Raw genomic sequence first — 288,358 nt, forward strand, 5'->3', positions numbered from 1 at the left:
TGCATAATCAGTTATATAAGGTATACGGAGAAGAAACTCTATCAAATGGCAGCACATTCTAGTGCAATGTCTAGTATCTATGGCAGCATGTTTTCTATGTCATAATGGTTAAACACACATACAGTATGCAAATCTTTGTACTGAACAGTATGTGAACCTTTAACGCAGTCCATGAACTTGGCTCTGGAGAGGAAAAAAAGTGGGCCAGGGGATGCTGGTGTCCTAAGTGCATCATCCTTTCCCCTATTTGCCCTGTGGAAAATCCACCTCAAAGTTAACACAGTATGCGGGGGGAGCTCTTCTGTACTGTGGAGATCAAAGGGAAGCGGTGGGTGAGGATTGAGCCACCTAGCCAGGCAGCCTTGGAACTGGTGTGGAGGCAGAGATGCTCTATGAAGATGCTCTGGTGTGCAGTGGATTGCTTGAGATTTGCGATTGTGGTTACAGAACTTGCTCACACTGCAGACTCCATTATGGAATTCCTCATGGAGTTTTGCTTCACCTCGGTCTCGTCTCATGTATTTTTATGTGAGGAGGGGCAGTCTGGCCCTGTGTTCAGTGTGGGTCAGAATTAGGCCATTATAGTGAAGAGATACTTTAGTTTTGCAGTACAACAGTGCTCCTATTGTAAAATTGTAACAGGGAGCCATCTACTGGTGAACCAGACATTGACATATAGGCTGTTTTTGTAATGTTCTGGCTTCGGGGATGCTTAGATACTCTTGGAGCAGTTGATAAAGTATATGTGGGAAACAGGTGGATTACTTAGAACAAGAAAAATGTACAGTAATCACAATAGTGTATGCAGTAACATTACCATTTCATTTAAAAAAATAATCTACGAGGAGTTAAAAGTTGAGGAATTATCTTAATACTGAAACTTGATTTCACTGTAAATTTGGAAATGAAATATTTGTGTCACAGACTTTGATTTGATCAGAATGTGTGGACGCCACTCAGTGCAGTGAAAAAGACTGACTTGTATCCATCAAACTAATTGAATGTCTCCAACTTGGCTTCTCTGAAAACAATGGCTTGGTTTGACAATAGGCCATCATTTTGTTATGATCATGTGCCATATCACACAGACCAAGACAGTAACTGTTGTAATCCATTTTACAGCTTGTGAATGAGTCTTAACCCTGTGGAAATAAGGATTAAAGGAGTTTATGGTAACAAGCAGTGAGAAAGTTTATCATGCTGTGATCATGGGCTCTCTTATACCATACACATGACTGGTCCTGTCTGGCTCATGGTGTTTGGTGTTTGACTCTGATTTGACTGACACCTGATCTTATCATGATGGACACTTAGGCCAAAATGTTCACACTTATTTACATAAGACTTCTAAATAGGGATTTAGGAGCCTAACTTTAAGGGTCAAGACTCATTCACGAGCTATAAAATGATTACAGCAGTTATTGTCTTGGTCTGTGTGATATGGCACATGATGATAACAAAATGACGGCCTATTGTCAAACCTAAGTTTGAAAATTTTGCATTTACGAGGTTAGTATTATTCTGTCTCCAATGGAGCTAATCTCTATGAAACTCAGGCATGGTGAACAGACCTCTTACATTGTTGCCAGTGCTTAGAATGGAATGAGTTTAATAAAGAGATTATTAATTCTTGAGACAAACTGCTTTTCAATTATCACAACTGTCAATAAATAAATTCTTACCCCAAAATATTCAAAGCTGTGATCATGGCTATTAGTCACTTGACTCCTATTAAAGTTAATAGATGCCATGTGATTTAAACTTTGTCCAGTAGGTAACATACATTTCCTAACCTGGGAAGAAAGTCTTTAATCAAGACAGAACATAGAGAGCTTTCCTAGGAGGTGCTTAATTAGCTAAAGAAATGCTGGGGAAGGAGATAGCTGTGCTGGTTTTGGCCACCATTAAATAATGGGATTTTTTTCATAAACCACTGTTTATCAACTCTAATCTGAGACATTTCTGAAACCTGCAAGGCATGAGAAAGTTTCATAAATGTAAGCAGGGTCTGAATGAACTCTCCCTGACAGCTAGCTGGGGAAGGGGAGAGACTTCAGGAGCAAACTGTATTTATATGAACACACCTACTCTGCGTAGGTATCTAACAGACAGGAGCTGTGTAGCTCCAAGTGATCAGCTTTGGCTGGTGTTGGGTTACAAGTTACTTTATTCCTGAATGCAGGGGTAGTGAAATGCTGTTCTCAATGTTGTTGTCTTTATTGCACAAGTAAAGGGGAGAAGAACTGTGCTTCACCTGTCCCAAATGAGGAGGTTACCCTCAGCTGAAACAACCTTGTTAAGCCACGGGCTCAAATGCCAGACCCCTGTGAAAGTAAGGTGGGTGGGAGACAGGTGTCCTTGCTAGGAGGTGTGGACGCCGGTCCCTGGTCTGGTTTAACCTGTTCCTCCCCACTGCTCAAAGATAGAGCTAAATAGGCTCCATGGGGATCTTTTCTTATTTTAAGTGCTCAATAAGAGCTGAAATCACTTGTGGTGGGAAATGTTTCTGCCCAGCCTCAGAGCTGAAAATCACCAAGAGCTGACAATCACTAAGAGACAAACCTTCAGAGGTCACCACAGAGAGGCAGGTGGCAGCAGAAGGTGACTGATGGGCAGCTGGCGGAGTGAGCAAGATGGCTTCTTCCCCTCTTCCCCCCCCACCCCGATGTGATGGGAGGAGAATTCACGCAGATGCACCTCTGAACTCTGGGTCTTTGCTGACCAGGGACAACAACTGTGAGTGGGGTGATAAGAGGGGGCACACTACAGGAACTTCGGTGTTGGATTCAAGAATGTGAAGTAAAAGACAGTGCCCAGCATATTCTGGGGTGGGTGTTTTGCTCATGCTTTTATGTTTATGAATCCTGCTTGTACTGTTTTCCCAGATTTATACTCGGTTACTTTTGTTAAAGAAAACCTCTTTCTATCTCAGACTCTGTGTTTGCAAAAGGGGAAGTCTTGCCTCTTAGAGGTGCCCAGAGGGTAGCGTTTAATTTTCCCAGGTTAGTGGGGTGGGGGGGCTCAAGCCAGTTCTGTGTTATATTGTTGAAAAGGAAGTCCTAGATATTGAACCCGACCCTTCTTGCTGCCCACTCCAACTGGCAAAAGGGTTACATAGACACATTTTTAACAACGCATGAATCATTCTCTAAACAAGTTAAGCAGTTTGAGGCTGTTTCACATGCCAATATTTTAATATTTCAGGATTGCCGCTTTCTCTAAAGTTAGTCTGGTTCGTCTGTGTACCTGGCATGGACAGATGGGGCCACTTTGTAATGGCATATTTCATCTCTTTCAGAACGATCTTAAAGGATTGTGTTACCTACTTGCTCATGTTATCCGAGGACTCTCACACAAGGGATCCCAGTTGTTACCCAACGCTTTGTGCCCCATTCCATGCTCAATGAATATATGTAGTCCTGGGCTACAGTACTATGTGTATGCAGATGACACTCAGCTCCATGGAATCTGGGGGCTGCAGTCTATTCACTTTCCATGTGCTTGTCAAAGTGCCAGGATAAGGCCCTGGGTGGAGACAAGCTTGTTTAGATTCAGTCTGGAGGCTAAGCATATGGGAAGGGGAAGCATCCTGAGTGACTGGTGGGGATTGCATCAGGCTTCCTTTATTGAGGCCTTTGTCACAGTGTTCTACAACCTTTTAGTCTTGGTTCCAATACTAAGCTTGGATTCTCCGGTGACTGGCCAGGGGTTGCAACCTTTTTTCTCTAATGCAGTCTTCACTACAGTTATCTGTGCTTTTGTTACTCCTGGACTGGAGTACTACAAAGAGCTCTACACAGGGCTCTTTACCCCTTGAAGATCACTCAAAAGTTGTATGTAGTGCAGAATGTGGCTGCCCACTCTATATGCAGCATAGGCTGACTTAGCACTTTACACCAGTGTCCCATGTTCAGCATTGGCTCTTATTTTGCCTCCAAGTGCATTTCAAAGTATTGGTTGTTGACTAATAGAGAGTCCTGAATTGCCCTCCCAGCTGCCTCCAAGCTTTTTCCTCACTATGTTCCACTCAGCAGTTTTGATTGCATGAGGTGCTTATACTTTTTTGTCCCTAACATTAAACTTCTGGTTACTGGTGGAAGGGCATTCTCAGTTGGGATCCCTGGCTACTCACTCCTGTGGGTAGTCTGGCCTTTATTATTACACAACAGACCTTTGCAAGATAAGTTATTTAGTCTATCTTGCAAATATACCATTCATAGTGGTATTCAGATTTCCAGCTCATGAAGAGTTCCCAAGGAACAAATGAACAAAGGATGCAGTAAGGCAAATCCTTGAGGTTGACTTTGGAGAAAAGAGTTGGATGGAAAAAGAGGTGCATGCCAGTTATTTTTGTTCAACAACAAGCATTTGTGGGGATAAAAACAGTATTTTTTGTTTTAAACACCTGACTTACTATTGTTATGCATGTAACATCTGACATGCTACTGTTATGAAGTGCAATATCATGAAAGGCAATGTGACTGACAACAGCCACAGACAGGTCTTACTCTCCCAAGGACAGCGTGAAAATCACTTTAATATTCAAGCTACATGTAAAGCACTCCTGTCCCACTTCTGTTATAGCTGACCGAAATTGGGGCAGTTCAACTTGCTGTGCAATGCACTGCACTTATGATGACTAGTTACAGCAGACAATAATGGGTTTATCACAGTGAGCATATTGAATACACTGTGTTTTTTTCCTCCAGTACAGTGGACTGAAACAGTCTTTATTATGAAAACTTTGTGCTTTCATGAGCATTAATATTCCTAAGGATGTGTGGGTGGAAGACCAGGTGGGCAGAACTGAAGAATGTAGAAATGAGATTGAGGATCTACAGAACTGTAATTTCTTACGAAATGTATCTCCACCTGGTGTCTCTTTTCTTTAGTTCATTTCTATAAAAGAGAAACATTTTGCATTTCCTGCTTTCTTCAAGTTTTTTCCCTTTTTATTTTTATAAGTAAATGTAGCTCTTATGAAAGATGTTGGGAGAGAAGACACATTAGGAAAATCTTCTTTTTATCCACAGAAAAGGTACAATACAGCCGGCAGCAGTGCAAGCTTGTTCACACGAGTACCTCAATCCTAACTAGGAGTTCTTACCACAGCCAGGCTCCCTGGGCTCTCAGCTGAGCCAACCGATAAGGGTGCCAAATCTAGAAGTTTTCTGATATGATTGTGTCCTTCAGAAAATGGACAGTTTCCCATTAGTGTAGTCCACATGGGTCACTGAACAACCAGCAGATGCTGATGACACCTGTCACTAAACACACGTGGGGTTCAAATTGATTACCTCATGTAAGGCTGTGTATCCCAATACCAGGACCTGAACCATCGAGGTCCACATTTTCAATGGAACACTCAGTAATACCTATGTTCTTATTGTCAAGTGCCTCAACTTTTAGAGTTCCAGTTCTCTATTACCACTACTATCCTTTCCTTTAAAAATATAGAAGAAAAATACACTTCCATGGCTGAATTTGAAGTAATCGCAATGGATTCCCTTTCACTCCAAACTCCATGTTTCACTAACTTTTGTTGGAGAGTTTTCTTCCCAGTGGGTAAGAGGGCATGAAAGAGACGATTCCAAGTGTGATCGCAACCTAAAGCGAATTGTACCACTAATGAGAAGCTACACATTCCATGTCAAGACACTGATAATCCAGAAGGCTATGTGAACTATGAATTAGGCCTGGTCTACCCTAGACAATTACATTTGGTTTATTACATCGGTCAGAGGTGTGAAAAATCAACACCCCTGAGCGGCTATGTTAAGCCAACCTAAGTCCCCATGTAGACAGTGCTAGGTCGACAAGAGAATTCTTCTTTCAGGGAGGTGGATTACTTACGCGAATGGGAGAATCCCTCCTGTAGGTATAGGTAGTGTCTACAATGAAGCGCTACAGTGGTGCAGCTGTAGCATTTTAAGTGTAGACATGCCCTAAGCAGTACATCATTAGGCCTAATTTCTACCCTGTATTAAATGAGTAAAGTAATCTTACTGAAGTGATCAAGTTCATTCTGATCAAAACATTCCTTTGTGTTGCTGGAGATATTGGCCAACTAGCAAATTTAAAAATCTGCAGTGTAATGGAAAGCTAAGCTGTATTATATTGTTCAGTCACTGGGTGGCGATGTATATAAAATACTTTATTTAAGATAATAGCCATGCCTGGCAGAGCATTAAAGCATCTTATGTTGAACTCATCTGGTGTATAAACAGGCTCTGTAGCCAGTTCATGTCTGGTACCGAAGTACATGACAGGCAACTAACCACAGATGGCTGTTAGGAGTTAGTGGGCATCTCACTAACTTGATAGGTTTCAGAGTAACAGCCGTGTTAGTCTGTATTCGCAAAAAGAAAAGGAGTACTTGTGGCACCTTAGAGATTGGTTAGTCTCTAAGGTGCCACAAGTACTCCTTTTCTTTTTTCACTAACTTGATAGGAATTTTTCTCTGATTAAATTATTAGTAAGAGCTTTATTCAACAGAACCTGAGTAATTTATGTTGCTTTTGATTAGGGAAATCCCTTTTCTTTATCACCTAAAACTATATACTGGAGGCATTAGATCTATATTTATTTATGTAATGTGGAAAACGTGATACATGTGCTATTGATTTTATTGATTGGAAACATGTAAAATGCGCGCGCACACACACACAAAACCAATTTAGAATGGAGGTCAACTGCACATAGGTTTCTGCAGCTAGACAAACAGCAAAGATACAAGAAGAAAAAGCTATTTAAATAGTGTAGCTAAACCAAGCCAGAGAAACTTTCTTCTTTAGCATTTATAAGTCCAAATCTACTGCCCAAAGATGATAGAATCATAGAAGACACTTCAGGAGGTCATCTAGTCCAAGCCCCTGCTCAAAGCAGGACCGACACCAACTAAATCATCCCAGACAGGGCTTTGTCAAACCTTAAAAACCTCTAAGGATGGAGATTCCACCACCTCCCTAGGTAACCCATTCCAGTGCTTCACCACCCTCCGAGTGAAATAGTGTTTCCTAATATCCAAACTAGACTCTCCCACTACAACTTGAGACCATTGCTCCTTGTTCCGTCATCTGCCACCACTGAGAACAGCCAAGCTCCATCCTCTTTGGGAACCCACCTTCAGGTAGTTGAAGGCTGCTATCAAATCCCCCCTCACTCTTCTCTTCTGCAGACTAAAAAAGCCAAGTTCCTTCACCCTCTACTCATGTGCCCCGACCCCCTGACCAGTGCCGAATAGAGGGGAATAATCACTTCCCCCGATCTGCTGGCAACGCTCCTACTTAATGCAGCCCAGTGTGACGTTAGCCTTCTTGGCAACAGGGCACACTGCTGACTCATATCCAGCTTCTCGTTCGCTGTAATCCCCAGGTCCTTTTCTGCAGAACTGCTGCTTAGCCAGTCAGTCCCCAGCCTGTAGCGGTGCATGGAATTCTTCCATCCTAAGTGCAGAACGCTGTACTTGTCCTTGTTGAACCTAATCAGATTTCTTTTGGCCCAATCCTCCAATTTGTATAGGTCACTCTGGACCCTATCCCTACCCTCCAGCGTATCTACCTTTCCCCTCAGTTTAGTATCATCTGCAAACTTGCTGAGGGTGCAATCCATCCCTTCATCCAGATCATTAATAAAGGTGCTGAACAAAACTGGCCCCAGGACCGACTCCTGGGGCGCTCCTCTTGATACCGGCTGCCAACTAGACATTGAGCCATTGATCACTACCCACTGAGCCCGACAATCTAGCCAGCTTTCTGTCCACTTTATAGTCCATTCATCCAATCCATACTTTTTTAACTTGCTGACAAGAATACTGTGGGAGACTGTATCAAAAGCTTTGCTAAAGTCAAGATATATCACGTCCACTGCTTTCCCCATATCCACAGAGCCAGTTATCTCACCACAGAAGGCAATCAGGTTAGTCAGGCATGACTTGCCGTTGGTGAATCCATGTTGACTGTTCCTTATCACCTTCCTGTCCTCCAAGTGCTTCAAAATGGATTCCTTGAGAACCTGCTCCATCATTTTTCCAGGGACTGAGGTGAGGCTGACCAATCTGTAGTTTGCTGGGTTCTCCTTCTTCCCATTTTTCAAGATGGGCACTATATTTGCCTCTTTCCAATTCCGGGACCTCCCCCGATTGCCAGGAGTTTTCAAAGATAATGGCCAGTGGTTCTGCAATCACATCAGCCAATTCCCTCAGCACCCTCGGATGCATTAGATCTGGACCCATGGACTTGTGCATGTCCAGCTTTTCTAAATAGTCCTTAACCTGTTCTTTCACCACTGAGGGCTGCTTACCTCCTCCCCATACTGTATTGCCCAGGACAAGACTGTGGGAGCTGATCTTGTCTGTGAAGACCGAGGCAAAAAAAGCATTGAGTACTTCAGCTTTTTCCACATCTTCTGTCACTAGGTTGTCTCCCCCATTCATTAAGGGTCCCACACTTTCCCTGACCTTTTTCTTGCTGCTAACATACCTGTAGAAAACCTTCTTGTTACCCTTCACATCTCTTGCTAGCTGCAACTCCAGCTGTGTTTGGCCTTCCTGATTACACCCTTGCATGCTTGATGAATATTTTTATACTTCTCCCTAGTCATCTGACCAAGTTTCCAATTCTTGTAAGCTTCCTTTTTGTGTTTAAGCTCACCAAAGATTTCAGTGTTAAGCCAAGTTGGTCACCTGCCATATTTGCTATTCTTTCTGCACATCGGGATGGTTTGTTCCTGCGCCCGCAATAAGGCTTCTTTAAAATACAGCCAGCTTTCCTCGACTCCTTTCCCCCTCATATTAGTGTCCCAGGGGATCCTGCCCATCAGTTCCCTAAGGGAGTCAAAGTCCGCTTTTCTGAAGTCAAGGGTCCGTATTTTGCTACTCTCTTTTCTTCCTTTTGTGAGGATCCTGAAGTCAACCATCTCATGGTCACTGGTGCCCGGGTTGCCGCCCACTTCTACTTCCCCTACCAATTCTTCCTTATTTGTATGCAGCAGGTCAAGAGGACCTGTTACCTTTGGGGGATAGGACAATACTTCCAAGATACACATACTAGGCAATTGGTACCTGGCCATAAAGAAAGTGGGAGTGGGGGAAGGGTTGCGGCATAGAGAATGGTCCATAAATGTACAGGGGAAAATGCTGCATTATGAATTAACTTTTTTAAACAGATGTGCAAAGCCGCAGGAGGGCAACACTAAATTCTCAGCAGATGGTGAGGGCAGTATTAGGAACGTGTCAGCAGGCAAAAATCTTTTCAAAGAGGCTAATATGCCACAAATTTTCTTTACGAACAAAGATTCTTTGTTTGATCATTTATGGAAGGTTTCTTTTTATTTTAGGCAGCATATGTCAATGACTAATGATGTGTTTGAATGACTATTATTGCATCCGATGAAGTGAGCTGTAGCTCACGAAAGCTTATGCTCAAATAAATTGGTTAGTCTCTAAGGTGCCACAAGTACTCCTTTTCTTTTTGCAAATACAGACTAACACGGCTGTTACTCTGAAACCTATTATTGTGTGCTGTACCTTTAGGGCTATTTACTATGATACTCTTTTGCTGTGTTCAAGCAAATGAATGAAAAGAATTAGGAACAAGCAATGGATGTAACTTATCTTGACACTCAATCTAGTCTTCTTACAAAGTAGCAATCTGCACAACCAGGAACATTTCCAGATCTCAAAAAGATCACTCAGATAGGCGCAATCAATGGCAAACATGAAAAGGAAATAATATTTAAAACAGAAGGTGAAGATTTCCAGGGACTTTGCCATATATGTTTTTTTCATTATTGCTGTACTGTATCTTGAAGTCTTAATTCTGGATTAAGAGTGAAAAGAATTCTCCTTCACATCTTAAAAGAGCCTAACTTGCTCCTCTGTAATTTATTGCTGCAAAGAAACTCTGCCTTGTGGAGTTAGCAACTGATTGCCTTCTTTGGAAGGGACGGATTTGCTCACATGTAGTAGTGATAGGGGTTTAGCCCATGGATCTCCCCAAATCTTTTGGAGGTCTTGCACCTCCACACTGCTATGCTGTGCAGCATGGCTCCTGCAGGGTCTTCATTAGTGTATACTGCATGGTGTCTCTTATGCAAAGTCCTATATACTTTAATAGGGATGAAACTAACAGGGTTCTGTGAAATGTACTTTAAAAACCAATCAAATTTAAAAGAGGACAAAATAGCAGGGGCATAACTTCCTATTTAATCTAAGAGTTTTGGAACCATTCTATATCATCACTTCATATTAAGTTGTATAGAACTTTTCCACAAAGGGCTGGTGAGGGGTTGATGGTGTAGAAGGCAGCCATTGTCCATTCACAGAGTCTGATCATTCCAGAGCACCAGGAAGTGTTTCTGTGTGGTTGGGAGAAGGGGAACATACTGGGGTGCTTCCATCTGGATTCTCTGCCTTTTGCTCCAAGAGCAGAAGTAGACAGAAGATTTGGGGCCTTGGTCTGTTGCATGTTCTGTGAGGCACTGTATTCCTCAGTGAATGCTCAGTGCACTCTGTAAAAATGTGTCCTAGATCTCAGTGGTTGTGAAATTCAGTCTGAGTTTAAGTACGGCACACCAGTAAAAGAAATAAGGAGCATTTTTACAAGAGTAATGGTCAGAGAGGGAGTATAATTGAGTTGCTAATTCTATAATAGGCTATGCTCCTGCATTGATTTCTAAATTCATTTTATTCATTAATTAGTTAATGCCTGTAAAGTGCTTTGAAGATAGAAAGTGCTATATAAATACTAAGTACTATTATTACAATCATTATCCACTAGGCTTAATTAGTTCTCTTACTGTAATTGGATTACTGTAATTGGATTATGGAGATGTAAATATGGATGGGTGGGTGTGTGGGAGAAAGGAGGGAGGGGGGACTGCAGGCAGAAGGAGTGAGGGGCCCCCACTTGCTCTGGCCCAAGGCCCCACAAAACTGTAATCTGCCTCTGGACATCAGGGATAAAGCCAGCAGACACCGAATTCTGCAAGGGCCTGATCCAAAGGCTCTTGCAGATAACAGAAAGACTCCTATTTACTCCAGTGATCTTTGCATCAAGCCCTAGATTATCTAGCCAGCGCACCATTACATAATCTGAATACCTGATAAAATATTTCTTGTTAACCATGCATTGCCCTGTTAACTAGAGTTGCCCTGTCTCCAACTTTAGACTCTTATGTAATGACCTCTTATCCTTAATTCTCCAAACTCCCCAGGAATGACCCCTAATTGGCTCTGGATTAGATCCATCTTTATTTCTCATTCTGCTGCAGTTGCAAGAATTCCCTACATGGAAGTCTTGCTTCGTGTGCATTATTTATCTCTTGCTACAAACAGCAAATAGTGGTTACCTCTAGAGCTCATTTGTCTTTGGCCTCAGCTATTTGCTTGTGTGAAACAACTGTTTGTACTGTAGCATTTTGTTTTATCTCCAGCAATTCTAGTTATAGGCCATTGTCTTACATCAGTCATGACAAAATGCTCAGCAAGTTGATTCTCTCTTTTTTTTCTGCTGCTCCTCACACAGATTGAAAGTTACATATTATGTAACTCCTAATAGTTGGAAATTTGCTGAAGTTGGCAACAGTGTGACTGTTCTGAAGCACGTATTTATTTATTGTGCTTTCGTTTCCCATTAAATGACATTTCCAGGAATGACTTTCTCCTATCCCCTCCAGTGTTTGCCTTCACTCTAGGGTGATGGGGCCACACAAGTACAGAGACAGACTAGTGTGTGAACCCCTTGCAGACACTCCCGTCAGATAGTGAAGTATTGTTAACACCATTTTGATGCAGAAACTGTTGGTTGGTTCTATGGCCTAGATCAAACTAAATGATCATAATGGTCCGTTCTGGCTTTAAAACCTCTAAATTTTTATACATGGGGAACCAAGACACAAAGATGTGACTTTCCCAGCATCACACAGGAAGTCTGTGGCAAAGCCAGGACTCCTGAGTCATGGTATGTTAAGACCACTTTTCTTCCCTCTCCCATTGCAAAGTTTTCTCTCACTGTTTGGTTTCCATCCTCCCTCCCCACATTTTGGAGAGTGCATTATTCTTTCCATCTCTTGCTGCTTTGAAATGTGCACTCCCACTGTCTCTTTCTCTGTATCCCAACTCACTTTTTTAGATAAATTTCAACTTTGCATCACAATCAATAACCTGTTGTTTCTCCAGCTTTTTTCTTCTGTTAGCAGCATGTATCAGAAGCTCTCTACAGGCAGCTCTTCCAGTGCTGCCCTAGCACCTTGACCAAAACCGGATCAGTGTCTACTAGCATTGATTATGCTTAATTTCTATCCACGCAACTCTACCAGATGGCCCCTTATTGAGTCTGAATATTCCACTTGAGCTCCAGTACCCTTAGCTATGCTTGTGACGCCCAGAAATTAGGTACATCCAGCCCTGGGAGCACAGAGGTCCTGTGTGCAGCTAGTATACCCCCTTGGAAAATTATACACATCTATCTTCATTTAAGTGCTCCAGAAACCCTGAAAATTCCAGCCTCTCCTTATCAAGCTGGTTAAACAGTGATAGCTTAAGGTAAGTAGGCTTTTAACGAGAGTGCTGTATTTATTTACTTTTTGCAATAAACTCAAAGAATGAACACACCAATAATATGCATGTGACTGCAATACTGTACCATACGAATGTTACAACAATGTGTAATACAAGGCTAGTGCTTCTTGGAATACTTCATATACCTAAGATATCACACACAGCTTAATTAGATATTTAAAGAATTTGTCCTGCTGAGAGGAATCAGCAGCATGACAAAAGAGTTTGTATTATGAAGATGAAAGTCAGAGTCAAATGATCCATGCGGCTCAATACTAATCATTTAACAGTCTCGAGTTGCCTTTCCAGTTGCTTGTAAACTTTTTTTTTCCCCCCAAGCATGGCATTCCCTCCATTTATATATGTTTGTTAGTATTTCAGTGGTGCCTGGAGAATTAAGATTTTCAGAGTATTATTGAATATGATAAGGAATATGACAAGGAATCCCTGTTGAGGTTACAGGGACAAACCATCCCGATGAGTCGAAAGAATAGTAAATATGGCAGGCGACCAGCTTGGCTTAATGGTGAAATCCTAGCGGATCTTAAACATAAAAAAGAAGCTCACAAGAAGTGGAAGGTTGGACATATGACCAGGGAAGAGTATAAAAATATTGCTCGGGCATGTAGGAATGAAATCAGGAGGGCCAAATCGCACCTGGAGCTGCAGCTAGCAAGAGATGTCAAGAGTAACAAGAAGGGTTTCTTCAGGTATGTTGGCAACAAGAAGAAAGCCAAGGAAAGTGTGGGCCCCTTACTGAATGAGGGAGGCAACCTAGTGACAGAGGATGTGGAAAAAGCTAATGTGCTCAATGCTTTTTTTGCCTCTGTCTTCACTAACAAGGACAGCTCCCAGACTGCTGCGCTGGGCATCGCAACATGGGGAGTAGATGGCCAGCCCTCCATGGAGAAAGAGGTGGTTAGGGACTATTTAGAAAAGCTGGACGTGCACAAGTCCATGGGGCCGGACGAGTTGCATCTGAGAGTGCTAAAGGAATTGGCGGATGTGATTGCAGAGCCATTGGCCATTATCTTTGAAAACTCGTGGCGAACGGGGGAAGTCCTGGATGACTGGAAAAAGGCTAATGTAGTGCCAATCTTTAAAAAAGGGAAGGAGGAGGATCCTGGGAACTACAGGCCAGTCAGCCTCACCTCAGTCCCCGGAAAAATCATGGAGCAGGTCCTCAAGGAATCAATCCTGAAGCACTTACATCAGGAACAGTCAGCATGGATTCACCAAGGGAAGGTCATGCCTGACTAATCTAATCGCCTTCTATGATGAGATTACTGATTCTGTGGATGAAGGGAAAGCAGTGGATGTATTGTTTCTTGACTTTAGCAAAGCTTTTGACACGGTCTCCCACAGTATTCTTTTCAGCAAGTTAAAGAAGTATGGGCTGGATGAATGTACTATAAGGTGGGTAGAAAGTTGGCTAGATTGTCAGGCTCAACGGGTAGTGATCAATGGCTCCATGTCTAGTTGGCAGCCGGTGTCAAGTGGAGTGCCCCAGGGGTCGGTCCTGGGGCCGGTTTTGTTCAATATCTTCATAAATGATCTGGAGGATGGTGTGGATTGCACTCTCAGCAAATTTGCGGATGATACTAAACTGGGAGGAGTGGTAGATAGGATACAGAGGGACCTAGACAAATTGGAGGATTGGGCCAAAAGAAACCTGATGAGGTTCAATAAGGATAAGTGCAGGGTCCTGCACTTAGGACGGAAGAACCCAATGCACAGCTACAGACTAGGGACCGAATGGCTAGGCAGCAGTTCTGCGGAAAAGGACCTAGGGGTTACAGTGGACGAGAAGCTGGATATGAGTCAGCAGTGTGCCCTTGTTGCCAAGAAGGCCAATGGCATTTTGGGATGTATAAGTAGGGGCATAGCGAGCAGATCGAGGGACGTGATCGTTCCCCTCTATTCGACATTGGTGAGGCCTCATCTGGAGTACTGTGTCCAGTTTTGGGCCCCACACTACAAGAAGGATGTGGATAAATTGGAGAGAGTCCAGCGAAGGGCAACAAAAATGATTAGGGGTCTGGAACACATGACTTATGAGGAGAGGCTGAGGGAACTGGGATTGTTTAGTCTGCAGAAGAGAAGAATGAGGGGGGATTTGATAGCTGCTTTCAACTACCTGAGAGGTGGTTCCAAAGAGGATGGTTCTAGGCTATTCTCAGTGGTAGAAGATGACACGACAAGGAGTAATGGTCTCAAGTTGCAGTGGGGGAGGTTTAGGTTGGCTATTAGGAAAAACTTTTTCACTAGGAGGGTGGTGAAACACTGGAATGCATTACCTAGGGAGGTGGTAGAATCTCCTTCCTTAGAAGTTTTTAAGGTCAGGCTTGACAAAGCCCTGGCTGGGATGATTTAATTGGGGATTGGTCGTGCTTTGAGCAGGGGGTTGGACTAGATGACCTCCTGAGGTCCCTTCCAACCCTGATATTCTATGATTCTATGATTCTATGACATGACAACAGGTATCAAATAGGCCACCACTTGCCAAACTGTCAGTACAATTGGCAGTTGCTATGTCATTTGACCATATTCCCAGAATCAGAATGGAATGGAGAGAGAAAAAAGAACTCTGATAGAGTGATGATACTACCTAGGCAGACAGATGGATAGAATGATAGGATTCATGGACCATCCTCTTTCAGTTTCATCATCAATAATGTTGATCATTTCTAAAATTTGTTGCATAATTTGGCACCAATTCTCTTACACATGCCAGGCCAGTACAGGAAGTCACTGGGAGAGTTAACACTCTACAGTTGGAGAAGTTAGAGGCAATTCACACTCACGTGCTCACAGATTTGTTTGTTTCCCCTTCTTGGTCTCTGACGCCTGTAAACCACATACCCCAACAACAGGCACTGCATCTGGAAAGGTAGCTAACCCATATTAGAACACTACACTTTCTGGCAGATGTAATTTTTTCTCCTCTCTAATCCCTGAAGACCCTGTATTTTGACTGCTTAAGTCTATCTTTGTCAGTTAAGACAGCGTGGTGATATCTCTTTAAGCATTTAACGTTTCCCCATCAATTCCCAGACTGATCTTTATTTTCAGCAGGACTAACCATCTTGATTGTGAGGGCTAAAATGTTTCCCTTATTTTCTCTATTTATTTCTCTAATGTCTACCACAGTCCCCATGGTTTCACTATTACCATCTGCACAGGCATTGTCTGGACATTGTCTAATTTCTGCCATCACTGGCCCTCTATAATCTTTTTAGATTTCATTACTAAGTTTATTGCTGCTTGACAGAATCCCCACTAACATGGAACTTAAAATTTTTGTCTTGTTACTTCCATTTTGTCCTTTCTTCCCTGTAAATCTTCTCTTTTCACTGAGTCTCAAGCTACTTTACTATCTGCTACTTTCTGCCTTTCTTATGTGGGTTTTCCTTAACTAGCTTAATATATCGCTTTACTATGAAAAATTACGATATAAAAATGGCACTGTCTTACTCAACGGATCTTCTCCCCAGGTATATTCAGAGTATGTTGACAAAATGAGTGTTTATTGCTGTTTACTTCTGTTAACCTGGCAGGACACACGTCTAAGACTAAACAAGCTTCAGACTCTACTCCCACTTGTGTAACATCATCAGAATCGCTAAACTAAACTTCAACCAGTTGTATCTGTGGCAGTTCAATGAAGACAATAAGTGTGAACAAGTCTATTTATTAGTGGGCAGTTTCAGTCTACATTAGTTGCAATTGCTGAATAGCTTAAAGAGGAAGGCAGCTGTAAAGCTCTTTGCAGTAAACCTACATGACATCTGCAACATTAGCTACAAATTAACCATTTTAACCAACATACTATTACCTTTTCTTCTTTTTCCCCCTAAAGTATCTTTGTAAGGCTGGTCAAACATTTTCTCTCAACATTTGTTTTTTTGACGGAAGACTGGGTTTTTGGTGAAATGAAAATGTTCATGGAAGGTGTTTGCTTCCCTCACAGAGTGCTCCTTTGTTTACCAGAAAAGTAAAAACCAAAATTGTTTAGCCAAACACCAAACAATTTTTGCATTTTTTGGTTAATTCAACAAAAAGTCAGTGACCGTTTCAATGGATAGAAGACCTTTTTTTTCATTTGTCAAATTTTCTGTGGAAAAAGTACCCCATTTTCCAACCAGCTCTAATCTCTTATTTGCATATACTATTTTCAAAGCTGTACTTAAAATTGATGAGGGGGGAGAACACCCTTAAAGATGTACAGAAGTATTGGGACCATTTCAGACCAATATCCTTGAAAAGTTTCTGTACCTTTGCAGGAGAAAGCTGATTATTTTGTGCCTTGGAGAGCCCCATCCCTTCTTCTGATTGGCTGATTGAACAGGGGGGGCAAATTCAGAGATTCCAAGAGCAGCTGCTGCATTTGAAGGATCCCTGGAGAATGGTTATTACATGGGTTTGTCCCCTCCGAACCATAGCTTCCCATTTTCAGGACGACACTTAAGATAGCCTGGATCTTATATGTATATTACTTCTGTGGCTTTAACTCTCAAATCAGTGATAAATCTGAACTTGAAATGAACTCTATTCCTGCTGTGTGTGTTTCTAATTCCCCCACCCCCACAATGGCTGATCTGTGGTACCTGCTACTCAGGAATCCTTCCAGGATGCACAGCCTTAAACCGTCAATGGCTTTGCTAAGAGTCTGTTTCTATGTGCATTTTAAGCTGTGCCTTTCAGGTGAACTTCTGAGCCATCTTTGTATCATAGTTTTGATAGGACTATAAACAAAGATGTTAGCAAATGCCACGTTTGTGGGTATTCATTGGAATGGCAGAGCCTACTTACAAAACACTATATCTGTGAAGAACGGGGAAAATGCTTTGTTTTAGCTATATCACACACAAAACATATAGGGCCAAATTCTCTACTGGTGCGAATGGACACAGCTCCACTGAACTCAATGGAGCTATGCTGCTTTAACTAGCCAAGGCTCTCTCCCGCTGACTTTTGCTATGAAGTAATTTTATTTAAAATTCAACTTTACAAACCTATGCAAAAATAAGCTATGCGTAACAATATTATCTACAAGAGATAATGACCTCATCATGAAATACACTAGTTCAAAAAACAATACTTTGGGTCTGCAAAGAATAAAAATACTATGTCTTGTGTGTCAGGGCATTGATGACGACAGGATATGGAACCTATCACTTCTAGTCTGAATCCAAGTAGTCAGTCAGAGTGGCTGAAAATTGTTACTATGCAATGGTGGTTTGGTTGCCCATGTGGAGTAAGGATTATTAGTCCAGTTCTTAGTGGATACATGTGCATATTGAAAAAGCTACAACCCTTGTCCGCAGTGTTCCCTCTAATTTTTTACGTCCATGTGCAGAATGAATTTTGTTATGTGCACCAGTATGGAGGTGATGTGATACATCACCTTCATATTGATGCACATAACAAAATTCATGTCGTTGGGGTGGGGCTGAGGAGTTTGGTGGGTGGGAGTGAGCTCAAGGCTGGGGCAGAGGATTGGGGTGCGGGGCAGGGATGAGGGCTCTGGCTGGGAATGCAAACTCTGGGTGGGGCTGAGGATGAGGGGATTGGGGTGTGGGAGGGGGCTCAGGGCTGGGGCAGAGGGTTGGGTGCAGGAGGTGAGGACTCTGCCTAGGGGTGAAGGCTCTGGGGTGGGGCCAGGGATGAACGGTTTGGAGTGCAGGAGGGGGCTCAGGGCTGGGGCAGAGGGTTGGGTGCAGGAGGTGAGGACTCTGCCTAGGGGTGAAGGCTCTGGGGTGGGGCCAGGGATGAGCGGTTTGGAGTGCATGAGGGGGCTCAGGGCTGGGGCAGAGGGTTGGATGCAGGGGGTGAGGACTCCAGCTAGGGATGCGAGCTCTGGGGTGGGGCCAGGGATGAGGGGTTTGGTGTGCAGGCTGCCCCAGGGCTGCAGTGGGGAGAGAGGACTCCCCCCAGCCCTCACTTGCCGCAACAGTTTGGGCCGGGTGACAAGCGCCTCTCCCCAGCCGCGGCAGCTCCGGCGGGCCTGGGTCAGGCCGAGGGAGGGGCTCCTCTCCCCGGCAGCTCCGGCGGGCCTGGGTCAGGCCGGGGGAAGGGCTCCTCTCCCCGGCAGCTCCGGCGGGCCTGAGCCTGGCACGGGTTGGGGAAAGGGCACCTCTCCCTGCCTGCCTGCGCGGCCCAAGCCTGGCACGGGCTGGGGAAGGGGCACCTCTGCCTGCCTGCCTGCGCGGCCCTTGTAAGCCTTGTGCGTGGCCGTGAGGCTGCGCAGCTTACAGAGAATGTAGCTTGTCTGTATGAACTTCATGGAAATCTCAGCAGAGAAGTGAAGGAGCGAATGTGAATGGAAACTGAACTATACCCTCACTTCTAGATAGTGGGCCTGTTGGACTGCTTCTTGTGTAGTCATTTACACCAGTGCAATATGCATTTGTTAGCCTTTTGCCGTCACTTTGTGCTGGTCTGACTGAAAACACGTGGTGCAGAGCAGGAAGAATTGGGCCAACTGTTTCTCTAGGGCAGATGTGTAGCCTGTTGGCAAAGTGGTGAAGAAAACTAGCACTGCACCTCTTTGGGGAATAAATTGAAGTTTTCAATCCATCCTGTTTACATGAACCCTGAATTAACTGAAATACGTTCTGCCTAAGTCGAGATCACCATCCAAGCAATGTGCCAATAAATTATATTTTAGAGACTGAATTCTACTAAAACGCTTCAAAAGATTCATAAAAATTATCAGTACAAATTAATACAGTTAAAACAATCTTTCCAAATTCATCAGCTTGTTACAAGAACTTGTATGGAAATTGTTAACTCACAATGTTGAGGTCAGAGATCAAATGAGAAGAAGCTGGGGTGAGGAACAGAAAGGTAGAACAATGGAATGTCAGCAAGTTTGGAGTTTCCACCATATTTTCTCTTCAAGAGGGTAATGTTTGAACCTACGACTGGGAGGACTCTTAGGTGCGATGCAGAAACCTGGCTCTATCTCCTGATAGATATATCTGGATCCCAGAATAGTAATGATGGGTACAGAGCACTCTCTGTGTTGCCTGACTTTCCACGCACCTCCCTCAGGAGCTATACATCCATTGGTTATCCCCCAGTACCTATGCCCAAGGCACCTCTCCAAAGGCAGCCATGGAGAGAGTGGTAAAGCTGCATTCACTTCCAGGCTGATTAGGAGAGGAGCATGCATACAGATCAGCTGTTCTCCATCTTCAGCTCTTCCCACCCTGTGGAACCCCTATTGCTTGGTATATTAGTAGTGGGGTTTGGAGGAGGGAAGAAAGCATTTTGTGGAGCATAGCCCCTTCATCCTTCCCACCTGCTTTGCTTCTCTCCATCAGCATAAATGGAGGGAAGCATCTGGCTCCTCATTAACTTACTAATCAAATATGAAGACAAAATGAAGTTAAAGGCTCCCAAAATGATAAATAGAAGTATAATTAAAACAAACCCACAGATGTTAGAGAGATGAGGCTCTCTTGGACCCTGGCCAGGATAAACTGTCAGCTGCATGAAAAAACTTGCCAAGCTCTTCAGGGTAACATCAACCCCATAAAATGTTATCATTAGCAATTTTAGTTTAACATTTTTGGATGCCTTCAAGTTATTGTTCCAGGTAGGTTTTCTCCTGAGCTGGAAAGATGTCATTTCCTAGAACCATGCTGTAATTTGATGTAAGGACTAATTACTCAATCCATTTTTTAAACCTTGAAAGGAGTTTGAAATATATTGATTTACATGTGCCACATTGGAATGAATAAATAGGTTTGAAAACTTAGGCCAACGTTTTTGAAAGTGGCTTCTGAGGCTATTTGTGCCACAGTTGCCTTTCCTCTTCAGTGACAGCTACTGTATGTATAGATGTGACCACAGGAATTCCAGATGTGTTGTGGAGGAGAAGAACACACTTCAAAGCTGATTAGTGCTTGTGTTTTTAATGAAAATGTCCCGGAATTTTTTTTTAAAGTCTCAATTTGTGGCTCTCAGAAGTGAGGCCAGTCCTGAGGCTTTTGTGAGACAAAAAAAGCTGCTACAGCACCTTCCAATCTTTTTCTTCTTTTGAAGTTTGGCTGACCTGTGTTCAGCACAGGACCTGACGAGAAAGTGTTAAATCTGTTCCACTCCTTCTGGTGGTTGAGTGGCTGCTATAAGCTACACTAGCTGCAACGGTTCCCTGGGGGTAGGTCCCCCCTCCGCCCCGCTCTCCTGCTGGTAATAGCTCACCTTAAGTGATCACTCTCATTACAGTGTGTATGGTAACACCCATTGTTTCATGTTCTCTATGTATATAAATCTCCCCACTGTATTTTCCACTGAATGCATCCGATGAAGTGAGCTGTAGCTCACGAAAGCTTATGCTAAAATAAATTTGTTAGTCTCTAAGGTGCCACAAGTACTCCCTTTCTTTTCACTGTGACAGTGATTGCAGGACTCTGCCTTATGCCAGAGCCAGTCTTGCTTGTGACAGTTTGAGACTGTAACCTCATGATCCACCATGATTTGCAAAGAGAAGAGAGAGGGTCTCAAGTACTTTCAGTGTGCCTTCAAGAGCAGTGGGCAGAACTCCCCTTTTATAGTCCCCTAAGCAGTATTGAATCACAGAATTAGAGGAGGTAAAGGCCTCTTACAATTCCTTTCCCTGCCTATGCAGGATTGTTCTGGAGAGACTGGATGACCTAGTACAGTGAATCCAGTAGATTATCCACCAAACTGGTTCAGTTCATCCACTTCTGCCAATGGTAAAATTGAGATACATCAGATCACCTTACTTAGTGAGGAACACTGATGGACTATAAGGCTACACTTTCAAGTCATCCACAAAGAAGATTAGTCCTACTACAGGATGTTTGCCCCTCACACTCTACAATCACTCTCACAATGTTGGGCACTTGGAATCTGAAATCCCAGCCAGCAACATATTGCAGGTGTACATAACCTTCCGCAAAATGGTGTTGTAGCCAATTACACCAGATCTGAATTTGGCCCCAAAAGGTAAATTCTCTCTGTCTGTAAATGAAGGGTCAGGACAAAGTGTATGAAATGGAGCTTTTTGTTGCTCACAATCTCAAACAAACAATTTCATTTGCTCCATTAGAGAAAACAGGAGTGCTAACAGGTAGAATGGTTTTGTGTAGTTATTTTTCAATTTAAAATAGTTTATATAAATGTGTTTGAACATTGGTTTCAAATCTCACTGTCATAAAAATAAAGGGAAGGGTAACCACCTTTCTGTATACAGTGCTATAAAATCCCTCCTGGCCAGAGGCAAAACTCTTTCACCTGTAAAGGGTTAAGAAGCTAAAATAACCTTGCTGGCACCTGACCAAAATGACCAATGAAGAGACAAGATGCTTTCAAAGCTGGAGGGGGAGAAACAAAGGTTCTCTCTGTCTGTGTGATGCTTTTGCCGGGAACAGAAAAGGAATGGAGTCTTAGAACTTAGTAAGTAATCTAGCTAGATATGCATTAGATTCTGTTTTGTTTAAATGGCTGATAAAATAAACTGTGCTGAATGGAATGTATATTCCTGTTTTTATGTCTTTTTGTAACTTAAGGTTTTGCCTAGAGGGATTCTCTATGTTTTGAATCTGATTACCCTGTAAGGTATTTACCATCCTGATTTTACAGAGGTGATTCTTTTACCTTTTCTTTAATTAAAATTCTTCTTTTAAGAACCTGATTGATTTTTCATTGTTCTTAAGATCCAAGGATTTGGGTCTGTGTTCACCTGTACAAATTGGTGAAGATTTTTATCAAGCCTTCCCCAGGAAAGGGGGTGTAGGGCTTGGAGGGATATTTTGGGGGAAGACGTCTCCAAGTGGGCTCTTTCCCTGTTTTTTGTTTAACATGCTTGGTGGTGGCAGCCTAGGGTTCAAGGACAAGGCAAAAGTTTGTACCTTGGGGAAGTTTTTAACCTAAGCTGGTAAGAATAAGCTTAGGGGGTCTTTCATGCAGGTCCCCACATCTGTACCCTAGAGTTCAGAGTGTGGAAGGAACCTTGACACTCACCCTCTCATCAAATTGTTCATTAGACTTCAAGGTTGCAAAATCTGAGTATCTTGGTATAGTTTGTAATGTACTGTAGAGAAGAAGTTCTGCTTGGCCAGGGGGCTGAGCTGGGTAACAAGAATAGATGCAGCAGCAACAAACAATAGTAATTAATCTTTAGCACTTACACAGTCTTGTTCATGGAAATCAGCTGTACAATATTTAATTGAGAGAGTAATTAACCACTGGAACAGTTTATCGAAGGTCCTGCTGGAATCAACATCTCCGATGATTTTAAAATAAAGATTGGGTGTTTTTCTACAAGATGTGCTCTAGGACAATGGCTCTCAACCTTTCCAGACTGCAGTACCCCTTTCAGGAGTCTGGTTTGTCTTATGCACCTCAAGTTTCACCTCACTTAAAAACTACTTGTTTACAAAATCAGACATTAAAATACAAAGGTGTCACAGCACATGATTACTGAAAACAGTGCTTACTTTCTCATTTTTACCATATAATTATAAAATAAATCAACTGGAACATAAATATTGTACTTGTATTTATTGTACTGGAGCGCCAGAGCAGGGCTGAGCCGCGTGTTGCGGTCCCAGACCAGTGCCCCGGCTGGAGCGCCAGAGCAGGACTGAGTTGCGTGGTACGGCTCCTGACCCCACTCCCCAGCGGGAGCTTGCAGGCCAGCTTAAAACAGCTTGTGGGCCGGATGTGGCCCGTGGGCCATAGTTTGCCCACTCCCTGTTCTAGAGCAGATGATCACAATGGTCCCTTCTGGGTTGGAACTATCGATCATTCCTTGAACACCAATGACTCCTTCCCACCTCTTTGGGGGGAAGATATCTTCTGCCCAGGGTTGGGATGAGGAGATAAGGCAGGAAGGTTAAGTGGAATTAGTCAGTCATAGACTCTACCACTTTCTCCTCTATCTCTCCCGACTATAGCTAGTGCCCAGGCTCGTAGTAGCTCCCAAATAAGGAATGCTGCCCCTCCCTCCGTCCCCCTACCTTGCCATTGTACAGGCAGGGCATTCAAGAGGGCTGAGAGAAAAGAGAAGTAGGCCGAGGAGCCCGCTGTGTGAAGCTAGTTGTACAGGCAGCGAAGTCAGTGGCATGCAGCAGGTGGCGCCTGGGAGCCACGCTGGACTGCGGCCACTGCGGCTGGCGGCTCCCTCCCAGTGGGCTCGCATATGGCACGCGCCTCTGTGAAAAGCCGCGCGCCGCTCCGGGTCAGCTCACTTGTTCCGGGAGAGCCTCAGCGGCAGGAGCGGCGCGTGAGTCTTCGGCTGCCGCTGCAGGCGCTGCAAAGCTCCGCCGCCTCCCCCTCCCAGCCCCGAGTCCGATGCAGCCTCAGTGCCGCCCAGCGGGTACGCGCCGAGGAGGCATGCCACGGAGCGGGGCGGCGGCAGCGGCACTGCCCTCTACCTGCACCCCTCACTCTTACTGCTGCGCAGACAGAGGGGGCGAGAAGCCAGGCACCAGAAGCTGCGTCTGCTTTTAAGGGGCGCTCCCCCCGCTCCCGTGGGATCCTGCTCCCCAGCCGCCTGCCCTCCCCGTCCCATCCACTATGGTGCTTCAGCTTGGGACTTTGCACTCCTGTTCTTGCGCATGGCTCCATCGCGTGCCGGAGGAGGACTCGGTACCGTCAGAGCCCTAATTAGGGAGGATGGCTTCGGGGGATGAGCACAGCCTCGGGAGCGGCGAGGAGGAGGAGAGCCAACTGCACCTGACTTGGTGAGGAGGGTGCGATCCCCAGGCTGGCTGTGGGGGTCCCCCCAGACTTCAGCCCACCTCCCTCGCTCTGTCAGGATCTGCGGTCCGGGTCCGGACCCCGCCTTGTATCAGCACAGCAGCAGCACATCGTGGCCAACTTGCTGGGAGAGAGCCGTCCCTGCTGCTGTCCTGGCTGAGGAGCTCCCATTCCCTGAACCCAGCGGCAGCAGAGCCAAGGGGTGGCTTGCTGGGGAGCGGGCTGAGCCCCGGCTGGCTTTGGGGGAATCCCCCAGCGCAGCCCAGCTCCCGGCTCTGTACGGACCGGTCCCTGCAGTCAGCCTCCAGCCCCGGGAGCTGCACCGGGCTGACTTGCTGGGGAGCAGGCAGAGCCCGGGCTGGCTTTGGGGTCCCCCCATCTGCTGCCGGGGCGGCCGCGGTCAGGGAGCTTGGACTTGGGCTGCCACCATGTCTAAGACGGCGGATAGCGGCGGAGCGGCTCCAGCCGAGGACCTGTCCAAGGTGTCCGACGAGGAGCTGCTGAAGTGGAGCAAGGAGGAGCTGATCCGCAGCCTGCGCAGGGCCGAGGCGGAGAAGATGAGCGCGATGCTGGACCACAGCAACCTCATCCGGGAGGTGAACCGCCGTCTGCAGCTCCACCTCGGCGAGATCCGCGGCCTCAAGGTGAGGGGCGGGGGCAGCCCCGGCCGGCACGGGAGAGGGGGCCGCTGCCGCCTGGCACTGGGCGGGGCGCTCCTCCTGCGCCCCCTGCACCGAGCCCACCTCAGGGGCGCTGCTGGAGGGGTTTGGCTGCGGGGCTGAGCCCGCTGCCCGCGCGGTCTGTTGGGTTGTTCTGTGCTTGGGGCAAGAGTCTCCTGGTGGTATTTTGCGGGAAGGTTTGGAGAAGAGAAGCACGGATTCCCCATGAGGTTAGGGGGATGGGGAATGATGAATGTGTCTTTCTCCCCCACATCCCTGGACTGGCAGAGGGCCCTCGGTGGGTTCAGGGATCTGCACTTTCAGTCAGAGGGGGGATTTCCTGTCTGCATATGCATCATCCAGGGACAATTCCCCTACCTCCTCAAATGTTTTTACTCAGTCATTATTTAGGTAAATTCTCACTGGGACTTGACAGCAGTTTGTCTTAGTGAGGACAGAGTAAAACCTGAATAAGGATGGCTGGATTCAGCCCACAATGAATAGGAATTGAAATCTTTTAAAAAAATAACTCTACTTTTATGTCTTCCCTAAAATGTGCAGAAACAGAAGTGGCAAACTGTGTGCAGGGTGTAGAACAAGTATATGGTGCAATGTACATCAAAAACTTTTTTGTGGTGATGGGTACCTTTGATTCTTTGAATTCTTGCCCTCAAAACGTGTAGATTTCAGTAGATTTAAATGTTCTCATTTCCAGTGCATGAAAGGATAAAATATACGATCATGTTGGATAGATTCAAAGATTGTTGTTTTTAAGATTGTCTGACTGTCGTGTTAAACTCTGCTGCTGTCTTAAGATTGTTTCTTAATTTATCAATAAAGCTTCTCACCAGGCTTCTGGGAAGCTTTGATCATTTTCAGTGTGCAGCACGTAGTATTTATGCTTTCCAGTCCTGGGACAGATTGTTGAAAACCTCTCTGATTTTGGGTTCACCGATACTATGCTTTAATTTCTTTAGTGAGAGCATGTCCTCTGATTAAACACTAATATTTTCCTAATTCCCTCCTTTAATTTTTTTTAAAAAGCCAATTGCAGTTGAAACTCTTCTCAAGCAAGATGTTTTAATAAAATCTATGAGTTGGGCATATCTTCAGAGGGTTTCCACTTTTTGACATGCTGTTTCTGTTTTAAGACCTGATCCAACCATTCTCAATGGAATATTTCCATTGACTTCAGGCCTCTAATTATTTATTCCTAATTGTTTTAATGTTTTCTGGGTGAGAGGCATAATCACTCATGGATGCTCACCCTGCCTTTGAGAACTGGGGCTGTGTGATAGCTACAGCTATGATGTAGCATGCCAAAGCTGTTATATGGAACAAAAATTTACTCCAGTTGGGATTTATATAGTTTATATAGCTCACCAACACTTTCCATCCTGTTGCTCTGAGGGATGAAGTTCTCAGGGAGTTCAATAACTGAGTTGAAACTGCAGGATTATGAGGGGGTAATGAGAAGAGACACATAGGGAAAGGAAGGGACTTATGAAATATTATCTGGGGAAGTTCTTGTCTGACAAAGTAGAGCAGTTGCATACAGTTAGCCCATATTATGTACTATTATGTACAGAAAATCAGTGAGAGATAGAAGACTTCATTCCCCTCCTCATATGTCCTGTTCTGCAAAGCATGGCTAGACCTGTTTCCGCTTTGGCGGTAAATGACATCTGTCTGCACTTCAGGAGGTGCCAGGGTCCCATCTGATGATACAATTATCTTAGTAAAAGTAAAGTTAAGGTTCTAAATTACAACAGCAATGCAAGGAAATCAAGAGTTTAGGCTTTCACTCTCTCTGCTGCTCTCTCCCTTGGTATTGCAGGGGTGTGGCTAGAGAGTATCGGTTTATATACTAGGTAAATTTAATTAAGAAACCACATTGGACTGTGATAGCGAATGAGTGATAAGTTACTATTTTAACTCTGAACTTCCTAAGTGATACTTTTATTTCCTCTTTTTTTCTTCTTCATATTTTTGAACTGGGACTTGAAAATGAATTTTCTTCTAATAATTCATAGGCCTGCTTTGTAATGTTTTAAGTATTAATTGTAGATGTTATTCATTTCAGAAGCCTCATTTTCTCTTTTAAAAACTTGAGCTTAGTTCCAGAAGGCTACATGATTGTGATTTTCTAAGGTGTTTAATGGAGTTAGGTGCCTACACTCGACTGAATTTCAGTGGGATTTGGGCACCTAGCTCCTACATGTTCCTTTGAAAATCTGAGCCTGTATAAACACTGCTGAATAAACATCCATCTTTGCTTCTAAGAAACAAAAAGAAAAAGGATTTTCCCTAATGCTAAAACATCATATGTGTAATTCATCTCTGTATTTCAAATAAGACATAAGAGAGGAAGAAAAGGGAAGTATAGGAAATGTATTTAAAGTGTGAGCATTTACAAAATAAATATGTGTCACAAATACACAGAATGTTACAAAAGCATTAAAAGGTGGAAAAGAATACCCGCAGTTGCAAATGATGAATATGATCACAGGCCAGATTGTTAAAACTAGGAACAACCATAACAAATGCTAAAAAAGTTTTCTTTTGCATCATGTCCTGCTATAGCAATATCTTGAATGTTTTTACTTTAGAGCATGAATGTTCAGTAGTTAGAGAAGGGCATGAGGTATGTACTTCTTAGTCTTCTTTGAATTGAGACTCTAGTAAAAGTTATTTATACGAAATGATTTAATTTCAGAATGGCTGAACCAGTCTGGACTAAATCAAACCTGACCAGATTCTTTTGTCCAAAATTGGAACCAAACCAAATGAAACCCCAAACTCTTTTGGGCTCTGAAAAGTATTATATATATAACCTTCAATCATCCATCTATCTATCTATTAGATTATAGATATAATAACATCAAAGTATGATCATATATATAATTATTAGTGCCTCTACACTTCCTGGTTTTATTCAGCAATAACAGACAAGAGGACATTTCACGACAGTGGAAATCTTTTGAGAGAAGCTATGAAAAATATATTTTTTTCTATCCAGTTTGAGATTAAAAGGTTATGGATGAGTTTTGGTTAAAAAACTGAACTCTTCACACCATATCTGAAATTAACCTATGAACCTTTGAGATTCATTCAGTGTGATGTTTAGTTTTGTGCTGCTTAATGTCTTTGTTTTACAGAAATATTATGCAGTCATAGTAGACCAACTGTACGTGCAAAATTGATTGATGTATGCTGATTAGAGCAGGATGGGGAAGTTAGATGACATGTCTACAACAGCTCTGTTAATTGGCTTATGTACTGTTAACATTAGAATGAATGTTAATTTTTAGACACTTCTCTCTAATTATTTTCTTTCTTTTAAAGGATATCAATCAGAAGTTGCAAGAAGATAACCAAGAACTGAGAGACCTTTGCTGTTTTCTGGACGATGATAGGCAGAAAGGCAAGAAGGTATCACGAGAGTGGCAGAGATTGGGCAGGTACAGTGCTGGGGTTATGCACAAAGAGGTTGCCTTATATTTACAGAAACTGAAAGAATTGGAAGTGAGACAAGAAGAAGTGGTTAAAGAAAACATGGAACTGAAAGAACTATGTGTTTTGCTTGATGAAGAGAAAAGTGGTGGAGCAGGCAGCAGGAGTTCCATTGACAGCCAAATCAGCCTCTGCCAGCTAAATGCAACAAGTACTTACATACGAGATGTTGGTGATGGTAGCAGCACCTCTAGCACTGGAAGTACGGACAGTCCAGACCATCATAAAAACCATCCAAATACTAGTCCTGAACATCTCCAAAAAAGTAGGGGCGAAGGAAGCCCCGAACATCAAAAACATAGGAGTCTGAGCCCAGAGCATCTCCAAAAACCTAAGAGTTCTGGAAGTCCCGATCACCAGAAGCATCTAAAAGGACCAAGTCCAGAACATCATAAAAATGTTGGCAAAGGTAGTCCTGAACAGCAAAAGCACACCAGTAGTAGTCCAGAAACTCTTCCAAAGCACATTTTAAGTAGTAGCCCTGAACATTTTCAAAAACATAGGCCTAGTAGTAGCCCAGAGCATCAAAAGCACAGCAGCGGCAGCCCTGAGCATCTTCAAAAACACACATTGAGTGGAAGCACAGAACATCTCCAGAAAGTGAGGGGGACAAGCCCTGAGCATCTCAAACAACATTATGGAGGGAGTCCGGAGCATCTCAAACATCTCAGTGGGGGCAGCAGAGAAGGTACCCTAAGGAGACAAGTAGCAGATGATATGTCACCTCATCACAGGAGTGTATACAATGGAATGAATGGTGGGTCAATATATTTACTGGAAGCACATTTACAAAGATTACTGAAGTAGATATAAAATTATACCAGCCACTTTTGAAAAGAACAGTTACATGTAATGGTAAAGCCAATAAGAGCTAGATATTATTTTTATTATTATTTAATTATTAAGTGAGGCAGACATAATGTAGCCATTCAGACATCCATTGGCAGTTAGACTTAATAGATAAGTAAGGGATAATGAAATCACGTCACTTAAGTGTGTAAATGTCATGTCTGTGACAGATTAACAATTCTAGGCCCTGATCCTACAATGATAGTTATATAGACAGACCCTTATACCTATGTGGAATTACACTGAAGTCAGTTATTAGATAATAACAACTTCTGGTTAGGTCTGATGCTGACTGGATATGAACCACCTACTTAAAGTTGAAAGCTTCTCCATCTCAGTGCCAGTTTCCTGAGCCACCCTGTCTTCTAGTTAAAAGATGAATCAGATAGCTTCCTGAAGGCCGTTACTTGGCCTTAGGCCCCTACAGTGTCCCAAACCCTATAGTTGGTATATATTTATTAATGAATTGAAAATAAAATGAACAGGATTAGGGAGAATTTAAGTATTTTTTTTTTCTGCTCTTTAGTGTTCCGATTCAGGAAGTTAGCAATGGGAGTACTCATGTGCTTGAAGACAAGCACATGCTTAAGTATTTTCCTGAATTGGGGCCTTGGTATTTTGGCAGGAGAGAAACATTATGGAAGCATCCTATAGAAATTAATAGACAATACCTTTTAAAATCAACCTATAGAACTCAATAAAATAGTCTACTTCTGTTGAAGAATATTTATAGAATGGATGAAAAACCCACCTATAAATTCTGTAGATTTTGACAGTAATTTCCGTAGAATCTGCTTGATTTAGTTCCTTTTACATTCTATATAAGGTTTCCATAAGGGAGCACCTGAGTCTTAGTTATGCAGTTATAAAACCTGTTCCTCACCTCTTCTTACTCTGATTTGGAGTAGGGCATCCTACAACTCTGCCAACAATGGAAATTTTACCTGAGTAAGAGGCTGAGGATAGGGTTTATAGGCTCCAGCTCTGCAAGACCAGATTCCTGCACCTGCACGGAGCCCATTGACTAAAATGGAACTCTGCACTGGCATAAAGGTCTTCCTGTGTGGATCTGCTTTTAGGATCAAGGCCATAATGAATTACATGCCTGGGTTGCAATCCTCATCAGCTTGTGACATTGCTCCCTCAAGTCAATCCATTTATAAATAATGCATGACTTGCAAGAGGGTTTCGTTTATGAGATGATCTACTCCTCAGGCCTGTTGACTGGCTTATTCCTAGTGAAGTGTGAATTCACAACACCACCAAACCCTGAGGGATAGTTAAAATATGGAGATTTCTAATTAATTTTTAAAACAATTAATTAAAGTGAATATTTGAAAAATGAGAATGTAGATTTAAAGATATAGACATTTTAAAAATGTTTTATGCTTTATTAAAGTATATTTCCTTTTTCGTTCCGTTTATTTCATTTAAAATGAATCAAAAACATTGAACCTCTTAATATCTTAATGTAGTGATACATTTTCAAAGGGCCTCCTTATTTGCAACCACGTTATTCATGAATCTATCCACTTTGATATCTTAAATCGTCTCTTAGCACACACATATATATATTTGTATGCTTGCAGACATAGATGCAGGTTGTGTGTGCAAATGGGCCCGCTAACTAATATTCTACATACAAATAATGAGATCCCTTGAAAATTTGGGCATGTTATTTCCAATGAAACTAGAGAAGTTGCAGGTTTATACCTGAAGTGATTGGCATTTCTTGAGTAAAGTATTCCAGCTTTCCACAATTTGGGCTGAAGTCATAATGATGTGAAGGGAGGAGCCAGTAATTTGGGAGTCTCTTTGTTAGCTATTGAGCTGGATCAGACTTTACGGCCACTCAAAATGCTCCTTTAATCCTGCCCATTATGTAATCATGTTAGTGGAGGCCTTTGGGTGCTCAAGGGCCTTCACTGTACTTTTCCTTTGTTTTTGTATAATATGACTTAAGCGTGAGTTCTGGGCCCAGTGAAATCAATGGCAAACCTCCTAATGATTTCAGTAGTGTAGGATTAAACCCTCTAAGTTAAAATTTAGGTAACTTTTCTGCTTTCGAACTATACTGTAACTGTTTTGTCAATTACTCTAAACAATTTGCAAGATAGACATTGGTAATAAAGAACTGCATTTTCATAAGTGGCCTGTAAATCTGTTTTTCCACTATTCTACGCATACTGGTACATGTGCAAAAAGCCTGCACATTTTTCTCCCCATGTTCTCCCCTCCTCCACCAGAAAAAATGTGGGGGAGGGATAGCTCAGTGGTTTGCACATTGGCCTGCAAAATCCGGGGTTGTGAGTTCAATCCTTGAGGGGGCCATTTAGGGATCTAGGACAAAAATTGGGGATTGGTCCTGCTTTGAGCAGGAGGTTGGACTAGATGACCTCCTGAGGTCCCTTCCGACCCTGATATTCTATGATTTGAGTGCAGAGTAGAGAATTGTGAATTAGATTACCCAGAGTTTGAGTGCAAACTCAGGTTTTACATGTGCAAAGATGATGCAATTTACAAGCATGAATGTAGAGGGCCCTTGTGAAAACATGGCCCAAAACATAGTGTAATAGAATAAAAATAATGCTATAACCATTGCATTTAAAAAAAATCAAACTTGTTATAGGTACTTGGGATCCTGTGTGGGTTAGATAAAAATCTAGATATATTTCCACCTCAGTATATATTCAACTACTACAAGACAGCATGTGTTTGATCAAATATCAATGTATAGTGTTCATTTTATGATGTACTGCAGGGGTAGGCAACCTATGGCACGTGTGCCAAAGGCAGCACGTGAGCTGATTTTCAGTGGCACTCACGCTTCCTGGGTCCTGGCCACCGGTCCGGGAGGCTCTGCATTTTGATTTAATTTTAAATGAAGCTTCTTAAACATTTTAAAAACCTTATTTACTTTACATACAACAGTAGTTTAGTTATATATTATAGACTTATAGAAAGAGACCTTCTAAAAAATGTTAAAATGTATTACTGGCACGCGAAACCTTGAATTAGAGTGAATAAATGAAGACTCGGCACACCACTTCTGACAGGTTGCCGACCCCTGATGTACTGGCAATTTCATTGCGATATTATTTGTGGCTGTCATTTGTTTGACCAACAGGAATGAAATGTTCATGTTAGCGTATGATGAATAGAAAGATTTAAAATTGTTTCAATTTATAGTATGTGTTAAATATGTAATCAGAATATTATCTTATTCATCAGAGGCCTGATCCAAACCTCTTTGAAGTCAATGGAAAGATACCCATTGACTGCAGCGGGCTTTGGACTGGGCTGAAGGGGTGTAGCTCTGCCTGATGCCAAACTATCCTGTGAGGTGCCATGGTCTCTCAGTTCTTACTGACTTCAGCGGGAGGTGAGGGTAGTTGGTGCTTTGCAAGATTGAGCCCTATGTAGGGCTAGAAGTTGTGTGTGTGTGTATGAGAGAGAGAGAGAAAAATTTGGTATGTATATTACTCTAATAAGATAGTGCATTAGCATTTTGTGGAATTTTTCTGCAGTGGGGACATGAACATCATTATTTCTTTAAAAACACAAAAGAGAAAAATCCTAACATACACACAAATGTTTGTTCCTTATTACAGTTGTGTTGCTTGCTTTGGATGTTGTTAATCTTTCACATTTGTACTACAAGTTTTGTCTAAGACTTCTAACTTGGCAGTTTCAAATAACATGGGCCTGAAGCAGCATAGCAGACTATGGTCATGTCACTCTTATGTGACAGTTAGAGCCTGAACACAAAATGAGTTGTTTTTTTGTGGATACAAATCCATTTCCAATTTATAAATTGTGAAAAAATAGAAAATGCTTAGAATTTGAGGTGCTCCTTTTTTTTGCTGAACATTATTTTGAAAAAAAAATCCTATTATGCAGACTTGAAATGGACTAATTGCTCTTGGTATTTGGAAAGCACTTTTGTAAACAATCAAGACATTTCTAGTAAAATGGAAGCTCCTATAAAGGTACTTTTCTTGCTGTCCAAAATTCTTCTGTCATTAATACTTGCATCACCTCAGTATAGTTAGTAGCACAGTTATGATGGCAGAATTTTGCCCTACTATATGTGTTATAATAAATACAAAAGGTATAAAAATAGCTTAAGCATTTGATTGAAACTGACAACCACTGTGGAGTTCAGGCTGTTTTAGTAGGCTATTATAGGGGTATCTTAATTGTATGATATTAAGTAAATATGCTGCAGCGTGTGGAATGGTATGTGTTGTAATACTTAAGTCCTAGTTTTCTCTCAGATGCATGCTTAGGGCTCCCACTGAAGTTAATGGGAGCTGCTTGCACCTGAGAGCAGTATTTGTAGGCACAATTGGGTAAGTAAAGGATGTTAGGTGTCAGCTTTAAGTTTAAATTTCTGTTTCCCCCCTCTTTATGCCAAAAGTATGATTGCATTTTGATATGTTTTTGTGTATTAATTTTCAAATTCTAATGATAATATTGTAAAAGTTTTAAAAAGTAGAAAATAGGAAAATGTTCTATACAGTCCACTGAAATGGGTTCCCTCATCTGCTCAAAAGTTTTGTGTGCTTACATGTTCTGCTGAATCGAGGTCAGAGAGTAGAAGTTGGTCCAGTGTTTGTAACTGAAAACATATATTTCATCTTAAGGATGTTAACTGAATACAACTTATGTTGTAACAGTTAATAATATTTTACAGTGATCACTCTTAAAGTGTTCTGCTTAATGAGCACAGAACTATTTGGGGATAAGAAGACTGCAGAAATTATAGGACAAAATGCAATGGTAAAATAATTTTTATAGTGAACATTTATGGAATCTAGAAATAAGGTATGACAATCTTTAACTCTGACATAAGTACAGGTATTGTATATGTACCTCTATATAAATTAATATGCTTTGAGGGCTAGTGGTTTGAGTTGTTTTTTATTCTAAATTTACTGTAAATCTCCAATTTTCTGAATCTGTTTTAGTCTGGACTTTGATTTTTGTGTCAAAGGAAAATATCGGAGGCTTTTAGAGCTGCCTCTTGCTTCTTGTTGAGGTTATTAATGAGCCAAAGTAAAAGTGCTGACTAGCACTAACTGGTACATACTGCTGGAGGTATGGGAACTCATGTACAGAACAAGTGTAGCAGTATTTCTCTCAAGCAAAAATACTTGTAGGTTAAATGGACACACATCTTAAACTATGAACAATTACAGTTATAAATGTGTTGCTTTTTAAGGAAAGACAGTGCATAGCAGAACATACTCTTTGTATGTGAATGAGCACAGAAGAAATTGCTCTATGTCTTCAGGGAGAAAAGGTTGAATGGCAATACTGCACTGATTTAATTGTTGTCTGCTGGGTAGTATGCAATGGCCAAAGAACAAAGCAATGACATATGTTCTTGTGCAGGTTTATTTAAGGTAAAGTAACCCCCTTTAAAAAGTCAAAGTTTTATCAAAGAGTCAGCACACAGTGGTATTTAAGATGCAACAATTATTTTCCTATACAGAGAACAGATAATCATTTTGGTCTCTCAAATACGATGGTGTGGTAATTTGTTGGTAAATGTAGCCTTTTTAATGGAAACCACTGTACTCCTGTCAATAGGGGTCTAATCTAGGTGGGTAACCCTTACTCTTGCGAATAGTTTTGTTGACATCAGTGGGACTATTTGGATGGTTCACATGAGTAAGAGTTTCAGGATCAATCCAGTTTGACAGAACGTCTACTTGTAGATCTCCTATTGATTGCAGTGGAAGTGTGCTCATTGAACTGATACAAGATTGAGACATACTTGTCCCAAAGCCCACTGATGTCTGTGGGAGTCTTTCCACTGGACTCTAGTATATGGGTATCTAAATGACTAGAATATGCTGAATTTGTTATAACAACAAAAACATTTTTGTGAGCAAGTGTGGTTAATGCTGGAGGTACAGTTTGTAATATGAAGTTTGGAGCTTTTGGTTAGCTTCATGTTACTGGAAAATTTGTGTCTGAACACTTTGGAGAGAATTGTAAGTACTGCCTTACATATTGTTAACCACACTGGGAATATTTTATTTATACTTTAAATATTTTAGTATCTGGTGAATCATCTTTCCAAAAATGACTCCATATCTTAATAGGTGCACTAATGTCGGTTTATAAAGCAGCCTAATCTAGTTTAAACAGTTGTCTGTATGTACTGGCATATCACCACTCTGATTACTAAAAGTTTAACTAAAGATTGAACTGGGAATCATACAATAGCTGATACAACAATGCACATAAAAGTGGGAATCGCTACAAATAATTGCATTTAACAGTCCTCCATCCTTATACCAGTATACGTAAGAGCAGACAACAATGAAACATGTTCACTGTATGAATGCGCTATGTTCAGGCTGTATGCCTGTATTTCTGAAATGCCAGTAACCTTTTCTGAAAGGGTTCAGCTAAAAGTTCAGCACTATGCAAGAAACACAAAATAAAGTGTGTAAACTTTTAAGACTGGCTTTACTGTAAGCTAATGAGAAATACCTATTTTAAGCCAACATTGGCCAAATTCCAAAGTTTATTGTTTAAGTTGGATAGTCATGCAAGGACAAATTTTGGTGAGATTTTCATAAGCACTCATTGGCGACCTAACTCTGCTCCTATTGAAATCAATATCAGTTTCATCATTGACTTCAGTGGAAGCAGAGTTAGGCCTATAGAATGCTGTTCTAAGGAGATGTGGCCATGCGACCAAGGTATTTTGGTGCAGCCAGCAATAATTCCTGTGTTGGGCCTTTGGAATAGCCCATGTCTGAATGGGTGCAGTACACTTTCTCCATGCATACTGTGGCTATTATTTGTTAGGCTAGTATGGAAGAGGGCCCAGACCTCTCCCCTGGCCCTATTTGTTTTCTTCAGGAGTACAGCAGTGGCGACACTACACTTTCCTTGTGTTCAGGGAATGTAAGGGATTGGATTTTGGCTGGTTCCTATGGGACATAAAGGATGGGAGAAAGCTTATTCCACCTGTCTCTGTGCACCTTTGCACACCCACACAGGGCCAGTGAAGTCTGGATTGACCTACATCAAGCCTGTTTGCCATCAGTTTTCACATCTCCATTTTGTATGTATGATAGTTGTGCTCATGACTGGTGGCAGAAATCTCACCAATTCAGTTTTTTTGTCATTTAAATAAACAGTAACCCTTTTAATTTGAGCATCAGATCTGGGGAATTGTTCTGTAAGTGCTGTAATGATTCCTGTCTTATCAGTCTTGGGAATAAGAGAACAGTGTTCTCTGCAGTGCTACAGTATATCTTAACCATACCTTTTAAGATCATGTAAAAATTTAATCTTGAGATTTATATTAAGGTTTATTAATGTTATACACCCCCCTCTCTCTCTGCTTCTGTCTTTCTTTCTGTCTGTCAAGGTTCCTTCCCCACTCTGAACTCTAGGGTAGAGATGTGGGGACCTGCATGAAAACCTTCTAAGCTTACTTTTACCAGCTTAGGTTAAAACTTCCCCAAGGTACAAATGAATTTTACCCTTTGCCCTTGGATTTCCACTGCCACCACCAAACTTTATCTGGGTTCCTGAAAAAACGGAGTTTGGACACGTCTTTCCCCCCAAAATCCTCCCAACCCTTGCACCCCACTTCCTGGGGGAGGTTTGGTAAAAATCCTCACCAATTTGCATAGGTGACCACAGACCCAAACCCTTGGATCTTAGAACAATGAAAAAGCATTCAGTTTTCTTACAAGAAGACTTTTAATAGAAGTAAAAAGAAATCACCTCTGTAAAATCAGGATGGTAGATACCTTACAGGGTAATTAGATTCAAACATAGAGAATCCCTCTAGGCAAAACCTTAAGTTACAAAAAAGACACACAGACAGGAATATTCATTCTATTCAGCACAGCTATTTTCTCAGCCATTTAAAGAAATCATAATCTAACACATATCTAGCTAGATTACTTACTAAGTTCTAAGACTCCATTCCTGTTCTGTTTCCGGCAAAAGCATCACACAGACAGACACAGACCCTTTGTTTTTCTCCCTCCTCCCAGCTTTTGAAAGTATCTTGTCTCCTCATTGGTCATTTTGGTCAGGTGCCAGCGAAGTTACCTTTAGCTTCTTAACCCTTTACGGGTGAGAGGATTTTTCCTCTGGCCAGGAGGGATTTTAAAGGGGTTTACCCTTCCCTTTATATTTTATGACACTGACTCTTCCCTATACGTTTAAAAAGTGACTAGTATGCTTGGATGCATTAATAAAGAAGGAATATGGTAAAACATAATATAAATAAATGGATATGAAGCAATGGCATGTGCTCACATGGAATATTGTGCTTAATTTTGGTTCCCATACCTTGAGGAGGGTACAGCAGAGATAGGAAGCTTCGGGGCAGGACAACAAAGATGGTTGGGCGGGGGAGAGGGGGAGTAGAACTTACATAGGAGGAGAGACTGCAAAAAGCTAGGATTAATTCGCTTTGTAAGGAAAAGAGTTGAGGGGACTTACCAATATTGAGGTAGATAAAATTACAAAGAGTATAGGAAAAGATTTTCAAAAGGCACAAATTGGAGTTAGGTGTCCAATCTTCATGGGCTTCTAATTGGTGGTAGGGGTTTAACTGCCCTTTATGTCTTTGTAAATCTTCCCCAGAGTGAAAACAAACACTCCTCCTGTTGTGAACTGCCCCACACTCTGAGATGCCAGGTCACTCAGTGAAGTGAATGGCAGGAGAACATAAACCACATAAAATGAACCTTCCATTAAAGCAAATGCTACTTCATGCAGAGTGTAATCAGCCTCACCACAGGAGTTCACAGAGTGTAATACCTTATCTGGGTTTAAAAGGAGCCGGGTGACCAACCATTATACATGTTGTTATGCATGTTAAAATAGGGGTAGTTACACTTTGTGATTCAGGACATCATGATGCTGATTGTCTCAGGCATTGGGAAAGAAATCTGCTCTTCCTCTATGTACAGCACTGTACAACTGGCCAGGGGTCTGATCCACTCCCATTGAACTCAATGGAAGTTCTTGGGAATTGGTTTGGCACCCAGGTGTCAGATGGATTTGTTGAAATTTCTCTGAAAACACAGACATGAGACCAATACCAGAGGCAAGATAACCCAGCTTGTTAGCCCAGTTGTCTGACTGGTGTGACAAATCCTATATCTTAGAAATCTTATTATCTAAACCCTGTTTGGTCCCATGCATACTGCATGGTTCAAGAGATCCATGGTCTACGCTGTATGTGATGGGAAAATGCCACCTAAGCAATATTTACAAACAGTCTTAGGACTCCACCAGTTTAACAGGAGAGTTTAGCAGTAGGGGAACTAAAAAAAACAGGTGCTTGTGTATCTGGAGAGTGGAGTTTAGCAAATGTTAAACCTAGTATATCTCATGAGTAAAAGGCCAGTAACATCTGCTAGAGCCCAAGGTGTCCATGAGAATTCCTAGGTCCTGAGGACATTAATATTTGAAACTCCTTTAACCTTATACATATGTTTTTCCTCCACTCTTCCTCTTCTTTTCCTTCTCCTTCTCTCCCATCCTTTTCTGCTTTCATATGTGTCCCTGTCAGACCTCCTTCCTCACTCCTTCTCACCCGTTGCTGTGCTGAATAAGAGTTAAAAAATATTTTGGCTCCTGGTATCCATCTGCTTTTTCTTGATGGGCTACTTCAACAGTAGTCCTGTCCTGTAGCAATACAGCCACTCTGGTCTCTGCTCTGCATGTGCTTTGTTCTTCACTGTGAACTATTACTGTATCCAGTGGCTGCTGTAAAGGTCCAATGGCACCAAAGTGGAATCACTGATTGTTAGAATGAGTGGGAATCACATCAAGGAAACAGGAGATAACTACTGCAGGCAAGTTATCTGGCACTTTTAAAAAGTATGCTTTATTTGAATTAACTTTCATGACTAGTGGACCCTCTGAGTCATTGTCACTTTCCCCAGGTGGGTATGGCTAGAGCTAGGCATGTTGCAATTATACAGAGGTATCTGCACAGTTCTATCAATTCCAGACCAGCAAGTGCCCTGATGTTCCCAGTATTTGACTTTTGCAGAACAGAATCTAACAGCTGTGCCAGATTGTCTGGGTCATTTGAGATGTGTGACTATCCAACTCATTTCAAGTATATATTAGAACTTAAATGAGGTTTGAAGACAGACTTCCAGAGGTGAAAAGCTAGCATATTAAATCACTGTGCCATGTTTAGTAGCACCTTTATACTTAGGCAATCCAATTCTCATTCAAATCCACTGACTTTACTGGGATGCACTTGGGATGCATTTGAGCTATAGTTTCTTAATGGATTTTTATGTTATATTTTGATTTTAGATTAGTGACTAGGAGGTTGTTTCAGCACCCATTTAAGTCAATGGAAAGGATAATTGATTTCAATGGGAACTATCAGGAGCGTGGAGGATCTCAGAATGTTTGTCTACTTGAAGTATGTGTTGTAGCAACAAGGGAAGGTACTAACAGACTTCGACAGGACTTTTTTTTAAAGTGGAAACCTCTTTACTAAGCAGCTGCTGCACCCTTGGTAGCTCTCACTCCGCCTTCTCAACCCCCCCCCCCCTTTCTGTTTCCTGTCCTTTCAGCCAGTGCTCCCAGTTCTAATAATTACAAGCAGCATCTAAACACCACATTCCCTCCTCTCTTAAGAAACTCTCCCAATTAAAATAAACATTGTTGTTCTAACCACAGGAACAAATATGAAACAAGACACTATACTGTTGGCAGAAATATTACACTGAAAACACTGTAGATACTACATAACATAGTCTCTAGTCCAGACAGGTGGTTTTCTGGGTCTGACAGGCCGTCTCTCAAGCCCCGGTTCCAGTGCAATGGCTTGTTGTGTTGATACTACGGTGAAGTCATCCAGTGCAGACTGGGTGTTGGCATAATCTCCTCTTGGTGCATAGCCAGGTGCAAGATAAGAAGCATTTCATACCCACCTATCAGAAAGTCGATAGGTGTAAGGTCCCTCCTTCTCTATGATTTTAAGAGGAGCTGTGAATTTATGGTCCCCTTTGCGTAAAATTCCAGGTTTTTGGAATTCTAATGAAGGAACCACACTCAAACTTTGGTTCCTTAGCATCCCGCCACTTGTCTGTGAAAGCCTTAGACTTTGCTTGGTTCCGTTCAACTGTTTTTCTCACATCATCCTCAGTTGGGCATCAGGTCGTGCCTTTAACAATCCAGCAATGTTCAGTTTAGTATTCATCTGTTTCCCATGCAGTAACTCTGCTGGTGCTCTTTGCGTTGTGGCATGTCGTGTAGCCTGGTATGCTTGCAAGAAATCAGTAGTGAAAGTTATCCACAATCGCCCTTCCAGTTTAGCCGTTTGCAAACTGTCTTTCAAACTTCTCTTAAACCGTTCGATTTCCTCATTGGCTTGATGGTAGTATAGGGATGACCTTCTGTGTAAAATGTTCCTCTCTGCTAGAAAAGTTTCAACTCCAGGGAAGTAAATTGGCTGCCATTATCTGAAACCAGTTCTTTGGGGTTACCTTCCCTGCTAAAAACTGAAGAGAGAAACTTAATTACTGTAGCAGAAGAGATTTGTGATGTAAACGCTACCTCAGGCCATTTACTGAAATAGTCTATTTAAGTGATGGCATAATGGCAGTCACTTGGAGCAGTATCAAAGGGTCCTACAATGTCAGTTGCCACTTTTTCCCGTGCAGATTCAGGAAGAGGAACAGGCTATAATGGAGGGGTACATGTCACTGCTGTTTTATCATGCATTTGGCAAGTGACACAGGATTTTATGAGTGTTTCAGTTTGAGAGTCCATCCCTGGCCACCAATTCAGATCCCATAGTCGTTGTTTAGTTCTGACAATTCCTTGATGAGTATTGTGTACTAGGTGTATGAGTTTTGACTGTAATTCTTCTGGCACAAGTAGCTGGTATGTACCTCGTAGCACACAGCCATCAAGCAAAGAAAGTTCATCCCAAACTCTAAAATAAGGCAGCAAAACCGGGTCAAGGTTTTTAGGGTTATTGGGCCATCTCTTTGTCAGAAATTCCTGTAGTTTTTGTTGAATTGGCCACTCTGAATGAGCAGCTTGAAGTTGGTCTTTTGTAACTGCAGTGAGAGTGCTTGTAATAAGCGCAACTACTACATCCTTATCCTCTGATGGACCATCTGGTGAAGGCAAAGGCAGGCGAGAAAGGCAATCAGCTACCACATTTTGGTTTCCAGGCTTATATTCCAGTTGATAATTGAAAGAGAGTAGTCTTGCAGACCATCTAGCAATACGATATCGTGCTCTTCCCAGTCCTTTTGTGGTGAGCAACGTCGTCAAAGGGCTGTGGTCTGTGCGCAACTTGAACGTGTGGCCCCATAGGTAAGTTCTCCATTTTTCAGTAGCGCAGACACAAGAAGTGCTTCTTTTTCGACTGTAGAATATTTCCTCTCAGCATTACTTAGTGTCCTTGAAGCAAATGCAACAGTCCTCTCTGTGTTGTCCTCATGAAGTTGTGTGAGGACAGCCCCGAGTCCATAATCAGAAGCATCAGTAGTTACAATTGTGGGCAATGCAGGAGTGAATAGTGCAAGTACTGGACGATGTACAATCAAGTCTTTCACCGTTTTGAAACTAGCTTGTGCATCCGTTGTCCACACTAAGGTTGAACTTCTCCGTAGTAATTCTCATAATGGTTCAATGACAGAAGCATAATTGGGAATGAATTTTTCATACCAGGAGGTAAGACCCAAGAAGGAACGTAAGGTTTGCAAATCTGTTGGAGGAGGAGCATTTGAAATTGCCAGGATATGATCTGGATCAGGTTTTAGTCCAGCCTCTGAAATTGTATGCCCCAGAAAGGAGAGTTCAGTTTGTCTAAATTTGCATTTGGACCTATTGAGCTTGAGGCCTGTTTTGCTGATGCAGTTTAGTACAGACTGCAGGTTATTGTCATGCTACACAGAAGTATTTCCAAACATGATAATATCATCCAGATAGCACAGAACTCCTTGTTGATTCTTCAGAATCAATTACATCATTTTTTGGAAGGCACTTGGGGCAGATGCGAGACCGTATGGAACACGTTTAAAACAAAATAGTCCCTCGTGTGTAATAAATGCTGTGAGGTCTCTGCTATCTTCATGCAACATAACCTGGTAGTATGCAGTCTGCAAATCAAGAGTAGAAAACATCTTTGCTCCACGGAGTTCTGCAAATACTTCTTCTGTGTGAGGAAGAGGATGGCTGTCAATCACAATAACTTTACTTGGCTCCCTTAAGTCCACACAAAGATGAATGCCTCCACTCTTCTTCTGCGTCACTACTATAGGTGAAACCCATTCTGAGGAGTCAATCTCTTCAATATTGTCCTTTTGAACAAGTTTTCTAAGTTCCTCTGACACAGCTTCTCTGACTGAAAATGGTAAGCGCCGTTACTTCTGTTGTACAGGCATCACATTATTCTGAATTTTAACTTTATGCAAAAACCCATAAGCACAGCTGAGTTTCTCCTCAACCTGGTGTTGGGTCCCAGCTGAAACTGGTGTGTGTACTGCAAGAGTGCTTTGCTGAGGAAGATCAATTCATCCATTAACTACCTTGAGATTTAAAGCAGCCAATAAATCTCTGCTAAGGGTAGGAGTGCCTTTGTGGACAATGTAGAACTCTGCAGTTACACAGCAATCACCAAAAGTAACTATTGCTGGCAGGCAGCCATGTACTGGAATATGGTTTTTCAAATAGCACACCAAGTGAAGTTTGGGTTCATTAAGAGGCACATCTTTAAAGTAATGCAGATAGATGGAATCAGGTAGTATAGATACTGCTGAGCCAGTGTCCAGCATTAGCTGAATAGAATGTGATTTGCCTGAGGGTATGGTGTAAACATTTACAGTGCACTTTATCTGGTCTGGAATATGTGCAGTAGTGATTTTGTCCACGCTCAGCACCGTAACATCTGGTATTGTAACTTCATGCACCTGTTGATTGAACTGGCTACTGCGGCATACTTTAGCAAAATGCCCAATCTTTTTGCAATCATTGCACTGAGCTACTTTTGCCGGACATCCTGTGTAGCTTGCAAGGTATTGTGGGGATCCACAGTGAACGCATGCTTTTACTGTATTTTGAATTTGCTGATTTGGTGGTTTTCCATTAGTTTTTCTCTTGTAATCGTTTGTCTACAGCGATAGTGAACTTTTCTGCAAAGGAGTCACAGCTTGGACTGTGCTTCCTGTATCCATGCTCATTATTTTGGCTTCAGCTGTAGCCGACTCAATCTGAGTAGCAACGGTTATTGCTTTTTCTAGTGTAAGTTATGGTTCTAGAAGTAAGCGTTCTCTTACACGAAGCACGGTTGTTTTCTCAATGAGCTGGTCTCTAATCGTCTCATCTGCCATATTCCCAAAGTCACAAGTTGCATCCGATGAAGTGAGCTGTAGCTCACGAATGCTTATGCTCAAATAAATTTGTTAGTCTCTAAGGTGCCACAAGTCCTCCTTTTCTTTTTGCGGATACAGACTAGCATGGCTGTTACTCTGAAAAAAGTTACAATCAGACTTCTCAGGGAAACAATATACTGCATTATAGTTTCCCCTGGTTTCTGCTCACACTGGCAAAATCTGTAGCTATTAGCTACTACATTCACTTTTGGCACAAAAAAGTTCTTTAATGCAGTGAGCGCAGTCTCATATTTATCATCTGCAAGGGGAGAAGGGTAAAATGTACGCTGCCCTTCTGCTCCAAGGCAGTGGATTAGCAGAGCACGCTTTCTTACTTCAGAAATCTCTGTAGAACTGATTGCAAGCAGATAAGTCTCGAACATATGGATCAAGGTAGTAAAAGCAATTGGAGGCTCACCTGGGCTTTGCAGAAGGGGTGCAGGTGGGTTCAGAGGCAGAAGATCCATCCTCGTCGCCAAAATGTTGTATCAACCAGGCAAGGTACTAACAAACTTCAACAGAACTTTATTTTTAAAGTGGAAACCTCTTTACCAAGCAGTTGCTGCACCCTCAGTAGCTCTCACTTCGCCTCCTCAACTTCCCCCCATTCCTTCCTGTTTCCTGTCCTTTCAGACTCTGAACAGCCAGTGCTCCCAGTTCTAATAATTACAAGCAACATCTAAACACCACACTATGCAGTAATATTTTGTGGCTGGGAGGAAAGGTCTGCCACAGCTCTTGAACTCTTAACTCAGTCCTTTACTCAGAGGAAGCTCCTTTTGATTTCAGAATTGGGTCTTATGCATCACGTTAAACTGAATTCTGGGTTTCTGTATTGCAATATTGTTGCAGTGTAAAACATGCTTTTTAGATATATTTTGGTGATTAAATTGTCTGACTGTCTGAGGTCTGGCTGTTTTAATGCAGATCAACAATATTATCATAATTCTTCATAAGTGGTGCTTGCTTAACCTCTTCACTCTCTTCAGATTTATAATGCACATTAATCAAAAAGCCTCTTTTCTTTCCTTCTGCATATGCTGACAGAATATTTCTTACTGCCCTGTTGAAATAATAGAGCCTTAAAAGAATGACTGCCAGATATAATAGGACCTGGAGTAGAATGGGTTAACAATGAGTAATGAGGAGCCCAAGTGGTCAGGTAAAGTGGAAGTGAAAATACCGGCAGCCTGCGTTTACCATTCAAATGTAGAAATCTTGCTGTACAGATGCTTTCTGGTGTTATATCTGTTTTGTGAGGTGTAATAAAACTGTGCATGCCTAGTTTTCATTGCTAGAGTGATTTTGTTTATTGGTTTTAGAGCTAGCAAGCATTGCCTTTATTACTGAGCCAGAGAACTGCTAGGCTGAATTTAGTTCTTTCATGTCACATACGAAGATTTTTTTCCCTACCAAGAGAGCATTCAGCATTATGTTCAATTAGTGGTCTTGAAATAAACATTGTCCAGGTGGTGCTACTTGAATAGTTACAGTGTGGTCTCCATGAAGAGAATCAACTTGGAACTCAAGCTGCTCAATTTCTGAATGCTGCTGCTTTTTCCAGAGAGTAGTACATCTTCAAAATGCCATGTTCTAACTGTCACAGGATCAAAACTGACCCACACTATGACGGGTCTGTGTTCAAGCTTGCAACTTGTATTTTAAGACTGTAGGAAGATATATTTTTTAACCGTCAATATTTTTGTCTTTCTGAAGGTACTTTGGAGTTTGGAGTCTCAAATGGAAAAGGGTAAAATGCTGTACAATGGCATTTCGGGAAAATATTTTTGATAGGATGAGACTCCTTAATCTCTTAAACTACAGTTAACACAATTCATTTCCACAAGATACCATTAAGACTAAGCCCTGGTCTACACTACGAGGTTAGGTCGAATTTAGCTGTGTTAAGTCGATTTTATAAGTAATGTGGCTATACAACCAACCCCGTTCTGTTGACCTAAAGGGCTCTTAAAATCGACTGCTGTACTCCTCCCCGGCAAGGGGAGTAGCGCTAAAATCGACCTTCCTGGGTCAAATTTGGGGTAATGCAGATGCAGCATTGTGCAATTTGACGGCATTGGCCTCTGGGAGCTATCCCAGAGTGCTCCAATGTGACCACTCTGGACAACACTTTCAATTTCGATGCACTAGCCAGGTACACAGGAAAAGCCCTGGGAACTTTTGAATTTCATTTCCTGTTTGGTCAGCATGGTGAGCTCAGCAGCACAGGTGACCATGCAGTCCCAGAATCGCAAACGAGCTCTAGCATGGACTGAATGGGAGACACTGGATCTGATCGCTTAGTACGATTAAAAAGAGGATTTGCCATTTCTTGGGATTTTGACAACATACAGAGCTACAATAGTAAAGATGAAAACAAACAAACCAAGACTTTAAGGGTTTTGGAAGAAACCAAACCCTCCTGCTGGAAGCCAACCTCTGCTAATGGAGGTTTGGAAGAAAATTCACTGTGGGCAAGTTATTCCATGACTGCCTACTGCAGGGTGTCTTGCATCTTCCTTTAACATAGCCAGTATTTGTCACTGTTTGAGACAGGCTGTAGGACTAGATGGAGCCACAATGGCAATTCCTGTGTTTTTAGGTTACAGTTTTTGAAAAATGGCTCTTTCTTTTACCATACTGCATGCATGTTTGTGATTTGTCTACACATTGGTTTTCTGGCTGTGGCCACTAGAACACTGATGCTAGAGCCCTCTATTACAAAGGTAAAAGCATTTGTAAGTTATCCAGCAGTGATGAGTTGGTTACTTATAGATACTCCTGGGGGAATTCCACGCCAAAAAAATTAAAAATTCTGCACCAAAAATTAAGAATTCTGTGCACAATATTTTAAAATTCTACAACTTTTATTTGTCAAAATAACACTATATAATCATGCCAGTTTCAATTATTTTGGTAATTTATTTAAAAATACCGGTCAGCAAGTATGTCTGTAACAATATAGACACACACAAAAAATGCCCCAGGAATAGATTTAAAGAAACCCCTGCGACAACCCAGTTCCTTTTTCTCTGCCTCCTCTCCCACAGAGCCCAGCCATGGGGTATCCCCCAGCCCAGACACCTGCACCCCTGATCCCCAGGGGTAGAAACAGCCTGATGCTGGGTCCATGGCTTGTACGAAGTTTCCTCCATGCCGTCTCCTTCCTTCAGGTCGTGCTTAGTACTGCAGCTGCCCAGAACCCACCAGCTCCCTCTCCCCCTACCTGGCAGTGTCTTCTGTTTGTGAGCTGGGCTTTGCTGGGTTCAGTGGCTTCTAGTGGCGGCCAGCAGTTCTGTACTATTTTTTGGGGCGGGGAGGAAGGGAATTTCTGTATGCACAACATTAATTTCTGCTCAAATTCTGCCTTGCACAGTGGTGCAGAATTTGCCTAAGAATACTTGTAGATCAGTCCAGATTCTTTTAGATTTTCCAGGCATTTTTTGATCAAGGAACCTTAAAATGGCAAAAATCATAAAAACTCATCCCCAAAACAAAACACAACCCTCTTCTCATCATTTGTGCTACTGCATGGCCTTTCTGTGATGGAAGTTCAGTTGTGATCATGTCAAGGTTCCTCCCCCACTCTGAACTCTAGGGTACAGATGTGGGGACCTGCATGAAAACCTCCTAACCTAAGCTGGTAAAAGTAAGCTTAAAACTTCCCCAAGGTACAAATTAATTTTATCTTTTGTCCTTGGAATAACCACTGCCACCACCAAACTCTAACTGGGTTTACTGGGAAACGTAGTTTGGACACGTCTTTCCCCCACAAATCCTCCCAACCCTTGCACCCCACTTCCTGGGGAAGGTTTGGTAAAAATCCTCACCAATTTGCATAGGTGACCACAGACCCAAACCCTTGGATCTTAGAACAATGAAAAAGCATTCAGTTTTCTTACAAAAAGACTTTTAACAGAAATAGAAGTAAATAGGAGTAAAGGAATCAGCCCTGTAAAATCAGGATGGTAGGTACCTTACAGGGTAATTAGATTCAAAACATAGAGAATCCCTCTAGGCAAAACCTTAAGTTACAAAAAAGACAGGAATATTCATTCTATTCAGCACAGCTATTTTCTCAGCCATTTAAAGAAACCATAATCTAACACATACCTAGCTAGATTACTTACTAAAAGTTCTAAGACTCCATTCCTGTTCTATCCCCGGCAAAGCACCATACCGACAGACACACAGACCCTTTGTTTCTCTCCCTCCTCCCAGCTTTTGAAAGTATCTTGTCTCCTCATTGGTCATTTTGGTCAGGTGCCAGCGAGGTTACCTTTAGCTTCTTAACCCTTTACAGGTGAGAGGATTTTTCCTCTGGCCAGGAGGGATTTTAAAGGGGTTTACCCTTCCCTTTATTTTTATGACAGATCACATTTGCAGACAGTCTCAAAACTGGAGCAGTAGCAAGTACACTGGGGGACAGAACGAAACTGCAAAGAAACCTGGAACTTAGAGCAATGAGGGTTGAAAGGCAATGAGGTACATTTCAGTAGTAATAAAGGTAGAGTGTTTTCCCAGGAAATTAACAGAGGGAAGATGGGGGAATAGACTTAGTCAAGTAGCTGTATCAATCCCATTAAAATTAGTTTGTTTAAATCTTGTATCTATATTGATATTACTTTTTGAGGTAACTGAGCACAATAGTAGCCTCCAAGAAGATGTGAGATCAGGATTGGAGGTGTGCTCACTAGATGATTTTGATCTCAAGATGTAGTCTACTATATGAAAAAGTTTGTAAACCTTTGGATAGCAATTTGTCTTTTATTTTGTCTCAGTATAGACTTGAAGGAGAGCTCTGCGAAGCTCGAAAGCTTGTATCTTCCACCAGCAGAAGTTGGTCCAGTAAAAGATATTACCTCATGTACCTTGTCACTTTAATAAAATATAAACAGATATGGGCAGATTGGCTGTGAATTGAAACATTTCTGTGGTTCAAACTGCATCAGGTTTGCGACAGAGCTTCTAGTGCATTTTCACTTGCCTATTTTGCTATACACTTGCCTATTTTGCTATACAATCTTTTGGAAAAATCTGTTGGACTGTTGGAAAAGACTGTTGGAAAAGAGGATGGGATGGATCACTGTTTCATTTTTTACCTCTGTGATTCAGTGAGTACATTTCTTAGAAAGCCTGGCATATATTTCTCTTACATCTGATTTGTATGAAATTTGCACTAGGTTATCCTGAAGGGTATTACAAATAATGCTGGCTGCTGGAGGAGAACAGACTCCAACATTTATAGAGCAGTTCTGTAAAAAATCTAGTATGATTTTAAGTGGTTGTTTAAATTAGTCAAACACAGCAGCATTTAAAACTCTGTTAGGGATAACAAGAGATTTATTACAGTTAATTAAAGGCTAATCAAAGCGAACCCTCAGATAAACAGTACAACAAAGCAAACATGAACTAATATAGTAAGTAAACAAGACCCAGTAGACATTTAAAAGACTTTGTGATCTTGGGAAGCACTCAATAAGTTTTCCAGAACTCCTATGACATAGTTTAGATTAAGAGATTAAATGACATAGAACCAACAATGCCCAACTCGTTCCATTTAATCAGCAGAATCAGATTTGCCTTCCATGTGCTTCCAAATGTTTGGCTTCATGGCCCAATGGCTAAGGCTGCATAGCTGTGTTTCTTTTAGTGCATCTGTTTTTATGGGCTTATGAATTGTAAGGCTCTTCCTTGATCATTGCCTGCAAGTTCTAGAAATGTGAATTTACAACTAAGACCTAACATCTGTAGTGCTTTTTGAAACATTCCTGGAGTGATTTGCTACCAAGTTACTCACATTTAAATAAACCTTACTTACAGCTGGGGTACTACATTGCTTGGTAACTCACAGCCTGTGTTGGTGTAGGAGTCTCTTTTAGTAGAGACTTTTACAGTGGATGAATCTAAGGATTTAAAAAATGCATCCCATGATTTTTCTTGTCTGAGGTCAGTACTGAAAAGATTGATAGGTTTCAGAACATATTGCCCAGCTATGGATTATGTAGTATTTCACTGGAGTTAGTTAAAGAAAGCCAGTAAAACTAAACCTGTTGAAACAAATGTGGTGGGGCTAAAATTGGAACATTCTAAGCTAGTTCCTGCAATGCTCTTTTCAAAGACATAATTTAACTGTTATTTTAGTACATTGTTTTCATTTTGTTGTGGGACTTTGAACCATTTGGGGAGGGACAGCTCAGTGGTTTGAGCATTGGCCTGCTAAACCCAGGGTTTTGAGTTCAATCCTTAAGGGGGCCATATAGGGATCTGGGGCAAAAAAAATGGGGATTGGTCCTGCTTTGAGCAGGGGGGTGGACTAGATGACCTCCTGAGGTCCCTTCCAACCCTGATATTCTATGATTTTAGGGTTTGCTATATTATTAAATCCATAAAAATAATGAAACATAAAACAAAGCATTCCAACGTTTTTTTTCCTAACCAGATCTCGAACCACCAAGATCAAAGGCTCTGCAGTCTTAACTAAACAGCAGAAGACACCAGAATCAGTGTCTCCTCCAGGTACAGGTGCTTAGTATTCTTTGATTTATTCCTTTTTGGAACTTGATAAGAAATGAGGCCTGATACACTCTGCAATCAATATGCTGAATGCTACATTTCATCTAGTTGCTACTACAGAGCAGGTGTATAGTTTGGAGAGCTAGGTAGACAAAGAGCATCTTGGATATATTCAACCAAACTCTGTTAGCTTTTGGGTATCTGGACTCATATCTCTTTTCACTTCCATATCAAGGTACTAAAATGGAAAATGAAGAGAACTCATCTTTTAGAACCTACTGAAAAATTGTACTCAAGCTAGTAAAGATGAATCATTGGATTAATTGAGAGAATGAAAATGACTGATCAGACTATTTTGGAATCAGAATTATATCACCTCAAGACACCCAATCATCCCGGTTTTGTTGAAAATTAGTTGGATAGTGCCAACTCAATGTGTTGATCACAGTCCTGCTGTTGTATCCAGGGTTACAGATCCAAGGGACAGAGAAAAGATACTTGTGGAAGTCTAACAGCAAAAAAGAGTTTCTGCATAAAGGGAGCTGCGTTATCCTCTTTCTTGACATTTCTGAAAACATTCAATTTAAACAGAGGGTTTTTTTTTAATACACACGTAAACATTTATCAACAGCCACTTGGAAATGCATACTGTAGATTGTGAAACTAGGAGTCTGTTTCCAGGACAACACATTTTTATTCTGGTACTCTGTCATCTGAAGGTTTTTTATTTTAAAGCCAGCAAACTCAGTTGCTGGAAGGATTCTGATATCCATTTGGACAAGAGGATAGTTTGAGTGACTGCATAATATCCAATATGAAATCACTATTTTTTGCTTCGAGAACAAAATATTGGTTTGAATGTACTAATGTGCAAGAGCTCTCTGTTTTATTAATGTGGCAAATCTCAGCTTTGTATGTTTCTTATTTAGTATGGTTACATTTGGAAGAGATGTATTTGTCACAAGGTTGCTGTTAGATATCAGTCTTATCACTTCCTTGCTATAAGATTTCAGATATCTGCATAATGGAAAAATAGGATGAAATAGGTGAAATTTGCCCCCAAATTTAATATTTTGAATAACATGCTTTTACAAACCCTCAAATCATTTAACATTTCAGTGAATTTACATGAAATTCCAGTAGAAATACATTTAATCTGCCCTGTTCCCCAGAAATTCTCTGCCTTGTTTGCAACCCCAAAATGCATAGTACTAATGAATGAGAACTTGAAATTGACTGGAAGGAGACTACATTCCAGAGTGAAACTGAGTGTATTTTAATTGTCCTGAATGAGAGAAATACAAAGAGTTAAAACAAACAGCACTAATAGTGAGAAATGTTGTGTCTCAGAGAATGAGGAGCTCCCTAAATCAAAGCACTGAGACTCATCCAGTATTTCTTCTTTCCCTCTCATGGTGCTCTAACCAGTCTCCCCATTACTGTCATCATAATTGGGAGGGGCGTTCCTGATGTGAAGCTGCTAGATAGACAGACAGCAGACAGATAACAGTCTCTTCATTTGTCTCTTTTGATCTCGCAGTGCTTTTTGCACTGTGACAGGCTGGTAGAGGAATGGAGAGACAGCATAAGTGAGGAAAGAGGCAGGTGGCACACAGGCCAGCCTCTTAGGGAGGGCAGCAGCAGGCCAAAATCAGGAGATGGTTTGAATAAGTCAGGAACACAGGACTTTGTGGCCAACTCTGGGAACTTTACAGGTGTAGACAGTTTTACCTGTGGTTATCAAAGCTGCTTTTGTTAGTTGCCTTCAGGAAAGGGTTTCCCAGGTTGGCCAGAGCAGAACAGGAACGTTTGGCCACGACTCTTCTTAAGGTTCTTCCTCAGTTCATGATGAAGCTTCCCTTGCAGCAGGATGTCTGGATATGTCCTGAGTATCTGTTGTGCAATTCCTCCAATGTCATTATCATGAGCGGTTTCAGAGTAACAGCCGTGTTAGTCTGTATTCGCAAAAAGAAAAGGAGTACTTGTGGCACCTTAGAGACTAACCAATTTATTTGAGCATAAGCTTTCGTGAGCTACAGCTCACTTCATCATGAGCCTGATTCCCGTGCATGACAATGAAGCCAGGCAGTCAGAAGGCTGATTCTTATTTAGACTGCGCTGGCAGTGTAAAGGAGCTTCAGTGTAAATGAGAATAAGGCCCAGCGAGTCTGCTTTAAAGGAAGGGGTTATGTAGGTTTGGTGAATAAAAGATGGTATTTCTCCCATCAATCTCCCTGTCACAGTGGCAGCTATTGGGCTCAATTCACCCTCACTGGTATAGGGAAAAGTTACGTGCTCCTGCCTGTGCCAGCATGGACAGCTGTGCCCCAGAGGGATTCACTTTGGAGGAAGGTTTCCTCTGGAGGAAGGAAGCTTTAAATTAAATTGGGGGCGGGGTGCAGAGGAGCCCACTGGCAAAGGCTCCAGCGTGGTGGATCAGTGTGCTGGATCAGTGCCCCAACCATGATCTGTGCAGCCCATTTTGGGAACATGCTAGCCAACTGCAGAACTCACTGTGGACTTTCAACCACCCTGGATTATTCTGGCTAACCCAGAGCTGAGTCTAGCTATTGGATTAACAGGAATTCTACAGAGCTTCTGGGAGACTGCAGCTGCCTAGGTTAATTTCAGCTGGATTGAGCATTTAGTACTGTAAGTAGTGATGTCATCTAATCCTGCACTGTGAGCCGAAATTCTGTTAAAATATTGGTGTGATGGTCTGTCTGTTTCCTGTAAGAGAGATTGCTGAGGGCAATATCGGTTTATATTACAGGTTTTGCCATAGTTTCTGTTTCCATCTGTTCAATAGTAGATGCAAGGAAGTCAATTGTCCTTGATAGTTATTTCGATAATGCTTGGCATTTTACTGTGTGCTGTTATTTTGCACAGGCTTGTTAGGGGCTGCTCTTTCAAGGTGCTGTGTACTTCCTAGGAGCTCCTTGAGTGCCTCAGCTCTCTGAAAGATCAGGGCACTGCACACCAGTCAGGAAGCATGTCTTACCTGGAAGGATGGGGCCATTATAGCAGTTCAGCTCCTGTATCTTCTGTTTGTTCAGTTATCCTTGTTTTTGTAAAGCCATCTTTTTTTTTAAAATATTGTGCAGAAAACTGAAAAAAAAATCTAGAAGATTAAGCAGCTACTGAAATAAACACACAATGTTGTATCATCCCCAGGGTAATGTCTACAGTGTGTTTAAGCAGAACAGCTGGCAAAAGAAGGAACTGGAAATCCCTAATATACTGGTCATCAGACTAATCTCATTAATGAATTTTCTGGCAATCAGCAATTGTAGTAAGTCTGCCCCCTCCAGCCCCAGTACACATCCCCTGACCTGAAATTTGCTGCTCTGATTCTAATTGTATAAACTGACTGCTGCATTCCTCAGAGACCCGTTGAACTGCTGACAGGCTCAAGTGAACATTGTGGTCTTCTGGATGGAAACAGTTGCAGTGGCCTGGGTGATTGGGGCACTGTATCTTTGATTGTTTTTTACACCTGTGGCTTGGATGCTGTGAAGAGCCATCAGAAAATCCTCTCCTCTTTTACACCTTTCAGTTGCAGGCCGCAGTCCGCAAAGACTTGACATAGACATAACCTGAAGGTGCATATGTGTTTCAGGACCCCCTCTGTGCCTGAATGAAAGAAGATTACAGTGTCACCTAGGGAGCCTTGGCTTCTAAACTCCAGCTGGAGAAACTCACACTTTCAACTCTGGAGGTCCCTTGTTAAGTCCCCAAGAAGGTGGCCATCATGCCGGGATTGCACAACTTTGGTTTGTGAGTGTTGATTTCAGTAGGACTGCTTGCATGCATATCGTTATGTATAGGCGTAAGTCTTTGCAAGGTTGAAGCTTGATGTTTTGATAGAGCTGCTGGTGAACTGATAAATCGAATTTAGCCAGCTTCTCAGATATAGCCCTTTTCATCAGTTGATTTCAAAGCGCTTTACAAAGGAGTTCAGTATTATTATCCGTGTTATACAGATGGGGAATCTGAGAGAGGAAGTGACTTGCCCAAGGCACCCAGCAGCAAAGCTAGGCATGGAACCCAGATATCCTGAGTCCCAGGCCAGTGCGCTGTCCACTAGGCAACACTATCTCCTATTAGGTCTTTTAAAGATAATATCTTAGGGGAAATAAAGCTTTACTATCATGCATAGAAAACCTAATTTTTAATCATTATCATGATATCAACATTATCAGTGTGTTTCCTTTTAAAATTAGCTTCTTAGGGAGATCTCTTTTTTTGCTAGGCCAAAGGGAAACTAAGCTACTTTTTAATTTTTGATGCAGAAAACCCATTAATAGATGACAATGTGCTTGTAATGAGATTGTCTTAAAGATCCTTGCTCACAAGTAAAAAATGCAATTTAAGGTCCTCTCTCCCTCCAAAATCTTAATAAACAAAGGATTGACGCTTTAAGTAAAAATTGATTACATGCTATGATCACGTTTGCAAAGGCAGCTTTAATTTCTAATCTTGTTTCTTGTGACCTGTTTTTCATGTTGCAGTGTAGTGCAACAACCTTAGTCTTTGTACTACTATTATAGACAACTTCTGGCTAAGAAAGTTGTTTATATTAATCAGTGGTGCAGTCAGCTGTTAGCCAGAGATTGCTAACCTGAGGAGAAACAAAAGAGCACAAATCTTTGTGATCAGAATTCAAAATTCTTTGTTCAATCATGATTGGTGGACTTAAAAAAACCCTGACTTAGTATAAGACTGTGTGACAGGATGGTCAGCCTGACCACTGATTTCAGTCAGTACCTTGATATCATTGCAGACATGCTGGTGGGTGGGAGGAAGTGGTGCATAGCAGATTTAATCCTCTCTGATGGGTGTCCAAGACTATGTCTCCCTTGCCCTGTAGTTTGGACTATGGGGATGTGAATTGCAGAGCGCACCAAAGTGCAGTACTGTAACTCTCCCATGTGTCCGCCTTGGATGCGAAGGAAAAGGTACCTACTTTGTGTTAATGTAGTACTGTTCAAAGAGGAATACATTAACACAGGGGCGGGCAAACCTTTTGGCCTGAGGGCCACATCGGGTTTCTGAAATTGTATGTAGGGCCGGTTAGGGGAGGCTGTGCCTCCCCAAACAGTCAGGGATGGCCTGGCCCCTGCCCCCTATCTGACCCCCCCCCTGCTTCTCGCCCCCTGACTGCCCCCCCGGGACTCCTGCCCCATCCAACCCCCCTGTTCCCTGTCCCCTGACTGCCCCTGACCCTCTCCCTGACTGCCCCTGACCCTCTCCCTGACTGCCCCCCACTGCCCCATCCAACCCCTCCTCTCATTCCTGACTGTCCCCCTGGAACCCCTGCCCCCATTCAATTCCCCTATTCCCTGCCCTCTGACCGCTCTGCCCCCTATCCACACCCCCACCCCGAACTCCCCTGCCCTCTATCCAATCCCCCCTGCTTCCTGCCCCCTTACCACGCTGCCTGGAGCACCAGGCCAGGCAGCTGTGCCACCTGGGTGGAGCCAGCCACGCCACTGGGTCAGGCCGCGGCTCTGCAGCTGCGCTGCCCGGCAAGAGCTCGCAGCCCTGCTGCCTAGAGCATTGCGCCAGCGGCGCAGTGAGCTGAGGCTGCGCGGGAGGGGGAACAGCAGGGGAGGGGCCGGGGGCTAGCCTTCTGGGCCAGGAGCTCAGGGGCCGGGCAGGATGGTCCCGCAGGCCGGATATGGCCTGCGGGCTGTAGTTTGCCCACCTCTGCATTAACATGAAGTTGGGTACCTTTTTGTTCGCGCCTTCAGCATCTACACGGGGAAGTTACAGCACGGCACTTGGGTGCATGCTATAATTCATACCCCCCCATAGTCTAAACTGTGGGGCAGTGTGACTTGGCAGATGTGGAGGATGGAACCCTGGTGAACTAGCCTCTTCCAAGCTGGCGGGGGTTAGTGTGCTTTGCATATTAGGCACATTATTTCAGGCAGGTAGGTTGCTGCTTCTGATGTTCTTGCGTGTACTAGCTTGGTGGACCGGTTAGTTGAAACTTGTATGAAGCAGTGACCATACATTTGAAAGAAGCTCTGGGGGAGAGAACCTACAGTCCATTTTGTATAGAATGACTATGTGAATTGTAGTGCAAATGTTAATTTCAACAAGCACTTACAATGGGCACCATTTGCAGTTAAGATTGAGATTTTCATAGCCGCCTTAGGAATTTGGACACCCAGTTATGACATGGGTATCCAATCCCTTAGGTGGCTTTGCAAATCTTAGCCTAAACATTTTTCACTCTGTAGTGATTGGTACTATAGCACCTCCTGTTATATGTACAGAAAGATACCACAATTACTGCAGGTTCTGGTGGTGTTTAATGTTGAGTTTTTAATGGGATTTTTTATTATAAAGCCTGTTTGAGTGCAATTCAATCTCTCTAAATCATCCATAGATTAAATCTCAGATGAGGTTCCATTACTATTTTAATCCTACATAAAAACTAGTGCAAACATCAGGTTATGTGTCCTGAGCATGATTTGCCAACATTTTTGATGGTCTTTTAATTATCTATTTCTTAATTAGATTGGTCTGATTCTTGGCTCCTTAAAATATGCACATATTTCAAGGATCACAGGGCAGTAGTTTTTCAGAAAGACTTCATTACGTTTTGTTTTACAGTCAGTATTTCTTGCAAGCTGAAGTGTAGGAACATATGGTGTCACTTATGATGTAACACTCTTTATAAAGGTCTTTGCTGTAAAACATTCTGCAGAGACATATAATTTTCTCCTGTGAAAATATTCCTAATGTATTTAGCCAATTTTATAATAATAGTTTGGGTTTAAAGCATGTGTGCCACTAAAAACCTTTTACTGGGTATAGGTCAAATAATTAAATTGTTGCCCCAATTTAAGATAAGATGAGCAATAAGTGGTTAGAAATTTCAAGTGCCTAATCAAAAAATAAGTAGTTTAATACAGACAGTGAAAATAGCACAAGAAATCAATTATTTTTAGCAAAACACACACAAGAAATTCTCTAAGAGTTAAACTGTCAAGGCTCATATCTCATCATTTTACTTTTAAGATAAATGCATTTGATATGGAAATCACTGAGAGACAACAACCATGGGACCCCCTGATGTCATTTATTAGAGAAGAACCACATTATAAGAGATTCCTTCTTGGTTTGTGTTCAGTCTAGTTTTAAATATCCCAAGTGATAGTGCTTCTGCGCTGCATGAGCATGTTCAGCTTGAGTTGTCGGTGAGCCATCCAGGTTGAAACCCCGGAGAAAGAAATTTAAATATACAGGACTGGACAGGGAGAGACTGGTCAGGCATGGAGAAACAGATTTGAAATCCATCAGAATAAAGATGATAGTTAAATTTGTGTGAATGGATGAGGTTGGCCAAGGCCAGCCAACAGAATGGACAAGGACAAAGCCCTGTAGGTCCTTTGCAGAGGGAGTGAGAGAGAAATCACCAAAGGAAACACTGAAATGGCAAAGGGAAGGGGGTGGAGGCAATGAAAGCCCAGGGGGGACAGAATGTCCTGGAGAAGGGGGTGATCAGCCATGCCAAAAGCTGTGGGAAGGTTGAGGCTGGAGTACAGGTGGGAACTTTGTCTGAGGGGTAGGGCAGAAAGAGGGAACAGCAGGAATCTCACAGTGGTGGAGAGGGGAAATTGAGTGATATCAGGAAAGTTTCCTGTTGATAGAGAAAGGGGATCGATTTGGAGATACGGTAGTTCAGAGTGGAGGTGTAAAGAGACTTCGTGATTGCCATGCTTCTTATGAAGATTTCTAGGATGGACACTGCCTGGTGTTTTAAAAATTTAAAGCTGTACATCGTAAAGGAAATGGCATTAAGTGCTTTCCTCTGATTGAGCAGCTCCAGTACTTGATGAGATATTATTTTGCTTCTTAATAATGTGATAGGATGGTTTGTATAGAAAGTCTAGCACAGCTAAAAAGTAGGTGGGATTATATCAGTTTCTCTCGAAAATGCTGACAGACAATGCTCCTGTAGCTTCTGAGGTTTGAATTGTTAGTGAATACAGACTTGAGCCTAGTTCATTCCCTATATGCAGGATGGAGTTTGTTTGGAACTAGCCACCAGCTATATTGTTCATTTCAGGCGTGGATTTTTTGGGTTTTTTTGAAGGGAGGATTTCAATTATTGATGTTTTGGTCATGTACAATAAGAAATTACAGTTATACTGTTGTGATGCATATTGTTACATATTTAACTATGGAATTAAGTGTTAAGCAATATATTGTATGTTGACCATATATTGTTATATAATTAACTTTTCCCTTTTTTTCTAAAGTTATTAAAATACAACCTTAACATGGTGTGTGTTTGTGCTTGTATAATAACAAAACAAACTTCATATTAATGTAGGCATAGATCTTAATGCAGTATGTGTAAATCTGGAGACTATGGCATTTTCCCAACACACTTCATTTTGTTATTGTACAAGCAGAGCTGAATGCTCTTTCTCTCTCTCATTGTAACCTGTCTATCTACAGTGCAGATACAGTACTTGTTTTTAACAGGGCTACTGCAGGCACTCCCTGTTCAGAGGTATCTTGCATTTGCCTAGGGCCGTTGAAAACCATTATTCCTTTTGGAACCATTTAGAAATGTTACATTGTGTTACTTACTGGCTTTTGCCCCATCTCACAATGATAATGAAAAATAATGAGTGTAATAGAACTAAAGAACTGTACTTTATTAAAAACATTGCAATAATTGAAAGCATTAAAATAGTAAAACTATCTTTGAAAAAGTAAAACTAGTCAAAGGGATCTAGAAAAAACAAAATTGGACAAATTGGAGGATTGGGCCAAAAGAAATCTGATGAGGTTCAATAAGGATAAGTGCGGGGTCCTACACTTAGGATGGAAGAATCCAATGCACCGCTACAGACTAGGGACCGAATGGCTAGGCAGCAGTTCTGCGGAAAAGGACCTAGGGGTGACAGTGGACGAGAAGCTGGATATGAGTCAGCAGTGTGCCCTTGTTGCCAAGAAGGCCAATGGCATTTTGGGATGTATAAGTAGGGGCATAGCGAGCAGATCGAGGGACGTGATCGTTCCCCTCTATTCGACACTGGTGAGGCCTCATCTGGAGTACTGTGTCCAGTTTTGGGCCCCACACTACAAGAAGGATGTGGATAAATTGGAGAGAGTCCAGCGAAGGGCAACAAAAATGATTAGGGGTCTAGAGCACATGACTTATGAGGAGAGGCTGAGGGAGCTGGGATTGTTTAGTCTGCAGAAGAGAAGAATGAGGGGGGATTTGATAGCTGCTTTCAACTACCTGAAAGGGGGTTCCAAAGAGGATGGCTCTAGACTGTTCTCAATGGTAGCAGATGACAGAACGAGGAGTAATGGTCTCAAGTTGCAATGGGGGAGGTTTAGATTGGATATTAGGAAAAATTTTTTCACTAAGAGGGTGGTGAAACACTGGAATGCGTTACCTAGGGAGGTGGTAGAATCTCCTTCCTTAGAAGTTTTTAAGGTCAGGCTTGACAAAGCCCTGGCTGGGATGATTTAACTGGGAATTGGTCCTGCTTTGAGCAGGGGGTTGGACTAGATGACCTTCTGGGGTCCCTTCCAACCCTGATATTCTATGATTCTATGATTCTATGAAAAGACAAAAATGGGTAGAAGGACAGAGAGGCATAAATATAGGGCCCACAATTCTTATAGTAACAAATAAATCTTCATAGCAAAAAGTTTTAAGGTGTTTTATAAAAGTCAGGGAGAGCTTGATGGAAATGGATTTTAGGGAGAAGCAATTCTCATGTTTTAGACCCATCTTAAGAAGCAGAGGTGGGGAACGTAAATGATGGATAGTGCCTGACCGCAGAGATCCACCAAGCTGAGGCTGAAGGATGAGATATCTCCTATAACTGACTTCGACACCATTAAAAATCAAGGGTGCTATCTTAAAATCAATCCACTGCAGCAGGCAGCTGATGAGAAGCACACAGGGTGGTGGCTCTTCCATGGAAACAGTAGCTCCAGCCAGAGGGCATATGTGCTGGCCTCCTTGCATTCTGAACAAGCTGCCAGCACTGGAGAAGCCCTGCTAAGTGAGGATTACCAGTATTTGAGGAATGTGGTCCCGAGGACATGTGTTGCGATTGTGAGGTCCTCACAGGATAAAGAGGGATGTAGCAGTTCAACTGTAAAAGCTCCGTTGCCGAATCACATCCAACCCAGGGTGGCTTGCCACAGAAAGGGGTAATCTAATGTGACACGATGCTTGAACTGACTTACCGCCTCGATAAATAGGAATATAAAGGAGAGCGGAGCCTCCTCAACACTGCACTCCTGGCCCTGCCTTGTTCCACAGTCTTTCATAAAGCCACCTAGAAATAGGTGTCTAGTATTTAAAGAGGAGTTAGAAGCCGTGTTGACCGCTAGCAGTTGGGAATTCCAAACTATGGGCTGTTTTCTGCTCTAGGAGTGCAGGAAGTGGCATGGAGAGACCCAGCTAGGTTCTTTCTTAGGGGCTTCTAGCCAGCACACACTGCTTTACCACCTTTATGGACATTCCCTGTTGGCCAGTGTAGCGGGAGGTTACAACAAGAGCCCCCTCTCCATGCCCCTTACCTCTCCCTGACCCCTGGTACCTGTGGGAGTGCTAGGAAAGAGGAGGTCCTACTCTCCCATTAGAACTCTGACCACCTCCTGTGCAGGGGTATGGAGAGGGGGCTCTTGTTGCCCCCTTTACTCCTATGTAGGAGCTGGTCAATGTCTGTTGTTATATTAGTAGCCCTAGCAGAGGAGTAGCCTAAAGCTGAAAAAGCTTACAGGAATTGAAGACTCAGAGGCTGATCGAGTGAATTAAGGAGTGACTTGCTCCAGAAAATTCCATCCAGGTGATCAGTTACTCTTTTGTTCCATTGGAACTATCAATTCCAGCATCATTAGGAAAGGACACAGTGGGGCGCTAGCATTTTGGAGCACAGTTATACCTAGGATTACCACCTGACTGTTATTTGACCGGCTTGGCTGCTTTTCTATGGATTTGCCAGTTGCCAGAAAAATAATTCAATCTGCTGGGTTATTTATGTGAGTCTAAAGATTTGCATTATTATCACAATGCACTGGGATATCTAATATTAAAAGTTTCTGTGTCCAGGTAAAGATGCTGCAGTGTTCCCATGTCTGCAGTAAGAAAATGATGTTATCAATCTTATCGATATGTGTGTTCTCTCTGGATTCTATACATGGCTGTTGAAGGAGGAGGGAGGTTGCGGTGTTGCCTTTTTTTGCATTTCAAAGGTGGTAACCCAAGTTATACCCCACCAAGTGACTCATTCCTTTAGACCCCCAAGTGACATAGATCAGTTTTTTTACATGTAAAAAATTGGATTTTCTAACTGCTAGCCCTGTGAACTCAGCATGGAGTATCCCAGTGTCAGACTTGGTTCTTTCTGGCTTGCACATCACAAGTAATAAAAATTTGCCAACTGGAACCTGATTAACAATTCTGATGATAATGTGCAAGTCAGAAAAGAATTAGCTTATTCTCCCCTAGCAGTATGGGCTCTGCAGTATGAATAGCAAAGAGTAGTTAAAAACTGTTGTGTTTCTAGGAACTTAGTATGGCCTTCATCACTGCAGAATCTGAGCACCTTGCAAACAGTGATGAATATATCCTGACAATACACCTGTGAGAAGTAGAGAAGCAGTGTTATCCCCAAGATTTGGTATGTCTGCACGGGAGAGAGAGAAAGAGAGAGAGAGAGAGAGTATGTGTGTGTGTGTGTTATAAGGGGTAATTTCCCAATGCCCAGGTAGCACTATCTGTTTCAGAGACATCATTCTTCCATTGTGAAGCTCAGGCATGTGCCTTCTCCCTATTCCTTTCTCAAAGGAGGCATAATTGGGCCCTGAGTATCAGTAGAATTGTCTTCTAGCTCAGAAAAAAACTAAGAAGAAATAAACTACACATTTCCTATTTAAAAATAGATCTGATCTGTTAAAGAAAAGCTAAATGAACAGAACAGTGAGTGTTAAATTCGCTCTTAAATAGTGAATCACTTAGGGCCAAATCCTACTTGTTTTACTAGTCAAAGTATGCCCATTACAGCAGCTGATACTCTACTCATATGAATAAAGTGTGCAGATTGTACTTTTCAGCATGCTGGTTCTTTGATTAAAATATATTAATTTTACTTTAAAATCTTCACTATAAATGTAAGATGCTATGTAGTTTCAGAAACTTTTAGCAGCTGCCTATTGAACTATTATACATAATTAACAGCTCATTCATCATAGATGATTCAGATTACTTGCCTGTCTTTAGTATCAGTTTGACCTTTAAAGTATTCTTCTGCAGTTGGATTGTAATTTAAAAACAACACATAAAAGTCTATTAATCAGTCTCTTTCGGACATTTCCATGTTCCCTATATATTATTCAAATAGCTTTGGTTTGTTTGTGAGAATATCAATAGTATTTTTTAACAGTGACTTATTTTGCAGTGGATGTGACAAGAAATTTTGTTTTTGATCTCTAACAGCCTTAAAAGGTCAGCAAATATATTAACTAGTTGTTTATTCTGAAATGTACAAAATATCTCATTTGAAGAAAACTGTAGACTAGCAGTACATTAATCAATGTGCTGTGAAAGGAAATATTAAATTGAAAATGTTATCAAGAATGAAGATCTTGGCCTTAGTGGCAAAAGTTTGTGTTAGTCACTCATTTTTCTCCCCAAAGGTAGATAATCGGGAATACTTCAGCATATTGTTAAACTATTACCCAGCATGAGCAAAAATTAGTAAAAGGACAAAGTCTGTAAAACAGATTAATATTTTTGCCCACCTTAACTTTAATAGGCAATCTCAAGAAATGATGCATATATAAAATTACTCCCCTTGCACAATGATGGGAAAGTGATGATATTGATTAATATGGCTCTCTAGAAACTCTGGAAGGCATCAAGATATGGGGATCTGATTAGCATCACTTGCATTACCGTATTAGGAAATGCTCCAGGGCCTAACACAATAGAAGACTGATGAGAGGGCCTAATGCTCCTCTGCAGCTTTATAGCAGTTACATTATCCAGCAACCTGCTGCAGTTTTTGAGTGTACATACTGATTGAACTGGGCAGACTTAGGCAGACAAGCAAACCAGAAAATGTCTCCCATAATGCACAAAGGCTTAAATGGAAGCACAGATTTGTAATGACAGGGTTGCCAACCCTCCAGGATTGGCCTGGAGTCGCCAGGAATTAAAGATTTATTTTTAATTAAAGATTGTGTCATGTGATGAATTTTCCAGGAATATATCCAACCAAAATTGGCAACCCTATGTAATGCACATTTTTTAATGTGCACTGACCTTTTAGGAATATGCACAATTAATATAAAACTTAACACAGAAAGCTCCTGTTGCTGCTTCCTAGGACCAACAGTTTTCCTCTCTTACCTGAACTGTTTTCTCATTATGTGCAAAATTATAAAAATTAATATTAATATTGTAGTTTTTCTTCCTCTGAGAACAGGAGAACTCATTTATCTAGGATCAGCTAATCTAGTTAGTGAAAGAATTTAGGGCCTGGTCCTGCATTTGTTTATGTAAGTAACTTTATGCATTTGAGGATTCCCATTGAGTCCACAGTCTCTTAGACCAGGGGTCGGCAGCCTTCAGCACGCGTCCCATCAGGGTAATCCACTGGTGGGCTGCCAGACATTTTGTTTACATTGACCGTCTGCAGGCACGGCCCCCCCACAGCTCCCAGTGGCCGCGGTTTGCTGTTTCTGGCCAATAGGAGCTGCAGGAAGCCGCGGGCTGCAGGGACATGCTGGCTGCCACTTCCTGTAGCTCCCATTGGCCAGGAACAGCAAACCGTGGCCACTGGGAGCTGTGGGGGGCCGTGCCTGCGGATGGTCAATGTAAGCCAAATGTCTCGCAGCCTGCCAGCGGATTACTCTGATGGGTCGCATGCCGAAGGTTGCGGACCCCTGTCTTAGACTGTTCTAGAAACAATGTTAACTCCATGACACAACAGAAATACTAATGGGCTGGGCCTTAAACTGCTTATTTTCGGGGAACCTGGTAATGACTCCTGTATTTAGGTTGCCTAATATTTTCCAGTGTAAAGGAAGCTTGGAACCTTTTCTTTGAGAAGGTCTTGCATTCCTACTGATTTCAGCAGGCCTGTTATACTCAGCAGGGAACATCTCCTTGTTCTACAGAATTGCCTTTTCTTTGTCTTATGAAACTCTACTCAGGTTTGCCTGAGTGTTAAAAATCACCATTTCCTTCTCTCTGTTGAGTTGCCAGCCTGCCCAAATCTTTGAACATACCGAAGTCAGACTCATGATGCCGCCAATGCAGCAGTAGCAGCAGCTCCTACTACATGGAGAAGACCAGGGAGCTCTCAGAACAGCAACACATGGGAGAGGAACTCCCCAAACTGTGGGTGTGGGGATGGCAGTAGAGGGGTGGAGGACAGAGTCAGGCTAGACGGGACTTATTCCTGAGTCCTGGCTATTCTCTGGGACCAGCACCAGGATCTAGCAACCAATTGTCACCTCTGGGAAAATAATGTTCTCTTGCTGCCTGCTCATCTGGTCAGTCCTGTAGCTCAAGTGCTGCAGTACTAACGGCTCATGCCTCTAGCCTGATGATGATGTGCAATAGAGGGTTGTTCGAGGTGCACATAATAGAATTTGTTTTACCTTTTTTTTTAAAAAAAAAAAGGAAATCACACAAATACTTACATACACAAACCTACAATAAATAACATTATTTAGATTGAAAACTCAAACACGCAAAAGCTAGGAAAAACTAGAAGTAAGGTACCTTAATTTGGACCCCTGATGCATCTGATACAGTCTTTAATTACATGAGCACATGCTACTTTTTCCACAGGACTCCTGCCTTATTCAGTGCACAGGATAGATGTGCAAGGGAGCAGAATTAAGGTTGAATAGGAATCCATGAATCTGGCTTTTCTTAACTTTCGAAGATAGGTTTAATATAGGTTTTTTCAGTGTGTGATATATTTAATAGTTGAAGGTTTTAGTATTATTAAATAAACAAATTGTAGTGTCTGTGACAGGTTCCAGATAGATAGCCTGAACCGCCCCTTAGAAAAGTTAGTATCTATATTATAGCCACTGCCACCAATGGTAAAAATGGTACTGAGTTACTGGTGTAGTTGAGAGTCAGGTTTTTTAACACTGTGCTATTCTCTGAGTGCCCCTGGCTGTGGGAGCTGCTGGTACTTCTGAGGAAGACCTTATAGAAATCATATGGACCGTCCCGATGTGTAGAAAGAATAGCAAATATGGCAGGAGACCAGCTTGGCTTAACCGTGAAATATTCGGTGAGCTTAAACACAAAAAGGAAGCTTACAAGAATTGGAAACTTGGTCAGATGACTTGGGAGAAGTATAAAAAATATTGATCGAGCATGCAGGGGTATAATCAGGAAGGCCAAACACAGCTGGAGTTGCAGCTAGCAAGGGATGTGAAGGGTAACAAGAAGGGTTTCTACAGGTATGTTAGCAACAAGAAAAAGGTCAGGGAAACTGTGGGACCCCTAATGGGGGAGGAAACCTAGTGACAGATGATGTGCAAAAAGCTGAAGTACTTAATGCTTTTTTTGCCTCGGTCTTCACAGACAAGGTCAGCTCCCACACTGCTGTCCTGGGCAACACAGTATGGGGAAGAGGTGAGCAGCCCTCAGTGGTGAAAGAACAGGTTAAGGACTATTTAGAAAAGCTGGACATGCACAAGTCCATGGGTCCAGATTTGATGTGATTACGGAGCGATTGGACATTATTTTTGAAAACTCGTGGCGATCGGGGGAGGTCCCGGACGATTGGAAATAGGCAAATATAGTGCCCATCTTTTAAAAAGGGAAGAAGCAGAACCCGGGGAACTACAGACTTGTCAGCCTCACCTCAGTCCCTGGAAAAATCAGGGAGCAGGTCCTCAAGGAAACCATTTTGAAGCACTTGGAGGAGATGAAGGTGATAAGGAACAGTCAACATGGATTCACCAAGGGCAAGTCATGCCTGACCAACCTGATTGCCTTCTATGATGAGATAACTGTCTCTGTGCCTATGGGGAAAGAGGTGGACATGATATATCTTGACTTTAGCAAAGCTTTTGATACAGTCTCCAACAGTATTCTGCAAGTTAAAAGAGTATGGATTGGATGAATGGACTATAAGGTGGATAGAAAGCAGGCTAGATTATCGTGCTCAATGGGTAGTGATCAACGGCTCGATGTCTAGTTGGCAGCCGGAATCAAGTGGAATGCCCCAGGGTTCGGTCCTGGGGCTGGTTTTGTTCAACACCTTTATTAATGATCTGGACGATGGGATAGATTGCACCCTCAGCAAGTTTGCAGATGACACTAAGCTGGGGGGAGAGGTAGATATGCTGGAGGGTAGGAATAGGTCCAGAGTGACCTAGACAAATTGGAGGATTGGGCCAAAAGAAATCTGATTAGGTTCAACAAGGACAAGTGCAGAGTCCTGCACTTAGGATGGAAGAATCTCATACACTGCTACAGACTGGGGACCGACTAGCTAAGCAACAGTTTTACAGAAAAGGACCTGGGGATTACAGTGAACGAGAAGCTGGATGTGAGTCAGCAGTGTGCCCTTGTTGCCAAGAAGGCTAACGGCATATTGGGCTGCAGTAGTAAGAGCATTGGCAGCAGATTGAGGGAAGTGATTATTCTCCTCTATTCAGCACTGGTGAGGCCACATCTGGAGTATTCTGTCCAGTTTTGGGCTCCCCATTCCAGAAAGGATGTGGACAAATTGGAGAGAGTCCAGTGGAGGGCAACATAAATTATCAGGGGGTTGGGACACATGCCTTACGAGGAGAGGCTGCGGGAACTGGGCTTGCTCTCTGCAGAAGAGGAGAGTGAGGGGGGATTTGATAGCATCCTTCAACTACCTGAAGGGGGTTCCCAAAGAGGATGGAGCTCAGCTGTTCTCAGTGGTGGCAGATGACAGAACAAGGAGCAATGGAGTCAAGTTGTAGTGGGTGAGGTCTAGGTTGGATATTAGGAAACACTATTTCACTCGGAGGGTCGTGAAACACTGGAATGCGTTACCTAGGGAGGTGGTGGAATCTCCTTCCTTCAAAGTTTTTAAGGGCAGGCTTGAGAAAGCCCTGGCTGGGATGATTTAATTGGTGTTGGTCCTGCTTTGAGCAGGGGTTTGGACTAGATGACCTCCTGAGGTCTCTTCCAACCCTAATCTTCTATGATTCTTCTATGATTCTATCTCTGATGGGTGGGAAGGGGATGTTGTCACTTAAGCTACATTAGAGTCATGAGACTTAGATAGCCAGATAACTTTTCACCTAATGAAAACCTCCTTTCCTAACTGAAAAATGACAATATAAGAACATAAGAATGATCACGTTGGGTCAGACCAATGGTCCATCTAGTCCAGTGTCTTGTCTTCTGACAGTGGCCGGTGCCAGATGCTTCTGAGAGAATGAACTGAACAGGGCAATTATTGAGTGATACATCCCCTGTTGTCCAGTCCCAGCTTCTGTCAGTTAGAGGTGTAGGGACAAGCAGAGCATGAGGTTGTGTCCATGACCATCTTGGCTAACAGCCATAGACCTGTCTTCCATTAATCTATCTAATTCTTTTTTGAGCCTACTTATACTTTTGGCCTTCCCAGTATCCCCTGGCAATGAGTTCCACAGGCTGATAGTGTGTGACGTGGAGAAGTACTTTTTTATGTTTGTTTTAAACCTGCTGCCTATTAATTTCATTTGGTAACCCATGGTTCTTCTGTCATGTGATGGGATAAACACTTCCTTATTCTCTTTCTACAGAGAGTTAATGATTTTATAGAGCTTTGTCATATCACCTTTTAGCTGTCTCTTTTCTAAAGTGAACAGTCCCAGTCTTTTTAATCTCTCCTCATATGGAAGCTGTTCCATTTCACTGATCATTTTTGTTGCCCTTCTCTGTACTTTTTCCAATTCTAATATATTTTTTTATTTTGAGATGGGGTGACCAGAACTGCACACAGTATTCAAGGTGTGGGCGTATCATGGATTTAAATAATGTCATTTTGATATTTGCTGTTTTATTATCTATCCTTTTCCTAATGGTTCATAGAATTGTAGGACTGGAAGGGACCTTGAGAGGTCATCTATTCCAGTCCCCTGCACACATAGCAAGACTAAGTATTATCTAGACCATCCCTGACAGGTGTTTATCTATCCTGCTCTTAAAAATCTCCAATGATGGTGTCAGAGTTTCTTCCCCACTCTGAACTCTGGGCTACAGATGTGGGGACCAGCATGAAAGACCCCCTAAGCTTATTCTTACCAGCTTAGGTTAAAACTTCTCCAAGGCACAGATTCCTTTCTTGCCTTGGGATCGCTGGCACCACCAAGTGATTTAACAAACAATCAGGGACAGGACCACTTGGAGTCCTATTCCCCCAAAATATTCCCCGAAGCCTACACCCCCTGTCCTGGGGAAGGCTTGAGCATATATCCTCATCAATTGGTTACAAAGGGACTACAGACCCAAACCCCATGGTCTCAGAACAATGGAAAAATCAGTCAGGTTCTTAAAAAGAAGGATTTTATTTAAAGAGAAAAAGGTAAAAGAATCACCTCTGTAAACTTAGGCTGGTTACAGAGTAGCAGAAAATTCAAAGAGCACAGAGGAACCCCCCTCTAGCCTTAGTTTCAAAGTTACAGCAAGACAGGGATAAACCTCCCTCTAGCAAAGGGAAAAGTCACAAGTTGAGAAAACAAAGATAAACTAATACGCCTTGCCTGGCTGTTACTTACAAGTTTGAAATATGAGAGACTTGTTCAGAAAGATTTGGAGAACATGGATTGATGTCTGGTCCCTCTTAGTCCCAAAGCCACAGAAACAAAGAACCCAAAACAAAACCTCTCCCCCACACCAGATTTGAAAATATCTTTTGTCCCCATTGGTTCCTTTGGTCAGGTGCCAACCAGGTTACTTGAGCTTCTTAACCCCTTACAGGTAAGGAGGAATTTAGGCTACCCCTATGGTTATGACAGATGGATTCCACAACCTCCCTAGGCAATTTATTCCAGTGCTTAACCACCCTGACAGTTAGGAAGTTTTTCCTAATCTACAACCTAAACCTCCCTTGCTGCAATTTAAGCCCATTGCTTCTTGTCCTACTCTCAGGGGTTAAGGAGAACAATTTTACTCCATCCTCCTTGTAACAATCTTTTATGTACTTGAAAACTGTTATCATGTCCCCTCTCAGTCTTCTATTTTCCAGACTAAACAAATCCAATTTTGTCAATCTTCCCTCATCGGTCATATTTTCTAGACCTTTAATAATTTTTGTTGGTCTTCTCTGGACTTTCTCCAATTTGTCCACATCTTTCCTGAAATGTGGCACCCAGAACTGGTCACAATACTCCAGTTGAGGCCTAATCAGTGTGGAGTGGTGTGGAAGAATTACTTCTCGTGTCTTGTTTACAACACTCCTGCTAATACATCCCAGATTGATGGTTGCTTTTTTGGAAACATTGTACTGTTCACTCATATTTAGCTTGTGATCCACTAGGACCCTGAGATCCCTTTCTGCAGTATTCCCTCCTAGGCAGTCATTTCCCATTCTGATTGTTCCTTCCTAAGGGGAGTACTTTGCATTTGTCCTTATTGAATTTCATCCTGTTGACTTCAGACCATTTCTCCAGTTTGTCCAGATCATTTTGAATTTTAATCCTATCTTCCAAAGCACTTGCAACCCCTCTCAGCTTGGTATCGTCCGCAAACTTTATAAGTATACTCTATGCCATTATCTAAATCACTTATGAAGATATCAAACAGACCCAGACCCAGAACTGATCCCTGCATTCCTAACGTTTTGTTAGTTTTATTAACTGCTGCTACACATTGAGTGCATGTTTTCAGAGAACTATCCATGATGATTCCAAGATCTCTTTCTTGAGTAGTAATAGCTCATTTAGGTCCCATCATTTTGTATGTATAGTTGGGATTATGTTTTCCAGTGTGCATTAATTTGCATTTATCCAATATTGAATGTCCTCTGCCATTTTGTTGCCCAGTCACCCAGTTTTGTGAGATCCCTTTTTAACTCTTCCCAGTCAGCTTTCGACTTAACTATCTTGGGTAATTTTCTTATCATCTGGAAACTTTTCCACATCACTGTTTACTTCTTTTTTCCTGATCATTTGTGAATATGTTGAACAGCACTGGTCCCAGGAGAGATCCTTGGGGAACCCCGCTATTTACCCTTCTTCATTCTGAAAACTGATAATTTATTCCGACTCTTTATTTCCTATCTTTTAACCAGTTACTGATTCACCAGAGGACCTTCCCTCTTATCCCATTATTTCTTATTTTGCTTCAGAGCTTTTGGTGAGGGACCTTGTCAAAAGCGTTCTGAGAGTCCAAGTACACTATATCCACTGAATCACCTTTGTCCACATTTGTTGACCCCCTCAGATAATTCAAATAAATTGGTGAGGCATGATTTCCTTTTACAAAAGCCGTATTTACTCTTCCTCAACGTATTGTGTTTATCTATGTGTGTATCTACGCAAAAGAATAAATGGATAGAAATCTGACATCAGGAATCATAACATTCAAAAACCGGTATGAGAACACTTTAACCTCTCTGGCCACTCAGTAAAAGATTTAAGGGTGGCAATTTTGCAACAGAAAAGCTTCAAAAACAGACTCCAAAGAGAAACTGCTGAGCTTGAATTAATATGCAAACTAGATACCATTAACTTGGGGTTGAATAGAGACTGGGAGTGGCTGGGTCATTACACATATTGAATCTATTTCCCTATGTTAAGTATCCTCACACCTTCTTGTCAACTGTCTAAATGGGCCATCTTGATTATCACTACAAAAGTTTTTTTCTCCTGCTGATAATAGCTCATCTTAATTAATTAGCCTCTTACAGTTTGTATGGCAACTTCCACCTTCTCTGTATGTGTATATATATATATCTTCTTACTATATGTTCCATTCTATGCATCCAGTGAAGTGGGCTGTAGCCCACAAAAGCTTATGCTCTATTAAATTTGTTAGTCTCTAAGGTGCCACAAGTACTCCTGTTCTTTTTGCGGATACAGACTAACAAGGCTGCTACTCTGAAACTTTTGATAATTCTGTTCTTTACTATAGTTTCAACCAATTTATCTGGTACTGAAGTTATGTTTACTGGCCTGGAATTGCCTCTTGAGCCTTTTTTAAAAATCAGTGTTACATTAACTATCCCCTAGTCATGTGGTACAGAGTCTGATTTAAGAAATAGGTTACATACTCCAGTTAGTAGGTCTGCAATTTCTAGGGCCTTTCATTTTTGGTTTTTATTTTATTTAATTTTTCCTGGGAATTTATCCGTGTTTATTACTACAACAACAAAAACAGGTGAAAATTGGTGGGAAAAAACCCATTAATAATTTTTCTGAGTATATATCGGGGTTTATTTTGGTGGACAGAAGGATGGAGAAAAAAGTATTCAGTAGATTAATGCTTTGTTGAATGGAATTCAACGTGGTTTGCTGCACAACTAAAACAGAGCTCAAAATACAATGCCACCTCTGAGTTTAAAAAAGCAATATTTCTCTAATCCCCAAATAAAACTTTTCATTTGAATAAACAGTTTACTGTTGTAGACTTAGAACTATTAGCCTGTAAATACTTGCATTTCATAATTGGGTCACATCATTTGCAGTCCATGCACTCAACTTCATCCTTTTCTCCTGTGTTTGTTTTTTTAAATTTTCAAATACTTCCTTGTGTTCTGAAATGTATTCTGATACAGATTTTAATTTTCTTCCCATTTTAATGTGTCAGATCTTGAAACCATTATCTGCTAGCAGCTTGAAATGTCTACGTGGTGGGTGTGAGATTCATCAGTATGTTCAGATGCACACACACTTTAGAGCTTGTGTGCGTGCCTATTTGTTTACTGTGCGTATCTTGTAGACTAATACATAGCCTTACTTTAACAGACAGCTTTGCATATACACACGGACTAATGTATTATCGAAATACATATATCTCCTGCAATGTATTGTATTTTCCTAATAAAACACATTATTTTTTATATATTTGAATGATACAAAAGTAGGGTGAAAATTGGAAAAAAAAAATAATACTTTCTGTAAAACCTGGGATTTTTTCAGTAAAAATCGGTTTAAACTGAAAACGAAGGGGTTTAGCAACTTCATATTTGAATTCCTTCAGAACTGTTGAGTGAACACCATCTTGTCCTGGTGACTTATTAATGATTAATTTATCAATTTGTTCCAAAACCTCCTCTGTTGACACCTCAATCTGGGACAGTTCCTCAGATTTGTCACCTAAAAAGAATGGCTCAGTGATGGGCATCTCCCTCACATCCTCGGCAGTGAAGACCAGTGCAAACAATTCATTTAGCTTCTCTGCAAAGGCCTTGTCTTTCTTGAATGCTTATTTAGCACCTCCATTGTCCAGTGACCCTACTAATTGTTTGGCAGGCTTTCTGCCTCTGAGGGACTTAAAAATGTTTGCTGTTATTTTTTGTGTCATTTGCTAGTTGCTCTTCAAATTCTATTTTTGGACTGCCTACTTATACTTTTACACTTGACTTGCCAGGGTTTATGCTTTTTTCTATTTTCCTCACTAGGATGTGACTTCCAATTTTTAAATTTAAATTAATTTAAATTTAAATTTAATTTATATTCCAATTTTTAAAGGATGCCTTTTTGTCTCTAACTGCCTCTTTTTTGTGTTGTTTAGCTACGGTGGCATTTTTTTGATCCTCTTACTGTTTTTCGGGTGGGGGGGCATACATTTAATTTGAGCCTCTATTATGGTGTTTTAAAAAAGTTTCCATGTAGCTTGCAGGCTTTTCACTCTTGTGATTGTTCCTTTATTTTCCATTTAACTTGCTTCCTCATTTTTGTGTAGTTCCCCTTTTTGAAGTGTGCTGGGTTTCTTTGGTATTTCCCCCCTCCACAAGGATGTTAAATTTAATTACTTTATGGTCACTACTACTGAGCTGTTCAGTTCTATTCACCACTTGGATCAGATCCTGTGTGCCAGTTAGGACTAAATCAAAAATTGTCTCTCCCCTTGTGGGTTCTAGGACTGGCTGCTCCAAGAAGTAGTAATTAATGGTATCTAGAAATATTATCGCAGCATACCATCCTGAGGTGACATGTTCCAAGTCAGTATGGGGATATTTGAAATTCCCCTTTATTATTGAGCTTTCAGTTTTTGTAGCCTCTCTAATCTCCCTGAGCTTTTCACTATCACGTCAACATCCTTGTCAGGTGGTCAGTAGTATATCCCTACTGCTATACTCTTATTATTCAAGCATGGAATTTCTATCCATAGAGATTCTATAGTACAGGTTGATTCATTTAAGATTTTTACTATATTTGACTCTATGCTTTCTTTCACATATAGTGCCACTCCCACACCAGCCTGACTTACTCTGTCATTCCTATATATTTTGTACCCTGGTATTACTGTGTCCGTGGTTGTTATTGTTCCACCAAGTTCCTGTGGTGCCTGTTATATCGATACCTCATTTAATACCAGTCACCCAAGTTCACCCATCTTAGTATTTAGACGTTTAGCATTTGTATACAAGCACTTATAAAATTTGTCAATATTTAATTTTCTGCTTTCATGTGATGGAGTTGCATGGGACTCCTTTTTGTTTGACTGTTTCTGTTCAGTTTCTACCTGTACTTTATCAACATCTGTCCTTTCCTCTTTCCTAGAATATAGAGAATCCCTTTTAATAAATCCTTTCCTAAGGGATATCTCTGTCCAAACTGTGTGATTCTCAGCACCAGTCGGCTTTCCCAGAGCCCTTAGTTTAAAAACTTCTCTATGACCTTTTTAATTTTACATGCCAGCAATCTGGTTCTGTTTTGGCTTAGGATGAGCCTATCCTTCCTCTATAGGCTCCTCCTTTCTCAAAAGGTTCCCCAGGTCCTAATGAACCTAAATCCCTCCTCCAAACACCATCATCTTATCCACCCATTCAGACCCTGCAATTCTATCTGTCTAACTGGCCATGTGAGTGGAACTGGAAGCATTTCAGATAATGCTGCCATGGAGGTCCTGGACTTGAATCTCTTACCTAGCAGCCTGAATTTGGCCTCCAGGACATCTCTCCTATCCTTTCCTGTGTCACTTACATGTACTACAATCACTGGCTCCCCCCAGCACTGCACATAAGTCTGACTAGATATCTCGAGAGGTCTGCATCCTTTGCACCTGGCAGGCAGTTCACCATGTCAAAGAATCCTAAAGGGATTAGGGATCAAAGGATGGCAAGCCAGAGCCTCGTTACGAAGCTCTCAGCCTTGCCTAGCACACCACTAGGCTCAGCACACAGCCACCCAAACTGCACACACTATACATTTCAATCAAGCAGACACATGGCAAGCAAGCACACAACAAACTAACTGATGACAAACTCACCCCAAGGGTCACATAGTCGCTTCTTCTTCGGCTGGAAAACTCCCTTGCAAAACTCCCCATTGCTGCTCCTGTTTGCTAACTATAAAAACTTCAGACTTGTGTCTTTACACACTAACCCTGATTAAGAGGTGATGCACTGAACAATGTTTTTTACCAAGTTGGAATGCAAAGTCTTTGGTATTAGAGGGTTAATTTTGTAACATCTCCCTCTGTTTTACCTCTGTGAAAGGGCTGGATATGTTTACAAAACTCGGCTAACTCTATTGCATCTAAACTTTCACTTAAAAAAAAAGGAAGAAAAGTCTCTTTCCTTTCTAACCCTTTTCATCATTGGTTAGTATTTGGGGCTTGTGAAGCCCATGCCCAGGGATCCTCTGACTTTTATTGCTATTTAAAAAAAGATTTATATTACAGGACTCCAAAAGGCATCAAGCAAGAAAGGCTCTGTACCAAACACATAGGCCTTGCCTACATTGCGGCAGCATGTCGGGCATGTGTAGCAACATGCTGTAGTAAAAAGCAGGCAGTGTCCACACTGTAGTGTGTAGCTACACGTAGTATTGAAAGGGGGAGGCAGCGGGGAAAAGCTACAGCAGTTCCCCACTGCTGGAGCCTTTCACTGTGGCGAGGAAAGATTCTGGCTGTGGGGAGGCAATGGGACACTACACTGCTAAAAATAACAGTGTAGACAGGGCAGGCCCTGCTTGGGTGTGTAGAGAGCTGTGTAGGCTACATACCCGCAAGGTTCAGGCATGTCAGGACTCACTAAGCATTGCCTCCCCCAGCTATACTGTTATTTATACCCGTGATCGCTGGGTATGCTGTGTCCGTATTCTACATGCCGCCCTAAATGTAGACATATCTTACGTGACTTAGGACCACAAGGCCCACTGACATTCAAAAGATGGCTTTCCCCTCACTATGGATCTGAGAAAATGGAACAGATTCATAGAGAAGTTTGCATTCCATGTGCTGCTGCTGGTCCCCATTCCAACACTTTCTCTTCAGGTCTTGACACATGGGGATGAAAGTATTTTAAACCTTTTTTAGAACAGCTAGAGGCCTTCCATATGCGGTCTCTGTGGGCCATTATAGGGATCCGCTGGCAAGACAAAATTACCAACCATGAGGTTCTCCAAAAATCAAATGCCATAAGCATCAAGGCCACGCTGATAAAAGACCAGCTGTGCTGGGTTGGACACATCATTAGGATGCCTGAACATCGACTCCCCAGAAAAATTTTCTATGGAGACTTGGCACAAGGACGTCGGAATCAAGGCCACCCCATAAAGCGCTACAAGGACAGCATCAAGAACATCATACACTTTGATACAATAAAACCAGACGATCTTGAGAAGGCTGTGTCAAATAGATCAGCATGGTGACACACAGCACTCAGAGCTTTCCAAGCCTTTGAAGAGGACAGAAATAATTGATTGTTAGCTGTAAGAGAAAAGCATCATACCACTGTTATAGCTACCAAGATACTCACCAATGACTTTGTCTTCCCAATCTGCTCACAAGCATACGCGTCACGCTTTGGACTTCAAAGTCACTCCAGAATCCACAAAATGAGAGAACATGAAAATGGGGAGGCAGCGGGGAAAGGCTCCAGCACCTCCCAACTGCTGGGGCCTTTCACTGTGGCGAGGAAAGGTTGTGGCAGTGGGGATGCAATGGGACACTACACTGCTAAAAATGTCTGTGTAGATGGGGAGGCACTGCTTGGGAGTGTAGAGAGTTGTGCAGGGCATATATTCTAAGGTTATGGCATGTCTTTACTCACATAAGCAATGCCACACTGTCTATACTGCTGTTTATACCCAGGCTAGGTGGGTGTGCAGTGCATATACTTTACACGCCACCGTAAGTGTAAACACTGCCTTAGTGAGAGGCAGACCCTGCCCTGAAAAGCCTATGTTCTAAGTAGACAAGGCAGACGAAGGATTGGCGATGAAGCAGGAATCTTTTTTTGTCGGAACAATAACTTTAGGAAAGAGCCAGAGATCCCAGTTAAGTTTGTCAGCCATCCCTATACAGTTTGGAAAACCCACTGTACCTACCTTATTCACTCTCCTCGTTTTGGCTGGAGACCCCATTGCAAAGGTATATTGACCATAGACTCCAGAGTACCTTATATAAGCCTACTTATGCAGCAGAGCTGGGAATTTACTTGGGCCCTGTACACAGGGAGGGTGTGTGTGTGTGTGTGTGTGTGTGTGTTGCCCTTACATGGCAGCCTCACCACATGGTTAGTTGTTAGGGTTTTTTAATTTTTCCCTAGGATTATGTAAGAAAAGAAATACAGTGTAGCTAGAATGATTTAGAGCATGGCAAAACAGGTTGAGTGCAACAGTACAAAAGAACAGAATAGAGGCATTTAGTGGAGGATCCAGATGGCTCATGCTGCCTTGTTCTTTCCGCATTGTAGAGCTGCTTAAAAGCTTAGCAATGTGCTGCTAAGCATAATCAGAATGATCCATCAAGCCAGAGACAATACACATTACTCAAAAGTCAAAAATGGCTTAGTAGTTACATTTTACTTATGGCCCTCTTTTCTAATATATTAAACTTACAGTGCAAGTTGCCTAACATCTTAGGCCCCAGTCCTGCAAGCATTTGTGTATGTGCCAAACTTTAAGCACATGAGTGGCTCCATTGACTTTAGTGGGACTTTGCTCAAGTGCTTAAAATTAAGTATGTGTGTAAGTGTTTGCAGGACTGGGGCCTTGGTCTTGTTTTAAAAGGCAGAACTGTGCAAAATATTCATAACAAAATTGGAATCACAAGCGACTCACCTGCACTGGGGGCTTTGTCTCTGGCTTGAAACTCAGGCCATGTTCACAGAAAGATTTCGATCAAATTTGGCTTTTGGAATCTGTATCTCATGAAATGTAAAACAAATTCATGTGGATCAAAACCATAGAAAATATTTGTGAGAATCCCTGAGAAGAGAAATGGTCCAGCCTTGTATAGCTCTAGTAAAAAGCACAGACCCAATAGTCAAAGTAGCAAATTTAATTGTAAGAAAGATTATAGGACGAGTACTATCTTGAAAGCAAAGCTTAGTTTATATGGTGTTTTCAGTTTTAGTTGTAGTTTATTGACTTTTCTAGCATAAATCATTAGCATAGTAGATTAATGCAACATTCTATAGTGTTTACTCTAATAACATAACAAGATTTCATTTCTTACACAGACAGGGCTATGTTAGCGCACTTTTTTTTTTTTATCATTGTGTAACCAACCTTGGCACATAAACTCTGGCCAGCTTCAGACTGATGTAACTCCACTGATTTCAACAGCATCATGCTTGTTTGCGGCAGGGCTGAATTTGGTCCTGAGCGTAGTGGAGATGAATATATTACTGCAAATCTGCCAGTGACTAAAATAATCAGGACTGGCTCTAGACACCAGCAAAGAATACTTCTGGGAGTATTCACGAAAGATACTCCTGTGTTTTAGGCTTTCAGTAATGTTTTGCAAATTTTAGCAAATATTTCCAGTCCAGGCAAATTAGAACCTGATGATGCAATGGACCCATCCTATCCAGTGGCATTAAGTACGTTCAGGGTATTGCTCATTTTTTGTTTGAAGTCCAATAGAAAATGCACAAACACTCTGATGTCACGGTGATTGGTACGACACAAATGCCTAGTCAGATTAGGTAAAATAAAATTTATAAATGGATTTAAACTATTGAAATAGTATCTTGTATTGAGTGACAATCTTATCGTTCTATTTTTTTAATATATAAAAGGTGGATTATACCCTTTAACTGGTGGGTTAAATAGTCCCATGTGTTAGGGGGCTTATTCCTTCACCCACTTACTTCCCTGGTCCTTCTCGCATGAACAGAGAACAACAGTACCCAAAGTCCAAAGGTGCAAACAATTCAATGTTTATGGGGGTGAACTTTCAGCAAGCGTGATTCCAGTTTCCTTCCTTAGTGTCCCCCTTCCCAGCTCTGACACCACAGAGCCTTACCTGTGTCCCTGTTCCTATTTCCCTCCATTAGCAAAACATGATTCCAATTTCCCCACCCCCATTCCCTGTTCCCATTTCCCCCCCCACACTTCCTGATTGACTGCAGACTATATAATAAAACTTGAGTTCTGCTTAGCTATACCTTAACCAATCATTTTCCAGAAATTTAACTAACCAATCCTAACATATTGTAACATGATTATGTACCCAATTATATCCCACCACCTTAATTATTTTATACCCAGCAAAATTAATTATACAGCAGACCAAAACAATCACAAAGCCAGACAGAGGCCATGCAAATAAACAATAGCAAAGTGGGAATTATAATGACAAAACAATACAGAAGTGAGGATTTCACATCCCAGCTATTGATAAGTGAGTTCTTGCCAGACAGGATGCTATCAAACTAAGTTTCCTTTTACATCTTCTAGGCACTTCCCTTTCTCTGGAGGCGATAGGCATTATCAGGACAGGATTGTATTCCTAAAAGTCCAATAGTACCTTATTTCAATGTGACTAGTTCGGAATGTGAGGATGTGACCGTTCGCTTCCCAGCTTATGGCTGCCTCTGCTGCTTAGCCAAAGATCTTAGCCTAAGCACAGTGCCTCAGACTGTCATAGTAAGAGAAGGACCTTACACCGGCAGACAGTGATTTTGATTCTTTCTTTTATACCTCTATAACTAGCCAAGTGATAAGAATACACCTAAATTCTTAGAGTACAGGCCTTTGCAGACAGGCCTGAATATCTATATCCTAACACCATGCCTATTATTTTTTAACTCTTAAAATCTGAAAACCAGATTCTGATATCTTGATTGACATTGAATAGAACTTATTACTATTCTTATTCCATGGGCTTCAGTGGGGCTACTGTTGAGGTGAGGTGCTACTCAGTGTGAATAGGTTTTCTGAATTTGACCTTTAGAGTTATCAGGCTGGATCAATGATTTTCTACTCTTTTTTTATTACAGATAGGCAGCAAACCTAATGCTAACTCTAATGAAAATTGACCACAGCATTTAACAGCATCTCAGTGTGACTCCCTCATCCTGCTGATCCTTGGGTGCACTTCCACATCCAGTTATATTAGTACTCTTAAAAGTAGTTATAAGCTGCTGCGCTTGTTACAGGTTGAAAAATAAAGAGTGTTATTGGTGCACTAGGAGAGAAATGAGCAGCACTAACTCTGAGAAAAAGTTTCAGGTCCTTCAGACATCTCCTAACCTCTTATCTTTCCTTTGAGCTGTCCAATCACATGGGTGTACTTTCAGCTATTAAAATAATTATATGCTGAAATAGAGGTAGGGGGTAAATATTGTAAGCTGTAATTTTTCAAAAATTTCAGCCCCTACAAATGTTCTTCTCTTTAGAGAGGCAAAGAGGTGAGGCTTTCTGAAGATAATGCACTGAGCAACACTGTTATCAAGTGTCCGTTCCTTAACACTAGTTCACAGGAAAAACTTCAGGCAGAGCAAAGGCACTAAGGCCTAGCTGTGTCCGCTGCAGAGGGCTGGGATCAGTGGGAGCTGAGGGCATTCCACAATTCACAGAACTGGGATCATAGTGCTCATTTCTGGGTTAGGTTGTGACTTGGACTATACAAAGGAGTAAGGTGAAATAAGAACCCCCTTACAGTCTTGCACAGGCTACCCAAGCGTTGGGTTCAAACATTAGGAATAAGTGGAGCTAGTTGCCTGTTTACTACTTCCTGGGTGGGGAGGAGTACAGAATGGTGAACCTTCGACTGCACCTCTTCTTCTTGAGGCCAGAGTGATCGAGCCAGCATCGGGTGATATATATGCCAGGAGTAGATTACTACGCCCTCCCACCTGCCTGGAAGCGGAACTAAGAGGAGTGTCTGAATCATGAAAGCAGATGACAGAACAAGGAGTAATGGTCTCAAGTTGCAGTGGGGGAGGTTTAGGTTGGATATTAGAAAAATCTTTTTCACTAGGAGGGTGGTGAATGCGTTACCTAGTGAGGTGGTGGAATCTCCTTCCTTTTGAGGTTTTCAGGCTTGACAAAGCCCTGGCTGGGATGATTTAGTTGGGGATTGGTCCTGCTTTGAGCAGGGGGTTGGACTAGATGAGCTCCTGAGGTCAATTCCAACCGTGATATTCTATGATACCTAGCAAGATTACTTGGCAGATGGAGCCACTTCATACCACCCCTTGCTGAAGGCTGTGCCTAAACCCACAAGTCACCCTTAAAGACATCATAGAATCTTATGCAGACTGAATAACCCCAGTTCCCACAGCCTCTCCTCGTAAGTCATGTGCCCCAGCCCCATAATCATTTCCGTTGCCCTCCGCTGGACTCTCTCCCTCCAATATATCCACATCCCTTCTGTAGTGGGGGGGACCAAAACTGGACGCAATACTCCAGGTGTGCCCTCACCAGTGCCGAATAGAGGGGAATAATCACTTCCCTCGATCTGCTGGCAATGCTCCTACTAATACAGCCCAATATGCTGTTGGCCTTCTTGTCAACGAGGGCACACTGCTGATTCATATCCAGTTTCTCGTCCACTGTAATCCCCAGGTCCTTTTCTGCAGAACTGCTGCTTAGTCAGTCGGTTCCCAGCCTGTAGTGGTGCAAGAGATTCTTCCTTCCTAAGTGCAGGACTCTGCACTTGTCCTTGTTCAACCTCATCAGATTTCTTTTGCCCAATCCTCCAATTTGTCTAGGTCATCTCTCCGATGAGTTTTTCAAATAATTCTGTGTTTGAGTTAGCAGGGTGTAATTAAAAAGAAAATCTGAAAAGTTTCTTAACAGTTGAAAACTAACTGTCCCCCATGTTTGGATAACACAAGAATGACTGAACAGATTTTCATGGACTTTTCCAAAAAAGTTCTGAGAAAATGAATGAAAAGGGCTGTTTGGATTGGAAGGGCCACCTCACTATTAACTGTCACATTGTTCGTGTGGCACTATGACATAAAGGGTCAGAACAACCAGTAGGAAAAATCCTGACTACACAAAACTGTGACAAAGCAGTATAGATTTGTTTAGATTTGCTGTTTGTGCACGTCCTGTGGAAACATCCGTCCACATTTGATTAGGAGGAAAAAATCCAGCGTTGACAATACATTTTGAAAATAATGAAAGCTTCTTATTATGTACTGTGTCTTAGTGATACAGTCGCTTAACAGATTAGGTGTTTAGCTAAGGTCTGAAAAGCAATTCCCTACAGTTCAGAAAACAGATTGAGGATTTTTCCAGTCATTTATTATAAGAATGTTTCTTTAAAAATTATCAGAAACTAAATAATCTTACAGACAGAAAGTTGGAAAGCTTTCTTAAAAAAATTGTAATGCATAGAAAAAGTCATGAGGCTAAAGGCTAACACGCAGCCTGATTACCTCTAATCGCTCATCTTCTCTAAATGGTAATTCTGATAAATTTAACACCAACCAAAGACACCGTGGGCATGGAAACCTTTCCTGGAAGTTGCCTGGGAAGAGAAATGGATTTTTGAGTTAAATGAACAAAATTAAAAACAAATTTATTTTCAGTTCTTAAAAATTAAAGTTTAGAGGGCAGAACCTCTGCCTGGAGAAAAGACTGTGATAGTAGAAACTAGTTTAGTGAATGAGGATTGGAGATACATAAAAAACCCCTTTGATGAGGCACAAAAAATAGCTTGTCAAAGGGATAATTAAGGTTTTTTTGTAACTCAGATTGCAATGTAAAATAAAATATGCTTCCACAGAGGGGCCGTATTGATAATAATCCCCTCTGCATTATAGGTAGTTTGTGCTCCAAGTATTGTAGATTTGGAATTCCCCATACAGAAGATTGGGTTTTTTTTAAAACAAATTATTTGTGCTTCAAAGGGATAGTTACCAGTATAAGAAAGTACACAACTGAGTAAGCAGTTAGATACATAGACTATACTGTTGGTTAAACAAATAAACATTGTGACCAGATACACAGGGTATATTTGAAATTACATAAATTAGTGATGCAAAGAAGAAATAACACAAGGATGTAAGCAGGACATTGTTATAGTGATCGGCAGAAGACCATGTGTGTGCAATAAGTCAGTTTGTAAACAAGTACTGGACAGACACTGGTGGACCAATCTGTGTATAAAACTTGAAGTGGCTGAGTAAGCACTTAAGGCATTTGGTGTCATATGTCATAGTCTGACGAAGGTTTCTAACCATCAGAGGAGTGAAGTTCTGGAATAGCCTTCCAAGGGAAGCAGTGGGGGCAAAAGACCTATTCTGACCTATCGAACTAAATTCGATAAGTTTATGGAGGAGATGGTATGATGGGATAACATGATTTTGGCAATTCATTGATCTTTAACTATTCATGGTAAATAGGCCCAATGGCCTGTGATGGGATGTTAGATGGGGTGGGACCTGAGTTACTACAGAGAATTCTTTCCTGGGTATCTGGCTGGTGAATCTTGCCCACATGCTCAGGGTTCAGCTGATTGCCATATTTGGGGTCGGGAAGGAATTTTCCTCCAGGGCAGATTGGAAGAGGCCTTGGGGTTTTTCACCTTCCTCTGTAGCATGGGGCACGGGTCACTTGCTGGAGGATTCTCTGCACCTTGAAGTCTTTAAACCATGTTTTGAGGACTTCAATAGCTCAGACATAGGTGAGAGGTTTATTGCAGGAGCAGGTGGGTGAGATTATGTGGCCTGCATTGTGCAGGAGGTCAGACTAGATGATCATAATGGTCCCTTCTGACCTTAATATCTATGAGTCTATGAGTCATATTTCATGGGGCTGGAATAATTTCCTGTTAGTTTGCAAGGGTGGTCTCTGCTTTTCCTTTAATATTTTTCTTAAGCACCTGCTCAAAGTACCAACATAATTGAATTGCTTGAGACGTGGTCTTCTGCCAAGAGTAGAACTGTATTGTGCACCCTGGATCGAATTCAGCTCCCAGCCCCAGTGCCATTGGTGTAACTCCACTGAAATCTCATTTACTCCAGCTGTGAATACTGTAACTGAGGGCAGATTTTTGGAAATACTATGCTCCTAAGTCATGAGGTTGCACAGACAGGTGTTCTCTTTGTATTGGTGTCCATGTATTTCAAACAAATGGTGCTGGATGAGGAAATGTCATGTTGGGGATACCTGTTCTTGGGTGCCTTGGAGAGAAGGGCTCTGACCTCAGTGAAGGCTAAGTCACGACAGGAGGAATGGATCATCTATCAGATCATTGAAGTCAATGGAAAAAACTGCCACTGACTTCACTGGTTGTTGGACTAGGTTCTCAGACAAGAGCGAAAGGGGCTATGAGCCCTTTCCTAAACATTCCCATGAAGGAGTTCGTGAATATTGGTATGGGGAGAGCCAACTGTGCTGAGGAATTCTCAGCTTTATAGGGGAAACTGAAAGCAAACAAGAGTCTGCCATAGAAATAAAAATGTAATTATACCAGTGCTTGAAATAAGCAAAGAAGTCCCCATTTTAAAAATAGTTTTTCTAAATATTTCTTGTAGCGAATGCCCACAGACTCCCCTATGTTGACCTTGGGCCTCACCTTGGCAATATCTCAGGTGCCTTATGCTATAAACCACGGTTGCTCAGAGTGATGCATGTGAAATACAGACATTTAGCTGAATTGATCGGGCAGCAAAAGAAAACAGCGTAGGCCAGATCCTCAATTGGTATAAATGGGCATAATTCCATTGAAGTCAGTGGAGTTACTCTGGTTTACACCAGTTGAAGATCTGAGAGGACTTCTCAGTTATTTGAGTCTGGTATTAGTCTTTTGCATGCACCACATTTGTCAATCATATTTGGAAAGTGATATGTCCAGAACATAGTCCTGAAGGTACTGAAAAGGATAGAGGGTGGGGCCATGTATTTTCACAAAACATTCAAAAGATCATCACTGTCTCTTAAGCAGAAATAAAATTACTACTCAACATGCAACTGACTCCTTGGGAATGAGAGTGATGTATGTTTGGAATACTACACTGGTAGTTCTAGAATGTTTTACTTCGGTTATTCATTACCTCTTCTTTGGTTTTGTTTTCTGTGAGACATGGAATGGCAAAAGTAGAGAGGAAATTTACCCTGGTACTAAGAGCTTGTTGGTAGAAATCTTTTGTGATTTGTTTGCATAGGGGTCTGGGCTTTGTTCTTGACAATGAGCTTTTGAAAAGGGACGTCATATTCTTTGTTTCTCACATTAGTTGTTACTACCAGTGTGGGAAAAGATTAGGGTAAGTAGAGAAGGAAGAGAGGGAAGAAAACAGTGACAATTCTAAACACATGCCTGTTATGCCCTTTAGAACTGTAAAATCATAGGTATGATCAAGGGGGGATATTTCCTGGCTCCTAATGAGGTGTTATTTGTATTCCTCTTGTGACAAATACAGAATGACCCTTAGGATAGGGGAGGGATAGCTCAGTGGTTTGAGCATTGGCCTGCTAAACTCAGGGTTGTGAGCTCAATCCTTGAGGGGACTATTTAGAGATCTGGGGCAATTGGGGATTGGTCCTGCTTTGAGCAGAGGGTTGGACTAGATGACCACCTGTGGTCCCTTCCAACCCTGATATTCTATGATTATGGGGAGAAGGGATACAAGAACTTGGGAAATGTTCAAAACTCCTCTTGAGAAAATGAAAATAAAACTGAATGGCAAATTTAAGTTATGGGGGACTGTTTCTGCTCCCTTTGAGGCCACTGGGAGTGTTGCATTAGCTTCCACTGGAACAGGATCAGGTCATGCTGTCTGAGATTCTGTGATCTCTACTATTTGTATTCAGTTCACTGCTGCTCTTAAAAATTCTGCTTAACTGGATGGAGGTTTAATTAACTTCTCTGTGTTGAGTATAAGTATCACAGAAGTCATATGGATCAAATTGAATTTCTTTCCTGAAACAGGATTTCAGGGCTCTGCATTTTGCTTGCTGGCATATATACCTTGAAAGAAGAGCTTTCCATCTGTAATAATAGTAATAATATGAGGTATGGAATGCTGCATCACTCTATACTGTATTGTGGAGAAAACTATTTTTGTGGCTCCGTTCTACATATTTTATATTGATGGTTTGTGAAACAAAGATGTAGACAAAGAAGTGTCAGAATTACACAAATGTGGATACCTGGAGCCAGACTCTAGCCCAAGACACACACACACAAGTTCCATGCACATGAATAACCGAGGGCACAAATTAGCCCTCATTCTTTACTTTAAGTAAATTAATGAATGGTTTGTCAGTTAATAGAAATAAGCTGGTTGAGAGTGTGCTAAAATGGCACCACTCTCATCTGACAGTTTAGTGGATCAGGAAATATGTTTTAGCTCTTTACAATTTGGAGGTGGTAAAATCTTGTGCATCTTTCTGCTGTTGCCACTGCCGCCCCTTCTTCTTCTTCTTCTTCTCCACTTTCCTGTTTAGTATTCTAGATCTCATTTATTTCACTAATCAAAACACATTCCTTTTTTCTCAATAGCACACTATACAAAATGCTGACATGATGAAAAGGGACATTTCCAAATGATGCTTAAATCAGTATTTGCATTTAGCTTAGACAGTCGTCTGGGAGAGAATCTAAATGTGTAGAAAGAATAGTAAATATGGCAGGCCACCATCTTGGCTTAACAGTGAAATCCTTGCTGATCTTAAACACAAAAAAGAAGCTTACAAGAAGTGGAAGTTTGGACAAATGACCAGGGAGGAGTATAAAAATATTGCTCAGGCATGCAGGAGTGAAATCAGGAAGGGCAAATCACACTTGGATTTTCTGCTAGCAAGAGATGTTAAGAGTAACAAGAAGGGTTTCTTCAGGTATGTTAGCAACAAGAAGAAGGTCAAGTAAAGTGACCTTACTGAATGAGGGAAGCAACCTAGTGACAGAGGATGTGGAAAAATCTAATTTACTCAATGCTTTTTTTGCCTCTGTCTTCACGAACAAGGTCAGCTCCCAGAGTACTGTACTGGGCAGCACAACATGGGGAGGAGGTGACCAGCTCTCTGTGGAGAAAGAAGTGATTCAGGACTATTTAGAAAAACTGGACGAGCACAAGTCCATGGGGCCGGATGCGCTGCATCTGAGGGTGCTAAAGAAGTTGGCGGATGTGATTGCAGAGCCATTGGCCATTATCTTTGAAAACTCATGGTGATCGGGGGAGGTCCCGGACGACTGGAAAAAGGCTAATGTAGTGCCCATCTTTAAAAATGGGAAGAAGAAGGATCCGGGGAACTACAGACCGGTCAGCCTCACCTCAGTCCCTGGAAAAATCATGGATCAGGTTCTCAAGGAATCAATTCTGAAGCACTTAGAGGAGAGGAAAGTGATCAGGAACAGTCAGCATGGATTCACCAAGGGCAAGTCATGCCTGACTGGCCTAATTGCCTTCTGTGACGAGATAACTGGCTCTGTGGATGAGGGGAAAGCAGTGGATGTGTTATTCCTGGACTTTAGCAAAGCTTTTGATATGGTCTCCCACAATATTCTTGCCAGCAAGTTAAAGAAGTATGGGCTGGATGAATGGACTATAAGGTAGATAGAAAGCTGGCTAGATCATCAGGCTCAACGGGTAATGATCAATGACTCCATGTCTAGTTGGCAGCCGGTATCAAGCAGAGTGTTCCAAGGGTTGGTCCTGGGGCCGATTTTGTTCAATATCTTCATTAACGATCTGGAGGATGGCGTGGATTGCATACTCAGCATGTTTGCAGATGACACTAAACTGGGAGGAGTGGTAGATACGCTGGAGGGTAGGGATAGGATACAGAGGGCCCTAGACAAATTAGAGGATTGGGCCAAAAGAAATTTGATGAGGTTCAACAAGGACAAGTGCAGAGTCCTGCACTTAGGATGGAAGAATCCCATGCACTACTACAGAATAGGGACCAAGTGGCTAGGCAGCAGTTCTGCAGAAAAGGACCTAGGGGTTACAGTGGACAAGAAGCTGGATATGAGTCAACAGTTTGCCCTTGTTGCCAAGAAGGCTAACGGCATTTTGGACTGTATAAGTAAGAGCATTGCCAGCAGATCAAGGGACATGATCATTCCCCTCTATTTGGCATTGGTGAGGCCTCATCTGGAGTACTGTATCCAGTTTTGGGCCCCACACTACAAGAAGGATGTGGAAAAATTGGAAAGAGTCCAGAGGAGGGCAACAAAACTGATTAGGGGACTGGAGCGCATGACTTATGAGGAGAGGCTGAGGGAACTGGGATTATTTAGTCTGCGGAAGAGAAGAATGAGGGCGGATTTGATAGCTGCTTTCAACTACCTGAAAGGGGGTTCCAAATAGGGTGGATCTAGACTGTTCTCAGTGGTACCAGATGACAGAAGAAGGAGTAATGGTCTCAAGTTGCAGTGCGGGAGGTTTAGGTTGGCTATTAGGAAAATCTTTTTCACTAGGATGGTGGTGAAGCACCGGAATGGGTTACTTAGGGAGGTGGTGGAATCTCCTTCCTTTGAGGTTTTTAAGGTCAGGCTTGACAAAGCCCTGTCTGGGATGATTTAGTTGGGGATTGGTCCTGCTTTGAGCAGGGGGTTGGACTAGATGACCTCCTGAGGTCCCTTCCAACCCTGATACTCTATGATTCTAAATGTGGCAGAATTGCAAAGAGCTCACCTATTTAAGGGCTTCTTATGAATGGATTTTTAGATTGACCTTGAAGACCCTTCCCAAATGGGAAAATCTCTCTCCCTTCATTACTAGATTATACCCTAAAATTGTTTAGAAAGTGTGAATGTGTACTAATTGCTTTCAGTATCGTTGTTGCTGCCTGCACTGTGTTACAGATCTTTTAACATACAAGGCAGAGCTACTGCTCTAGGCTAATTTGAAGGCTGAAATAAAAGATAAGTTCTGTAAAGTTTAATTGGCTAAACTGTAGAAGGTGATACTACCAATTCAATTAGTATATAAGTAAAAGGATGAGCAGAGGAGAAGATTAAATTATGTTTATTGAGGTCGAAAGTTTCAGTAGTTGAAATTGTTAAATTATTTTCTAAAAATGCAGTAGATACAAGAAACTGAGCAAGGTTTGATTTATTTTAAACTCATATATATGTGTGTGTGTGTGTGTGTGAATATAATGTGAAAACCTATTGCAGGGTCTTGGAACTAGCCAGAGACCACAGTCAGTTTAATAAAAGATAAAGATATTTGTACCATGATAAAGTGCTGCTTCATGCATGAAATAGATGTCCTAGTTCCATGTCGGTGATTTGGTGCTGTATTGCCCTAAAAATGTGAAACCAACATGCAGAATCAGTTTTTAGTGGATTATTCACTTATCGCTTGTTTAGTTTGCACACCCTGGGATGTTGTTTGATTGAAAAATGACTAAAATACACTAAGAATGAAGTAAGAAAGATTTAATAAAATGTACTTTTCACAGCTATAGAATTTCAATATTTTTCTCGAGATATTTTAGGAGCCATTTATGACAACGTGCTAAAATTAACAGTGTTTGTGGCTTATTTTATTCTGATTCAGTTTCAAGGTGGTGGTTCTGTTCTTTAAAGCCCTCAATGGGCCTAACTTGAACTATCTCTGGGCAATCCACCTCTTTCTGTGGGATCCCTCATAGTGGCTTCAGTTACTGGGACACTCATAGCAATCCTTAGTTTGAACTCTAGGGAGTTGGGGGCAGAGCATTTACAGTGGAGTTGCATTTTACATGGGGGTTAGGTTCTAAAATCAGCGCGTAAGGTGAAAATCGCATATAGTCAAAATTACCCTTGAAAATCCCTTAAGTCGCCTATAAAGTACAGTATACTGTACATAGTTTTGTGTATACAACCCTGTACAGTAATATGTATAATGTATACAGTAATGTACAGCATATACTAAAGAGTACATAATGGAAAATATAATTTTACAGTACTGTATTTTTAATTACAGGGGTTAATTACAGGGGGGTAATTACAGGGGGTTGTCAGGCTTGATGTCGATCCAGGAGACAGAGGTGATGGAGAGGTTGGGTGACGGAGAGCGGGTGGCTCTGGTTCAGCTCGAGAAGTTGATTGCTTAGGCTCATCTGCTGCTGGTTGTTTTTCCTTGAAAAACATGGTGATCGGCAACTGTCGCTGTTGTCTCTTGAACTGCTCAAACATTTCTTGATACGGTCTCAAATCATCTGTAATACTACTTGTGATTTTGAGGCTTTGTTCCATAGAGGGATCATATTCAGAAATTAAATCATTCAAGTGTTTCACTGCTTGGAACACTTCAGCAAATTTATGAAGATTCCAACTTGCTGGCTCTTCCTGTTCGTCATCATCATCTTCGTCTTCTGTAGATGATTTTATCAGTTCCTCTAACTCTTCATTAGTCAGTGTTTCTCTATGGCTCTCAATTAATTCTTCAATTTCTTCCTCAAGGATGTCGACAAAGCCATCACTACCCACTTGCCTGGCTACCTGAACAATGCTTTTTACTTCTTTGTCAATGGTCGGGAAACCCTTAAAAACATTCACACATTCTTTCCATAGGTTTCGCCAACATGCATTGACTGTTTCAGGCTTGATTGCATCCATTGCCTGTTTAATATAAGTGATACAATTGGCAATGTTGAATGACTTCCAACACTCCATCACATTAAAGATTGGGGTCAGCATCCATAGTGCTACATATCCATGAGAATGTAAGCCTCGTGTACGTGGCCTTGAAACAGCGAATCACGCCTTGGTCGAGAGGATGGAGGTGGTATTGCGGGGGAGAAAGACAACTTCAACATCATTATGTGCAAACCGGAGTGCCGCAGGGTGGCCAGGAGCACTGTCTACAATCAGCAACACTTTAAAGTCAAGTCCTTTCTCTTCGAGGTACCGCTTGACTTCCAGAATGAAACACTTGTGGAACCAATCCAGAAATAATGCTGCTGTCACCCGAGCCTTTTTATTTGATTGCCAGAACACAGGCAGGAGATTTTTGTTCTTGCCTTTTAGGGCATGGGGATTTGCAGCCCTGTAGAGCAAGCCCAGCTTTATTAAATGCCCAGTCGCATTGCCACAAAACAACACTGTCACACGGTCTTTAGCTGCTTTGAAGCCAGGGGCTTGTCTTTCTGATTTCGAAGTGTAAATGCAGTTGGGCATTTTTTTCCAGAACAGCCCAGAAGAGCTCTTCAGCATTAAAAACTTGTTCTGGAAGATTGCCCTTTTCTTCTATGATTTTCTTTAATTGTTCAGGGTAGGCTTTTGCTGCCTCTTCATTGGCAGCTTCACCAGTAGTCTGCATGTTTTTCAGGTTGAAGCGGTTCCTAAAACTGTTAAGCCAACCTTGGCTGGCTTTGAATTCCTTCTCATCAGAAGGCTGTCCCTTTTCGGCATGAGGTTTGAACAGCTCATAGAGGCTAAGAGCCTTTTCTCGCAACGTGTTGCCGTCGATAGGCACACATTTACGGTTCATGTCTTCCAGCCATAAGTTTAATGCCTTTTCAGTCTTCACTGAAGTCTTATCACGCACCTGGCTCGTCATCTTAGCAGTTATTGGAGCACTTGATGCCACGGCTTGATGAATTTCTCTCTCTCAAATCTTGACGACACGGATGCTAGATTCGTTGTGGCCATATTTACATGCCACGTTGGAGACCGACATACCGTCTCTCAGTAAGTCCAACACATCCAGCTTTTCCTCTAGCGTTGGAACAGATCGCTATTTCTTCGGTTGAGCACCAGATGAAGTAGTTGGCTTGCGTTTGGGGCCATGTTGTCCAAAAAATACGTACAGTATCTTTAAACACTAGAATCCCACTCAGTGCGGCGAGATGCTCACACTATGAGAGGCATGCAGGAACTGAGACCGACTGAGTGAACAGCAGATTCATGTCTCCCATCTCACGCTCACTCCATAGCATATACTCATTGAGCGGAATGGTGGGCGGAATCGCCCGTACTATTTACAGGTATCTTGTTATTTTTCTTTTTTTTTGCCGAGCGCATATAGTTGAATTTGCGTAAGTTAAATGCGCGTATGATGTGACTCACCTGTGCTGTGATGGACCCAGAGTAGTTAAACACGCACCTGCTAGAGATCAGGATGAGCACAAGTCATGCCTTGTTCTGAGCATATTGTAAGACCCATCTTTATACACCAGCTCTCACACAGTCCCAGAGTGGTAGAGGGACTCAGCAACATCTTCCTAGACAACAGAAACCAGTGGCTGAAAGTATGCAAAGATGGAGAATTTAGGTCCTATGTGTCAATGCCCTATGTTTAGGGCCCTACCAAATTCACATCCATGAAAAATGGATGGTCCATCATGGACTGTGAAATCTGGTCTCCTCCGTTGCAATCTGGTCTTTTGTATCTTTACCCTATACTATACCAATTTCACGGGGGAAACCAGAATTTCTTAAATTGGGGGTCCTGACCCAAAAGGGAGTTGCAGGGGGTCACAAGGTTATGTTAGAGGGGATTGTGGTATTGCCACCCTTACTTCTGTGCTGCCTTCAAAACTGGGCAGCTGGAGAGTGGCGGCTGTTGGCTGGGCCCCCAGCTCTGCAGGCAGCAGCACAGAAAGAACGGAGGCAATACCATACCATGCCATCCTTACTTCTGTGCTGCTGCCGATGGTGGCTCTGCCTTTGGAGCTGGGCTCCTGGCCAGCAGCCACCGCTCTACAGCTGCCCAGCTCTGAAGGCAAACCTGCCACCTCCAGCAGCGCAGAAGTAAGGGTAGCAGTACCACAACTCCCCTTACAATAACCTTGCAACCCCCCACAACTCCTTTTTAGGTCAGGACCCCTACACTTACAACACTGTGAAATTTCACATTTAAATAGCTGAAATCATGAAATTTACGATTTAAAAAATCCTATGACCATGAAATTGACCAAAATAGACCGGGAATTTGGTAGGGCCTACCTATGTTATATTTAGCTTATATAATTTCTTTTTTATGTTCTACCTATAGTGACTACTGGCATGTCAACACATTTAATATTTTAAAAACGACAACAAATCAACATCACAATCAAGGCATTCCTAAGCATCTGAAAATTATTTAAATGTGCACTTCAGTAGAAAGCAAGATCTTGTCAGAACTCAGTGTGCCCATGTGTAAGTGTGCAGTGAAATGAACATTTGTGAGCAGATGAATATGCTTATGTTTAGTGTAGCTGTACTATCTCAAGCTATACTCTACTCATTTTATAAGCTAAGCAGGGAAAGGCAGGGTCATTACTTGGATGGGCATCCTCTAAGGAAAACCCGAGGGCTGCAGGAAGTGATGTTGGTAATGCAGTACACAGCATTTTTCCTCTGAGTCAGTAATAAACATGGTGAGAGTTGAGGATGAGAGATTAAATTGAAATCCTTCTTACTTGTTTAAAGTGCCAGGCAGTTTTTATGAGAATGGGAGAGTTTTCCAATGTTTTGTTCCATACGTTAACATGGGTATTACATTTTGCTTATCCACATTTCCCCTGTAAATTTTAACTGGGTACATTATCATGCACTTCTTGTCATGAACTGTTGGGTAGTGCAGCAGTGTGTTATTAACGGTTACTTTCATGCCAAAGGCTGGCCAAATTGTTCAGCTATATCTAACTAGCCAAATTTTGTTCTTGGTTACAACTCCATTGAAGTCGTGTTTGTAAATGATAGCAGAATTTGCCAGGTAAAGCTTGATACTAGTCGTCTTTATGTTGGCAGAATGTGAATTATCAAAAAAGGTTCTGCTGAGACACTGAGCCTCCTGCAGTTGTGTTGCTACAAATCTTTACAATATCTTAATCATCTGAGATAGTGTTTATGTTAAAAATAAAGATACTTTTGTTCCATCCCCAACTCCCTGCCACAATCCATTATCAATTTTAACTTCTAAAGATTTTATATAACCATAAGTAAAGTGTCACCTGAGGCTTCAAATTGTCCTTGACCGTGTCCGAAGGAGAACTCCACCTTCCTGAACTAATTGCTTTTCCTTCTCTTTGACTGGGTCCCTCACTAAAGTAAATGCCCAGCACAGGTTTGTTCTTTCTCTGTCTTGAAAGCACAGTTTCCCACACAGATGTAAAGCTTCTGAATAATCTTTTTAAAAAAATTATTTTCAAAATTTGTGAGTTAGGTCTCTGTCCTTCATGGCTGGTAAAGTAAATAAACATACTGTAATTATGCAAATCCCCGTGGTCTAATTATAAGACTCAATGTACCTCCATCTGACTCTGATCTGATGGTATATCACAACTGATCACTGTAAATTATTGACATCATTCCTGTTTAACAGCCAGTAAACCAACAAGCCAAAAAAACCACACCCCAGTTCTGCTCGGTTAAAACCCCTCATGATTTTTTTACTGTCATCTTGGATTTATCAGAGTGATTAGTGTTCGGGCTTTCATGGCTACATTTGGCGTGCCTATCTGATGAACAGCTGTACTTATGAAAGAGAGAGTTTTCTTAACGAGCCCTTGGCGTTCTGGTCTTTATCCTTGAAAAAAGTTGTAAAAAGTGAATGAATACTGATAGTGCAGTAAATTCCTGTGTGTGTTAAAGGACTTAGCTGTGCAGTCACAAAACAATGATTTCAAATTATTGACTTCTGAAGTGCAAAGTAATGAAATGTAAGTTATGGAAAAAAATTCTATATGAGAGAAACTAATCCCAGGTTACATCCAGCTTTCTTTGTTTTTGCCAATGGGCTACTTTAGGAGAGCTCATAAATTAAGCTGAGTTCAGCCATGCTAGTACTTGAACAGTACAATGTTTTCGTCCTTGTGGAGGAAACTCATCTGGAATCAAGACATCATTCTGTTTGGGAATAAAGATGGCCTTAAGGCTAAGGCACTGGTCTGAGATTTAGGAGTTCTGGGTTCACTTCCTAACTCTATCATAGACTCCCAGTATGACCAGATCACTCAGAGTTGGATTTTCAAAAGCATCCAACATTGATCTAATGCTGCTTCCCTTGAAATCAATGGTAAAACTCCAAGGAGAGCAGAGTTAGGCTAACACTGAATGCTTTTGTAAGTGTTCCCTTGAAGTCACTGTATATCAGTGCCCCATTTGTAAAACAAAAGTAATAATACTTTCTTTCTCCTATCCTAAGATTGTCTTGTCTATTTAGACTCTCCAAGGTAGGGACTATCTCTTAATAGGCGTTCTGACAGTGATTAAATGAGCCTCTGCTCTCAGCTGAGGATCTAGGTACTATCTTAATACTGATTACCACAACAATTTTGCATCGTACTCAACATGATGTGTTAAAATGTCATCCAGCCGCATGAACCTTAGTAATATTCCTTCATCTCTAAAAGTAATTTTATGACTTGTTACCATCCTGCAAACAGCACTTTGGGAAGCGGGATCATCTCAGCAAAATCAAGATGGCTGGCAACCAGCCCAATCTCTATGGAACATCTCTGTGCTTCATGAAGCAATACTGGTGGTTTTTAGGTCTATCAGAGTCAGGGCTGAACCAGTTCCCCAGTAAGATGGTAAGAGGTTCTGTACAGCTGGAGGTACCATTTGTTACTCTAGATGTACTTCAGTGGTTGTAGATGTGCCCCTTGTATATAACTGGTTTGAAAGTTTCAATGTAGTTTATATGGGTCCGACAGGCCAAGCAACTATAATAGGAACAGTAACTTTTTGGACAAGTACATAATGTGTTATCAGGAAAATATGTAAATATATTATTACTTTTTGTAATGTAAATAATTCTTAAAATTGAAACTTCTGAATTGGTGGGAGACATTTATGAGAAAGGGTAGAATGAGAGGAGACTATAGCATCATAGAAATGCAGGAGTTGAAGGGACATCAATAGGTCCTCTAGTCCAGTCCCTTGTTCTGAGGCAGGTCTAAGTATTATCTAGACCAGTGGTCCCCAACCTTTCTGTTGCAATAGCATATTCATGTTCCCAGAAGAGTGTGGTGGGCGCCGGACGACCAGCTGCCAAAATGCCACCGAGAAATGGCGTCATCAAGACGTGCCGCCGCCAAAATGCTGCCAAGAAGCAGCGGCATTTCGGTGGTGACACTTCTTGGCGTTGCCACTTCTGGGCGGCATTTTGGCGGCTGGTTGTTCGGCGGCCGCGCTCCTCAGTGGCGGGTTGTCCAGCGGAAGCGCTCCCTTGTCAGGAGGCAGGCGCACATAAATGCCCCGGCGGGCGCCATGGCACCTGCGGGCACCGTGTTGGGGACCACTGATCTAGACCATCCCTGACAGGTGTGTATCTAACTTGTTCTTAACCCCGCCCCCCAATGACTGAGATTCCACAACTTCTTTAGGTAATTTGTTTCAGTGCTTAACTACTTTTACAGTTAGGATGTTTTTCTAATGTCTAACCTCAATCTCTCTTGCTTCAATTTAAGTCCATTACTTCTTGTCCTGACCTCAGTGGATAAGGAGAACAATTTATCACTCTCCTTTTTATAACAACCTTTTACATACTTGAAGTTTGTTATCATGTGCCCCCTCAGTCTTCTCTTCTCCAGAGTAAACATACTCATTTTTTTCAATCTTTCCTTGTAGATCATATTTTCTAGACCTTTAATCATTTTTGTTGCTCTCCTCTGGACTTTCTCCATTGTGTCCACTTTCCTGAAATGTGGTGCCCAAAACTGGACACAGTATTCCCACTGAGGTCTGATCAGTGCTGAGTAGAGTGGAAGATTACTCCTTGTGTCTTGCTTACACACCTGCTTTACATTCCAGAATGGTGTTTGCTTTGTTGCAACAATATTACATAGTTGACTCCTATTTAATTTGTGATCCACTATAACCCCAGATCCTTTTCTGCAGTACTCCTTCCTAGGCAGTCGTTTCCCATTTTGCATTTGTGCAATTGATTTTTCCTTCCTAAATTAAATACTTTTCATTTGTCCTTACTGAATTTCATCCTGTTTATTTCATAGTTATTCCAGTTTGTTAAGATCATTTTGAATTCTAATTCTGTCCTCCTAAATTCTTGCAAATCGTCCCAGCTTGGTATTGTCCACAGACTTTATAAGTGTACTCTCTCTATGCCATTTTCCAAATCATTTATGACTATATTGAACAGAACTGGACCCAGGACAGATGTCTGTATAGGACCCCACTTGATATGCCCTTCCAGCTTGACTGTGAACCATTGATAAGTACTCTCTGTGTATAGTTTTCCAAGCAGTTGTGCACCACTGTATAGTAGTCTTGTCTAGGCTGTATTTCCATAATTTGCTTATGAGAAGGTCATGTGAGACAGTATCAAAAGATTTAGGCTATGTCTACACTACTAATTTTTGTTGACAAAAGTGATGGCGACACCCAAAAGTTGACATAATAAAAATCGGAATCTCATGTTCACACTTGCTCCCTCTGTCGGCAGATCGCACCCACAATGGGGGCACCATCATCAACAGTGTGAGCGTTGAACTGTGCGTACCTATTCCACAGTCCAGCTCGACACCTTCTGTTGCTATGGAAGGCAGAGCGAATTGCATCGCGGCACATCTTGGGACCTAGCTAAATGTGATGCATTGCTTTATGTCCCAGCAGTACATGGGCTTCCAGCTTTCTTTTGCGGCATTTTTGCAACAGCCTTTCTTTGCTATGCACCTCGGCATCTTTGTGATAAGAGAGGGATCCCACACTGCTCTCCTATGCTTTGTTAACTGTCATGAAGATGTCACGCATGGCAGTGCAGTTAATCATCAAGTTCCTAACTGAAGAAGACTCGCAGGCACCTGACATTCTGTGTGACATGGATAGGAGCAACTTCAAATTGCTTTTGGCATTCACAGAGCAGCTGCATAGGGTAGACAGTTGCCTTTCGGCTCGCGAAACAAGCACTGAATGGTGGGATCATGTCGTCATGCAGGAGTGGGGTGGAGAGCAGTGGCTATAGAACTTTTGGATGCGGAAAGCCACCTTCCTGGAACTGTGTGTGGAGCTCGCCCCAGACCTGAGGTGCAAGGACACCAGAATGAGAGCTCCGCCCTATTGGTAGAGAAGCATGTGACAATCGCTGTGTGGAAGCTGGCAACTCCAGACTGCTATCAGTCGGTCGCAAATCAATTTGGAGTGGGGCTGCGTTAATGCAAGTATGCAGGGCAATTATTCACAGCCTGCTACGAAGGACCGTGACTCTGGGAAATGTGCATGAAATAGTGGACGGCTTTGCAGAAATGGGGTTCCCTAAATATGGAAGGGTGATAGATGGCACACATATTCCAATTTTGGCACCAGACCACCTTGCAACAGAGTACATCAATAGGAAGGGGTACTTCTCCATGGTGTTACAGGCACTTGTGGATCACTGAGGGCGTTTCACTGACATCAGCGTGGGGTGGTCTGGGAAGGTGCATGACGCACACATCTTCAGGAACACCAGCCTGTACAGAAAACTACAAGCGGGGACGTTCTTTCCAAACCAGAAGATTATCATGGGGGATGTTGAAATGCCCATCGTGATCCTGGGAGACCCAGCATATCCCTTACAGCCATGACTCATGAAACCTTACACTGTAAACTTGAACAGCGGTAAGGAGAGGTTCAATAACAGTCTGAGTAGGTGCCAGATGATAGTTGAATGTGCCTTTGGCAGATTAAAGGTGTGCTGGTGATACCTTTATGGCAGGCTAGACCTTAATGAGGATAATATTCCCATGGTCATAGCTGTGTGTTGTATGTTGCATAATCTCTGTGAAGCTAAGGGTGAAAGGTTTGCTCGGGGTAGAGTGCTGAGGCAGACCGCTTGGCTGCTGATTTTGAGCAGCCAGATACCAGGGCTGTCAGAGGAGCCCAGAGGAGGGCAGCTGGAATCAGGGAGGCTTTGAGGCAGCACTTTGAGAATGAGCACCAGTAATGTACATCTCTGTCAAAGGTGCTACTTTTCCCAGTACACAATGGTGTCATTTTGGGCCTTATCTTCCTGTAAGACAGTGATAACAATGCCTGCGCATGTATTGGTAGTGCCTGCAATCTCAATTTGTAGAAAAAAATAAAGGTGATTCACCATTAAAGAACTTTGATTTTATTGAACAAGAAATAGCATACAAACACACAGATGCCTGCTAGGAAAGGAGGAACCAGGAAAGGGCAGCTATCATTGTGAAAGTTGTCTGAGGGGGTGGAGTGAAGGGGAAACCGAGAAATCCCAGAAAGTGGAAAGGAATGTGTGGGCGGAGTTTGGGGGGGCATGGAAAAGTGTTCTGAATGTGCTGCACGGGAGGGCGTGCATGGATCTGCTCAGTCTGCAGCACCATTAAGGCCTGCAACATCTGCGTTTGCTCCTCCATTACTTTAATCATGCTCTCAGTTGTGTCCTTAACTAACACTTGATTCTCTTTTCTGTCCTGCTGTTCAGCTTCCCAGCACTCCTTATGTTCCCTTTTTTCTTTTCTTTTTTGCATTGGAGCACTGCAGGACCTCCTGGAACATGTCTTCTTTGCTGTGTCTTGGGTGCTTTTTTATCTGGCAGAAATGCACAGCAGGGGTATATGAGGTGTTCCTGAAGGCTACATCTGGTGAAGCACAGGGGACAATGCACAGAAGTGGGATTGTTAAATTCACACACAGCATTGTAACATTTCAGTTAAGTACACCTTTTGCAACATTGCAATCACTTTCTCATTGACCCAAGCTGGGCACATATCTCTGTGAACAGCCAAACCATGATGAGCGTTGGGGGGGTTGGGGTGGGGGGCAATGCTCCACATGGGGAAAAGAACCTGCACTCTCTCCAAGGATCATGGTGCAGCATTCTATGGGGAAAAAAATCTAAAATTCTCCCACACTTTTCCACAGGCAGGGGTCATTCTAGCAGACATCTCACTGCTAAGGGTAAGCAGGGAAACAAGGGTACATCTACTCCATGCTTGTGGCTTCCACCCTGCTCACTATGCTGCTCGCCCATGTGCTGCATTGGTCCCTGTACCAGTGATTGCTGAATGGCATGGGAAAGTTTCATACAATGGGGGAAGGAACAAAGATGCTCTGCAGTGGAACTTTCAGTAGAGGATTACCGAGTACCTCCAGGAAACTTTCCTGGAGATTTCTCTGAAGGATTCCCATGAGATCTCGCTGTGCATCAACACTCTATTACACCGTACTGATTAGCTACACAGGAAAATGTCCACCTCAGAGAAACACAGTCAGCCTCCCACATTTCTATACACTGAATGCACCTCTGCACTACACAAGCCACAGCCACTTACCAGGCGTCTCATCTCCTGCTTCTTGCTCCCCAGAGAGCGACTGCTGAGACTGGCTAGACACCTCAGGAGTGGAGAACAATTCCTGACTGCCTGCCTCACTGAGCGATTCCGCCAGGAGCTGCACATCCTCATCTAACTCCACCTCTTCATCCTTTGGATTAGGTCCTCTTTCTGCCGCCTCTGTTCCCTCCAAAGTATCCATGGGGGTCTTGGAGGTGGAGTTGCCATTGACGATAGCGTCCATCTCCTTATAGAACCGGCAGTGTGAAGTTGAAGCACTGGGGCGACGGTTTGCCTCCCTCACCTTCTGGTATGTCTGCCTCAGCTCCTTTATCTCCGCTCTGCACTGCAGCATGTCCTGATCATAGCCCTTTTAGCACAAGCCTAGAGAAATGTGCCCATAGGTATCCCAATTCCTATGGCTCAAGCGCAGCTGGGACTGCATAGCCTCCTCTCCCCGTATACCGATCAGATCCAACAGCTCCGCAGTGGTCCAAGCGGGAGAGCGTTTGGTTTAATAACCCAGCATGGTCACCTGGGAAGATGCGATGAGGCCTCTCCACCCTGAGCAAGCAGGAAATGGAATTTCAAAAATTCCCGGGGCTTTTAAGGGGGAGGGGCAGATGGTTGTTTACCTAGCTGCAGGGCAGTGGAGTTCAAACTGCTGACCAGAGCGGTCAGGATGGGCATTGTGGGACACCTCTTGGAGGCCCATGAAAGTGATGAAATCAAGCATGGTGTCTACACTGGCACTTTGTCAAGAAAAATGTAGAGGAAAAAGACGTAAGTCTCTTGTTGGGATGGATGTATTTAGTCATCAAACCGGGCATTTTTCCTGACAAAAGTCGCATCGCAGTGTGTACGAACTCACTGTTTGGTTGACAAAAAGCAGTTTTTGGTGACAAAACTTGGTAGTGTAAACAAGGCCTTACAAAAATTGAGATATATCACATCTACTGCTTCCCCCCATCCACAAAGGTTGTTAACCCTGTCAAAGAAGGATATTAGGTTGGTGTGACATGATTTGTTCTTGACAAATACATGTTGACTGTTATTTATCATCTTATTATCTTCTAGGTGCTGTGACAAAGTTCCTCCTCTGCCTTGGTGGGTCCTGCACTTTTTGGCAGATTTGCTTGTCTCAGAGGTTCACGTTTGACTCAGTTTGACTGCTACTGCTAGAGGCTCAAACCTGCCATTCTCTCAGCTAACCTCATCACTGGCCAGCATGGGGGGAACAGAGAACGATCTCTGCAGTCTCTGTTGTCCCACCTAGTGGGTTGGGGACAGGCCAGATCCCTTTCCAATTTAGACCTTCCCTTCTGGTGTTGCTCACAGACCAGGTCAACTCCTCCTGTGTCTGATCAGGAGTTGGGGAGATGGGGGGAACCCGTGCCCGCCCTCTACACCGGGTTCCAGCCCAGGGCCCTATGGTTAGCAGCTGTCTACAATGTCTCCTGTATCAGCTGCGTGACAGCTACAACTCCCTGGACGACTACTCCATGGCCTCCCCCCAGCACCACCTTCTTTATCCTCACCACAGGATCTTCCTCCTGAAGCCTGATCACGCTTGTACTCCTCAGTCCTCCAGCAGCACGCCTTCTCACTCCCTGCTCCTTGCACGCCCTCCACTAACTGATGGGAGGTTCTTTTTAAACCAGGTGTCCTGATTAGTCTGCCTGCCATAATTGATTCTAGTATGTTGTTAATTGGTTCCAGGTGTCTTAATTAGCTTGCCTGTTAATCGGTTCTAGCAGGTTCCTGATTGCGCTAGTGCAACCCCTACTCTGGTCACTCAGGGAACAGAAAACTGCTTATCCAGTGACCAGTATATCTGCCTTCTACTACTCCGCAGTACCCAACTGGCCTGGGTCTCTCACAGTGCTTACAAATTGTTTGATGATTTGCTCTGCTATCTTTCTGGGTACTAAAGTTAAGCTGACTTGTCTATATTTCCCTGGATTGTTCTTATTCCCCCGTTTACACAGAGGTACTATATTTGCCCTTTTTCAGTCCTCTGAGATCTCTTCTGTCTTCCATGAGTTCTCAAAGATAATCACTAATGGCTCAGAGATCTCTTCAGGCAGTTCCTTAAGTATTCTAGGGTGTGTTTTGTAAGGCCCTGCTGACTTGAAGACATCTAACCTGTCTAAATAATTCTTAACTGGTTCTTTCCCTATTTTTGCCTCAGATCCTACTTAATTTACATTGATGTTCACTGTGTTAGTATTCCGATCACTGCTAACCTTTCTGAAACACTAAAGCCATTTAACACTTTGGCCATTGCTATGTTTTTTATTATTGTTTTTCCCACCTCACTGTCTGTTCCCTGTCCTTGGTCTTCGTCTTGCTTATAATGTATTTGTAGAATGTTTTCTTGTTACCCTTTATGGCCCTACCTAGTTTAATCTCGTTTTGTGCCTTGACCTTTCTGATTTTGTCCCTACATGTGTGTGTTTTTTAAAATCCGTCCTTCATAATTTGACCTACTTTCCTCTTTTTGACCTAGTTTCCACATGATAGATCCAGTTGGGAAGCCAGAAGGGCAAAAGATTTAGAAGTGGTGCCCTGAGTTTCTGAAGATGCAGGCAAGAGGCTGAGAGGGGGTATTTACTTTAACCACGTCCTGCATGATATAAAATGCTGTATCTCCAAAATATGTATACATAATTCCATCTTGAGGATCTGGTGACACAAACCACTTCAGCATCACTTTCCTAGTATATCGTCTTAGCTGAATCCCTCAAAGGTATTAGTACTGGTGGATAAAATTCTCCTCTCACATGTATATACAGGGCTCCCATTTATGCCAGTGGGACTTGTGTGCATGTATTCATGAACAGAGTTTGGTCTATTACGTATAGCTGAGGGTACATTATTTGATTACATTTATATTTTGCACAGTATGCTTTGTCACCTGTCTTTCATTGCTGAAAAGATAAAGAAGTGGCAACTATCTAGGAGGAAGATATAGTACTCTGGACATACTCTTTTGCTAATGATAGAAATGATGCATCCTGCTAACTCACTTAGGGAGGAAAGCTATCTTAAAATTGCTCAAACAGTTCACTGGGGAGCTGGAATGTATTGTCCAGTATACTTGTACTTTAACTGTACTTTGGAAAGTTTACTACAGCTGTATCTTTACTTGTTATTGGATCATTTCAGAAAGGAACCAGAGACATACGGAAAGTGACATTACTCAGTTGACTGTTTCTAGACATCTCAATTTCTGGAAGCCATGGTATGTCACCTCGATAAATGTTTCCACTTTCCCATCATTACAGAGAAATAACAGAGAATGGGTGAAGAGTTTCAGAGTATGGCAGGATATTTTTATTGTATTTTCTTGGCATGAGAAGACCTGGAATGTGGGTGTTTTTGTTTTGGATTTGTTTTTATTTTTGCTATGGTTAAGCAGCCCTATAGCACAGTGCCAGGATCACCTGAAGCAGTAGCAGAACTGAGTGCAAATACAGCAGTTTTTTTAAGCCACTGAAGTTTTGCTTGCATTGTCTGCTGTTGAGGGATTTCTTTTGTGGTGTTGTATTGGGAAAGTGCTCTTGGTATTTCTTTAGGTCATTTTAATTTTAATAATGTCTGTAGTTTGTGCATTCAGAATGAATTTAAATCGTGAGTCTTTGAATGTGCATCAAACGATTTGGCTAGATGTAAGGAGTGGCAGGAATCTGTGGGATTGAAATTTCTCTGACATAAATATTTGCATGTTCAACTCCATTTAATGCTGTTCCTGTCAGGGTAGGGGAAAGGGTATTGGAGTGATTGTTCAACCCCTTTTTTCAGAAAGAGAGAATATATGGCTGATTAATCCCCAAATAACAAAAACAGATGCTGGTAAATTTGGTCTAGCAAGTGAAATAAGTTATCAAAACCACAGCAAAGTTCCCATTTGATTTCAGTGAGAGAGGATTTCACCTAAATATCCTATATCCTGGTTCTGGACTTCTGCACCTGTGTAAACTGGCTTCCTTAGAGTTGGAACGGTTACTTATACTTGAACTAAGACTACTAGGAACTGGAAAGACAGCCCTGCCCCCACATTGTTTTCTTTCAAATACATGGCATCTAAAGTGACAGGTTTCAGAGTAGCAGCCGTGTTAGTCTGTATTCACAAAAAGAAAAGGAGTACTTGTGGCACCTTAGAGACTAACCAATTTATTTGAGCATAAGCTTTCGTGAGCTACAGCTCACTTCATCGGATGCATTCAGTGGAATGCATCTAAAGTTTTTTCATGGTCCCAGCAGGGTTTATTGTAGTCACATTGTTAAGATTATTACACTGCAACACTTTTTAGGCACAGAACAAAGAGACGTACCTTTGAAAAGCTTGTGGGACACAACATGAAGGAAAAGGAAAGTTAGATACAATATAGGATTGCAAACTGCATCTTACATTCTTTAGCTTTGTACAACTCTGATATTTCATAGAAAAGGTAAAACTCCAGTGAACTGACTGGCATTAAACAGACTGGAAGGTGCACTAGGCCAAATCCTGTTCACTGACACTAATGTACATCCAGAATAACTCACCTAGTTAGAATGGAGTCACTTTGGATTTACACTGATGTCACAGAGCAGATTTTAGTCTATGTAGAGAATTCAGAGAAGGTATCAGGTAATTTTATTCAATATTTTTAACCCAGAATCTTGGAAAATACAGGGTTCTTATAAACAGAATACCCAGAAACATTTGAAGTTACCACTTACATTCAATGAGGGTGATGTTAGCGTGGACATAAATGCAAGAAATTAATAGCAGATGCAAAGAAGGTGAATTGAAATAGAAATTCATAGCAATGGAGATCTTATGGTTTGAGTTACACAAAGCAAGCTGGAGCTGCACTCTGTTTTTGAGCACTAGAAAAAGAATATTCTTTCCAGAAGGAGTGGAAAGAATTCCACGGCAAATGTTAAGTATCGTTCTGTGGAAATTACTCAGAAAAATACATCATATGAAAGATCTTCAATCATAGTAGATCAATAATTGTTGGAAGGTTCAAGTAGTGGATGCCAAAGTTGGATACTAAGCTACAGTAATATTGGAGGATATTACTGTATTAATATTAATGCCGCAGCAGGAATGCATATGGACATTAAAGGTAAGAGGAGTCAAATTGAGGACATAGCTTCCTATTTTTCAGCATTTAGCTTTGGGGTATAAAGCTAAGGTAGTTCAATACAAAAACTTTCTTGATGGGTAATATAGTTTTAAGTAATCTGCTCATTTGGGATCATTTTAGCCTGACTTGAAAATCTAGCTTGATGGTTTTCTGATAGATAGGCTGTATCCCGGCCTTTTCTGAGGATTTATGAAAAAATGCCAGTGTCACTTTCGTTTTTATAAGCTGCAGGCAAACTTGCAAGAAGAATGAGCTATGTGTCCATTTTTACAGGGATTTTTTATCAGCTGCTGTTTTATTGGATTGGTGAGTTAACACCATTCATATTCAGTTTTGTGCCTTAAAGGTTTAAAAGTAATGGTTAATAAAAGAGGGCGGGCACTTTAGCACTTCTCAAAAATGATAAAGGAAAACTTCACACAAGACAGGAAACACCTATGTTGGTTAAAACTAGGACTGTTGATTAATCACAGTTAACTCACGCGATTAAGTCAAAAATATTAGTCGCGATTAATCACAGTTTTAATTGCATGGTTAAACAATAGAATACCAATTGAAATGTATTAAATATTTTTTTCACCTCATACCAGTAGTACAGTGCAGTGTCTTTATCATGAAAGTGCAACTTACAAATGTAGATTTTTTTTGTTATGTAACTGCACTCAAAAACAAAACAATGTAAAACTTCAGTGCCTACAAGCCCACTCAGTCCAATTTCTTTGTTCAGCCAATCGCCAAGACAAACAAGTTTGCTTACCTTTATGAGAGATAATGCTGCCCGCTTATTTACAATGTCACTAGAAAGTAAGAACAGGTGTGGCACTTTTGTAGCCGGCATTGCAAGGTATTTACTTGCCAGATATGCTAAACATTTGTATGCCCCTTAATGCTTTGGCCACCATTCCAGAGGACAGGCTTCCATGCTGATGACGCTTGTTAAAAAAATAGTACGTTAATTAAATTTGTAACTGAACTCCTTGGAGGAGAATTGTATATCTCCTGCTCTGTTTTACCCATATTCTACCATATAATTCATGTTATAGCAGTCTCGGATGATGCCCTAGAACATGTTGTTCGTTTTAAGAGAACTTTCACTGCAGATTTGACAAAATGTAAAGAAGGTACCCATGTGAGATTTCTAAAGATAGTGTCAAGGTTCCTTCCCCATTCTGAACTCTAGGGTACAGATGAGGGGACCTGCATGAAAAACCTCCTGAGCTTATTTTTACCAGCTTAGGTTAAAACTTCCCCAAGGTACAAACTATTTTACCTTTTGTCCCTGGACTTCATTGCTGCCACCACCAAGCTTCTAACAAATATAACAGGGAAAGAGCCCACTTGGAAATGTCTTTCTCCCCAAAATGCCCCCAAGCCCTACACCCCCTTTCCTGGGGAAGGCTTGATAAAAATCCTCACCAATTTGCATAGGTGAACACAGACCCAAACCCTTGGATCTTAAGAACAATGAAAAAGCAATCAGGTTCTTAAAAGAAGAATTTTAATTAAAGAAAAAGTAAAAGAATCACCTCTGCAAAATCAGGATGGTAAATACCTTTCAGGGTAATCAGATTCAAAACATAGAGAATCCCTCTAGGCAAAACCTTAAATTACAAAAAGACACAAAAACAGGAATATACATTCCATTCAGCACAGTTTATTTTATCAGCCATTTAAACAAAACAGAATCTAATGGATATTAACTAGATTGCTTATTAACCCTTTGCAGGAGTTCTGACCTGCATTCCTGCTCTGGTCCTGGCAAAAGACAACACAGACAGAGAGAACCCTTTGTTTTCTCCCCCTCCAGCTTTGAAAGTATCTTGTATCCTCATTGGTCATTTTGGTCAGGTGCCAGCGAGGTTGTCTTAGCTTCTTAACCCTTTACAGGTGAAAGGGTTTTTCCTCTGGCCAGGAGGGATTTAAAGGTGTTTACCCTTCCCTTTATATTTATCACAGATAGGTATAACACTTGACCCAAGGGTTAAGAATCTAAAGTGTCTTCTGAAATCTGAGAGGGACAAGGTGTGGAGCATGCCTTCAGAAGTCTTAAAAGAGCAGCACTGTGATGCAGAAACTACAGAACCTGAACCACCAAAAAAGAAAATCAACCTTCTCCTGGTGTCATCTGACTCAGATGATGAAAATAAACATGTGTCGGTGAGCACTGCTTTGGATTGTTATTGAGCAGAACCTGTCATCAGCATGGATGCATGTCCTCTGGAATGGTGTTTGAAACATGAAGGAACTATAAATCTTTAGCACACCTGCTCATAAATATCTTGCAATGCTGGCTACAACAGTGCTATGCGAATGCCTGTTCTCATTTTCAGGTGACACTGTAAACAAGAAGTGGGGAGCATTATCTGCTGCAAAGGTAAACAAACTTGTTTGTCTGGATGATTGGCTCAACAAGAAGTAGGACTGAGTGGACTTTGTTTTATTTTTTAATACAGTTTTTTTTGTAAATAATTCTACATTTGTAAGTTCAATTTTCATGATAAAGAGATTGCACTACAGTACTTGTATGAGATGAATTGAAAAATACAATTTCTTTTGTTTTTACAGTGTAAATATTTGTAAGAAAAATAAATATAAAATGAGCACTATATACTTTGTATTCAGTGTTGTAGTTGAAATCAAATATATATGAAAATGTAGAAAACATCCAAAAATGTTTAAATAAATGGTATTTTATTATTGTTTAACAGCGATTAATTTTTTTAATTATGCGATTAATCACATTTTTTTTAATCGCTTGACAGCCCTAGTTAAAACAGATCAGCCAGTATTTTACAGTTAATGGGTTAGATTCAGTCCAGGTCTAGGTTGGATTCTGCTAGCATACCCAAGGCATGGGGCCCCCAGCAGTGAAATGTTTGCCATGGGAAAGTTTTGATAAGACTAATGGGTCACAACTTCCCTTCTGCCAGGGGGCTTGCAAACAGCCAACAAATGTGAGCAGAGCTGGCTGGCAAAGATGGTGCAGTCAGGATAATAGGAGGAATATCTGATTCAGCATATCCTAGCTCCATATGCTATGGACTTCCTCTCCCCCAGTGGATATTGCAACCATGCACTCATTGGCAGAAAACCAAGAGGAAGGTAAAGGCATCATGGTATATGCTTCCTCAGTGAATCTTCTCTCGGGGCACAGAGCCAGACTTGAGACCAGGAGGTGTGATTTGGAAGTGTATCTATACAAATGTGACTTTAGCCCAATATTCCTAGGTATTCTGTCTCATTTGGGAGGCTATGTATTTGTATATATTTGCGTAGAAAGTGCTGCTTATTTGTATTCAGCATATTTTGGTGTTGTACTCAACATAGTGTATTATCTCTGGTCTAAGATACATTACCTTTTGTTTGTAAACATCACCTGGCACAGTGCTGAGCACAGTATATCACTTCTCTATCTGCCTCCAGATAATAATTGTCACATGTCTGAAAATTCATAAACCAGAAGGATAAACGGGATATGAATACAGGCAAAGTGTAGTGACAAGATTTAAACCAACAGGATATGGGATAGGAACAAATTTGTAAACTACAATTTCAATATTTTTTGGCCAAATAAGAAAAAGTGTCTTTTAAAATAAATGACAAAAGCATGCAAAGAAAGTGGCATTCTGTAGCGGCAAAACAAGGGTAAAAATATATATATAACTCAAAGCTGAATATTGGGGGTGTAGAGGTAACAATAAAACCTATATGAAGAATTAAAGAAAGAAATAAAGACCAATAAATAAGAGGAAATGTAAAACATGTGTCTTAGGGACCTTTGTGAAAAACAAGCAAATATCCTTAGGAATAAGGCTGTAAAATATGTACATTTTTGATAGTGTTTGCTTAATTGGCAGAAGTATGCTTGAAAAAAAATCATCAGCACTAATTTATTCAAAACCAGCTTACCTGAGTATGGTAAATTTGTCAAATTTCACTTGAATTTGATATGGAGTCAGGGTATTTTATTAACCAACAGGAATTAAATGGTTTAAATATTGCAGTATAATGACCTATGGGTTTCATATCTTGCCAGTGCTAGTAATCATTTTTCTTTTTTTTTCATGACTTGTAAAATGCATTCAGTGGAGATATGCATACTCTTCTCTGTTGTCATAGAAGCTTCACATCCACCAGGTGATTCAAAGAAATATATGTCAATATCGTCCCCTTTCTATGAGGATATCTGGTGGTGGGAAAAGAGTGGCACCTTTGAATTGTCAATAATTAAGCTAATTACTTATGGTAGCTAGATGATAGGAGAAATGAAGAATGCTGCATGTCATGTACTAGACATGCTTGTAAGAAAGTGACTGATATTAGTTTCCATTTTCTCATTAAGTTAGAATTGTGACAATAGGTGTAGTCATTCATTATGGACTGCTGAGTACAGCAGTCTCATAGGGTACCTAGGAATAATCCTCTAATCCACTAGAGCAGGGCTGGCCAACCTGTGGCTCCAGAGCCACATGTGGCTCTTCAGAAGTTAATATGTGGCACCTTGTATAGGCACCGACTTCTGGGGCTGAAGCTACAGGCGCCAACTTTCCAATGTGCTGGGAGGTGCTCACTGCTCAACCCCTTGCTCTGCCACAGGCCCTGCCCCCACTCCACCCCTTCCCTCCCTCTCCCCTGAGCCTCCTGCACGCCACGAAACAGCTGATCGGGAGGTGCGGGGAGGGAGCGGGAGGCGCTGACTGGTGGGGCTGCCGGTGGGCAGAAGGCGCTGGGAGCTGGGGGAGGAGGAGCTGATGGGGGCCTGCTGACATATTACTGTGGCTCTTTGGCAATGTACATTGGTAAATTCTGGCTCCTTCTCAGGCTCAGGTTGGCAACCCCTGCACTAGAGGTCTGATCCTGAGCCTATTGAATTCAGTGGGAGCTTTGCCACTGACTGCGTTGGGCTCAGGATCAGATCCTAAAATGGCACAGAATCTTCTGGGTTATCTGAGAAGCATGTTTGGACTGTGATATTTCCCTTTCTTATCAAGGGGAGCTTCATTAGAACCAGGGACCCTCTATGGAAAGGGAAGACAACAATGCACAGCTCATTGTGGAGTCATACAAGACACTCCTTCCTCTTAGGACTGTGTGAGAGTCACAAACTCAGATTTACCCCCTTGTTAGCATGTTTGTTGTGACACTGCTGGGCAGGTCTGGGGGTTATTATTTTATTATTTTTATTCTATTTATTATTTTTATTCTAATCCTTCCATGCATATCTGACCGATTTGTTAACGTAATGTTAACAAATCCTTCCATGCATATCTGACCGATTTGTTAACGTAATGTTGTTTTCTTTTACTTTTACTTTTATACCACATACATTTAAATAGTTTGCCGTGTCCCCTTGAAAGGCAAGTGATGTCGCTGGTCTCACAGCTTTGTAATCAATAATGTTTGTGTTACTGAGCCAAACTTTCACCCTTTTCTTCCCTTCTCCTTGCCCTGCCGCCTGACTAAGGGAGACAACTATAATCTCTAATTGCACAGGCTTGCTGAATGACAATTCCCATCCTCCTACTTATAACTTTCGCTTCCCACTATTTGCCTGACAGATTTGAGTTTGGGCCCTCAAGCAATGGTTCAAATTACACATAATATTCTGCTCCCTAACTTTTTTCTCTCCACTTCATATTGTTGGGAATTGGATCAACAGATTCAAGTTACTTTCTGAGGGCCAGACTGTGTCTGTATGTGCTGGGTCAGAGGGGGCAAGGAGCCCCTTCCATTTCCCAACCTGATATGCTCTCTGCTCTGAAGGTTTGGGGAAGAATGGGGAAGGAGCTGGAGCTATATCCCCTGGAGACTTCCCCATACAAGGGATTTCCCAACAGGGTTGGTAATCCAGATTCCATAGTCTTTGCACCACCAGAGAGGCACATGGGAAGACTTGGGACAGTGACTCAGGCCCCATATGTCCTACCCTTTCACCCACCATGCTGCAGCTGACCACAATCTCTTCAAAGCAAAAATAAGTGATTTAGAATATCTTCCAATGTACCTTGATATAACAGGCATTAGAAACTTGGTGGAATGGCAAAATTCAACAAAAAAACTGTACTACCTGTTTACAAACTATATGAGAAAGATAAAGTACACCAAAGAGGTGGGGACTAGTGTTGTATATAAAGGATTTCATAGAATCTAATGAGATAACTATTGTGAGTGGAGAGAACCACACTGTTGAAACTATATGGTGTGACAAAGCTCCGACCTTGTCTCAGGGCTTCCTGACGGATTACGCTAGCCTCAAAGGCTCACTGTGACCCTCCATATAGCCCTTCTCTCTCTAGAGGCAAAGGTCACAGCCTATGGAGCCATTTTCATCACAAGCCAGCAAGGGAGGTGAGGAGAACCAACCCTCCTCCCACAGTCTCTGTTGTCTCCCAGTCTCAGTGATTAGTCAGGGAGGGAAGGGGGGAGCCTGGGCCCGCCCTCTACTCCAGGCTCTAGCCCAGGGACCCTGATAGTAGCAGCTCTTGGTAGCTGACTTTTTGGAAACAGGACAAGTACAATTCCTTGGGCCACTTCCCCACAGCAGCCCCCACTTCCTCAATCTATGTCACCCTTACCTCAGGGCCTCCTTTCTTGTGCCTGATAAGGTTTGTACTGCTCTGTTTCTCCAGCAGCATGGCTCCCTTCTACAGCTCCTGACACCCCCCCCCCCACCTGACTAAGTGGGAGGCTTTTAACTGGTTCAGCCAGCCCCTGATTGGCTTCAGGTGTCCCAATCAACCTAGCTGTCTCCACTGCTTTCTGGAAGGATCTTAATTGGCCCCAGATGTCTTGATTAACCTGGAGCAACTGCCATTCGGTTACCATGGTAACAGGGATTTGTTTAGCCTGGGGCTAACATACCTGTTTCTCACTACTTTTCTATAGACATCTGGCCTTGCCCCGTCACAATGGAAACAAGTCCTAAGTGATAAGAAAGTGAATATATTAGTAGGGTTATACTATTGGCCTCCAGTTCAAGAAATAGAAATTGAGTGCACAATGTTGAAAGAAACCAATGAGGCAGCAAAATCTAATAAAATGGCAATAATGGGGGACTTCAACTACCTACCTGTAAAATAGTCAAACGGCAGAATAGGACAAAATTTAGTGAAACAATTTCTCAACACTTTAAGTGTTCACTTATTGGAACAGCAATTTCTAGAGCACATAAGAGGAGAAGCTATTCTTGACAATCATAAGTAACACAGGAGCTAATTTAAGAAGTGATAGTAGCTGAGCCACTGAGTAATAGTGACCACAATGTAATTAGGTTGACCATCCAAGGGAACCAAGAGGTAGGGAACCAAAAAAGTGACACAATTGCACTAAACTTCAGAAAAGGAGATTTCATTTTAATGAGGCTAGTCTAATAGGCCCTAAAGTTAAAAGTAAGGGAAGTAATATCCGTAGAAGTGGCATGGATAGTACTTGAGGAAACAATAATAGAGTCTCACAAAGCATGTGTAATGCTGAACAAAAAGGGAACAATGAAGGCAAGGAGTAAATCAATATGGCTAAATGGCAAAAGTTGAGAGGCAATTCAAGCCAAGCAGAAATCCTTCAAAATTTGGAAATCTGACCCTAGTGAAGCAAGAGCATAAATTATAGTGGGCAATATGTAAGAAGGAAATTAGAAGTTCCACTTGTGGGCCCACTGGAATCTTCAGAGGCTACGGAATAATTAAGGAAGGCAAGGACAGCACCGAGAAACTAAACAATTTCTTTGCATCAGTCTTCACCACAGAGGATGTTGGGGAGATATCTGCTGAAGACCTGCACTTTTCTGATAATAAAGATGAGTTACTCTTGGAAACTGAAGTGTCAGAAGAAGTAGTACAGAAGAGAATTGATAATTTCAAAAGGAATAAGTCACCTGGCGCAGGTGGTATATCTAGGAGAAATATGAAGAGGCTTAATTACTAATACAGATACCCAATCACTCATCTAAATGTTCCAGAGAACTGGAGAGTAGCAAATATTGTTCCTAGACTTAAAAAAGTTTCTAGGGTTGATTTGGGAATTATAAACCAGTATGCTTTACATCTGCACTTGGCCCATTGGTTTGTACCTGGCCCATTGGTTGAAACACTAATTAAAAATAAAACAACAAAACTCCTGGAAGATCATGAGATAATGCAAGTTTTATGCAGAGTAAAACTATGTCTCACTAATCTCTTATAGTTCTCTAAATGTGTTAATAAAGTAGTGGATAAAAGAGCACTGCTCGACATAATTTATTTGGACTTCCAAAAGGTCCTGCAGAGGAGGCTATTCAATAAACTAATGGTGTGAGAGGCAGAGTATTGGCTTGGATCAAAAACTGGCTAGGAGACAGAGAGCAAAGAGTAGGATTAAATGGTCAATTTTATCATGGCAAAAGGTTAACAGCAGGTGCCTCAAGATTCTGTACTAGGTCTCGTGTTATTTAATACATTTATTAATAATCTAGAAGGGGGAGAGGCACTTCAGAGAGACCTACCCAAGCTAGATGAATGGGCAACATTATGGCAAATGAAATTCAGGGTTGATAAATACAAAATAATGAATATTGGGAGAAAAAATGTTAAACTACTTATATACCTTATAGGGTTATAAATTTACTACATCAACTTTGGTATTACCTGGATATTATTGTAGATAACTCAGTGAAGAACGCTGCTCAATGTGGTAAAAAAAAGCTAGCAAGATGTTAGAATGGGAGAATATTGTAACGCCTTTATATAAATAAGCCAGTCTCTAAGTATTAAGGATCAGGAGCAGATCTATGGAGGGAGGCAGATTATCCAACATCTGTCTACTGCAGGGTTTTTACACTTTCCATTGAAGCATCTGCTTCTGGCAACTGTTGGAGATGGGATTCTGGACTAGAAGGATCTTGGGTCTGACCAGGTCTGGCAGTTCCTATGTGCCTGAAGCAGTTTGATTGTCAGTCATAAGTGCTAAATATTACTCTTTTAGTGTCTATGGACAGCAGCAGCAACATTAGCATCACTGTATAGATGTCCCCAAACTTAAGGGGTGCTGGAATTGTTTTTTTTTTGTAGGGTCCATCTACATAAAAACATAAGACCAGACTACTGAAAGTGTGCACTTATTTTTGTATGCAGCTGTCAAGGTTACTTCCCCACTGTGAACTCTAGGGTACAGATGTGGGGACCTGCATGAAAACCTCCTAAGCATACTTTTACCAGCTTAGGTTAAAACTTCCCCAAGGTACAAACTATTTTACCTTTTGCCCTTGGACTTCCACTGCCACCACCAAACGTCTGACCGGGTTTATTTTTGAGAAAGCGTTGTTTGGAAATATCTTTCCCCCCAAAATCCTCCCAACCCTTGCACCCCACTTCCTGGGGAAGGTTTGATAAAACTCCTCACCAATTTGCATAGGTGACCACAGACCCAAACCCTTGGATCTTAAGAACAATGAAAAAAGCATTCAGTTCTTACAAGAAGAATTTTAATAGAAGAAACAGTAAAAAAGAATCACCTCTGTAAAATCAGGATGGTAAATACCTTACAGGGTAATTAGATTCAAAACATACAGAATCCCTCTAGGCAAAACCTTAAGTTACAAAAAGACACAAAGACAGGAATATCCATTCTATTCAGCACAGCTTATTTTCTCAGCCATTTAAAGAAATCATAATCTAACACATATCTAGCTAGATTACTTAGTAAATTCTAAGACTCCATTCCTGTTCTGTCCCCGGCAAAAGCATCACACAGACCAATGCTTTGTTTCTCTCTCCCTCCAGCTTTTGAAAGTATCTTGTCTCCTCATTGGTCATTTTGGTCAGGTGCCAGTGAGGTTATCCTAGCTTCTTAACCCTTTACAGGTGAAAGGGTTTTTCCTCTGGCCAGGAGGGGTATTAAAGGTGTTTACCCGTCCCTTTATATTTATGACAGCATCTGTTAACAATCTGGCTGTGATGGGATTTACAGACCCCAAGCTAAACCAGAGCAAGCCCTGGAGCAGTACTGGGTGGGGTAGCCCCCACCCCAGAGCAGCTGCAGGGCATGCTGCAGGTGGAGGGACAGTTTAAAAGGGCACTGGCAGCCGAGGTGAGGAGAGGGGGAAAGGAGCTACAGGATGTGCCAGGAAGTGAGGCAAATTCCCGAGCTGTGGGAAGAGCAACTGCAGTACTTGTGAGGCCAGCAGTGATCAGGACCCTCCACCCTTTGGAGCTGGGAACCAAGGAGAGGCCAGAGGAGTGGAACGTTATCCGCTGGCAGGCTAAACTGCTACAGCCTGTGACCACGCCCCAAATAGAGGTGCTCCTGCCCAGTAGGAAGAGATCCAGCAAGGAGTATAGCTTGGGGTTTCTGGATGAAAAATGCAATTCACTTCAATTTAGGCTTAAACAGTTTCTTTTAGCTCTTATGATGTATGTTTTAAAGACAATGCTATTATCACTCATGAATTACAATATACATGCAAAAACAGATAAGACAAAAAAGTAAGTGGTCAATTTACCTTTCTTGGGGACAGTGTGACTCTTTTCAAATCTCTGGTCTCTGCTACGTTCACCTCGTGTCTTCTCCACTCTCTTATTGTCAAACATCTATCTTTTATCCCTTGTTCTGTAACTTTGTACACACTCAGTTTACCACGTTACCTCATCTGTGTGCTTATCTACCTAATTTCTCCTGCATAAATCACAGTAACTAACCTAAACTAATACTACTTCTTCGAGTGCTGTCCCTGTGAGTGCTGCACTCCAGGTGACGGTGCATCCCGGCGCCGTTGATTGGAGATCTTCGGTAGCGGTGCCTGGTCGGGATGCACATGCTCCGCTGCTGTCTCGCGGCCTCTTTAGTGTCTGCTTGAGAGTGCACGTTCTGTACCCCGCTCAGTTCCTTCTCAACCGTCCTCGGCTGAAGACGGGACTCGGGGCAGTGCTGAACCTCTTCCCTGGTCACTGAAGGAAATAAGTACAAAGACATAGAAATAGTTAGTTAGAAACATCCCAGTTATTTCCCTTCCTTTAGAATAGTTACCTAGTTTAAAACAAAACAAAACAAAAAAACATCTTTTTTTCCCCTCAAGTTCATCTCCCATTGAGACACTCTCCCCTGGCATTCCTAGTGCAATAATGCCAGGGTCTTCAGGATTTAAGAAACGTGACCCCTGTCAGGAGCCTATACCACGGTCTGACGGACAGTCATGCTGTGTGAAGTGCCTCGGTGAGACACACATCCCTGCCAAGTGTGTCCATTGTACCAGCCTGAACACCAGGGCTCATCGTGACAGGGACCTGTGGCTGAAAATGCTCCTGATGGAGAAATCCCTAAAGCCACCTATGGAGATGGGCAATAGCAAACCCTTTCCCTCATGCTCCTTGGCCAGGTTGGAACTGATTGGGAGCGCGGCTTCACCCTCTCAAGTGAAGAGGCAGGAAGCCCAACTGTCTCCGTGCAAAGAGACTTTCAAAAGGGTAAAGGGTCTCCTGCAAGATCCTTACCCTCAGTGCTGACAGCTCTGAAGGCAGGCGCCTCGGACCATCCCAACACCTCAGCCACGGCTCCCGTGGAGCGCAGAGGCAGGGAACCGACTTCCCGTAGCGGGAAGGTCTCCTTGTCACCGGTCCCCTGGGCACCGAAAATAGACCCAGTGCTAACAGTGCAGTCTGCCCCGGTGCCAACAAGAACGTCGGCACCGAGCCTGCCGACCACTCCAGCAGCAGGAGCGGACCTCTTGCAGGGCACCTACAAATGGCCTGTGGCACCGGCGAAACCAAAGCAGAAGTCAATACATGCTTCTGATCACATATCACGCTCAGCAGGATCACAGCCCAGGGAGCAACAGCAATTCTTAAATCAGGATGACATCTCAGTGGCCCCTGAGCCTGACTCTCTGCTTTTTGACACACAGCGCTCACTCTTTGACCAGCTGCTCTCCCCACCTGACCTGGCTACCTTCACTGACAGCGAGCCCGATTATGCAGCAGCAGGCAGAGTTCTCCCCACCTGCCTCTCCTCCTCCACTGGAACCATTTATACCTCAGGTCATGGCTCAAAAGCACCAGCCTCATTTTCCATACTTCGCTTGCCCATGGGCTGGACCTCACTTCTCTTATCCCATGCCTTGGCCTCAGTGGTACCCTTGGCCGGCTCCTGCTGCCACTCGTCCTCATGATTCTTCCACCAGACCACAAGCATGTTCTGCGCCTCTATCTCCAGCTCCATCTACATCTAGAGCACCTGAACCCGCCCCCCTGAAGAGGTGGGCTATGAACCATATCCTGATTCACCGACTCCTAACTCTCCATCAGCTCCAGATGGAGCCTTCATCTCTCCGCCTCCACAGAATGTGGACAACTTTAAGCAATTCCAGGAACTTTTCAGGAGGGTGGCACTCAGCCAGGACATCCCTTTAGAGGAGGTCCAGGAGACACAACGCAGACTCCTCAAAATCCTCCAATCCTCTGTGCTCTCAAAGATCATGCTCCCCATAAATGAAGCACTCCTAGAACCAGCTGACACCCTCTGGCAGACCCCAGCCTCTATCCCGCCAACTTGCAAAAGGCTGAACGTGAATATTATGTTCCTGCTAAGGACGTAGACTTCTTATTTTCTCATCCACAACCAAATTCTCTTGTAGTGGATGTCGCGACACACAGGACGAAACAACCGCAATACCAGCCCATCCTGCAGGACAAGGACCTCAAACGCCTTGATCTCTTGGGCCACAAGGTTTATACCTCCTCCACTTTGCAATTCAGAATTGCAAACTATTCTGCCCTACTTGCAAGCTACAACTTTGACAATTACAATAAGCTCTTTGATTTTACCTCTCATATCCCAGAAGACAGGAGAGCAGACTTTAAGTCAGTCCTTGTCGAGGGCTAATTGGTGTCCAGGATGGCCCTATAAGCATCTCTGGACATGGTGGACACAGCAGCCAGCACTACCGCAACTGCGGTAGTTATGTGCAGATCTTCCTGGCTGTCTGCATCCAGTATCCCCAAAGACCTGCAGACCAAAGTGGAGGACCTCCTCTTTGATAAAGATAAACTTTTTTCCCAAAAAAAACAACCAAGTCCTTCACACTATGAAAGACTCTAGAGCAACCCTGCACACACTGGGCATATATCCGTCCCTCCCCAGGAGACAATGGTATCAACCTTATCAGAGGCCACACATACAACAATATCACCAGCCCCAGCCCAGACCATATGATATAGCCAAGAATCACGCTAGACCTCCTAGGCGCAGACAAAACCAGGCACAACCAGCTACCTCCCACCCATCGGGAAAAAAACAGCAATTTTGAAGTGTTGGTCGAGGGTTTGCGCGACCACTCCTTCACTCCACCACCTATTTGCCCATTTCGCTACTGCCTCCAGCTTCTCCAACATGCCTGGCAGTAGGTCACACAGGACGCTTGGGTCCTGGAAATAGTTCAGTCTGGTTACTCCATCCCTTTTTATACCCTACCCTTCCCCGTCCCTCTTCAGGGACCCCTCTCACGAGGACCTACTTCACGTAGAAGTGGCTCATCTTCTACAGCTAGGTGCAGTGGTACCTGTGCTGACACAACATCGAGGAAAAGGGTTCTTCTCCCACTACTTTCTGACCCAAAAGAAGGGCAGGGAATGGAGACCTATACTAGACCTACGCCGACTGAATAAATTCGTACATGTATAGAAATTCAAGATGGGCACATTGGAACAAAGGTACTGGTTCACAGCCCTCGACCTATAGGATGCCTATTTTCACATATCTATTCATCCAGCACACAGACGCTTCCTGTGATTCACACTCGGGCACGACCATTTTCTATACAGGGTACTCCTTTCGGACTCCAGAGCACCGAGAGTATTCTCCAAGACCCTAGCTGTAGTTGTGGTCCACCTCCGCAGACACGGGATTATACTTTCCCCCTACCTAGATGACTGCCTCATCAAAGACGGCTCATATGACGAGACATTACGAGCTACCCGTTTCGCTATCTGCTTCTTCCACAGCTTAGGTCTGCAAATAAACTTTCAAAAATCCACCCTGACACCCACACAGTGGATCAAGTTCATCGGAGCTCACCTGGACTCAATTCAAACCAGAGCCTCGCTCCCACACAACAGATTCCTCGCTATTACACATCTAATACGTACGCTCTCCGTTCGTCCCAGGATACAGGCAAGAATTTGCCTACAGCTTCTTGGCCACATGGCAGCCACCACCTTCGTGGTCAAGTATGCCAGGCTGCACATGAGATGTCTTCAGGGTTGGCTCAACTCCAACTACAAACCCAGCAGACACAGCTTCTGCATGATGCTAACTCCTCCAGTAAACCTATTAGCCTCCCTACAATGGTGAACAAAACCAGAGAACCTCTGCATGGGCGTTCCCTTCCAGCAACGCCCCCCGGCACTCATGCTCGCCACAGACACTTCCCTGATTGGTTAGGGAGTGCACCTGGGGGGAACACACGGCACAGGGCCGCTGGTCCCTGTCAGAGACACGTCTGCACATAAATCTCCTAGAGCTCAGCAGTCAGACACACCTGCCTTCACTTTCTCCCCTTCATAAAGAACAAATCCATCCGGGTCCCAGCGGACAATATAGCATGTTTGTTTTACATGAACAGACAGGAGGGAGCACAATCACACTCCCTATGCATGGAGGCCATCCGGTTATGGAATTGGTGCATACAACACCACATAGAAATTACTGCTTCATACCTACCCAGATGTCACAACACTACCACCGACACACTCAGCACGGGAATTACATCCCACGATACTATGACAGCTCTTCTCCCACTGGGGCACCCCTTCGATAGACCTCTTTGCTACAACCCAGAATCATACTTATTGCCCCAGCTTGGCCCAGACAGACATGGTATCCTTACCTGCTACGCATGTCCATCTGTCGTCCATGGACTCTCCCCAACAGACCAGATCTGCTTTCTCAGGACAACAGGCGGCTTCTTCATCTGCAGCTCCAGAAACTCCATCTGACGGCATGGTTCCTTCATGGTTCCAAACGCACGAACTAGCCTGTTCTAAGCAGGTCCGGTATGTCCTCCTGCACAGTAGAAGAGACTCCACTCGTAAGACTTACCTGCAAAAGTGGAAACGCTTCTCTGTGTGGTGCTCCCATAAACGCTTGACACCCCACGCTGTGACCCTCCCTAACATCCTAGACTACCTTTTGAAAGTAAAGCAGGATGGGCTCTAGCTCAGCTCCATTAGAGTACACCTCACGGTCCTCACCACCTTCCATGATTTGCTGGATGGATATTCACTCTGCCCACCCCACAATAAAACGCTTTCTCATGGGCCTGCAAAATCTCTACCCTGAGATTCATCCACTGGGAGCTGCCTGGAATCTCAACCTAGTTCTTCGCGGTCTTATGAAACATCCCTTTGAGCCCTTAGCTACCTCATCCCTTCTCCACATGTCTATGAAGGTAGCTTTCTTGGTTGCCATAACATCAGCAAGAAGAGCAGGGGAAATAAGAGCTCTGATGGCCTACCCTCTGTACACAACCTTCTCTAAAGACAAAGTTACCTTGCGACCCCACCCTAAATTTCTCCCTAAGGTGTTGTCAACCTTCCACCTTAACCAACCAATATACTTACCTGCATTCTATCCCAAACCTCATAAGACTCCGCACGAAGTGGCACTACATACCCTCGACATCAGACAGGCAACCGCCTTTTATCTAGACATCTGCAAGGTGGCCACATGGACATCTGACCACACATTTGCCAAACATTATGCTATCACACAGGATACCACGGCAGACACCATAGTAGGCCACACAATACTGTCTACAGTTGTCACTGCCACAACCCCAAAGTCCCACCAGCCATAGAGGGTACTGATTCACATTCACCTGGAGTGGAGCACCCACAGGGACAGCACTCAAAGAAGAAGAGAAGGTTACTCACCTTGCAGGAACTGAGGTTCTTCAAGATGCGTGTTCCTGTGGGTGCTCCACTCCCCCCCCCCCCACTTTGGAGTACTATTCTGACATCTGTACAGTAGAAAAGGAACTGAGGGGGGTGCAGGACACGCATGCTTAGGCAGACTCTAACGAGGCTGCGAGACAGCAGTTGAGCGCGTGCATCCCGACCAGGCACTGCTACCGAAGATCTCTGATCAACGGCGCTGGGATGCACCGTCACCTGGAGTGGAACACCCACAGGGACACACATCTCGAAGAACCTCAGTTACTGCAAGGTGAGTAACCTTCTCATTTTTCCCTATCCTGCTAAAACTCACTTTTATCCGTCTGATTTCCAACCCATCTCTTCTCTGCTGTCAACCCCACTGGCTCCATCCAGTTGTTCTTGTCTTACAGCAGTTGTTTATTCTTATTGGTCCATTTATGTATCCTTGGGTTTTTACTTGTTAGCTTGTCTTGTTGAGAGGGAGGGAAATATACCTGGAGCTAACAACTTCCTCTTGACACTCTGCTTCACCGTGCTATTTTATAGTTCAGATACACAAACCAGTTGCCTATAGTACGCAGCCCTGAAGCTGTTTCTGCTAAGTTCTGAAATGCTGCAGCAGCAGAGAGGCATAAAAAAGCAAACATTCCATTATATTTTCTTATAGTACTATAAATAATATTAATTTTTCTAACATTCAGTATATAAGAACAGCCATACTGGGTCAGATTATTGGTCCATCTATCCCAGTATCCAGTCTTCTGACAGTGGCCGGTGCCAGATGCTTCAAAGGGAATGAACAGAACACAGCAATTATTGAGTGATCCATCCCCTGTCATCCAGTCCCAGCTTCTGGTAGATGGTAGTTTAGTGACACCCAACCGGATGTGTCCCTGACCATCTTGGCTAATAGCCACTGATCCTCCATGAAAATATCTAATTATTTTTTGAACCCAGTTATACTTTTGGCCTTCACAATATCCCATGACAAGAAGTTCCACAGGTTGACTGAGTGTTGTGTGAAGAAGAATTTCTTTTTGTGTTTTATAAACTTAATTGCTATTAATTTCATCAGGTGACCCCTAAGTCTTGTGTTATGTGAAGGGGTAAATAACCCTTCTTTATTCACTTTCCCTCCCCCTTTTCATGACTTTATAGACCTGTATCATACACTCCTTAGTTGTCTCTTTTCCAAGCTGATCAGTCCCAGTCTTTTTAATTTCTCCCCATATGGAAGCTGTTCCATGTCCCTAACAATTTTTATTGCCCTTCTTTTTACCTTTTCCATTTCTAATATATTTTTTATAAGATGGGGTGATGAATACTGCACACAGCATTCAAGGTGTGGACATACCATGGATGTATGTAGTGGCATTATGGTATTTTCTGATTTATTATCTATCCCTTTCCTAATGGTTAGTAACATTCTGTTAGCTGTATGTTTGAGTAACACAATTCATTACACAGTTCTCTAACAGGGTGGACCAACAAGTGGTCTGGGCACTGAAATATTCTTTTAGGGCCTGGTTCTGGACCCAGTGGAGTGGGAGGGCCCGGGTCTCCTACCTTGCTCCCATCCTCCCTCTGTCATGACAGAACCCTGAAGGAAAAGGAAGGGATGCACAAAGGGGGGCTGAGGCCCTCCAGAACAGAGAGATTGAAAAGAACTGTGGAGCAACAGCCTGACCACTAGGCCAGCTGTGTTTCAGACCGACCTGCTACACTGGCCTGTTAGTTAATTGTTATGAGAAAGATTTTTAATAAAAATAAGCACATAACGAAAACAGTGAAATGGCCCAGTAGTAGTATCTGAAGCTCAGAAGGAAGGCAGCATTCATTACACTTGGTTATTATGTGTTAGGATCAAACGGGGTAAATGTGCTGAGATCAAAGGGGAAGGAAGAAGTACACTATGGCAACAGATGCTTTTAAAAAATTATACACTCAAATGATGAGGCAGAGAGTAATCTGCACTGCTCCATCTGGCAGCTGTGAGGAGAAAAATAACAGCACTTGAGAATGTTGTTAATTAGGGCTGAAGTGGGCAGCTTCAAGTACTTCAAACTTCTAAAATAAAGACCAATTGGGAACCTAGTGAGTACTTAGCCTGGAGTGGCTTCCCAGATTGAGCAGCCAAACAAATGGTGGTTGACATTTCATGTCAGCCATAAGTTGGTTATAAAACAGATGTAAATGGTAAAGTAGGATAGTGTGCACCGATTTGGCATTCAGTGTGCATGAAAAACAATGTGATGTAAGTCTCAGGTGCCAGAAGGGTGTAGGAGAATAAGCTACTGCCAGGAGGTAAAGAATCCCCCCATCCCAGCTAAACAGGGAAAGTTCCAGTATTACCACTTATCCTGTTTTACTAAGTGATTTACACCTGTTCTGTACCTATTCCACCAGATTGCCATGCTGAATTTGGCATTGAGATTTCCTTTTAAACCCATTAGAGTTCTGCCCAGACAGTGAATAGCAGGCAAAAATGTTTATTGTTATTAAAGTAAATATATTAATTTGGCTATTTTTAAAAATACCATTATGGGCCAAAATCTGTTCTCGGTATGACCTGTGCAAGCGTATTGAGACAAATTCACCCTTAGGGTATCTCCACTGACTTCAGTGGCCTTACCCCAGAGATGGGGTTGGCCTATTGTCTTGAAATGTGACTGAGGGCAGAGTTTGGCCCTCTGCATGCACATTGAAAAGATTACAGCTGTTACAAAAGCCAGGATTCCTCTGGGATTTGGACTGGCACTAGATGGAGTGAGGGCATAACTTTAGTTGTGGCTATTTTATGTTGGTTGCAAATCAAATTATATGATGACTTCCAGGTATGTCCTCTTGATGTATGTGCTATGGAACCCTGGCCTGAGCTATTTTTCTGCTATAGTCACAACTTACTGAAGGTCACAGCCTGAGAGCAATATCCAAACATGCTGAGGAATGGTGAAAACTAAATTACTCAGATGTCAAATTGTGTCATTTTCTGCTGCACTGGCTGTTGCTCCTCTGCCATCCTCTGTGTGTCTCTCTGACCTTTTGCCTTTGCTGTTGCTTCTTGCTCATAGGTGCCTTGTTGGAGTTCCCTATGGATAATGGGATGTATTATTATTAGCTAAATTGTAGCAGTGCTCAGAATGTGCCAGGCACTTGCCAAACACAATGGAAGACATAGTCTCTGCCCTGAACAATGCACAGTTTAAAAGACAGAGACAGAAGAAGGGCAGTGGACATACAGCAGACAAGCAAAGTGGTCAGGGAGATGATAAGTGCATGTCTTATTAGTTACACATTTGTTTGGTATGGATTCTAATTTTGTATATATTTCAAAAGTTAAATACACTAAATTCCCGTTCTTCCTCCATAATCAGCTCTTGCCCTTTCCTCTTTCCCTGCCCTGCAGCTGTTCCCAGGTTTAGTCCCTGCAGTTCACAACAGAGTAAAGAAGGGAATAAGTAGATGACTTCTTCAGCTAGTTTCTTGCAGGTGCTGTGGAAATAGATCTTCAGGAGGGATTTAAATTCTTGGCTGGAAAAATGAAAGCTCGGTGTTCGTTGTTATTTGTCATCTTGCTAGCAATGTAATGAACTCTAGGTAAAAGTCTGGGATATTACTATCCTCAGGTTGATAATGCCTGTACAGAAAGCATTGCTCGCACCTTTAAATTACAAATATGCAGCATTATAAACAAATCATGTGGAAGGCAAGTTCTTATAACTTTTATCTCTTTCATTTATGATGTGCAATATCCTATCCATTATTAAACAACCTGAAACGTGGCTAATAAAAATTAAACCTGAATCTATTGGCGTTCTCCAAGCCCTGCTACAGCCCTGGGTTCTCTGAATTCTCATTATGCCTAAAATTACTATCTGGGAATGATGTTAGTATCAGTCAGACATTGTTACCAGAAGCATTCCCCCACCTAACCCCTCATTGTGGTACCTCAGAACAGAAAACAGATACATGGATATACCTGTTGTGGGCAAATACTTTCCATTGATGGTTCTGTGTATAAACAGAGAACATCAAACAATAAATTAACCCCAACCTTATCTCTCACTAGAAAAAAACTCTTAGGACCTTCAAGAACCTTCTCCATGGTTTAATTAATACAGGGGATGGCATTCTAGCCTCACAGGCATATTCTTATTTAACGCCCAAGGCATAACTCTAGTAAATGTCCATTTACTGAGATGAAAATGTGTGCTGGCATGTGCCACTGCTCATCTCCGCTGGAGGTAAGGTGACCAAACGTCCCAATATTAGGGGTTTTGTCTAATGGGCATGTTATTCCTTGACTTTAGCAAAGCTTTTAATATGGTATCCCACTGTATTCTTTCCAGCAAGTTAAAGAAGTATGGGCTGGATGAATGGACGATAAGATGGATAGAAAGCTGGCTAGATCATCGGGCTCAACGGGTAGTGATCAATGGCTCCATGTCTAGTTGGCAGCCAGTATCAAGTGGAGTGCCCCAAGGGTCGGTCCTGAGGCCGGTTTTCTTCAATATCTGGTGTTCATTGCACCCTGAGCAAGTTTGCAGATGACACTAAACTGGGAGGAGAGGTAGATATGCTGGAGGGTAGGGATAGGATACAGAGGGATCTAGACAAATTGGAGGATTGGGCCAAAAGAAATTTGATGAGGTTCAACAAGGACAAGTGCAGAGTCCTGCACTTAGGATGGAAGAATCCCATGCACTGCTACAGACTAGGGACCAAGTGGCTAGGCAGCAGTTCTGCAGAAAAGGACCCTAGAGGTTACAGTGGACCAGAAGCTGGATATGAGTCAACAGTGTGCCCTTGTTTCCAAGAAGGCTAACGGTATTTTGGGCTGTATAAGTATAAGCATTGCCGGCAGATCAAGGGACATGATTATTGCCCTTTATTCGGCATTGGTGAGGCCTCATCTGGTGTACTGTGTCCAGTTTTGGTCTCCACACTACAAGAAGGATGTGGAAAAATTGGAAAAAGTCCAGCAGAGGGCAACAAAAATTATTAGGGGGCTGGAGCATATCACTTATGAGGAGAGGCTGAGGGAACTGAGATTATTTAGTCTGTAGAAGGGAAGAATGAGGGGGGATTTGATAGCTGCTTTCAACTCCCTGAAGGGGGGTTCCAAAGAGGATGGATCTAGACTGTTGTCAGTGATAGCAGATGACAGAAGAAGGAGTAATGGTCTCAAGTTGCAGTGGGGGAGGTTTAGGTTGGATATTAGGAAAAACTTTTTCACTAGGAGGGTGGTGAAGCACTGGAATGGGTTACCTAGGGAGGTGGTGGAATCTCCTTCCTTAGAGGTTTTTTAAGGCCTGGCTTGACAAAGCCCTGGCTGGGATGATTTAGTTGGTGTTGGTCCTGCTTGAGCAGGGGGTTGGACTAGATGTCCTCCTGAGGTTCCTTCCAACCCTGCTATTCTATTATTTTATGAGTCTATGAACTATGCCCTCCTACTCCTCGCCCCCCCCCCCCAAAAAAAAATGTTCTGATTTTTCACACTTACTATCTGGTCATCCTATCTGGAAGCAGAAGATTTTATAAGACTCCTGTGATGATCTGGGGTATCTATGTACAACTTATGAATTCTGTTTAATATTGGGGACTCTTTATATGGATCTGTGTCAGACTGCATGCTCCATTTTGATTGGGGGGTTTGTTTGCATTCTCTGTTGTGCTCTTATCGCCATATTGGACTGGAGTTCCAAGGGGTAGTGGCACAGGACTAACAGTAGTTAAACTTTGATGATCCTCTATTCAAATAGAAGCACCTTAGACAAACAGCTGACTTCTATCTTGGAAAATTGGTTTCTTAGGGGAGAGGTTGCCTGACAATGAAGTTGCTTGGCAGGGGTCAGTTCTCACCTGTTGAGACTGATCAGGACGTCATATGAGGGAGGAGACTGGAAGGTTATAAAAGGGCAGTAGCTGCCCTACTCTGGGTTTTTGGTTATTTTCACCTGTTCAAGCTGATGAAAGTTGTTGCAGGGGCCTGATCTGGGGTGGAGGGAATCCTGTCTGTCTGTCTGTCCCTCATAAGGGAAAAGGTGAGCTAGAGTGAGGGGCATTGTGTTCAGGGTGATCATTGTTATGTACATGATTGTGCCTTATCTCTTAGGAGTAATTCAGTCAGAAACCTTTTGCTAAGCCTCTGTCTATTTACTTTCATTGTCATGTGCCTCTGAAGAGGTAAACTATAAACTGCAAAGCCCATGTGTTTGGTGGGATTCTGAGGAATATACAAGAGCTTTTGGGGAGGCTTGGGATAGATGGGACTAGTTTCAGTGTCTTGGTAGTTATACTGTAGGGTCCCCACTGCCAAGAGGGGTGCCTGTGTAACCCACACACCTCTTGGGTGTGGTGTTCTGTCCCATCTAGTGGCACCAAGATCACTTAGAGAGAGATTAATGAGTCTGCTCTACAGCCTTAGCTAACAGCCGGTTAGTTTTTAGCTCATGCTGTAGAGGCTCATGCACTAAGGTCCAGAGATCCCCGGTTTGATCCTGCCTGCCGATGACCAGGGTCTGTTGGCGTTGCACCTGCACCTGGAGTGAATGCCTCGAGGCCCAGCTCAGAAAGAGTGTATAAACTCTGGCCAGTTCTAGCAAGCTAAGGGCACGTGGGATTCAGTGTTTGGATCCTCTCAGAGAAGTCTGAGTGTCCAGCATGGGGAGCTCAACCAGATCTGTGACAACTCCAAGTGGTATTTGTCAGTGTCTCTATCCATAGTTAAGGTTGTGGTTATCTTTCTGTTGTAAACCCAAATTTAACTCTCAACCCCCTCACCAGGTGGAGCAGAAATAAATCACCTGAATATTTTTTATGTGTGGTTCTTTGCCAGAGGACAGTTTTGTGAGGGGAGAAGTAGATTTAGGGGGTAATTGGATAAGACAGTTTCAGTTCAGAGGCATTTCAATTTTGTAAAATTATTCTATTTCTAGAAGGGGCCTAGAAACATCATATTGGTATGTGCATGGGGTGGGGATTTTTGTCTTTTTGCCTTTTTGTCTTTTTTTGGTCCTCAGTGGGGATTGTGGCCTTTGACTATTTCTGGCAATGTAGGGTGCTAATTTTTTAAATAATTTAATGTGCTTTGGGGAGCTCTGAGCTCTAATGCATATGCTGTAATCTCCTGAAGTCTGATCTGGATTTCCTGTAGCATTTATATACTGTGTTGGAAGTAATGTGAGTCCAGGAGGAGCACTGGGGAGCATTCTGTCTCAAGGAAGGCAAAATACCTCCCAGAGCTCCTGGACAACCCCATTGAGACAGTCACCTTTGCTTCCCACTGTTACTTACAAAAGGGCTAGAAAGAATCAGGCTCTTTAAGAGTCATGTGTGTTTTCCCTCTGAATAAATTATTCCTTATAGTGTTGATACAGGCTGTGAAGTCAGGCTTAATGAACCTTAGATCATCCTAGAATGCATTCCACCATTACTATTTCATAGCTGAAACTGCTGTGGTATGTATGGGAGAAAGAACACATACATACACTACAGGGTTGTAATTATCAGCATTAATATAATTTACAAATAAAATATTTTTATTACAAATTTACCCTGCTTAATGGAGGCAGTAAATGTTTTTCAGCTAATGTAGCAGATTTTCCCTTCACCCAAATAAAGTCTTAAGGAAAATAGCACTGTGACAGAATAGTATGTAGAGAATAGCTCAATCTTGTTGCCAAAATGAAATGAATAGCTAAACCAACTAAATGGAATGCTATACTTGGGATACATTGCTTGTCTCTATGAAAATGCATATAAATATTAATACAAAGTGACTGATATAAAAGGATGTGAATGTGATATGTCACAAAATGGTCAATGCAGAAAGATGCAGTTTTCTTAAATACGAATGGGGGGAAACGTTTTATAAGGAATATCACGTGAAGAGAAAATCACTTCTACTTAAAGAACTATCAGGTAAAAGATGCTGCTATGATGAGGCATGTCTAGTTGTATCCAGCTGCGTAAGGCATTGGATGATGTGAAATTGTGAATCCATCTTAAAATTAATAATCACCAAAGGATACTTTTAAAACCTGAGTATCCCACGTGAGTGTTCTAACCACTGGGCTATCTGCTATTCTGGGTTGGAGTGGGCTGTCTCTCTGGTTTTGACCAGAAATTCAATCCTAGACCAGAGAAATGATTTTGACGAATTGACACTTTCCAAAGAAAAAATTGTTTGATAAGTTCCCAACTAGCTCTAAACATAACATGTTGCCTTTGGGAAAGGGAACAGCATCCTACTGTGACTGGCAGACTATGAGGAGGGTCTGGTTCTTTGACTGCAGTACTTGCTTGGGGGTGATGGATTCTTTCATCTAAGCTTTTTGTTCTGGTGGTGGGGTGAGTTCATTAATTTACTTGAGGTAGGCAAACAATTTTTATGCCATTAAGTGGCCATTGATAGAGAGCATTTTGCATTTTTTCTGTTCCAGTGATATGGATCATATGTGTTAAATTTCAGTTTCATATCCAGTTTACAGGGTTTCACTGTTCATCTGCTTTTACAAGGATCAAAAATTCTGATCTGGTCAGATTTCCCCAGACAAATTACATTGGCTTGGAGACAATAGGATATTATGGTTCATAAGTCTGTTTGATGCAATGTGATTTTTTGAAATCTTTTTCTGGGGTGAAAGAGATTCTTAAATCAAAGTGATATGTATTGCCATAGCATTGTTTGATATGATAGCTTTTGCTCAGTAGGGCCACTACTTTGGTTAACGTTGGGAAGAAGCTACAAACAACACTTTTTTTCTGTGGTAGTGATCAAGCTTAGCAACTATCAAAACTGCAAGAAACTCTCTCTCACTCTTAGCCCTCTCACTCTTGGGCTAAATTCACTGACGGAATCAGAAACCATAACACAATTGAAATCAATGGGGTTGTGCCCACTTAAGTAAGTCCTGAATGTGAACATTGTTGTCAGCTTTCAAGAGAGGAGAATCCAGAGTTGCAGTGCAGTGAGTTAAACTGTCCCCACACAGTCCTCCTTTTGGAGATTCATGAGGCCACAACATGTATTCTGTGGAACTCCCACTTGGGAGCATGGAAAATGCGAAAAGCTATATTTTCATGTTGCAACAAAAATAATTAATTCCTTCTGTCATCTCACTCAGCTCTACACAATGTCTCTGACAGGACTATTTCACTGCAAGAAATCAGAGTCTAAAAATATCAAAAACAGATAGCTGTTGTTAAATAGATATTAGGTCACTTTTTTTTTTTTTACTTCTAAAAATGTAAATTTAGAAACTCATTAAATTTTGGTCCTCCTGGATTAGACATTTTAAAACAACTGCAGGAATTTCTCTGAGGGATTTTTCAAATTTATTGACGTGATTAAGGAGAAAATGAAGGGCATGATCCAAAGCCCATTGAAGTTAATGGAAAGACACTCGTTGATTTCCAAGGGCTTTGGATCAGATCTTAAGATTCTTTTTTCCAAAAAAGTTTCTTAACTTACATATTGGGGAGGTAATAACCTATTATTACTTTCTAAAGGAAAACATGGCACTGATTCAACCTGAATGAAGTATATTGTTTGTATACAGTGGTTTGTAAGGCTCTAAATGCTTCTTTATGTGTAGTAGGAGATGGCATAGACATTGCAGATGTAAGCACTCATCCTCAAAAAAGCAGTTCCTGTTAGCAGGTAACTTTCATTTAAGGCTCAGTTCAGCTTGATTTAAAAGAGAAAATCCCACACAAAGCTACAGAGGCAGAAAACATGCTCCTTGTCTGGTCAGATGATTAATCAAAAAATTGGTTGCTGTGACAAAATTGGTTCAGAAAAGAAAAAAGCCAACGTCTTCAAAAGTTGCCTCTGATTTTGGGTTCCTCAGTGCTTGGCTGTTCAAGATGGCTTAGCATGGGCACTGAAAGACTGAAGCGCCCAGAATTAGCAGCTGTTTTTGAAAATTTTGGCGGCAAACTTCCACCGATCTCATTTTTAGATATGTTTTTTGCAGCTGGGCTCACAAATGTAAGTGATAAAAATCTTGGGAAGGAGCCTGTTCTCTTGAGATTTTCACCTTAATTTTACAGACTCTACGTTTGCTTAGTTTGGAGATGTTTCAGATAAACGTCTGTTCTTAAGGATTCTTATTCAAACCCAAACCTTAACTTTCAACCATTTAAGTTAACTCATTGCTAATTATGACTTCCTTTTATACTAGAAGGTCAAAAGAGGGAACTTTATATTGATGCTTATGTCAGTATATTGATGTTTACGTCAGTCCTTAGGTACTTGAGTTCTGTGCAGAGGTGCACAAAATAAATATACAACCAGGGTGGTATTCAGCTATATTATTCAAATTCTTCATCAGAGGCTCCATGCTTTTACATATGGTGAGCATGACTCATCAGATTTGCCTGCACTGCTCAGATAGCCCTTCCTTAACTTTTTCTTTCATGGTCTTTCAGCCAAAGCCAGTTGGATATTTAAATACTTTTAGAGCCACTGATAGTGAATAATAATGATCTGAACAAGGATACATTTTTGAGTACATTAGTGCACTAAAATTCATGCACAAGTGTTTTATGTGAAGCTCAGATTTTTGTGCTTTGCAGTAGGTGGAGAATGAAATAACTCTTAACCTTGTGAACTGAAATTTTTATATAATGTAGAAATTTACAGTTCCATCATCAACTGTGGCACTTTTTTTTTTAACCAAGCTCAGTGTTCTACCACTGACCAATTTCACATATAGAGATTCTTGCACTTTCTGGGTGGTGTTAGTGCCTAGATGTTCCATGAAGTCTTATTTTGTAGAGAATATGAGCTTGCCACACAGTAATGAGTCAGTTAGCTCATTTTAAGGCTGATTACTCATTGTCAGAATATTCATTCCCATTGATATTCCAAGTGAATCTGTACAGGGATTATTGATATAAGGTAAGTTAGTCAGTCCCCTTATTGTAAAATAAGTTAAACTTCATAGAATCATAGAATATCAGGGTTGAAAGGGACCTCAGGAGGTCATCTAGTCTAACCCCCTGCTCAAAGCAGGACAAACCCCCAACTAAATCATCCCAGACAAGGCTTTGTCAAGCCTGACCTTAAAAATATCTAAGGAAGGAGATTCCACCACCTCCCTAGGTAACACATTCCAGTGTTTCACCACCCTCCTAGTGAAAAAGTTTTTCTTAATATCCGACCTAAACCTCCCCCACTGCAACTTGAGACCATTACTCCTTCTTCTGTCATCTGCTACCACTGAGAACAGTCTAGATCCATCCTCTTTGGAACCCCCTTTCAGGTACTTGAAAGCAGCTATCAAATCCCCCCTCATTCTTCTCTTCCGCAGACTGAATAATGCCAGTTCCCTCAGCCTCTCCTCATAAGTCATGTGTTCCAGTCCCCTAATCATTTTTGTTGCCCTCTGCTGGACTCTTTCCAATTTTTCCACATCCTTCTTGTAGTGTAGGGCCCAAAACTGGACACAGTACTCCAGATGAGGCCTCACCAATGTCGAATAGAGGGGAACGATCACGTCCCTCCATCTGCTGGCAATGCCCCTACTTATACATCCCAAAATGCCATTGGCCTTCTTGGCAACAAGGGCACACTGTTGACTCATATCCAGCTTCTTGTCCACTATAACCCTTAGGTCCTTTTCTACAGAATTGCTGCTGAGCCATTTGGTCCCTAGTCTATAGCGGTGCATGGGATTCTTGCGTCCTAAGTGCAGGACTCTGCACTTCTCTTTGTTAAACCTCATCAGATTTCTTTTGGCCCAGTCCTCTAATTTGTCTAGGGCCCTCTGTATCCTATCCCTACCCTCCCCGTATCTACCTCTCCTCCCAGTTTAGTGTCATCTGCAAACTTGCTGAGGGTGCAATCCACACCATCCTCCAGATCATTTATGAAGATATTGAACAAAACCAGCCCGAGGACCGACCCTTGAGGCACTCCACTTGGTACCGGCTGCCAACTAGACATGGAGCCATTGATCACTACCCGTTGAGCCCGACAATCTAGCCAACTTTCTATCCACCTTATAGTCCATTCATCCAGCCCATTCTTCTTTAACTTTCTGGCAAGAATACTGTGGGAGACCATGTCAAAAGCTTTGCTAAAGTCAAGGAACAACACGTCCACCGCTTTCCCCTCATCCACAGAGCCAGTTATCTCGTCAAACTTGGGCTTGTGTGCCTGCCTCAGTAATACATACAGAATGTACTAAGTTAGATACTTCTGGTTTTTAATAGAATTGTATTTGCATTTAATTTAATATGAAAGTAACATTTCCAGAAGCAAACTGCAGCATTAAATTATTCCAAATCATCATCACAGGTTTTCCATTTTAACAGCTGGATATTTACATGCCTCATTAATGTTATATGTTAATAACATTGCTTATAGCTACTAATGTTAATTTATTAAGGGGTTGTTGGTGCACTTGACTTTGACCTATATTCACATTCATATTCTCATACTCATGAGTAAATTGAATTTTTTCCTAATCTCCAGTTATGCACATCCTAAAACCACTCTGCTGTTCAATAAAGTGCTAAACAATCTGCAGTTTGTGTTAGACTACAGGGGAAGGACTGATGCAAGTAAGGATTATCTAGTGCATTGGCAGAATAGTATGTGGGAACTTGCACCATGCATGTGTCAAGACTACTTATTAGTCCATATATTTTGTGAATCTTTAATGAGTGATGTTTACCCTATAAGCATTTTTTTATTTATAATATACCCACATCAGAACAGAGCTTAGGCACTGTATATATGGTCCTGTCAGACAATAATTGGGCTTTATAATTTTATAACACAATTATTATGTGAAAGGACCATATTCTTCACACATTCCTCCCTGAGTGTTTGGCTTCTCTTGTTATTGTTTTGCTCAGTTTGTCTCCGGGGAGCACTGGGGTCATGATTGTGCTGCAGGAAGGAAAAATATTTAGCACTTACCCCTTGCACATCCATGCACCAGCCAGGCACAGTCTAGCTCCTGATAGCCTCCAGTTCCACTAACCAATGAAGGCCACTGGAAGTGCCTATATACCTTCAGAATGTCAAGCTATATTGAGTGCTGTGCAGAAACACAAACTTTATTTTCATTTTAAAAAGTAGCTACTATGTGTATGCAGCAATTGTTTTCCTCTAGCAAAAATGACATAAGCATTGTTAGCATTCAGTTCTCATGGGCAGTAGTTGCAGAGATGTCATGGTCCTTCAGATGACTATTTCCCATTTAAATCAAACTCCAAATATGTATATTGAAAAACAAAGAAGCCATTATAGCTGCTGTCTCCGTACATGGGATAAAAAGTTCATAAAATTTACATTTCCAGGATAGTCTTCGAAGGTTTGGAAGAGCTCTCTTATGTTCTATCAGATCAATAATATGAGGTACATTTTAGAATTCCATCCACACACTGGATAGTGTACACTTTTGAAAGAGGACATACAGGAATGATTTTCTTTTCCTCTCTCCCCATTATTACACTATCTGGAAGGGAAATGAAAACGAGACTAAGATGGATTAAAATGAAAAATTCAGTTCATCCCATTATGCATAAGCACAGGGTTATTTGAACATATGGTAACTGATATGCCTCAAAACGGATTGCTTCTGAAATCAGGGGAGTCGCAGACAGAAATTAATTTATGTCTCCTTGTTCTTCAGACCATAGCCCCAGTTCTACAAGGTACATTATGATCAGTCGCACTGAAGTCAGTGGGATTCTTCTGGAGTACAAGTGCTATTTGAAAGATCAGGGCCTATAGCTGGCTTCAGTTAGATGCATTGGGCCAGTTTAATCAGTTCCATGACACGTTCTGTAATGATATAAAAATGCATTTACAGTAGTTGCTGTTGAAAAGTCAGTATTTACCTAGAGTAACTGCAGGTATTTCAATATATCTAGAATGGAAAATAACTGTGGTATCTCACTTGTGTAAATGTTTACTTTTTAATGGCAGCTCCTGTAAGAAGTAATTTGGTAATCATTAATTAATAGGTTTTTAGAACTGTTGTCTGCCTGAAAGCAAGCCTGTGAGTGCAGTGTGAATCGTGTTGATAAATTGCATAGTCAATTACTGACCACAGTTTGGTTTGGTATGAAATATACTCAAGAGGCCAAATAACCAATTTTAGTCAGGTTTATTGCTCTAAGCCAATAATAATATAGATCCAGGACAAAGATTCTACACAATACCAATCTCCAGGAAGCCTCTTTTGCAGCAATGTTACATTCACCTTATACAGGAAGTGTGTTCCCCAAGTTATAAATTTCAGCTGTTATTATTTATATGATGATTTTACTAGTTACACATTGTGAGACTCTGTACCTCAGGGGAACACCCAGCACCGCCATGTTCACGCTTATAAAATGATTGTGTGGTATCCAATGCAAAGTCGTGTGTCTTCAAAAGGATCATGATGCACTGAGTAATGTTGTTATAGTGATGTCATAGTAATTGTTGTTATACTAATGTTATAGGTTGTAATTTCATGTATATAGTTATGAGGCTGAAATTGTGTCCTCATGGCTTAAAACAGGCCCAGGCAAAACTCTCCAAGAGCAGAGAGGCAGTTCACACCTCATCAGGGCATGTATGGGACAAGTCCAGCCCAGCCTCTCAGGAACAAAGGACACTGGCCTAGGCAGCAACAAAGGATCTGTTTGACTCTCGAGTGAGTCACCCCCATTCCTTTGGTCAGTTTGGGACTACGATGAGGTAATGATCACCTGACCCTGAAGGGGGGGGCAAAGCCAAGAGGGAAGAAATAACATGATAAAAGGGAGAGACGTTTGCCATGCTCTTCCTCTCTCTTCCACCTCCATCTACAGATATCATCACCAAGTGACTGAAGCGCTGATCAAAGGGGAGAGCCTGGCTGAAGAGCAACCAGCCAGCCTGTGGTGAGAAGCATCTAAGTTTGTAAGGGCACTGAAAGTGTTAAGATCAGCTTAGAATGCATTTTGCTTTTATTTCATTTGACCAAATCTGATTTGTTGTGCTTTGACTTATAATCACCTAAAATCTATCTTTGTAGTTAATAAATTTGTTTGTTTATTATTCCTGGAGCAGTGCGTTTGGTTTGAAGCATGTCAGAGACTCTCCTTGGAATAAGAAGCCTGGTACATATCAATTTCTTTGTTAAATTGACGAACTCATATAAGCTTAGTGTCCAGTGCATTACTGGACACTGCAAGATGGAGGTTCCTAGGGTTGTGTCTGGGACCAGAGATTTTGGCTAGTGTCATTCAGTTGCACAATCCAAGGAGCAGCATACATGCCAGAGGCTGTATGTGAACAGCCCAGGAATGGGGGTTCTCACAGCAGAGCAGGGTAAGGCTGGCTCCCAGAGTCAAGGATTTGAGTGACCTAGCATATCACCGGTCCAGATAACACCAGAAGGGAACATCACACACATCTCTTGACACGTCACTAAAATCCAACCTATTTGTCCCAGTTCCCTAACTTCGTGTTCTGTTCTTTCCTTATCTTTGTTTTGGATACTAGCATTTCAGGTACTGGTTCATGGAGGTACTGCCATAGCTTGTACTAAGACATAGAACAAATGTATCTTGATTTGGACAAGTTTCCTGTTTGCTTATGCCAAAGCTTACTTAAAGGTTTTATGGGATATTTCACATAAGAGAACAGGATTGTAGTAAAGGTACAGGCCAATTTAGAACTGCTATACTATTTGTGCTTAATGCTATTTGTGCTGAATGCATACTAACATATATAGGGTGTGGCTAATAGATATTATCAATATAATATATACATATGCTAGCCAGCATATATTGGTCAACCATTCCATACAGTAATAAGATGCACTGGTTTACTTGGTTTTAGTGGTGTTACACCAGCAGTGAATTTGTCCCTTACGGGATGCAGTAATTTGACCTTGATGTAGTTTTTTGTATTTCAGTATCATATCTTTTTGAATAAGATGCACTGATATTTCAATTGACCTGGACTCATGGAATATGCCTCCCCTATGTGCTTAGATACTTAGGGCCAGATTCTGATGCCCTTACTCATGTTGAATAGAAACTTACTTTGAGAGGAATATCACTGAAATCAGTGGGACTACTTGAGCAGAAAGGTGCCAATCCTGCACAGATAGTTGGTTCTCCGTACCCATACAAAGCACAACTGAAATCCGCTTTGGTTTACTTACAGAATCAGGTCAGAAGGTACTACTTAGCATGAGTAAAAGTGGCAAAATCTGGGCTTATTAATTAATTATAAATAAAATTGCTATCAAAGTGTGACTGTAAAAACATTTACCCAGAGTTAGCACACCACATGACCATGATATATCCTATTCTCAGGAAAATACCTGGCGTATATCAGATGCTGTGATGTGGAAACTCTGGATAAATAGTAGCTTTTTAATAGTCACTTCTGTAAATGCATTATTATCAATTGTGTTGGATCATATTGTGGACATGTGTTTAAATTGCTTTCTATAAGTGCTTTGTATCTGCTATAATCTCATCTGTTAAGTATTTTAAAATAATTGATACATGACTAAAGTATTTTCTAATGAAACTTATTTATTTAAAATTTCTATTAATCATTTCTTAATTATTAAATTATTGATGTTACTTTAATTTTACATGTTACTGAATATACTCTGCCACAATATGCAGCTACTTTCTCCCTAATAATATTGAGCTGAAGTGTACTGTATTGAGGGCAAGATTAATACTGAAACATTATACATAATGTCCAGTTCTAACAAGAAAAATAGGCATGAATCTCTATTAATTCGCAGTCCTGTTGCCTGTTTTGAGTTTCCTGTCTTTAATGGCTTCAAAGTGAAAAACCTGCAAAATTTGTCCTAAATGAATTAAAATTCTTAAGCAATTTACATTTCGTGCTATAATTTTGTTTTGGTAAGAACTATATCCACATAAAGGGCAAGGTTTTCAAAATTGCTCCGTGTTAGTCTAACTCTATTCCTATTGAAATCAGTAGGAACTTTAGCAGTAGTGGGTCAAAAGTTCAACAGAGAAACTTTCATCACAGCAGCTGCAGGTGATATATTGGGGGAAAGAAACACAGAGTATTGCAGTATATGTGATGTGGCAGAGCTATATCTATATCTATCTATATATAACTGTATAAAACATTTATCCTGTGTTAGTAGTGTTTACATTTAATCATTTTTATTGTATATTATGGGAGCCCTAATCAGTGCATTCTTGGAAAACAGATACTAAAAAATCTTGCAAGCGCTGCATTTCCTGGAGTAAGACAATATTTGCCTGTAGTATTTATTGACAAAATGTGTTTGAGTGGAGGACACATTACAATAAACACATTTCTGCTTGTTTTACATGATGGTATTTAAGATTTCTTAGGCAATCACATTAAAATAAATGAAGAACACAATAGTTAATGGTTCAGCAAGGCCCAGAACTCATTACAGCCCCCAGATTGAGTAGCTGGGGAGAGGCTCAGTGGGTAGTGTGAGCAAACCTTACTCTCCTTAGTGTAGAACCACTCTGGTATATCCACGGAAGCTACTTCAGCCCAATCCAAGTCCTTAATCAAGAAACAGTCCTGTTGGTCTGTTCAATAGACATCATCACGTTGTTTCAATCACTGGTTTCACTATAGCTGTAATTTGTAGAGCTCTTATGGTTTTCTAAAACAGAAACAAGCAAGAAAACAAAGAACACAGACCTTTCTATACTCATAGGAGAGATGCTGTTTCTCACACCTGCCCGCACTAAATAATTCAAATTAACTAATCAAAACCAATTTGGCACCTCTCTGCTGTCACTGCATATTAATAAACCTGTCCGTGCAGATTCCCATCATGGTTTATTTATGACTGGACCATTGTTTGAACTATTTTATTGTGTAGGGCTGGAGCAGTCAAGTGTTCCTTAGACCAGTGTTTTCTCAATGACTGGTCTATGAACCGGCGCCAGTCCCTAAGATCTCCATGACACAGTTTAGGAAGGCAACAAGTCAGTTCCAGGTATAAAAAGGTTAAGAAATGTTTAGGTCATTCATGTTTAAGTCATGGTGTCTAAAATATGTGGCCTAAATGGCTCCCTTCCATGTAGGATTTAGTGAGGTGAACTCTGTGTCTATGCATTACTTCTTCCTTTGAGGTGGGAGGAAGCAGTGAGATACATCATAGATTTATGCTTGGGTCTCTGAAGGTGTTGGCGGGAGAGAAGTCTGTCATGCAGGAGCTCTTCCTCTCTCCAGCCCCAAAGCCCCACTTCAGTCCAAGGACACCTAGCCACATGGTGTTAGTGTGGAGTGGCTTCTGGACATTCCCCAAATGGCAAAATGTGATGTTACCACCTTCTTTCCTTGCTTTTGGGGCTATTAGTTTCTCCTTTATTCCCTTTGCACTGTGCAGCACAAGGGAGCACCTTGACCTTTTGTTATCCACATGTGGAAGGGGCAGTATTATTTCCCATAACAGAAGTGTTTTTAAACTGAGAAACAAATTTTGAGAAGAGGAGCACTTACATAAGGGGACAATGAACTTTGTAAGTGTCCCTGTGTAAGGGGACTGTTGCCCCCTTACTAACATTCAGTGGGGGTGTTTTGGTTGGCTAGCTCCCAGTACTAAAAAGGGGGAAGGGTCGATGCGGAATCAGGACCCTGAGACTTACAGCCCCCAGGAACAACGGGGAGAGACCAATGCTCCAGGTCAGCTTGAATGACAGGGCGAGCAGGCTAATCAGGGAGTCAGGAGACCAGGGAGGTCCCGCCCTCCGTGTGAGCTGGATTTGCCTGGGTCAGACAGAGTGGGGCCGAGCTAAGGAGAAAGCAGGGGCTCAAGCTAAGCTGGGGTGCAGAGCTGTGCCAGATCCAGAGGGACCAGAAAAGCAGCCCAGAGAGAGCAGACCCTGTCCTGGGAGCAGAGCTGCAGCCCCAAAGCCAGAGGCACAGCCCAGAGAGAGCAAACTTGCCCTGGGAGGAGAGCTGCAGCAACCAGAGCCAGAGAGGCCAGAAAAGCAGCCCAGGAAGTAGGTCAGTGCTGGGAGCAGAGTCACAGAAGCAGCCTGCAGAGCAGACCTGTCCTGGGAGCAGAGCTGCAGCAACCAGAGCGGCCAAAGAAGCAGCCCAGGGAGCTGGAGGCAGAGCAGCAGCAGTAGTGCAGAGACAGAGTGGTGCAGCTGGGGCTGGAGCAGTCCGGAGCTGGGTGTGGTGAGCAGCTGGGGAGACTGAGGGGGGCCCTGGGCAGCGAGCCCAGCACAGGGAGACGCCTCAGCCAAGAGGCTCTGCAGGCCAGGTTTGGATCATAACCCCAACAGGGCGGGGGTGACACTGGGAAGAAGGGTCCTACCACTTAGAGCCTGAGAGCATGTGGCCACCACCAGAGCAAGTGTCCAACCCACAGCATCCCTGCAGCAAAGCCAGGGCCTGAGAAGAAGGCCTGGGACTTACAAGGAACAGACTGTGAACTGCTCTGACATTCCGGAGACACTGTTTGTGATGTTCCCCGCCACAGAGCGGGTTGATGTGTTTCCTTTAACCTTTCCCATTTTTCCTTATTCTTTTTAAAAATAATTGTTGATTAAATAACTTGCATTTGCTTTAACTTGTATGTAATGGTCAGTGGGTCAGAATAGTGCCCAGTGCAGAGAGAGTACCCCGGAGTGGGGACACCCTAGGTGACCACAGCAGGGTTGGGGGGTTGAGCCCCCCAGGAATCCTGGGCCCAGCCTTGTTGGGGTTACGAGGACTCTGCCAGACAGGAGAGTGGAAGGGGAGTCCTCAAGGGCAGGGAGGCCACTGGGTAAAGGAAGTGGGAGTGAGGACTCAGATCCTTTAGCTAGCCCACTTCACCGGGGTAGTACAGAAGCCAGGAAATTTTCCCACAATAGCGGGACTATTCCCCTGCTTACACCTGTAAAGGTAAGTTAAAAGTGGAGCTTGAACCATGTGTGTGCCCTTTGAAAGTGTGCTTTGGTCCAGATTCTCCCTTCCACTTCCTGTCTTATCCTATCAGTGTTTCTGCTCTTCAAGCCTTGCTCACATCCACACCATAAGAAAACCAGCATGCTCTGCTTCAGAGTAGTGTCACAAAAGAGACTTATGTGGGAAAGTAGTTTTGTGATTTCCATCAGCTCTCCACTGGCTTTTTCACTGGAAACAGTGTGAAATTTTCTAGCATCTCTGCTATTCAGTGGCACAGTTTTCAAGCTGAAACTTCAAAGTTGGGCAGAGCAGCATTTGCAAAAAATGAATCTTTGGTTGACAGCTCACTGCAAATGGAAAGGCAGAGAAACAGCCAAAACAGTGAAAACTTGATGTGAATGACAGGTAAAGATAAAATAAATGGCAAAAAATAGGTAAGGCCAAATGTTATGTCAGTTTTAATCGCCAAAGCTCAATAGAGTTACTCTAGATGAATAGTATTGCAAGTGAGAGCAAAATTTGGCCCTTAAATGAAAGGGACATATAAATTAGATCCCTAATATAAAATTAATCTTGGCACAGGTTACACTATTATTACTAAAATTGTTAGTCTTTCTACAGTCTCCTATTCTAAAGCTGCATAAAAAGTTTCACACTTAGGATACGTATATGTTTGAGCTCAGTGGTGTGAATCCCAGGGGGCTCTGGGCATGCCACTCTGGCTACACTGCTGTTTTCAGCGTGCTAAATCAAGGAGAACTAGTGCAGAAATGTCTACGCAAGCAGGGAATCTCACCTCCCAGCTCAGATGTATCCGTATGGTGAAACTGTCTATCTAAAATTAAAGGATTGTAGATATTGACTAGTAGAACTGAAGAGACTGATGAGTAAAGAGTACTTTATTATAAAATAATTTGTCCAGACAAACGCTAAGAAATCACTGTTTTGTTAAGATGTATATTGTGTAATAGATATTGGCATGATCACATTTGACAATACAGATCTAGGCCCCAGTTCTTCAACTTCTTGCAAATCAGTGGACTTCTGCTCTTGCACAGAATGGCATTGACTTCTCTAGGACTCAGCGTGGGCTCAGCAATCTGCCTGCATGCCGGAAATTGAATTAGAATTCTGAGCTGGAATTCCTTCCACATACAGTACGGGTTAAAAATCAATTTTTGAAAATCTCAGGCATATTAAGTTTAATTACACACACATTTTCAGAAGAATTAAATGATCTGTGATTGATTGCTGTCTTCAGCTGTACAATCATTGCAGTAATGCATTTGAGTTGAATATAGCAAACCCCAAATTTCTGCTGAAATTCTAAATTCTGCCCTGACTCTCCTTCCCTTCTCCCCCCACCCCCCACTTCCCAGTCAGCAGGCACAGGTCCTCTCTGGCCTCCTCTTTATGTCCTTGTCCTAATGGGCTCCTACTTAATCCCTTCCTTGCCTTCCTTCTGAGGAGTAGAGCCCATCACAAGTTCTTTATATTATTTATCTTTCTATTTCTACACTAAGAGCTAGGTTGTTAAGAACAGTCTGCTCTAAGGAGCTGTATGTAGCTGTGATGCCCCCAGAGTGGAGTCAGAGTCAAAATACCAGCACCAGATTACTTCCCTCTCCATACCAGCCTTGCTGTGCTGGTTGGTGACTGCATCCTGAAACCCAGAGCTGTACCCACTTCCTGTCCTGCCTGCCTACTTGCCACCCACCCGTGCAGGAGTGCGGAGTAAGATACAGAATAATTAGAAGATTTGGGCCCAGTTTGCTGCTAATTAGATTACACGTTTGCCCATGACACTGATCTTTAAAATAATATGACCCATTTTTGTACTTAGAAAAATATGGAGGTAGTTACTAATGCTGATGCATATTGGACAGAGAGATAAAAGAGGAGAACACAGACCTATAAACAAGGGGAAACAAAACTTTATATCTGCTTTGAATTTTTTAGGGCAAAATGCCATAGTTCAATAAATTCCCTCTATACTAATTGTTATGGGAGGGAACCATAAATGAAAGTAGGCTAACAATAGAATACATGTTTAATTATATTATATACATGTTTAATGATAAATTCTGAACAAAACTTGGTTCATATTGGTAAAAGTAGCAACAGAGGGCCTGAGTCTGCCCTCAGATATATGCATGCACCTACTTTTAAGTTTAAAGCAGAGGTTCTCAAACTGTGGTCCGTGGACCACCAGTGGTCTGCGAGCTCCATTCAGGTGGTCCGCGGATAGTTCCCTCTAAGGTGCACGACTGGGCAGCCGCACACAAGAGAATGAAGGGCCACCTACCTAATTAGTGGAGCCGCGCAGGTGTGGCTCCACTAATTAGGTGCCTGGACCCTGGAGAAGATGCACATGTAAGGTGAGGTGGTGGCATTGGGGGGAATAGGGCTAGTTGGGAGGGGGCACTGGGGTGAGAAGAGTGGGTGGGAGGAATTTGGGATGTGCAGGGCTGCGATGGATGGAGAAACAGGTGACTTTCCCTGGCTCCAGGGCTGTGGCTGCCGGGGAGAGACAGCCCTCCTTCCCAGCCTCAGCTCTGTGGCTGCTGTGGCTGGGGAGAGACCCCCCTCCTTCCCAACCCCAGCTCAGGGGCTGCCACGGCAGGGTAGAGAGGGAGAGACCCCCCTCCTTTCCAGCCCCAGCCCGGGGGCTGCCGCGGCGGGGTAGAGAGGGCACATCTATCGCATTAGAAAGGTTAAACTACTGATATGAAAATATGAGTTGTATGCTTTTTATTTATAGAACAAAAAAGTTTATTATTATGCTTTTTTTTATATAGTGCTTTTCTCCAAAGCGCTTTACAATAGTTAGCTAATGGTACAAACAGCATTTGGAAAGATCCTTAATTGGTCCACCGAGACTCTCAGCAATTTTCAAGTGGTCTGCGGGAAAAAAAAAGTTTGAGAATCACTGGTCTAAAGGGCATAATTTGGCCCATAGTCTGTTAACAAGTTGATTTATTGTAAACCTACATTTGCAGTGTACAGTGAATACCCTAATGAAAAGAATACACACATGCACACACCATAAAAATGGGCCTCTTGCAGAATTGGATCCCTGTTGTAGGGGGAAAAAATACAATTAACTTGTTAAACAATATCTCTAATATATTGAATCTATAGGTATTTTCCTACATATATAGCAAAGTACATATTTCTTCTAGAGGTTTTCCTTAATATATCTAACATGGTAAAGGCAAACTTTGCTAAGCATGAAAATTTTTGGTACACTTTAATGCTGTTTTCACTACAGTGTATGATGGGATTCAAGGGATAAAACTTCTTACTGGGATCGTTGCTGTGTTTCAGTGTCTTATGTGCATTATGACTTTCCCTATCAAATAGAATATTCTGTAGTTCTCAGATCATTACAAAACATTATCTTGGTTAAAATCCTCTAAAATGCCTCATGAGAGACTTCATCCAGAATGAGGATTTCCTGAAAATTGTGGAAGATTTGGTATTTGATGTTTTTGTTTCAAAATGTAGAAGGCTCAGTAAGGGTCATTCCTTACTACATTTCAGTAAATGATATGCCAGCATTACTTAAATATGTGGTCTTTGTTTGATTCGGTGTTGTATGCTTAACATGCAATATTTGGTAGGTGATGTATCTTATTAGATTAGTGGTAAATTTAATTCAGTATATGATGCAGTTGATTCAACAGTCAATTTTTCTGATTTAATAACAAAATGCCATCGGTTTGATAAGTGACATACTCGACAACATTAAGCAACAACTTTGGGATTTAGACATTTTGGACTGTATACATTAAGATTTTAAAGGAGGAAAGACTTCTAGAGGATTTGTGATATGAGATATTCGGTGACATATGTGATACTCTTCCAGTATCTGTTTCCCAGTGTGATAAACAAGTTTTACAAGGAAATGTACACAAAGTATTTTAAAACTTAATGTATATTCATGCACTCTTGAGTTGCTATATATTTCTGGATTCTGAATTGGAAAATTTGCATTCTTTTTCATATAAAGGCAGTTTTCTGAATCAGCAGATTTGGTAGAATGCTTTTACAGCTGGAAGATAAAAGACTAAGTAAATGTATAACTTATTATAGCACTGTAGGCTGATTTTTACAAGAATAATTGTGGTTCCCTGTCTTTAGTGATGAAGGACTTTTCTTTCTATACCCTTTGAATGTTTTAAACATTGTAATGTAATTGCTACTGGATAAGAGAGCACAATACGATACACAGAGGCCAACATTTTTCAGTGTTCAGTTAATTTTGAATATCTGTTTTTGGGTGCCTGACTTGAGACATCTAGAATCATAGAATCTCAGGATTGGAAGGGACCTCAGGAGGTCATCTAGTCCAACCCCCTGCTCAAAGCAGGACAGTCTGAAGCTGATTTTCGTAGATACTGAATGCCTGCAACTCCTCAGAAATTCAGGCCTTGATGTCAGTGGAATTCATCTTATGGGCCAGGAAATCCACTGCAAGACAGGTGGAATTTGAAGACTTCAGGGCTGCGATTGTGTCATTTGGCAGAGCGCATTGAAATAGATGGTTAATCGCATGATGAAATTACCACCATGTTTAGCTCTAACATAGCCACCTTGCTGGAGTGTCTGCAGAGAAGTCGAGGATTAAATAAATGCAGAGAGCTACCTTCTCACTACTAGAGAAGCCCCCACCAGGTCAGGCTTTAAGGCACATATGGTACAATAGCATTGAGAAGTAAGCACAGATGCTTATCTGTTTTGTGGCTAAAGAGAGGACTTTTTTTCCAGTTGTGTAGTCAGTGAGGCCAGTGGCTCTCAACCAGGGGTCCAGGCCCACCCGGAGGCTGTGAGCAGGTTTCAGGTGGTCCTCCAAAATAAACCAGAGAGCAGTGCCAGTGCTAGATTCACTGGGGCCCAGGGCAGAAAGCTGAATCCTGAGCCCCGCTGTGCAGGGCTGAAGCTGAAGCCCGAGCAACTTAGCTTCACAGGCCCCCTGTGGCGTGGGGCCTTGGGCAGTTGCTCTGTTTGCTACCCCCTAACGCCAGCCCTGGCTTTTAATCTACTGAAAAACACTTATGGTGGCACGGGTGGGCTGTGGGATTTTTATAGCATGTGGGGGTGTGGGGTGGGGGGGACTCAGAAGGAAAAAGGTTGAAAACCCCTTAGTTATGCTGTACTTTTACTTATATGCACACACATGCAAAGAAGTGAAAAGAAAAGGATTGCAAAGATGCCAAGAGAGATTGTATCTGGATGTGACACTTTTTGTAAGCACAACATGCAGCTTGTCAGACCACAGCAGGTATGGAAATATGTTTCAGTTTGCAACATATGTTGACAGCTTAATAACAATAAGTTTCATAGACTCTGGTTAGGGACACTGTTGACTAGGTTTCTAAAATACTTCATATACTAATGCCAGTATTTTAAATAAAACATTGTAAAATATCACACAGGCAGTAAATATCGTGCTGTAATAAATGACAATAAGTGACAAAATAAGTGACATCATAAGTTCTATAAGTCAGCTATGATACATCTTTCAAACTAAAATATTTTCAATTGTGATTTTAATGTCTCATTTCATACTCTGAAAGGAAGTTACTAGCTAAAGGAATGAACTGGCTATGTGGCATTGTTAACAGCCGGTATTAGACTAGGTATTACATGAGCCACTATAAGAACTTTAGAAAATTAGGAGACCTCATTGCATAGTCAATTACAGTGAAACAATAATGTTTGTTACCCACAGTTAACAGTTTTATTAGCCAATGCTTTGATGCTAAATTTGAGGGATCACAATACTTCAGAAGAAACTCTTGTCTGTAGTAATGACTTTTTTGAGGAGGGTGGCCGTATTAAAAAAAATCAATTTTTTCAGTTTTGGTTTATAGTCAATTCTTTACCAATTTTAACATAAGAAGCATTTTGCTCAGTGATTAAAAATGAGATAGACTAGACAAGATGACTTACCCAAAATAAAAAATTATTATTTATTACTTATTTCCTCTCTGCTTTTACTTTTTTCAAACATGTACATTCCTCTGGCTTCCATAGTAGCAGATTTGTTTCATTTGATAGTTTAATTTGAGGTCAAGTTTTCTTTTTTTCCCATTCTCTAAGCTTCAAAGACAAATATGAGCTTATTTCTCAGTTGCTTCCTAACAAAAGCATGTAGGGACAAAAGATCACACCCATTGAAAGCTGCTCCTGCTATATCTCCCCTACTTTATATTCTGACAAGAGCTGAGCAAGGACTGATATATACACTCGAGACACAAATAAAAACCTGTCTTTATTAATGTGTAAAATAATTCAGTGATTATTGTCATAAAATCAACAGAAATGATCAAGTGATTACAGTGCATATATTGCTTATGGAATATCAGTACGTCAAGCTAATAGACATCAGTTGAAGATAAGTGTTCATATGTCAGGGACTGGATGGCCCAGGAAATTGGTAAGGGGAGACAGGTCTTTTCGCCCTTAGACTGCTAGTTTAAATCCAGAAAGTGTCAGCTGGGACTGGACGCCATTGCTCTTCAGCCAGTGTCTTCTCAGTGGCGGTTGTGAAACGAAAGGCTGGTCTCAGGCTTGTTATATCAATAGAGAAGAGTCCATGTAGCAAAAACCATCATCAAGCTTTGGCACCCTTGCTGGAAGTTTCAGCAGACAGGCCAAGAGTTGAATAAGCTTGGAGACTGAGGCACAGTAATAGCGTGTCATGGTGCCAAAATTGTACTTATTCTCTGGTCAATAGAGGATGTTACTTCCGGGGCTGACAGTACGTCACCTTTCACAAGCATTTAGCCTTGGTGTTGCGATATCACAGTGGTAGGTGCCTTATAAAAAAACCTCAGATCTATCTATCTGTTCAGGGTTGTGTACTGGTCACCACAGTTTGAGTGCCTCACAAGTTAAGTAGACTGGCATAGTGAAATCTCTAGTGGGCTTCATAGGGCCTTTAGCCCCTGCCCCTTCTCTGATTTTAAAAAGCACTGCTTGGGGTAGGGATTTTTTGGGAGCTGGGTGCAGTTGTTGAAAAGACAATACTTAAATTCACTCACAGTTATAAGGAATTATCTAAAAAGAGTGATTATTGTCAAGGAAAGTGTAGGGGACAATTTCCTGGTGCAAGTGCTGGAGGAACCAACTAGGGCAGAGCTCTTCTTGACCTGCTGCTCACAAACCAGGAAGAATTAGTAGGGGAACCTGGGAGGCAGTGACCATGAGATGATCAAGTTCAGGATCCTGACACAGGGAAGAAAGGAGAGCAGCAGAATACTGACCCTGGACTTCAGAAAAGCAGACTCTGACTCCCTCAAGGAACTGATAGGCAGGATCCCCTGGGAGAATAACATGAGGGGGAAAGGAGTCCAGGAGAGCTGGCTGTATTTTAAAGAATCCTTCTTGAGGTTACAGGGACAAACCATCCCGATGTGTAGAAAGAATAGTAAATATGGCAGGCGACCAGCTTGGCTTAACAGTGAAATCCTTGCTGATCTTAAACACAAAAAAGAAGCTTACAAGAAGTGGAAGATTGGACAAATGACCAGGGAAGAGTATAAAAATATGGCTCGGGCATGCAGGAGTGAAATCAGGAAGGCCAAATCACACCTGGAGTTGCAGCTAGCAAGAGATGTTAAGAGTAACAAGAAGGGTTTCTTCAGGTATGTTAGCAACAAGAAGAAAGTCAAGGAAAGTGTGGGCCCCTTACTGAATGAGGGAGGTAACCTAGTGACAGAGGATGTGGAAAAAGCTAATGGACTCAATGCTTTTTTTGCCTCTGTCTTCAGGAACAAGGTCAGCTCCCAGACTACTGCACTGGGCAGCACAGCATGGGGAGGAAGTGACCAGCCCTCTGTGGAGAAAGAAGTGGTTTGGGACTATTTAGAAAAGCTGGACGAGCACAAGTCCCTGGGGCCGGATGCGCTGCATCCGAGAGTGCTAAAGGAGTTGGCGGATGTGATTGCAGAGCCATTGGCCATTATCTTTGAAAACTCATGGCGATCTGGGGAAGTCCCGGATGACTGGAAAAAGGCTAATGTAGTGCCCATCTTTAAAAAAGGGAAGAAGGACGATCCTGGGAACTACAGGCCAGTCAGCCTCAGCTCAGTCCCTGGAAAAATCATGGAGCAGGTCTTCAAGGAATCAATTCTGAAGCACTTAGAGGAGAGGAAAGTGATCAGGAACAGTCAGCATGGATTCACCAAGGGCAAGTCATGCCTGACTATTCTAATTGCCTTCTATGACGAGATAACTGGCTCTGCGGATGAGGGGAAAGTGGTGGATGTGTTGTTCCTTGACTTTAGCAAAGCTTTTGACAAGGTCTCCCACAGTATTCTTGCCAGCAAGTTAAAGAAGTATGGGCTGGATGAATGGACTATAAGGTGGATAGAAAGTTGGCTAGATTGTCGGGCTCAACGGGTAGTGATCAATGGCTCCATGTCTAGTTGGCAGCCGGTATCAAGTGGAGTGCCCCAAGGGTCGGTCCTTTGGCCGGTTTTGTTCAATATCTTCATAAATGATCTGGAGGATGGTGTGGATTGCACCCTGAGCAAGTTTGCAGATGACACTAAACTGGGAGGAGAGGTAGATACGCTGGAGGGTAGGGATAGGATACAGAGGGCCCTAGACAAATTAGAGGATTGGGCCAAAAGAAATCTGATGAGGTTCAAGAAGGACAAGTGCAGAGTCCTGCACTTAGGACGGAAGAATCCCATGCACCGCTACAGACTAGGGACCAAATGGCTCGGCAGCAGTTCTGCAGAAAAGGACTTAGGGGTGACAGTGGACAAGAAGCTGGATATGAGTCAACAGTGTGCCCTTGTTGCCAAGAAGGCCAATGGCATTTTGGGATGTATATGTAGGGGCATTTCCAGCAGATCGAGGGACATGATAGTTCCCCTCTATTCGACACTGGTGAGGCCTCATCTGGAGTACTGTGTCCAGTTTTGGGCCCCACACTACAAGAAGGACGTGGAAAAATTGGAAAACGTCCAGCGGAGGGCAACAAAAATGATTAGGGGACTGGAACACATGACTTATGGGGAGAGGCTGAGGGAACTGGGATTGTTTAGTCTTCAGAAGAGAAGAATGAGGGGGGATTTGATAGCTGCTTTCAACTACCTGAATGGGGGTTCCAAAGAGGATGGATCTAGACTGTTCTCAGTGGTAGCTGATGACAGAAGAAGGAGTAATGGTCTCAAGTTGCAGTGGAGGAGGTTAGGATATTAGGAAAAACTTTTTCACTCGGAGGGTGGTAAAACACTGGAATGCGTTACCTTGGGAGGTGGTGGAATCTCCTTCTCTAGAAGTTTTTAAGGTCAGGCTTGACAAAGCCCTGGCTGGGATGATTTAATTGGGGATTGGTCCTGCTTTGAGCAGGGCTTTGGACTAGATGACCTCCTGAGGTCCCTTCCTACCCTGATATTCTATGATTCTATGAAGGACTTAAAGGCCATAGAGCACAATACAATGCCACTTTCCTCAATATACAGCTAATAGGCCCCGCTGCGCACCAAGGGTAAATGCTACCGTTTAGCTTGGTGTGTAAAGAATCTATTGTAATTTTGAAAAATGAAGTTAGCTGTAGCTGATATAAGGATGATGTGAAGGATTCAAGGATCTTGTGCTAGTCAGAAAAAGAATCTGTCTTCCTAGTCAGAAAAAGAATCCATCTTCCTGCAATAATTTCCTTCTGATTACAAAGTATATTTTGTGTCTGTATTATTTTTGTCTTTCCATTAAAATTTTAAACTCCATAGAGCAGGGAGTGTCTTCCTATGTTTTGTGTGTGTGGCTAAGTACACAGTCATGGTATAACAAGTACTGTCGGAAAACTCAGCCATCTGTGAAGACTGTCTCAGTGGGCATTCCCTTAACACAAGGAGCAAAGCTAAGCCCAGGAATATTGTGCGTTATTGAACCTGTAAAGAATCCATCCATGGACTCCTTTGTAACAGTCAGGAATGGGTAGAAGCAGACATTGAGGTGGAAAATCTGTCAGCCACTTAGTTAAGCTTTGCAGCCTATGTGGTGTCTTAAAGAGAGGTGTCAGAGATGCCTGTTCTCTTATACCCTTTTGTGCTAGCTGACATTTTCTTTTCAATAAAAGAAGCAAACATAATTCAGATTACTACTTTCTAGTCCCGCTTGCTTCCTTAGGGACTGATCCTATGAAGTGCTGAGTACTCTCATTAGAGTTGAGGGCACTTAGCTCAACACCTCATAGGAGCAAGTCCTGAATTCTCAAGTCAAGGAAATCTTGGCTATCTGTAAATCTGCAGTTTTCCATAAAAGGGCCAGTCCCTCATTCAGACCTGGTCTGTCAGTGCTGACAGCTAAGAATCTAGTCTTTGACAGAGCGGGAGGTGGTGGTCAGCTTCTGTTCTGCCTGATAATTCTTCTGCTTCGGTTGTTATTGCAGAGTCTAGTTGAATTTTTTTTATGCTACCAGAAAAAGTAGGCTTGTATTCTTCCTCAGACATTGGCATGTTTCCAGGAAGAAGACTGTTTGCATGTCAACTGTCTCAGGGATTCATTGTGTAGTAATTGCTACTATTAGAGGAATAAGAGAGAAGGACATTTGTTTAGTCTCCCATCACCACATACAGATTTTTTTTTTTTAGTCTGCATTAGGAATCTTTATTTCTCTGTTGAGCTCTTGACCAGCAGTCCTCAACAAAAGGCTGTCTTGCACATGGTGAGTAGACCAGGGCCACGCAAAAGCCTGCCCCTGAGTTTATGCCCACAATTTTTGCCCCTGTAGAGTCAGAAACAGATCCCATTTAGACTCCTATTTAGGTGGAAAGGTTTATTTTTGGGCAGGAAAAGTCCACAGTGAATTTCTGTGGAGGAGTTTTTTTGCTTGGGCTGCTGCTTCTTACGTTTCTCAGGGTGTTTTCAGATACATATGAAATTATTACCAGAGCATGAAAGATCCCTGTACTGTGAGGCAAATTTCTATTGCTGACAAGAGCCAGAAAAACAGGACATTTAGTGCTCTGCTTCTTGACAGGTAGCCCTGCAGCCCTGTACTGAGAGCAGTCTCTTCCCTTCTTGTGTAAAACATGATGTAGACCAAGTGGCTGGGAATGAGAGAAATGGGTTTCCTGGTGCTATCCCATAACTACAGCACACTCTGTAGATGAGCATAGTATCAAGGCCCTCCCTACCACTGTACTCACAGAGACAAGCGGAGGTGATGTAGGGAGACCGAAGCCAGTAGTCAAACCTGACGACACCACAGTAACCATTGCCACAGGCACCAGTGGGTACAGCATTGATGTAATGGGAATTGCAATAATTCTTAATCTGGGTATTCCTGGCATAGGGTGAGTATGTCCTTGGTTCAGTAATTTGCTGCCTCTAACCCCACCTTTGGGTTGTGGCTAGGGCTGGTTGAAAATCTTCTGTCAAATCTATTTTTAGATGGAAAACTGGGTTTTAGATCTTTGGGGGGGAGGGGGTTGTGTCAAAAGTTTCCACACAAAAAACCCCCATGTTGTGACCAGCTCTAGTTCTGTCAGTGAAGGAGGGATAACCCAGAAAATAGTTAGCTTATCAAGACAAGGTTAAAAGGTAACTTGAACGGAGTCTATAAGTACCAAGAGAAGATTTCTGTTAGTAGAGGATTCTTTAATCCTGTGCACAAAGGTATAATAAGCTCCCATGGCTAGCAGCTGAAGTTAGTAAAGTTCAAATTGGAAATAAGCACAGATTTAACAGTGAGGGTAACTAACCATTGGAACAATGTACCAAGGGATGTGATTGATTCCCCTAGAGATGGAAAAATGTATTCATCACTTTAAATCAAGATTGGAAGTCTTTCTAACTGCTCTAGTTCAACCAAAAGTTATGAGAGTGAAAATTTGTGGTCTGTGATATACAGAAGATCAGACTAACAAATCATAATGGTCTCTTCTGGTTTAAAATATCTGAATCCTTATAATTGCTTTTCCCCCTTACCTTCAAGCTCCTCAGGGTGCTATCTGCATTCTGATCATAGAATCATAGAATATCAGGGTTGGAAGGGACCCCAGAAGGTCATCTAGTCCAACCCCCTGCTCGAAGCAGGACCAATTCCCAGTTAAATCATCCCAGCCAGGGCTTTGTCAAGCCTGACCTTAAAAACCTCTAAGGAAGGAGATTCTACCACCTCCCTAGGTAACGCATTCCAGTGTTTCACCACCCTCTTAGTGAAAAAGTTTTTCCTAATATCCAATCTAAACCTCCCCCATTGCAACTTGATCTAGTACCTACCCTGCTAGATCAATTACAGAACCTTTCTATCTATCTAGATACTTCTATAGCTTCATCACCGTACTATCTGAGCTCAAACTTACTTAATAAAATAAGGGGTTGTCTTTTTATTGTCTTTTTAATGAGTCATGGTGGATATATGTATATGACATCATCTGATTTGCAATTCCCCTCTGATTGTTTTACCCATTGCAATTCATCCTTGAAGTGATATCTACCTTTTATCATACAGGACTCTGGGAATAGTGATATATTTTTGTCTTAATCCTAAAAATTCACCGGAGATGTCTTTCCAGCATAGACTCATAGATATTAAGGTCAGAAGAGACCATTATGATCATCTAGTCTGACTTCCTGCACAATGCAGGCCACATAATCTCACCCACCCACTCCTGCAATAAACCTCTCACCTATGTCTGAGCTATTGAAGTCCTCAAATCATGGTTTAAAGACTTCAAGGTGCAGAGAATCTTCCAGCAAGTGACCTGTGCCCCATGCTACAGAGGAAGGCGAAAAACCCCCAGAGCCTCTTCCAATCTGCCCTGGAAGAAAATTCCTTCCTGACCCTGCCAAGGTTCCTTCCCCACTCTGAACTCTAGAGTACAAATGTGGGGATCTGCATGAAAACCTCCTAAGCTTACTTTTACCAGCTTAGGTTAAAACTTCCCCAAGGTACAAATTATTTTACCCTTTGCCCTTGGATTTCCACTGCCACCACCAAACTTTATCTGGGTTCCTGAAAAAACGTAGTTTGGACCCGTCTTTCCCCCCAAAATCCTCCCAACCCTTGCACCCCAGTTCCTGGGGAAGGTTTGGTAAAAATCCTCACCAATTTGCATAGGTGACCACAGACCCAAACCCTTGGATCTTAGAACAATGAAAAAGCATTCAGTTTTCTTACAAGAGGACTTTTAATAGAAGTAAAAAGAAATCACCTCTGTAAAATCAGGATGGTAGATACCTTACAGGGTAATTAGATTCAAACATAGAGAATCCCTCTAGGCAAAACCTTAAGTTACGAAAAAGACACACAGACAGGAAGAGTCATTCTATTCAGCACAGCTATTTTCTCAGCCATTTAAAGAAATCATAATCTAACATATCTAGCTAGATTACTTACTAAGTTCTAAGACTCCATTCCTATTCTGTCTCCGGCAAAAGCATCACACAGACAGACACAGACCCTTTGATTTTCTCCCTCCTCCCAGCTTTTGAAAGTATCTTGTCTCCTCATTGGTCATTTTGGTCAGGTGCCAGCGAGGGTACCTTTAGCTTCTTAACCCTTTACAGGTGAGAGGATTTTTCCTCTGGCCAGGAGGGATTTTAAAGGGGTTTACCCTTCCCTTTATATTTATGACAGACCCCAAATATGGCGATCAGCTGAACCTTGAGCATGTGGGCAAGATTCACCAGCCAGATATCCAGGAAAGAATTCTCTGTAGTAACTCAGATCCCACTCCATCTAACATCCCATCACAGGCCATTGGGCCTATTTACCATGAATAGTTAAAGATCAATTAATTGCCAAAATCATGTTATCCCATGTAGCTGTTGGGAGAGTAAAATGTCAGCATTTTTGTTTTTTCTAGAACTTAAATTTTTTACAAAATTACTATATTTTTCCATACGTATTAATAAAACGAGTAGCTTGTTAGTTCTATCATCCTAAAGTATTTTCCCAAATTATTAAACCACAGTTATTGAAATGTATTGTGTGAAGTATAAAGCAATCTAATATGTAGAAGTGTCTAGCCTGGCTGCTTAGGTTTGTGTCATTACATGTAATGTGAGGAATCTGCTGTGGTTTGGGTCAGGCCCTTTGAGCTCTTTTCTTAGACTGTAAATTCTTGAGGGCTATGTAGCTGTATAACACCTACCACAATGGGGCACCTACCTTGAATGGAATCTCTGGGCACTACTGTAATATAAACTTCAAAAATAATAATAATAGTCCTGTACTGCTGGTAACAGCACTCTAAAAACGGCTATTTCTCCATGAAGATTGTGGCAGGTATGGGTCTCTGTTGTGTCTACATTGAACTCTGAAGGATATTATTGTTTCCAATATCCATTGTAGCTTAAAGTGGAGTTCAATTATTTAGGAAAGGGCGCTGCTTGCCCACTATTGAAAGAACCAGGAAATAAAGAAGAGAGACTTTGTTTAAAATATATGTTTGTGTCAGCTGGATAATATAGGTAACCAGCTGTCATCTCTCTTATGGAAAAGTCCTGTATAATGTAAGGGAAAATTATAGCCTTTGTCTAGAATTTTGGAAGCCTCCAGTAGCGTTTAATACAGGACTTAATCCCTGTTTATAGAAAAGGTACAAAAAAAGGTACACAATAAAACCTAGAGAAGCCAGAATGGAAATCATTTTGTCATAAATTTTATAGGTTTAAGAGTAATTTCGGTAGAATCCTACTGACTTAATCCCCATTGAATTAAATTGCACTTTTCCATAAGGGATTGAGAAGGTGGTCGAGACCAACTCACCAGTTCTCAGTAGGTAGCAATGTACCACGGTTCGGAAAGCTTTCAACAGAAACAGCTCATTGCAGACAGATGGTACAGTCAGAAATTGTTAGCTGGGTTATTTTTGGCTGGGCATTACAAAAAAGTATGTACTGACAGATCTGTATTTATGTATCAGTTCATAGTCATGTATTTAGAGTCATCTCCTATGCAGTACATGATATAGCTTAGAGGGATTGTTTAGATAAACTATTGGCCGCTGAATAGTAAGGAGGAGGAGATGATCGTCTGTGTTAAAGAACCTGGGGTTTTGGTTGGGTTTGATAGATGGCTGGCAGAGAGACGCAGCAGCAGGATGGCTTCTAGGGGAAGACGTAGTGCTGACATAAGGTGGCCGCAGCCTGCCCCCGGCTGGGAGGTATGTGGTCTGTAGTGAGCCAGTGCAGCCTGAAAAGTGGGTGGTGCTGGCCAAGAAATGGGCATGGCTGGGGGACATGTGAGTCAGCATATCCATCTCAGCAACCTCTGCTATGTGGAAATTAAAGCTGCTACAACCAACAGACAAACAGAGGGAGGGCAGGCGACAGCATCACCACCTGCTCTCCCTTGGGATGAATTCCCCTAGTGTGCAGAGGCCATGTCTAGCTCAGGGAGGTGCAATTTACATCCCTCCTGTGCCAGCTTCAATAAATCTTCCCCTCTAGCTGCTCTACAATTTGAAATTATACATAGAAGAGAAACATAGCTGTGTTTTATTTATGACTGATCTCATTTGCCTTTGGATCTGTACCAAACTATTTCTGATTAAATCATGACACTGCAGAGAAAACTGCACAAGGGTCTGTGATTTGGATTTAAGGTTTACAGAGGTGGCAAACTAAAAGGTTATACTGATATCTCAGTCTCCTTAATAAAGTGCTATCACTGACTGGACTGGCTGGTGAACAAGATTTATTCATTGAGGGGTCAGATCTTGAGCTGGTGTAAATCAGCATAGCTGTATTGACATCAGTGGAGTAATGCTGATTTAACCAGCAGAGGATCTGGCCTCAAGCACTTGGTAAAAAATATACTTGCCAGCTCTCATATTCTGGCATGGAGCTCCTATATTTAAGACTCCCTCCCTGTCTCTTGTGTATTTTGAAGAGCCTTATGTTTCTATTACCACCAAATATAGCTCTAAGTCAGATGGAAGTTTCTTCTGTTTGTTTATTTTTTTTACTCACTCTCCAGAAATAGGGATAGGATACAGAGGGACCTAGACAAATCAGAGGATTGGGCCAAAAGAAATCTGATGAGGTTCAACAAGGACAAGTGCAGAGTCCTACACTTAGGACGGAAGAATCCCATGCACTGGTACATATTAGGGACTGAGTGGCTAGGCAGCAATTCTGCAGAAAAGGACCTAGGGGTTACAGTGGATGAGAAGCTGGATATGAGTCAACAGTGTGCCCTTGTTGCCAAGAAGGCCAATGGCATTTTGGGCTGTATAAGTAGGGGCATTGCCAGCAGATTGAGGGATGTGATCGTTCCCCTCTATTCGACATTGGTGAGGCCTCATCTGGAGTACTGTGTCCAGTTTTTTCCAGAAGGACGTGGAAAAATTGGAAAGAGTCCAGCGGAGGGCAACAAAAATGATTAGGGGACTGGAACACATGACTTATGAGGAGAGGCTGAGGGAACTGGGATTGTTTAGTCTGCGGAAGAGAAGAATGAGGGGGGATTTGATAGCTGCTTTCAACTACCTGAAAGGGAGTTCCAGCCTGTTTGCGCCCCGACCCTGCAGGCTCCACAGCTGCCTCCCAGGCAAGGGCTTAGCACCCTTTTCACCCACTCAGTCCCCTAGGCACCCTCCCCTGCTAAGCCACCTCTCTGGCTGGGTTCACTGAAGCCCCTGCAGTCAGATTCCCTGGGCCCTGGTGCACAATGCATCCTTAGGGCTTAACCCCTTCTTGCCCATGCTGTAGTTGGAGGACAGGAGGCGGCTAGGTTTTGTCGGTGGCTACGTTAGCTGCCTTTCGACACTGTGTGGGAAGGAAGGAAGAAGCTGCTTCCAGCCAGCAGGGAGTGTGTGTGGGGGGAAGAGATGAGCTCTGCAAAGACATGGGCCAGGTCATCCTTTACTACCCACCACCCACCCCATGGCTGGAAGTAGCTCCCATCCCTTCTGTTCTGCACAGTGCCGAAAGGCTGCTGCTGGTCACATTCTGATATACAGCGGGGAGGGCACGCAGGATCACATGCCTCCCCCATGGCAGAAATCGGCAGAGGGGAGGCATTCAGTCCCATATTCAGCATAGGGAAATATGGTCACCCTAGTCATCATAGCAAGCACTTGGGCACAGAAGAGTAAGTGGAGGGTGCAGATCATCTCCCTTTTGGACACCACTGGAAAAACAGGTGAGTAAGATTCTGATCCAACAAAGCAGATAAGCACTTGCTATCTGCTTTGCTGAATCAGGGCCTTAACACAGCCTGAACCTCTGATTGTATTAGCTTTTTCACAATCCTCTTTGTGCTGGGAAATCCCTTTGAAGGATGTATCCATGGGGGTGATGGCAACTAGGGGAATCCATGACAGCATGCCCCCCATGGAGGCTGCTGGAGGTATGTTATGAGTGCAGCAGGGTGGTTCAAACTATTCTGACTCCATTAGCTGGATACACAGACATTCAGTCATAGGCCCTGGCAGAGCATATGGAAATCATTGGCTCATGGACAGGACAAACCAAAATCACAAAATTTCACCTATGTACCCCTACCTGAACACCAAAGACTTCAGTTGGACTCAAGCATTTCACTCCTCAGGAGACTAAACTGTGTGCCACAGACAGAGAATGGGAGACACTGACATTCCATCAATCCTGAGGCCCCTGTATTGGCAGGGAATTGATTAGGTGAGATATGCCCAGTTGATCCCAGTTGGTGAACTACCATATGCTGTTGAGGAAGACGAAAAATCCTCAAGGTCTCTGCCAGTCTGACTTGGGGAAAAGTTCCTTCTCAGTCCCAAATCTGGCAGTCAGCATGATCCTGAGCATGTGAACAAGACTAACGGGCGTGGGAAAGAATCCATTGATTATCCTTCATGTGGGAACAAGTGATATGGCTAGATTCTTGCTGGAACGTATCAAGGGAGACTATGCCAGGCTGGGGAAGACGCTAAAGGAAATCGAGGCTCAGGTGATCTTCAGTGGGATTCTGCCTGTTCCTAGAGAAGGGCAACAAAAGGTGTGACAAGATTATGATGCTCAACAGATGGCTGAGGAAGTGGTGCTATAATGAGGGCTTTGGGAAGCATTCCACTAGGAAGCATTCATGGACAGAGGACTGTTCTCTAGGGATGGACTTCGCCTGAGTAAGGAGGGAAATAGACTTCTGGGATGGAGGATGGCACAACTGATCAAGAGAGCTTTAAACTAGGAATTTGGGGGAGATGGTTGGGAGATGTCCAGGTAATCTCCACACCAGTTATTCTCTTTGAGAGGGAAGAAAATGAAGTAAGAAAGGATACAGCCATGGGTAGGAGAATGGACATGAGCCAGAAGGGCAGTGTACATACCAATCTAACAGGTAATATTGGCTGTAGAATGTCTGTGCCCAATTGGGTAAAGAATGTGAGCGAAGCCAAACGGCAAAAATGTTTGTACACTAATGCGAGGAGCCTAGATAATAAAATGGAGGAACTAGAACTACTGGTGCAGGAAGTGAAACCAGATATTATAGGGATAACAGAAACATGGTTGAATAGTAGTCATGACTGGAGCACAGGTATTGAAGGGTATGTGCTATTTAGGAAAGACAGAAATAAAAGCAAAGGTGGTGGTGTAGCATTGTATATCAATGATGAGGTAGACTGTAAAGCAATAAGAAGTGATGGAATGGATAAGACAGAGTCTGTCTGGGGAAAAATCACATTGGGGAAGAAAGCTACTAGAGCCTGTCCTGGGATAGTGCTTGGGGTGTTCTATAGACCGCCGGGATCCGATGTGGATATGGATAGAGACCTCTTTAATGTTTTTAAAGAAGTAAATACTAATGAGAATTGTGTGATCATGGGGGACTTTAACTTCCCAGATACAGACTGGAGGACAAGTGCTAGTAATAATAATAGGGCTCAGATTTTCCTGGATATGATAGCTGATGGATTCCTTCACCAAGTAGTTGCTGACCTGACAAGAGAGGACGCCATTTTAGATTTGGTTTTGGTGAGCAGTGAGGACCTCATAGAAGAAATGACTGTAGGGGACAACCTTGGTTCAAGCGATCATGAGCTAATTCAGTTCAAACTAAATGGAAGGATAAACAAAAATAGATCTGTGACTAGAGTTTGATTTCAAAAAGGCTAACTTTAAAAAATTAAGGAAATTAGTTAGGGAAGTGGATTGGATTGAAAAACTTGTGGATCTAAAGGTGGAGGAGGCCTGGAATTACTTCAAGTCAAAGTTGCAGAAACTATCAGAAGCCTGCATCCCAAGAAAGGGGAACAATTCATAGGCAGGAGTTGTAGACCAAGCTGGATGAGCAAGCATCTCAGAGAGGTGATTAATAAAAGGAAAACACCTACAAGGAGTGGAAGATGGGAGGAATTAGCAAGGAAAACTACCTTACTGAGGTCAGAACATGTAGGGATAAAGTGAGAAAGGCCAAAAGTCATGTGGAGTTGAAGCTTGCAAAGGGAATTAAAACCAATAGTAAAAAGGTTCTATAGCCATATAAATAAGAAGAAAACAAAGAAAGAAGAAGTGGAACCGCTTAACACTGAGGATGGAGTGGAGGTTAAGGATAATCTAGGCATGGCCCAATATCTAAACAAATACTTTGCCTCGGTCTTTAATGAGGCTAATGAGGAGCTTAGGGATAATGGTAGGACAACAAATGGGAATGAGGATATGGAGGGAGATATTACCACATCCGAGGTAGAAGCCAAACGCGAACAGCTTAATGGGACTAAATCGGGGGGCCTGGGATAATCTTCATCCAAGAATATTAAAGGAACTGGCACATGAAATTGCAAGCCCGTTAGCAAGAATTTTTAATGAATCTGTAAACTCAGGGGTTGTACCATACGACTGGAGAATTGCTAACATAGTTCCTATTTTTAAGAAAGCTAAAAAAAAGCGATCCGGGTAACTACAGGCCTGTTAGTTTGACATCTGTAGTATGCAAGGTCTCGGAAAAAATTTTGAAGGAGAAAGCAGTTAAGGACATTGAGGTGATGGTAATTGGGACAAAATACAACATGGCTTTACAAAAGGTAGATCGTGTCAAACCAAACTGATCTCCTTCTTTGAGAAGGTAACAGATTTTTTAGACAAAGGGAACACAGTAGATCTAATGTACCTCGATTTCAGTAAGGCATTTGATACGGTTCCACATGGAGAATTATTAGCTAAATTGGAAAAGATGGGGTCAATATGAAAACTGAAAGCTGGATAAGGAACTGGTTAAAGGAGAGACTACAGCGGGTCGCACTGAAAGGTGAACTGTCAGACTGGAGGGAGGTTACTAGTGGAGTTCCTCAGGGATCGGTTTTGGGACCAATCTTAATCTTTTTATTACTGACCTTGGCACAAAAAGCGGGAATGTGCTAATAAAGTTTGTGGATGACACAAAGCTGGGAGGTATAGCCAATACAAAGAAGGACCGGGATATCATACAGGAAGAACTGGATGACCTTGTAAATTGGAGTAATAGTAATAGGATGAAATTTAATGGTGAAAAGTGCAAGGTCATGCATTTAGGGATTAATAACAAGACTTTGTTATAAACTGGGGATGCATTACTTGGAAGTAACAGAGGAGGAGAAGGACCTCGGAGTATTGGTCGATCACAGGATGACTATGAGCCGCCAATGTGATATGGCTGTCAAAAAAGCTAATGCAGTCTTGGGATGCATCAAGCGAGGTATTTCCAGTAGAGATAAGGAGGTGTTAGTACCGTTATACAAGGTACTGGTGAGACCTCATCTGGAATATTGTGTGCAGTTCTGGTCTCCCATGCTTAAGAAGGATGAATTCAAACTGGAACAGGTACAGAGAAGGGCTACTAGGATGATCCGAGGAATGGAAAACCTGCCTTATGAAAGGGGATTCATAGATATTTAGGTCAGAAGGGACCATTATGATCATTTAGTCTGACCTCCTGCACAACGCAGGCCACAGAATTTCACCCACCACTCCTACAAAAAAAAAAAAAAAAAAAACCTCACACCTATATCTGTGCTATTGAAGTCCTCAAATCATAGTTTAAAGACTTCAAGGAGCAGAGAATCCTCCAGCAAGTGACCCGTGCCCCATGCTACAGAGGAAGGCGAAAAACCTCCAGGGCCTCTTCCAATCTGCCCTGGAGGAAAATTCCTTCCCGACCCCAAACCCTGAGCATATGGGCAAGATTCATCAGCCAGGTACTACAATGAGCTTGGCTTGTTTAGCCTAACTAAAAGAAGACTGAGAGGAGATATGATTGCTATCTATAAATATATCAGAGGGATAAACACCATGGAGGGAGAAGAATTATTTAAGCTCAGTACCAATGTGGACACAAGAACAAATGGATATAAACTGGCCATCAGGAAGTTTAGACTTGAAATTAGATGAAGGTTTCTAACCATCAGAGGAGTGAAGTTCTGGAACAGCCTTCCAAGGGAAGCAGTGGGGGCAAAAGACATATCTGGTTTCAAGACGAAGCTTGATAAGTTTATAGAGGAGATGATATGATGGGATAGCCTAATTTTGGCAATTAATTGATCTTTGACTACTAGCGGTAGATATGCCCAATGGCCTGTGATGGGATGTTAGATGGGGTGGGATCTGAGTTACTACAGAGAATTCTCTGCGTGTCTGGCTGGTGAGTCTTGCCCACATACTCTAAATTTTTGAAGCAATGTCTTAATCAGCACCACAGTAACAAAACAGCAACATATTACAGTATCACTGAGATATCTCTCTGTGAAAGCAGGCCAGGAAACCCAGCTAGCTAATATTTATGTTATATATTTTGTTTTCCCGTAAGGTGCTGATTTTGTGCAGCTCCATGTGGCATTTATGCAAATTGCTTAATTACTTAATTTGCATATTCACTTATTTGCACATAATACTATTTAGCTTATGATCAACACACTCTGTCCTAAGCAGTGGCAGGGTCAGAACAAGGAGCTGTGGAAAATTTGGTAGTGGCTGTTCAGGTGGTACGAAGGGAGAAGTTGGGTGGGTGCTGGGGTAGCTGGTAATGGGGGGGATGATGTTTGCTGGTTTCCTGTGACTGCTGGGGTGTCGAGGGTTGGTGGTTGTTTGAGGGTGGGCAGGAGGTCCTTGGTGTTAGGTGGCTGGCTGGGGTTGGGGTTGATGCCAGTACGGAAGTGGTGATGGCTGTTGCAGTATGGTTTTGGAGGGCAGGGGAAGACAAGGGATATACCTTGTGCAGCTGCTGACACCCCTTCCTCCAGGTGCTGCCTGGACCCAGCAGGGAGAGTAAAGAGGGAGAGGTGGGGCAGGGTGTGCCACAGTGGTCTCTAGCTGCCGTAGCGGCTGTAGTTTCTGCCTGCAGCTGAGCCAAATGCATGAAATTCTGCAGCTGAGCTGAAGGTTGGCATGACAGGGCTGCCAAATGAATAAGTGTCATATGCAATGCTTGACATTGGGTGCTCATGATTAAATCCATTGCTTTATCAATGCCCAACTTTCAGGGCTAAGTGTGTAGTTGTGTTAAAGGCACAGGGAGCTTGCATTTAACACAGAAGTTATTTTATTTTTATTAAGTTTATTATAGTTGCACTCTTGTATACTTTATTTAACATGCTTCCTGTCATATGGCACTTACAACTTTGTACAATACAATTAGTGTGGTCTTGCTGGTTCTTTGTATGATACCATCAAGTGGTCTTTTGATTTGTGCTTTGATCCTCCATTGATATATGTCACCTATCCTGTTTGCTTAGGGTCAGATGGTATTTTCATGGACTCAGGATGGATATGAACTTGAGTGATTAAACAGTGAGTTACCCTTTGTAGAATGAATGAATAAACCAGACCAGCAAACATCGCTTGAACAAATCTACTCTAACTGTCTGAAAAGATGTGAGTGTACAAAGTGCACTGTACAAAGTGCAAGCTGGTCTCCATACTGGAAGAGAAAGTTCAAGGTCTTGAGCAACAGGTATCGACCCTGCGTTGCATAAGAGAAACTGAAGATTTCCTGGACGGATGTCAGGATAGGCTTCTACGGGCACAAGGTTCTGAAGATTCAGAGCAGGCTGCACATCGGGGACAGAAGGATGGTGAAGAAATTTGGCATCATGTGACCTCCAGAAGAAAAAAGGGGAACGTCCATGTACCAGCAGGGCAGATACAGGTAAGTAACCGTTTTCATGTTCTCTCCACAGGTAGGAGGGTGGACCAGATGATACGTCTGAGGGAAGGGAGCAGAAGGAGACTCTGCCGATTGGAAGGCATGGGATGCACTGTCCTAGGGTTGGGGGTTCCACGACCACCGCTCCCAAGAGAAGGAGGCGGGTGGTGGTGGTCGGGGACTCTCTCCTCAGGGGGACTGAGTCATCTATCTGCCCCCCTGACCGGGAAAACCGAGAAGTCTGCTGCGTGCCAGGAGCTAAGATTCGCGATCTGATGGAGAGACTGCCGAGACTCATCAAGCCCTCAGATCGCTACCCCTTCCTGCTTCTTCATGTGGGCACCAATGATACTGCCAAGCATGACCTTGAGCGGATCACTGCAGACTACATGGCTCTGGGAAGAAGGATAAAGGAGTTTGAGGTGCAAGTGGTGTTCTCGTCCATCCTCCCCGTGGAAGGAAAAAGGCCTGGGTAGAGACCGTCAAATTATGGAAGTCAACAAATGGCTACGCAGGTGGTGTCAGAGAGAAGGCTTTGGATTCTTTGACCATGGGATGGTGTTCCAAGAAGGAGTGCTAGGCAGAGACGGGCTCCACCTCACAAAGAGAGGGAAGAGCATCTTCGCAAGCAGGCTGGCTAACCTAGTGAGGAGGGCTTTAAACTAGGTTCACCAGGGGAAGGAGACCAAAGCCCTGAGGTAAGTGGGGAAATGGGATACCAGGAGGAGGCATGAGCAGGAGCGCGTGAGAGGGGAGGGCTCCTGCCTCATACTGAGAGAGGGGCGATCAGCAGGTTACCTCAAGTACCTATATACAAATGCATGAAGCCTGGGAAACAAGCAGGGAGAACTGGAAGTCCTGGCACAGTCAAGGAATTATGATATGATTGGAATAACAGAGACTTGGTGGGATAACTCACATGACTGGAGTACTGTCATGGATGGATATAAGCTGTTCAGGAAGGACAGGAAGGGCAGAAAAGGTGGGGGAGTTGCACTGTATGTAAGAGAGCAGTATGACTGCTCAGAGCTCAAGTATGAAACTGCAGAAAAACCTGAGAGTCTCTGGATTAAGTTTAGAAGTGTGAGCAACAAGGATGATGTCGTGGTGGGAGTCTGCTGTAGACCACCAGACCAGGGGGATGAGGTGGACAAGGCTTTCTTCCGGCAACTCACAGAAGTTACTATATCACATGCCCTGGTTCTCATGGGAGACTTCAATCACCCTGATATCTGCTGGGAGAGCAATACAGTGGTGCACAGACAATCCAAGAAGTTTCTGGAAAGTGTAGGGGACAATTTCCTGGTACAAGTGCTGGAGGAACCAACTAGGGGCAGAGCTCTTCTTGACCTGCTGCTCACAAACCGGGAAGAATTAGTAGGGGAAGCAAAAGTGGATGGGAACCTGGGAGGCAGTGACCATGAAATGGTCGAGTTCAGGATCCTAACACAAGGAAGAAAGGAGAGCAGCAGAATACAGTCCCTGGACTTCAGAAAAGCAGACTTTGACTCCCTCAGGGAACTGATGGGCAAGATCCCCTGGGAGAATAACATGAGGGGGAAAGGAGTCCAGGAGAGCTGGCTGTATTTTAAAGAATCCTTCTTGAGGTTACAGGGACAAACCATCCCGATGTGTAGAAAGAATAGTAAATATGGCAGGCGACCAGCTTGGCTTAACAGTGAAATCCTTGCTGATCTTAAACACAAAAAAGACGCTTACAAGAAGTGGAAGATTGGACAAATGACCAGGAAGAGTATAAAAATATTGCTCAGACATGCAGGAGTGAAATCAGGAAGGCCAAATCACACCTGGAGTTGCAGCTAGCAAGAGATGTTAAGAGTAACAAGAAGGGTTTCTTCAGGTATGTTAGCAACAAGAAGAAAGTCAAGGAAAGTGTGGGCCCCTTACTGAATGAGGGAGGTAACCTAGTGACAGAGGATGTGGAAAAAGCTAATGTACTCAATGCTTTTTTTGCCTCTGTCTTCAGGAACAAGGTCAGCTCCCAGACTACTGCACTGGGCAGCACAGCATGGGGAGGAGGTGACCAGCCCTCTGTGGAGAAAGAAGTGGTTCGGGACTATTTAGAAAAGCTGGACGAGCACAAGTCCATGGGGCCGGATGCGTTGCATCCGAGAGTGCTAAAGGAGTTGGCGGATGTGATTGCAGAGCCATTGGCCATTATCTTTGAAAACTCATGGCGATCAGGGGAGGTCCCAGATGACTGGAAAAAGGCTAACGTGGTGCCCATCTTTAAAAAAGGGAAGGAGGAGGAGGATCCTGGGAACTACAGGCCAGTCAGCCTCACCTCAGTCCCTGGAAAAATCATGGAGCAGGTCCTCAAGGAATCAATTCTGAAGCACTTAGGAGGAGAGGAAGGTGATCAGGAACAGTCAGTATGGATTCACCAAGGGCAAGTCATGCCTGACTATTCTAATTGCCTTCTATGACGAGATAACTGGCTCTGTGGATGAAGGGAAAGCAGTGGACATGTTGTTCCTTGACTAGCAAAGCTTTTGACACGGTCTCTCACAGTATTCTTGCCAGCAAGTTAAAGAAGTATGGGCTGGATGAATGGACAATAATGTGGATAGAAAGCTGGCTAGATTGTCGGGCTCAACGGGTAGTGATCAATGGCTCCATGTCTAGTTGGCAGCTGGTATCAAGTGGAGTGCCCCAGGGGTCGGTCCTGGGGCCGGTTTTGTTCATTATCTTCATAAATGATCTGGAGGATGGTGTGGCTTGTACCCTCAGCAAGTTTGCAGATGACACTAAACTGGGAGGAGTGGTAGATACACTGGAGGGTAGGGATAGGATACAGAGGGACCTAGACAAATTGGAGGATTGGGCCAAAAGAAATCTGATGAGGTTCAACAAGGACAAGTGCAGAGTCCTGCACTTAGGACGGAAGAATCCAATGCACTGCTACAGACTAGGAACCAAATGGCTTGGCAGCAGTTTTGCAGAAAAGGACCTAGGAGTTACAGTGGACAAGAAGTTGGATATGAGTCAGTGTGCCCTTGTTGCCAAGAAGGTCAATGGCATTTTGGGGATGTATAAGTAGGGGCATTGCCAGCAGATCGAGGGACGTGATCATTCCCCTCTATTCGACATTGGTGAGGCCTCATCTGGAGTACTGTGTCCAGTTTTGGGCCCCACACTACAAGGAGGATGTGGAAAAATTGGAAAACGTCCAGCGGAGGGCAACAAAAATGATTAGGGGACTGGAATACATGACTTATGAAGAGAGGCTGAGGGAACTGGGGATATTTAGTCTTCAGAAGAGAAGAATGAGGGGGGATTTGATAGCTGCTTTCAACTACCTGAAAGGGAGTTCCAAAGAGGATGGATCTAGACTGTTCTCAGTGGTAGCAGATGACAGAACAAGGAGTAATGGTCTCAAGTTGCAGTGGGGGAGATTTAGGTTGGATATTAGGAAAAACTTTTTCACTAGGAGGGTGGTGAAACACTGGAATGCGTTACCTAGGGAGGTGGTGGAATCTCCTTCTCTAGAAGTTTTTAAGGTCAGGCTTGACAAAGCTCTGTCTGGGATGATTTAGTTGGGGATTTGTCCTGCTTTGAGCAGGGGGTTGGACTAGATGACCTACTGAGGTCCCTTCCAACCCTGATATTCTATGATTCTTTTAATGACACTAGAAGCCACATTTTTGAAGGAATTTAGGCATCTAATGGATGCAGATAGGCACCTAGTGGGATTTTCAAAAGTGCCTAGATGCCTAATTCCCACTGAAATCATTAGGAGTTAAATAATACAACCCCGCCTAGTGTGGATGCAGTTATATCACTATCTACCTTCTTATAGCAGTATAGCTTATTCCTATATGAGAAGGGGAATAAGCTGTATTGGTATGAGTACTTTTATGCTGATATACCTCTGTTTACTCCAGAGCTTCAACAAGTACTAAATGTTTTTGTCAAAATAAATAAAAAATCACCCCCGCCCCCCAACCTCCTTGACTGAAATAGTTATACTGGTACAAAATTGTGTGGATATATGGGGCCTGAGACAGTGGTTTTAAGTTTCATTTCACAACCACATTCTGATTCTTTCTGTTAAGAGTGGTTTGTAGCATGTGATCCATTAGGATTGAATCATTTCTCCCTTTTATGACCCAGTGTGTGTCACTTTGTTAATTACATGAACTGCTTTTCAGCCAGTATCCTCATTTTGCCCCTTGGACTCTTTCCAGTGGATTTAATGGGCATTAGATAAGGCCTTTTATACAGATAAGGGGGCACACTGCTTGTGCAATGTAAAGGAGCATTGGTGTAAATGAGATCCAACAATGCTTTACACTTTGAACTTTCTGTATGTGCATATCTCTATTTATTAATTCAGTCTCATCCAAAACACACTGAAGTCAATGGAAAGACTTTTTGGGCCTGATTTTTGTTTGCACTAAGTTCCCTCTGTACTGTTCTGGCACTACCATAATGGTATGAAGGGACCTTAGTGTAAATGAGAATCAGGCCCATTGACTTCAGTGGGGTGTGGCTGAGGCCCTGGTAGGGTATTAAAAAATAAAAACAAAGTTATTAGTATAACTCATCATTACTACTTGGTCCTCTGTCACAGATGCCAATGTATTACATTTTATATGTCAAAACCTCAGTGTTTGAATTTTTATATGCTAGCACTTTTCTTGTTTTCATGTGATTAAAATCATTGGACATGTGCAATGCTTATAAAAGCCTTATAATTTAGCTAAATTTAACACCAGACCATGTCTGTGAGTTATGGAATTACTTATGGTAAACTTTAAGTTTCTATCCCCAAAATGCTGAAGCACTAGATTTGATTTTTTTAAAAAATATTTTTATAATGGTAAAAGTGTTTGTTTATTCCACTCATTTGTTAAAATGGCTACATCATTTTTGCTCAGTGTTTTTTAAAAAAAATTCTGGGACTAAGAACAAACTTGGAAAATTAAATCCAAAAGGTAAAAAAAGTCTGAGGGAGTCTGAACAGTCTTTTCCTGTTAAGAATAGAGATGTCTGTGCAACTTTAAAGGAGTCATTTTGAGGTCCTCCAATCAACTCATCTTTTGTAACCCAAAGCTTTGGGGGAAAATGAAGCACAAATCTGAAATTCAGAGTTAATTTTTACTGCTCTTTAGAAAGTCTGATTCATTATTTCAATACAAAATTGTGTATTGGCAATGTTTGTAATGCAGCTAGTAAGAAACTCTTGGAAATGTCTGACCATAAAGCAGAATAGCTTTTCTTTTTACTACTAATGGTCTGTGTTTCCATGAGTGAATGTTCTATGTTTCCATGATTGAGAATTGAGATAAAGGATTTAAAATGTCACAGAAGGAACATCCCTGCAAATTCTGTGAGCAAGCACTACCATTGTCAAATAAGGTAATTAAGCAAGAAAAGCAATCCAGGAGTGATCTCCCTCAACCACCTCCCCATCACTTGTCTAACAGTGATATGATTATTTAAAAACTACAACATATAATTATTTTAGGTCATTGACTACAAATAAAATGTAAACATTCTACAAACATGGCAAATAAATAATGTACTGGCTTGGTTTATTGAATGAAGGATTCTATGCTTGCGGTGGGTTAGTGTTAGAGGGCGGTGTATGATGGATAGGCATAAGAGGATTTTTGATCTGGAAGTTGAGTCTTGGTTAAAATCATGGGGAAGAATATAAGGTTGTTGTTTGAATGTGTTTTATGATATTTTATAACTGTACATTTTGGTTAGAGATTATATGAACTATATAGATATTTTGGAATATTTCTCTTTTTTAACTGGGTCCTTTTAGGTAGCTAAGTGGGTGGTGTTCTTTGTAGGGTTTGTTTGTTACTGTGAGATTCCTTGGTGTCCAGGACATATATTTTAATTGTAATGGAAAGTCTGAACTGTAATTTAAATTACAAAAGGTTTTTTGTCTGTTGCATGAACAAGATCAGATCTAACTAGTCTCTTTGGTGTTCTGCTTGTCATTTTCTTTCTACCCATCCCAGTATCTTTCTTTGACCTCAGTTGCTAAGATGATTTTTTTATTCAGATGAAAATTTTACCATCAATATTCTACTTAATACATTTATATACTAGTTTCTTTTATGTGGTACGATCTGTGTTTGAAAGCCCTCTTCAAGTCCCAGGAGATTACTTTACTGTTGTATGGTTTAGAATGCCAGCAGATGTATTTAATTCACCTAAGAAGGCATTTTCCAGAGTGTGTTTTAATCTATTTAATGGGTATTTTCAGCCACACCCAAACACTTTTTCTTGTTCTGGATCGGATGGCATATGTTAATTTACAAAACTCTGTTCAGAAGTGAATGTTTGGGATTCCTGTCCCTTTCAAAAGCTTATTACAAAGGAGAGTTTTTGGCACACAGAATAATTGCATTAGGCCCAAGTTTCCTTGCCCAAGTTATTCTTATATTGGAGTGAAATTTTGCCTTTAAGGGTCGGGTTGTTTATCTGCCCTCTCCATGGAAGAGGCTGGTGTTTAGCTCTGTAAACCCAGAAATATCCTATAATCCACTTGGATTACTCTATCAATAGTTAAACTCTCAACCAATCTCATTTTTGGACATTTATGTGCTTCTTCAGGCTATTAAGTCCAGCTAGTGGCTTTTTGATTTCACAGAGTCTGAAAACCTGTACCTTCCTTGATCAGAGGTGTAGCTATTACTTCTGTACCCAGCGCTGTGAGGTGCTGAGCAACCACAATTGCATGAGCTCAGCACCTCACCGGATTTGGCCATCAGATGTTAAGACATACCCTGTTTTCTTTTGCAGAGTCATGCTATATGACAAACATGTATGGAACAATGGCACTCTGTTTCTGTACACTTGGGTGGGAGAAGGAAGACTTGTTGCTGGAGGGTGGTCAGTAGCTGGTTCATTGGAACTGGCTTATGCTTCTGTACTGTTAATAGCTTTTGTAGAGCCCGTGGGGGGGTCTTCAGTAAGGAGTTGTTTATTAATAATAATAATAATAAATACAAATTAAACAGATTGGAATTTTAAAGCTGTGAAATAAACTGAAGATTTCTCTAGACCTGATGCTTTTTTTTCCTCCCATCCATGTGCTTCTCTCCATGCCCTAGTTGTGGAGTCTTTGCCATGATTATCTCTTGCTCCTGAACCAATTCTTAATCCTATCTCTGATTTAGTAGGCCTTCCCATTTAGTGATCCTCCCATACTCCTAATTCCGCTGTCCCTCATCCCAGACTGTGTCCTCGTTTCCTTCTTCAGCTCTTCTTCTCTTACTGAGGCTGCTCTAAAGCTCAGTTTTGTTAGTCTTTCCATTGAGTTCAATGGGCTTTGGATCAAGCCCATTCTGAACACCAGTCCTTCTTGCTGCATTCCAAGTGTGGTAGGGTTCATCTTGAGGTAGGAAAGCATTGTTAAAGAGCAAAGGAGAGCATGTTGGTATATGGAACTAACCACTCAGTGAAATAAGAAAGGCCAGAAAGACCTCTAACAATCCTGAAGCACACAAAATTAATTCTGGAACAAACCTGCAACTAGTGAGAAGAGTTTAGCAATGGCATAATGGGTTTGATTTTCCTCAGTTTTCGTCGATAACCTGGCAGATGCATTTTGCACAGATGGAAGCTGAGCTGAAAGGGTATCAAGTAACCCAGTGAGAAAAGCATCATGATTGTCAACCCATGAGACAACAAAAAGCCTAAATCAATGGTGTGAGTGTTACAGCAGGCCCTCATAATGGCATTGTTGTGCAGCTGTTAAAAAGAAATCTTACATATAACTTTAGAGGAGAAGTTGGAATCAAGACTACGATGTATTATATCTGGTCTTAGATCTAGTGATGATTTCCTAGCCATTGAGTTGCACTTTTGTAGTAGAGGCTTTTTGCCATGAGGTATGAGAGGGGTCCAAAAGCAGAGCTTTTGTTAGAGCTGAATTCATCTGGAAGAAATTTTGTTGCGTCCAAAGTTTTATGTACAACAAATAAATCTCCTGCACCAAGACAGTAGAATCAATATTGTTCTTAAGTAAAATATAAATCTGCTTATCCTCAACAGAAAGTAGAAACCCAAGCCTGTATTTTTAAATAACCTGTCTCAAAGGCAACATCTAAATAGTGAATAAGAGTGTGGCTTAGAACAAATCTTTGAGGGACTCCTTAAGTGACATCAGCAGGAGTCAAACAAAAGTCTGCTACTGAAATAGAATTATGTCATCAAGTTGAGTAGGAGAAAAACTAATGCACTCTGGCCCTAGTCAGTGCAGCCCCAGTTCAAAAGGAGGTCATCATCTATAGTGTCAAAGTAGCACTTAAGTCCAGACAAATGCAAACACACAGACAACTCCAGTCAGACTTCATCAATAAACCATTAAAGCCTTGACTATAGCAGAGTCAAGACTATGAAAAAATACAAACCTCTGACTGCAACAAATAGACATAATTTGCAATTAAAAGCTGCAACTGAGAAAACACTAGTTGTGTAAGAAAATTTGGATAAAAATATCTAATTCCAGAGACATATAATTACTTACGTCTGGATCCCCTGTGTGTTGAAAACAGGAGGTACAGCACCTGTTGCCCAAGAAACAAAAATAACTGTTGATTGAAAGAATAATAATCTGAAGGATACATTCTAGTTAAAAAAGTGTAAAGCTTACAAGCACTAAGACTTAATTTTGAAATAATCAGAGCAGTATCCATGGAGCTGAGTTTAGTGAATTGACAAACAAAACCAAAAACAACCACCACCACAAGAAGTTATATTGTTAGTTACAGGAAAAAACTGAATAATTGCGACCAATAATCACAGATGAGAGCGCTCAGTTTTGCTGCAACAAAATGTAAGACAAATAATTATTCTGGTCAAAAGAGCAATAATCTGAGTGATACAAACCCTACTCTAAGGGTTTTGCTGCCATAGGTGTTCTAGAGAACATGCTTTACCAGTCACTTTCACAATAAACAGTTGTTAAACGTTTTGCTGAGCTTAATACAATTTCCCTTAGGCAAACCTCAGGTCTATCTATATGATAGTGCTAGCCTTAATATTGTTAGGTTTCAGAGGAAGTTCACCATAGTTTAACAAGAAGCTCTCTAGGATTTAAAAATGTCATACAAGGGATGCAACTCTAATAGAGCTAGTGGAAATACAGAGTAGCTTCAATGAGTAGCTTCACCAGTGTAAATAAGAACAGTATGTTGACAATGTACAGTAACGAGATTTTAAAATGGGCTGGATGCGGTTATAACATTTCTAGTTATGACTGTTAATATAGGAGTGCTCAATCATGCTTTGAGCTGTTACTTGATCCCTGTAAGGTACAAGGGAAAAGATTTATATTCTGTCATACTAGATAGTTGGCTATGTGCAGATTCTCACCTTTCATCTCGCGAGATATTAGTTGTTGTTGCCAGGAGATGGACTTAAGTGACCTGGTCTAATACAATATTGCAAATCTTATGCTCCTGTTGAAAGTAGTACAGTGAAAGCAAGGTTACACATATCCTTCATGTTTTTGAAATAGCTTTCCAAAGACTACAGGCAGCATCTTAAAGGCCTTTCCCTATTGTTTGAACCTTCTGCAAATATTTTTAATTGAACCAAATTCATCAGCTACCTATATATCTTGGCACACAATGGGTTAACTTCTTTGCTGATGTAACTAGATGGCTCAGTTGACTTCAGTGTAATTTTACTGATTTATACCACTTGAGAATTTCTCACTATATTTAAAATATGGTTACCCCATTCATCAGAATATAACAAGGCTTATATAGATCCTGGCACACTCCATGTAAATTATGATTACCAAATAGAGCGAATCAGAAAGTTTTGATGAAAACCAAAACAAGATTTTAACATTTTTCATAAAATTTTATTTTTCCACTTCTGGCCAGCCATATTATGAGATACCTCCCAATTTAACAGAACTGCACATCAGTGAAGGAACTATCAGCTGTAAAAAATAAAAGTTCTATTCAAAAAGGAGCTGCGTAATGAACAATGGTCACATATATAGCCACAACTGTTGTCAGTGCAACTCAAACTCAGCACCTTAAGACCCAAAAACCAGAGCTCTAATGCTTGAGTTAAAGAAGATGATTTTTGCTGTCTAATTAGTAGACTGTTAGAGTCAGTTGGGCCAGTCGCTAAAGGGAAACATGACCATATGCAGTAATGGCTTATCCAAGGCCTGTTGAAGTCAATGGAAAACCTACTATTGACTTCAGTTAGCATTGAACCAGGGCCTAAGCCATATTCATAGTATGAGAAAGCCCTAGTGGAAAAAAATAGAACGAAGGGAAACGTCTTAAGAAAAGAGAATTTAATGTGACATCCACAACCATTCTAAAATAGAGGAGGAAATCCAGTTTAGAGAACATTACAAAAGTATTTGATTAGGGAGATCAGTCACAGACACACTGAAAATGGATATCCGTGTGATAAAAACAAGTCAAGAATATGCATGTGGGAACAAAATCAGGCTCTAACATAGTTTGACACAAACAAAAAAATATCTAGCAGTTTCAAGAATTCTGATGTCATAAGAGAAAAATGATCAGCTACATTAATACTGAAGTCCTCTAATAACTTTAGACTAACTGATACAGAATGAGGGCAGATTGTCTCAGTATTTCTATAAAAACATGGTATTAAGTTTTTGAGGATGATAAATTACCACAAATACTACACTGTTATTATATACAAATAATCAAGAATTTTAGTTTAATTCCCAGAATGGAGTGAGGCACAATGACTACACTTCCAACTATGTTAACAGCATGTGGAGCTGATGTAAAAAAGGAAGATTTGAGGAACTGTGTGTGGTATAACTACGAAGATTTTCATCTTCACTGAGCAGATCCAGTACATCTTGTGGTGGTTCAATGACAAGACGGAACACAGCTTTAAGCAAGCAAGCGAGCTGGTCTGCTAACGGGCTTCTGCCTGTCAGCTTTCCACCTTCCCCTTTATTCTTTCTCTCCCCCCGCGCATTACATTCTCCAACAGATAAAAGGAATACACTGGCTTTGTTTAACATTCTTATTTACCAATTTCTATCTACCGCATTCCTTGCTCTCGGGCCTTGAGCCCAGTCCTGGGAGGCTTCCCACAGTTCATGTCATCTGGGCGAGATTCCAAGGTTCATGCCCTTGAGAGGAGCTGTGTGTGCACAGCTCCTACACAACACTCCGGGTGTGCCCTGAATGTTGCCAAGCGCATGAACCCTGTATGAATCCTACATCCCCTCCTTTTTGTTTATTTGTGCTCGGCCATCTCAGGGTAGCCATCAATTTGCTTTTGCAAGCCAATTAACTCCCGGACAGACAAGGTCATAACTCGTGGAGCCTGCCAGGGTGGGTCTCGACAAAGCCTTAACAAAAAGGAAATACATTGCACACAGCAACAGCAGAAAATAAGCTTAAAAAGGTAACGTGTAATTGGCCAGGCCCCAATTAGCCATGCTAGAGTACTGGGAAGAGAGGTTCGTGTAAGCAGCGAGCATCATCTCATTCCCAGTTTCCTCAGGGTGATGACATACTGGAATAAGGCACGTACCTAACAATTCTTCAGCTGCTACAAAATCAGATAAACAAAAGTGGGTAACATTTGCTATTGAAGCCAATCTTTCCCATAGGTTATATGTCATTCGGGCCCGTAACGGAGGAAGCGCTCCCGAGCTAACCCCTACAGGAAATAGCAGGCACAAAAGTCATACAATCAATACAGAATTAGTAGTATTTTGGGCGAGAATTGCCACAAACAAAGTCTCAGGAGTCTCTGGCTGTTGGTTTGCTGCCAGTCTTCGTTGAGCCGCGGCAACCAATGCTTTCACTGCTCCCCATGTCACGGGCTGGCTTGGGACGCTATGTCTTCTCCGTCTCCGTCCCGCCGTTGTCGACCCGGGAGGCACCGTGTTCTCCTCCAAGGTCAGCTGAAACTCTGGTATGGGGTTCGACAGCCCCTAGTGCCACGCCATGCTGTTTCAGTGCCGGTCGCACACACCAGGCCGGAACCCACAATGGTCCTACAGGGAGAGACACAGCGGCATATCCCCGACCCCAAGTGATTAAAGGCACTGGGCCCAGCCATTGCGGATCGGGCAGCTGACGGTAATAGACACACGGTCTTTCCAGTACCTTGGATTTGTGAAAATGCCGATCTGCGGGGGTCTGCTGATCTGCGTTAAATTATTTAAAGTAAACAAAAGGATATGCAATTGTTGCTGAATGTCTCCTAAGGTTCGGAGACGCAGCTCCCCTTGTTTTAATTGTTTGTCAAGCAAGGTTTTTAGCGTGCGATTTGCACGTTCAACAATGGCTTGGCCTGTGGAATTATAAGGGATCCCGTGTTTGAGACGGATGTCCCATTGGGCACAAAAGGTGGAGAGGACTGTGGAGCAATAGGCTGGGGCATTATCCATTTTTATCTGGCTCGGGTGACCCATAACAGCAAAACAGGCTAGCAAATGGTGAATAACTTTGGGAGTGGCTTCCCCACGCTGTGGGGTCACCCAGAGGAATCCCAAATAGGTATCAATGGAAACATGTAAAAACGAATAGGGGCAGAATTGTGGCACGTGAGTGACATCCATTTGCCACAGCTGATTTGCTGCGGTACCTCTAGGGTTAACGGCATAAGAAAAGGTAGGGGCAGCAGCGGCACAGTGGGGGCAGGAACAAACAATAGAACGTGCATGATCAGCAGGAATGTAAAACTGTGAGGCCAAAACAGAGGCAGACTGATGAAAAAAGGAATGGCTTTCAATGGGGTCAGAAAAGAGGGAATTTACCTGACCACGTAACGCACGATCAGCGCGCGCATTGCCTTCAGTGAGTAGCCCAGGCAGAGGAGTATGACTGCAAATATGAGCAACAAAATAAGGGAAATTACGAGTGGTGAGGAGATACTGTAAGGACAAAAACAGGTGAAGGAGGTCCGCATCAACCTGAGGGGTGATGAGGGCAAGGGGTAAATAATCAATTACCTGATAAACATAATGCGTGTCCACGATCAAATTAAAGGGACAATCAGCAAAAAGTTGAAAGGCCAAAATAACAGCAGCTAGTTCCAAGGACTAGTGAAGCTCTCCAAGCGCTGTGCATGCAAATGTTGTTGTACAAATGAATGAAGCGCTTTCAGCTTTTCTAGGGGGAGGGGCCACTGGTCAATCCATACGGGCTCTAAGGATTGCCATACCAATGGTAATGCGGATGGCAAGGTGGGTGAGGGAGGATTTTGGGCCATTATATATTAATATCGAGGGTGGTGTCCAGCTTTGTAAGTAAGTCACGGCCCCAAATATTGAGATGGACAGGGAGTACAAAAGGGCGGATTGTAGCAAGAGCACGGCCTCCTGGTTTAGAGACCGTGACCCAAGACAAACTTTGGCGCCCGGGTTTGCTACCCCCGATCCCCCACAACTCTTTAGAAGGAACTGTTGGCCAACCGACTGGCCACTCCAGATCACAAATCACCGTAACATCAGCTCCAGTGTCCACCAACCCTGTAAAAGGAACATTATTTAAAAGAAGTGTTAACTGAGGTTTTGAGGGGCGGACCGACAGTGTCAGAGCAACAAGTGGAGAGGACGTATTGTGAGACGGTGACTGAGACAGCGTCGATCCAAAGCCGCCTCCGCCCCGGGCTCGATCCTCTGCAGCTGGCACCTGATAGGGGACTAAAATCAATTGCGCAATTGACTGTCCACGCGGGAGCGACTGCGGAAGATGGGTCCACACCTGGACCTTAATAATGCCGGTGTAATTGGTGTCAATTACTCCTGGGATGACAAAAAAACCCTGTTTCCCAGCGTGTGAGCGAGGGAGAACCAGACCCACAAATCCGGCAGGGAGAGATCCCGTCACCTGTGTAGGTATGGCGCAGACCTCCCCCGGCAACTGAAAATCAGCGTCCTCCTGCATAATCAAATCAAGCCCTGCACTTCCGGCAGTCGCCGTCCTCATGGAGTCTATGGATTGTAAGGCAGAGGAACAGTTGTCTGAGTGGGAAACACCCCCGTTTGGCCCTGGGTTCGGGGGAGACCCGTCGTGCGGTTTCCCGACCCGCTACGACACTGATTAGCCCAGTGATAGCCCTTCCGACACTTGGGGCACTTCTTTGACGGGTGGGCGGGCGCCGCCGATGAGCGGCACTCCCGCTGAAAGTGACCCTCCTTACCACAGCGGTAACAACGCTTCCCCTCCTTCCCGCTTTTCTGCAGGGTGGCGGCCAGAACTCCAGCTTTATGTGCTTGTGTGCCGATGTTTTGGCACGCCCGCAGCATGTCCGACAGCTCTAGAATTCCAGAGGGTTGTGCAGCCTGGAGAGCATGGCGGCAATCCTCGTTCACATTTTCAACCGCCATTTTTAACAGGATCTTCTGAGCTGCTGCAGGGCTATCCACCTGTCGGAGGATAGCCTCCTGCAATCTGTTGGTAAAATCCATAAAGGACTCTGATGCGCCCTGACGGATACTGGCAAAGCTTTTGGTAGGCTTGCCTGAATCCGGGACCTTCCGGAAAGCATGCTGGGCACAGGTGGAAATAATGGGGAAGACGGCCTGAGGGAGTTGAGACTGCAGCTGAACGGTAGCAAACTGGCCCTCCCTTGCCAAGTGCTCATAAATGATACCTTGCTCTCTATATACCTGGGCTTGGCGTTCCGCCATCTGCCGATACTCACTAAGCCAAACAACATACTGACTGGGTGTCAGCATCATGCGCAACAGCGCCTTCCAGTCTTCAGGGACCAGAGAGTACCCACTACCTAGCCCTTCAATGAGACCACGTACATACATGCTAGTCAGGCCGAACTCACGAATCACTTTCTTTACCTCCCGGATCACCGAGTAAGGCAAACTGACCCAGTTTGCAACCTGGTTGCCCTGGCCATCATCCTGCCAGGTTACCGGACAGACTGAGACCAGATCAGCCAGCTCCTCTGCTGTAATATCTGAGCCAGTCTTCGCTGCGTGAACCATTTGTTGCACCAGCGAAAGCCCCTGAGCAGACACGGACGACCCCCCGGGGGGCCCCGGAGCATGGGCCCCACGGGGGGATGGTAATCACACACCGGCTCCGGTGGGGGAGGCGGTGGTAATAGAGGCACTGGGGGCGAAGCAGAGGGAGGGATGGCTGCAGGAGCGGACGGGGGTGGTGGGATCGGCAGCCCCTCTGTTGGCGCGGGAGAGGGCCTTTCCGAGGCGACACACTGTTGCATCGCTAGGAGGGGGGATGGCTGGAGGAGTGGACGGGAGTGGCGAGATCACCAGCCTCGCGAGGGAGGGCCTTTCCGAGGCGACACACTGTATAGCGTCGCGGCAGAGGTGCCAGGCATGTAAAGCCTGCACGGGCGCCCGAGGCTCTTTGTGCAATGTCTGGCCCAACCGCTCCCAGTCCGCTAGCTTAAGGGTTCCGGCTTCAGGGTACCACGGGCATTGGGCACGCACCTCCTGTAGCAGGAGAGTGAGTTCTCGAGTGGGGCAGTCATGCTGAGCCTTACGCAGCAAATAGTGTAGCTCATTGCAGTGTTGCACTTGCAAAGCAGAGAGGGAGCTTCCCATACTTACAACGAAAAATACTCACCGGGATCCGCGAAGCGGATGAGTGACGCGTCTGAAACCCTTGCCGGGCGAGGTGAGTGCTGAGGGCCCCACGTTTGGGCGCCAGTTGTGGCAGTTCAATGACAAGACGGAACACAGCTTTAAGCAAGCAAGCGAGCTGGTCTGCTAACGGGCTTCTGCCTGTCAGCTTTCCACCTTCCCCTTTATTCTTTTTCTCCCCCCGTGCATTACATTCTCCAACAGATAAAAGGAATACACTGGCTTTGTTTAACATTCTTGTTTACCAATTTCTATCTACCGCATTCCTTGCTCTCAGGCCTTGAGCCCGGTCCTGGGAGGCTTCCCACGGTTCATGTCATCTGGGCGAGATTCCAAGGTTCATGCCCTTGAGAAGAGCTGTGTGTGCACAGCTCCTACACAACACTCCGGGTGTGCCCTGATTGTTGCCAAGCGCATGAACCCTGTATGAATCCTACAACATCTGAATATACTTGCAGACTGGAAGGAGACTCTTAAGGGTCTGTCTACACTGCAGTAAAACACCCGGGCTGGCCTGTGTCAGCTGACTAGGCTCACAGGACTCGGGCTGCAGGGCTATAAAATTGCAGTGTAGATATATGGGCTCAAGTGGAGCTCAGACTATGGGACCCTTCCCACCTCACAGGGTCTCAGAGCCAGGGCTCTACCCTGAGCTTGGACATCTACTCTGCAATTTTATAGCCCCACAGCCAGAGTTCCACGAGCTCGAGTCAACTGACAAGGGGCCAGCAGCAGATGTTTTATTGCAATGTAGACATACCCTGTAATACACCAAGGAAACAATCCTGTGTCTTCAGGGGGCTGTGAAAAAATATGACCCAGCAATCTTTTCCATCTCTATTTTTTGTGCTTATGGCTTTAATGAATAATACTATAATTTTAAAATACACATTTGACAGAGATCATATTTAATGAAGTAGAATGGAACTTGTTCAAGATTGCTGCTTCAGTAGAACAAATATCTAAAAACAGAATATTGGACCATGGGAGAAGCAGAAGTAATGCAGCCAAACATGAAGCTAGGAGTTCCCACACTGGATCTGACCAGTGGTCCACTGGTGGGGAGAGATGGATCAGAATTCACATTGCACTCCCTATCAGTACTCAGCCCAAGCCGGGGAAGCTAGTGATCCAACCAGCAGACCAAATTCAGTGATGAATCCTGGTCATGTGCCACCTGAGGCACGTTGCACATAAACTAAGAAGAAGTGGTCCATCTATTCCAGTATCCTGTCTCTGGGTCCAAATCCTGTTCAGTTCTTGAGCAAAAACAAGTTGTTTTGTCTTATCCAAGTCCTCATTTGGCCATAATATCACTGACAGGTTTACACTGATATTCAGAACATGACAATAGAGCTTTTACTGGTATTAATACAAATATTTTTCCATTATTCGTTAGTTGTTTAAGACTGAGGGAGCTCAGATCAGATGTGTTTGGGAATTAAAATTCTGTATTGTGACAAAGCTCTGTCCTTGCCTCCGTGGGTCCCACATTTCCTGGCAGATTTCACTAGCCTCAGGGGCTCACTATGACACTCAATGTAACCCTTCTCTCTCTCTCAAGACAAGGGTCACAGTCTACTGAGCCATTTTCATCATAAGCCAGCAAGGGAGGTGAGGAGAAGTTATCCTTCCTTGCACAGTCTCTGTTGTCTCCCAGTCTCAATGATTAATCAGGGGGCAAAGGTGGGGGCAGGGGGGAGCCCAGGCCCACCCTCTACTCCAGGCTCCAGCCCAGGGACCCTAATAGTATCAGCTATGGTAGCTGACCTTTTAGAAACATGACATGTACAATTCCCTGGTCTACTTCCCCCACAGCAGCCCTCCCTTCCTCAAGCTCCACTTCACCCTTACCCCAGGGCCTCCTTGCTTGTGCCTGATATGGTGTGTACTACTCAGCCTCTCCAATAGCACAACTTCCTTCCACAGCTCCTGACATGCCCACCCACCTGGCTGGCTGGGAGGCTTTTAACTAGTTTCAGCCAGCCACTGATTGGCTTCAGGTGTCCCAGTCAACCTAGCCTTCTCCCTGCCTTCTCGAAAGTTCTTAATTGGACCCAGGGGTCTTAATTGACCTGGAGCAGTTTCCATTTCACTTAACCTGGTACCAGGGATTAGTTTAGCCTGGAGCTAATATATCTATCTCCCACTACTTTTCTATAGTCATCTGGCCTTGCCCCGTCACAATATGTAAGCAGCTGTGCAACCAAAGATTAAGATTTGTTTTGTAGTAAATGGAGGTCTTTTGCCATGCATTTGAAATCCTAAGAACTACATGGATAATAAATTAATGTACTTAGAGAAGCATAAAATACAAATGGCTTTACTAATTACATCAGTGAAAATCATCTTATTTGTCCAATGATTATCAATTTGTCTTTCAAAACAATTATTGTCTGATATTGTGGTGGGGTAGTTTGCCCCTTATAGGCCGTGGGCCACCTTGCCATGTGACATGCCCTTTTAAGTCTTTAAGGGTTCATTATATGAACCTAATGGGGACAGAGAGAAAGTAGTCTTGGGAATAAATGATGCTTGGGAGGAAATCCTGTCATTATATCTTTAAGAATCTGAGGCCAGGAGTCTTTCAGAAAGGGCAGGAAAGGCTCCTCTCTCCCCTCCAAACAACTGGGAATGAGCTGGGAAAAGAGGTCCAGCATAAATTCTGTCGCCTCTCTCATAGCAGGTCAGATGCCTGCAGACACTGTAGGGAGTAAAAGGACTCCTGTAGGGCCCTAAAGAGCAAGAAGGCACCAGCAGGAGAAGGCTGCCTGCTGGATCCTCCTAGCCTAAGGATTAATTGAGGATAAAGGGGCCAGCAGAGGGAGAAGTTAGTTAAGGCCCTACAGCTGGAAAAATTATAACCCGACCCCAAGGAGGAGAGCTGCGGGGGGGAGCTCCTGCCATAAGGAGAGGCAGTGACTGAAGCATACCACCAGCTCCAGGAAGGAGGGCGGGGGCTCCTGAACTGGGACAAAGAGCTGACCGGGTCTTTTATTGGGACCCCAGCAGGGAGATCTGGAGCAACGAAGTAAATCATCCATTGTAGAAAACTTAATAAATCAGACCCCAGGAAGGGGGTACATGTTCTTGAGCCAATTAAAGTCTGGTAATTGAAAGAATACGAGGGTGGAGTGCCCTGGGAGGACCATAAAGGGTCATGGCTTACCTCTTGACAGGTATATTGGAGCATCTTGCAAAATGCTAGACTGGGAAACAACACTAATATAGATCTGGTACGTGTTACAGCTACAGTTCTCGTAATGCCTTTGCCTGTGCTGCAGTGAATATAGGTTGGATGAAATCCTGCTCCATGGAAATCATTGGGAATTTTGCCACTGACTGCAATGGGGATAAAATTTCACCCCGTGTAATTTATGGTATCCATTTTACAACATAACTTGAGTATATTAATTTATACTCCTATATATATATATATATATATTTGTAATAATGAAGGACACCAGGACTACTCATTTCAATTAGCATTTGCTAGATCAGGCCCTTGGTATCTGACCTAATTGTTAGTATTAATGGGATTGGTAGGGAGATTAAAATAAACCTTTCATACTATGAAAGGGTTGAAAAACTAGGAGATTTTATACCAGATGCTCAGATAGTGTAAAATCAGCGTTGACTTCACTAGAGCTATGTAGATTTACACCAACTATGGCTCTGGTCCTTAAGCTGTAAAGTATAATACAAAGGAATATATAAGAGAGGTGAAAATCTTTTACAAATATAATATGTAAGTATGTGACGCTAGACGGTGGTAGAGGAGCAAATGGCAGAAGCAAAAGCATCAAGCGTAAAAGTGAATTCAAAAGACAATGGCATAATGGCATGGGTTGGCAAAAGCATGAAGTTCAAAAGGAGCAGCTTTGAGTCCAGAAGCCTCCTCTTGGTGGTGGAAATTTGCAAATCAACCCCGTTGAGAAGATGGTACTGTAGGAGGAGGAGGAGTACATAGTCTTTCCTCTAGAAGAATGTTGTTGGAAGGGAAGGATGGACTGTGAACTATTTCCCAAAATAACTGCCCTTAGGGTGGGGAAGGTACTGCAGGAGACTGTTGTGGAGTGCTGTTACCACTGGGGGTGGGTTACAGATAAGGAAGGAGGGTCATGAGATGGGAGGTCCTCTTAAAGAATGTGGTTAGTTTTGGATAAGCTTTGCAACTTCAGTGCTTATCTAAACCAAACTTTGGGAATCCAAAGAGACTCATCCAGGACTAGTTAATGCAAGATTTGCAGAGCACAGCATATAAAACCTCAGATTACCTTTCTCCCTCTGTTTCTATGTGTAATCCACTACTTCACTGTGTACTAATCATTTCTGACAAATGACTATATATTGCCTTCATGTTCTATAACTTCATATGCACTACATATGTTTGCATATTTTAAGGCAGGGTTTCTCAAACTTCATTGCACCGCGACCCCTTTCTGACAACAAAAATTAGTACACAACCCCAGGAGGAGGGACTGAAACCTAAGCCCACCTGAGCCCTGCTGCCCTGGGTAGGAGAGCCAAAGCCCAAGCCCCAGTGCTCCATGCAGGGGGCCTGTAACCTGAGCCCCACCGCCTAGGGCTGAAGCCCTCGAGCTTCGGCCTAGGCGGTGCGGCTCAGCCTTTAGCCCGGGACCCCAGCAAGTCTAAGCCAGCCCTGGTGACACCGTTAAAATGAGGTCGCAACCCACTTTACGGTCCCTACCAACAGTTTGAGAACTGCTGTTTTAGGGCTTGTATTCATGGAGACACTCAGGAAAGTTAATCAGAATTAAATAAAGGTATGAATTTAAAGTGGATTAGTTAAACTATATTAAACCCCTATGTGGACACTCTAATTCAGAATTAAAATGGCCCTTAGTCTACTACCTCCCCATAAGAGTGAAACCTAGTCTACTAGAGAGACGAGGTGGGTGAGGTAATAGCTTTTGTTGGAAATATATTGCCTCACCCACATCGTCTCTCTAATATGCTTGGACCTACATAGCTACAACTACATTGCATTCCCAGTCTCCTATCATTTTTATTTCATGGACTGGCCGGCATGTGAAGTGACTTGGAAATATTAGAGATCTAGAGTGTCAAATGCTCAGCTAATTTCAACTGAGGAACTCCAGTGAAGTCAGTGGAGCCATTGGGATTATGCCAGTTGAACACCTGACCCAGCATGTCCACAGACACACCCTTTAGAGACCAAATAGCTAATTCTCCGCTCTATTCCCTTTAGAGACCAAAATAGCTAATTCTCCGCCTATTCCCTGAGTAGATGGCTGGTGTAATTCCAGCTAAAGTCACTAGAATACACCAGCATAAAAATGGTGTAGAGGATTAATGAATCAGGCCCCAGAGAAGGGCTGACTTCTGTTGAATTAATAGGGGCTGGTAGAGTCACAGTTATGGTCTTGTACGGAGAAGTAGTCTTCTGTATTACAATTAAACTACACCCCATTCCATGCACATTTTCTTTAGAGGCAGTTTTCTACCTGCAGAGCTTCCATATGGGCCAAGATATGCATGGTCATCTGTACTGGAAAATTCTGATTTTTGGCTTTGGTTCTCCTTCTGGACTAAATTCTGCTCCCATTTAAGTCATTAGGAAAACTGTTTGCTTCAGTGGGAGGATAATTGACCATATATGACTCTCTCAAGGGTGGAAGAGAGCCCATGGAATTGATGTATGCTTATTTTTTGAATCTCATATCTGAGGGAAATCCTGCTCTCCTTCTTCACCTGAGGCCAATGAAAATATTTGTGTGAGCAGGATGGGGCGAGCAGGATTTACCTCTGTGATTGGCTCTTGCTATAGCACAAACTCTTTTATCTCCATGGTTGTACAAAAGTGACCCCATAGTTCACTGTATTATTCTTGTGTTTCTAAAATTGTATGTAGTTACATAGCACAGAAAATTCAGGAAGTTTAGGGTAGGGATTAGCAGAAATTGTTCTTCATTGCCTTTCTTTGGGACTTTTATTGTGTTGTAGAGAAGCAACTGCCTTGTCATTTACAGTAGTTTAGACTCAAAATCAGCAAGGAATTAGGCTGATTCTGCCAAGTCTTAACGTTTTAAACTACTTATAGTGTCAGCAACAACTGGTATTATCTTAGAGAGAAACAGAACTGAGTGTTGTAAGGTACATTTAAGAGGAGATATCTGCTGTGATTACACCAAATCAGAAATCTCCTGTCTTATATAGGCTCTGATGCTAGTGCACAAAAGCAGACTTGTGTGTATAATGTGAGTTTTTTCTTTTTAATTTTAGACTCAACCTTGTCCTATGTTAGGCAGCTGGAGGCAAGAGTAAGACAGCTGGAGGAGGAAAATCGCATGCTACCCCAGGTGGGTGACTTCCTGTTGATAGGAACAGTAGCTCCTAGCTAGATAGTAACACTCATGTATTAGTGTTTAACATCAGTGTTTTCTGCAGTGAGACACTGATATAATTTGAACTCTTACAGTGATCAAAGGCTCTCATTACAGTAATCAAAGCCTCAAGCATCTTTTATTTTCATTTCTCATTGTTGATTATAGTGGAGCATTTCTACTGGTGTATTTGAGATCATGACAATACTTCAGAGCATTTTTTTCACCTTTACAAGTGTTGATACCTTGTAAGAACTCACTGGGGGCTGAAACTTATGTTATAATTAACAATTAAGAAGTTTAAAATTACAAACAGCTGACCTTTGACAGTCCTAGTTTCATCTTAAGAGTGAATTTCTCTCTTCATATCTTTCTAAAATATAAAGTTTCAAATGCTATTGTGCAGTCAACTAAAACATTACTTTGATTCAAAAATGGAAATTTGTCAAGCAATTAAAATAATAAATTTGTTATTGTAATTTTTTGGGGGGATGTATTAGGTGCTTAATGGGGAGACTGAAATTACATTTTAAAAATAAACAAACAAACATCAAATGATTTGGAGTTAAAGCTCTCCTGGGTACATGCATTTCTTTTTATTTTAACTATTTTTATTTATTAGCAATGAATTAATAATATTTGCATTTTTCAAATATATGTTAATTTTGTATTGACTAATGCATCTTGCTATTATATTTCATTTAAAAATACTGTGGAAATTAGTACCTTTTCAAAATGAAATATCTTGTTCATTTTAAAAAAATACCCATGTAATGCTAGTTTGTTGTACTGATTCAGAATACTATGACCTGTGTGTAAAATCAAAGATAGTGGTGAAGGGAAGGGGCAGTGATATTCACAGACTCTGAGTTAATCATTTTTATAAAGTATAGAGACAAATGCATTAGTTACAAGGATGGCTCAGGATCAGAGTTGGTGATGTCCTTGATAAAGCAGATTTTAAGCAAGGTTTTGTCTAATAGTTAAAGGGGGTAATAGTTCTATTCTTTGTTCTGCCACTAACTAGTTATGTGACCTTGAGCAAGTGATTTAACTTCTCTGTACCTTAGTTTATTCATCTGAAAAATGGGCATATAATATTCACCACCTGCAAGGGGTAATGAGGATTATCATATATAAAATTACATTTGCTGAGCCTTTGAGATGCAAGATACTCTGTGATGCAGAGTATTATTGTCTTGCCAAGCAAGGCAAATGAAAATGATTGACCAAAAACACAATCTCTGATTTGTCTTGGTGTGATGCAGCAGTAGGAGGAGATGGAGATAGATCATTCAGGAAAGACTTTAGGGCCAAAAATTTTCAAGTTACTAGTGATTTTGTTTGTCTCCATTTTGGGGTGTACACCTGAGACACTGTAAAGGGGTCTGAGTTTTCAGAAAGTGCAGAACTCCCAACTTCTGAAAATCATGACCCTTTAAGGTCTCTCATGTTTGGTATCCAAAGTCACTAATCAGTTCTAAAAATAGTGCCTAAAAGTCTACAATGGGGCAGTGGTGTATTTTGGGGGGGGCACAAGCTGAGGGAAATGCAAAGGGAATAATTAAGTAGGCAACAAAGTCTGCATCTTGCCATAAATATATGCTTTATGGCCAAATGTGTGTCTATATCTTGGCTTGGTTTATTGGTTCTAGAAGCTAACCAAACACCTGTGAACACTTTATCATTAGAAATTATGAGAATGACACGTGTTGGCCTTTCACAGCATGTCTGCTCATCCTAGGAATTTCATTGCTTTCAGTACAGGAAGGAAGTATAGTTAAAAGCTAGCCCATTCTGAAGTCATACTCCGTTATGTTAGTGTTTCATTTATATGAGACAGTAGGGACCTGGCCAGCATGTTCTATAAAGAATTTTCTGGGGCTTTCAGGTGAGTTGGTGAAAGACACTTGTTCAGGCAACATTCTATCTGACCTGTTTTTCTACCTTCAAAGTTACTAAGGTTAAAAAGGGTAGTAGTGGCTAACCTTCTCTGTTGTCTGGGTTGGTTGTCATTATGGGAAACATCGTAACTATACTCTGGACACTTGTCAGCCTGAAACAGAAGTAGAAAGACATAGAATGGGATTTTGATTTTCAAAAGCTCTCTGCACGTTGCTTTAACTCTCTTTCTGATGAAGGCGATGGGAGTTTTATGAGGGTTAGGCTGACTCTCAGTGCTTTTGACAATTCCACTCCAAGCCACGTCTACACTACCTGCCGGATCAGCGGGCAGTGATCGATCTATCAGTGATCGATTTATCGCGTCTAGTGTAGACGCGATAAATCGATCCCCGATCACTCTGCTGTCGACTCTGGAACTCCACCAGGGCGAGAGGTGGAAGAGGAGTCGACGGGGGAGCAGCGGCGGCCATTGATCCCGCGCTGCGAGGACGCGAAGTAAGTGATTCTAAGTCGATCTAAGGTACATCGATTTCAGCTACGCTATTCTCGTAGCTGAAGTTGCGTATCTTAGATCGACCCTTCCCCCCCCCCCCCCAAGTGTAGACCAGGCCCAAGTGTAGAGCATCAAATGAAGTTCCTTTTCTGTTACGGATATGAAAACTCTACCTGTGTTGTGGGAAGGGAATGTCTTTTTGTAAAAACAAAAAACAACAACAAACCCCCCTGTTATTCAGTGGCACTCACCCTGCAGGACAGCAGGGATTTTAAAGCTCCAGGACTGTACATATTAGAAGAGAGTGAGAGAGGTGAACTGTTATTGATACACTTGTTAGTAGCTATTCTATCCCTGAGTGAGTATGATCAGTGCTACTTACGATGCTTACTTTTTCCTGCCTGCTCACCTCTCTTCTTCTGCTACGCCTTCTTTCTTCCTCTTTAAGCCCTTTCCTACCCTGCCCTATTTCTCCTCTTCCAGATATGCATTACTCATACCAACTTGTGTAATGGTGTGACCATTTATACCCTGCATAGAGCACAAAACTCCTTGGCAACCAACTAGTTATCTCCCCTTTTCTTTTGCCTTTTTTGTCTTTTTCTTACATATTAGTTTTTATTTCAGCCCCGCACTGCCTGTAACTTAAAGGTTTTATTAATATTTAGCAGCAGGCACCTCTTCAGAAAAAAGTGTTTCAGTGATGACATCTTCACTGTTCAAATTGAATTCTGAGCTCTAGTTTGCTGCACTATGACAAGAAATTACAATGGCTAGGGGAAAAACCAATAGCTACAGTGAGTCAATATTTCAGTCAGATCAGGGAATAGAAATGGTATAAAAATGCTCCTATTCATTTAAGACTGCAAAAGTCTCCCAACATTTGCTCGTGTGCTGGTTGATTGCATTCTAGTAGGTTTAAGAGTTATGAGAAGCTGCAGACAAGTTGTAAATTTGCTTTGTTGATGGGGGCAGCAATTAGCATATATTTGTTTTCAGATGGCAAACAAAAGATATAATCCAAGCACATTCAATATATGGCCACAGATATGAGTTTTGTGAAAGAAAGCAGACGTTTTCCAAGACATACAGCATGCAACAGGGTCTTCCTACCAGTTGCCAAACTACATTGGCTGGGCATGAGGAAACAGTATATTATTGGTTAATATCAGTGCTTCTCAAGCACAAAAGTATGTAACAGTGCTTGCTAGTGGTGTACATATAGAGACACAATTTGGGGAAGGATGTTTGTGGGTGGTGTAATTTGAACCAAGAAAGATCTGGCATATAATAAGACTCTTTAAGAGATCTGTGGTTTGGCCCATGGCTGTTCTGCGCAATTCACAGAAGCACAAAATATTTATGATGATTTTGGTGGATCAGAAAGAAAGCAGACTTAGAATCAGTAACGTCAGACTTCTTTTCAGGAGATTCATGGTTAGATATAATATGACTGGAAGAGTGTATCCAGTATGTATGTATGTTTAAGCAACTTGGTTTATACAGTGATTATTTTCTCCTATATATTCAGGGCATGTTTAGAATTCTTGGTTAAGCCTTACCAGACACTGGCCATGAAGAATAATATCTCTGCACCCTCTTACCTAAAGTTTTATTTCATGTTTTTGTTTGTCTTGTCTATCTTTATTTTAATATCTCAGTGCAAGGAATTTCTCTTAGTCCAGGTCTACACTTAAAACTTTTGTCACTATGATAATGTTGGGGTGTAATTTTTAAAAACCTTTTTATACTGGCGAAGCCCTAGTGTTATACCAGAAAAAAAGTGCTTTTGCTGGGATAGTTTATTTTGTTTGAGAAAACCAAGATAAGCTATGTTGGCAAAAGCACCTCCTTTGCTGGTGTAAACTGCATGTACACTAGGAGGGTTTGCCAGTGTACCAGTAGTTATACTGGCAAACCTTTTCTAGTGTAGCTTAGGCCTTACTGTAGAGACTAGTTTCAGTCCGTATGTAAAAAAGGCACAACTCTTGTGTGAAATAGCCGCTATTGTTATGTCAGATTGAGGGAGGTGGATTGGAAGTTCTAATGGCCACCTTTCACATGACAGTACATGGCTCTGTGAATGCTGAACAGAATGGAGTTGCTTGTTTCAGCTAGAAGCTGACTCTGGTTTGTCTACTATCTCTTGGCTGTAAAGTTAAGAATAAAATTATTTATATAAGAAAAGCTTTTTTCATTAATGTGATGACCAACACAACTCCCATTAAAATTATTAGTATTTGTCACTTATATTATGGAATTCTCAGCCAATTGTTCTAATTACCATATGAGAGAGTTGCAGTTGCTTAATCCTAAAATCAGTTCCCCAAGATTTTCCACTGATATTTACTTGATTTAAATTTTGATTCATTTCAGCAGTGTTCATGTGTCTGTTCCAGACAAGTTTCCAGTAAATTAGGACTGAATTTTCTTGGACTGAAATAGAAGAATCTGGGTGGTTAGAGGACATGAATAAAGTAGCAGAATAGAAGGGATAAAAAAAAATGAGTGGTTGAACAGAAGTCCCCTTCTGTTTAATTAATGGGTAGGTGAGAAAGGTGGGGTGGTTAGGAGCATAGAGTGGGAATCTGCTTGGGAAATTTCTGAACGTTTGGAGGGAGTGGCTGCTACAAAAATTAGGCCCTTATTTGCAGGCGTTTTTTGTCCCCATGCATAAAAGCAGAGGGTGTGATCTGACCTCACATTTTTATTGCATGCAGTAAATAACATAGTAATATTGTAACCAGAGTCCTTAACCAAAGAGTTGCAATTAATGAGCTGGCTGTATTACATTGCAATATGTTATAAGATAAATCATACGAAAACAACCTATGCATCACCCTTTTCGTGTGCCTTTTTTGCTGTTAGTCTCTACCTATTGATCGGCTCTTGTGCATAGAATTTTAGGCTATCTCTGATAGTATATTCTGCAGTTAGCAGAGACATAATGTCTGCTTGTACTGAGACATTTTGCAGTAGTCAAGAAGCTTCTTAAAAGACAAAACTGGATTCATACTTCATTTACATCAATATTATATTGATGTAAATCCATTAGGCCACATTCTGATCTCAGTTATGTTGGTGGACGTCTAGAACAGTGGTTCTCAACAAGGGGTACGTTTACCCCTGGGGATATGCAGAGATCTTCCAGGGGGTACATCAACTCATCTAGATATTTGCCTAGTTTTACAACAGGCTACGTAAAAAGCGCTAGTGAAGTCAGTACAAACTAAAATTTAATATAGACAGTGACTTGTTTATACTGCCCTATATACTATACACTGAAATGCAAGTTTACAATATTTATATTCCAATTGATTTATTTGATAATTATATGGTAAAAATTAGAAAGTAAGCAATTTTTCAATAATAGCGTGCTGTGACACTTTTATATTTTGATGTTTGATTTTGTAAGCCAGTAGTTTTTTCAGTGGGGCGAAATTCAGGGTACTCAAGACGAATCAGACTCCTGAAAGGGGTACAGTAGTCTGGAAAGATTGAGAGCTACTGATCTAGAATAACTCCACTGATTAGGCAATCGTTATTCCAGATTTGCCCTCATGTGTAACTGTGAACAAAATCTGTCCCATTGACTCCTTATCTACACTGATGTGTGATCAGAATCAGGCCTCCAAAAGTCAGTTAAATGAAAAACAAGCTTGTGAATTGAACAGGTTGATTATATTTCTAGGGGTGATGATAACATCATACGTTGAAAAAACACAAGTGTAGATGTACCATGTAGTCAATGAATGTATTTGGGAAGAACATTCCTGGTGAGCCACTCTCTTCTTCTTCAATTAGTTCCATTTTAAGTTGTATGGTGGAGAGAAGGAAGCGTGTTAGGATTAGAATGGAAAAAAAGTCTCTGTTTATGTAATCTGGCTACAAGTCCCAACTTTTTATGAAATAGGAAGCCAGAGGCAAATATTGCCAGGACAACCAAGTCTGAACAAACAAAAAGGATGTTGTCGTTGCCTGAAGTTTATATGAGTGTGCAAGAGCTAGAGGAATTGAATTCTCAAATTCCATGGCAACGCAGCATAAGTCTGACACAGCAGAGCTTATGCACAGGTTAGCCAACGAGTCAGTGAAAGAATCTATGAGGTTATCTAGCACTGCGTTTCCTTCTGTGCATTCTGTCCTTTCTTTTCAGTTTCTTGATTCTTGGGCCGTTTGTTTGTTTATTTGTTTATTTATTTATTTATTATTGTTATCATATTACCAAAGGCCCCCTGTTGAGGCATGGGATCCATTGTGTGGGGTGCTAATCAGACACATAGAAGGAGACAACTTCTGCCCCAAAGAGTTTATGATCTAAATAGACAAGACACAGACGGTGACAGGCAAACAACAAGTAAGCATCTGTCTAAAGTACAGACCGTGTAACTATTTATCCCTTTCCCATTCACACTCTGCCCAGGTTCCACAGCCACCGTGCGTTGTTGCTGCTCCTTTAACACTTCTTTCTTCTTCAGAAACTGCAGAGCTACAATTCATTTGCAAATTTAATACCATTAATTTGGGCTTGAATAGGGACTGGGAGTGGCTGGCTCACTACAAAAGCAGTTTTCCCTCTCTTGGTTTTGACACCTCCTCATCAATTATTGGGAGTGGACCACATCCACCCTGACTGAATCAGCCCTGTAAACACTGGTTCTCCACTTGTAAGGTAACTCCCTTCTCTTCATGTTTCAGTATATTTACTCCTGCATCTGTAATTTTCACACCATGCATCTGAAGAAGTGGGTTTTTCACCCATGAAAACTTATACCCAAATAAATCTGTTAGTCTTTAAGGTGCCACTGGATTCCTCGTTGTTTTTGTAGCCTCAAGTCTTCTTTTCTTCTATTGCTGTAATAGCCAGCAAAAGAGATTTTGAAGAACTTCCTGAAAACATTTTTTTGGGACCCAGTCACAGCACTCAGTACAAGGGTCACAAACAAGTGACATCTTCCTGCAGTCATTGTAGGTTTTTTACAGGGGATCACTAATTAACCAGCATTATTTGTCTTGTGGTCCCATGACACATTCACAGTGACTTCCCCACTGTCAGTCCTTTAAAGATGCTTCAGATTGCAAATGGGATTATTCAGCTTTTTCTTACACTTGCCTCTCCTCTGCTACAACCAGGCCAGATCAGAACAAGTTATCCAAAGAGACAGAGACAAAACTTCTCAAGAGGCTTTGGTTTCTTGGTGGCATAAAACCGACCAGGAACTGACCAAACTGTGTGGTGAAAAGGAGCTGCAAGCAAGCAGCCATGGAATGGCACTAGTAGAAAAAGTGAGCAAATGGAGATCATTATTACCACAGATTCAGAAGATACTCTAGTACTAGCAACTTCAGACAGGTGGAGCCGGAATGAAAATATGAGCTTACTCCAAAAGAGTTGCTAATTTGACACCAATATCTAATAAATGATTTAGAGAAGACCTAGGAAATTCCATATCATTAAGTGACAGGTTTCACCATCATTAAGTGTGATTTCTGCTTTAAGTAAACACTGAAAACACACAGTAGGGACAAAATGGGAGAAGACCTCCACCAGTGCAATTTCAGCATGGATTGCTGATAAACATGCCTAACAAAACTATTTACCTTCTTGGAGGAAATAACAAATATGATTTTAAGGGTCTGTAGACAGTCATAGATATATTCTGTTTAGCTCTTAAGAAGGTTTGTGGTACAATAACACTTAAAAGACCTGTCTATAAGGTCTATAAATATAGTACTATCTGGAGTGAGTTGTATTTCCATTGTGTTGAGTAGGTATGTAAGATAAGAATACAGATAAGGATTGATTAACTCTAACACTACTTTCTTGTAACTTCACTGCAGTCACTCCAGACTTCTCTATTGTACTACCTGTAATTAGAGCTCCCAAATTTCTTCTTGTACAGTCAAGCACCATCTAGAGATTTAATAAGGTATTGCAAGATTTTCATATAATAAAAATGCTCATGTTAGACAAAATATGCACTAAATTAACTTTTAGAAGTTGTCTAATATGTTGATCTCACAATTGGTTTAATTGTATATGTTATAATTTCCTGTCAAATTGCCTGGTGAAAGCATATGTTTTTTTAAAACTACATCAGATGACAATTCAGAGGGAATTGTTTTTTCCAATGAAGTTTAAAGGACTCTCCAAAATGTGAAGTTCGAATCATCTTTGCTTCACCAATATGCTGTTTGAAAGTGGTTGGTAGTTATAGTAAAAATAAAGCAGAAAATAGATGTGATCTAATGTTCTGAGCATAGGACTAGGAGCTAGGAATTCCAGCCTTCTAATCCCAGGTCAGATGCTGATTTCCCTTGTGGCCTTGTGCTGACTGACTTCACTTCTCTGCCTCAGTTCCTCAACTGACAATATTAATAGAGCATTAGGAGGTGTGTTGTGGTGTTCTAGCAGGGCTAAGCATGGATCCCAGCCAGGCCTTTCAAGTTCTTTGCTTGCTCTGACTTTTCTGTTTATCCATTCAACTGTGCATAATAGGGTCTTGACATTGTGTGTTTTTTGCCAGAGATTTACTTCCCTTCTGATATTACATGATATAGGAGGCATATAGGATTGCTAATAAGAGACTGCTTCATTTACTGGGTCATGGTTACAAAAAGTTATGCCCCTGTCACATGTCAGTTCTCAGTATCCACTACCTTTGAGATTTTTTTATTTTGTAAACTGATTTTTTTTTTAAAATGGCACTTGCAGTCCTTAGTTTTGCTGTTCAATGTCCTGTTTAGCTGTAGATTAGTGCATGCTTTTTCAGGCTCTGTGCTGTGGGTTGTGAAAGGCTAGTCTAGTTATATCATTATTTAGTGATGAGATCTGCTCTAAGTAAAGATTCAGAAACAGCAAGTGAATGCAGTTGGAAATATCCATCTGAAAAGGTTTTTGACCATCAGATGGGAATTCAGAGACTATAGTTCTAAGATGCCTTCTTCATTGAAGAAATTTTTAAAAAACCTGAAAAAATGGAGGTTTTCTGAGATCTACAAAAGCAAGAAACATAGTAAACAAAAATGACATAATGTACATTTTAATCAAGAGGATTATTTCCAACCAACTCCTTGCTGGTTTGTCTTAATGGCCTTTTCCTCACAGCATGGTCTTGTAAGTGCAGTTTATCCTGCTATCCCAGTTGCTTCCTTTCCCCCGACTCCCCATTCTCTTTAGTATTTCAAACAAGTCAGCAAATATACCCTCTGTCTTGCAAGAATGAGAGGGTAACAGGGGAGGGTGGGTAGGACACTGCACCCCATATTCTTCATAGAGATATTATATGATATGATTATGGCATAACTATGGTGTATTTTATGCAAGATAGGACATGTGAGATACCATTGGAAAGGTTATGATTTACTGAATATTATTATCCTATTTGTATACAGATGTCACTTTGTATCTGAAGTTAGGAATATTGACAAATGTGTTTACACCTGGGAAACGCCCACTAGGCAAAGGATGTTCAGTCTAGATGGCTGGCTTGGAAGGGCCCATTCAGGTTGATGAGCCATTAGGAGAAAACAGTAGGTTTTAGAAGAAGCTCATCTCCCAGCAGGGAATCTTTCTGAGGACGCTACAAACAGCCTCTGAGCAATGGCTGCTGTGGCACTACAGGGACATGTAACCAGGTGACCTGGTTACGACTCCATCTTGGAATACCACTGTTTTTCCACTGACTGGTGTGGGAACCAAACTTTGAGACAAGGGGTTCCTGCCACATGCGAAAGCTATTTAAGGCAGGGGAGTGACATCATCGTAGTTCTTCACTGACTCCTGCCCCAAAGAGACTCTAGGAAACACCTGAGGAACACGGACTGAACTGGGAGGAAGTGTTGGACCCAAGCTAAAGGGATTTTTTAGCCTGTGAAAGGAACACCTGGGGTTTTTAAGCTGTAAGCAAGTGCAGCTGGCCCCTTAAGAATCTCTGCAGCCTGCTTGAATCATCATTTAGGGTAAGAATTTGCAACTCATATACAATCTCTTGAGTATATTAAGCTTAGTTCGCATGATTTGTTTGTTTGCTAGGTAATCTGCTTTGATCTATTTGCTATCCCTTATAATCACTTACAATCTGTTTTTGTAGTTAATAAACTTATTTTTGCTTTGTCTAAAACCAGTGTGGGAGAGTCATAACTTTGGGCAGAAAGCTGTTGCATATCCTTCTCCACATTGAGGGAGGGAGCGAATTTCATGAGCTTACACTGTACAGATCTCTGTGCAGCACAAGATGGTATAATTTTGGGTTTAAACTTCTGAGGGGGGTGTGCACTCGAGCAGCTGGGCATTTCCTTAGCTGTAGCCTCCCCATGCAGAGCTGATCACAGCATCTGCAGCTGGGTGTGTCCCTACCTGTATGTGTGCTGGAGCTTGTCAGGAGCCAGAACTAGCTGCCTCAGAATAAGGTGTGAGGTTATGGGGTGACGGAAACCTGAGTGCACTGATTTTAATGAAGAAGCAAGGACCTGTTTCTAAATGCTTTCTTCAATGGGGGTGGAATTCAGCCACTCCACTCCTCTCATGTGGCAGGCTCCTGACCACCCTAAGAAGTTCATGTTATAATTAGAAACTATGTAGGTACTTCTTTTGGGTATTTAATAGAGTGCTGTGCTGCAGAATCATCCAAGACTTCACTTGGCATCCATCAATCATCAGAATACCAAGACTTTTACCCAGCTTCACTTTCAATATAAGAATCAGCTTTATTTTTTTTACATTTTCCAAACACAGATCATGATTTTCAAAAGTGACTATAGGTTTTGTTTGCCTCCGTTTTGGAGTGTCTCTTTTGAGACACCTCAAAGAGGCTTGATTCTCAAAAAGTGCTGAGCACTTTGCTTCTGAAAATTGGTCCCCTTTTGGAGGTCTCAGGTTAAACACCCAAAAATGGAGGCACTCACAATTATTACAGTAAAACCTATTTTATCCGGCATGTTGAGGGAATTGGGGGTGCCGGTAAATGAAAAATGCTGGTTAACTAAGATGAAGGAAGTTTGGGTGCAGGAGGGGATGCGGGGCTGAGAGTTGGGGCGTGGGAGGGGGTGTGGAGTGCGGACTCTCTGAGGGAGTTTGGGTGCAGGAGGGGGCTCGGGGCGGCGGGTTGGGGCACAGGAGGTGGTGCAGGGTGCCGGATCTGGGCAGTGTTCACCTCGGGCAGCTCCCTGCAAATGGCAACCTGTCCCAGCTGCTCTTAGGCAGAGGCATGGCAGGCGGCTCCATGTGCTGCAACTGCCCCGAGCACTGGCTCCACAGCTCACACTGGCTGGGAACCACAGCCAATGGGAGCTGCGGGGGCAGCACCTGTGGGCAGATGCAGTGTGCAGAGCTGCCTGCTGCGCCTCCACCTAGGAGCACCCGGGACAAGTCGCCACTTGTGGGAAGCTGCCCAAGGTGGGAAGCACCCCCGAGATCCGGCACCGCACACCTTCTCCCACTCCCCAATCCACTGCCCCGAGCCTCCTTCCACACCCAAACTCCCTCCCAGAACCCGTGCTCCACACCCCCTTCCATGCCTCAGCACAGCACCAGCCCCGCACCAACCAGACTATAAACTGGAATTTCAATGAAGATCAGAAATACCGGTTTATAGAACTTTCCGGTTGATGAAGTGCCAGATAAAACAGCTTTTACTGTAGTTTCTTTAGAAAACCTTGACCTTATCTTTTATTTATTAGTTCACAAGCGGGATGCTTGTCTCCTCTCAGTACTGCTGCAGAAGATCAGTCTCATGGTACAGCACTGCCACTATTTGCCAGAGATGGCCCAGACCAAAACTCCTGATAAGGAAGTACACCAAAGTTGGTGGCACTGAGATCCCCCACCAGTTCTTTGACTCTGCACTGTTATTTACTTAATGGGCCAAACCAAAACCTGAGCTCCAAACAGGTCCCAGCTTTGGAACGCTTGATGTCCAGATCCAAAATGAAAAGCTAAGGACTATCTTTAGAGTCTACCCTCAGAAAGTAAACAACTTTGGGAGAGTCTTTGTAAAACACATTGAGCTGCTCAGATGTGTGGCAATCAGGGGCAGCAAAGCACATTTTGTAGCACATAGGAAGCTGTTGCCTCTTGTGAAAGGACAAAAGGGGATGGACGCCTGAGGGGAAAAGATTAATTTTTCAAACATCTCTTATGAACGTGTGCGTTGGATTTGCCTTGAGAACAGTGGTTGCTTTGAACCATGAATGTTCACAACTAGTTCTCATGTTCAGTCCGGGGCAATAAGGGGGGGGTAAGCATTCTGTGCGTACACAGAAGTGACTTCCTGGAAGAAAGCATAGTGCCTGCAGGAAGGCATGGACTCTGAAAGCAGCACAACTCGCAGGACTCATATTTTCTGGCATTTGGGAGATTTTAGATGTGTGTGCAAAGTCTTGTATTTTCCTTGCTTTTAATATCAATATTTTTACACAATTTGAAATTGGCCAGAGTTTTAAAGAAACTGAAAATATTGACTCATAAGAAAACAAAGGGACCTGAGAGAATTTTTTCCCAAAACAGAATTGCTCCAATCTATTTTATTACTCCTTTCCTCCCGCCCCCTTGTACAGTTATTTCCTTTTCAGAAGGGTAGCTTTAGGCTTGTCCAGATCTATAAATTTTTATTTTATATAACAGAAAAATAAATCCAAACTCCCTTCTTAAATTGATACCAGTGTATCACTTTGGAGAACTGTAAGATTCACTATATATTGTGGTAAATACATTTGTATGTCAGTGTTATCAGCCCAATTACTAGGTTCATATGCCATCAGTTACAATTGTTTTAATCACTTCCTTATAAAAAAGAAAAACCCCAACATCCTTTGAAAAGATGAACGGTACAGGATGAGATGCTTGAGAACCTAAACTAGTTTCAAATACTGATCTAAACACTCATTTACATGTGTTCAGCATACAATTTATGATATCTATATAGGAGCATTCTCATTTCTGTAGCTGTGCCTTTATTTCTAGGATTTTTCACACACGGGGCTCAATCCCACAATCTCAGTGTGCTGTGAATTCCCAGGAAGTCTCAGGATCAGGCCCCCTTGTCTGTAATTATCAGACAATTCTCTGTTCCCTTCATCTTGTGCCGTCATTTACACTTTGCACTGGTGTAAATATCTATATCAGGTGTAACATAATGGAGATGCAGGCCCAAAATGTTTTCATGAAATCACTCAGAACATACAAACTCAGGCTGTTTCTTATGCAATATTGTCAGAGAATTCAGTTGCATGTCACTTTCCAGTGCCTGTTTCCCCTCCCTCCCTTTGTCTTTTCTATTTAGATTGCAAGCTCTTTGAGAGAGAGACTGTCTCATATTATGTGTTTGCATGGGACCTAGCACAATGAGGCACTGATTTTCATTGGAGGCTCTTGGCACTATTAACTATTATTATTATTATTACTATTATAATAGAAATGCATTTCCCTTTCTACAGAACAAATAATTAGGGAATTTTGTATATAATACAGTGTTTCCAAGAAAAAAATGCTGGAAGGAGACGTGTTTTCCTCTATTTTAGCAACTTCTAAATGCTTTGCATGGTTTTCTTCCTTTTTAAATTGAGTTCTGGGTGAAGAATGAAAACAGCAAGGGATCATATTAGAACAGGTCCAGTTGAAAAGATCATCAGCACCTCCTAAGTGTATTACATAGCTGTTTCTCTCTGTGTTGTTAGTGGGTTGCTATTGCAAGACTGTATTTTTAGCATTTCACCAAAGTAGGCTGCTAGATAAGGTTATCTCAGCACGGCAGTTTTGCCTTGTGCTCCCTATCGTCGCTCTAGGAACTACTTTGAATACTGCAAGTTCAGGTGCTCAAACAGCTAATGTGTAGTTAGCTAGTAGAGTTGGCATTGTAACTTCAAGTCCATACTGAAAAGAATAACTAACTGTTGTTGTTTGTTGTTAAATGCATAGATCAGGGGCTATTATGATTTTACTGTTTCTATTACAGAAGTACCTAAAGGCCCCAGCTAAGCACATAGGCCATGTCTATACTAGTGATACCTTTTCCAGTATACTATACCGGCAAAGTTCTTCTAGTGTTGATGCAGCTTTTATCGGCTTCTGTCTACTCAGCTGTGTCAGTCAAGATTCACACCTCTGGCCGGCATAGCTATGCTGGATGAAAGTCTATAGTGTAGACATGGTCAGTGTGAGAGACAGCCCCTGCCTTGTAGAGTTTACAATGTAAATGGCCAGGATAGACAAAGGGTGAGAAGGGAAACAGAAGAAGAGTACCTTCACAAGGAGAAAATACCATATACTAAAGTGCTCTTTAATCTACCAGAGAGAGGCTGAACAAGAACCAGTGGCTGGACGTTAAAACCAGATAAATTCGAATTATAAATAAGGCCCAACGGTGCCTTATTTTTTTAATGGTGATCAACCATTGGAATAAACTTCCAAGGGAGTGAGTAAATTCTCCATTTCTTGATTTCTTCGTGTCAGTACTGGATGCCTTTCTGGAAGAGATGCCAAACAATTTATGCGACTCTGTACAGGGCTAACAGTGAAATGTAATGTCCTGTGATATACAGGAAGTCAGACTAGATAATCTAATGTCCCTGTTGGCCTTAACTCTATGAATCTGTCAGTCTACTGGGTAACAGGCTGTCTGACTGGCCTGCTTTGATACTGACACTTAGGCCATGTCTACACTACCAATTTGGTTCGACAAAAGTGATGTCAACATAATAAAAATCACAATTTCCTGTTCACACTTGCTCCGTCTGTCGGCAGATCGCATCCAGAGTCGGAGCACCATCATCGACAGAATGAGCAATGTACTATGGGTACCTATTCCACAGTCCTTCTGTCACTAGGTATTGTGGGATGATGGAGCGGATCGCGGCGCATCTTGGGACAGTGCTAAATGTCCCGTGATGCATTGCTTTCTGTCTATGTACTCCATGGGCTTCCGGCTTTCTTTCACTGCATTTTTCCAAACCCCGGCATCTTTGTGAGAAGGGATGGATCCCGTGCTGCTCTCCTATGCTCTGTTAACTGTCATGAAGACATCGCGGATGGCAGTGCAGTTAATCGTGAAGTTCCTAACTGAGGAAGACTCGCAGGCACCTGACATTCTCCGTGGTGTGGATAGGAGAAACTTTAGATTGCACCTACTCTGTGAATGCCAAAAGCACAGGGTAGACCATCGCTTTTGGGCTTTGGAAACAGGCAGTGAATGGTGGGATTGTATCGTCATGCAGATGTGGGATGATGAGCAGTGGCTACAGAATTTTCAGATGCGGAAAGCCACCTTCCTGGAACTGTGCACGGAGCTCACCCCAGACCTGTGGCACAAGAACACCAGAATGAGAGCTGCCCTCTCGGTAGAGAAGTGTGTGGCAATTGCTGTGTGGAAGCTGGCAACTCCAGACTGCTACTGGTTGGTTGCTAATCAATTCGGAGTGGGGAAATCGACTGTTGGGCTGTGTTAATGCAAGTGTGGAGGGCAATAAATCACATCCTGCTACAAAGGACTGTGACTCTGGGAAATGCGCATGAAATAGTGGACAGCTTTGCAGAAATGGTTTTCCCTAACTTTGGAGGGGCGATAGATGGCACACATATTCCAATTTTGGCACCAGACCACGTTGCGATGGAGTACATCAATAGGAAGGGATACTTCTCCATGGTGTTGCAGGCTCTTGTGGATCACTATGGGCGTTTCACTGACATCAAAGTGGGGTGGTCTGGGAAGGTACATGACGCATGCATCTTCAGGAACATGGGCCTGTACAGAAAGCTGCAAGCGGGGACTTTCTTTCCTAACCAGAAGATTACTGTGCGGGGTGTTGAAATGCCCATCATGATCCTGGGGGACCCTGCATACCCCTTACAGCCATGGCTCATGAAACCTTACACAGGACACCTGGACAGCAGTAAGGAGCCGTAAAACAACAGGCTCAGTAGGTGCCAGATGACAGTTGAATGTGCCTTTGGCAAATTAGAGGTGCGCTGGCGATGCCTTTATGGCATGTTGGACCTCACTGAGGATAATATTCCTATGGCCATAGCTGCGTGCTGTACATTGCATAAGCTCTGTGAAGCTAAGGTGAAAGGTTTGCTCAGGGGTGGAGTGCTGAGGCAGTCCGCTTGCCCACTGATTTTGAGCAGCCAGATACCAGGGCTGTCAGAGGAGCCCAGAGGGGAGCTATTCGAATCAGGGAGGCTTTGAGGCAGCACTTTGACAATGACCACCAGTAACATATATCTGTGTCTGAGTTGCTTCAATGGTACATGACATATAGTTTTCCTCGGGGGCAATGGTGACATTTGGGGCCTTATATTCTTGAAATAAAGTGATTAAAATGCCTGTGCATGTATTGGCAGTGCCTGCAATCTCACCCTGTAGAAAAAAATAAAGACAATTTACCATTATAAAAGTTTGCTTTTATTGCACAAGAAAGAGAACATGCAACCACACAGACGCTTGGCGGGAAAGGAGGAATCAGAGAAGGGCAGACTTTCACAGCTGTGTGTAGGTTCAGCTATCATTGTGAAAGTTGTCCAAGGGAGAGTGAATGGAAAACCCAGAAGTCCTGGAGGTGGAAAGGAATGGATGACCTTGTAAACTGGAGTAATAGTAATAGGATGAAATTTAATAATGAGAAGTGTAAGGTCATGCATTTAGGGATTAATAACAAGAATTTTAGTTATAAGCTGGGGACGCATCCATTAGAAGTAACGGAGGAGGAAAAGGACCTTGGAGTATTGGTTGACCACAGATGACTATGAGCCACCAATGTGATACGGCCGTGAAAAAAGCTAATGCGGTCTTGGGATGCATAAGGCTAGGTATTTCCAGCAGAGATAAGGAGGTGTTAGTACCATTATACAAGGCACTGGTGAGAACTCATCTGGAATACTGTGTGCAGTTCTGGTCTCCCGTGTTTAAGAAGGATGAATTCAAACTGGAACAGATACAGAGAAGGGCTACTAGGATGATCCGAGGAATGGAAAACCTGTCTTATGAAAGGAGACTCAAGGAACTTGGCTTGTTTAGCCTAACCAAAAGAAGGCTGAGGGGAGATATGTTTGCTCTCTATAAATATATCAGAGGGATAAACACCAGGGAGGGAGAGGAATTATTTAAGCTCAGTACCAATGTGGACACAAGAACAAATGGATATAAACTGGCCATCGGGAAGTTTAGACTTGAAATTTAGATGAAGGTTTCTAACCATCAGAGGAGTAAAGTTCTGGAACAGCCTTCCAAGGGAAGTAGTGGGGGCAAAAGACCTATCCGGCTTCAAGATTAAACTCGATAAGTTTATGGAGGAGATGGTATGATGGGATAACATGATTTTGGCAATTAATTGATCTTTAACTATTCATGGTAAAAATAGGCCCAATGACCTGTGATGGGATGTTAGATGGGGTGGGATCTGAGTTACTACAGAGAATTCTTTCCTGGGTATCTGGCTGGTGAATCTTGCCCACATGCTCAGGGTTCAGCTGATCACCATATTTGGGGTCGGGAAGGAATTTTCCTCCAGGGCAGATTGGAAGAGGTCCTGGGGGGTTTTCGCCTTCCTCTGCCGTATGGGGCACAGGTCACTTGCTGGAGGATTCTCTGCACCTTGAAGTCTTTAAACCATAATTTGAGGACTTCAATAGCTCAGACATAGGTGAGAGGTTTATTGTAGGAGTGGATGGATGAGATTCTGTGGCCTGCATTATGCAGGAGGTCAGACTAGATGATCATAATGGTCCCTTCTGACCTTTGTCTATGAGTCTAAGAGCGGGGAGTGACTTACCAAGGTCTCACAACAGATTAGTGGCAGAGCCAGGAATACAACCCAGCTTTCCTCAGTGCTTCATCCACTAGATCATGCTGGTCCCCAAACTCTTTATGCTGGAGCATCCCCTTAGGGCACATCTGCACTGCAGTAAAAGATCTGTGGCATGGCCACGGCTGGCCCAGGTCAGCTGACTCAGGTGCATGGGGCTCGTGCTGTGGGGCTAAAAGTTGCAGTGTGGATGTTCAGGCTTGGGCTGGAGCCTATATGGACGGTGAGTCTCAGAGCCTGGGGTCCAGCCTGAGCCCAAGCTTCTACAGTGCAATTTTTGCCCTGCAGCCTAAACCCTGTGAGACTGAGGACAAGTCTACACCATAGGGTTAAGTCGACCTAGGTTACACAATAACATGATAACATAGCTGGAGTGGATGTAGCTTAGGTCAGCTTACTGCGGTGTCTACACCACGCTGGGTCGATGAGAGAAACTCTCCTGTTGACTTACCTTATGCTTCTCGTTCCAGTGGAGTACCTGAGTCGATGGGAGAGCTATCTGCAGTCGATTTAGTGGGTCTTCACTAGACCCACTAAATTGACCCCGGGTGGATCGATCGCCACAGCGTCGATCCCTGGTAAGTATAGACATACCCTGAGTCAGTTGACCCAGGCTCTGAGACCTGGTGCCACAGGTTTTTTATTGCAGTGTAGATGGATCCTGCATCTTCTCATGTCAGGACAGCTGCTACTCTCTTGGCTTTCCCTCTCCCCTATCCATTTCTGTCTCTGTTCCATTGTTTGTTTGCTGTGGGTTTTTTTTTCTTTTTTTCTTTTGAGTTTTTGTATTGTTACGCTTTTTAAAATTCCTTTCATCGCCTTCCCTTTTCCTTCACTGCCTCATTCCCCTACTCACCTGAAGTCTACGCTCCTCTCAGAGTGGCAGAAGATCCACTACTGAGCTACCCATGGCATTTTTGAATGCCACAGGCCACAAGTAAAGAGAAAGATGGACTTGCCAGGCTGCTGTCTGAGCCATATCTCCATAAATGGGAGCTGCTTCCAAGGCTGGTAACATTTGATGCCATTGCACAAGCAGGGAGAGAATGCAGGTGACTTTCGAGGGACCACCTGTCACTTTATCTTCAGCAGACTGCATATGTTTAAAGTGGGGAAAGGATAAATCAGGAGTCATGTATCTTTCCCCACTCACACTGCTCCTCTCCAAATAAGACACAGCAGTATTTGGGCTGCAAACTCTACAGGGGAATGTTCCAAAATTTTAACTCTTCCCAGTCAATTTAACTGGAATTAAAAAATCCAACCCCCCACTCATGGAAACATTTTGATTGAGGTTAGGCATTCTCAAAACCTACTGTGACGGATACAGTGCTTTCCTGCAAAATCCTGGGGAAAAAAAACCTTAATGAATTAAGTTTAAGTACCTTTGGAGTCCATTGTATTCAAAATGCAAAGTTTGTGTTAATGTGCAATTCTATGTAACTTCAGTAGGGGAGATGTGACCAGTGTAAACCCTGGGAAGTGTTATGAGCATCAAAGGACTACTTAAAACAATGTGCCAGACAAAAATGAACTTATGGGACAAACAAAGCTAGGTGGGTTTCCCAGAAAATCTCCAGGGGAATATACCTTCTCTGGGTATACAAGAGCTCATCTTTTGAAGTTTCACCCTGAGGAGGGGACCTTTGCTGATTATCTGTTCCCAGGGTCCCAAGACCAAAGACCCAAACTGTATAAATGAGTGACTCTGAGTCCTGGGTGTGCTTGTTCTGAACAAAAGCTGTTCTGAACTTGTGACCACAGAAGAACCCCTTGGTGGGATTTCATGGACTGAATCCTTCCTGAGCCCTTGCTGGAACTGGGATAATCTCTGCTAAGCTTATTAGCATGTGTGTAGGTTTTGTTTATTGTTGTAATATGTTTCCTTTGTAATGCCTTCACCTTAAAAATATATGTGTTTGCTCAGAATGGGCTGTGTGGAAACTTTTTTAACTGAGGGCAATTGTTCTGTGTATAGCCTCTGAGGAGAAAGCAAAGCAGGCCTGCGTAGGTAGTCTGACTTGCTGGGAACTCAGTGTAGGCAGGGAACTGTGCAGCTTGGAAAAACCCTGGTCAGGAGGGAGAGAGACACAGGTCTCTTCCCAAGAGAGGTGACAGCTGAGGAGCTGGACCATGGAGGTGAAAACAGGTGCAGTTGCCCTGAACGGTGACAAGTATATTTGGGGTCAAAACTGTTTCCCTTTTAAGCTTCACAACACCCTTCTGAAGACTGTCAGTAAGTATCCTAATTTCCCAGATGGGAAAACTGAGCCACAGAAAAGTTCAGTGGCATGCTCAAGATTTCAGTGAGGCTCCAGGACAGCAAGCTGCTCTGCACAGACAGACCTTGGTAGAACACCTTGCAGATGCTAAGTTAGTGGCAAAGCTGAGAATAGAGCCAAAGCACCAGATTCTGCCTTGTGCTCTAACCACTTAACCAGGTTTCCTCTCCGTGACAGTAGGTGACCACTCACAAGGGTAACGAGTATCTTTCGAGAATCAAACTCAGGCAATTTGCTCAATGTAGCTGAGGTGTTTTAGACTTAATTCAGATCTTTTTATTATTGAAAGTAGCATGGCACAGAGATAGAGAGAGGTTTTGAATGAAATATGCCCTCCATGCTCACATGATAAACTGACTTTTTAAAAAATTTACATCTGCTTAATTAGTTACAAACACCTTTCATTATTAAATAGTTTTTAATTTTCTACTAAGGGTCCCCTTAGGATGCCATCAGGGGCAGATGGGAGTTACTGCTCTCCAAACCATCCAGCTAGCTTCAGTGGACATGTCTCACCTTCTCAGCAGCCTGAAGCAGTGGTAAATGCTATTAAGGTAACACACTCCCATACAGTATATGCAGAATGTTACGTATGTTCTTTGACATATGTTCCATTGTACTTAGAGCAATATCACTGCAATATCTTCATATACAACATTTATTTTTTGTTTCACTCATGTACTTAGAGTGTGAGCTCTTTGGGTCAGGGACTGTCTCCATTGTGAGCGTACAGTGTCTAGCACAATGGGTTCCATTGTGTTCCCATAGTAAATTATACCTATTTTCTTTTATGACAATGATTATGATGAAGGGTCCACAAGAGATCTGTGAACTAGATGTATTCTCTGCTATAGTATAAGGTGATTAATATGAATATCACAAACATTTTTTTATAAAAATGAAACCAAATTATACAGTATGCACAAGCATGGTATGGACTTTGTCATGTGTTTTCAGAGTGTGATATACCTACTATGTAGTGCTGAAAACAATGCACGATAATCTGAGTCATTCTGTAAGGTAGAGTAAATCTCTCTTTAGTTCTCATGCTAACCTGGGTCCAGATTGTGAACCTCTTACTTACTTTGGTGAACACACAGGAAGTAGTCCTGTTGACTTCTAAGGAATTATGTGAGCAGAAGGCTCACAGTCTGGCCCTTTGTGACTTTAGCAGCAACTACTTCCCTTAATGAAACAAAATGTTACAATGAGCTATCAGGAGGTATCTAGCATATCATGAGATTTCATATGGCAACTGTGCAAGTACATGTTCCCACCACTGTATATGCATCAGCTATGCAATAGAAATCTCTTGTCCTTTCGGGGCAGTTTGGACAAGGCCTGACCTAATGGTCTGAGCATCGAACCAGGAACTCCCAGGTCTGATAGTGATAACCTTCTGTGAGGTGTAGGCAAATCATTCTTACACAGCTTACTCATTTGAAAACAGGAATAATACTCACTGTAACGCCTTACCTGCCATACCAGGCAATGATGTAAGGATAAATTAGTTACTTAAGGGTCCCAGTTTTGCATTCTTCACTCAGACAAAATTGCCAGTAAAGTCAGTGTGAGTTTTGCCTGAGTAAGATGAGCAATATTGGACTCAGAATTGGTTAAGCTCCTTGAAGATGAAAAGTGCTATGTAAGTACTGAGTATTATTGATTTGACAATATTTGTTGGTTAGTGGAAAGGAGAATTATCCTACATGTGGATGGGTGACATTGAATTATCCTACATAAAGCTTGAGTAAACAGCTTTTATGCTGGTGAAATGTGTAGGCGTTGTGGCAGGGAAAGCCATTCCTTCATCAGAATATAAGGGTTCGGGTAGTCTCCCCGCATCCACTACGCTAGCTTAGGACTAGCCTCCTGCCACCTGCACATAATTGAGGTTCATGGGGCTGCTCCCCTAGTCTGCCCTGCCACCATCTACACCCAGTCTGCTTGGGGGCAGTACAAATCCCAGCCCTGTAGTATCCAGGGGTGGGGAAGCCATTCAGTTTCCTTTGTGCTTGAGAAGTGCATATTTCAGCAGCACCAAAGGTCTTGTGTGTGCCCTCCAAGGATGGGTGAATTTCACCTGCTGTCATTATGGGGAAAACAAAGCTGCACAAAACAATTTAGCCTAGAGATCATGTGGATTTACAAAATAAGATTATTGTAGTTAGCTCTGTATAGCCTCTGTCAAATCGCTTTGATTGGAACAATTATCAACATGCTTTTGACAGTGTCTGATAGCTAGTGTAAGTGGATGTGTTTACAGTGGTAAAGTACTCATTAGGGTTATTAAAATGGTTAGATGTATCCAAAATTTTGTTTTCTGTGCTGTATTGCCCCTGCTTTTATCCTGATAGGAATTGTATCAGCAAGCAGAAATAGAGATGAATGATGCTAGGCATTTCCCTGTGTGCGCTACATTTTATCCAGTTAAATAAAATTTCTTCCTTTCAGCCAAACTGAAAAATGTACACAAGTCATGATCCCTTGAACAGAGGTGGTCACAAACAACACACAAGGCAACTCCCTCCACTGCCCTGTCTCCAAGAGGCTGCTCACTTGGACCTCTATCTGTCTTGGGCCTGGTCTGTACTGGAAAGTTACCAGTATAACTGTTTTGGTTAGGGGTGGTACAAGTCCTAGTATAAACACAGTAATACTAGCATACAGGTAGAGCTTATTCCCTTTCCATATAGGAATAGCTATACCAGTAGAAGAACCCTTTATACCAACAACACTCAGTAATGGGATTGTTCCACTTTAACTACACTGGTATCTACAAAGTGGGGAAACTTTTGTGTATAGATAAGCCTTGGACTCTCCTGGAATCTCTGTACTTAAACACAGTCCTTTGTTGCTGTCTCAGCCCCTGTGCAAGGCCTTGTCTACATTAGATATTTTTACTGATTTTTTTTAAAACTACACTGTTTTTTTTAAAAACTATGCTGGGGGGTAGGGATAGGATACAGAGGGACCTAGACAAATTGGAGGATTGGGCCAAAAGAAATCTGATGAGGTTCAACAAGGACAAGTGCAGAGTCCTGCACTTAGGACGGAAGAATCCAATGCACTGCTACAGACTAGGGACCAAATGGCTAGGCAGCAGTTCTGCAGAAAAGGACCTAGGGGTTACAGTGGACGAGAAGCTGGATATGAGTCAACAGTGTGCCCTTGTTGCCAAGAAGGCCAATGGCATTTTGGGATGTATATGTAGGGGCATTGCCAGCAGATCAAGGGACGTGATCATTCCCCTCTATTCGACACTGGCGAGGCCTCATCTGGAGTAGTGTGTCCAGTTTTGGGCCCCACACTACAAGAAGGATGTGGAAAAATTGGAAGGAGTCCAGCGGAGGGCAACAAAAATGATTAGGGGACTGGAACACATGACTTATGAGGAGAGGCTGAGGGAACTGGGGATGTTTAGTCTACGGAAGAGAAGAATGAGGGGGGGATTTGATAGCTGCTTTCAACTACCTGAAAGGGGGTTCCAAAGAGGATGGCTCTAGACTGTTCTCAGTGGTAGCAGATGACAGAACAAGGAGTAATGGTCTCAAGTTGCAGTGGGGGAGATTTAGGTTGGATATTAGGAAAAACTTTTCCACTAAGAGGGTGGTGAAACACTGGAATGCGTTACCTAGGGAGGTGGTGGAATCTCCTTCCTTAGAAGTTTTTAAGGTCAGGCTTGACAAAGCCCTGGCTGGGATGATTTAATTGGGGATCGGTCCTGCTTTGAGCAGGGGGTTGGACTAGATGACCTCCTGAGGTCCCTTCCAACCCTGATATGCTATGATTCTATGGTCTAGTTAATTCATTAAAAACTTCTATAACTGCATTACAATAGCAGTATAAAAGTGCTTATTCTGGTGTAGCTTATTCCAGCACAGGAAGGGGAATAAGCTATACCAGTATTAGTCTTTTTTGATCAATATAACTCTGTGTGTGTGTGTGTACGCTGGTATAATTATTTGATTAAAAAATCACCCCCTCTCCTCAATTGACATGGTTATGCTGGTAAAACTTCTGCAGGAATGTCTGCACTAAGGAAAGTTAAGATGAATCAACTAAATGCATGAAGTCCATGTGCACAATTTAAAGCACATTAAACCCCCGTGTGGCTGATGTCACTCAGGAGTAAAGTGGTCTTAATTTGCTGTAACTTAATCCTTTACTTCTGAGTGAGAGCATCCACTTGGGGGTAATGTACTTTAATTTGTGCATGTTGCCGTTACACCTTTTATTTGGTTTACAGGCCCTAACTGTAGACCAGGCCTAAGGCTCCTGACTTAGGATCACTGAGGGTATGTCTACACAGGGATACATAGGGATAGCTCCTGTGGCATAGCAGGAGCTAGCCTGGGTCAGCCAATTCGGGCTTGTGGAGCTTGGGCTGTCTGGGCTCAAAATCTCTGTGTGGACATTCAGGCTTGGTCTGGAGCCCAAGCTGTGCGACCCGCCACCATCACCAAAGTTCTGGCGGCAGTCTAAACCTGAACATCTACATAGCAATTTTTCAGCCTTGCAGCGTGAGCTCCAGGAGCTTGAGTCAGCTGACCCAGATCAGCCATGGGTTTTTTATTCCTATGTAGACATACCCACAGTGTAAGGTGAGGTTGGCCACTGACCCTCCTTTTGTGCAGATGCTCTGCAACATAAAGGAATTTTGGAAAGTTTTACTTTCCATTCAGGAGTGACTTAACCCCCACAGACCCTTTAACAATTGTCTATATAGGGCGAGTTACATCCTGAGGGTTTGTACCTCAGTGACTCAGAACATAGAAGAGAGTAGCACCTTTCACCATCACCTCATATATATTTAGCAAAAATAAAATAAATTAGAACTTTGTTTTCCTCAAAACTGAAATCTATTAAGCACTAAGTTGATTTTAAATGCAATTCTCCAGAGCACACAAAAAATCAGCTCCTATGCGGTGTATCTGAGAAAGGTGCCCCCCCAAGCTTCAGTTTAGTAAAGCACTTGAGCACATGCTTAAGTTAAGCATGTGTTTAAATTCCATTGACTTCAAAGTTAAGTGTATGTGTGTAAGTGCTCTGCTGAATCAGGATCCTCGCCTGAATCCAAATCCCAATGGCCTAGTCCAAAGCACATTGATGTCAATGGGCCCATCGTTTTTGTGCATATTTACAGGAAGAAGATGACTAATTAGCCAGTAAAATGGAAAGCATCAATACCACTCTTGCTTGTGACAAGTAGAACATTTGCACTAAATCCTCAATCCTAAATGGGAAGAGGTTAACTTCCAGTAACCAATATTAAATTAGTAGGGCTGAGTGAATGGCATGGATTTTTTTATTTGAATCAAATCCTGTCAAGGTTCCTTCCCCACTCTGAACTCTAGGGTACAGATGTGGGAACCTGCATGAAAGACCCCCTAAGCTTATTTTTACCAGCTTAGGTTAAAACGTCCCCAAGGTACAAACTGTTTTACCTTTTGTCCCTGGACCTTATGCTACCACCACCAAAGTGTCTAACAAAAATAACAGGGGAAGTGCCCACTTGGAAACATCTACCCCCCTAAAATATCCCCCCAAGCACTATACCCCCTTTCCTGGGGAAGGCTTGATAAAAATCCTCACCAATTTGCATAGGTGAACACAGACCCAAACCACTGGATCTTAAGAACAATGAAAAAGCAATCAGGTTCTTAAAAGAGAATTTTAATTAAAGAAAAAGTAAAAGAAAAACCTCTGTAAAATCAGGAAGGGAAATACCTTACAGAGTAGTCAGATTCAAAACATAGAGAATCCCTCTAGGCAAAACCTTAAGTTACAAAAAGATACAAAAACAGGAATATACATCCCATTCAGCACAACTTATTTTATCAGCAATTTAAACAAAACAGAATCTAACACATATCTAACTAGATTGCTTACTAACTCTTTACAGGAGTTCTGACCTGCATTCCTGCTCTGGTCCCGGCAAAAGCATCATACAGACAGAGAGGACCCTTTGTTTCCCCCCTCCCCCTCCAGCTTTGAAAGTATCTTGTCTCCTCATTGGTCATTTTGGTCAGATGCCAGTGAGGTTATCTTAGCTTCTTAACCCTTTACAGGTGAAAGGGTTTTTCCTCTGGCCAGGAGGGATTTAAAGGTGGTTATCCTTCCCTTTGAGTGTTTTTTCCCAAATAGAATCAACCTTTTCTTTGGGAGTTTTGCCTGGTTAAAGACTACATAACAAGGTTACATATGAAATAACTCTGTGAACATTTCATATGGAAGCATATGCTTTTATGTAATGGCCAGAATTGTTTTATCACCCAAAAGCCATATTTCCATGAGATACAGAGAGATACAGTAGAACCTCAGAGTTACGGACACCTTGGGAATGGGGGCTGTAACTCTGAAATTATAGTAACTCTCAAAAAGACGTGATGGATTTCAGACATGGGGGGGGAATTGGGGCTGAAACCGCAGGGTGGAGGCGGAGGGTCAGGACTCCCAGCAGGGTGTGTGTGTTGGAGCTTCTGACCTTAGGGGCCACCAGGGCTTCCGGCAGGGGGCTCAGGGCATCTACCCCCCGGGAGCACCAGAGCTCAGGGCTTTAGATCTGGGGGGAGTGCTGGGACTTGGATTTCAGCCCTGCAGCTTAGCTCCTGGTTTCAGCCTCGTGGGGGGCACTGGGGCTCAGAGCTTCAGCCCCAAAGCTGCCCTGTGCGAAGCACCAGACCGCTCCTGGTTTCACCAGGGAGTTGGTGCCTGTGGGACCAGGGATCGGGGCTTCAGCCTCACAGCTCTGTTCCTGGCTTCAGCTGGGGCAGGGTGCTGGGGCTCAGGGCTACAGCCCAGCAGCTCCATTCCTGGTTTCAGCAGGTGTGTGTGTGTGGGGGGATTGGGGCTTTAGCTACAGGGGGAGCTCTGGGGCTGAAACTGGCACTCCCCTCGTAGCTCAAGCCCCGGCACCCCCGGGGCTGAAACCGGGAGCAGAGCTATGGGGCTGAAGCCCCAAGCCCTGACACCCCCTGCAGAGCTGAAGCCGGAAATGGAGCCACAGTGCTCCCGAGGGTCAGAACCCCTGAGCCCCCCCGTCCGCCTGGAGACCGACCCTGCCCCCCCCCGCCCCTGCCATCCCAACCCCCCCCCGTGGCTGAGGCCCAGAGCCTCGGGTCTAATGCCCCAAGGCAGTACAGTATTTGCTTTTTTTTTTTCCTTTTTTCTCTGCACTACTGTCTGATTGATGACTTCCAGTTTCACAGGGTGTCCGGTTGATTGGTAAGTCCGTAACTCTGGTGTTTATATCTTTTAGGTTCTACTGTAGACATGTTCCATGTAGGTTATAGTACTGATGTAAGGTACAGCCCTTTTCACAGCTTAAGGCCAAAAGAGACTATTAGGATCACCTGTTCTGACCTCCTGCGTAACAGACGCAATAGAACCTCACCCAGTAATTTCTGCATCAAGTTTTTAAATCTAGTCCAATTTCATTGTATACTGGAGGAAATTGTGTGCTGACTCATACTCTGATCTGCTTCATTACACTTAAATCTATTATTCAATTACACATGCATATTCTTACCCTGAAAAGGCCTTTTTAGAGGTTAAATTTCTTAATGTTCTTATTGTAGTTGAAGAACAAATTCCATTTGTAAAATAAAATTTACTTTTTTTTTTAACATACCCAGGTCTTGGAAGCTCAGGAAAATATAGATCGGCAGCATGGTAAAGAATATGATCATGACCTTAGTGAGACAGAAAAAGCTATAGTCAGAGAAATGTGCAATGTAAGTTTAATGTGCTTAATTTTGTATTCTGTACTGAAACCTGAAACAATATTTGTACCCAGGTTATTAATATTTAAAAATTGCTGACAATGTGCCTTTAAAGTTTTCATTTGAAAATGAAGCCAATTATACTCTGATTTTTCAATAATATAATTTACTGAATTTTTATGAACTAAATAATTGTTACACTTCGGTCAGCATGTTTTGTTATAATATATAAATATATATCTATAAAAAGAGAATGTGGTCCAGTGAATAAGACACTAGAATGGGACTCAGGAGACCTGGGTTTTATTCTCAGTTTTGTCATCAAGACTAGGATGTTAAAAGATAGCTAATCTCTGTGTGACATTGGGCAGGTATATTAACATCTTGGTGCCTTCGTTTCCCCATCTATAAAATGTTAGTGATAATTACCCACCTGTACACGGAGCTTTACGATTTATGGATAAAAAATATTTTCTAAATTATAAATATTATTATAGTTATCCATAAAACTTCCCAATAGTTTCATAATTTCATATCTGAAATGTTCATGTATTATATCTGACACAACCATTTCTTCCCAATGCACGTATGTTTTGAGTTTAAAATTTAATATTTTTGTTTAAAAATACTTTTTTTTTTCCCATCTGCTCAGCAGGGAAAAGCTAAATGTTTTTACTCCATTATTGCTTAGATATATTCTTTAAACTTTTTAAATTTTTGTTTCTCCTCAGGTTATCCCTGGGTATTCAGATGAAGAGCAAGCCTTTGATTAGCTAATTATTCTTTTGTTTTAATTTTCACTAGTTTCCTAGGACTTACAGAATCATTACTTTACTCCTGGTTTTTTTTTTTTTTTTTTTGGCGGGGGGGAGTCGGGGTTAGGTGAAATGTTTGTCATGTGATCATTTTGCCTCTGTGTTCTGGGTCAGGGTTTTCAATAGTCACTGTTGATTTTGGGGGGGTTACCATAATTTTTAGGCGCTCAGTTTGGGACATCTTAAAAGGACCTGATTTTCAGAGGGTAGGTGGTCAGCCCTCTGACATATCTCAGGTTGGGCACTCTAACTGTTGAGACCCCAAAGTCATAGTCAAATCTGAAAAGTTTGGTTTTATTTTTAAAAATATTTATCTACTATGTGGTTTTTCAGTTTATAAAAAGTCTGCATCACAGAATATGAAGGCCTTGTAATGTTTTCAGCACACTTTCCATCCCTAAGGATTCCGCTAACTTACACGAAGGGGCACATTCTCCCCTCAGGATGCATGTGCATTCCACACTAATGATGGAAATTATGCCAGTTCCTCAAGAGGAAAAGACACCATTTCTAACACATTCCTCTTTTTATTCACATTGGGTGTCTACATAACATTTAAATAGATCTTTTACTTTGCGTTTGTACAGTGCTTAGTACAGTGAAACGTGTGATTTTTTTCATTGGCGCCTCAAGCCACTGTCTTATCACAAGTAACAATCATAGATACATTTGGAGTTATTCTCTCATATTAGCTACTGTGAGCTGGCTTTCAAAAGCATGAGACCTTCCGCCCAGCTTGCTGCAACATATATCTGAGGTGCTCCAGCGTGCTGCACGCTAACTGTCCAGGTGGACCATGCTACTGCTCACGAAGTTCCCTAGTGCTTATTGAAATACTACTGTTATCAACAGTATATCAGGGCTCACTAGGAAACTTCTAGCATGCCACAGCAGTGTCCACATTGCTATTTAGTGCATGGCTTGCTGGAGCACTGTAGAGTTACTGTGTAGCACGCTGGGGCATATCTGCTCGTTTAGACATGCCCACACAAATGAGGTTCCACATACAATTACTTGATTGAGGGGAAATGTGCCTTTGTGGGCGCAAATGTGGGTATTTGCAGCCACTCCTGAGATGCTTGGCCCATATTGCTCTATGTCTTCAGACAGGTGCCAGTGAAAATCCTAACTAGTACCAAACTCAATATGCTGGAATAGCTTCAAGGCCCGCATATAGGTTGCTTTCTACACGTAAGCAAAGGTGGCTGCTGGTAACGACAGATCCCATGTGGTTGTCTGATTCAGATTCTGATATTAACCCCCATTCAAGTCTCCCCAGCACCTGATGAAAAGAGTTTTGAACAGAGATCTATCACCTCTCAGGTGAGGGCCCTAACCACTGAGCTATGGGATAGTCTGATGTGAATCTCCCTCAGTCTCGCCAGTTGAAGCTGTTCCACTTTGCTAAATAATTGAAGTCACTGAGCTGGAGACAGTGTGAGAATGGCTCTATATCCTGGTAGATAGGGCATTCCAGTCCCCCTGCTCCAATGACTCTCTTGAAAAATAAAGAGGAATTGGGCATCTTTCACATCCTAACCACTGGGCTAAAAGTTTTGAGGGAACTGCTTTTTAATCCGCCCCCCTCCTCACAATTGCTGGGTGACTAGGGAACTTTTGCAGCAAAAAGTTTGGTACCAACTACGTTTGAGGGTTAGGGGGCAGCTAAGTGGGGATTTTGTGAATCCTAGTGGCACCTAAATCTGGGACTTTGGGACCTAAAGTGGTAGTTAGGTGCCTAAATCCCAGATTTAGGCACCACTGTGATTTGCAGCCTCCCACTCACCTGCCGCCTAACCCAGCAGGTGCCTAAGTTTTTGCAGTAAAAGTCACCTACGTTTCTGCGTCTCAGTATATGCACTGCTGCCTCACTCTAGAGGCATCAGGACACTTAAGTCCCTTTGTGAAACTAGCCTATAGGTGTCAATTACTGTGCTATAGGTATGACACTGGTCTCTGGTTATCAACATGTTTTCCATGATGTTAACTGTTACTGTTCTGTTAGGAACGGCCTTTTTTGTTAATTCCACCCACCTCCTTCAAATCAGACATGAGCTCAGGCCACAATGTGGGACCAATTTGGAACACAAAATTCAGAGGGTGATGGGGTCTGGAGTCTTGGTTTGGGCCCATCCAACTGGTCCAAAGACAAATCCCTTCACAGCCCTGTGCTTGAATTTGTACTCCCATATTTCATCTTTACTTCTGACCTTGTCTTCTATTTCTCTTTCTAATAACCAATCTTGTCCAATGATGCATTGCTTGCTTCTTGGTGGTCCAGAGAAAGATGCCAAGTCATGTGTTGCTAACTGTTCTTGTTTCCTATTTGTAAACTTCATTAAAAGCCAACTAAGAATACACTAAATGCTTTCCTAATATTACCTTCTGTGCTAACAGTTGTTGTAGTTGTGGCATGTATTTAATACAATCATGAATGGGAACAGAGGTGAGGACAAGGAGCAAATTTGTTCACATGTAGTCCACACTATGAAAAAACTTGAAAATTCTTACTAAATCATGTGTGACCCTGATCCAGCAAAAGCACTGGAGTATGTGCTTAACTTTAAGTATAGGACCACTTCTGTTGATTTCAATGGGACTACTCATGTTCTTAAAGCTAAGCACTTGCTTAAACTCTTTGCTGCATTGGGGCCTGTGTGCCTGAAATTGACTTTGATGGGAGTTTCGCCTAATAAATGATTGCATAAAGATTTCCAAACCTGGCCCTTGTTTTCAGGACAGACATTGCTCCTGAACAGACTTCTAAAGTAACAGATGGTCAAAAATGAAAATACTGTATCTCCTTCCAAATTTATTCTTCCTTCTTCCTTTGTCTCTCTGCCTCTATTTCTGTCTATGCTGCCTGGTGTGTGTGTGTGTGTGTGTATATATATATAATATATATATATATATTATATATATATACACACAATTATATAATACATAATTATATATGTATATATACATAATTGTATGTATATATACATAATTGTATGTATATAATGCATACAGATACACAAATCCACTTTTGGTTGGATGATATAGCTGACATCTCTTTCTATCACTTGCCTTTAGGTTGTGTGGCGGAAGCTTGGAGATGCTGCAGGTTCATGTCCTGGAATTAGACAACATTTGTCAGGAAATCAGTATAAAGGACCTATGTAAAAGGACCTGAGTGTCACCTCTCTCAGAAGATAAAGTTTAAATGGCCAGTGACGGATAGAGGGAGCTTACTCTATCCACAGTAACTTCTCAGCTGACAACAGGATGTCTACATGCAGTATACATGACTTCTTTGAGACAGTGGTGAAGTGATTAAAAAAAAGTGGATAAACTGACCTAAACTCCATACTCTCTGACTGAGAAATGGGTAAACTCTGTTTACTCTTGACTACACTACTGCTTTGAAAATTGGCACAGCTTCTTCATAAAAGTCTTTCAGACAACAGTTATGTACCCTAGAGTCCTGGCACTGTCATTTCAGTATACTGTATAGTTAAACTCTGCCTCTTAGCCATGGCATTGTCATTCAAAACTACACACTCAGAATGAAAAGATCTGAATGCTTCTTATTTAAAACATAATTGGTATTCTGCAGGAGATACACAAAAATGTTTTTTTTTAAGAGACAGTTATGGTGAACCTTCATTGAGTCTGAATGAATTTTAGATTAGGTTTAGCAGGAGTTTTTCACCAGAGTGGAGAGACACCAAAAAACTGTGCCTTGAGTCATCACAGTTACAGGAAAGTCAGTTACTTGGTAGCTCACGCTTCAGTCAACAGTATTAGTTAATGGTGCTTAGGCAATTTGCAGCTGAAATTACTTTTTTTTAGAATACTTGCATTTTGAGGTGCTAAAAGACAATAAAATCTCCTAACCAGCCAGTAGTGTAGCAAAAACTACAGTACATGTAGCAAAACACAATTTCTTTATAAATGAAAGTGAAGATAGACTTTTTGCATTCTCTTCGGTGCACGCCTCCTGGAAACATACATGATGGGCAGCACCCTGCGAATAGAACACTGAGGTAACAATATTTAAGACCTCAAACCAAAACCACCATCAGAGTTCTTTTCTGAGAGCATTTTCCAATTGCCAATGCTAATTTCTACCATTTAGTTTAGAGACATGCTGTTTTATTTAAGAAAAATGAGTCTAAAAGATTGCACTGCATTTATGAAAAGCTTTCCTTGCCTACTGTAATGTTCTTTCAAATAAAACTTTTATTCTTCTCAAAGCATGTCTTTAATTTATTCTGAGGCTAAAAGCTCTTGTTCAGATTGCCTGAGTTTTGACCAGGAGGTGCCCTAGATGTGCTTAGTTTAATTTTTTTCTGTGTGTATAACATTTGATTGCGTGTATTGAAATGCTATGATAGGTATTTTGTGTATATCTAAATGCAACAAATACTTTCTTGTATGAATGTGCGACAGGCTTGTGACTGAATGCTGTTGCTTAACTTTTTACCATAGCTGAGCATCAAAAAATAGGAATGCAACAATTCCCAGGTTTTGGGTTTGTTCTTGATTACTAAAATTTGATTCAAAGGTGATATTCTCTGGTTTTTGTGGGCTTGTTATATGTTGTATACTGGTTTGTTGGAAGTGGAATGTAGTTGGGCTGCTGTGCAACCTTTTTTATATGGTAGTGTAAAATCAGCTTCCTGTCTTCAGAAAACTGTTATGGATTAATTTGTGGCAGTAATTATATCTGTTCTGTCATTTTATTTGGTACCATTCAACAGAGGTGTAAGGCCTCCAATCCAGCATTCCTTTCTCAGGCACAACTCTTGTTGATTCCTTTTCCTTGAGTGAGGACTGCAGAATCTGGTTTTTTAATTTTGAAACATGGCATTTTTAAAATAGTTCTTATATATAAAAAAAAAATGCTTGTTACATTTCCATATTTTTCTCTCAAGCAGTTTTATCATTAAACTTAAATTGTTGTATTCCTATAACATGGGGGGGGAGGGGAGTAAAAGAGTAGTATTTACCTGCAGGGGCTAATTCAAGGGACACTGGTCTTTTGACGTTACACTTGTGTAAATTTTGATACTGTATTAAAACTATTTTTTTACAGTTCTGCATACAACTGGGTATCAAGTATCTGTGTTCATTTTAGCAACGGTAATAAATTATTTAATCCCATAGTTGTTTGCTTTCTTTTAATGATGCATTTCATGAGATATGTGAACTGATTCCAAAAGCAAATTCTGTTCACTGAGAGATCTATTCTAAATACTTCTTGTATAGTAGTTACATTAGTGCTCAAAAATATATAATCTAGCTCTATCTCCCACTGCAGTCACTGGAAGAACTGGATGCTCAAAAATAGAAATTCTGGCCCCTTAACTTGTCTTGACCAGTCCCTACTGCTTAGATTCTGCCGCTTAAACACACTGGGCCAGATCCTACTGTGTGGTGCTGTTGGTTTATGTCAGGTAGCTGGCACAGAACAATTTATCATTCTGATATAGCTAGGCATGGGAAGATCATCTCAGTGTAGGTATAATTGCTTGTGATGTAGAGCCAACATGGTGGCTTCTACACCATCCACTCCTTCCTGCTGGTGCCATATAGGGAGCTGCCATGAGCAGCAGGAACTAGCCAAGGATTCTTTATGGGATGGTGAGCCCACTCTGCCCTGTTGGTCCATGGGTTCCATTTCCAAATGGCTTAATTTAAAGCAGCCTTGTTGTGCATGAGTTCAGATTGGTATACAGCTGGTCAAGAATGAAAGGAGCCCAGGGTCACTTCTGAGACTATTCCAGGAGTCTTTGGCCATAACTGAGGATTGAAATCAGTATCTTTGGGCAAATGTCCTGTGAGATTGTCTTAGTGCTTCTGAATAGGAATTGGGTTTTTTTTGTTAAACAGTCACTTCCTATCGAGAAAAGAAAACTACTGTGGCTAAATCCTTTTTCCCTGTAATAAGCACTCGCTCAGAAATGTTTCTGAACAGAAAGAAAAATACGTCATAGATTTTGCCCTGGATTTTAGGTTCTTCATTGCTCATCACTATCTTTTGGCTATTGCCCTAAATCCCATAATATACATTGGTCAACAAAGAAGAAAATTAGGATGAAAGTAGCATAATTCAGAATGTAAAACTGAAAGGCTTCAGCTTCTTCCCTTTATGAAAGGACTTATCAGGGTCACCATCTTCCATCTACATATCTGTGCTGAGGTCCAGAAGGAGCAACATCTTACTACTTGTGTGTAGTGAAACTAATAGAATTTTAAGAGCAGTTATTCTATCCTAATCTCTAATCTGAGAGACTTCAACATATATTTTGGGAATCATTTAGCCTTTAACTGCGCTTGACTATGTAAAAAATGGCCCTAACTGAAGTAATATTCTCCTTATATGTATGCAGTGTCCTATCTGCTGACTTCAGTGCCAAAAGGCATTTTTGCTGCTTTTTACTCCTATTACCACTTCAGGGTCAAGTGCAAATTCTGTTCTTTCTTGTTAGCAAACAATGCTATTGATGGTGAGGTTCCAACAGTTGCACCTGATACTAATTTATTATTAAAACAAGTCAGAGAGGTAAAGTGACTTGTCCAAGGTCACCAAGCAATGAGTGGCAGAGTCAGAAATAGAGTACAGTTCTCCTGTGTCCATGCAGCCCATTTAAATGGGCTAAAAACTGGCTAACTGATAGATTCCAAAAACTAATTGTAAATGGAGAATTATTACCCATTAGGGGTGTTTCTAGTGGAATCCCACCGGGATCTGTTCTTGGCCAAATGCTATTCATTAACTTTATGAATGAGCTGGGAGAAAATTTGCATATGACACTAAAAGTGGCAGAATGGTAAATAATGGATGGGAACAGGTCAGTTTTACAGACCGACCTGGTTCGCTTGGTAAAATGGGTTCATTTGAACAATGTGTGTTACTACAGTCAAATGCAAGGTCACATATCTAGGAACAAAGAATGTAGGTCACACTTATAAATTGGCTGACTATCCTGGAAAGCAGTGACTCTGAAAAGGACTTAAGGATTATGATAGTTTACCAATTGAACATGAGCTCCCATGCAAGGGTGTAGCTAAGCAGGTGAATGCAATCCTTGGATGTATAAATGTGGGGGGAAGTGATATCAAGCAGGAGTAAAAAGGAGGGGGTATTAGCTTTGCATACAGCATTAGCGAGACCGTTACTGGAATCCTGGGTCTAGTTCTGGTGCCCACACTTCAAAAATAATGTTAACGAATTGGGAAAGGTTCAGAGAAGTGCTACAAGAATGATCTGATGTCCAGAAATCGTTTTATTGTGAGAGACTAAAGAAGATCAAGCTACTTAGTTAATCCAAGAGATGATTAAGAGGTGATTTGATAACATTATCAAGAATTTACATGGCAAGAGATGCAATCCTTGGTTGCATAAGCAAAGGACAATATCATGGAGTAGTAGAAGGCAGCTCTTTAATCTCACAGAAAAAGGTTTAATAAGGTGCACTGGTTGGAAGCTGAAGCTAGACAAATTCAGACTAGAAATAAGAGACACAGTTTTAACTGTGAAAGTAATTAGCCACTGGAACAACTTGCCTAAGGGTGCAGTGAAATTTCCATCACTTGAAGGTTTTAAATAAAGGCAGGATATCTCTCTAAAATATATGCTATAGCTCAAACTGAAAATGTGGGCTTGATGCAAAAATGACTTGATGAGGTTCTGTGGCCTGTGTTCTGCAGGAGGTCAGACTCGGTGATCGTAATGGTCCCTGCTGGCCTTAAATTAACTTGAGTCCACTTTGAAGTGTCCCACTTTCAGTGTCCCATTGAAAGCACAGGTGAGAGTGAGGTTATAATCTGAAGACAATAGTGTTACACAAGTGTAACCAAAGATCTTAATATGACCTACAGCAGTGGTGGGCAACTTGCGGCCCACGGGATGCATGTGGCCCATCAGGGTAATCCGCTAGCAGGCCATGAGACAGTTTGTTTACATTGACCATCTGCAGGCACGGCTGCCCGCAGCTCCCAGTGGCCGCGGTTCACCATTACCGGCCAATGGGAGCGGCGGGAAGCTGCAGGAACTGCGGCCTCTGGGAGCTGTGGGTGGATGTGCCTGCGGATGGTCGATGTAAACAAACTGTCTCATGGCCCGCCAGCAGATTACCCTGATGGGCCACGTGAAGCCCTCGGGCCGCAGGTTGACCACCACTGACCTACAGAGACAGAAGCTTTATGACTCATGATAATTCACAAAAGAAAAACCTCTCATGCAGTAACAATATTCTCCAAATTTCATAAAACTCCAAAACCTTCTTCTGTAGTGCTGAGCAACTGCCTACATACAGAAGTCCAACAGAGTAAATCTCCTCAAAGTTACGGATTCCTTGGCTTTAGTAGCAGGATATACATTGATAAATCACCTAAACATCCACATTAATCTCAAGAGAGACAAATTGGGTGAGGTAAGGTTGTGATATGTGAAAAAATATGCTCAGGGAGACCAGTTTCCTACAAAACGGAACAGCAAATACATCTTCTAGGCATATTTCTGCAAGGTCCAACCTTAAAAACTATTATACAGGCTCAGGTGAAACATTCAGCTAAGGATATATAGGCCATGAACCTGTCTGAAGCCACTACTGGGAATGCCCCTAATAACTTTTAAAGACACACCCACAAAGAAGGAGCTACTCCTATTGCTTGTAGAGAGCTGAGAATCTAAAGGTAAGTCCACTAAACTCAGCAGGAACTAGACCTGGCTCTATACATAATGAGGTGTATCTATTTATGTCAACCATAGAATCATAGAACCACAGAAGATTAGGGTTGGAAGAGACCTCAGGAGGTCATCTAGTCCAGCCTCCTGCTCAAAGCAGGACCAACACCAACTAAACAATCCCAGCCATGGCTTTGTCAAACTGGGCCTTCAAAACCTCTAAGGATGGAGATTCCACCACCCCCCTAGGTAACCCATTCCAGTGTTTCACCACCCTCCTAGAGAAATAGTGTTTCCTAATATCCAACCCAGACCTCCCCCACTGCAACTTGACACCATTGCTCCTTGTTCTGTCATCTGCCAACACTGAGAACAACCGAGCTCCATCCTCTTTGGAACCCCTCTTCAGGTAGTTGAAGGCTGCTATCATATCCCCCCTCACTCTTCTCTTCTGCAGACTAAACAAGCCCAGTTCTCTCACCCTCTACTCATAAGTCATGTGCCCCAGCCCCCTGATTATTTTCGTTGCCCTCCACTGGACTCTCTCCAATTTGTCCCCATCCTTTCTGTATTTGGGGGCCCAAAACTGGATGCAATACTCCAGATGTGACCCCACCAGTGCTAATTAGAGGGAAATAATCACTTCCCTCAATCTGCTGGCAATGCTACTACTAATGCAGCCCCAGGGCACACTGCTGACTCATAACCAGCTTCTCATCCACTGTAATCCCCAGGTCCTTTTCTGCAGAACTGCTGCTTAGCCAGTCGGTCCCCAGCCTGTAGCGGTGCATGGGATTCTTCCGTCCTAAGTGCAGGACTCTGCACTTGTCCTTGTTGAACCTCATCAGATTTCTTTTGGCCCAGTCCTCCAATTTTCCTAGATCACTCTGGACCGTATCCCTATCCTCCAGCTTATCTACCTCTCCCCACAGCTTACTGTCATCTGCAAATTTGCTGAGGTTGCAATCCATCCCATCATCCAGATCATTAATAAAGATGTTGAACAAAACCGGCCCCAGGACCAACCCCTGGGGTACTCCGTTTGATACTGGCTGCCAACTAGACATCGAGCCATCGATCACTACCTGTTGAGCCTGAAAATCTAGCCAGCTTTCTATCCACCTTATATTCCATTCATCCAGTCTATACTTTTTTAACTTGCTGGCAAGAATACTGTGGGAGACCATATCAAAAGCTTTGCTAAAGTCAAGATATATCATGTCCACTGCTTTCCCCATATCCACAGAGCCAGTTATAGAAGGCAATCAGGTTGGTCAGGCATGACTTGCCCTTGGTGAATCCATGTTGACTGTTCCTGATCACCTTCCCCTCCTCCAAGTGCTTCAAAATGGTTTCCTTGAGGACCTGCTCCATGATTTTTCCAGGGACTGAGGTGAGGCTGACCATCCTGTAGTTCCCCGGGTTCTCCTTCTTCCCTTTTTTAAAGATGGGCACTATATTTGCCTTTTTTCAGTCGTTTGGGATCTCCCCCGATTGCCACAAGTTTTCAAAGACAATGGCCAATGGCTCTGCAATCACATCAGGCAATTCCCTCAGCACCCTTGGATGCATGAGATCTGGACCCATAGACTTGTGCATGTCCAGCTTTTCTAAATAGTCCTTCACCTGTTCTTTCACCACTGAGGACTACTTACCTCCTCCCCATACTGTGTTGCCCAGGAGAGCAGTGTGGGAGTTGACCTTGTCTGTGAAGACCAGTACATGCCTGATGAAGCATATTTACTATGCCTTGCCATTTTTTTAAATACAGTGTTTCTCAACAAGTATGGTGGCCCACAAGGAGGTGGCTGCTGGGTTGGGTCACAGTCTCTTTCCTCACCAAAAGTTCAGCCTGTTAAGTAACAGAGAGATCCTGGGACCAGGAGGACAGAAAGGGAAGATCCACACCATCCTCCTACTGTGGCTAATCTCTCTCTATGTCCCCCCCACCATGTCTTTTAAAGGACACTCTTCTGGGGGGTGGGAGTGGGAATGCTTCAGTTTCTTGATTATTTGTTTGTGTCCTGGAAACATCATAATATGACTGACACTTTCACAAAGGGAAGAGACATTGAATGAATAACAATGGCCCACCAAGCACTGGGTTCAATTAAACACAGGCTCATAGATGGAAATACTTAAGGAATCAGTTTTGTTAATCACTGCACCTGCCTAGCTGCCATTCATTGGGAGTTACCCAGGCACATTCATGACTGCCATACCCCTCTGAAAGTTGACCTTACTTTTGCAAGTTTCACTCAGCATGGAGCTGACTTTATAAACTCCAATATGTCCCTAAACACAGAAACAAGAACAAATAAAGTTTCATATAATTTAACAGAAATAGAAATATTTTTGCAATTTTTTAAAAGCAAATTCACTGAAAATAGACTCTGCCTGAAGTTGGAAAATCTTACCTGAGCCATCCTCAATTTGGTGAGCTGTTTCCTGCCCTGCAGTGGGGCTACTTGTGTGCTTAAAAACTATGTGCAAAAAGAAAGGTTTTCAGGATCAAATCAGATTCACTTTGTACATTTAAATATCCCCTGGTGCCTGAGAGCTAAGTGGCTAGAGAAAATGGCCTTCCTCTTTTCCTATGGAAGTGCACTGAGATTGCATGGTAGGAAGTTAACAATCTGTTCCTGCCATGCCATAAAACCAGCATGAGTGGAAAGCCAGTGGATTGATGGGCCTGGATAGAGAGCCAAGTAGTGACCCTCATGTGATGAGTTGGGTCACAGAGACCCCCTTGGGACTGCCACCTGATGTGCTGAGACTACCCCTGAGCCTGTTTTCCCTGGCAGCTTGGGACTTCAGAATCCTGCCTTGTTGAGCCAGACATGCCAGTCTGCTCCAACACAGACTCAGGGTCTGAACCACATCCCCCCAAAACTGCAGACTTAACTGAAAACGGCTTAGAAAGTGCTCCCATCTCTAGCACCCAGATACCCAGTTCCCAATGGGATCCAAACCACAAAGAAATCTGTTTTACTCTATATAAACCTTATACAGGGTAAACTCATAAATTTTCTGCCCTGTATAATTCTGATAGCTATGCTCCCCCAAGTATTAATTACTTACTCTGGGTCAATTAATAAGCAAAATTGATTTTATTAAATATAAAAGTAGAATTTAAGTGGTTCCAAGTAATAACAGACAGAACAAAGTAAGTTACCAAGCAAAATAAAACAAAACATGCAAGTCTAAGCCTAATACAGTAGGAAATTGAATACAGATAAAATCTCACCCTCAGAGATGTTCCAATAAGCTTCTTTCACAGACTGGACTCCTTCCTAGTCTGGGCCCAATCCTTTCTCTTGGTACAGTTCTTGTTAGCCCAGGTAGTAGCTAGGGGATTTCTCATGACTGCTGTCCCCTTTGTTCTGTTCCACCCCCTTTTATAGCTTTGGCACAAGGCAGGAATCTTTTGTCTCTTTGGGTCCCCACCCCTCCTTCTAAATGGAAAAGCACCAGGTTTAAGATGGATTCCAGTACCAGGTGACATGGTCACATGTCCTGTGAGACTCCCAAACCTTCATTCTTCCTGGCCTGACTGACAGGCTTGCAAGTAAACAGAGTCATCTACAGTCAGTTGCCCTGGTTAATGGGAGCAATCAAGATTCCAAACCACCATTAATGGCCCACAATTTGCATAATTACAATAGGACCTCAGAGTTATATTTCATAATTCTAGTTTCATATACAATAATGATACATTTATACAAATAGGATGACCACAGTCAGTAGATTATAAGCTTAGTAATGATACCTTACAAGAGACCTTTTGCATGAAGCATAAGCCAGTTATTCACACTTGTTAGCATATTTTCATAAAATCATATGGAGTGCAATGTCACACCTCAGACCCAGCCAGTGTTCTCTTTGCTGTTCCCTAGTGGCCTGCGTAGCCTGATGAAAGAATAATGAATGAGCCATTGGTGTGTCGGATGCTTGTTTGCCCTCAGGGTCTCAGCATGTGAAATTGTCTCTTCCTATATGACTATTCAGTGACTAACACAGTGACAATATGTTCCCATGACATTCTGGTGTCTGGGCAGAAATAAAAAAGGACTCCACATTTCCAGGAGATGAGATGAAAAGCAGGAATCCTTTCAGACCTTGCTGCAAGCTGAATCAGTCCCAAGTTACCAACTGATTTGACCAATCATGGTCACCTACATCCCTTCATCACTATGGACAGGCAGGCCAAGAGTGGGCAATTGCCTCCCGTTTATTCTTTAACAATTAAATCCCTTGCCTGGAAGCAAGGGGTTAATTGCTTTTTTGTTCATCTACAATCATTCCCTAGCACCGTGGTTCTCAAAGAAGTGCCCAAATAGTAATGAATTATTTACCATTTCTCTGGAATGGGACATTTAATCTCCACTAGAAGAGATAATTATCATAGATCAGGCTTGGCCAAATCGCAGTTCATGAGCCGCATGTGGCACTTTTAAAATGTGGCTTGCAGAGCTTGGGGCTTCTGCCCTGCAGGAGGTGCAGGGGCTGAGGGCTTCAACCCCACTGGGTGAGCTGGGGCTTGGGGCTTCCACCCCCAGGAGGAGGCATGCCAGTGGTTGGGGCTGCAGCCCTGCAGGGATGAGCTGGTGCATCAAGGTTCCATCCCTGCACGATAAACCCGGGTTCAGGGCTTCAGCTGCACATGCATATTATAACAGGAAATTACATTATGTAGTGCTGTGCGGACCTCGTGTGCTTGGGATCTCCCTGCATTATGCACAACACGGACTGTGTTTACTATTCATAAGTTGGATTTCAATAGTTTTCGATTTAAGTGTTTACCCTATGTTAATTTTGTGGATGACAATGACATCTTCAAATTATAAGAAATACAAGTATGAAGAAGAAAAAATGAAGTTTTAAGCCAGAATGGGAGAAAGCTTTTGCATTCACTGATAAAGGTGGCAGACCCCTGTGTCTTATCTGCAATGGATCACTCTCTCACTACAAAGTGAGCAACTTGAAATGAATCACAATAACTTTTCATCTAAACAGCTTCCTGTTTAAGGCAAAACAAGCTAACCGCATTAAAATTACACCTAAACAGTCTACAGTCACTACTTTTGGCATTCAGTAAGGAAGCTGATACAATGACAGAAGCTAGTTTTGTTATGTCATGGAATGTTGCTTGTGCTAAACATCCATATTGCAATGGAGAATTTGTTAAGAAGAATATTGCAGAAGTGGGTGCAATTTTAGAGCCAAGTAACACAAAACTTCAGCGACTAATAAAGCACATTCCAATTTCGTGCCACACTGTGGAGAGGTGGATCTCCCAGATCAGTGCTGATGTCACAAACCAGATGCAAAATGATCTGAAGAATTCTCTAGCATTCAGCCTCGCTGTCTGTTAATCCACAGATATACAAGATAAACCACAACTAGCTGTATTTTTTCTCTATGTTTCCATGGATGTAATTGTGAAAGAAGAAATGTTGGAGTTACTGGCGTGAAAAGAAACAACTTGCCGTGTTGACATAACGAATGAACTTGACAAAGCATTGACAAATGCAGATGTACCGCTGGATAAACTTGTCAGGTTGCAATGGATGGAGCACCTGCAATGGTGGGGGAAAAAGTAGGCCTTACTGGACTCTCGAAAAGCGATCCCAGATTTCTGGAGTTTCTCCCTATTCATTGTATCATCCATCATGAACATCTCAGAGGGAGTTACAAAAACGGTCCTATAAATTGTCAATTTCATCCACTCAAATGGGAAGACTCATTGACAGTTCAAAAATTTCATTGAAGATCTAGATCTTGAAGACAAACCTAATGACATCTCTTTCTACTGTATTGTGAGTTGGTTATCAACCAGCAATGTCTTAAATAGGTCTGTGGAACTATTGGAGCCTAGCAATGCTTTCCTTGAAGAAAAGGAGAAGCCCTAGCCACAACTGAAAGATATGCAATGAATGCAGGATCTGATATTATGCAGCAGCTGCAAACTCTCAACTTGGCACTCCAAGGGAAGGATAAGATTATTTCCTACCTTACACAGACAGTCTTCAGCTTCCAGAACAAGTTAAAGCTTCTGCAAAGAGACAGTGTCAAGAATAGGATTAACACATTCCCTGAAATTGAAGTAGAAGATCACAAACTCGGGAAATACAGAGGTAAATTACAAGGACTGCCTGATGACTTTCAGGCTAGGTTTGAAAACTTGCAGAAGCTGAGATCCTGCTTTGCCGTTCCTGTAAACCCATTCATGGTTGATGTGATCAATGAGAGCTGTCCAATTCCCAAAACCATGAGTACAGAAATATCTACTGTAGAAATGGAACTATTGGATCTAAAGATGATGCATAAATCATAGTCTACAATTGAGTTCTGGAAGCAAGTGCCAGGAATGAAGTATCCTCAACTCAAGAAGACTAGTGTGTGACTCATTTCAATTTTCTGCACAACATACTGCTGTGAATCACTCTACTCCGTGATGAAGTTCATAAAATAGAAACATCGTGCAGTCCTTACAAATCAACATCTCCTCTGTACCACCTTGATAACATATCAATGAGATTTCCAAAGATTTATGACCAGGATGGAGATCCACAAAGCCTCTAGCACTAGCAGTAATTAGCTTTGATACAGTAAGTAGGATGTTACTGTTTTAAAAAATTCATGTGTAAAGGTTGTGTGTGTTTTGCGGCTCTCAAACTTCTGAAGATTATCATTTGTGACTCAAAGGGTCAGTAAGTTAGGCCACCCCTGTCAGGTTCTTATTCAATGCAGTAGCCTTGATATTTTGGCTCTGGTGAAGATGTTGAAGTAAATGATTAAATAATGTATTTAGAAGTCTTCAGACAACTAAAACAACATGAGAAAAAAAGCACATCACTGGAAACCTCACACTAAATGGCATGAAAAAAGGGGACTGTATGAAAAGAGGGACAGGTACAATCATTACTAGACTCATTGCTGCAGATGATTAAAAAAGAGACTAATGATTCTTCCTTAGTCTTTTTGTCAGTTGCAATATAATTTCTTTTCTAAATTTGTTACCTGTGGCTAGAACAATGGGAGGGTCCTGAGAGAAAGACTCATCCAGAGAGATTAAAAGAGATAAATACCTGTAACTTGCCTAAGAGGAAGTGGTGATGTAATTCATGCTGACGTCTGCTCAATGGACTACGTGAAATAAGGTTGCTGGTTTGCAGGACCTCGATCCTTATCCCAGTGCATTAGGTCAAGATTTTCAAAAGTGACTAGTGATTTAGGGTGCTTCGGTTTTCAGGTGTACATACAGAGACACTTTAAAAGGCTTGATTTTCAGAAAGCGGTTATCCAAAAATCAAGCTCCTTTAAGGTGTCTGTAGCTGAGCACCCAAAAAGTGAGGCTTTCAAACTCACTAATCGCTTTGGAAAATCTTGACTGGGGCCCCCCGTCATAAAACAGGCATCATGTTCTCAGTAGAGAGGCCAACTAATGAATGGGTGAAGAAGCTAAATAATTCTTTCAGCTCTGGAGGTGGCCCAGCAGATTAAGATGAGGCTCACAGGGAGGATGGCGTGAGGATGCTTGAACTCTGCTGTACCTCATTAAAGCAGAGCTGTCAATCTGTTCCCTTTCATTGGCACTAAGCTTCACAATAATAGAAGCAAATATACTCTAAAGAGACTCTAAATTAGCAAAAAAAAAAAACCAACAAAACAAATAACCTCCCCCCACAAACAACCAGAACAGGTAGTTTGTAGAAATGCTGCATATGCCTGATGAAGATTAACAGAGCACCACAGAGCATACCCAAAGCAGCCTTGAAAAGCCAAAGAAAAATGTAGCAGAAAATGTTACCATGGGAACAGTTCCTGTATTCTAGCTAAGAAAATGGACCAATAATATAACTGGTAACAGGTCTCACTCTCTGCAACCAAACTACAAACAACTGAAAACTAAAAAGCAAGCCAGATAGAAAGGAGAAGCAAATCAGCTAAACTGTGAAATTAATTTGGAATTGGAGCCCCCTCCCATGTTAACATACATCCCTCCACCCTCAAAAAATCATTTTAATTTCAGCACATACAGCCAATACAAACCCCACATACTGTATTAATTCAGCCAGCCTGTTTTTCTGATTCTCTGCAGGAAACTTTGAACCCAGATCAACTGTATTCAGGAGGGAGTCTTAATAATTGCTCCATCTAGCTGAGTCAAAACAAACTAGGACAAGGACACAATTAACATTTTATTTGACATTATCTGCAAAATAGCAATATTGGGTGGACTTTACAGTCACACATACTGCATTTCTTGGAAAAAAATATTTGTAGTTGTAATATTGTAAATTAATTAGACCCTTCGGCCAGGGTTCAGGAAGGGCAATTAAGCAGATGCTTAACTTTAAGCATATGCTTAAGTGCTGTCCTGAGTAGGGATTTTTTCTTGAATCAGAGCCTATATAAATTGTGAAACAAATTTTAAACCATTATTTTATTCTTACATTTTGGACTTTGTCCGTCTGAAATATGGTTCTATTGTTTCTTTCTCTAATTTTTGTACCAAATATACCAGGGGGAAAATTTTTTTCCCTTTCCCCCCTCATTGGATTCAACCATACAACCAATCTGCACTCGGAAAACTTCAGAGGGAATTAGAGGGAAGAACTGTATGTAGGTTCAGAACAAAGAACAGAGGAAAGATTTTCCCTGCAGACAGGGAGGAAATAATATTTCCATTTTCACAGATGGGAAAACGGAGACACAAAGTGGCAAGGGCCAACATTTTTCCAATCTGCCTGCCTAACTTCAGGCATCTAATTCCATATTTAACAACCTAAGTGACATGATTTTCAAAGGTGCTGAGCACCTACCATTCACATTGGGCCCGATGCCACAATGTGATGAGAAGTTGAGGATGCTCAGACCCTTAAAGGAAGCTCTTGGAATATTGCAGAATAAGACCCAGTGATTTCAGCTTTAGGCAGCCAAGCATAAATTCTTCACAGGGAGGCGTTTTTGTTTTGCCTGTTACCTATGGGTCAGTAAGTGACATACAGAGCTGGTAGTGATGCCTATAATTAAGGTTACCCAACACTTCTCATTATAAGAGCTATGGTGGGTGTCTGCCTCATATAGAAATTTTTTTGAAGTTCTCAGCCAAAATGGTTCAGCTGTTGCCAAGGACGAGGTTAGGGGTGAAAAAAACACTGTCACCCAGGTTAAAAAATTCTGATACCTGTTTAACTAAGATGCTCCTAGCACTTCCATGCTTTTGGAGAAGGTGCTTGAAATTTGGGGTTACACTGCTGTGACATTATTGACAAAACAGGTCATGTAAGGTGTCTATGGAAAGGTTGTAATTTGCTGGTTGTGATTATGCTGTCTGTATGTGTGTATCATTTTTTGTATTTGAAGTTATGAATATTGATTATGTACTTGCATCTCAATGTGTTTGATTCTAAGTAGCATCAGTGAAGCATTTGGTCAGCTTCTTGAGAAAGGACTGTTCTGAGTAAGTGCCCCATCAAGAAACACTTAACTGACAATGGACCTTGGGAGACTCCAATCCACAACTGAGGAGCCTTCCAGGGACATTCAAGATAGGATGTGAGCAATGGCTGCCACCTGCAAACTGAGTCATGCATGGACACGTGACTTGACCATGTGACTCCAAACTCCATCTTGCTGCTGTGATTTTCCACAGTAAGAACAAAGGGGTTTCCTTGCACAGGGCAGAGGATATAAAAAGCCCTGGAAACCCCTCCATTTTGTCTTCAGTCCTGCTTCTTACCACTGGAGGAACCTTGCTACAAACTGAAGCTCTGAACAAAGGACTGAATGACCCATCCAAGCTGTGGATGTACTCCATAGACTTGATTTGAACCTGCAGTTTATTCCATCAATGCTACAAGCCTGAACCAAGAACTTTGCCATTACTGTATGTAATTGATTCAATTTAACCAGTTTTAGCTCTCATCTATATTTCTTTCTTTTTATGAATAAACCTTTAGATTTTAGATTCTAAAGGATTGGCAACAGCATGATTTGTGGGTAAGATCTGATTTGTATATTGACCTGGGTCTGGGGCTTGCTCCTTTGGGATCGGGAGAACCTTTTTTTTTTACTGGGGTATTGGTTTTAAGAAGTGGCTGCTGGTGGTGATACTGGGAAACTGGAGTTTCTAAGGGAATTGCTTGTATGACTTCTGGTTAGCCAGTGGGGCGAGACTGAAGTTCACTTTGTTTGGCTGGTTTGGTGTGCCTTAGAAGTGGAAGAAACCCAGCCTTGGGCTGTGACTGCCCTGCTCTAAGCAATTTGTCCTGAATTGATACTCTCAGTAGTGTCCCCCTCAAGAGCCTGCTTCGTTACACCTGCTATCAGGACCATGCCTTTTGTCATCCCCATGAAAGTCTGCCCAAATTTGTCCAACTTAGAAGCCTCTGAAAAAAATCTCAGCTTTTACATACTCAGTAGAGACTTGTTAGAGTTTCTCCTGTGCTCTCAATGTTTCTCGTACTGGTGGCCAGGCAGTGAAAAGGACCGGCCTTACTGGAATTCAGATGAGAGACAGAAACTAAAGGGAGAATAGAGCCAGAGGGAGAGAAGGATTTGAGGAGTGGTTTGGGGAGAGGTCAGTAGAAAGGCAGGGGAAATGAGTCGAAGGAGGGTTAGGAGTAGAGAGGGATGGAGATGGCAGACAGGTGGGGTGGAATCAGAGAGCAGTTCTAGGTGGATCTGATTTATGTTGATGCCAGACTGTGAAGTGCTTGAGTTCTAGAAAGGAAAGACTTTTCAGTGATACCTAGTTATGAGTTAGGAAAGGTTACAAAACCAGACACCAGGGCCCTCGAGAGGAGCAGAAGTCTGTTGGATTGGGAGTTATCTCCTGTTGTGGAATTGATCATTCAAGTACTTCCTTACCAAGGAGAGGTGAACTTGAAGATCATCTCCCCTACTGAGTAGAGGCCCACAAATGATTTTTAAAAGGGGGGGTGACAGGACTTATGAGTGTGGGAATGGGTGATGGAGAGCTCAATGCTTCCATCCCATATGGCTGGGGGGTGTTGAGTATCCTTCCGTGAGATGCTACTGCTGAACAGATTTGCCTGCCCATAAGGACAGCATTATTATGTTGTTTTCAGGATTATCTGGTATCAGAGTTTGTGTTTGTACAGCCATGTAACAAAAAGGCAGTGCCTATGAGCTGATTTAGTGTGGAGTGGTGAGGAGAGGAGTTGATGCTCATATGCCATTACTCAGCAGTTTGTGTCTTTTTCTCCACGCTTTCACTATACTCACTTATGGCTCTGGTGTGGAAGTTCCGTAACATCACTGCAAACTGTCTGTGTAAATATCACTCCTCTCTGAGGTTTTCTGATTGGAGCTGGCACCAGAAAGAAAGATGTCTTCCAGGAAATGTAAAGAAGTGGTCTCTTCATGGAAACTAGAAGTTACAAATGGCATAAGGACCTTTAAATCTCAGGCCACCTGAGTTGGTTTCTGTCTCACTGAATTACAATCCCATCTTCTATTACATGCTGTCTCACAGCATCTCTGTCCTTTAAGGCCCTCCAGAAATGTTAGATCAATGGTCCACATAACTTCGCCTCTCTGTGTCAGGGGAAAAAATACTTTTTCCAGCAGCACTACTTGCAGCGTTTAAGAACACAAAAGCTAGTAAGGTCAGAAGGAGAACATTCATTAGAGATGCTTTTATAGCTGAATACATAAAAAGAACCCATCATGCTCACTGAGCTTGTTTATGACAATTCTGAGATATTTGTTAGCGCCACTACAAAATTCATGCACAGTTAAGAGAAACAGTGAACCCTGCCATATCCAGAGCCCGGAAGTTAGCAACAGCTTACCACACAGTATACAGAATTGTACCAAAAAACACAGTGGGGGCTGCAAGGATTCACACCAGCTCAGGATCTGACCCTTGGTACTGGAGTTCTTCATTACACAACAGCTTCCACAAACAATGGAATTATAGGGCTGAATTGTATCATGTCATGGGGTAGGTACCCTCTGGAGAGGAGTTGGGCCAGAAACTCTCTGAGGTAAACCTCCTAGAATTTCCTGGAAATTCTTCCCTCAAGTGGGAGGGACATAGAATCATAGAATATCAGGGTTGGAAGGAACCTCAGGAGGTCATCTAGTCCTACCCCCTGCTCAAAGCAGGACCAATCCCCAACTAAATCATCCCAGACAGGGCTTTGTCAAGCCTGACTTTAAAAATATCTAAGGAAGGAGATTCCACCACCTCCCTAGGTAACGCATTCCAGTGTTTCACCACCCTCCTAGTGAAAAAGTTTTTCCTAATAGCCAACCTAAACCTCCCCCACTGCAACTTGAGACCATTACTCCTTGTTCTGTCACCAGCTACCACTGAGAACAGTCTAGATCCATCCTCTTTGGAACCCCCTTTCAGGTAGTTGAAAGCAGCTATCAAATCCTGCCTTATTCTTCTCTTCCGCAGACTAAACAATCCCAGTTCCCTCAGCCTCTCCTCATAACTCATGTGTTCCAGTCCCCTAATCATGTTTGTTGCCCTTCGCTGGACTCTTTCCAATTTTTCCACATCCTTCTTGTAGTGTGGGGCCCAAAACTGGACACAGTACTCCAGATGAGGCCTCACCAATGTCGAATAGAGGGGAACGATCACGTCCCTCGATCTGCTGGCAATGCCCCTACGTATACATCCCAAAATGCCATTGGCCTTCTTGGCAGCAAGGGCACACTGTTGACTCAGATCCAGCTTCTCGTCCACTGTAACCCCTAGGTCCTTTTCTGCGGAACTGCTGCCGAGCCATTCTGTCCCTAGTCTGTAGCAGTGCATGGGATTCTTTCATCCTAAGTGCAGGACTCTGCACTTGTCCTTCTTGAACCTCATCAGATTTCTTTTGGCCCAATCCTCTAATTTGTCTAGGTCCCTCTTTATCCTATCCCTACCCTTCAGCGTATCTACCTCTCCTCCCAGTTTAGTGTCATCTGCAAACTTGCTGAGGGTGCAATCCACACCATCCTCCAGATCATTTATGAAGATATTGGACAAAACCGGCCTGAGGACCGCCCCTTGGAGCACTCCACTTGATACCGGCTGCCAGCTAGACATGCAGCGATTGATCACTACCCGTTGAGCCCGACAATCTAGCCAGCTTTCTATCCACGTTATAGTCCATTCATCCAGCCCATACTTCTTTAACTTTCTGGCAAGAATACTGTGGGAGACAGTGTCAAAAGCTTTGCTAAAGTCAAGGAACAACACGTCCACCGCTTTCCCCTCACCCACGGAGCCAGTTATCTCGTCATAGAAGGCAATTAGATTAGTCAGGCATGACTTTCCCTTGGTGAATCCATGCTGACTGTTCCTGATCACTTTCCTCTCCTCTAAGTGCTTCAGAATTGATTCCTTGAGGACCTGCTCCATGATTTTTCCAGGGACTGAGGTGAGGCTGACTGGCCTGTAGTTCCCAGGATCCTCCTTCTTCCTTTTTTTAAAGATGGGCACTACATTGGCCATAGGAGCTACAGTGGAGGCAGAACACTTGACTTCATCATACTGCTTTACCTGGCTGCAGGAGAAAACAGCCACAGGCACCAAGCAGGGAAAGTAATAAGCTTTAATGGAAGTTAATAATTCAGGTGCCATAGTAGATTCATTTAAGGTCTTTCCATTTATGGTTTGTGTTATGTAAAGCTTCCATTCAAATGCAATTGTAAGATCTGTAACTTGTATCATTAAGTTCTGCAACCTTTTTTCAGACTTTGTAACTTCAGTTATTGTTAGCATAGCCTTTTAAGCTTTGTAACCTTTTCAGTTACACTTCCCCCCACTGCCCTTTTTATATAGTCTGTGAAGCGGTTTTCCCCCTCCCCCTCCCTCCTGGAATGCTTGTGGGATGAATGGGCTGGTTGAACAGCTGGAAGCTCAGAAGAGCTCCCAGGTAGACAAGGTTCTGGGACTCTAATTAGGCAGGAGTCACACACCCAATGCATGGACAGTGCATGGACACTGACTGAGGTGGAGTGTGACCAACCAGACGCAGCCAAGTCATATCTAGTCGCAGGTCATGACTCCCTGATTAGGCAGTGCTCACACCCCCAGTGCATGGACACTGCATGGACACTGTCTGAGGTGCAGTGTGACCAACCAGATGCAGCCAAGTTATCTCTAGCCACAGGCCATGAGGAGCAAGTCCTTAAAAGGGGAAGGGGCCATGTGCTCAGGAGTACACTCACAAGTTTGTACCTCCCATGAAGGCCCTTTGCCCGGACCGCTTGGCCAGTGGTTCACTGCGTTGCATTCCATCATGCCCCGGGAAGACTTACCTTCATCACACCATCCATCACTGCTCTGTGGGACACTTACCTTGAAGGATCCTGACATCTCCAGTGCCGTGTCTGTCCGGGGAGTGTGAGTATGTGAGTGTGAGTGTGACCCCCCCTACCCACCTGCGCAACCTCAGTGGCATCATAATAAAACAATATAAGTGTAACCCTGGGTTGGTTTCTAGGGAAATTGAGGTAACAGTTTGTGCTTTTGTTCTCTATCTCTGAACCTGGTCTCACTTCAAATATAAAACAGCTTCTATTAAAAGACCATATTCTGTTGGGGTTGAATGGGATTGCTATGTGGGAAAATTCGAGCAAGATTTGGTTTTTGTGTTTATAGGCTTTCATAGAATCATAGAATATCAGGGTTGGAAGGGACCTCAGGAGGTCATCTAGTCCAACCCCCTGCTCAAAGCAGGACCAATCCCCAATTTTTGCCCCAGATCCCAAATGGCCCCCTCAAGGATTGAACTCACAACCCTGGGTTTAGCAGGCCAATGCTCAAACTACTGAGCTATCCCTCCCCCCAATTTCATCTCTTATCCAAGAATAAAATGAAACTACAAAGGGTGGGGAGGGGAGATGCATGTTTGGAGAAGCTTGCCCAGGGCTTGAGCACACCATAAACTCATTTACCTATGTTATGATCCATGTGGGGTGACATTTCACCATGGCCACTGGGGCTGCAGAAAAAACCCCAATGCCTCTACTGTGCCTAGAAATGGGTGTGACGCCCTTGTGTGGAATTCTGCATTCTTTGCCGATGGCGGAGATGGACTCCATGCAGGCTCTCCAGAAAGTGAGGTGGGTTAGAATAAGGTCTGGGAGTGTGAGACCACTGGGTATTTGGTTATGTGGATACAAATCTCTATGTATGGGATCCACAAGGATTCCATACACTGCTCCAAATGAGGAACTGAAATAGCAGCCCCACAGCGGCTGTAGAACTACCCAGCACCATGCCTGGGCAGGTAGGCATATGGAAGATCCTATCTGCATGCCAAACAGAGCCTATTTACTTGGCTTTTGTGTTGGGGGAAGAGGGAATTTCCATTTATATGATCCCTAACAACATGTCCCAAGACAGCACTATTACTACTTCACTTTTCTGAGCAGTATATTCACTCAAAAATGTTTAAAAATAATTCTAAAAATGTAATCAAAAGCTAACAAAGTTTGCCTATTCATATCAATACTGCTTATTTGTATGGTAGCATTCAGTGGAGTCTGCTATGAACTGATTCAAGTTTAACATATGCACCCTCTGAACATTCTAGTACCTGCAGCTAATTAGGATTCTTTACACCTGGAATCCTTAATCCCTATTTAAAAGGACTCCAATTCTTTTGCATTTAGCTACAGTACTGTAAATAAAATGTGTGTACAGGTTTAAGAAACCAAAACAATAAAAGATTTTACTGCCCAGAAATGATTTATTACTGTAAATTAGGTTTCTCACAAAAATGCATGTGCTACTTAATTGTCCTACTAAAAGATTTAAAAGAAAAACCTTAAAAATAAGGATGAATAATTAATCTTGATCTCTACAGAACTCATTAATACATTTAGGGGAAAGTAAAGGATATAGAGTGCTGTGTCTTTCTACCAGCTTCATTATGGAGAAGAAAAGATATATAATTAGTGCATTACAGTTAATTTGCATGGAGGAAAATATCAGATTCATAAAGCTCAGTGTGTCAACGAAAGTTAGAAATTATTTAGGTCCTGATCCAAAGGCAATGGGAGTCTTTCCATTGGCTTCAGAAGACTTGGGACCAAGCCCCAAATAAAGACTTCTATAGGCTGATTCTTCACGCTTTACTCATGCAGAGTAGCAGTCCCATGAGTAATCCCACTGAAATCAATCAGACTGCTTGTGTTAGTGAGCACCACTCACCATGTGTAAGGGCTGCAGAATCAGTTTCAGAGTAACTTGGAATGGATCCCAGCTGCCCAGTTCATATTTGCATCTGAACTTCAGGAGTGTTCAGATTTGAAGGTTTTATTCAGGCCTAATTCATCAGATCCTTTCCCCTCACCAATGGGCACTGCAGCAGAAGGACAGAGGATGAAAGCAAATAAACTGAGTAGATGGTGCCAATTTCACTGTTAATTTCTGGACCATAAGAACACTTGTAAATTACATAGTAATAGCCTTTCTCCATTGGTGCTCCATTGTCCCTTGCAAAAATACTCTGTAAACCCTGTACTCAGTAGTCATTGCCTTTTTTCTGACCATTGCTGTAGCAATTCTAGCTTTACTTTTGGATCTCAGAGTAGGAAAGCTTGGACATGTGGCTTCAGAGCCATTTCTCTAGGTTTGCAATCTGCAGCTGGATTTATTGGTACACTGCACTCCATACCAGCAAGTTCTCCAGAGCACATTTCCCCCCAGTTTAAAAATGTGGGGGTGGCTCATGAGTGCAAGAGACTGGACTTCCACAGGAGCTGGACTTAGAACCTGCACCTCACTCCCCTAATATAGCATATAAGGGTGGACAGAGATAATACCACTTTCAGGACTAAATAAAAAAAAATTAATCTCTTTAACTTAGCTTCACCTCAAGATGTTCTTCCCTCTCTCTCTCTCTCTCTCTTCCCCCCTCTCTCTCTCTCTCTCTCTCGCTCTCTCTCATGCACACTACAACACAAAATCCCTCCTTTCTGCCGGACTGTCTCTCTCACACAGAGAAATAAACAAAAATACCTATACATGAAGGAACGTCTTTCTCCTACACGCTGGGAAGGAAGAAAGAGAGATTCTTGTGTCTTTTTAAAATGTTTGGGTGGCGTACAGGTGATGATGTCCAGTATACGGTGATGTCTGATGTGCATTACATAGACACAGGAGTTAAGAAAATTCATGTGACTCAGAGATTGAAGTAAAGTTCAGACAAGTGATTTTTCCAATGTTAAGGAAAAAATGAACTTGTTATTTTCCCCCAAATACTAGCCTTGACTATATACACAAATTATTATACTTCCAAGTATGTGTGCTGTGTTTAACTAGAACTCACACCTTGCCTCTTCAGCAATTCCCACTGGACTAAAGCAGCTAATCTTTCACACAGTTCATCTGAGATTTGAACTCTAGCAAAGAGACTTCAGACCATGGCTTTCATGGAAAGCCTTACACGCATGCTACTGCTTGCCTAGAAGCAAGCCCCAAAGCTGCCGAGAAGTGCTTCAAGCCACTGATATCCAGAACTCAAATTCCTGAAAGCAGTGGAATTGTCAAAGCTATTAGCATGCTGCTGAAATAACTGAGCAGCCCTTGGAATAAAATAACTCCATCATAATCCTACTCTAACTGTAACTTTCTTGTCATACCCAAGTATCAGAGGGAAAGAGGAGAAAGAGTAGATGGGGTGTTATTGTGCTGAGAGTTAAAATTAAATGTATGAAGTGAAGCTGAGATTTTCAAAGAAGACTAAGGCAGTTAGGTCCCCAACTCCACTGAATTTCATCCAACTCCTAATTCCCTTAGGCACTTTTGAAAATTAAAATTCTTTCCACTTAAACACTGAAGACAGTTTTTGGTCCTAAAATGATTGGAATGTTATATTTATCAGGGTTATGGGGCTAGCTGCACCTCTGTGAGAGTTTGTCAGTCTGGCTCTCTCTGTCTCCAGACACTTTCAGACCATAACAGCTCTATTGAGTTTGCAAAGACAAGTCATCGTTGAGTGCAATTGTGAATATATTTGTGATATGGTCACCTGTTCACTGGAACTGGACTGAGACTATCACCTCCTTGTATATAAGCTAGTGACCGGCTATGAGATGGTAATGTCTTTTGGTCACAATAAATTCTTTGAATGACTTCTTTCCTCTTGTGTTGCACAAGTGCAACCACAATCAACCGCATCTTGGTTTCCTGATGAGAAGCCACGGAGACTTGGCCGAAACCATTATACTGATTTCTTTTCCTTGGGACCTGAATGTAGCCTGCCCATCACAGGCACCAATGTAGCACTGTATGGTGTCACACTAATGGAGAGGCCATTCTTTAAGCTAGACACAAAGAGCATCAGAAAGACTTACTGCTACCCTGAACATACCAGCAGAAACTCTATCGTTTGTCTTCTTCACCATCATTAGCACTGTAGATTAACTGGCAAGAAGACAAATGTGCATGACTGTACATGGGCTGTCACCAAGTGTGTAATAGTCTGACACAGAAGCTCCACTGCAAACAACTTCTTGTAGCCGTTTGTCACAGTTTCAGAGTACCTACAGCTGTATTCCCTCTCAGTAGTCCCATATAGGTACCGCTTTAGTCTCTCGGCTGTCACTTCCTGTGGGTCACTTCCTGTGTCTCCCTCCTTTCTGACTGCTGTTTTAAGGCTGCACAGCTCCCTAGATTACACTGAAATATCCTCAGCAAACCAGATTGCCTGAAAAGGGCAGTGCTTCCACTTCGCTTTCTCTCCAAGGGCTATGACCAGGGTATTGCCCACAGTTATAAGCTACTGCACAGCTCCTTCTAAGCAAGCACATTTACTCTAAAGATAAAAGCATTGCAGAGAAAACATATTGAAAACAATACACAAACCTACATGCATGCTAAAAAGCTTCCCAGAAGTCACTTATCAGTCTTATGGGGCCCTAGTAGGTCAAGTGCTTCCAACACTTCCACAAGAATTGAGCCCCTCCCCCCCTGCCCACCCTTGGACAAAAGGTCCTGTCTGTTTGCTGGCTCAGAAACAGGCCCTGAGTCAGTTTAAAATCAGGATAGTTATCCAACAGTCATTTATTTGTCTATTAGTCTCTGAAGAAAGTAGTCTGAACTAGTATATGGAAGCTTCCCCAGGGGATGGTACCTCTGAGGGCCTGGGAGGAGTATGGGAATGGTACAACTTGGCTGATTGGCTTTAATCACCATGGTGTTTTCAGTTCCTGGATGAGCTGTGGTAGGCCTCCCTCATGGACTAGAACACAGTCATACATAAACTATTCCTTTATGACAAAGGACCCTAAAGATACTGCATGTGGTTGCAATGTCTGTCCCACCTCCCCTCTAGAGACATTACATACAATCCAGGGCCATAGTTTATATATAAACTTAATACAGTAAGGTCTTTCAAGGACTTTGCAGGAAATTGCCATATGTGTCAAACTGTGTACAACATTTGAAAGTATTTATATCAATTACAATGTGGGTTGCAAGAAGCATCACCTCCTTGTATATAAGCTAGTGAATGACCATGAGATGGCAATGTTTCCTGATCACAATAAATTCATTGAATGACTGGTTGCAATTTTGAATATCTTTGTGATATGATCACCTATTCACTAGGAACTGGAGTGAGACTATTGTTGCCAGGGTATGTTGTGAAGCCTGTGAAGTCTGTGTTCAAAAAAAGAATTAGATAAGTTCATGGATGGTAAGTCTATCAATGGTTATTAGCCAAGATGATCAGGAATGCAAGCGCATGCTTTGAGTGTCCCTAGCCTCTGATTACCAGAAGCTTGGAGTGGATGACAGAGTATGGATCACTCAATGATTGCCTGTTCTGTTCATTCCTTCTGAAGCATCTGGCATTGGCTACTATTGGAAGACAAGATACTGGGCTCGGTAGAACCATTGGTCTGACCCAATGTGGCCGTTCTTATGACCTGCCAGGTTGGTTGACCACAATGAAAACTTCCTATATAGAATCAGAACAGATATTAAGTGTGTCCGGTAACTACCAGGCCCTTGTTCTGGATGTTTCTGGGCCCTTCTAGCTGAGTTGCCCTACTCTGCACAAGTATAGAGACACAGAGTATTCCAGCTTAAATCCATGTCTCTTCCCCATGGTTTCTCTCCCTTTCTGTGAAAAAAGATAAAGTCAAATGTTGCAGAATAAAGCATGTGGGTTACATGAAGTCTGTAGCAAAGACACAGATTGAACCCTGCAGCTAAATCTGGTGCACTAAGCTATCCTCTGAACCTGTTAGTGTTTCACTTGTAACACTGAAGTCTGAACTCAGGGCTTGATGGGTTAACAAGCTTTTTAGTTTACCATTAGGAGATTAGAAACCACTAGAAACCACTAGAAGGATGGGAAAATACCCTATTGTGTTTTGTTTCTACAAGGCCTTTGAATGAAAATATTGTCTAGGCCACATGACTAAGGGAAAATCCAGCCACTGATTGGCTGAAATGCTAGAGGCAGACTGCAAGTTTTCACTATATCATCTACGTCTATTCCCTAATTTAATTTTGGGGCCTACACTTCTTAATACTCAGTGGCTAGTGTTTTCTAATTACTCTTTGCAATCATTCAAGCCATGATCGTCCAATGAGCTCTGCCTGGGCGCCCCCGTGTCAGCATAGTTCAGTGGGCTTTGAGGGGATACATGGGTCTGGTGTGTGGAGCTCATTGCAGGATCAAGGTTTGGTTTCCAGGGTTTAGACCAATATTCACACTATTCAAGTAATCAATTATTAGATTACCCATTATCAACATGATAGTTTTTATAGTTAGGCAAACAACAGACTTTCTGGTTGGTACCCTATGTACTTGTCAATGGGAATCTGGATTTTAGAGAAGGCAAAAAAGTCTGCCTTGACTAGGCAAAAAGATTCAACTGTGAAATAATTCCTTATTATCAAAGAACTACAAGGTTAAAAAGGAAAGTCATTTTCTGAACTAAAAATCCAGTGCTGCCTTAAATTCTGTGAAACAGCTTCCACTGTTTTTTGAATAAGTCAAAAAATAACATCTAACCATCTCTTGAACTTTTCTCAGAAGAACTTCCAGGTGACCATATACCTGACATTTCTTCTGCCTTCTGGCTTCTCATAGAAAGGTCAGACCATGGTTTGAATGTTAAGACTATTGAGACTACACCCATAGTGGAAAATATGGTGTAATCTTTGATCTCAGTGCAATAATTGGTGCCCAACTCCATTCCCTTCTTTCCCTCTCTTTTTGAGATACTAATAGGGCAGTAGAAAAAGCTGGTGCTTATTTTAGTCATATGCTCCTGGGAGAAGGACCATGTGGCTGGTTTCATAAAAGCTTATGACTGAGCAGATATATTGGGGGCTGAAGGATTAGATGGTGGAAAAAACCCCCAAAGGGCACCAATCCTCAGGTTTGACTGAACTGTACTTATTTAATGGGGAGAAGCAAATGTGGTTTTACAGAAACTTTGAGGTACTCCAATTCTGGAGCTGGCTAGGCATAGGAGCAGTCTTGGCATAGGCCAGAGCACCCTCAGGACTGTTCTTAACTGTGTTCCATTGCCTATAAGGGCACATTCCAGCAATTGGCAATAGTTGGAGCATTGGGATAGTCCAGCCTCACATCTTTTTCTCCAACCATAGAATATCAAGGTTGGAAGGGACCTCAGGAGGTCATCTAGGCCAACCCCCTGCTCAAAGGGGGACCAATCCCCAATTTTTGGCCCAGATCCCTAAATGGCCTTCTCAAGGATTGAACTCACAACGTTGGGTTTAGCAGGCCAATGCTCAAACCACTGAGCCACCATGAAGTAACTAAGCTCTGATGGCGTCCAGCAAGTGCCCACACTATACTCTCTCTACATCACCTGCAAGAGGAATTCCCATGTGGTGAGTTTTTCCAGACTTTATGTGAGGAAAGATCCATTCTTCCCTGAGAAACATACCCTAAAGGTCTCTCTTAAAATAACTTCCACATACACTTAGAGCTGCTGGGATAAGCACATGATTGTAGGGGACGTAACAGGAGAGGAATGCTGGTTCCAGCCCACAGAGAGGTGACAGCTGGAGGCCTGAGTCCTAAAGAGGTCCCACTGAGGAGATCCTGGAGCAGACAAAGTAGCAGTTTGCCCTGGAACTGTGACTGTTACCACTATCAGTCACGTGCTGTTCCTATGATGTTCTTCAATGTTGTCAGATCAGCTGCTAATTCAGATAGTTTCCTTCTGCACTCACTTGTAATCTTCTACACTAGGTAAATATGTGAGCAGCACCACATTCCAACCAGAGTTAGAAAAGCACTTAGAAGAGGGGTAGATTATAAATTTCAAGCAGACCTACAGGGGTCAGATTGCTCCCTTCCATCACACAATGTTAGTGATGCTATATATTGGAATGTTGGACTCCAGCTGTTCTTACTTTTCCATGTACAGACTGAAGGCCTGCTCCTCTGAATGCATTTGGATGTTTGGCCAGTAAGCACACTAGAAGCATGGTCAGACCACACTGGAAGCATGCAGACCCCCAAATAGCCCTGCACCTGTTGACTGCAGGGAGAGCAGTATCCCCTGAAGGCAGCACTTTGTACAAGCATACCTAGATTAGATTAACAGATTAATTTATTTGAAAGACAGAAGGGACCTTTATAATAATTAAGTCTGCATAACACAGGACACAGATTACACACAGAAATTCCTGCTTGTAGCCCAACAGCTTGCAGATAACCCAACAATCTATAGAATGGCTGCCTTCTCTTTTCACTTATGATTAAAGCTAAGATTTTGTCATGGTTATTTTTGGTAAAAGTCACAGATAGGTCATGGGCAATAAACAAAAATTCACAGAAGCCTGTGACATGTCCCTGACTTTTACTAAAATATCCGTGACAAAATGGGATGAGCCTGAGCCTTACTGCGGGAGGAAAGGGAGGAGGGTCCAGCACCCACCGCCACTGCGTCTGGGAGCTCCGGGGTCCCCCCAGCACCCAAGGTAGCTGGGAACTCCAGGTCCCTCGTTTGGGAACTCCAGGTCCTCCTGCCGCCTGCAACGGCTCAGAGCTCTGGGTTCCCCCAGGGTGGCTGGGAGCTGCAGCGGTCTCCACTGGCTTACAGCTCCAGCCTGGCTGCCCCAGGGCTGAAGTGGAAAGTGTCATGGAGATCACAGAGTCCATGACTTCTGTGACCTCTGTGACATAATCTTAGCCTTACTTATGATTTGGTGTTCTCAGTATAGGGTTTTTGTATCAGGGGAAATTTTAAGCATATCAGATTTCAAACACAGATTTTGTCTTGTCTTCACAATGTTTGCAATTATCAGACATGTTTTCATTTAAAATGTCTTCTCCTTCACTGTCCAACTTCCCTTTCATCTTGGTCCTGCACTAAAAACATACATCCACATTCCCTTACTCACCTTCTGTAATTTTCCCCTCCTGTTTCCTACATTCCACACCCTAACTTCCCCCTCCTTTTTGCCCTCCCTCTTGAGTCGATCTTGTGCAATGGGTTGCTTTGAACAGAAATATTTAGGATTAATGGTCAAAGAATATTATTCTTCAGCCTCTGCTGAAGGAGAAACTTTCAGTTATGAAGAAAAACAGAAAAATCTGTCCATTAATCCTTAAAAGATTTTTTCCATTGTAGTCTATGCACAAGATATCAGGGTGTTTTAATTACATGGGAAGCTTGAATAGTTTGCATTTTTCCATTAAGATCATTTGGGGAAAAAGTCTGACAAGTGGAAAAGTTCTTAAAGGACTTATTCTAAAATTAATTTTAATAAAGTAAAAGATTTGCTTACAAATTCATTCAGTGCTTAAAGAGTAAATGTAATTTTGGGGACAATAAGTTATATCTTTCCTTTATAATAAAGAGGGTGAACAGCTGTTTTACGTGCAAAACTCATCTCAGCCTTAAGTATGGTGCCATGGCATCCACAATAAGAAGGCTCAGGAATACTTGCTTAGGTACAGACTCTCTCTCATACATTTGCCCCAATCGTAGCATATTTGCCCTGGATACATTTGGATCATTGTTTCTAGCTGAAACTTGAGTTCTAGTTGTAAAGAATAAAAAAAGGTTTTGAACTTTTTATGTTGAAGTACTTTAGATAAAATATGCATCAGCTAACGTATCATATCATGGACTATGTAGCTATATATTTCCCTGAAACATGGCACAGAACAAAATGTTCATAGTGTTTGTATTATGGAGAGCGGTATTAATTTGGTTAAGAATATATTTAGAATAATTATGTAAATATTTTTAGGGAATTGTTTAAATGCAATCGCAGTGTGGATGAGAGCCTGAAAATCTTTGGCAAAGATTCTGTGAACTCAGTGGGTATATTTCCTTAGTAAAGACTGAGGCGGTTATGCAGGAGGGGACTTAAGCGTGTAAGTAACTTTAAACATATAGTCTCATTGATGGCTCATGTGCTTCAGGGTAGGTCCATGCTTATGTACCTTTCTGAATCAGAACCTGAATAAGGACTTTAGGAGCTGGCTCAATAATTGTTACACTTCACCTCACCCTCAGCACCACATTAAGTGACAGCTTACGTACTGGGAACTACTCAATAAGATTTTGGTGAGAGGGCGCTAGGAGGGTAGAAATATTTATTCATGAATCCTTTAGGGAATTGGACATTTAGAGTATAACAAAGTGTTAAGTGGACCTCATGAGTGGTCTAGAGAAAGTAAATAAGGAAGCGTTATTTACCCCTTCTCATAATACAAGGGGCCACCAAATGAAATTAGTAGGTAGTAGGTTTAAAACAAACACAAGAAAGTATTTTTTCACACAACAGACTGTCAACCTCTGGAATGCCTTGCCAGAGGGCATTGTGAAGGCCAATACTATAACGGGGTTCAAAAGGGAGCTAGATAGATTCATGGAAGATAGGTCCATCAGTGGCTATTAGCCAGGATGACCAGGAATGGTGTCCCTAGTCTCTGTTTGCCAGAAGCTGGGATTGGGTGACAGGGTCTGGATCACTTGATGATAACCTGTCTGTTCATTCCCTTTGGGGCACCGGCCATTGGCCACTGTCAGAGGACAGGATACTGGGCTTGATGGACCTTTGGTCTGACCCAGTCTGGCCGGTCTTACGTTCTTATGTTCAATATAACCATTTACTGAATTACTCCACTCCATAGTCTCATGCTAATGAAGCCAGCCCTATAATTTTCACAAGAAGCCATTCTCATATGACAAAATACCATTGGCCATTAAAATTATGATAATAGTTTCATTGTTCAAAGCAGTCTTTGCAAATCTGTCAGAAAAAGTCCAATAGGACACAGTGAAAAGGTTCTGCTAGATCATTCAATATTTTGCTAAAACATTCAGTCACTTAATACAAAAGTTTAATGTACCTTTTGTAGCTCACTTGTACCATACCCTACACATTGGTACTGTGCATTAGGAGTAAAATTCTGACCCCATTAGAATCAGTGACAAAATTTCCATTGACTTCAATGGGGCTAGGATTTCTCTTTAAGAATATACGAACGACCATTCTGGGTCAGACCAATGATCCATCTAGCCCACTATCCTGTCTTCAACAGTGGCGAATGCCAGATTCTTCAAAGAGCATGATCAGATCAGGGCAATCATCAAGTGATTCATCCCTTGTCATCCAATCCCAGCAGCTGGCAGCCAGAGGCTTAGGGATACCTGGAGCATGGGGTTGCATCCCTGACCATCTGTGCTAATAGCCACTGATGGACCTATCATCCATGAACCAACCCAATTCTTTTTTGTATCCTGTTATAGTTTTGGCCTTTACAACATTCCCTGGCAATGAGTTCCACAGGTTGACTGTGCATTGTGTGAAGAAGTACTTCCTTTTGTTTGTTTTAAACCTGCTGCCTATTAATTTCATTTGGTGACCCTGGATTCTATGTTATATGAAGGGATAAATATTCCTTATTCACTTTCTCTACATCATTCATGATTGTATAGACATCTTGCATAGCCTCTCTTAGACGTCTCTTTTTTAAGTTGAACAGTCCCAGTCTTTTGAATCTCTCTTCATAGGGAAGCTATCATAGAATCATAGACTTCAAGGTCGGAAGGGTCCATTATGATCATCTAGTCTGACCTCCTGCACAATGCAGGCCATGGAATCTCACCCACCAACTCCTGTAACAAACCCCTAATTTATGTCTGAGCTATTGAAGTCCTCAAATCATGGTTTAAAGACTTCAAAGTGCAGATAATCCTCCAGCAAGTGACCCGTGCCCCACGCTGCAGGGGAAGGCGAAAAACTATTCTATACCCTTAATCATTTTTGCTTCCCTTCTCTGTATGTTTTCCATTTCTAATATATATTTGTTTGAGATGGGGCAACTAGAACTTCACACAGTAGTCAAGATATGGGTGCACCATGGATTTATATTGTGGCATTATGATCTTTTCTTTTATCTATCCCTTTCCTAATGGTTCCTAACATTCTGTTAGCTGTTTTGACTGCCACTTCACACTGAGTGGATGTTTTCAGAGAACTATGAACAATGACTCCAAGATCTCTTTCTTGAGTGGTATCAGCTAATTTAGACCCCTTCATTTTGTACATTTAGTTGGGATTATGTTTTCCGATATATATTACTTTGCATTTGTCAACATTGAATTTCATCTGCCATTTTCTTGCCTAGTCACCCAATTTTCTGAGAGCACTTTGTAACTCTCTTCATAGTCCGCTGTGCATTTAACTATCTTCAGTAATTCTGCATCTGGAAACTTTGTTTATACCCTTTTTTCCAGATCATTTATGAATAAATTGAACAGCACTGGTCCCTATACAGATTCTTGGGGGAACCTGCTGTTTATTCCTCTCCATTCAGAAAACTGATTGTTTATTCCTACACTCTGTTTTCTGTCTTTTAACCACTTACTGATCCATGAGAGGACCTTTGCTCTTCTCCCATGACTGTTTACTTTGTGTAACAGCCTTTGGTGAGGGTCCTTGTCAAAGGCTTTCTGAAAGTCCAAGTACCCTAAATGCACTGGATCCTCCTTGTTTGCATGGTTCTTGACACCCTCAAATAATTCTAATAGATTGGTTAGACATGATTTCCCTTTACAAAAGCTGTGTTGACTCTTCCCCAGCAAACTGTATTCATTTATGTGTGATAATTCTGTTCTTTACTATAGTTTAAAACCAATTTGCCTTTGACTGAAGTTAGGTTTTCTGGCCTATAACTGCCAAGATCGCCTCTGGAGCCTTTTTAAAAATTGGAGTCACACTAGGTATCCTCCAGTCATCTGGTACACAAGCTGATTTAAGTGTAAATTACATGCCTCAGTTAGAAGTTCTGCAATTTCATGTGAAGTTTATTTAGAACTTCATGGCACCTTAAAGTCTAACAGATTTATTTGGGCATAAGCTTTCATGGGTATCTTATGCCCAAATAAATCTGTTAGTCTTTAAGGTGCCACTGGACTCCTCGTTGGTTTTGTGGATACAGACTAACACGACTACCCCTCTGATACTTGATATTCAGAACTTTGTGGGCACAGCCTTGCAATTTACACACAAACAATCCTCATTCAAGTCATTGATCTGAAGTGAGACTCTGTATTTGCACCAGATGCTCTAGTTTTTCAGCCTACAGAAGACAGTTTTTATTGCAGACAAAGGTTGCTTTGATGAAAGAATTTTAGGGTCCAATTATAATCCCTTTGGAATCAATAGAAGAGCTCCCATTAACTTCCAGGGGAGCAGTATCAGACACTCAAACAAGGAGCTCATATTTGTAAGAGAAGAGCATTTACTGTTCTTGAGTGTCAGGGTTCTTACTTTATACTCATGATGCACAGTGAGAATTATGCATAAAATGATCCATCGTGCATAAGGGATCTCTGTGGTCTCAAAGCAGGTGAATATTTATTTGGATACGGTAAATTAAAAGGCTTTTTCTTTTTTAAGTGCATATGTGGGCTAATCAAGGACATGGCCTTTTGGTTTGCACTTTCTGAGTTGTTGATTCAGCTAAAATGGCAGTGATTCTGGCAATTGTATGTATAGTTAGCAATATGGAGCTTTTTTCCCCCCAGGTTGTATAAATTCGCTGACAACTCAGGAGAAGGACGATAGAGTTTTGGAGATGGGCCATTGTACCTTCAGTCCTTTAACAAACATGCTCAGGTTGGTTTGAGAAGCTTCACCTCAGACACTAGTGAAATTTGGGTCTTAATCTTTTCCTTATTTATCAGTAAACTAAGTGTATCACTGTTATGCCTGTATGCCTGCCTCAGGGAAAGAGAAGGCTGATGTTTTTTCAATGCTAGTCGGACATTCTCAGTAGCACTCCTAATTTAAGGCAGCCAGTTTTACTGTGCTTGGCTTACTCCCATTCACTTCAGCAGAACTCTACTTGTGCATAAGGTGAGCACAATATTGCAGTGTGACCCAGATCTGAAATCAATGAGAGTCTTTCTTTTGGGAGTTTTTCTTGACCAGTGGGCTCTGGATCAGGACCTAAAAGAATACATTTCAATTGAAGTTGACTTTGTGGGTAGGGCTGGCTGACTCAGATAGAGCTGGGATGTGGGTGGCACTGGCTAGTGCCCCTGTCTGGCAGACTTCCAGCTGCACGTTGGTTGTGCTGGAGGAAGCTAGCATAACCCAATGAGAGACTCTGAGCCTAAGTGCCAAAGCAAAGCAGCTACTAACATCTACAGACCATTGCCATGTAGAATCTTAACACTGCATCTTTTTATTAACAGAACTGGGTGATAAATTCACCTATTATGTACTGTAACTTACCTAACTGGAGTGCAGTAGCATGCACGTCAGTAAATGAAATGCAACACAGCTACCTCATAATTACTGCATAGGATTTTCTAATATGTACCTGTATCAAAAATATAATTACAGTGTATCTAGAGTGTAGTTCTTATACCTGTGCAAGGTTTCCACATTCAGCCTAGTGTTATAAACCCCAAAATAGTCACTGAGGTATGCAAATCCCATGTGTCACTGGTCTCACCCATACTTAATTTAAACTGGTTAATAACCAGTATATTTTGGAGTGGAACATGATCACCTCAACTTTACGCACAGCTCTGGTGCTATTGGTTCTCAGATCTAAGAGAGAGAGATTAAGAATGATCATTCTTGTTTCATCGTGTTTGCATTTAAAATCACAGGCCAGATCCTTGCTGAAGCTATATCAATGTACACCAGCTCTAGATTTGGTCCCATATATACAGGACAGATGAAACATTTATAACCTTTGTAGAATGGTAATATTCAGCCTGTACATTTATAAAACATTTTAAAATGAAATTGTATATACTGCAATGAATGTTTTTTTCCACATTAGCACTGTAACTTGTTCCTTAAGTTCTTCAAATCAGAGGCATCTGAACAAAACAAGCAAAAGCTCGGGGGCAACCCCCAGACAGTTGCCAATACAAAAGGATAGTGTCTAGAAGAAATATGCCTATGGCCAACAAATGCTGTACGCAGTGCTGTTGTAGCCATGTTGGTCCCAGGATATTCGGGAGACAAGGTGGGTGAGCTGATATCTGATTGGGCCCACTTCTGTTGGTGAGAGAGACAAGCATTCGAACTTACACAGAGCTCTTCTTCAGGTCTGGGAAATGTACTCAGGGTGTCACAGCAAATACAAGGTGGAACAGATTGTTTAGCATAAGTAGTTAATACGTTTCAAGGGACCATTCAAGGTGAAGTGTTCCATTACCACCGACGCAGTCATGGAGGGTGTAAGGGGAGAAAGCTGAAGGGTGGGGTGGGGGGTTAGTGGGTTATAGATTGTTGTAATAAGCCATAAATACAGTTTCTGTATTCAGTCCATGATTTTTAGTGTCTACCAAAGTTATGAGTTTAAAATCTCCCAGGCTTGTCTTTTCAAAGTGTCATGCAGGTTTCTTTTGAGGATGAGCACTGAGAGGTCAGATATAGAGTGATCGCTTTGTGAAAAGTGTTCACCCACAGGTGATAGGGTGTTTTTTGTCTTTTATAATTTTTCTGCGTGAGTTCATTCAAGAGAATAGTGATTGTCTCATTTCAACCACATACTTGTTGTTGGTGCACAGTTAGTGCACTGGATGAGGTACACCACATATTGTGTTAGGTACCTGTAGAACCCATGGATCTTGAAAGGTGTGTTGTGGGGGGTAATGATCATTGTAGCAGTGGAGATATGTCTACAGGTTTTGCATCTGTTGTTCTGACAGGGTCTGGTGCTGCTTTGAGTTGGTGTGTCCTTGTTTGTGGGGAGCTTGCTTCTGATGATGAGATTGGGGAGGGGTTGTCTGAAAACGAGAGGAGGGGGTTAAGAAAAGATTCCTTTTAGTATGTGGTTCTCATCTAACATGGGTTGTAATTGTTAGATGATACCCTCTATGGATTCCAGTGTGACGTGTAAGTGACAATTAGGGGTGTGTGGTGGAAGGGGGTTTATTACTTGAAAGAACTTGCTTCAATACAGGTGTTTAGGTGGCCCATTCCATGATGAGATCTACTTTTCTGTGAAGTGTCCTTGTTTGGTGAAGGCGGGTTTAAGTGTGTTAAGGTATATGTCCTGCACTTTCTCTTCAGAGAATATTCTGTGGTATCTGTGTGCCTGGCTCTGGATAACAGATTTCTTTGCATGTATCAGGTGGTTACTAGAGCTGTGAAGGTAGATGTGGTGATCTGTGTGTTTCTTGTATATAGTTGTCTGTAAGGTTCCATTGTTGAATCTGATTGTGATGTCCAGGAATTTGATTCTAATGTGGGAGTGCTCTAGAGAGAGTTTAATGGGTGGGTGGCAGTTGTTGAAGTTGTGATGGAAATCTGAGGGAATTTAGGTCATCTGTCCAAAGGACAAAAATATCACTGATGTAGCTTAGGTGTATCACTGATTTTGTGGTGCATATGTCCAGAAATTCTTCCTCAAGGTGGCTGATTAAGAGGCTGGGGTATTAGGGAAACATCCTAGTACCCACAGCTGTTCCAATGGTTTGGACAAAGTGTTTGTTGTTGAATGTAAAATTGTTATGGGTAAGGATGAAATAGATGAGTTTGGTGATGCATTTGCGGGTAGCTATCTGAGTGTTGTCCATTGTCTTGTAAATATTTGAGGGAAGCAGCGATGCTGCCATTGTGAGGGCTGCTGGTGTATAGAGATGATGTTGGCAAAATAGTGTTCTGAGGGAGGTTGTTAATGTTGTGGAGTTTCTCGAGGAAGTCAACAGTGTCCTGGAGAAAGCTGGATCTTTGTGTGGTGAGTGGTTTGAGGATGTTTTATATGAGTCCCGATATTCCTTCAGTAAGAGCGCCGTGGCCAGCTATGATGGGTCTGCCCGGGTTCCCTTGTTTGGGAAACTGGGGAAGCATGTAGAAGATCCCTGGGGTGGCTTTATGGGGGATAATGTTGTAGAGTTGTCTGGGGAAGTATTTGATGATATCCGTAAATTGTGGTATGGAGTTTTCTCTGAGTTCTTTATAGTAGGTAGTTTTGGAGAGTTGTTGGTTGGCCTCGTTAACAGTCATCACAGTAGAGGACTACAATGGTGCCCCCTTTGCTGGCTTGAGCACTATCTGGTAGTTAGATTTCAAGGACTAAATAGCTGTCCTCTCTGTAGTGGAGAAATTGTGGTGAATATGATATTTGTTAAGGATTTCACAGACAATATTTTCCTGAAGCAATCAATGTAATGTTCAAGAGTGTGATTTCGTCTACTATGAGGTGTCCAGTCAGATGATTCTTTTTTCTTATGACTGTCAGTGGGAATGTGATAATAAACTCACACAGAAAATGGTAAAAGACAAAAACACCATCTCACATGTGGGTGAACACTTTGCACAATCTACAACCCACTAACACCCACCTCCTCAGGTTTCTCACCCTCATACCCCATGACTTAACAGGCCACTTCACCTTGAATGGTCTCTTGAAACATGTTAACTACTTATGTTAAATAATCTGTTCCACTTGTATTTAGCTGTGACACTGAGTACATTTTCCAGAGCTGAAGAAGAGCTCTGTGTAGCTCAAAAGCTTGTCTCTTCTCACCAACAGAAGCTGGTCCAATAAAAGATATTATCTCAGCATCTCATCTCTCGAAATTCAACAGAGTGATTCATGCTGTGGTAAGACTTATTTATCACTTTGACCCAAGGTCACAGAGGAAGTCTGTGGCAGGACTGGTTATTAAATACAGGGCTCCTGAGTTGTAGTCCAGTGCCTTAGCCACTAGATACCTTTCCTTCCTAAAACTACAGACCATACTTCCAAAATATGACAGCCATTCAGGCAATAGTTATCCCCACATTGAGATTTGATTAACTTAAATAATCCATTTAAGTGTCTTGCAACACAGATATTGTAGGCTTTTCAATAACTGCAGTTTATTCAAGGCAGATATTATTCTGTATTATTGAGGTACCAGAATGTTTCAAAGACACAATCTCTGCTTGAGCTATTATATTCTAAAATTTAACATGTCAAATATGCCAACTAATGTGCTACAGGTGCAGGACTACAATTATGTTTTAGTGGGAGGTCTCTTCAATATAAAATGAAGTTACACCATGAATGTGGAAACTGTATTAGAGGGTAGATGTTAGCAGGCACTTCTTTAAGATGGACAGCAGCATAAGATATACACTTTGCAATTACCAGAACCCAAACAAATAAAAGGCATGGGACAAAAGTAACATGCAAAAAGAATTAAAACATGAGCTTTTCAGTTTGTTTTATTGGTGACTTTTAGCACCTATTTCTATTCATTAACTTGGAATGTGCCATTTAAAAAAATGGCATGAGGACTTTCTATCATTTAATGCCACATAGGAAAAGGGCTAGTCCCTTGAAAATAACTTCAATAACACTATGATAAATCATGTGTTATGCATCTTACTATACACAATTAACTGAGCGTGCAGCAACCATAAAAATCAAAGATCAAGAAAAAATACCGAACGCATATCATTAAAAATTTATTCTAAATCATATTTACTGCATTTTAGTTCTAAGACATTTTCAGTCATTATAGAAACAAACCTGAATGGCCAAACTCATAAATCAGTATGATTGCAAGATGGAAACACAATTAGCCTAATTACCTCATGAAATCCATTATGGATGGGGAAAAGTGTTAGGCAAACTGCTGAATTCTGAACAATTAAATTTCACCTAAATGGTTTCTGTATAAACTGCATATTAGCTATAGTCATAGTTTTTATTATAAGTCATATGGGTCTCAAATCTTGTGGCATGAAGAATGGAATAATAGAATATCAGGGTTGGAAGGGACGTCAGGAGGTCATCTAATCCAATCCCCTGCTCAAAACAAGACCAATCACCAACAAAATCATCCCAGCAAGGGCTTTGTCAAGACTGACCTTAAAAACCTCTAAGGAAGGAGATTCCACCACCTCCCTAGGTAACCCATTCCAGTGTTTCACCACCCTCCTAGTGAAAAAGTTTTTCCTAATATCCAGCCTAAACCTCCCCCACTGCAACTTCAGACCATTACTCCTTGTTCTGTCATCTGGTACCACTGAGAACAATCTTGATCCATCCTCTTTGGAACCCCCTTTCAGGTAGTTGAAAGCAGCTATCAAATCCCCCCTCATTCTTCTCTTCTGCAGACTAAATAATCCCAGTCCCTTTAGCTTCTCCTCATAAGTCAATAACATAGCTTCACACCTTAAGTTATACACATAGTTATAATATTAAAAGAGAGCTGTAAAATTGCATTGAGCCAGCACATCAGACATACCCTAAAAGTGACCTCCCTTTACAGGGAAATAGAGGTGACCATAAAAAAGCAAAATAATATTGATGAAGTGTTAGGGTTATAGACTGAGCTACAAATACATAATTGAAATATAGCATACTTATTGTACATTGCACTTACTCTGGCAATATATTAGACACTGCAGGTGTTATTTAGAATTGTTTTTCAAAAACAAAGTTTCAAGGAGTTATTCTAAGTTTTGTACTTAAAGAGAAGTTCAAGGTACCTGGAAATAGTAAGAGTTCTGCTATGGTAGATGAGGGCTTTGAAAAATCTCTTACTCTAGCTATAAAACATACTGTAGGGTTGCTATTTGCTGTGGGAGATTCTGGTAAACTTACTCATGGTGAGTAATGGCTTCAGGGACAGCACAGAACTTACAGCCTGTTGGTAGGAAGAGTTCAGGAATGTCTGTCACCAGCTGTCTATGACCAACAGCACTGCCCAGAATCTCTGCAGGGCTACATACTGTGGGCCCTCTCCTAACATGTCCCTCCCACCCCAGCCCTGCCCCTAGCATGCCCCTTTTACAGAGGTTTTCATGGGAGTCCTCAGAGTACAGCCTGCAACTGTCTTCTTCAGTTCCCACATCAGGGGAATTCTTATCCAGGGACCGGGGCTGTTAGAGTTCCTTCATGCTGCTCCAGCCCTTTTACTAAGTGCACAGGGGCTGGCCAGAGGTGAGAATCTCACCCAATGACTTCAGTGAGACTAGTCACAGAGTAAGATAGTACAGAAAATGAGAAAGGTTATCTGAATCTAGGTCTAGCGGATTTTCTATGCAGTATCTCAATCTTTAACAATTGAAAAGATGTATATACACATAAATAAATGCAAATATATGGATTTACTAAATGTTAAAAACCAAGGGCCTGATTCTCCTCACATTTGCACTGCTTTTAGTCTTATGTAACACCATAAACTTCAGTACTGTTACCCCTCCCATTAATATCCATGGAATCTGGAGTAGAATATAGCCTTGAAATGAAGCAGCTCATTCTTAACAGAGTGCGTCTATTCTGATTGCCTGAGGAATGGGAATGTTCAGAGGAAGTGGTACCTATCGTAAAGCAATTGGGCACAGCAATTCCTAAAAAAATGCCACCTCGACACTGGTCATAGGGGCACAGGCCACAGTTGCAGCCAAACAGGGAGCCAAAGAGTACAAGCATGTAATAGTATCAGCAAAGATAACATGATTGAAGGAAAGCGATAGAAGTATTTGTAACAGAAAAAAAACCATAATGGGCTAGATTCCAGATGGTGTAAATTGATCTAGCTCCATTGCCTTCCAGGAAGCTGCTCAGTTGCTATGAACTTGAGCATCTGGCCCCCAAAACTGTAGAAGACTAATTGCTGTGATCAGGAATTGTTGTACTTAGACACATTCTCTTCCATAGGTAACCAGAGTAGTGCTCAATAGAAAAATTGGATATTCCTCAACATTAGGTGGCTAGAATAACTCACTAATCCCATGTCTAGTTAAATTACAAGTGAACAAAACATATAGATATAACAATTTTATAAACTATCAGAGAAATTCAGTATTTTGCATTTCCTCTCTCAGGTTCAGAGGATTAAAAAAAAAACACCCCAACATTTTATTGTTCTTTTAGCTTAGATTTTCAAAGTGTTCCATGGGATTTAGAGCAGTGGTTTTCAAACTTTTTTCTGGCAACCTAGTTGAAGAAAACTGTCAAATCCTGCAACCCAGTGGAGGTAGGGATGAGGGGTTTGGGGTGTGGGAGGGGCTCAGGACTGGGGCAGCGGGGTGGGGTGTGGGGGTGAGGGCTGTGGGGTGGGGCCAGGAATGAGGGGTTCAGGATGTGGGAGGGGGCTCTGGGCTGGGGCAGGGAGCTGGGGTGCAGGAGGGCTGGGGGTACAGGCTCTGGGGTGGGGCCAGGGATGAGGGGTTTGGGGTGTAGGAAGGGGATCCAGGTGGGGGGGGGGCTCAGGGCTGGGGCAGGGGATTGAGGCGCGGGGTTGATGGGAACTGGCCAATGGGGGTGTGGAGCCGATGCTCGGGGAGGGGGCAGCGCGTGAAGCCTCGTGCTCCCCCCCACCTAGGAGCTGGACCTGCTGCTGCATGCTTCTGGGGTGTAGTGAGGTGTCAGAACAGGGAAGGACTAGCCTGCCTGAGCTGGGCAGCACCGCTGATGGGACTTTTAATGGCCAGGTCGGCGGTGCTGACCAGAGCCGCCGCGACTCCGTGCCTTACATTGCGCAACCCAGTACTGGTTCGCGACCCACAGTTTGAAAACTACTGATTTAGAGAAGCTGCTGTATAGAACTTCCATTGACTTCAATGAAATTATTGTGCCTTATTCCTGTATAGCTCTTTGAAAATGTAGAGGTACAACAGGGATAGTTTGTGCATGAATAATTTATAGCACTGAATACAAGTCATTCCTCTACTTACAAGGGCGTAAATTCATTCCACATCATACTGAGATCCATCAAATGTCTTGCTACAACTTTTTGCTTTCACAAATAAGTAGCTGAGCATTATACATACAGCTCCCCTCACATAAATTACTGATAACTAAACATGATGTATGCATGTTTTGACAGGTAATTACATGGTAAATATGTTTTATGAAGACAGTATATAAGATGTTGGCAAATACAAACAATGTAATTTGTCCTAACTTTGTGCTGACATCAGGAGTGAGTACAGGTTGGCAACTGCTCTCATTTCAAATTCAAGGGGCCCACTTCTACTCTAGTGGTGCAGTAACACCAGGGCAACCCTAATGCACAAATCACATGTATGAAATCCAGGGCAGAATCTGAAGTCAATGGTGTTACGCTGGTGTGCATTGTTTGGCTGGTGTGCATTGTTTGTTTATAGGTCCATCAATGGCTATTAGCCAGGATGGGCAAGAATGGTGTCCCTACCCTCTGTTTGCCAGAAGCTGGGAATGAGCGGCAGGGGATGGATCACTTAATGATTACCTGTTGTGTTCATTCCCTCTGGGGCACCTGGCATTGGCCACTGTCAGAAGACAGGATACTGGGCTAGATGGACCTTTGGTCTGACCCAGTAGGGCCATTCTTATGTTCTTACGTTGGCCTGTGAGATTTTTTTTTAAACTGGTGAGGATGTAGTAGCTGGAAAGAGCCAACTTGATTCTCAGCTCCCTGGTTGAGTGGGTAGGGCTGGCAATTAGGAAAACATGCTTCTTTTTCCTTCTAACCTGAGCTCATTTGACATGGCATCACTGACAGACACATGGGGCTGCAAAATGCCATTTTTCTAGAGTACTTTTCAGAGAGGATCTGTGCCTTGGCCTAGAGTCCCTCCTTTGCCAATCTTTCCTTGTTGCAGGGGATGGGAGGTTACTTAAGGGTGCCAGAGTAAAACTGTAGCCCTTTCCCAATCCTGAAACATTCCCAACACTGAGAAGGGAGTGGTGAGGGCTTCTCACCTATGGAGCTAGTACATGGATTTAAATTATGTATGCATTAGTTCTAGGATACCCCCCAAGTTACAAATGTTATTAGGAATTACTACCAGAGAAAGCAAAATGACCACGTGCAGTTTAACTTCACTGCAATTCCAGTTGTGCATAATAGCAGCTATAAAAGCAATCACAGCAATGGACAAGGCAATATCTGTCATTTTATTTCTTTGTCCCACCTACCACCCCAATTGCACAGGAGCATGAGGCATAATCTGTGATTTTTGGAGTTAGTCTGATAGTCTGGACTGGAGCTGATACTGGGTTGAGTTCGTCATTGTAAACTAAACTGATTCTTTATGTGTAACAAATTCTCCAATTTGCATCTTAGAGCAAAGAGTGAATATCACCAGCAGAGTCATGAAGGGCACTATTCCATAATCACAGCACATTTGGGACTGGCATGGCTGTTCCTGGTCATGTGCCTCTTCAGGCACAATGAAAAGCTCATGGGAGAAATGATGTGGGCCTTTTTCCATGGCATTATTGTACCTTTAAGAGTTCCTATATTATTTCCCTCATCCTGGCTTTGAAAAAGAGGAAAGGATTTTCCTTTTCCATTATCCATATTCTTGTGAGGATCCTCTCAGCAAAGAGAAGAACTTTTAAAATACTCCCGCCAAAAGCCAAAAACAGAGCAAGAAACCCAAACATTAAATCAGAATGTAAATGAAGCGCCTAACCCGTCAAGCTGCTGAGTGTTTTTTAGAGGTACCGGGCCCACTGAATATTCGCTAACATCAATGGGAGTTGGGGGGGGCTTAGCACCTGTTCGAAATGCATGGCACTATGCAGTATTGGGCCTTTACTGAACATAAGGAGCCAGCTGCATTTCCAGCATTGAAGCCAAAGCTTTGCCCAGGAAAAAAAAACATACCTGCAAAACTCATTCGTGCAAGGGTATATTGAGGATTTCCACATGGAAGTGCCCATTTGTGCACACAGTAATCATTTGCACATATCAATGCAAGATTTGTGCACATGGCCGTCGTATGCAGGCAGTACTACTGAAACGTTTGCTGCGTGGTAATTTCACTGTATTTCCTGATAGATTATTGCAAGTTTTCTTCAAAGGGATTTATTTTGTGACTTTCCTCCTTCCTCTCCCACTCTATTGCCTAACCTGTTCTCTTCTCCCTTCCTCCTCTTTCATCAGCAAATGCTGCTGATTACAGGGGTAAGACTCAGTTTGCAAAAATGTGCCAGAGCAAGCAGAATGCTCCCTTTGTCCTTCAGCACACTCTTCCGCTGTGAATCACGGTTTAGGTTTCAAGGTGGAAAACATTTTTCAACATGTGAAAAATAACTGTCTTTAGCTGATACGAAAATGAGCAAAACCCTGCAGATGAAAGCAGAGTTTTCCCTCCTTGTTCACTGCCATGAGGAAAAAATCCCTAGGTTTGCTTGAGGAACAACCATACAAACCAAACCAGCAGGGGCTGCCAAGGTATGGGCTCTTTATTATGCTAACAAGTAAGACATTTGCATCTAGACAACTTCCTTCTGACTAGTTCCTTAATGAGAGAGCATGGTATGAAACAATGAGTAAAATAAAGAAATGGTATTGAGCTATAATTATCTAAAGATGACCCTAGTGACTGATTGTTTATGCATAATTTTGGCATAAAATAACTGAGCTCCAGGTCTTCCTATCAAACATATAGAAAGGATTTTTGTTGAGGCTACCAAAATATTCTTGGTTATAACATGAGTGAACGTGGGAGCTTCCAAGATTTAAGATTCACCAAAGCTCCAACCTTGTTCCTCTTGGGCCCTGAGATCTAAAGAGTGGGATCTCTGTCTGTTTGTCAATAGGCAAGAGTGACTGTACCTTGCTCATCACTATGATACCAGAAATAAGCAGGTAGCTCCTTGCTGAGTGCTTCCCTCTCTCTCCTCCCATCCCATAGTGGTGAGAAGCCGTTTGTTTCACTTATTGAAGTTGGGGGAATTTATTTTAATTGCTAGAGTGAAGCTAGGGTATAGTGTTGGATTCTGTATTTGTATCTGGAGGTGGTGACATTGGTGATCATCCTGAGCGCTTGAGGAGGGAATTCCACTACTGTAGGCCAGCCTCCAAGAAAGCTCAGTCTGCAGCTGTCATGATTCTTTGGGCCAGATTCTATAGTTCAGTAGGGCAGCTTTGTATCAGCCCCCAGAGCAAAGCTGCATTTAAGCAAGTGGATCTGGCCTGTGTAGGAGTTTCCCTGTGTAAGGGAATTCTCAGGTGGCACAAAGCGGGTGTAATGGCTCATACAGCAGTTCCATTCCCTTGCATACTGACATGTCAGAGTACAAAAGGGGGCATAGTTGGATTGTCCTAAACCCCAGCAATACCTAGCTTCCAGAATGGCCCCTTTGAGCTACTGGCAGCCAGTGTAGTTTACAGCAACCTTCAGATTGCACTCATATGAGCTTGGAGACAGAGCTAATATGGAGCTAGCCAAGGTTTGGGTGGGCCAAATAGCTGGTCTAAAGTCACCTTTGCAGACACCTGATTTTGTGCCAAGCACAGCTAAGTCAGACTGTAGAATCTAGCCCTTGCTTTTGTTGTGAATAGTTTCATGTTCCTAAGGATCTCAGCTGTCATGGAAGATATTGATTACAGAAGGAGAGTTGGTCCCTTGATCCACTGTTCAATCGGGAACCAGCATACTGACCAAACATAGAGGTGAGGCATGTACAGGGATTTTGTGGTCATTCTCAGGTATGGGTCACCATAATATCTAGCCTAGGGGTCAAAGAGGCATAGATCGCTGATCCCATCAGCTTCTGTCTGAAGAGGATGAAGTCTCGTAGCAGAAAGGTGGCAGAAAGTATTTCTAGCAGCAGTTGCTATTTTGATATTCATATTCAGCAAGGAATCCAGGAGCACCTGGAAGCTCTGCACTGTGTCATGTATGGGATTGCATTGCTCACTAGGCAGCTAATTTTCCTGCCTTGGTAGAACTGGTAGTTATGAGTGGAGAGGTGCATCTGGAACCAAAGGCACAAGGATAGTTTGCCAGGCCAGCCAGTATACATCTAATGTTGCCAAGAACTGATGTACTGCTGTCCCAGTGATAGAGGCAAAGTAGTACCAGCAGTAGGAAGCATTTCTTTTAGAGAGAGAGGGAAGGATATATACACAATGATAAAATGATCATTAAAATGATTCCCTAACTGTGTGAAGGGGCGTTTGCAGGGGCTGATAGGGAACAGCTGGAGGGAGATGGTTTTGTCATATGAAAGAATGAAGGAGAGACTGGGCAGGTGCTAAAGCTTTTGCCCAACCAGAACCACAGTAGAGTGAGGTTACTTGGTAACTAGGGATGTGCAGGGGAGGATAAGGGAAGCCTAGCTATTTTAGTAGAGGCGTTGTAAAACACATGTGAAGCTTCAAGGGCTGCAGCTGCTCTCACAGTGGTTTAACTCCATTGATTTCAGCCGATCAACATCAACATAATTACTCAGAATCAGGCACTATAGGCCAGCTTCTTAGCTAGTGTAAATTTAAGTCAATGGAGTTACACCTATGAGGATCTGTCCCTTTGGTTTGAATTAAAATGGAGAAAATTCTGCTCACTATTACAGTCATACTACCCCTTAGAACACAGTGGTGCAGCAATTTGAAGAACAGAAGCAAGCTAGCATGCTGCAGCCAGGGCCGGCTCCAGGCACCAGCTTTCCAAGCAGGAGCTTGGGGTGGCATTCAGAATGGGGCAGCAATCCGTGTCCCATGGCGGCAGCTCTGCCACTCTTCCGGGTGCGGCGGCAATTTGGCGGCGACTGCTTGGGGCGGCAAAATTGGTAGAGCCGCCCCTGGGTGCCGTGTATTTTTTGTATGCCTGATTTCTCGAAACAGTAGAATCACATCCGATGAAGTGAGTTGTAGCTCACAAAAGCTTATGTTCAAATACATTTGTTAGTCTCTAAGGTGCCACAAGTACTCCTTTTCTAGTAGCAGCTTAGTGTTGCTTACTCAAAGCAAGTGAACTGCCTTAAGTTATCTGAAATATGTCTGACTAAAAGCTTGAAAGCATGCAAAATCACATTGATCTGTGACTGGAGCAGCCATCCATTCTCTTTATCCTGTCAATAATTTGTTTATTCCATATATGATTTTAGTCGTCAAAGAAATACCATTTACACCGCTGATAACAAACATGTATTATTGCTGGAAATTTTAGCTGCCAGCTGCAATGGCAGACAAACCACTTGCCAACTGCTGTCATCCAAACAGTCATGAGCCAGCAGGACAGGCTGTGATCCCAGGAGCCCAAACGGACTGACAAGACATGGGATTCAATCACTGCAGAGGGATTTCTTTTGGAGTAGTTTTATTCTTTCTGCAACTCTCAGAAATAAATCTGTCAGAAAGACAGGAGATGTAAAATAATGTGCGAGCAAGAGGCGTTCTAATAGCAACTTTGTCAGTGAAAGCTGGATGGCCTAGTTAGTATGTATCTAATCCTGCTGCCAAAGCAAAATTTCCCCACTGTATGCAATTTAGTTATCAAAGAGGGATACTTGTCTGAACTTACACAGAGGAGTCACTAGCTATGGTTATCAGGTTGTTAATAGTTAAATGAGTGTCTTCAAAACTTCAGTAAAATATTAAACTTGTCCAAAAGATATTAGGAGTAGGAGAACAATGTTTTGTTATCAGCCATTGTGGTTTATACTGTACAGTATTTTGCTTGTAGAATAAAGCACTAGATGAACAATCTGTCATCCACAGTGATAGAAATAGTTTAAAACTTGGTAGTTTATAGTTAAAAAAACCAAAGTTAGAAAAAACCTTCAGTCCTCAATTGGCTGGTATTATTGTTAATAATAATAATAAAAAATTAATTATAACACCATTGATCTAAGGATCACAAGTTGCTTTACAAAGACTAATGGCCACATTCTGTTCTAATTTTTTCCCATGCAACGACTTCCATTTCAGCAGGATTACACAGCTGTGAGAGTAGAATTCAGCTTTAGATATTTGATCCAAAGCCCAAAGAAGTCAATGGAAAGAATCCCATTTATTCAATAAGATATAGTTAAGGCTTCACTATATTAAGTTCAGCTTTGTACCATAGATAAGCAAATATGGGGGTGGAGGAGCACCAGCTCAATGGTTTGAGCATTAACCTGCTAAACCCAGGGTTGAGAGTTCAATCCTTGAGGGGGCCATTTAGGGGTCAGGGCAAAAATGGGGGATTGGTCCTGCTTTGAGCAGGAGGTTGGACTAGATGACCTCCTGAGGTCCCTTCCCACCCTGATATTCTATGGTTACTATATCCATTTTTACATGAGTAAACTGGATCCAAGAGAGCTTAAGGATTCCTTTAGGCTTCTTTGAATATCCATGTTTAAAGGACTTCACCATGGTCATACAAGTAATCAATGGCAGAACGAGCAATGGAACTACATTCATGTCCTCTGTGGTGGTTAGACTTCACTGAAATCCAGAAATTAAAAAGGGTGGCTGAATTGCTGTTTAACCTAAAGCACTTGTACAGACTCACCCACTATGGGATCTATGATATGGTAGGGCTTTCCCCCAGCTTTGAAGTATACGCTGCCACACCCTTTAAATAGGTTTATTGTCCAAACAAACCAACCAGTCCTTCAGCTCACCCGTTGTCTCAGGGTTTCATAGCTGTCCCTCCCAGGAGTCTCTGTTGCTTCTTGCAGCTTTCCAGTTGACATCCTTCTCAGCCAGACTTTATTCAGCCAGCTCTGCTACTCTTCTGAAAGAGCAGTACCAGGGCAATTTCCTTAGACACCTAGCCTATTGCTCCAGGAATCCCTCACAAGCATTGACACTATTCTACCAGGGTTCCTTTTCCCCCAGCACAGCTTGTTCCAACAGCTGGGTCTCTTCCTGGCCTCTGACAGCCTTTTTAGCCCCAGCTGTAGCCCTGCCCCATCTTAATTGGCTCAGTTGGGCCCATCTGCTCTGACACAGGGGAACTGGGCTTGGTCTACTTACCGGACCCAGCAGCCCTTGTAGTTCAGGGCAGTGTGGCCTAGCAGCCAGAGACAATACTACTGCCCTTGCATTCAGGGAAGCACAGCCTAGTGGCCAATACCCAGGGGGCTATCACCATGGGGGTGGTGGCCAAGCCTCACCCAACTACACCAGGCCCTGACTCAGGGCCCTGACAGTGGGTCAGCAGGGAATCCCACTGAAACACACTGACCTCACACGGATGGGAGATACCACTCGATCACCCTCCCTGGGTCACTTCCTATTGAGCTTCCTGAAGCTGCAGTCCATGGGGCATCGGGGTCTCTGGGCTCCTAAGCACAGGTAACTCCTTGTGATGCTAGTGGTGACAGATCTCCGTTTTGGACATCAGGATCTCTGGCTCCTGCCAGCAAAGGCTGAGATGGCTCCTCAACCAAAGGTACTTCTTCTCCAGCAGTCCACCCAGATTGAGTTGGGCTGCTCCCTTTTATACTAGCACAGCACTTGGATCATGTCCAGTATGGTCTAGGGGGTGGGACTTCCTCTGCCCATTGTGTGGGGTTAAGCCCTTCTTGCCCAGTGCAGGATATTCAGGCCAAATCACAGGTACCTATTGAATTTCTGGGGAAATGGGCATGAATTGCAATGGGTAGTGGGCATCATGTGAGATGTGTGAAATCCTGTGCCCGTCCTGGCCATATGGGCTGCACTGCCTATGCATGCCAGGCCTGTTAAGGATGGCAGGATTTCCATAGCTTCTCTTGGGTTGCATCAGCATCTCCATTCTATTTTAATTAAATGTTTGTATTAAAAATTCATTTTTTAAAAAAATACAATAAGTTCCAAGGCAACTTCATGGGTGAATTATTGATATACATTAATAGCATAGCAATTTGTGGTGTATATAGGCGAACAAGGTATAACCCCCTCAAAATGTGCTAATCAAATAGCTACTGGCCTATATAAAAAAAAACTAGCAGGGCTACCAGTGGACACAGTCTCATCATTTGCCTCTGTAGAAATGATCATGGAACCACAAATTGTGAAACAGTTTGAAAGTAGCACACTTTTAAACCTTGTAAAAAACACTTAATGAAGTGAAACATGGATCGATGTTAAATTTTGTATAGTGCCTCAGTCATATTGTTTTCTGTTGTCAGTGACTTTTAATATAGACCTGTTAAACAGCTATAAAACTTGTTGAGGTTATGAAAACTTGTTGAGGAAATGATAGGTGGTAAATATTAATGAGGTTCAAAGGCTGCATTACTACGTTGGCTTAAAGCACCAGATTCTTTTTTCTCATCTGTTGTTTTTTATTATGGGAGCGCATCAGTGGGAATCTTTAGGACATGTGAATGAAATCTTCCTTAGTTTCATGTGAGTGCAATGAAAAAGAGGTAAATTGTAACTGGTGGCTGGTACCATCTGAATGCTATGGAGTTCTTTCTTCTATTGTCTTTATTTCCAGTATATCCAATGATAGAAATGCAGATGCTGCTTAGACTTACTGCTAGAACGAACTCCATGTTTACTGAATTATTTGAATTTCTCTCTAAGGAAATACACAAACATTAAACAGAAGCACAGAGAGCCCTGGATACAGTGGAAATGGAGTGGTACTGGGCAGAGTCCTGTGATTACCACTGAGAAGAACTATGCAGGGTTCTGAGTGTCCTAGTGTGAATGTTAGATGAGCTGGGGGGTGAGAAGTAGATCCATTACTATAATGGAGCCACCAACCATTCTCCCTGTGGACTTAAAGGGACAGAGTCTCAGGCACGGAACTCAAGGCACTGGAACAAGGATAGATTTCTGTGATCTTTCTGTCCCCATGATCCTGATGACAGCTTTTCTAACTTTCGTTACCTTGTAATAACTTGTTTCCTGCCCCCAGCATGCCCCCTACCATCCCCTATACTGTGGAGAGGGGAGAAATGGGTGTTTGGCAAAGAGCTGGCTCTGTGCCAGGTAGAGATTTGCCTTAGGGCCAGTAAGGCAGTTTTCTGGCCTTTGGAGGTTGAGGCCTTGCTTAGGAATGTGACTGTAAACTTGGCATTCCCTTACTTAATCAGGTGAAGGAACAGCTATTTTCCCTTGCTTTGTGGATTGCATTGGGGTTTAGGCAGAAGATCTACAGCAGTGAGCATGCCTTGAGGCAGAAATATAGGTGCCTAGAGGACTTTTACAGTGAACGTTTAAGCACTGTGTGAGTTTAGGCACCTACAGGGTGAGCTGGTAGCAGCGAAGCAGGAGTTTTGTGGATCACAGTGGTACCTTAATCTGGGACTATGCCCCTAAATCTGAGGTTTGGTTATCACCGTACTTTTGTGGATCTGGGCCTAACTCCCTGAATCCTGAGCACTTGGCTCACATTAGCAGCAATGAGACCCAGCTGGCAACTGACAATGATGCTGCCTCTTAAATCCTCCTCAATACTTAATGCCACCTACTTTGTTTAAATTGATATTTAGTGCTGCTCATTCTTGTTAGCCCCACAGAGTCAACACAGCTGTGGGAGAAGGAGCTGGGCTCTGTTTCAGCTTGTGCTGCATCAACAAAATTGTAAACCAAATCCCTGATGCAAAACCTTTTGCCTTTGTCCCACTTATCATCAGTACAGTGGTAGTGCTAGTTATTAGGAACTACAACATTATAATCGCTTGTCAACACTGGTTCTCCACTTGTAAGGTAACTCCCTTCTCTTCATGTGTCAGTATATTTATGCCTGCATCTGTAATTTTCACTCCATGCTTATGAAGCTTATGCCCAAATAAATCTGTTAGTCTTTAAGGTGCCATTGGACTCCTCTTTTTTTTGTGGATACAAACATGGCTACCCCTCTGATACTTAAGATTATAATGATTATACTGCCAACCTCTGAGTAACAACCTCAGTTGGGTCAGCTCTACTGAGGATGAGGTGCGAACCAAAAGAATACAGCTTGGCATTCATCTCCCAAGATGCATTTGGCAGTCATTTAGTTTACTTGAAGCCAGGGTACAGTTGACCTGGAAGTGACAGAGATGAACCTAGGCACAACCTAGGGTTCTTAGCCTACATTTTTTGATATTGATGAATACAAGAATTTAAAGGCCAGCATGGACCCATGTGGGTTATTTTAAAATCACAACAGATACTCTTTCATTCTTATTAGCTGTTTAGGGGCAAATCCATACTCCATTGTTTGCTCTGGATCGCAGGCTGAGTGATTGACTGATGTGCAGTTGGGTGGGGAGAATGATAGGTAGATGTGTATGTGGGCGGGAATGATGTGCAGGTGTGGGAGAAATCCTCCCTTTCCATGCCATGCAATAGCTGTGGAACCATTTTGTGGAGGCTGCTATGGCTCAGTTGGTGGAGTAAGGTCTGTGGCCCCTTGCACGTTTACACAGCCCCTCGTGGAAAAGGGGGAGGATCAGACATGCCAAACCTGTGAAAAAAATGTTATTGGCTTGTGAGTTGCTTGTTGGCTAGTTTTTGGCTTGTAGCTTGTTGCTTCTTTTTTTTCATAAGTTCCCAGCAAGCAGGGGCAAGGGGGGGAGAGAGAGTCAGGAGTGCACAGCGGGCACACCACAGTCCCAGACTGCACGCCAGGGGGATCTAGTCACATAGAGTGTTGGGGTTCTTAGGGATGGGTATGTTTTGGCCTTGTTTTGAAATGGGGTTAGCTTGAATTTTGGCTTATTGTGAAAGTCGGGTGCTTATTTACTGAGTGAAAGTTGGCAACTGTGGGGAGGATCTGTGAAGCAATTGAATACCCCCTGCATCCTTCCAGAGACCCTGCCCTGTTCCTGCAGTGATTCAGCTGCCAAGGGAGCTTCTGTGGCTCAGGTGATGGGCAGGATTTGCTCCAAAGTGAAGAAATAGTTTTCTCAACCATGATGGTGGAAGCTGTCATATTCTTCTGATAGTTTCCCAGTACCTCAGACTCTTCCTGTTCATTACGCGTACGCCTTACATTCACATACAGACTCTTAGAGACTTACAGGAGGGACAAATCCTGCCCCTCCCACCACACAGAAAGCCTTGAATGTTATGCGTCCGTTCCAATCCCACTGCACATTATGGGCTGTGACCCTCTGCAGGCAGTTCACAGTGCTGGGAAACAAAGGTCCCTGAGCCCCAGCAGTGAGGAGAAGTTTGGTGTCCAGGGGAGTATTGGGGCCAGTGGATACACGCAGTCATGGATCCAGTGGGTAGTCCTGCATCCTTAGCCCCTTTGTATAGGGGGCACAGCAACTGTAGGTGCTTCTGCTCCACTCTGGCTACAGTAGCAACTGAGGAGCATGGTCTTGTGAGTGGATTAGGTGTACCTGCACACATGATGATGATGTCCTTTATTTAAGAATTTATGTTTTTACAAATATGACTTTTGGATACATGTCAATATAGATATTATATTTGCTGGCCTCTTTGTTACAGTTGGACTCTTATGATCATCTTAAATTCTGTTTCATTTTTAATAGGAAGTTGACAACATTTCTGTTACTCAAAATCTCTGACATGGAGAATAAATTGCATGGAATAGAAAACGGCCTAGCATTGCACAGATCCGACCCTTTATAAATAGGGCTGCTGATCAATACCTGATGGTTTACTGAATTTAATCCAAATAGCCAAATGTGTATCTTAAGAAGGCATTGACCTTGTATATCTCTCCTTCCATGTGAATGCTATCTGCTGTGTGAGTGGTTCAAAGTCAATAACCACTGGCATTGTCCTTTGAGGACTCCTGTATTTATAAGGGTGATTTTGTAAGGCATGGCAATATTCTGCTGATAGATGACTCAGTGCTTAAATAGTTGCGGGGCTGGGGGGGGGGAAGGTTACTTGATAGCTCTAAAATTCACTAATAATGAATGAGGAAAGAAAATGCTGAAGTTGCTATTTTATCCATTTAGAGCCTGATTTTGCTGCCCTCTCAGCTTGCATAGCACCTTGCGCTGTAAATAGCACACTGAAATAGACTGCAACAGCAGCTTGGAGAAGGTGGAATGTTCCTACCCCTACCTTTCCTTGTGCACATCTGCCAAGCCCCCACTCCAGCATTTGTCTGATAGCTGACCTCAGCTGGAGTACGTGTTAGGTATTACCGCTCTATCTAAGCTTCTTTGCAAAGTGAGATATTGGTCAGAATGAGTGAGTGTGGTAGAATCAGGCCCTCGGAGAATGAATATGCTCTTCTTGATGACTGATTTATCTCAGAAAAAAAATTAAAGGCATGAAATTAACAGTTTATTTTATTTATTTATGTTTTATTTTGACAGCCCAAAAGAGTTACATTTGCCAAGTAGTGTTTTTCAAGGTTTGTCTGGTTTGCATATAAAAGCTAAGGTACAAGTGCCTCAGAGAATGCTCACAAAACTCCTTGATGAAGTGAGCTGTAGCTCATGAAAGCTTATGCTCAAATAAATTGGTTAGTCTCTAAGGTGCCACAAGTACTCCTCCTTTTCGTTTTGCGAATACAGACTAACACGGCTGCTACTCTGAAACATATCCTCCTGGTGCCTTCTTTCTTCCTTTTTCTTGAGATCTGTTTGGCTTAACAGAAATGTTCCCTTGCTCTATGACCTGCCTTCCTCTTGGACTGTTACTTTGATTTCAGAGAACGTCTCAAAACTAGGTCTGTTCACAATTTGAACAAAACATTTCCCAGAAGACAACATCTCCCTTGATGCACAGTGGGAGCTCAGCAAGTGGGGAGACTGGTGTATCATGGGAAAGAATGGGGACATAAGGAAGACAAATTTCAACTCCTATGAGGCCCCATAGAGGCATTTTGGAATCAAAATCTTTTGGTTTGGGGGCAAATATTTTCATTTTTTTTCACTGAAATGTTTATATCTTCTCTGGAAATTTTTTTAAAGAGTGATTCCCCTCCCCCATTGTCTACATTTTCCTTTGGAAACAATTTTAACAATTTTTTAATTTAATTCAATTTTTAAACAATTTTCCAATCATCTCTATTTATATATGTGCTGCAGTGTAAATTGGTCAGCAGTGAGCAACCAGTTTTATGGATGGTTATCATATTAGTGAAGAAACTTGTGTAGTCCTTTCAAAGTCAATGGCAGTACTCATACTTTACAGTCACATGTTTGCTTTCCTGCTTTGCCCAACTGTAGACATCAAACTTTGAAAACTTCTCCCTGCCATTTTAATTGACATTTCTACATTTTGGTTCTAGAACTATAGTACTTATCAAGGGCTAAATCACTGAGAATAAGTAGAGAACATTCTATATGCACTTCCTGGGGGATGTTTCGATGAACCAACTTATGCAGAATTACTGCTGTGTAAGTTAGATTTAAAAATTAATAGCCTTCCGAAACAATAGTAATGTCTCTTTTTCTAAGCAGCCCTACGATATAGAATGCATACATGGCTAGAAATGTGCATCTATGAGAAAAATTCAAATGTCTTTTTGTCTAATGCATCATGGCAGTAAGAAAAGCAATGAGTACAATTGCATAAATGTGTAATTGAAATTTACGATAACTTTTTTTCTTCTTAATGTTTCATATACTAGAAGGTTCAGTGGGTATCCTCATAAGATGTAAAGTGATTAATTGTAACGACAAAAGATATTCATGCAGATAGGCTTTACAGCTAATGAGCAGGATGCATAAAATATACTCTGCCATTTAACGAAGGTATTATTGTCATCTGACATTTTTGTGAATTCCCGTGGAACTTATTTTGCATTAATTTCTGTTAATGCTGTTGGAATTGGTGAATTATCCACTTTTTGACTCTGAAATTTGAATCTGAAATGGGAATTTGTTGTGTAGGTTGGATGTTTCTTTTACATCATTCTAAGATGTGGAAAAGATAAATTATTCTTTTCATGAATTATTTTGAAGGTATACTAAATTATTCGATTAGCATTTGCCATTCTGTTCATTTATTTGGGAATGATTACATGTGAATGGATGCAAGAAATTAGCCTTCTGTAAGTTATTGTGTTTTGTTTTTCAGCGAAAGTCTCTGGAGTCACCCTCCACTCAATACAAGACAAAAAACAAACAAAATAACACCATAAAGCCTCTTATCCTAGCTCTGAATAGCAGGCTTTTAAACAGATCTGCATGGTATTTCTCTTTTACTTCTGTAGGTTGTTAAGATACATAACACAGGCTCAATTACGGCCATAGCTTTGCAATGTGAAACCACACCACCTCTGGGGACACACTAAGCGCTATGTACACATTTGAGAGGTCTGGAACACCTGGAGGCTGTGGGCACAGACTAGTACCTCTTTCTGCAGGCTGGTAAGTGTGGGCTGGGGAAGGAGCCCTGACTTGCCTTCTCCCTCCCCTCTCCAACTAGTCTATTGCTCTTGGTACCTTCCAGCCTCTTCTGACAGAAGTCATCTTCACCTTTCATGTATTTTCTCTAGACTGCACCTTTGTCTGTGCACACATGCAAAGACTTAGATAAGAATAAGAATCTCCCTTACGCTCGGAGGGGGTAACCTTGATTTTAAGACTCAGCATGCAGAAGTGAGCAAGCATTGTGTACCTGCTACTCCTCTCTGAAGGGAAGAGTGGTCCTGCCCCCAGCAGGTCAGCTGGAGCAACTGAGCTGGTCTGGGGACTGTCAGAATTTCTGGTTGGTGTGGTCCAGCAGCAAAGGTACTTTATCCATGCAACAAGAGGGAGCAGGTAGAGAATCGTGCCTCTCAGGGTATGTCTACACTGCTCATTAAGGTGTAATTATAGTGCAGGTAAGCATATATGCCTTGCTCTACCGAGTATGAGTAACAACAGCGGTTAAGATATGGCAGCACAGGCTAGCCATTCCAGTACAAGCCCACTGCGGGTGAATGCTTCGTGGCTAGCACATACTGAAGTCCATGCCACTGCATGTTCCTTACTATTGTCACCTGCACTAGCTAGATTAAAGCTAGCACAGGTAGGCTTACTAGTAATACAATTATACCTTAACTGGTGGTGTAGAGGTACCCTCTGAGGCACAGCTCCTTCCCTGCAGTTCTCCTGGGGTGGCACCCCTGTGTATGGCCCCTTACTCAGGGTTTGTGACAAAAGCTACAATCTAGCCTAAAATTCTGCCTACAGTTTAGCCCATTGAAGTCAGTAGGGATAAGATCAGGCCCCAAATGAACATTTTTTAATTCTCCAAACTCCAGATGACACTTCTCCCTTCTGCAGTTAATAGCTGAAATGATTTTCTCTTCATTGCTCTATTTAGGAGGCTACAATCAAGTTACAGTTGCATAGTCCCATCTCATTACTTTTCCCAGGCTGTGTATAAAGTTATCATGTAAACTGCAGGAAATTTTGGAAGGCAAGTGTGCTGTTGGTTTCATAGCTGTATCAATTTCATTATGATGATTGCTCGTTCTATGGCTCATTCCATTTAGTACATTCCTCAGTAAGCTCCTTTTTATAAGAAGGTCTCCTATTCATGTTAAGCATCAGTTCTTTGTACAAGCCTCAGCTTGAATTCCTAACCCTGAGAAGGTACAATAAACACATCAATGGTGTAGAACTCTCGTTCATCATCAGTTCAGTCATAAACAGGCAGAAAAATGAATTTTCTTTGAATCTGAACTTTGAAATCTCTGTAAGAGACCAAAGGCACCATTGTTTTTATTGAGCCCATTGACTTAAGGCAGTTTATTACAGCAACCCAGGTAGCCTTGCTGTTGTTAAGCTTCACACAATATCAGTGTTTCTATCAAAGTCTGTAATTTTCAGGAGTATTTAACCTGGTCATTAGAATCAGATTAAGGGTGAAAGTCAATTTATAGAACTAGCTGAGTTTCTAGATGCAGATTTATATGTTTTTGTGTTTTATCCTTATACTCACTGATCAAAGCTTCAGCCTTTTTTCAGTTAAAATCAGGGAAAATGACATAACTAAAAAAATCACCTCTGTGACTTTTCAAAATAAAAGGTCATGTTCCTGTATGCATTCCACAAGTCTGTCCATAGTAGGTAGGGAGTTATGCTAAAATTTTCAGCCTCAAGTGCACCTAAATGCATAAATGCTTTTGTACGTGCCTGATGTAAATTCCCTTCTCCCTTGATAAAAGCATACATTGGACTTTCATGTTCCTAAACAAACATCTAAATGTCTGAAGATTAACACATCTGAACTGAGTCCTTCTGTCTCCATTTTCCCACCATTGCATTCAAGCAACACCCATTAATTTCCAAGCTTGTATGCAGTGGTGGGAGAGTTGGGTCTTTGGTAATCTGTTTCTAAAAGAGGAAATGGTTGGAGATACAAGTACAGTAGATATTTTCCAGGATCTCTTTTTGGGTTACTTTAAAAACAATGTTCTATAGTGTGCAGCTTTATATTATTTCTTCTGACTTTCCCAGATTCCAAGAGGAGGTGGTGTAAGAACAAAGCTCATTTTGGAACTGAAATCCTCTTTTTGCGAGACAGGAGAGGAAGCATCTGAGAAAATATTCAAAGATCATGAGGAAGTAAGACATAATCCAAGAACCATTACAGAAAAAAGACTGGTCTTTCACATTATTTGAACTCTGATTTGGATTTGATATATGTCAAAGTATATCTTGGAAAATTTAAAAATAAATATTAACCTCTTTCTAAACACATTGGGGATGGCAGTTGAATTTGCCTTAATAATTATTATACTAGCATCCTCTAACTCATGGGTGGGCAACTTTTTGGCCTGAGGGCCACATTGTGGGTGTGAAACTGTATGGAGGGCCAGGTAGAGAAGGGTTTTCCCCCCAAACAGCCTGGCCCCCACCCCCTATCCTCTCCCACCCACTTCCCACCCCCTGACTGCCCCCCTCAGAACCCCCAACCCATCCAACCACCCACCCCGCTCCTTGTCCCCTGACTGCCCCCTCCTGGCACCCCCCGTCCCTAACCACCCCCCCCGGAACCCCATCCCCATCTAACCCCCCCGCTCCCTGTCCCCTAACTGCCCCCCGGACCCCTATCCTGCCCCCCGGACCCCTATCCAACCCCCCCCATTCCTCGCCCCCTGACCGTCCCCCCCAGAACCTCTGCCCCATCCAACCACCCCCTTCTCCCTGTCCCCTGATTGCCCCCCGGGACCCCCTACCCAACCCCCACGCTGCCCCCTTACCATGCCGCTCAGAGCGGCAGAAGCTCACAGCCGCACTGCCTGGACGGAGACAGCCGCGCTGCCCACGCGGCGACGTGACTGCGGGGGAGGGGGTACAGCGGGGGAGGGGCCGGGGACTAGCCTCCCCGGCCAGGAGCTCAAGGGCCGGGCAGGACGGTCTCATGGGCTGGATGTGGCCCGCATGCCATAGTTTGCCCAACTCTGCTCTAACTCCTTGCTTTGAAAACTGTTCTGAGATAATCTGAGTATGAATGCTCCTGAATAGACTCAAATTTTATTTTACATCAAAGACATTAAAGCTGCTCATAATTGTTTTCTTGAACAAGATTTTCATTCAAAATGAAAATGTATGCATAAAACATTTTTAATAAAACTAGAAACTGAAATCTGTTTTTTTTTATTGTAAGTGATGTCTGAAAACAATATTTTAACCAATAATTGTTTGTGAAAACCAAAATATTTCTGTTTTATCTTTCTTTTGAAAAACTAAAACATGTTTACGGTAAATGTTAATAAAAAATTCCCACTATAAATAATTTCTCTTTTCCGACCAGTAGTAAAGTTTATCCCATTGATAAGTGAGGACACAAACTAAACACACCCCAATTCCAGCCACACACAATTTTAATTCAGATCTACAGGTTATCATATGCCACACATAATCTTGTCCTTAGATTGCAAACTTCTGGAATATAACAAAAATGCCTAGAAGAATGGGCCTATTGTATTCTCATGCTCAGATTTTCTATTGAGAATTCTCCAAAGTTCCTGAAGGGAACACTGTAGTTATCTCATAGTTACAGCAAAAAATGTTATTTTGAGCACCTCTAAATGGCACAAAACCAGCCTTAAGGCTTGATTTGGTAGCCATTACTTTTCCCACTTAATCACATGAATGGCCCCATTGACTTCTTAATGGGTCAAAACAAATTAAGAGTTTGGTTCATTTAGCCAAGGCACAGATTAGACCTGGATACTGGGCTGACTCAGAGCTGTGCTCAGTGCAGTTCAGGAAGGAATGGGGCAAAGATTATTTAAGTCATCTCCTGATTCTGGGATTCATTCCCATGAAGAGGTTAGAACAACTGCTGCCCTGAAGCCAGGAACAGTTAGAATCTGGAGACACTGTAGTCATGCTACCATTTTTTCTCCTGGCCACACTCCTAGCACCATGGCGGTGTGGAGGGGACATGGCATAGGAGCTGCTATGATGGCTCCATGTCACACAGGAACATGCCAGGAGTGATACAAAGCATCAAAGAGTTAAAAAACTAGTGGGTTTTTCCCGATACTAAAAGGCTTTCCTATGTTAATACAAAATTATGTTTCGGGGCCCAGCCATGTGCAGAAATAGTGATTTTGCAAAATAGACTTTTTTTTCTAATATGCTGCAAAAAACGTTTCCTTGTTGCCCACACATTACTTATATGGGGGTGTTTTTAAATACATTGGCCCCAATTTTGAGACAGTGACTGGTGATTTTGGGTATCCCAAGTTTAGGCTCCCAGTTTGAGACACCCAAATGGGGCTGCTTTTCAGGGAGTGTGTGTTCAGCAGTTTCTGAAAATCAGGCCCCGGAAGATGACTGAAGTTGGGCTCCCAAAAATGGAGGCACCCAAAAGCACTCCTCCTATTGAAACTCTGGGACATTTGATTTTACTTATAAATAATAGAAGCCAGTGATCATAAGTCTTATTTTCTGTGTTATCTGCCTTGAAATTTTTTTTATATTTCTAAATTAGTGGGCATGTTTCTAATAATTTCCCTTTTCCATTAAATGGTTCTATAAATGACTTAATATTTTATAATGTGTTTTCGGTAATTGACTGTTGTAATGTTGTCTGCAAAGCTGCTGTATATTACTTAGGACTTTGGTATGGACTGTAAGGCAGAAGTTCCTAAATTTATCTTGGACTCTTGATATGAAAATAGTAACAATTACTTTTAACAACAAACCTCCAAACCACATACTGTATATTTAAAAATTGACACCTTGTCTGAAAATTAAGTAATGTACTGTAATACTCAACTAGTTCTTTGTAACAGTTCTCTACAGGACTTCACAGCCGCAGAAGGAACAGAAGTAAGGACCTTGACGTTATCACTTGAGAAAATGGATAATCTCTATCAGTTGTAAGCATGGTAGCATTAGGGTTTATATTCTGGAGGCAATATGCTCACGCAGGCCTGAGCTGGTCTCAACATAACATAAGAATAGCCATACTGGGTCAGACCAAATTTCCATCTAGCCCACTATCCTGTCTCCCGACAGTGGCCAATGCCAGGTGCCCCAGAGGGAATGAACAGAACAGGTAATCATTAAGTGATCCATCCCCTGTTACCCATTCCCAGTAGAGGTCAGTGGTACACATGGATTCTTACATGCTAGCACTTAGATCAAAAGTTCCCGAACAGTGATCTAATGAACACCGGTTGCCAGCTAAGCACTTGAGGAGAGCTAGTTAGTTGTACGGTGCTGACTCTCCTTTTTGTTTACAGCAGAAAGAAACAGAACAGCTAGGAGGGGCAGATGAAATGAAGAGCAAAGGTAAACAGCATCATTAATGCCTTCCAAAATGGACAAAACACGTATCACTTTAAAACCAGTTGAAACTACATAAAGGTTTTCCTAATATTGCATTTCCATGTCACCAATTGCTGTGGTTGCCATGGTGATGTTAAGCAATCCTGAATGTGAGGGAAGATGGTCCATATGATGGAGAATGGCTGGGGATCACATCACCAGTCAATCTGTATTACAGTATGGTCCACACCATTGAATTCCAGGCTCTCCCTGCTACACATTAGCTTCTGTGGAGACAGACATTCAAAGTCAGTGGCCTGCTGATTCCAATAGGGAAAATCATTCAGTGTTCATAGCCCTTGATTGCTCTGTAACAGCTTAAAATATCTGAGAACACCTCTGGTTTAGACAGTGAAGGGATGAGAAATACCTAAAGCCCTAATCCTACAAACTGTTCCATGCATGTAGACCCCCACACCAGAACAAAGTCCCAGTGACTTCACTGGATTTGTCCATGCAGAGCATTTCTCAAGGCCTAAAACTACAGACAGGTCAGGCTGGAAGAATACCACAGACAATTCACGTTTTAAAATTCCTGGCATACATTCTGTTTACAGCAGGCAACTGTATTTTCTGGCTCTGTAAATTCTGCATTATGTGCAAAACACCTTCCAATATTTTCAACTTAAACCACGACACAGTTAGCAAAACATCACTAAATGCAATTGTTTAGCAGATGGAATTTGAAGTATCACTAACAAATCAAGAAATGCCTTTACACAGCTTCTAGATAACGTAATGTTGTTTTTTACAGGATCAAAACAGACCCACCATCCTGGAAGAAAACAGGCAGATGAGAACAGCAGAACAGTTCCTAAAAAAATGATAAATGACAAACTTGCTTAAACCCTGCACTTGCAATTTACTTGAAGAAAATGTACAGGGAGTGCAAAGACAGGACATCTGTTTTATGTTAGTCCCACATTGACCTACTTATTCAGCTATAGGCATCTCCACCTGTTCTATTAATAGGCATGGATCTTGTAATATTCCCCCTTCATTCATTCTAAACTGGATGGAGCTCTCTGAAGCCAACAGCTGCTGTCTCATAAAAGGCTCATTTAGCACAAACAAAGTAGTTTAGGGTGAAACCCTGCACCTCACCCCTGCCGAGGCCAATGGATGGAGTAAATTGGGGCTTTCTGGGGAGCCACTTCCTGGGAGAGCAGACAGCTTTGGGAACTGGCTGGGCAAGCATCAGGGATGTGGTCACTTATGTCTTGATTTTTGCAAACAGAAGCCCTGATTTATCCTTGGGATGGCCCCACGCTTGTAAGCAATAAAATTCATCAACTAAATAAATAAAAAGTAACATGAACCCAGCAAACAGTGCATTGGAGGAAGTGAAGGCTGCTCCTGCCTGGGTGCAAGGGAGCCCCACCTCACTCCTGAAACAATCCCACAGTGCAACAGTCTGTACTCCTTGAAATAAGGGTTAGGTGCCTCTTAGCACAGCGATAAGCACTACATATCCTGGTGGTGGCAGGTCTGGGTTGGGGGGGCCTGGTCTTCAGAGCGCTGGCATGCACCAAGGAAAGCAGTTCTGTGGGGGATGCCAACTAGCCCTCTGAAGACGTGTAACAAATGTCCTTGTTGGGTGTACAACCTAGAGTGCCCTTGGAGATTTTGGCCCAGATTCTCAAAGGTATTTTAAGTACCTAACATTGATCTGGGCCCTTGTGCCTTAACGTTAGGGAGGGGGTTGGCTGCATGAGGGATGAAGGAACGCGCCCTCAGAAAGCCTCCAGCACCAGCAGCATGATGCTCTTAATGTATTTCTGTGTGTGTTTGATATTTACAATACACTGATTGTCCCAAAACATATTATAACAGAAAGAAAATTGATTTTTCCAGTCCTTTAATTTCATAAAGTAAATAGAAAAAGAATTGCTTTGTCAGTGCTTTGCACTTTCAGTGCAGTAAGCACAATGCAGTTGAAATCCTGGACTCAGACCACAGGATAATTGGGTTTCAAAACTCAGGTGACTATAGTGAAAACTCTGGGCCAAATGTACTTGGCCTGCCGAGAAGCCTGTGAGAATTGAAAATATGCTAAAAAATAAATAAATGGTGCAGTCATCTGCTAAGTCAGGCGAGCACAGGGAAGGGGCTTGTGGCCAGGCTGAGGAAGCAGAGCCATGGCCTTGAAATTCTGCAGAGACAGCAGATCCATGGCCAAAATCCCCCAGATCTGTACTGTGTGATGGTCTTACAGCCCCGGCTTAATTGGAGGATTGTTCCTTCGAATCTCATGAAAGTGTTGACAATTGTGCATGGTCTGTAGCACATGGAGCGCTGTTCTATTGAGGTTCTTATATTGTGCCCGTCACTGTGGTATCTGAACTACTTGAGTAGGACTCCACTTACATCTGCTGCAGGGGAAGAAGTCCCCCCTCCAACCCTTTTAAATGTAAAATTAGTCTTTCAGTTTGGAGCAATGGGGAAGACTATGGTGGCAAGACTGGGGAGGTTTTTTGCGAGGGGGAGAGAATACTTCATCTGTCATCCTGACAACCTTAAAGCCTGCCCTGATTGCCTACAAGGAGCACTGAAAGCCCCAGACTTCTGTAGGTTGGTACCATAATGGAGGGATACTGGACGTTTAAGAAGCAACAAACTTCTCAAGGAAGAGAGTGAGCTTGAAAGTGTGAATTAACTGGCTGGAGAACAGGGAAATAGGACAAACACTAGCTCAGTACAGATAGATGGACAACAGTCCGGAAAGAGGGAAGGGCCAGTGCAGCAGACAGCATCTGAAGCAACAGCATTGTGAGAGTCCATCTCTGAAATGCCTGAGGGTCCCAAGGATGCACCCCATCCCCTAGCTATGAAAGCTATAGCCACTGCTTTGGCACAAGCTTCATCTCTTGCATATACACATATAACAAGTTCAAATTCCCCCAGGAATTCCACCACTTGAAATAACAGAGAGAGAAAAAAATTGGAGAAATTATTATGCAGCACTTCCCATGCACAAGCAACATCAACAGTACAAGCCAGGCTCTTACACCTGGTCTCCCATATGCACAACTGTGAAGGTGGGCAGCTGGCCAGGGACAGAAACATATATAGTGAAGGATAGACTAATTAACATGACACCCCCAACAACTGCACCCCCTACATTAACAGAAATCTTATGATTGCAAAGTCAACCACTCAAAAGTTATGATATATCAGAATTAAGGTTGCCTGTGTGATATTGGTGCCTAATCAATATTTTCTTTTCTCCTTGCTGTTCAGTATGTGGCCCTAGGACTTATTTACTGCATGCTATTCTGACCCTGCTCTGAAGACAGAATTAATAATTATCTCATGGGCTCTTCTATGGCACTCATCACTATAGTATCTGAGTGGTTCACAAACATTAATGTATTTGTTTTCACAATACTCCAGTGAGATCGGGGGGTATTATTCCCATTTTGTAGATGGGGAGCTGAGACACAAAAAGATTAAGGTCAAAAGTAGGCACTAATTTTGGGTGCCTGATTTGAGCCACTTAGGACATAATTTTTCATTAGCCTTTTAGCATTATATAGCACTTTATGAGTTCAAAGCACAGATTCCATTGACTTCAGTTGCAGCTGCGAGTGCTTCTCTGCTCACTCTACTGGTTCCAAGTCCCAGCCTCCTCTTCTGCTTCCTCCAAAGTCTTTGTCCCTGTCTATTCCTCCTGCCCCTCAGGTCTGGCTCTTGTCCCTTCATTTGATTCAGAGGCCTCCTCCACACTGCCTGGATGTCAACAGAGGAGTATTGAGAGCACAGGACAGACAGATGCTCAGTTCCAATGTCTGGACCTGATACAGCCCAGATCAGTTGGGAACTGCAATTGCGGGGACTATCTTGCTCATCTCTCTACAGCTCTGGGTTGGAGCACACTCATTGCAAATGGAATCTTCAGGGAATTAAGCAGTGAAGCTCTAGCAAGTGTCTATTGAGCATATTCATAGTGAAAAATCCCATGATTTTTCAAAGGCTTATAACATGGCTAAAATTTGAGGGATTTTCATGGCAACAACAAAAGGCACATTTGTGACACAAGGGTGACTCACTACCAGAACTCAAGTCCCTTTTCCAAAGCAGGGGGCACTAGGGTTGGTTAAAAAAAAGATCAGATTTTTTTTAACATGGTTAAGATAATGTATTTTCCCCAACCTTGGGCTCAGAAATAGGTGAACCATTTTGGCTGAATTTTTTTAAAAAGTTGAGCATGAGGCAGACACGTAGCATGGAAATTTCAGCCCAAACAATTGAAATTTGGCAAAGTTTTAAGCAACTGAAATCATGGTATTATAATGGGATGTGTCAGGTAACCTTAACAATGAGTGGTGCTACCAGCTTCATCTATAATAATGAACTGATTCAAAAGAAAATCATAGGGTGACTGTCACCTATCTATACAAAAGTTAATCTTTCATGTTTGAAAAGCAGCAAAATACAAACCAATGAAACATAAATGAAGTATGGTCATGTGAGCAAGTGAGACTTTCCAACTGGGAGACATGCCAGAGAGCCTCATTGCATTTGTCTTTTTGTCCCCCTAGCATGCTAAGCATATGTTCATGCAGCCATAGGTTCTGTCAAGCAAAAGAACTCATGGCCTATATCTTACTTTTTAGTACTGTCATTTATTTTGTAATTTGGATTGAGTTGTGGCTCCTTACTAGCAGTTGTTTCAGAATTGGCCTTGTGAAGGGGCAGATGGATCTTTCAGAGGACTCACAGTTGGCCTGTCACCCACCTGTCACTCAGTGCAGGGCTTCTTAAGTCATAGGCAATGGCGCTGGATCTGGCATGAAGAATATTGCCTTGAGAACTGAAAGCGTCTGCCAGCTGAAGTAGCAGCAGTCTCGTTCCACGCATCTTTGGCTGGTAATGAATGTTCTGATGTCACTTTAACAAGACTTGTCAAACTGCACCTTCCTGCCTCTTCCTTTCCAGCTCTAAGTGATGTATTGCACTCTCCTGTTCACAAGTATAAGATGGTAGATTAAAGCAGAGGTGCCAAGTTGGCATCTCTCTCTGTGGCTGCTGGTTGGGTTCTCACACAAGTGATTCTGTATGTTATGTGACATGGATCCGTCAGGAGCAAGGCAATAGAAATTCTAAACAAATGAGGAGGAAACTTTTGTTTGTATGTCACAGGTATGATATTCTTATCAGCCTTTGCTGTCAGGCATGTGCATCAGTGGCACATGCTTCATCCCATGACAGTTTGGGGGAAATTTCAGTGTCAGTTTATGAACTTCAGTTTGTTTTGTGAGTGCCCTTTTAGATTGTAACCTTCATTATGAGTTAAAGCATCCATTGGGTAGCAAAGGCTTGACCTCTAGTTGACAGGCTCTGTCTGAGAAGCTGTGACAAAGCAATCCAGGGCCATGAACACTGAATGATTCTTCCCTATTGGAACCAGCAGGGCCACTGACTTTGAATGTCTGTCTACACAGAAGCTGATGCGTAGCAGGAAGAGCCTGGAATTTCCCTGGCAGAAGCACATGGTCAACAAGAGGGACTGAGACTGTTTTTTAAAAATGGATGCTTCTATATGCAAGAGAGGCAATTCTATCACCACATGCAGAAGATCAGGCTAAGCAGGCAAGAAGAACCACTTGGCCTAAGGGCTTGGACCAAACACAGGACTCATAGGAATGGTGAGGTCAGATTGAGAAGGACTGAGTTCAGAATTTTATTGTTTTGCATAAATCTGTAGCTCTTTTGTGCTTTTTCAAGAGTGAAGTGTTTGTGAGTAAGAATCAAAGAATATCAGGATTGGAAGGGACCTCAGGAGGTCATCTAGTCCAACCCCCTGCTCAAAGCAGGACTGATCCCCAATTAAATCATTCCTTTACTAATCATGTGTTCCTGTCTTCACTGCCTGATAGTCTCTAAAGGGCATAACTAGGGAACTTGAGCTTCCACAGCCAAGTGGACTCTGAGGGAATGTGTCAAAAAGATTGGGGCCTCAAGAGGGCTGCAGCACTGGTTTTGGGATCTAGGCAGCTGGACTACAGGGTCCCACTGCCCAAGAAAGGTGTCAGACATGAGGTCTGCACCTCAGAGTGGACTTGAGGTTCACTTAGCCCAGGGGCTTCTCAGTTAACAAGGACTTTCCCAGCGCCCAGTGTTCAGCCTTTCTGGGAGCCAGAACCCCAAACAGATCTGTTTTTACCCTGTATAAGCTTTATACAGAGTAAATTCATAAATTGCCCACCCTCTATAATACTGATAGAGAGATATGCACAGCTCTTTGCTCCCACAGGTATTAATCACTTACTCTGGGTTTATTAATAAACAAAAGTGATTTTATTAAGTATAAAAAGTAGGATTTAAGTAGTTTCTAGTAATAACAGACAGAACAAAGTAAGTCACCAAGCAAAATAAAGCAAAAACACGCAAGTCTAAGCCTAATACGTTAAGAAACTGATTACAGGTAATATCTCACCCTCAGAGATGTTCCAATAAGCTTCTTTCACAGACTACAGAGTAGCAGCCGTGTTAGTCTGTATTCATAAAAAGAAAAGGAGTACTTGTGGCACCTTAGAGACTAACCAATTTATTTGAGCATAAGCTTTCGTGAGCTACAGCTCACTTCATCGGATGCATGAAGTGAGCTGTAGCTCACGAAAGCTTATGCTCAAATAAATTGGTTAGTCTCTAAGGTGCCACAAGTACTCCTTTTCTTTTCACAGACTAGACTCCTTCCTAGTCTGGGCCCAATCCTTTCCCCTGGTACAGTCCTTGGTAGTTCCAGCAGACATCTCGGGTGGTAAGCAGGGGTTTTCTCATGAGTGACAGCCTCTTTGTCCTGCTCCACACCATTTTATAGCTTTGACACAAGGCTGGAATCTTTTGTCTTTCTGGGTCCCTACCCCTCCTTCTAAATGGAAAAGTACCAGATTTAAGATGGATTTCATTATCAGGTGACATGGTCACATGTCACTTTAAGACCCCTAGTCTCCTTTCCCCATGGGCTGGCTCACACGTACACAGGAAGGCTTTCGAGTAACTAAGGCCATTTACAACTGATTGTTTCTGGAGCACCTTTAATGGCCTCCACTTAATATGTTTACATCAGTGATACAAGTTTAAATCTTATTCTCCTAACTTCAGACGTAGAAATAATACATGTAAACAAATAGGATGGACACGCTCAGTAGATTATAAGCTTTTTAATGATACCTTACAAGAGACCTTTTGCATAAAGCATATTCCAGTTACATCATATTCACATTCATAAGCATATTTTCATAAAGCATATGGAGTGAACATCACAACACCTATGAGCGGTAGTTAGGTAGATGCTGGTAAACAGACAGAACAGCAGTATTCAATGACACTGAAGTCATAAATCATGATCATCTCTGAAATACAGAAAATGTTGCTTAAATGTCTGACAGACAGGCAGATGTACCCTCCTGAGCAACTGACCATCAGATTTACCTCAATTTTGTCACATGCAAACAGAAAAACCTATTCCTCATCTGTATTTTGATTCCCTTAGAGGTTTTCTTCCTGATGGTCTGGGCAAATATCCACACTCCTTTTCAATGCCAATTCAGCTTTGGCTGTCAGAGCCGAGATCAACTGTCACAATACATGCAGGCTGACAGACCACTATGGGTGCAGATTGCAAGGGATTTGCATTGTTTCACAACTCTGCCTCTAGCAATGTCTTTGCTGCTGCCAGTATTCTTACAGTGAGCTGGTGGCCATTTGCCACATTTTCGGGCTGCAGTTGTTCTTTTGCTTGGGACAATGAGTCATATAATTAGGCTGTGTTGTCAAACAGTATAACTGATGTGGTGCACTTGGAAGATGGAGGATTTCTCTTTTCCTCTTACTGCCACATGAACTGCTCTGCCAATGAGGTTGCTATCTCTGAACAAGCTGTTATTTAAATGCTGGTTTGAAAGCATCACAGGAACTCCTTGTAACAATATGAAATTCAGCGTCTGTGTACTGGAAGTAGAGTGAACACTAGAAGCCCACAGTAACATTGCAGATTTCAGTATGAAAATGCAATCTGCAAAATGCCATCAGAAATCCTGTGCAACAAAGGTGGATCTCTAGGTAAATGTTGAAATCAGCCCCACCATAGAATCATAGAATATAAGGGTTGGAAGGGACCTCAGGAGGTCATCTAGTCCAACCCCCTGCTCAAAGCAGGGCTAATCCCCAATTTTTGCCCCAGATCCCTAAATGGCCCCCTCAAGGATTGAACTCACAACCCTAGGTTTAGCAGGCCAATGCTCAAACCACTGAGCTATCCCTGCCATAGAGTGTCCTTTATGGAATTGTTCAAAGAAATAGTCTATATCTGTGACAGTCACCTAGAAAAGGGATTTCCCCTAAATAACAGCGTTATGGCACTCTCTGTTGGCATGAGCAGTAGAAAGCATCCTTCCTTCTCACAGACTCCCTTTAAATGAAACTACTTAAGCCTCCCAGTGATGCTGACCTGGATCAGAAATGGGCAGCTCTATCATCTATGCCTTTTATTGCTCTCAAATCTTGGATGCTGTTCTCATTCAGCCAAAATGGAAGAGTCTCTGCCATAATCTGATAAGAACATCTATTCTGGTGATTCCAAATCCAGACCTAGGAAATAGCACCTCTCTCAACAGTTCATACCTAGATTCACTGTTTCCCTCCCACTCCAGTCAAAATTCAGTGGTTCTATTTTAGATGATTCCAAGGCCAGAAGTGACCCATTGTGATCATCCAGTCTGCCCTCCTGTATAACATAGGCTATAAAACTTGCTCCAAATAATATTTAGAACATGTCTTTTAGAAAAGCACCCGATCTTGATTTAAAAATAGTCAGTGATGGAGGTCGTCACCATGACCCTTGGTAAATTGTTCCAATGCTTAATCACCATCACTGTTAAAAATTTACATCTGATTTCCAGTCTGAATTTGTCTCACTTCAAATTCCAGCCATGGGATTGTGTTATACCTTTCATAGAAGATTAGGGTTGGAAGAAACCTCAGGAGGTCATCTAGTCCAACCCCCTACTCAAAGCAGGACCAACCCCAGCTAAATCTCTGCTATATTGAAGAGCCCATTATCAAATATTTATTCCCCATGTAGGTACTTATAGACTGTAATCAAGTTACCTGTTTACATTCTATTTGCTAATCTAAAGAGAGAGAGACA

General features: G+C 42.4%; 1 protein-coding gene across 7 annotated transcripts; it reads left to right on the top strand.

Annotated features, from left to right (window-relative positions):
• Positions 1-23,745: 23,745 nt before the first annotated feature.
• CCDC85A (coiled-coil domain containing 85A) lies at positions 23,746-219,679 on the top strand. 7 transcript variants are annotated; one of them, XM_074949488.1, is made up of 6 exons: positions 23,746-24,939; positions 28,300-29,224; positions 185,596-185,672; positions 206,609-206,728; positions 213,812-213,910; positions 217,789-219,679. In XM_074949488.1, the coding sequence occupies exons 1-6, from the start codon at positions 24,724-24,726 to the stop codon at positions 217,876-217,878; spliced, it is 1,527 nt and encodes a 508-aa protein (XP_074805589.1). In that variant the 5' UTR covers positions 23,746-24,723; the 3' UTR covers positions 217,879-219,679. The 7 variants fall into 7 exon arrangements, 6 of the variants coding, with proteins under 6 accessions (XP_074805589.1, XP_074805590.1, XP_074805591.1 ...); XM_074949489.1 differs by lacking the exon at positions 213,812-213,910 and having other exon boundaries at positions 23,748-24,939; XM_074949490.1 differs by lacking the exon at positions 206,609-206,728 and having other exon boundaries at positions 23,748-24,939.
• Positions 219,680-288,358: the final 68,679 nt, after the last annotated feature.

Source organism: Natator depressus, chromosome 3 (assembly GCF_965152275.1).
Source record: "Natator depressus isolate rNatDep1 chromosome 3, rNatDep2.hap1, whole genome shotgun sequence".
NCBI lineage: Eukaryota > Metazoa > Chordata > Testudines > Cheloniidae > Natator > Natator depressus.

Excerpts from the sequence above, each read along its gene's own strand:
- CCDC85A (XM_074949488.1), top strand. The coding sequence starts at position 24,724 with ATGTCTAAGACGGCGGATAGCGGCGGAGCGGCTCCAGCCGAGGACCTG. Across the intron at positions 206,729-213,811 it reads CAGTGGTAAATGCTATTAAG|GTCTTGGAAGCTCAGGAAAA; the intron begins GTAACACACTCC and ends TAACATACCCAG. Across the intron at positions 213,911-217,788 it reads TAGTCAGAGAAATGTGCAAT|GTTGTGTGGCGGAAGCTTGG; the intron begins GTAAGTTTAATG and ends ACTTGCCTTTAG.